Source organism: Capra hircus, chromosome 6 (assembly GCF_001704415.2).
Source record: "Capra hircus breed San Clemente chromosome 6, ASM170441v1, whole genome shotgun sequence".
Classification (NCBI taxonomy): Eukaryota; Metazoa; Chordata; class Mammalia; order Artiodactyla; family Bovidae; genus Capra; species Capra hircus.
Window position 1 is genome coordinate 20189715 of NC_030813.1, and position 288358 is coordinate 20478072.

Genomic DNA, 288358 nt, shown 5'->3' on the forward strand with positions numbered 1-288358 from the left:
TCCTGGTTTCCTTGTGGGTAAAAGGAGCTATTCCTCTCCCCATCCCCCTGTTTTTCCTTTCTTTCCCTCCTCCTCTTCCCTGACTACTTCCTCTCTCCCCAGTTCCCTCATTAATCCTGGCAGCTGTAATTGATATATTGAATCCCTGTACCTGATTTAAAAGAGAAAGTAGGTAAAGGAGTTTTCTGGCCTAGCCCTGTTCATTTTTCCCCTCTCTGATGATCAAATGTAGATACTATAACCCACTCAATTGTAAGGTTAAATTCTTCCATTTCTGGGCTTTGTCTCTAAAGCTGTGAGGGGGCTTGGACATCTGCCACTTTCGAGTTTCTGGCCTTCTCGGAGCACTGGTGTCATCAAAAATACTTGAGAAGAGCATCAGCATTGAGGAAACATCATTCTCATGTCTTGCTTCCTCCCGCCATCCTCACCCTCAGCCCTTCCCCACCCCCGGCTCAGTGACCCCGTTTCCAGGCTAGGTAGTGCTCTCTTGAGTCATTCTTTCTGTTTCCAGTTGGCTCACATTAATAGTGACTCAGAAATGCTGAACAACCCTCTTTTCTCTGAAAGGTCTCATGGTTATATTCAGTGAGCGGCTTCTGGGCGTCTTTCTGTCCTTCCGTTGCAGAGTGTCATTCTGTGCAGCCTTGGGGGTTTTCCCTCTTCTGAAACTCCGGTTGTGAATGGTTACCATGAGAGCGAGTGATTCACTGCTGTTGAATATACCCAGGGGTAGGCGAGTCTCTTGACATCAGCTACTGGCTTGTGCCTGGAACCACACACCCACCCACGCCCACAAAGTATGCTTTTGTCATTCAGAGCTGGAAGCACTGAATGGAGCAGGATCCCAGGTATTGTAAGACCACATCTCCGTGTAATGTTTTCCACGGACTCTTTTCAGAAGGTCTGAGAAATGCATGGCCCAACTGGGGGCTACACTGCGAGTGTGATGCATGTGCACTCAACATTCTTACCTGTGTCATTGAACCTGAGACCATTTTTCTCTTTCCCTTCCCCTCACCCTTTCTTATGGACCCAGATCCATTAGCAGGGAGCAAAAAATTAATGGGCAGTGTTTCTTAGCCAATTCATTAATGGAGCCCAGACACCATCCACAGGACTCTGCTGAAGGTCCTAGATGAGGCTAATCAGACATGTGGCCACCTGGGAGCTCTGTTAAAAATTGGACAGCAGGGCAAAGGGCTGATTTACTGGGTCTCTGACTGTTCTCACTGGTCAGCTAGAGAGACTTGCCCAGATAAAAGAGAATCCCTCACATCTGCCTTCCTTTCCATCAGGCTCTGGAGCCACCTTTTAGCTCTGTGATCTTTCAATTCCATGTCTCCATTTTCTCAACTGTAAAATGGAGAGAATAACAGGACTTTCTTAAGATAGTGATAGTGAAAAAAATAAAATTTGAAAAGGAAAAAAAAAGACCTTCTCTCTCTTACAAATGGTGATTGGTGAGAATTGAAAAAGTTAATCCATGTAATACATTTGTAGCAATCTTTGGTCTATGATAAAATTCTCTATAAATATTAGTGATGATTAATACTAAGCTTACAACTTCCCAAGACACAAACATATGAGTAATATCACAGGCTACATGGGGGAAGAAAACGTAGCCTTAGACAAGTTCTGTACCTTGATCTTAAAATACTGTGAGTTGTCGTAACATAAGCATCTGAACACTCCTTGAACGCATGCGTTCTACACGCAGTTGGACTTAAAAAGAAGCCTGTAAAGGCTAGAACTGAGTCATGTTTATCCTTCCATCCAGCTCTCTTACACTATGCCTGGCATATTATAGGTGCTCAGTTGAATTGGTATTGAAAGTAAATGTGTTAGTCATTCAATCATGTCTGACTCTTTGTGACCCCATGGACTGTAGCCCATCAGGCTCCTCTGTCTATGGGATTTCCCAGGCAAGAATAGTGGAGTGGATTGCCATTCCCTTTTCTAGTGGATCTTCCTGACCCAAGGATCAAACCCAGATCTCCTGCAATGCAGGCAGATTCTTTACCATCTGAGCCACCAGGGAAGCCCCACTGAGGATCATTATTTGGAATCTTTGCTATGAAAATGCTTGGCTGTGCAGTGCTGACCGCTGCTTCACACAGTAGAGGTTGATTGCAGGCACTAGTAGCTCCAGAATTCCTGACTTATATGATGTAAATGTCCAGCAGCACAGAGATTTTTTGTTCTTACTTTTAAGCTGTTGTATCTCTTGTGTCTAGAACAGAATCTGGCACATGATCAATGTTCAATAAATACTTGTTGAAGGTATAAATACATGAAAAACATTGGAAGGGCTTCAGGAGGTAGTGTGTTTAGAAGGGGGCACAATGGGACCAATTTTTAAGAAATAATTTTGTTTATTTTTGGCTGTGCTGGGTCTTTGCTGCTGCTAGGGCTTTCTCTAGATGTAGGGCATGGGCATCTCATTGCAGTGGCTTTTCTTATTGCAGAACATGGGCTCTAGGGCACTTGGGCATTAGTAGTTGGTGCATGTGGGCTCAGTAGTTGCAACTCCAGCCCAGGCTCTAGAGCACAGGCTCAGGAGTTGTGGCTTAGCTGGGTTTAGCACAGGCTTAGCTGCTCTGAGGTATGTAGGATCCTCCTGTATCAGGCATCTAACCTGTGTCTCTTGCACTGGTGGCTGGATTCTTTTACCACTGAGCCACCAGGGATAGACTTTAAGTCACATTTGTTAATGTGTCACATTACGTCACGTTTTCAATTTAGGTTTTATTTTGTAATTTTTATTGTGATGAAATATGCATAATAGAAGTTTTTTTTTGTTTTAGCAGTTTTTAGGTACGTAGTTAAGTGGCATTAAGTACATTCACATTGTTGTGCAGACATCTCCATTGAAGAATGGAGAAATGTTCAGAATAATTCAGAAATAATTCAGAAATGTTTTGACTTCCCAAACCAAAGTTTTCTACCCATTAAACACTGACTTCCCATTTCCCCCGAGACCTAACCCTGACAACAACTATTCAGTTTTGTGTCCTAAATCTGACTGCTCTAGGCACTTATACATCATATAAGTGAAATCATGTATTTGTCATTCTGTGCCTGGCTTATTTCACTCGGACAATGTCGTCAAGGTTTGTCCATGTTGTGAAAGTGAAAGTGAAGTCACTCAGTCATGTCCGACTCTCTGCGGCCCCATGGACTGTAGCCCTCCAGGCTCCTCCGTCCATGGGATTCTCCAGGCACGAGTACTGGAGTGGGTTGCCATTTCCTTCTCCAGGGGATCTTCCCGACCCAGGGATCGAACCCAGGTCTCCCACATTGCAGGCAGACGCTTTAACCTCTGAGCCACCAGGGAAGCCCCATGTTGTAGCATGTATCAAAATCTCATTTTTGTGACTTCATGATATTCCATCATATATACACATACTGCTTATACATATTTTCCCATTTGTCTTAGTCAGTTTGGGCTGCTGTAACAAATTACCATAGACTGGGTAGTTCAAACAGCAAACATGCTTCTTATACTTCTTGAGCCTGGTAGTCAAAGATCAAGGTGCCAGCAGATCTTGAGTCTGGTTGAGGTCCACTTCTGGTTTCACAGATGGCTGCCTTCTCGTTGTATCTCCACATATTGGGAAGCAGAGAGAGGGAGCAAGTTCTAGTGTCTCTCCCAGTAAGGACACTAATCTCATTCCTGAAGTCTCCATCCTCATCACCTAATTACCTCCTGAAGACCTCACCTACTAATACCATGGCATTAGGGGTTAGGATTTCAAAGTGTTAGTTGGGGAGAAGGGCACAAATATTTATCCATAATACCATTCACCTGTCAGTGGATATTTGGGCTGCTTCCACTTCCATTATTATGAATAATGTTAGGTATGAACATGGGTGTACATATATTTGAGTGTCTCTTTTCAGTTATTTTGGGTACGCATCCAGAAGTGAAATTGCTAGATGGTATGGCGATTCTGTTTGATTTTTTTTTTTTTTAAGAACCACCAGACTGCTTTCCACAGTGATTGAACCATGTTATATTCCTACTAGCAGTGCATAAGAATTCCAATTTCTTCACATCCTTGCCTACATTTGTTATGGAAATCCTGATGGTTGTTGTGGTTGATTTGCATTTCTGGGATGATTACTGATGTTGAACATCTTTTCATGTATGTCTTCTTGGGAGAAACATCTATTCAAGACCTTCACCCATTTTTTGATTGGGTTGTGTGTTTTGTTGTTGAAAAAGATAATTGTTTTATAGTTTTTGTCTGGTAAATCTGATGCCTGTGCTTTTAGAGGTGCATTCTGCCAGTTTATTTTCTTATTTGGAATGGACCGTATTTTCCTGTTTCTTTGTGTACCTTGTGATTTTTTAAATTGGGCGTATGGGAAAGCAGCAATCTCTCCCAGTCACTGTAGACTGGCTCTGTGCTGTGGTCATCCTTTGCTAAGTTCAGTGTGCTCTGGACCTTGGGATAAGCCTGAGTTGAAAACTTAAGATCTTTTCCAAGCGTGAGTTTTGTCTGGGCCCATGCATAACGTGATTTTTCACATACATACCTACCCTCACACACACACACACACACAAACACACACACACATGGCTGCCCTTGAATGTTTTGCTTCTCTGGGGAGTCTCACCAGCATCTCTGCAAGCCCTTTGATTGCCTTTTGTGTGTGTCTTCACCAGTACCTACTAGTCTCTGTCTCCTTGTGACTTTTGTGAGCCCCTCCTATTCCTTCTCCCAGCTGAGCTTTAGGGTAGATGAAACAGAGACGGGGGGTTCAGGTGGACCCCAGAGAGGCTAGAATGTTGCAGGTGAGGTTTGCTGTGACACGGGACACAGGAGGGAATTGGAAACTGGGATGCCGCCTTTTCCAGATGAAGAATCTGCCTCATCCAGGGACCCCGCCTTTCCCGGGAGGTGGTAGGGCAAGGGCAAGTGAAACAGCACAGAATGTCCTACCACTGTGAATGTGTCTTTTTTGTTTTGGGCTTTTTTTTTTTTTTTTAAGCATTTTGTGAGATTCCTCTATGTTGTTGAGTGCATTTGTAGTAGAACTTTGTTACCTTTTGAAACTAAAAGTTTTAGTTTAAAATTAATCAATGCCAGGGAAAAATCCAGATTTATGGAATACTAACCACTATTTGCTGAGGACATAGTGACAGACACTGCTGAGAACTGACATCCATGAACAGTCCTATTTAACCCTTCAACCCTGTTTCTGAAGTATAGGTATCATTTTCCCCACTTTCCCCCCTGATAAACTCAAACATAGAGATGTTAACTAGCTTGGCAGTTAATTACAGGCTCATAATTGATGGAACCCTCAATTTGAACTCAGGCCTAGCAGTCAACAATGCCTATGTTTAACTTGACCGCTACCCTCATTTGCCTCTTCCACATAGGATGTCTTTAAGAAAGTGTTGACTCATTGGAAGAACCCTAATGCTGGGAAAGATTGAGAGTAGGAGAAGAAGGGGCGACAGGGGATGAGATGGTTGGATGGCATCACTGACTCAATGGACATGAGTTTGAGCAAACTCCAGGATATGGTGAAGGACAGGGAAGCCTGGCGTGCTGCAATACATGGGGTTGCAAAGTTGCAAAGAGTCAGACATGACTTAGCAACAAAATGCAATGGGGTCAAACCAGGGGAAAAATGGGTCTGGTTCTGATTTGGAGATGGCTGTCTTTTAGCCATCTGTTCTATGTGATTGTACAGCTTCCCAGGACCTTTTTGCTGTCACGAATCCCATATACACAGACCCTTTGGGTCCTTTGCCCACCCTTCCACCAAGGCTGACTCAGGGACCCAGAGCCCCAGGAGAAGAGGAAGGGTAGATTGGCCCCCAGCCTGTGTGTTACAGATTTCAGCCTCGGGATAGAGTCAGAAAGAATTGTCTCCTAGCTATGTTCTGTTTCATTGGGTCCCAATAGTCACGGGTCAGAGACCCAGCTAGAGGTCGACTCCACACCAGCTGTTCTCAATATCTATGTAGGAGGTCGTGACCTTGGCTTGAATCAGCCCCAGTTGAGAACTGGATTCCTCTGGCAAGTGGTGAGCTGCATCTGTGCAACTTCTCTCCAGAGGCAAACTCTCCCAGCTCGGGATTTAGTGTGCTTACTTCCCAGCTGTTATTAACACACCATTCAGAATGATGCAAGGGTTATTTTTTTTTTTTTCCTTGTTAGCTTTTCTTTGGGCCAACATTTGGCCTTCTCCATTTTCATAGACCATAAATATTCCAGGCTCGCTTTGACTCCTGTCTTTGGTTTCATTTGTGAAAGATACCAGCAAGCAAGAACAGCGCTCACACCAGCATCAGCAAAGCCTATACTCACACCCCCTCTTCGTTGCTACTCACCATGACCTGTCCTCAAATATCTATTCTCCTTTTCCCTACAATTTTTTTTATTAAAAAAAAAAAGTTTTTTATTTGCTGATTTTTACAGATTTTTGTCAACATTTAACCCTTAGTTTAGATTTTTCACTTCCTCAGTTTGGGTCGGGGGGTGAAATGTATGCTTTCTGTCTTAGGTCTCTTTCCTAATTCTTTCATTCAAGCCTTCAAGCCTTTGGGGTGAGCTCTCTCAGTGTCATCAGCTTCCTCTATCAGTGCAACACTTTCCTTTATCTCTCTGTTGCTTTTAAAGATATATACTCTCTGGGGTTTTATGTTTGTGGCCTTTTCTTATTTCCTCTGCTTATCTAACTCTTTAAAAAGTGTCTTTCTCTGGCCTCTCCCCTTTTCTGTTCCACTTCCTCTTGTCTAAGATAATGATTTTAAACTGGTAAGCACAAATTCATGCTCCCCGCACTCTCTCTGAACTGTCTGGAAGAGCCAGGCTTCTTATGCCCTGGGCGCCTTGCTGGACACATTCCCACGCTTAGCTCATGCAGTCCTTGCAGCCACCGTTGAGAGAGGCCTGCTACTACTGCTGCTTAACAGAGATGAGGAAATCGTGCCAAAAAGCACAGAACCAGGAATCAAACTCAGGTTTATTCAGAGCCAATATTTTGTCTGCTTTACCCCCTTGCCTCCCAGTCCTTGGACGTTTGATAACTGTAAAAGAAAACTGTCCAGAGGAGACAGGTCCCGTCTTACAGTTTGTGGGAGGAGCTTGCTAAAGAGGGCCGGTCAGACAGCATTTCTGAATGCATCTGGGGTTTGCTGGTGGCTCAGACCGTAAAGAAAATGCCGGTGATCCAGGAGACACGGGTTTGATCCCTGCAAATATCCTCTGGAGCAGGGAATGGCAACCTACTGCAGTATTCTTGCCTGGGAAATCCCATGGGCAGAGGAGCCTAGTGGGCTACCATCCATGGGGGTGCAAAGAGTCTGACATGGCTGGGTGCTTAAGACACATTTACCTAACCAAACTCCTCCATCGTTCAAAGCCCAGCTCAGATCTCACCTCTTGTGCACAGCTTCCTCTGGGAACAGCCCCCTCCCACGGACCTCTTGTTCCTCTGAATAATCGAGAGGCTTGTTTGATCTCGTATTTGGCAACTACTTATTTCACACTTTTATTTCATAGTTCACACTAAGGCTCACTCCACCTCCCAGGGTGATGGTTCTTTCATATGCTTTCATTTATCTTCCAAGTTGCCCTGAACACAGTTTGTACCCAGGACATATATTTTGATAAACTGGATTATTATGTAGATTCAGGTTATTCTTTCATTTTGCATTTTGTTCTTTTCCCTTTCAAGTTCAAAGATTTACTGTTGAATCTCCCCTTTGCTTGCTACTCAGCAAAGCTCTTGTATGTTTCCAGGTAGCTTAAGTGTCACCCTCCTAGGCTGCTCAGTGTCTGTGTCTCCTTCCTTTGAGCTTTGTACCTCTTAAGAGCAACAGCATTCATGGGGCTTCAAGCCTCTGCAACTCTATATTGATGCACCTTCACAATAAATCCTTTTAGGAAATTGTTATTCGGTATCATTTGAATTCCTCTTATATGACAGACACTAGGTGGGGAATTGAGGGGTGGGAAGTAAAACCAGGACCTCTAGAGACCCCTGGCCCTGTTTTTGAGGACCTAAGCAAGCCATTATAGCCTGATGAGTGGTGTGAGATGGGAGGCAGGGCTGTAGGGGAGAGATACTAACCTGCACTGGGCATTGGGAAATGTTCCTTGAAGAATCGCTGCAGTGGGGAACTAAGGAGAGTCAATATGTCTAAAGGGTAAATTGGGACTGAAGATAGGGGCCAGAGGAGGGGCAGGAGATGTGACCAGAACTGGAAGCCTGGGCCCATCACCAAGGATGCTGTAAACCCTGGCCAGGAGATTGACCTTGATCCTGGGAGCAATGAGATGCCTCTGAAGGGACCTGGTCAGGCATAGGTGCTGCTCTCCAAGCTTGTCATCCTGACTCTGTGCTAAAGTGTTGGAAGGCAGATGCTTGTGTAGCTTTTCTGTAGCTCAACAGCACTTGACATGTACTTGCTTAGCTATTGGTAGTAAAGAGGAGCTGGGGCCAGAATGCTGGCCTTGCTCCTACCAGCCCCACTGCCTGCAATGGAACCCAAGAAGGAAGCAAGTGGACTACAGAGGCTACATGTGTAGCAGAATGTTCTGGGCATTCCACTGCACATTATTTTGTATAAATAATTTTATTTAATCTGCCCAGAAACCTTGCAGCAAATGTTATCTGTCATTTACCAGATGTGTAAACAAAGCTTAAATAGGTTAATTTAATCAATAATTATCTAATAATAATTATTAGATAAACTGAGTTACTGCAGTTGAAGTGGCCAAGAAATAACTAACTATCTGAATTAAGTTTATACTTAACTCCCAGTTCAATCTGACTTCATAGGTGGACCTTATTAAAAATGCACTCAATTATTTTCTCCTTCAAATGTCTATCTTCCTGAGGTTTATAATGTTTCAGTTCAGTTGCTCAGTTGTGTCCGACTCTTTGTGACCCCACAAACCGCAGCATGTCAGGCCTCCCTGTCCATCACCAACTGCCGGAGTCTACTAAACCCTTGCACATCAAGTCAGTGATGCTATCCAACCATCTCGTCCTCTGTTGTCCCCTTCTCCTCCTGCCCTCAATCTTTCCCAGCATCAGGGTCTTCTCAAATGAGTCAGGTCTTCACATCAGGTGGCCAAACTATTGGAGTTTCAGCTTGAACGTCGGTCCTTCCAGTGAACATCCAGGACTGATCTCCTTTAGGATGGACTGGTTGGATCTCCTTGCAGTCTAAGGGACTCTCAAGAGTCTTCTCCAACACCAGAGTTCAAAAGCATCAATTCTTCAGCAGTTAGCTTTCTTTGTACTCCAACTCACATCCATATACGACTACTGGAAAAACCATAGCCTTGACTAGACGGACCTTTGTTGGCAAAGTAATGTCTCTGCTTTTGAATATGCTATCTAGGTTGGTCTTAACTTTCCTTCCAAGGAGTAAGCATCTTTTAATTTCATAGCTGCAGTCATCATCTGCAGTGATTTTGGAGCCCCCCAAAATAAAGTCTGACACTGTTTTCACTGTTTCCCCATCTATTTCCCATGAAGTGATGGGACCAGATGCCATGATCTTAGTTTTCTGAATGTTGAGCTTTAAGCCAACTTTTTCACTCTCCTCTTTCACTTTCATCAAGAGGCTTTTTAGTGCCTCTTCACTTTCTGCCATAAGGGTGGTGTCATCTGCATATCTGAGGTTATTGATATTTCTCCCGGTAATCTTGATTCCAGCTTGTGTTTCTTCCAGTCCAGTGTTTCTCATGATGTACTCTGCATAGAAGTTAAATAAGCAGGGTGACAATATACAGCCTTGACGCACTCCTTTTCCTGTTTGGAACCAGTCTGTTGTTCCATGCCCAGTTCTAACAGTTGCTTCCTGAATTGCATACAGGTTTCTCAAGAGGCAGGTCAGGTGGTCTGGTATCCCCATCTCCTTCAGAATTTTCCACAGTTTATTGTGATCCACACAGTCAAAGGCTTTGTATTCTTAAAAAAAAAGAAGAAGAAGAAGAGGAAAGAAACAGGAATAAGCCTCGGCAAAGATTGTTCTTATCCAAGTTCTATGCTAACTTGGACTAGAGTGTTTGTGTCTTTATAATGTGTCTAGATGATAATGCTTCCTTGTTAAGAAACTGCCTGCACACATTTGGAGTAGGAGAGAAATTTTCCTACTTGTGATTTACAAATGAACATTTGAGGCATGAGCTGTTACTACATTAATTTTTTATCATTAGTTATGAGCTTTATATATGAAAGACTTACCAGCACTCTGCTTAAGAAAAGGCACCACTTTAGTTAGAAATGGGACACATATTTGTCATTAAATGGCATTTATTTAATACAGCAAAGGAGTCTATCAAGTCAGTGGGCTTTTACCTCCCTGTCTCTCTGGCTTTAGTCCCGGGGCCCGCACTTGTGTGATCAGATGGGAAGCCTCTTGCAAGACATAGCAGAGGCCTGGGTCTGTCCCTTGCTGCCTTGTGACTTCAGCCAACTTGTTTTACCACCCTAGGCCTCAGTTTCTTCAGCATTTTTTTTTAAATTTAAAGAAATCTCTTGCCACCTCAAGTATGTCAGTCCAGAGTTCTCCCCTCACTCTTTCTCCTACATCATCAGTTTCCCTTCTCTCTGGACCATTACTGTCTGCATACAGAGAGCTGCAGTATCCCAGCTTCACCTTGCTTCCACCTGCTCTCCAGACACCCCCTCATTTCTCTTCTCTCTTCATAGCAAAACTCCTTGAAAGAACCACTGTCTGAAACTCCCTCTTCTCTACTTCTTTTTTTTTAATTTATCTGATTTTTGAAAAATTGAAGTACAGTTGATTTACAATGTTGTGCCAATATCTGTTGTACAGCAAAGTAACTCAGTTGTACACATATATCCATTCTTTTCTTATATCCTTTTCTATTATGGTTTGTCACAGGATATTATATTTCTGTGTACTGTATGCAGTAGGACCTGTTGTATATCTATCCTAAATGTAAGAGTTCGCACCTGCCAACCCCAAACTCCCAGGGTCCCCACTTCTCCTTCCCCGCCTCTTCTCCACTTCTTGACTCTGTCTAGTTAGCTTTTGGCCTGTGCCATTCCCTCAAAACAACTCCTGTGAATGTTGAGCATAATCTTTGTTTACATGATTTGTCTCCATCTCACCCCCATGCCTCCTATTTCATTAACAGCTCTTTTTCAGTCTCTTTTTCAGATTTCTTTTCCACATCTCAGTTTCTGAATGTTAGAATGAGCCACGACTCCCTCCTTGAGTATCTTTTCTATCTATACTCCTCCTTAGGCGATTTTATCTAGTCTAGTGGTTTTAACATCATCTCATGCTGATGATTCCCACATTTGAATCTCCAGTCACACTTGTTCCTGGACTCCAGGTTTTATTTCCAGTTGACTTTTCCCCAAACCTCCACCTGAATATCTGTTCGGTATCTTAAACTCAACATCTTTGAAACTGGACTCCTAACTTTTCCCCAGACCCCCAACCTTTTCTTTCTGTAGTCCTCCCATCTGAATTTCATTTTTTTCCTCCTGAGTAAATGACAGTTTTAATCTTCGAATTGCCTAAGTCAAAAACTTTGAGGTCACTCTTTTTTCGTACCCACATCCTTGATTCAGCCTCTTGTCATAACGTCTATCACCCTGGTCTCTTACTTGGCTTATTACAGTGGCCTTCTTCTGCCTCATTTCCTCGTTTCCATCTTTACCTTTTCCCCCAGCTTTATTTAGCTCTCTTGACACAAAACATTGTGTAAGTTTAAGGTGTGCAACAGGTTGATTTAATTCATTTATGTATTGCAAAATCATTACCACCACAGGCTTATATAACACCTCCAAACTGTCATACAGTTATTTCTTTTGTTGTTGTTGAGAACACTTAAGATCTATTTTCTTAGCAACATTCAAGTATATAATAAAGCACTATTAGCTAAAATCACCATTCTGTACATTAGATGCCTACAGATGTCAATCATATAACTGGAAGTTTGTACCCTTTGACCAATGACCACCATTCTACTTTCTGTTACTTACTTTGACTTTTTTAGATTCTGCATATAAGTGAGATCATACAGTATTTGTCTTTATCTGTCTTGCTTAGCGCAATGCCTTCAAGGTTCATCCAAGTTGTTGCAAGTGGCAGGATTCCCTTCTTTCTCATGGCTGAATAATATCTACTAAGTATCTAAACCACATCTACTTTATCCATTCATCCACTGACAGACTCTTAGGTTGTTTCTATATCTTGGCTATTGTGAGTAATGTTGCGGTGAAAACAGGAATGCAGACATCTCTGCAAGACCCTGATTTCAGTTCCTTTGGAGACATACCCGGAAGTGGATGTCTGGGTCATATAGTAGTTCCTTTTTCAATTGTTGAGAAACTTCCTTGCTGTTTTCCATAGAGGCTGTACCAATTTACATCCCCACCAAAGTGCGCAAGGGTTCCTCTCTCCACCCCCTTACCAACACTTGTTCTCTTGTATTTTGATGATAGACATTCTAACAGGTGTGATGTGATCATCTTATTGTGGTTTTGATTTGCATTTCCCTGGTGACTAGTGATGTCAAGCACTCTTTTCTGTACCTGCTGGACCTCTGTGTCTTCTTTGGAAAACTGTTTACTCAGTGTGTCTGCCTGTTTTCCCATCAGGTTGTTCAGATTTTTGTTTTCATTTTTGTTATCTGTTTGTTTGGCCTGCTATTGAGTTGTGTGAGTCCTTCACATACAGAAGTCCCCCTTGTCTGTGGTTTCACTTTCTGTGGTTTCAGTTACCTGCCATCAACCATAGTCCAAAATATTGGCTGAAAACTCCAGAAGTAAATAATTCATAAATTTTAAATCGTGTACCGTTCTGAGTCGCATGATAAAATCTCACTGCTGCATCCTTCCCAGGATCCCCAACAACTGACATTGTCGAGGTTCAGTGATCCAGGGTTCCCTAAAGCAGATGGTCATCTCATGAATTGTCAGGCCAGCAGCAGCCTAACACTAGGTACAGTGCCCGGGTCCTTCACCTCACTTCATCTCATCACACACACACTTTCTATCATCTCACATCATTACAAGAAGAAGGGTGAGCACAGTACAATAAGAGCAAGGGCGAGAGAAAGACCATATTTACACAACTTCTATTCCAGTATATTGTTACGGTTCTATTGTATTATTTGTTGTTTTTAATCTCTTATTGTGCCTAATTTATAAATTAAGCTTTTATCATAGATTTATACGTGTAGGAAAAACACATAGTATATACAGTGTTTGGTACTATCCAGTTTAAGGCATTCACTGGAGGTCTTAGAACCCCATAGAGAAGGAGAGTCTACCATTTATGGACATTAACTGTTTATCAGATGTATGATTTTCGAATATTTTCTCATTCCATACATTGTCTTTTTATTTCGTTGGTTCTTTTGCTGTGCAGAAGCTTTTTAGTTTCTTGTAGTCACACTTGTTTTTGCTTTTGCTGTCTTATCCAGGAAATCACTGCCAAGAACAATGTCAGAGAGTTTTCTTCCTATGTTTTCTTTATAGGTATAATGTTTTCCGGTTTTAAGTTTAAATATTTAATTCATTTGAGCTATTTTTTTTTTCTGACTGGTCTAACATAGGGGGATATTTTCTTTTTCTTTTGCATGTGGTTATCTACTTTTCCCAGCATCATTTATTCAAGAGACTACTTTTCCATGTTAAGTATTCTTAGTTCCTTTGTCAAATATTAGTTCACTTTATATGTGGGGGGTTCATTTCTGGGCTCTTGATTCTGTTGCATTGGCCCTTGTGCAGGTTTATGCCAGTACCATACTATCTTGATTTCTATAGCTTTGTGGTATAATTTGATACCAGGAGTGTGCTGTTTCTGGCTTTGTTCTTTCTCAGGATTGTGTTGGCTATTTGGAGCCTTATGTGGTTCCATGCAAATTGTAAGATTGCTTTTTCTGTTTCTGTTAAAAATGCCATTGGAATTTTTATAGGGATTGCATTGATGGCTTTGGGTAACATGGATGTTTTAACAATATTAATTCTTCTGATCCATGAACATGAGATATCTTTCCAATTGTTTGTGTTCTTTAATTTCTTTTATTATCATCTTATAGTTTGCATTGTGCCTCTTTCATCACCTGGTTTAAGTTTGCGCCTAAGTATTTTATTGTTTTTGATACTATTGCAAATTAATGGTTTTCTTTTTCCCATATTTTATTGTTAAAGTATAGAAACACAACTGTCTACTATATGTTTGTTTATTTTTGTATCTTGAAACTTTATTGATTTTTAAAATCAATTATAGCAGTTTTTGGTGGAGTTTCTAGGATTTTTCTATATATAATATCATATCTATATATAATATATCTATGTATAATATCATATCATCCACACACAAAGATAATTTTACTATGTCCTTTCCTGTTCGAATGTCTTCTTAAAATTGAGATATAATTGACATTATAGTGTTATATTAATTTCATTGTAGTGTTATATTGGTTTCATTATGTTAATAACATAGTGATTTGATATATGTCTATATTGTAAAATGATTACCACAATAAATCTAGTTATCCATTACCACACAACTACAACTTTTTTCATTTTTATGATAAGGACTTTTAAGATATGTTCTGCTGCTGCTGCTAAGTCGCTTCAGTCGTGTCCGACTCTGTGCGACCCCATAGACGGCAGCCCAGCAGGCTCCCCCGTCCCTGGGATTCTCCAGGCAAGAACACTGGAGTGGGTTGCCATTTCCTTCTCCAATGCATGAAAGTGAAAAGTGAAAGTGAAGTCGCTCAGTCATGTCTGACTCTTAGCGACCCCATGGACTGCAGCCTTCCAGGCTCCTCCATCCATGGGGTTTTCCAGGCAAGAGTACTGGAGTGGGGTGCCATTGCCTTCTCCATATGTTCTTCTAGAAACTTTCCAATATACAATACTGTTTTATTAACTATAGTCACCATGCTGTACACCATATCTCCAAGACTTATTTATTTTGTACTGGAAGTTTGTACTTTTTGAGTCGCTTCCCCATTTCACCCCTGTCTAACCCCTGCCTCTGGCAACCACTATTCTGTTCTTTGTATCCGTGAGTTCGCTTTTGTTTTAGTTTTTAGATTCCACATGTAAGTGAGATTGTAGGACATTTGTCTTACTCTGCCTGGCACTACTCTTAGCAGAGTGCCCTCAAGGTCCATCCATGTTCTTGCCAATGATGGGATTTTCTTTGTATGGCTGATTAAGATTCCACTGTGGGTATACATGCCTGTGAAGTGTGTGTTATATGTATATATATTATAATACATGCACAAAATATATTTATATATACATATAATGCATACACACTTTACATATTCTTTACCTATTCATCCATCTATAGACACTTAGTTGCTTCCTTTTGAGCTATTGTAAACAATGCTGAGGTGAACATGGGGTACAGATATCATTTTGAGTTAGTGTTTTCTTTCCTTCAGATAAACACACAGAAGTAGGATTACTGGATCATATGGCAGTTATATTTTTACTTTTTTGAGGAACCTCCATAGTGCTTTCTGTAGTGGCTATACAGATTTACATTCATATCAACAGTATATGAGGTTTCCTTTTCTCCACATCTTTGCCAATACTTTTTAAAATTTATTATAGCTATTCTAACAGGTACAAAGTGATACCACATTGTGGTTTTGATTTTCATTTCCCTTGTAATCAGTGATATTAAATACTTTTCATGTATCTGTTGGCCCATCTGTATATCTTCTTTCAAAAAATTTCTATTTAGATCTGCCCACTTAAGTCAAATTGTTTTTTGCTCTCAAGTTGTATGAGTTGTTTTTAATACTTGGATGTTAATCCTTTGTCAGATATATGATTGAAAAATATTTTGACTAATTCCATAGGTTCCTTTTCATTTTGTTGTTGGGTTCTTTTGCTGTGCGGTGCTTTCTTGGTTTATCTACTGCCCCTTGTTAATTTATGGATTTGTTGGTGTCCAGTCAAAAAAGCATTGCTGAGATTGATGACAAGGAGCTTACCATCTATGTTTTCTTCTAGGAGTCTTGCTGTTTCAGGTCTGACAAGTCAAGTCTTTAATTCATTTTGAGTTAGTTTTGTATATGGTATAAGACAGGGGTTCTGTTTCTTTTGCATGTGGATATCTAGTTTTCTCAACCTTATTTATTGAAGAGGCTGTCTTTTCCTCATTGTATTAGTCTATTCTTATCGCCTTTGCCATAAATTTATTGACCATATATGCATGCTTTTATCTCTGGGTTCTCTATTCTGTTCCATTAATCTGTGTCTAGATTTTTTTTGCCAGTACCCTCTGGTTTAGATTACCATAGCTTTGTAATATAGTGTGAAATCAGAATTTTGATGCCTTCAACTTTGTTCATCTTTGTCAAGATTGCTTTGGCTATTCATACTCTTTTGTGATTCCGTACCAATTTTAGGGTTATATTTTTCTGCATCTGTGAAGAATGCCATTGGAATTTTGATAGGAATTGATTGAATTTATAGTCTGCTTTGAGTAACATGAACATTTCAACAATATTCTTTCAATACATGAGCACAGAATATTTTTCCATTTATTTGTATCTTCAATTTCTTTCACTGGTGTTTTATAGTTTTCAATGTATTGGTCTTTCACTTCCTTAGTTATATTTTTTCCTAGGTATTTTATTATTTTTGATGGTAGTGTAAATAGTAATGTAAATGAGATATTTCTTTTCTTTTCTCTTTCCAATAGCTCAGTAAATAGCAATGCAAATAATTTTTCTGTTGATTTTTTGTATCCTGCAACTTTACTGAATTCTTTTCTTCTAAGGTCTTTTGGTATCACTTTTAGGGTTTGCTAGAGAAAATACACTGTCATCCATCTGCAAATGGTGACTCTTTAGCCTCTTTCCCATTTGGATACTCTTTATTCTTTTTCTTTCCTAATTGCTCTGGCTTGGGCTTCCAATGCTTGGGCTTCCAATACTATGTTGAAAAAGGTGGTGAGTGGACATCCTTGTTTTGTTTCTGATCTTAGAAGAAAAGTTTTCAACTTTTTATCATTGAGTATGTGTTTTGTTATATATACTGCCTTTATTAAGTTGAGGTACATTCCCTCTATACCTACTTTGTTGAGAGGTTTGGTTTTGTTTTTTAATCAGTTTTTTATCAGAATGGATGTTGAATTTTGTCAAATGTCTTCCTGGCGTCTGTTGAGATGAACATGTGATTTTAACCCTTTATCTTATTAATGTGGAATAGCATATTAATTTAGTTTGAAGGTGTTAAACCATCTTTGCATCACTAGAATAAATCCAACCTAATCATTCTATATAATTATTTTAATTTATTGTTGACTTTGATCTGCTAATATTTTGTTGAGGGTTTTTGCATCTATGTACATCAGGATATTGCCCAGTAATTCTTGTAGTGTCATTATCTTGTTTGGTTTCAAGGTAATGCTAGCCTTGTAAAATAAATTTGGAAGTGTCCTATCTGCATCAATTTTTTGAAAGTGTTTGAGAAGGATTGTTGTTAATTCATTAAAATTCTTTTTTAATTTAAGTCTGTTTGACTTACAATATTAGTTTCAGGTGTACAACATATTAATTCAATATTTTAATATGTTACATTCAAGAGAAAGTTATTAAATATTTATTATATTCCTTGTGATGTACATTACATCCTCTAACATTTGTTTTATACCTAGTAGTTTGTATCTCTTAATCTCTTTCATCTGTTTTGACCCTTCCACCACCCTTCTCTTCTCTAGTAACCACTAATTTATCCTCTGTATCTGTGAGTCTGTTTCTGTTTCATTATAATTGTTTGTTTTATTTTTTAAGTGAAAACATACAGTATTTTTCTCTTATTTTTTCTAAGCATTACACCTTCTAGGTCCATTCACATTGAAAATGGCAAAATTTCATTAGATTATTTATTTATTTATTTATTTTATTTTGTACCATTTATTTTATTTTATTTTACTTTTAATTTTATATTGGAGTATAGCCATTTAATACGATTAACAATGTTTTGATAATTTGAAGTGGACAGCAAAAGTACTCAGCCTTATATATACATGTATCCATTCGGAAAATTGGTTTACAATGTTGTGTTGATTTCTATCATACAGCAACATGAATCAGTCATAATTATATATATATCCCCTCCCTGTTATACCTCCCTCCCCTCCCCGCATCCGACCAGTCTAAGTTATCACAGAGCATCAGACTGGGCTCTCTGTGTTATATAGCAACTTCCCACTAGCTATTTTACATATTTTACATATTTTACATATATATATATATATATAAATCCTACTTTCTCAATTCATCTCATCCTCTCCTTGCCCTTCTGTGTCTACATTTGTTCTCTGCATCCATGTCACCATTCCTTTTCTAGATTCCATATATATGTGTTGATATATGTTATTTTTTTTTCTCTTTTTGACATATTTTACTCTGTATAAGAAGCTCTAGGTTCACTTTTTTATGGCTGAGTATTTAAGTGGGTGGGTTGGTGGGTATATCTATCTATCAGTGGGCCTTTAAGTTGCTTTCATAGTTTGGCTATTGTAAAAAATGCTGCAAGAAATATGTGTCTGTATTTTTTTTAATTAGTATTTTTTCTTCAGATAAAAACCCAGGAAGGGAATTGCTGGATCATATTGTAGTTCTATTTTTAATTTTTAAAAGATTCTTCATACTCTTTTCCATAGTGACTGCAGCAAATTACATTCCTACCAACAGTGCACAAGGGCTCCGTTTTCTGCACATCCTTGCTAACACTTGTTCTCTTTCTGTAATAGTCATTTTGACAGATGTGAGGCGATATCTTAGTATGGTTTTGATTTGCATTTCTCTAATGATTAGTGATGGTGATCATCTCTTCGTGTGCCTGTATCTGTATTCTTTGGGGAAAATGCCTATTCAGGTCCTCAGCCCATTTTTAAATTCTATTGCTTTTATTTTTGATATTAAATTTTATGAGTTATTTAAATACTTTGGATATTAACCCCTTATCAAATTGTTTGCAGGTATCTTCTCCCAACATTTTGGAAAAAGTAGGTTAACTTTTCATTTTTGTCATGGTTTTCTTTGCTTTGCAAAAGCCATTTGCTTATTTTTGCTTTTGTTTCCCTTCCTTGAGCAAACCGATCCAAAAAATATTGCTAAGACCAATGTCAAAGAGCTTACTATTTGTTTTCTTTTAGGAGTTTGTGGTTTAGGTCATTAATACATTTTGAGTTTATTATTGTGTGTGGTGTGAGAAAATATTCTAGTTTCATTCTTTTACATGAAATTCTCTGGTTGTCTCCAAACCAGTTATTGAAGACACTCTCTTTTCCAGATTGTACATTTTTGCCTCTTCATCATAGATTAGTTGACCTTATAAATATAGACTTATTTCCGAGTTCTCTTCCGTTCCATTGATCTATATATTTGTTTTTGTGCCAGTATCTTATTGTTTCGATTATTGCAGCTTTGCAGTATAGTCTGAAGTTGGGGCGTATGATACCTCCAGCTTTGTTCTTTTTTCTCAAGATTGTTTTGGCTAGTCAAGGTCTTTTCTGGTTCCATACAAATCTTAGAATTATTTGTTCTAGTTCTGTGAATAATATCATGAGTATTTGATAGGAAATTGCATTAAATTTGTAAATTGCTTTGGGTAGTATGGACATTTTAACAATGTTAATTCTTCCAATCCATGAACATAGGGTATTTCTATTGTCTTCAATCTCCTTCATCAATGTCTTTTAGTATTCACATTCTTAGTTAAATTTATTCCTAGGCATTTTATTCTTTTTTACTTTATCACATGTGGGATTACTTTCTTGATTTCTGTTTGTGATAGTTCATTATTAACGGATAAAAGCTCAGCAGATTTCTGTAATTATTGTATCTTACAACTTCATTGAATTGAATTCACTTATTAATTCTAATGACTTTTTGGTGGAATCTTCAGTTTGTTTTTAATATATCCTATCATGTCACCTCCAGATAGTGACAGGTTTACTTCTTCCTTTCCAGTTTGGATGCTTTTTATTTTCCTTTCTTTGTCTATTCCTGTGACTCAGGCTATCAAGACTGATGAATAAAAGTGACAACAGTGGACATCTTTGTTTTTCTCACCAGTGAAAATGATGTTAGCTGTGGGTTTGTCATAAATATCCTTTATTATTTTGTGGCATGTGCCATCTATACCAACTTTGATAAGATCTTTAATCTTCAATGGATGTTGAGTTTAATCAAAGGCTTTTCTGCATCTATTAAGATTTATCATGTAATTCTCATACTTCTTTCATTAATGTGGTATATCACATTGACTGATTTCTGGTTATTAAACCATCCAGGTATTCCTGAATAAATCCCACCCAATCATGATATATGATCCTTTGTATGTATTGTTGAACTTGATTTGCTAACATTTTGTTGAGGATTTTTGCATACATGTTCATCAAGGATTTTGTTATGTAGTATTCTTTTTCTTCTTTTTTTTTATTGCTTTGTCTGGTTTTCATATCACAGTAATGCTGGCCTCGTAGAAGAGTTTGGAAGTAACCCCTCCTCTTCAATTTTTTTGGAATAGTTTAAGAAAGATCTCTTCTTTAAACATATGATAGAATTCCCTTGTGAAGAGGTCTGTCCTATTTATTGAGAGATTTTGATTACTGATTCAACTTTATTACTAGTAAATGATCATTCAGATTTTCTTCTTCCTGATTCAGTCTTGGAAGATTAAATGTTTCTAAGACTGTTTCCCTTTCTTCTAGGTTGTTCAGTTTATTGGCATATAACTGTTCATAGTATTCTCATATGATTATATTTCTGTGATAGAGGTTATAACTTCCCTTCATTCATTTCTAACTTTATTTTATTTGGACCCTCTCTTTTTTTTCTTGATGAGTCTGGCTGAAGTTAAAATTTTTTAAAAAACAACTCAATTTCATTGATCTATTGATTTAATTTTTAATCTTTATTTCCTCTCTGATCTTTATTTCTTTCCTTCTGCTGAATTTGGGCTTGATTTGCTTTTCTTTTTCTAATTTATTAATATGGAAAGATAGGTTGTTTGAGATTTACTTGTTTCTTGAGGTAGGCCTGTATCACTATAAGCTTCCCTCTTAGAACCATTTTTGCTGTGTCCCATGGATTTATTTGTTTATTATTTAATTATTTTTGGCTGTAGTAGGTCTTCATCACTGCACGGGGTTTTCTCTAGTTGTGGCTCAGGGGGGCTACTCTGTAGTTGGGGTTCCTGAGCTTCTCATTGCAGTTACTTCTCTTTGCAGAACACAGGCTCTCGGGCATGCAGGCTTCAGTAGTTGCAGCTCCTAGGATCTAGAGCACAGGCTTAGTATTTGTGGCAAGTGGGCTTAATTGCCCCATGCAATGTGATGTCTTCTTGGATCAGGGATTAAACCCATGTCTCCTGCACTGGCAGACATATTCTTTACCACTGAGCCACCAGGAAAGCCTTGTCCCATAGATTTATAAAGTTGTGTTCCTATTTTCAATTCTGCTTACATAACATTGTGATTGGAAAAGATGCTTGATATAATTCCAGCCTTCCTAAATTTTTTGAGACTTGTTTGTGGCCTAGTGTGTGATCTACCCTGGAGGAAGTTCCACATGCACTTAAGAAGGTGTATCCTGCTCTTTTTAGATGGAATGTTCTATAGGTATTGTTTGGGTGAAATATATTATTTAAAGCTACTTTTCCTTATAGATTTTTTTGCCTGTATGAACTGTCCATTGATGAAGTGGGTGTTGTTCTTCTTTAAATATTTGGTAGAATTCACCAGGGAAGTAGTCTGGTCCTGGACTTTTGTTTGTTGACCTACTTGAATGCTGATTCAATCTCCTAACTCACTATTGATCTTTATGATTCAGTCTTTCTAGAAGTTTTCTGTTTCTGGGAATTTATCCAGGTCTACATTATCCAGTTTTCGGCATGTAACTTTTTTCTAATGGTCTATCATGATATTTTGTATCTCTGGGCTATCAGTTTTAACTTCTCCTGTTTTTTGTGATTCTGAGTCCTTGTCCTCTTCCAGTTTTTCAAAGTTTGTCTGACTAAAAGTTCATAAATTTTCTTTATCTTAAAAAATAAAATAAAATCAGCTCTTAATTTTAATGATCTTTTTGATTGTTTTTTATGGTCTCTTTCATTAATTTCTGCTCTGATCTTTGTTATTGCCTTGCTTCTGCTAACTTTGGGCTTAATTTGTTCTTTTTTTCTAGTTCCTTGTATAGTAAACTTAGGCTGTTCACTCATGGTTTTAGAGTGAAGGCCACCATCTGACTTTATCCTTACCACTCTCTTCATAGCTCATTCTGGTCTGGCCACAGCTTTTCTGAGTTTTCCAACTTTAGAGTTTTCTCCTGCTTTTCTCTCTGCTTATATACTCTTTCTCAAATATCTACATGACTTTCATCTTCAAATATTGTCAGTAAAACCTCCTTGGCTGACTACTGATTATTTAGAAAATCCAGCATTCCTCACAATAGTCAGTGCTCCCTTTCCCCTTAACTTGCCTTACTTTTTCAGTTCAGTTCAGCTCAGTTCAGTCACTCAGTCGTGTCTGACTCTTTGCGACCCCATGAATCGCAGCATGCCAGGCCTCCCTGTCCATCACCAACTCCCGGAGTTCACTGAGACTCACGTCCATCAAGTCAGTGATGCCATCCAGCCATCTCATCCTCTGTCATCCCCTTCTCCTCCTGCCCCCAATCCCTCCCAGCATCAGAGTCTTTTCCAATAAGTCAATTCTTCACAAGAGATGGCCAAAATATTGGAGTTTCAGCTTTAGCATCATTCCTTCCAAAGAACACCCAGGACTGATCTCCTTTAGAATGGACACCCAGTTTGGATCTCCTTGCAGTCCAAGGGACTCTCAAGAGTCTTCTCCAACACTGCAGTTCAAAAGCATCAATTCTTCGGTGCTCAGCTTTCTTCACAGTCCAACTCTCACATCCATACATGACCACTGGAAAAACCATAGCCTTCACTAGACGGACCTTTGTTGGCAAAGTAATGTCTCTGCTTTTGAATATTCTATCTAGGTTGGTCATAACTTTCCTTCCAAGGAGTAAGCGTCTTTTAATTTCATGGCTGCAATTACCATCTGCAGTGATTTTGGAGGCCCCCCCCCAAAAAGTCTGCCACTGTTTCCATTGTTTCCCCATTATTTCCCATGAAGTGATGGGACCAGATGCAATGATCTTAGTTTTCTGAATGTTGAGCTTTAAGCCAACTTTTTCACTTTCACTTTTTTACTTTTTCCTCCTGCACTTATCTATTAATACTTTATTCTGTGTCTCTCTTTCCTAACTAGAATATAGGCTCCAAAAGATAGAGACATATTGGTTTTGCTCATTGCTGGATGCCTAACTCCTAGAAATGCACTTGAAACCAGCTTTAAGAATGAAGGTTTAAATTATTTCTTAATGGATGGGTGAATGAATGAATGATTATTTAAAAGCAGGGTGGTGGAAAAGGTGATCTCTAAGATCTAATTAAAATCTGATTATCCCTGATTTTGTAAGTTAAAATGTACTTCCTTTTTCTCATTAATGACTTGAAAATGCATAAAATAAAACCACTATGTTAGGAAATTATAGCTTTAGCTCAACTAATTAACATGTGATTTTTTTTTTTTAGTGCATTTGATGTACTTTAAACGAACTCATTTATTCCTCACAACAACCTTGTGGCATAGTTATCATTATTTTCATTTTTGGGATGTGTAAATTGAGAAAAATGGAGGACAGATTAGCGCATAGCCCAAGGTTGCACACTAGTAATGCAGAGCCAGGATTTGAACCCAAAGTTATAGTTCTTTATTGTAAGTCATCATCTAGGGAATATAAAAATGAAAATTTAATCAGTGGTACATAATATTTAAAACATAACTCTCTCATTTTAATATATTTTCCCTTAAAATATTTTATTCAAATACACATATTTGAAACATGGATATTATAGACATTAATTTCATGAAATATATACCTGTTAGTAGGTGATATTATAAGGAAAGGAAATACAAATAAATTTCCTCAGTCATTTATTTTATGCTCTGGTTGGTTTTTTTTTTCCTTCTGATTTGAACTCAAATTGTTTGAGCTTTTTATTGGACTTTGGTGTGTATTTAGTATCTTAGAAACTGTGATGTCATTCCATACTGGAATTTTTACCCAGTCACCAGGGGATTATTTACTATACCCTAATGGCTCAGATGGTAAAGAATCTGTCTACAATGCAGAAGACCTGGGTTTCATCCCTGGGGCAGGAATATCCCCTGGAGAAGGGAGTGGCAACAGCTGGCTGGAAAATCTCCATGGATAGAGGAGCCTGGTGGGCTACAGTCCATGGGATCGCAGAGTCAGACCCGACTGACGGACTATCACTTTTACTTTCTTTTCTGGGATGATTTACTTACCTGAAAATCAGTTTGAGGCTCAATAAGAGTATATGACAGAGAATTATTTCCTTGTTTTTGTCACTATCTTCTCTCTAGCTTTGAGGTCCTACTGGTGCTTCATGATCAAGAGCTCATATGCTGTTACACAAACCTGTTTGGTCAAGGGTGAGGGAATGCCAGGCCCTGCAGTGAGGAGTCAGCTGGATGAGCACTGGGGTGTGATCAGTGGGATGCAACTGCTAGCATGAAGCAAAGGGGAGGGAGAGAAAGGAAACACTTTGTAAAAATAACCGTTTATTCCAGTTTGTACTTAAAGTTTTAGATTCTTATTAATCCTTACCATATCCCTGTGAGGAATGCACTATTTTACTGACTTTTACAGATGAGGCTTAACCAGGAACAGTGCTAGTCTGCATCCAAAACCTGATGCTTTCTGCTATACTGCTGCTGGTGCTTCAGCATGTTCCTTAAAGCTCAGTCAAGAGCTGCTTGTTAGAGAGGTGTTAGGCTACCAGGGGCATCTCAAGTTTCAAGCACCACCACCCAGATTTCTATTAATGGGACTCTTCTGTGCAAGGAATATAAGGCAAGTGCTCAGTGAATACGCCTATCCGTGAATTTAAATCATCCAAATTCATTCTTGTGGGGGTAGGGAAGAAGTGGAGTATCTCTGTGTAACTGCTATTTTACTCAACACCTAAGGAGAAATCTCATTTCAGTTTGAATTAAGAATTGATTAGAGAGTAAAATGTCAATTTGAGTCGAGAAATTCTTTTGAAATTGCATAAAAGGAAGCCCCCAAAGAAAGCATATTTGTGCAGCATACATGCAAGGGAAAGAGTGGCTCCTTTCAAGAGGGAAATGTTTCGAGAGGGAGCAAAGACATTTGTGAGAAATTGCTTTGTAAGAGAGGGAAATGCAGGCAGGTGGCCTCAAGAATATGGGAACAAAAGTATCTTTGTTCTTCGAAACTGAAGAGTGCTGGCAAAACTAAAATAATCTATAATTACTGCTAATTCTCTGCTGGGCATCTTTTGTGAACATTTTCTCGCCACTCTAACTAGAGAGTGTGTTTCTCACGGGAGGGAGACAGGGAGGAAGTGCCCCACCCCTTACTGCGAAGCCTGAGACTGAAGTTAGTTAGCAAGTGTCTTCCTGTGGCCAGCACTCTCCCACTGCATTGATTTGAGAAAGATGCTGGACACTCGCCTCCAGGTGGCCTTTAAACCCACAAAACCAATTAAACATTCTCTGCAGCTTGAGCAGTAGCTGCTGGGATGAATAAGGTCTTTTCTCACCGAATCTGGTTCTTACACAGCTGATGGAAAGGAATAGAAGCTCGAATTACCCAAAGCAGGAGGGTTTTTACGCTAGAGCAACTAGAGACCAAGGAAAGGGGTAAAGGGTATGTGTGACACGGCAGCTGTGCGCATGCCTGCTTGCATGAAAAGGTTCATTCTTGGCAGTTATTTCCAGAGGAGGCAAGGGGCCAATAAAGCTTTTGATGCTGGCTCGTCTGTCATTATCAGCTGTCTCCCTGATTCCAGTCCACCTGCAGGCTCGGAAGCAGCAAAGTGGCCCACACCTTCATTTATGGGGCATTGGCATCAGCCTCTGCCTGGCCAGTGAGATCAGGAAGGCCCCTGGCAGGAAAAGCTTTTGCACTCACAGAATCTTAAATTCCCCTTGCCTGGAACAGTGCATACTAACAAACCTGAAGAGCTAGAAGTTCCGAAGGTTAAGCCAGAGGATGCATTGTGAAATGAGAACTGACATCTCCAGAGGGTTGAAATTAAAAACAAAAACAAAACCCACAAATGGTTGGATTACTGCTTTTTAACGGTGACATTGCTTCTTACCACCCTGGCTTTGAGTAGCATGCTAGAGGAATCACCCAGGCAATGAGTTCAAAGGTTATTAAAAGGCAGTCATTTTCTGGGTTCAAGAATGACTATTTGACAGAGAGAAAAATATGAGAAAGAATTCCCTTACTTCATGCATGATGTAAATGATTTCTCTACCAGTTTCAGAAGGGGTAGGGACGGTAGTTGGAAGACTCAAGGTAATTAGAACGTGTAACTCTGTTTTCTATCTTGCGTTTCTATAAAGTGTTCAGCAGGAGTGCACAGGGGCTGTGTGAGGAGCGGTTCACATGACAGGGAAGGGATCGAGAAGAGGGCAACCTAGCTTCCAGCTTCCTGGAGCCACGTGGGGTGGATGTGGACATGCGTTTGTCTGGTGCTTCTCAGACCACCTCTTCCCACTCCCCTTCCTAACACTGCCTGCCTTTCTCATAGGCAGGGAGAGGAATTTTCCATTAAGAGTGGACAGGAAGAGGAAAATGAGAATCTGAGAAAAGGGCTGGCCTTAGACTTAAGCAATGTGAACTCAACTCTGGGGTCCCTGCTGTCACTAATGGTGCTGAGACTGTACACGAGGAGGGATGGTCAGCTGAGGTCCTCAGAAGAGCTGTCACTCCATTCCTGACACTGGCTACACGTGAAAAGTGAGTAGGTTAAAAAGTAAGCTTGAAAAAAAGGTCAGCTGAATAGCTATTCAATCAGAGAAATAATTTTGGCCTTAATTATTTGGATGCTACCGTAGATATAGTTTACAATTAAGAATAACCATCTAAAAAGTATCTTTAAAAAGCAACTGTTTTTCAGCCCCACTGAGGTGGCAGTAATTCAGGAAGTGAACAGAAACTTCAACAAGACAATACTTAGAGTGCATTAAATAAATATAAATTTTATTAAAAACACTCACATAGCGTTATCAGGAATGATATAATAATAAACGCTTTCAAATAACCTGCATTCATAACATTACAATACTTACAGTATTTATAACCATCCTCAGATTTTTATAGACAAACCAAACATCTCATGAAAATAAGTTTTTAAAAAAAGCGTAGAAAAATGCACACAGAACTCATTATCTTAGTGTCAGACTGCAGAAGTTTCCTACACAAGTTAACCACTAGCTTTAGAAGTGAACTGTACACCACTGTGCGTCAATCAGGATGAAAAATTCATTCAAGTAAAGTTGACACCACTCAGAAGCATTTTCAAGTATGGCTATATAGTCAACCTGATATTCCTATATAAGCAAATTGGAGATCTGCTTTCCATTCATTCTGAGGCAGGTTTGATATTTACAATTATAGATCTGATATTTACAATATGCCACTTAATTTCTTCTCCTTCCTACCTAGCCTCTCCTCAACCCCCCAAACTAGACTTCCTGCTGTTGGCCAGCAGTTTGACAAATGACAGTGGATTGGTACAGAAACCAAATCTTCACTCATCTAGGGATGGTTGACTCAAAACCAACAAATGTGCAGGTAGTAACCAAATGTTTGGGGTTAGATGCCTGGCATATGCAAAACATTCAAATCATGCAGTTTGACATATATAAAGCAAATGTTCTTGAAATGCTTGTAAACTGGTCACGGCCAAAAACTAGAGAAAAATTTTTTTAAAGACAAAAGCCATGTTTTGACCCCCTCCAAAAAAAATCCAATAAGATTTGACCAATAAAACTCAAAGGCCTCCATTGATTAAGAGTTTATTTGAAATGTTAGTAAGCAAAAATGTACACAGACTAAGACATAATTGTACAGTTGATTGCACACCATCCCCCTAAGTGTTTGCTTGTGTAGAAAAGTCCTGTGGATCTGTACCTGTATTGATTATAGGGTCAAAACATCTTTTATTTAGAGAGTTAAAGACTCTAGCCAACAGCCACTTGCCAAACTCCTGACTTAACAATTTTCCCTTTATCAACTCAGTGCATTCTATTTTCATGTAATTTTTTTTCTGCTCGAAACAGTCAAAAGATTTTCCAAACTCTTAAAATGCTTTTCTTTACAATAAAAACAGCCAACAGATTTACAAGATTAGTTTTAGTTACATCAGGACATAGACAAGTAAAATAGGAGGGATTCAAAATAAAAGGGTTAAATCCCTGAAAAAGAATATATTTATTAACCTACAACAATTTTACATGAACACAGGTGACGTGTTGGCATAAGGAGAACATGAGCTGAAATATCCCTGAATTTTTAGAACAAAAAGGTTGAAGTTCAAGTTATACTTGCTAAGAAATCAAGTATTGGAAAAAGGTATGTTTTTCTTTAACTAAAAAAAAAAAGCCTTGGAAAAAAATGATGGTACACAATGCTATAAGCTTTCACTCTCAGTTCAATATCCTATTGCCAAACTAGTGTTGAGGTATATGACAAGTAGGAACATCACTCAAACCTTTAATGAATTCTTAGCTCACATTATGATATATTTGTAGCAGGTTGAGTAGCACCATCATGATGTGAATTCTGTTTCAAATCTATATATATATATATTTATATATATGTATATATTTTAATTTCTTTTTACAGTACTAAAATACTAAAGCATTGCGTTAAAAAAGTTTGTTTACAATTTAATTTACTTACTATACATCTCTTTCATTTCTTTATACAAATTAATGATTTAAAACCACCACAGCAAACCAGCTGCCTGTTTTTAAATTTTTTTTAATTAATAGATTCACATGGAACTAACCCTGTTTATTCATCTTACGCAGTCATCAGTCTGCTCAATCTTTCTGGTAAAGAGGACACTTAAGCTAAGAAATGACAACATTAAAATGTACAATTATCAACACAAAGGCAGACTGCCATTTGGTTCGCCAAAGGGAACCATACAGATCCATAAAATAGCATTGGCTTAAGTGAACTAGCTTTGTTGAGTCTGTAGCATGCTTTTATTTATTACCTGCAGTTAATAGAAAATTCTTAAAACTCTACATATTTGAGCAATGAACTTGTCATACAATTTTGTATAAAACTGTTTTACAGTATAGCATGTAAGATGAGCACCAGAAAACATGTGTTTTGTAGACTAATGTATTCCCTTGAATCCAGTAAGCCCCGTTTTGGATGTAACTGGCTGTAATAAAAATGGATACATTGCTCATCAGCAGATGCATGGCTAAAAGCAAAAATATTTTAAAAGCTTTCCTTAAAAAAATCAACTTTTCATTCTAAAATGAAAGTAAACGTTTTTTTCTTTTTTTTTAAACATCTCAGTACCTTAGCATTGTTCAAGTTGTCAAAGCTTAGGTAGACAAAGTGCTTCTAAAACACCATTTAAAATATTTATAGATATACATGTTTGTACACATATACATATGTGTATATATATATGTACATATATATGTTTATTGTCCTACAAGGACTTCACTGGATGAGCAAAATCCAGAGGCCTTTAAAATGTCCACATTTTAAAAACTAAGCTTGTGTAAGAATAGGTAATTATGATTAAAAACTTGAATGAAAAGGTACCCCCATTATTCAAGGGCATTGGAGTACACTGATAGCATCTTGATGATATAAAGGCATTAAATTTTCAGCTGTTAAAGACACCATTTTCTTAGCACCATTTCTTAGAACATCCAAACTAATTCAGTGTTTTGCTGTCTATTCATGCTTCCTGTAGCTATTTTGATAAATAAAAGTTAATATTAAGATTACAGTAAAAACTGCATGTTTAAAAGCCATAATTCCAGTATTTCAGTACATTGTATATTCAGCACCAGATGGTATTTTAAGATTCCTGCCCCTGTAATACTACAGTACTTGATTTGTGTTCCATGACTATGCAAACTTGGTATTATTAAAAGTGGTCACAGATGTGTAGAGTTGTAAGGGGTAGGGAATCACATTTACATATCGTCTCGTCCAGTAATAGAACCAGTGTTTAAAAATGTAAATCGTGGAACACTTCCTTCTCCATCTTCTTTTTGCATAGAATGCTTTGGTCTTTTGCCTAGATTCCATCTGTGACCACTCAGGAGTCAGTGGAAATTAAGTGCTATGGTAAGATGACCTCTTGTTTTGCTGGTGAGCCGAGGTTCCTCCCACCACATTTGTCAGAATTACTGTGTCCTTTCACCACTGCCCACGTCATGAGAACTACACTAACGGACAAGTTGGTTGTGGTCTTTTCAAATGAGGTAACCAACTCAAGGGGCGCCGTCACATGTATCTGTTGTAAGGCCCCGTGACCCTAGTGAAGGCATATGGGGATGTAGTTACTGGGGAGTCTGTGGTCACGGACATGGTCCTTTCAGCAAGGGACTTGATGAAGCGCAGGTAAGTGGGTTCGGAAGGTTCATGCGGCTCAGTGGGCTCCCGTTTCACCTTTTTGCCGTGGGTTTTCTGAGGCACATAGTCCGGGCCATGCTTTTCACCTTCTTCCTCTTTCTCGCGGGCTTTCTCGGCCATTTTGGCTTCCCAGAGCGCCAAGCCGTGTTTTGGCTCATTCATGCTCTTGTGCTGGTAAAAGACAAGCGAGATCCTGGTGGGGTGATTCCTGTTGGGATTCTTTAAAGGGGTTGTGGCGTGCAGCTCGCGCTTTGCACACTCGATGAGAATTGACCCATGAGTTGGAGCCACAGCCACTCCTCCGATGTCAGGATCCAGGAAGCTCTGCTCGCTGTCAGACCAGACCTCATCGTTGTCCTCGGCGGCCAAAGGCTGCTTTTCCTGACTGCCAGCCTCGTGTACTTTGTGCAAGCCTTCCTGCCCAGAAGTAGTTCTCTCAGGGTTAAGACCCGGAAGCACCTTAGATAAGCCATTCGCTGTGTGGGAGAGCATGTCGTTCTCCTTGTTTTGGAGATGCAGAGCATGAAGGGAACTGTTGAACATGCTCGGAGCTGCACTGTAGTTATGGATTAAATGAGAAGCTGGATGATGCTCACCGTTTTTATAGTCTATGTTTGAACTGCTCAAATTGGGTGGTAATCTAGAGGTGGCTCCCATGAAGTGGCCATCCATCTCATGTGTGGAATAAGAAGGGAATGTCCCTACATGGTGTACGTTTGGTCTGATAGTACAACTGCTGAAGGCATCTCCTTGCATATTTTGGTTTCCGTAACCTAAGTATTTAGAAGTAAAACTCTGGCTGTTTCCGAACCTTGGCTGGTAAAGTGTGTGGATGGGTGGCAGATTTAGCTTAGACAGAGGGTCTTGGTTTGGATACCTATAGAGATCCATGGGCTGAGGCTGGGGAGAATAGGAGCCCAGATATTGGGAGCAGTTGTCCATTGATATGTTTCCATTGCATTGATATGATGGATACTGGTTACTCTGATTCAAAAGCCCAGGGTAGGGGCTCATGGGATTAGAAGAATTCAAATAGGAACCTGCAGCTTGGGATGAGGTGGAATAGAGGTTCACAGGGTTGGCACCTCCATAAATATCTGAAGTGTGCGAAGAGCCTGGATAAGGGCTCATTGCATTGGGCCGTCTCATGTACAGATTGGTGGATCCAGATGAAGAGTAAGAGCTGACTGACTCTGACTGAGAGTTATTAGTTAAGGGGTGATGTGGCTGCTGTTGCAGGGGCTGCTGCTGAGGTCGCGGCAGCTGTGGCGGCTGCTTCTGTGGCTGTGGAAGTTGTTTCTGCAGTTGGGGTTGGGACTGGGGCTGCTGGGACGGCTGCATGACTGGTCCTGAAAGTCGTAGAAGTTCTGTGGACAGGATAAGAGAGAGCAGGGACAAATATGCTCGATTATCATTTTATGAAGGCCAGTGAGGATGTTTACATGCAAGTGAGAACCAGGACTAGAATTATGCAAGACCCGTCAAACAAGGACGAGAGTAACATCAGAGCTCTCTAATCACTGTCTCGCATAGTTTTCTGTGTCTAAAGCGTTAGAAATAAAATGGCAGAATCCATACAGTACAACTGGGTGAATGGTGGGAAATGTAATCAAACATCCAAAAGCCATTCCACTGAGGGCACCATGTGCTCTGGAGCTTCTGTGCTTTTGATCACGCCACACTGTCTACTGAAGTGCCCTGTCCGTCCTCCCCATCTCCCTGGCCTTCTTGACGCAGTCATCCCTTCCCTTCCTCAAGGAAGCCTTCTCTAAAGCCAGCTTCTAGTGCTTTTGTAGTTCTTGGTCAGAGTCACTGCAAACATAAGTCAGATAAAGCAACAGTCATAATATACTGGATACTGGAATTATATATAATGGATACTGGAATTATCCATTTTTAGTTCTTTCTTCACCTCACTGTAAAGCAGTTCCTTGAGGGAAAGGATCCTGTCTCATTTCACTTTATTTCTCCATTGCCTGGTAAACAATGTTAAATGGGTAAAGAAGCAAGAAAATTTGTTATGGAAGATTTAGCAATGCTATGAGGGAAAAAAAAAAAGCATTCATTTAAATATCCAAAACACTTTATACCATTGGCAAACTCTATTTCATTAGCATGCTTTCCAGGAAGGAAATTCACAGTTATAGACAGAACTTTAAAGAAACTTTTAGCTTTGTATGTGAAACTGGTAAAAGTCACACTTCTGTTTCATGACTTCACTTAAGCAAAAAAAAAAGTAATATGAGATCAGAACAGATAAATGGAGCTGCAATGGCAGTTCTGAAAACTGAAATGACTACTGCAGAGGCCAGTTAGAAGGAACTAGATGCAAAGTTCTTACTGATTATACTATACAGCTAACTTAAAGGAGCTATCAGGGAGTGGATAGGATTTACTTAGTGTAAATCAATGTATCAACAAATATTTATTAAACATCTTTGACATATGATTCTAAATTACTTAGTTTTATCTCTGAGATTCAGAGACAAATCAATCAGTAGAGAGATTTGACTTAGTGAAGCAGAGATGGGTGGTTCCAAGCAAAGCAGGATACTAACGCAAAAGATATACATTTTTCTTTTGTTTATGGCTAGGTCAATACCATCTCTTAAATTTGGATATGGACAACATGTTGTATGATTTTATTTTTTAGAGTATTAACTATAGTCATAAAACGAGAAGCTTTAGAAAGAACATTCACTTAGTATTGATAAATAATGCTCTATTGCTATAACTATAGATGTGATCTATTTTGATGGATAAAAGTTTTATAAGAACTATATGTGGAGCCCCCTTGCATACCTCAGACTCAACCTGGCTAAGGAAAAGTATCTTATTCTCCTGCCCTTCCCCTTCCATATCTCAATAAATAGTACTATTATCTGGGCTTATAACTTTAGAGTCATCCTTAACTATTTTTTCTCCTTCATTCTAATGGTTTGTCACTGATGTATTGATAATCATTTTGGAAGAATTTGCTTCCATCATCTTCACTACACCAAAGTTAAAGCTCTTATTATCTCCCTCTCGGTTGACTGCATCCGTCTCCAAACTATTAGTTACTCCACCTCCAATTTGGCTTGCCAGTCATTGCTAATAACTCTAATTTCACCACGTCACTTACCATAAAACTCTGCCATTTATTAGAAAATAAAATCCAAACTTCTTCCTCAAACTGGGGCTAATGGTGCAACATCTCATTACATCTCCAAGAACAAAGCCTGGACCTTGCTACCTTAGAGAAAATTCTGGTACGGAACGAAGACCATGGCTAAACTTAATCTTCCGAAATCAACAATGTTCACTTTTAAAATGTGTCATCTAACACATGAATCTACGGTGCTTCACATTAGATTTACCTGGCAGCTGTTTAGCCTGGCTTGCATTTTCAGTCTGTTTCGGACGAGATGAGGCTGACTTTTCTTTTTCACTCTTATTTGTGCTGTTCTCCAAAGAGGAAAGCTTCTCAGCTGCAGCTTTCTTGGCTTCTAGTTTCCTCTGTCGGCCCGTCTTGACTGGCTCTGCTAACATCCTGACCTTCCGCCGAAAAGAACTCAGTACCTGAATGGCGCCGTTTCGTTTTTTCTCCTCCTGAGCTTCTACACTGCCAAATTCATCAACATCAGAGACTTTGTAGAGAGGCAGAACGTGGAGCTGCTCATCCTCAGGTTTTCCTCCAATTTCTCGATTGTCTTCTCTAGTGAGGGTGCATACCTGGCAGGGAAGTAAGAGAGCACAGCTTCAGTTTCAGTCCAAATGAAAGCTGGTGTGTGAGTTTCTCCTCAGTATTTAGATTCATGGTGCTGGCCTAGGACCAGATTGGTTTGTTACCATAAAACCATGTTTGTCTGTTATTAGTGAAGACTGCATCAAAATGGTACATCAAGATAATAAGTTCATTTTTTTTTTTAATCTATCAGGAATTGTTACCTGTAGAGACCCTGTTCCTCACAGACATTTCTAAGGGAAGAAACTGTACCGTACCCAAAGTGTAGCAATCTTCCACTTTTCACACTTTGAAAATAGATGTGCTAGAGGTGAAGCCTCTTCAAAAAAGAAACTACAAGTTTCCTCCACCAAAACGACTTCCTCTGTTTTTGGTAATATCACATTCGCCTCATTTCATACTTTTGTGCACAAAGAAATTTCACATCTTTCTTCACACCTAACTCTCCTTAACTGTGTTTAGGAAATTTGCACCAGATACCAAGGTGAAATCTCAATAATGTAGACCTGAAGATTTGATTCATATGTAACTTAATGCTGTTTCCACCTTTCTTTTCTCTCCTCTATACTCTGTGAAATCTAACTTATTGTTTCTCTTCTTTCTCATTTCTTTTCTAAAAAGGAAAAAAGGTACTTCTGCTGCTCTGATAACTTGATGGTACTTTTTTTTCTTTGGTTGGCCACAATCACAGTGGCTTTGAAAGACTGTTTGTTGGTTTTTGAAATACTAGCTTTGAGTATTGAGTGCTTTTAATTAACAGAGAAAATGTGACCACAGTTATTTAAAATCCAAGGTAACATAAAAATCATTGAGAGATATGCTTGAAAGGAATGTGATGGTTAGATTTATGTTTGTAAATAAGTTTAACGTGTGATGGTATTAAAATGGTACACAGAAGTCATCCCAAATCCTTGTCTCTGAGCATCTGTCACCTTTTCCCACAATTTATCCCTACTCACTTCTACTTGTCTTGCGCAGCTTTCCATCTAACTGCATAGAAATTGCAGTCTATCAGAGGTATATTCCCCTCCACTTGAAAACTTTTTCTTCCTCTGCCTGCTTTCCATCTCCTTGCTGAAGAGGAATCTGATTATCGTCAGGACCAACTATAGCTCCATCTATCATTTATTTCCCCTAATCCCCAGAATCTAGCAGAGCCTCCAAATGAGCAGATGTTCAATACCTGATTAGCGATCATATAAGATATTGTAGATGATAAGCCTCGTGTTTGTTCTCCTTGATCAGAAGTTAGCAAACTTGGGTTAGTGGCCAATCTGCCTCGCAGCCTGTTTTTTGTATGGTCAGTGAATTAAGATTTTTTTTTTTCATTTTTAAAGAACTTTTTATTGGGAGGGACCCAAAGAACATTACAGAGATCCTATGTGGCCTGCAAAGCTTTTTAACAGAAAAAGTGTCCAACCCCTGCTCTAAATTATAGGTATTAATCAATATCTTCTCTGCTTTTCAACAAAAATTTCACACCAGCTTCCTCAAATTACTTCTACTGCCTACTACCTCTATGAATTCTTTTCTCCTCTGTAATAGAACTATAGTGCCTGGCTTATATTTTCCACGTTAGGTCTCATCTTCCTCAGTTAACACTTATATCTATGTTGATGACTCATTGTTGTTCAGTTGCCCAGTCAGTCATGTCAGATTCTTTGTGACCCCATGGACTGCAGCAGACCACGTGTCCCTGTCCCTCACCATCTCCCGAAGTTTGCCCAAGTTCATGTCCATTGCACTGGTGATGCCACCCAGCCATCTCATCCTCTGATGCCCTCTTCTCCTTCTGCCCTCAATCTTTCTCAGCATCAGGGACTTTTCCAATGAGTCGGCTGTTCCCGTCAGATGACCAAAATACTGGAGCTTCAGCTTCAGCATCAGTCCTGCCAACGAGTACTCAGTGTTGATTTAAGACTGCCTGGTTTGCTCTCCTTGCTGTCCAGGGGACTTTCAGGAGTCTTCTCCAGCACCACAGTTTGAAGGCATCAATTCTTTGGTATTCTGGAGGAGGGAACGGCAAACCACTCCAGTATACTTGCCATCAGAACCTCACGAACTGATGACTCATTAGGTTGATTAATTTATAGTTTCTGTACTTGAGCTTTTTCATTCTCTATCTCCATCCTGGGTCATCATCCCTCTAGGTGCAAGGGCACACCCTGAATTTTACTGGTATAGAACACACTGCTCCATCTTAAGATGGATCCATTTTCTCCCCTTAGCAAAGTTTCCAGTTGAGGGCAATTCATTTCACTGACTGTAATATGTAGCTACAATAGGTGGTTTTGGACTTTGAACCTTTTATAGTAGTTACTGTGACAATGGCGACACATTTTTCATACATCTTCTCTGTGTAAGTTAGACTGGTATCTTGGCTTGTGTATGACTTTTTTGCTGAACTGATTGTAACTTACCAGATATTTGATACTAAATTCTGAAAGCTATCCAATTATAGCTAGCAATGTTTAGTCACCCGTTTAGATTAGCACCAAGAATTTTCATGATTTTTACATACTTCTCAACAGTTTTCCACTGATATGCCAACCTGTTATACGAGTACTAGTCATGCCAAATAAGGTCACTTGCAACAGCAATCATTCATGAAGACACTGGCCGCTACAATGGCATCTCCTCACATGCTGCCAGCCTCCGTCCTCCCCTCTTCAGGAGCACATGCCGCTAGCCTGTCCTCAGCTCCACCTACCAGCGTGCTGCCGTTCTGCATGTTCTGCAAGTCTCTGTGGGCATGCGCACAGAAGTCCAAACATGCGGTGACCCCTGAGAATGGACGGCCTTCCTTCAGACCCAGACGGCACTCGGGTGCTCTGTGTTCATATTCAATCTGAAAAATAGGAGTGTGTCTATGAGTGGGCAGGACTTAGGCATCTGAAATTCTTAGGCACACATCTGACAAAAAAGTTTAAGACGGGTATACTGAGCAGGTCAGAAATTCCTTAGTATTATATTTTATATCCCAAAACACAATGGAATGAGGCGAAATGGGGCAAATGCTTTGACGTAGTAAAGGTTTTATTTTACAGTGTTGAGATATAATTGACTTATACTTTAAATATATGCTGTTTAGTGATATATATATCAAACAGTACACTATATATATGTGAAACCATTGCCACAAACAAAATAATGAGCATATCCATCATTCCCCAAAGCTTCCTCATGCCTCTTTCCTTTCACGCCTCCTACTTTGGTCTCCAGTAAGTAAGTAAGTGAAAGTTGCTCAGTCATGTCTGACTCTTTGCGACCCCATGGAGTATACAGTCCATGGAATTCTCCAGGCCAAAATGCTGGAGTGGGTAGCCTTTCCCTTCTCCAGGGGATCTTCCCAATCCAGGGGTTGGACTGGGGTCTCCCACATTGCAGGCAGATTCTTTACCAGCTGAGCCACATGACTTTCTTCTCAAGCACAAACTACTGATCGGCTTTGTCATTACAGATTAGTTTGCATTTTCTGGAATTTTATACAAATGGATCCATTTTGAGTTAATTTCTATATAGGGTGTGAGAATAAGAGTCAAAGAATTTTTTTTCCATATGGATATTCAACTGTTCAAACACCAGTGGATAAAAAAAGTTCATATACTTATCCCACTGAATTGTCTTGATTGAAAATCACTTGACCATACATGTTGAATCTATTTCCAGACTATCTGTTCTGATCTTTTGTTATGTAATAGTGTACTGGTGTGTGTGTAGGCCAATAACTGTTTTGATTACTAGTATATGTAGATTTGTAGTAAATCTTAAAATCCTGGAGTAAAATATTCAAATTTTGGTCTTTAAAAAACTGTTTGACTACTATGGATTCTTTACACTTCTCTCTATATATTTTAGAGTCACCTTGTCAATTCCTTCAGAACACCTGGTAAGATATTGGTAGGTCATGTACTGAATCCATTGATTAATTTGGGAAAAACTGACAAATAATATTTAGTCTTATGATCCATGAACACTGCATATCTTTCCAGTTATTTAGGTCTTCTATAATTTCTCTCCGCAGTGTTTTGTAGTTTTCAGTGCATAGGTCTTATACAGTTCTGTCAAATATGTATCTATGGATTTCATTTTTGATGCTACTGGTTTTCATTTCAATTTTTAATTGTTTATTGCTAGTATATAGAAAATATAATTAATTTTTATATTTTGCAAACTGTTGTAAACCATTTATTAGTTCTAGGAGGTTTTTTGGTAGATTCTTTGGAATTTTCCATGTAGATACACATGTTGTCTGCAAATAAGGACAATTTTATTTCTTCATATTCAGTCTGTATCCTTGCCTTCTGCACTGTCTAAAATTTCCAGTTAGATGTTAAATAGAATAAGCTATAAGGATATTTATACAGCACAAGGAACATAGCTGAAAATTTACAATAATTATAAATGAAGTATAATCTTTAATAGTTGTGAATATCTGTGTTGTACATGTGAAACTCCTGTGGTAAATCAACTATACCTCAATTTAAAAAATTAGGATGCCACAAAAAGCTTGCTGCCAAGATGAAAATTGAAAACCTGTCTTGAATTTTATTAAGCAAACATCCATTTGATAAAGAATTATGTATTTATTTTTATTACTGTATAACTGTATATTAAACTTATGTTTATAAATGTGGCACAGAGAACATTGTCAACAAACAGTAAAACCTAGTTGAGAAGTTAAAAGAAAGATGTTAACTAGAAGTGGTAAGAATGGCCATCCTTTTCTTATGCTGAGTAATTTTTTTGTTTATTTTTTTTAATTTTAGCTTTCCATTTATTGATTTTTCACAGATGTCAAAGGTCTACCTTAGATAACAGGCATGATCCCAATACAAAATGGATGGGTGGCTCAGATGGTAAAGAATCTGCCTCCAACGCAGATTCGATCAATGCAGATCAACCCAGGTTCAATCTCTGGGTCAGGAAGATGCCCTGGAGTAGGAAATGGCAACCCACTCCAGCATTCTTACCTGGAGAATTCCATAGATAGAGGAACCTGGTGGGCTATAGTCCATGGGGTCGCAAAGAGTCAGACAGAACTGAGCAAACACTCACTTTTTATCACAAAATAACATTAAGAAGTTTCATGTCACAAAATAGAGTAAAGCAAATTACAGTTCCACCTTGAACAAGTCAAGGAGTGAAATGCTTCTTTAACTTGCCGCCATGCCATAAAAACACTAAGCACTGGAAAGCTTTCAGTCTTTCACCATTACTCATGTTAGCTTTAGGTTTTTCATCTATGCCCTTTATTAGGCTGAGAAATTTTCCTTCTATGGATGTTAAATCTTGTCAAATGCCTTTTCTCTGCTGAGATATTGTTTCCCCCAATATGTTGGTTAATACACTGAATCACATTGATTGATCTTTGACTGTTAAATGAATGTTTGTTCCTGAAATAAACTCCATTTGATCATGATGTATTATTCCTTTTACACTAGTATTAGATGTATTTGCATGAAATTTTGTTAAGAACTTTCATATTAATATTCATGAAGATCATTGGATTTTATCTTTTCTTTAATGTCCTTGTCTGATTTTAGTATCAGGATATTTCCAGTCCCATAGAAGGAATTGGGAAGTATTTACCTCTTTGCTATTTTCTAGAAGAATTTCCATGATTATCTCTTTCTTAAATAATGGGTGAAATTTGTAAGGGAAATCATTTGGGTTTGGAGTTTTCTTTTTGAGAAAGTTTTCACTTATAATTTCTTTAATAGACACAGAAGTATTTGTGGTATTTATTTTCTTTCTTAAAATTTATTTTTAATTGGAGGATAATTGCTTTAGAATATTGTGTTGGCTTCTGCCATACAACAATGTGAATCAGTCATAAATATACATATATCCCCACCCTCCCCCAACCCCACACCCATCCTAGCCCTCTACATTGTCACAGAGTACTGCGTTGAGCTCCTTGTGTTATACAGCAACTTCCCATTAGCTATCTATTTTACATATGGTAATGTATATGACTTACTTCACTCTGTGTAATAGGCTCTAGGTTCATCCACCTCACTAGAACTGACTCAAATGTGTTCATTTTTATGGCTGAGTAATATTCCATTGTATATATGTACCACAACTTCCTTATCCATTCATCTGTCAATGGACATCTAGGTTTCTTCCATGCCCTATTTATTTTTTCTTTAGTAAGCTTTGGTAATTTGTGCCTTTTAAGGACTTTGTTCATTTCATCTAAGTCACTGATTTTATTTTCATAAAGTTTTTTTTTTAATTTTTATAAAGTTTTAATAATGTTTTCTATTATTAATTTGTAGGATCTACAGTAATTTCTCATCTCTAATTCTTGACATTGACAATTTGTACCTTCTATTTTTTTCTTGATTAAACTGACTTAAAGAAATAGTTTTTGGCTTCACTGATATATTTTGTTTTGTGCATTCTATCTTATTGATTTCTGTTCTTAACTTCTGCTTTTCTTTCCTTCTGTTTCTTAGAAGGCTAAAAGTGCTCCTTTTCTCCAAGTTTCATGGGGTAGAAGATCACTGATTTGAGGCTTTATACTCTTCTGATATAACTGTTATATGCTATAAATCTTTCTTTAAGCAAGCCTTCATAGTTGCATCCCACAAATTTAAATGCCACATCTTCATTTTCATTCAGTTTGAAATAGTTTCTTTGTTGAGATTTGTGATTTCTACTTCGTAGGGTCAGAGAACATACTTTGTGACGTTTAAATTTACTGATAGTTAATATTCTGGATCACCAAACAATTATCTTGGTAAATCATCCTTGTACACTTGAAATTAATGTTAACTCTGTCATTGTGTGGGGAGTTTTATACATGTCGGTAACATCAATTTGGTTAAAAGTGCTGTTCAAGTCTTCTGTTTCCTTATTAATTTTCTGTCCACTTGTTCTAACAGTCATTGAGAAAGATATACTGAAAATTGATTGTGGTTGGAGATTTCTTAGCTCTATCAGTTTTTGTTTAATATAATTTGAAGCTATTTATTATATGCATAGTTATGATTATGTTCTCTTGCTAACTTGACCTTTTTATCACTATGAAATGATCTTTATAATATTCTATGGCATGAAATCTACCTTGCTATTAATATCACTCCAGTTTTTGATTGACATTAGTACAATATTTCTTGGTTCCTGCTTTTTAAAATCATAATTGTTTTACATCAGTGTGATTATTCAATATCACAAGCTCTACCTTTTAAGTTGGGAGTGGTAAAAACATTTACTTTTGATGTGTTTTTTTTTAATATTGCTGGGATTAAATATACCATATGCTATTTGTTTTATATTTGTTTTATCTTTGGTTCCACATTTTTAAAAATGCCTTGGGATTCTATTCTCATTTCTTTACTGGGGGACTATACACTTTTTTTTAGTGGCTGCTTATTTTAAAGTTTATAGTGTAGTGTAATAGTTTATCCATATAGTATTATATTATTCCATATATAAGAATCTTACAACCATATACTTCCAATTCTCCAGTTTCTGCCCTTTTACATGTTATGATTCTTAAACTACATTTTAAATATATTTTAAAAGAGCAAATTATCTTTTAAAGAAAAAATTTTAAATAAGGGGAAAAAGTCTTTTTTCTTAAATATCTACTATTTATGATGTCTTCATTCCTTTTTGTCAATCCAGATTTCTATCTAGTTTTTTTCTATCAGAGGGCTTCCTTGAACATCTCTGAAGTGTTAGTCTGCTGGTGGCAAATTGTTTCAGCTTTGGTAGGTCTGGAAAAAAATTTTTATTTTGCCTTCAGTTTTTAGAGTCTTTACCGATTTCAAGGTTGATAGTTTTATTTTTTTCCCAGTACTTTAAAGATGTTTCTCCTATCTTTTTGCTTGCATTTTTCTATGTCTATTGTCATTTTTTCTCTATAAATAATCTTTTCTTTCCCCTCCTCCATCTGCTCTTCATGTTATTGATTTTAATGTGACTTTATGTAGCATTCTTTGTTAATTTCCCCCCCTCACACACACAACCTCTATTTGGGGCTTGCTGAGCTTCTTCTAGGATCAATGGGTTTATTGTGTGAGTAATTGGCCATTATATTTTAAAATATTCTCTGTCCTCTTTCTGCGATTCTAATTACATATATATTAGGGTAATAATACTGTGCCATAGGCATTTGATCAATTCATTTTATTTTTCAATTTCGCTTTTCCTCTTTCACATTGGGACATTTCTATCACCACATATTCAGGCTCACTAATCTGCTGTTAATTCCTTCTACTGTATTTTTTATTCAGATATTATATATGTTTTTCATCTCTAGAAGTTCAGTATGGGTCTGATGTCTTCTTCAGTTCAATTCAGTCACTCAGTTGTGCCCGACTCTTTGCGACCCCATGAATCGCAGCACGCCAGGCCTCCCTGTCCATCACCAACTCCCGGAGTTCACTGAGACTCATGTCCATCAAGTCAGTGATGCCATCCAGCCATCTCATCCTTTGTCTTCCCTTCTCCTCCTGCCTCCAATCCCTCCCAGCATCAGAGTCTTTTCCAATGAGTCAACTCTTTGCATGAGGTGGCCAAAGTATTGGAGTTTCAGCTTTAGCATTATTCCTTCCAAAGAAATCCCAGGGCTGATCTCCTGTAGAATGGACTGGTTGGATCTCCTTGCAGTCCAAGGGACTCTCAAGAGTCTTCTCCAACACCACAGTTCAAAAGCATCAATTCTTCAGTGCTCAGCTTTCTTCACAGTACAACTCTCACATCCATACATGACCACTGGAAAAACCACAGCCTTGACTAGGGACCTTTGTTGGCAAAGTAATGTCTCTGCTTTTGAATATTCTATCTAGGTTGGTCATAACTTTTCTTCCAAGGAATAAGCATCTTTTAATTTCATGGCTGCAGTCACCATCTGCAGTGATTTTGGAGCCCAGAAAAATAAAGTCCGCCACTGTTTCCCCATCTATTTCCCGTGAAGTGATGGGACCAGATGCCATGATCTTCCTTTTCTGAATGTTGAGCTTTAAGCCAACTTGTTCACTCTCCTCTTTCATCAAGAGGCTTTTTAGTTCCTCTTCACTTTCTGCCATAAGGGTGGTGTCATCTGCATATCTGAGGTTATTAATATTTCTCCTGGCAATCTTGATTCCAGCTTGTGCTTCTTCTTAGCCGTTTCTAAAGTCATGCTCATAGTTTCCTCTATTGTCTTAAGCAAATGAAATATTAGCAGTTTTAATGCCCTTGTCAATATATTCTTTATCATATATCATTTCTGGAACTATTTCTGTTGATTGCTCCCTATCCCTGCCCCCTGCCCCCAATTATGGATCATGTTTTCTAATTTCTTTGTATACCTGGTAATTTTTGACGAGTTACTATACACTATTAATTCTATCTAAAAAATTTTTTTTTGTTCTGAGATGCTGTTATGTGTGTGTACTCAGTTGTGTCTGACTCTTTTTGACCCCATGAACTATAGCCCGCCAGTCCATGGAATTTCCCAGGCAAGAATACTGGAGTGGGTTGCCATTTCCTCCTTCAGGGGATCTTTCTGACCCAGGAGTCAAACCCACATCTCTTGCATCTCCTGCACTGGCAGATGGTTTCTTTGCCACTGTGCCATCTGGGAAAACCACCCCCACCCCCACTAAGTTTGTTGGAATCAGTTTGATCCTTTCAAGTCTTGCTGTCAAACATTATTAGATGGAACCAGAACAGCCTAATCTACTTCAGTTACCAAGGCCAGCAAATTCTAAATACTTAATATCTTTCATGTTAGGGTGTCTTTTCCTTCTGGATGGTATTAACAATAACTATTCCAAGTCCTGTATAAAATCAAAGGATTGTTTTGCCCCTTTGGATGATTCTTTCCATGGCCCTGGTAATCTCTTCACATGCATGCAACATTTAGTGTACAGCTGAAGACTCTACAGATCTCTGGAGCTCTTCTCAATGAAGCATTCTCCTCTTTGGGACTCTGAATTGTGAATTCCAGCACTTTTACCAAATTCTGAACTTCGCATCCTAACACAGAGAAAACCATGGCATCTGTGTAGGTTCCTCCTTCCTGCCTGAAGCCTAATGTGCTCTTTAGGAAGTAAGTTGGGGTAATTGTAGTTTACCTTTTAAAATTCCCTTCTCTCTAGTGTTAGTATCTTGAGTTTCTTATTGTCTTATATCTAAAAACTACTGTTTTGTGTATTTTTTCTTTTTTTAAAATGTGAGAAAGTAAATCAGTTTCTGTTAATCCACCATGGCTAGAAGCTGAAGTCATAACATGATAAAGTTTGTGATGGTTTGAATATTATTTACTATTAGGCTTATACAGCATTTTTGAGAGACTGGCTAAAGGTAAATGACCACTCTATTTCACAAACCACAAATAGTGGTTTGTGACTATTTAGTCCATGCTGTGGTCTAGTTAGCTTATTCTGTTCCTTGAATAAAAATGATACAAAATCTAGTTGGTTTTTAGACTTATGCCATCTTATAAGAAACACCATGCAGGAGTCTGTAAATGAATTACTGGAAATTAATCTGTGTGGAAGACAATTCTAAGTGGATGACTTTCTGATGGTGTAAAGCTGTGCTGTTCAATTTGCTGGCTAGCAGCCACATGTGGCAATTTAAATTTAAATTAATTAAAATGGGAATTTCATTAAATCAATTGCACTATCCACATATCACATATTCAGTAACCACATGTAGCTAGTAACTACCATTCTAAACAGTCTAGACAGGAAATATTTCCACTGTCCTAGAAAGTTCTCTTGGTCTAAAATGTCATCTCCACACCTGATGAAAGCCCATGATTTTAAGATTTAAGCCTGCTAATTCAGGCCTAAACTTTAGTGGTAAGATAATCATAGAAAAGACAGCGAAATACAAATCTATTGGCAGATATGAAGGTATATTTAAATTAAGAAAATATAGTCTTATATCATGGAGCTGACAGAAGAAATGCTGTGAAGACCCAATGAAGCTTAACTTTGGCAATAAGACTTCATGACATCCAGGACTAACGCAAGGAAAAACATGCATATGTGAGAAATAAAGGTATTATATTCAATTGGGGAAAAGGAGGCAAAGACCAAATGACAGACCTTGGCAGCATCCGTAACTTTTATGTTTTACATATTCTGTAGGAAACAATCACATGGTTGTTTTTCAGATCTCTAAACCACGTGAAGACATATGGATAAATATTTCCAATAGTACCTACCATGAAATTTAAAAAAAACACCTTATTCATTCTTAGCCATTAGATGATTTAGTTTACATAGACATTACATCTATTTTTTAATGTATGAATGTATGTATGTATTTTATGGTGGTAAGAACACAACATGAGAGCTACAATTTTAGAAAATGTTTAAATTTAAATTTGTTGATTATAGGTACAATTATACAGTAGATCTCTAGACATTATTGGTCGTGCTTAACCAAAACTTTATGCCAACTGATTAGGCTCCTTTGTCCATGGCATTTCCCAAGCAAGAATGCTGGAGTGGGTTGCCAGTTCTCCAGGGGATCTTCCTGACCCAGGGATCAAACCTGGGTCTCCTGCATTGGCAAGCAGATTCTTTACCACTGAGCTACCAGGGAAGCCCATAGTACATCTACACATTTGCTCATATACAAATATTCAAACACATCTAAGGGACTATATATAATTATAATCATGTTGTTATACCTTAAAAATCTGAGGCTCCTTCGTATTTTAGATATTCCAGGTTTAGGAAATGCATAAAATACTCCAAACACAAACAGAGGAGAATATAGATGCTTAGATAATCGTGTTTGTATGATACAGTCTATAGTAAGAATCAAAGGAGTAAGGTGAACATCAATGCTTGTTGTTCTGTCCCATTCCTCAGTTAAATCCATTTGATTAATAACCCCTATAAAAAATTCATTTAATAGAAAATGGCCAAACTTGAAATCTAGCAATATAGACTCAATTCATTTTCTTTTTATAGCTTGATTTATTGTGTTGCTTACCCAGAGCTGTTTTACAACAGTATCAAGCCATTCCTTATACTTTCCTGTGACACTGATTAAAACAGGTAAGGTTGTAAAATAACAATATTAATCCCACTGTTATTAACCGCATTTAAAACAGTCACATATACGTCTCTAAAAATCTAGGTGTGACATGCTGCTGCTGCTGCTAAGTCGCTTCAGTCGTGTCCGAGGTGTGACATAAAACAACTTATAAAGAGACAATCATTAAAGTTGCCCTCTTTGCTACTTAAAAAAAAAAGTGAATTGGGGTTTGAGGAAAATGTTAACGTCCACATGTTAAAGAATAGCTAAATTGTTAATTAGAATTGGTCCCCTGTCTCTGCTGTGTAGACCAATCTAGTCCCCTTAGAGTCTTTAACATTGTTAAGTATTACAAATAACAATGTTTGCAAAAGTGTTGCCCTTCACACTTCCATATATCCCCACTGCATACTCTGAATACCTTCTCATCACTGCCAGCTTTCCCCCGTCCATCAGTCTTCCTCTTCCTCTTAAATCTTTAACCTCTCCTATTCCATTGTTCCTACCCCCCGCCCCCAGCCCTTTCTTCAGTGGTTTCTCTTCCTCCAATCACCCCTAAATGGTTAAATGTCAAAATCATTAGCCCTTTTTCATCTTTATAATCTCCACTCTGACAAATTGTATTTACTACTAACTACTTCCTACATTTTGGTAACTCCCACAGTGCTAACTTGGATTTTTTTCTGATTGTTTTTCTAATTATCCTAGAAATATGTCAGATCTAACATGTCCAAAACGACATTTATCTTCTCCTTATCTCCTCCAAACTTAATTTTCTTTACTGATTCCTAATACTAATTAATAACCACCTAAGCCAGATATTTGGTGGATCCTCAAATTCTCTTTTGCTTATCTTCAAATCCACTTGGTCACTATGAGTTCCACCTCAAATATTTCATATATTTATTTCATTTTATCACTGCTATTTTGTTAAATTAGGACCTTAACATGTCTTGCCCAATGGCTGCAATAGTTTACTTCTCTAATCTTCCACTAATCTAAGCTATATTTCATTTATTTGGCTTGAGTAGCCATATAGAGTTAAAACACTTTACTCTCACCACTTCCCTGGTGGCTCAGACAGTAAAAAATCTGCTGGCAATGTGGGAGACGGGCTTGATCCCTGGGTCAGGTAGATCCCCTGGAGGAGGTCATGGCAACCCACTCCAGTATTCTTGCCTGGGGAATCCCATGGACAGAGGAGCCTGGTGGGCTACAGTCTATGGGGGTGCAAAGAGTTGGACACAGCTGAGCAACTAACACTCACTTTCAACCTTATAGAGTTAAACTGCTTCACCCTCATTTTCCCCAATATACACTTAGAACACACCCCAGTGATAGACCTCTTGTCTACAAGATTATAAAGTTCAAAGATCTTTGTATGGTCTCCAAGGCCATTTATGACCTTACAGCTCTCCTCTACTCAGGGAAAAGCTTTTTTTCCTTCAGAAATGTGTGCATACCTCTATCCCAGCTGTATCCTTTTTTCCTATAGTTGGCATTTTACATTTCTCCTCTAAAGAAGGAGTTTATTGAAACTGTGTAGACTTCATGGTCTTTCACCTCCTTCATGAGCATCTCTAAACAAACCACCAAACCTTCCATATAGGCACAACCTGGCACACACTTAGAAAATAGGGGGAAACTAGCAAAATCTAATATATCTCATCACATGTATATACACTTACAAAGTGGTACAACCATAGCTTTATATGTACAGACTTGCTATGAAAACAGTTAACAGGTGGCTAACAGGTGGTTGGAACTATAGTTTGAATCATATAATTAACCACTATAGCCTGTCTATAGAGATAAAATTATCCATATGAGAACAAGATTAGTAAGTAAAACAGCTTGTGAGCCTTAAAAACTCATTATCTTTACAGATTAAAAGACCAGAAATATGCTCTTTTGGATGGTATAATTTTCATTTATCAAAAACAGAACATTACAGTGGCTTCAACAATTCAGAAGAGAAAAAAGTTAGATAAAAGAAAAACATTGCTTCAAAACTATTTCTGGAAAGACAGGTAGGTCATCAATAATGAGTAAGTAAAGCATCTCAATAACTGCCAATCATTGTTTAAACTCACCTGATTATTGTATGCATCAGGTGCAAGTTTCTTGTACGTTGGGGCCATAAGAGTGGACAGGTTTTGTAAATGCGACTCCAGTTTCTCTTCCTGTATAAAATGAACAATTCTGCATATTAAATTCCAAATCCATTCTATCCATATATGAAAGGTGACTAATTAGATTCCCCCCCTACATCTTAGATCCAAATCACTATATATAGCACCTCTTATTAAATAACTGCCATCTTAACACACTAAGTGAAAAGCGTAGACCATTTATAACCTGTTTTTGTTTGTGTTGTTAAATGTCCACCACTTTGTTATTTTAATAAGATTAATCAATCTTATACTTTGCATGCATCTATTAATACATGTCTACACTAGTAGTAGATTAGGAGAATGAGGCCATTCAAAAGGTCACATTCTCCACTCCTCTCCAGTTAGTGGCCAAGGAAGATGAGGTGTTGAAAGGATTTGTTTGGTTTAACCTATTTCCAATCTTTATGTTTTTAAATGTTTATAAAAATAGCATTTCAAAATTTGAAATTGTATCTCCATAGAACTAAAAATCACTAGGTGATTCAAATATGAATAAAACTCCAAGAACTATAATGTGGTATATGTGAAAAATTTTGTAAAGTTTAAAAGAGGAAAAATGTTCAGTTACATTCCCTCCCCCCTCAACAAAGAATATGCTTTTTTAAATGCTAGGTGATAATAGTCCATTGATCCATTCATACCTAGATGTTCTCATTTCACATTGATATTTCTCTAAAAACCTTGGGAGATTTAACCAGCTGGCAGAAAAATGTTTGTATTTCAGAAGGTGAGGAGATTTCTGACTGAAGCCTTCCTGTCTGACAGACAGAGGATGTTACTAGCCATCCCTTGGATTTGGTTTACATGAAACACAGGAATAAATATTTATGAAGTAGTGGTGAAAAAGCTCTCCAGTGTGAAAAATTTAAGTGGAAGGCGGCATGCAAATTTGCTATTCATTAGGTTTATTAAAGAGTTGGATGTTTTTCTTTATGAAAAAAGGACATCTAACACATTAATACAGCTTATTAAAATATTATGATTCTATGAAAAAATTTTATCGTGACTTGAAGAGCTTTGGCACTTTATTAAACTTCCGATTACCATTATAATTACAAATAATAGAGATAACACATTTTTCAATTAGAGGGACATGTAAAAATTATTACATCAATAGTATAGATATCTATTTCAATTGCATCTAAAATTTGAAAGAAAACTATACTGTGTACAGATTCACTAAAAATTTTATCATATTTAAACACTAAACATACTGAGGTTTTCCAATTATTCAGTTAACATACCCTAGAACACAAGCTACCCAAAAGTTGTTAAATTTCATACCAGTTTACAAGTTATATTTCGAGAAATTGATAGTCCAGAGAAAGGACAAACCCAGTGATGTCAATGAGAAATCAGAGTTCATTTATTTCAACTACACTTTTATATTAAAATCTAAGTATGTTTTAGTTACTTGAATACCCTTATTATAGTAACATTAAATCATCACATCTCATGGGCTGAAAAGGTGAATAGAAATGGTCTTTTATGAATGTGGCCGTCACAAACATGGCTTCTATAATTCAGGTTTAAAAGATGAAAGTTTTAACAGTCAAGTATTAATAATTTTAATATGGAAATGACAGCTGTGTAAAACTCAAATTAATATAAAAGACAAAGAATAAAAAGACATAAGCATAAAGAGTTTGTGTTGCTCAAACCCTATTACTTTGGTATCACATGGTTGTTATCATGCATAATTTTATAAAATATTATTATGTGTGTCTACAGTTTAGCCAAAATTTTATTGATCCATCTTTGAGATGAAATTCTCTCTGCTAATGAGAGTTTAGCAGAGTATATCATATTATTCATTTCATCTGTGTTCACCAATTCTCCATGAAAAATAAACAGATTATACATCAGGAAGTAAACAAACCTCTTTTGGGTCATCCCCAAGCAGCTTAAATTTTCTTGGGATCTTGCTTCTGGCAAACTTACATCCATTGTAGTACATGCTCCATGAACAACCAAAAGAAAAGGAGGCACCACAGGTGTCTGGGTCCAGCCCCTGACAGGCACAGGTTCTCCTGAGAAAGCAAAGAACCAAGTTCAGGACTATGGGTAGCACTGACTGGGCCATCAATCTCATATTCTGGGTATCTACATTCCAAAATGGGTGCAAATTAATTTTAAAACTCTAACTTTATATTAAGCTGTGCCACAATCAAACGAGAAAAGAACTATTTCAACTGACTCAAAAAGACCATTTAAACAAACATTTTATTGCAGTATAAACTGGAGAAAAGTACACATGATTTTATAGCTTGCAATCACTCACAAATGAAACATACCCATGTGGCACTGAAACTAAGAAACAAAACGTCCACTTGCACCTTCAAAACCCCATCCTTTCAGGCACTGTTCTCCTAACAGTAACTTCTATCACAAGAGAAGAGTTTTGCCTATCTTTACACTACATGTGTGCCTCTGCCTGGGCCCATACACTCAGGCATGTCTGACTCGTTGCGATTCCATGGACTGTAGCCCGCCAGGCTCCTCTGTCCATGAGATTCTCCAGGTAAGAATACTGGAGTAGGTTGCCATTTCCTTCTCCAGGGGATCTTCCTGATGCAGGGATCGAATCTGAGTCTCCTGCATTGGCAGGCAAATTCTTTACCACTGAAGCACGAGGGAAACCCTTTATACTATATATATGCTATTGTGTCCATTGTGCTTAGTCACTCAATTGTGTCTAAATCTTTATGATTCCATGGACTGCAGCCTGCCAGTATCCTCTTCCCATGGAATTCTCCAGGCAAAAATACTGAAGAGAGTTGCCACGCCCTTCCCCAGGGGATCTTCCCGACCCAGGGATTAAACCCAGATCTCCTGCACTGCCAGGGGATTCTCTACCAACTGAGCCACTAAGGAAGCTCTTTATATAGTAGATACTGCAAACCTACTGAATTTAGTGTGTATGCATGTGTATATGTATGTGAAAGTGATATAAAAGTGAAAAAGTATGTGTGTGTGTATATATATAGTTTTGCCCATTTTCCTTCTATGTATAGTATAGATCACACATACATTTATATATACACACACACAAACACATATACATAGTTTTGACTATTTTTATACTACATGTAAAGAAAAGGCAGAGGAACCAGAGATCAAATTGCCAACATCCGTTAGAGCATCGAAAAAGCAAGAGAGTTCCAGAAAAACATCTACTTCTGCTTTACTGACTATGGCAAAGCCTTTGACTGTGTGGATCACAACAAACTGTAAAAAATTCTGAAAGAAATGGGAATACCAGACCACCTTACCTACCTCCTGAGAAATCTGTATGCAGGTCAAGAAGCAACAGTTAGAACTGACCATGAAACAACAGACTGGTTCCAAATCGGGAAAGGAGAACATCAAGACCGTATACTGTCACCCTGCTTATTCAACTTCTATGCAGAGCACATCATGTGAAATGCCAGGCTGGATGAAGCACAAGCTGGAATCAAGACTGTTGGGAGAATTATCAATAACCTCAGATATGCAGGTGACACCACCCTTACGGCAGAAAGTGAAGAGCTAAAGAGCCTCTTGATAAACGTGAAAGAGGAAGAGTGAAAAAGTTGGCTTAAAACTCAACATTCAGATAACTAAGATCATAGCATTCGGTCCCATCATTTCATGGCAAATAGATGGGGAAACAATGGAAAGAGTGACAGACATTATTTTGGGGGGCTCCAAAATCACTGCAGATAGTGACTGCAGCCATGAAATTAAAAGATGCTTACTCTGTGGAAGAAAAGCTACGACCAACCTAGATAGCATATTAAGAAGCAGAGACATTACTTCATCAACAAAGGTCCATCTAGTCAAAGCTATGGTTTTTCTAGTAGTCATACATGGATGTGAGAGTTGGACTATAAAGAAACCTGAGCGTTGAAGAATTGATGCTTTTGAACTCTGGTGTTGGAGAAGACTCTTGAGAGTCCCTTGGACTGCAAGGAGAGTCAACCAGTCCATTCTAAAGGAAATCAGTCCTGAATATTCATTGGAAGGACTGATGCTGAAGCAGAAACTCCAACACTTTGGCCACCTGATTCGAAGAACTGACTCATCTGAAAAGACCCTGATGCTGGTAAAGATTGAAGGTGGGAGGAGAAGGGGACGACAGAGGATGAGATGGCTGGATGGCATCACTGACTCGATGGACAGGACTTTGAGTAAGCTCTGGGAGTTGGTGATGGACAGGAAAGCCTGGAGTGCTGCAGCCCATGGGGTCGCAAAGAGTCAGACACAACTGAGAGACTGAACTGAATTGACACTACATGTAGTATGCTATATTATCCTGTAGTATAAAAACAGAAATGTGTGTATGTATATTATACACATACATATATAACATACACAGGTATATGCAATTATTTAGTATAAGCTTATCTGTATCTTTTCTTCAACATTTTTTGGATGTTACAACTGTATTGTTACATGTAGTTTTACTATATTTACATGCATACAGTTTTCAGTTATATAAATATGCCACAAATTAACCATCCCAACACAGACGGGCCTTTGAGTGCCTTCTAGTTTTTGGCTAAAATATAGTACTGTGACTTTACAGACCAAGTCAGCTATATCCTAAGGGCAATAAACAGGCGACCAAGCAAAGAAATCAAAAATTTAAAACAAGATAAAACAAGCCAGAAGGAAAACTGTATTAATAGGTATTTTTTTTCCTAGCTGTACTGAGGTATAATTGAAAAATGAAATTGTAAATATTTAAAGTATACAATGTGATGATTTGATATAAGCATATATTATGAAAGGATTTTCCCATGAAGTTAGTTAACACATCTGTCACCTCACAAATTTATCTTTTTCTTTTCTTGCAAAGAACATTTAAGTATGACCCTTTTAGCAAACTTCAATATATCATAAGGTGTTATCAACCATAGTTACCATGTTATACATTAGAGCCTCAGATCTTATTTTATAATGAAAGATGATTATATACATATATACTTTACCAATCTCTCCCTATTTCCTTCAGGCCATAGCCTCTCACAACCACTATGCTACTCTGTTTTAATGAGTTTGATTTTTATTTGTTTGTTTTTGACTCCATGGATAATTGATACCATTAGTATTTGTCTTTTTCCATATGGCTTATTTCAGTCAGTATAATACCCTCCAAGTTCATCCACGTTTCAAAAATGACAGGATTTCCTTTTTTAAAAGCTGAATAATATTCCTGTGTGTGTGTGTGTGTGTGTGTGTGTGTGTGTGTGTGTACACAAACCACATCTTTATCCATTTATCCATTAATGGAGTCTTAGGTTGTCTCCACACCTTGGTTATAGTAAACAACGCTGCAATTGGAGAGCAGATACTTCTGAGATAATGGCTTCATTTACTCTGGATACATGCGGACAAGTGGATGGTTGCATCTTTCATTTATGTATTGTTCTCTTGACCTCACTGGACAACAACAGTCTTATTTGTAGTAACGATATTATTTTGAAGTTACTTATGTATGTTCTGACATGAAGAAATCATTGTTAAATTCAATTAAGAATTTCAGTGTAAGATGAAAGAAGTCTAAAGATAAGTAAAGATCCTGTAATCCTATGAATAGGAAATAGTATGAATTCATGGGTTAAGAAGTTCAAAATTTCTCTTTCTAAAAAAAATTTCTATATCTTCACACTGAATATACCTAAAGTAACAATATTGTCACATTAGAATTGTTACTCCAGAATTAGGCTGGATATCCTCCAAAGCCCTACTCTTGGAGAAATGTCACTATTTTACCTATTTGGTAGCTCTCTAGAGGACCTCACCAACAAGGCTTTCTTTATTTGATCTGACCTGGAGCTCACCTATTGTATACAGCCTTTTCCCCACTGGAGGTATTTGTTGACAATAGTCAGAGACAGTTGTTGAACACTGTAGCTGTCTGAGGTCTTGGTAGACAAAACTAGCTAGACTGACCAAGAAAAAGAGAGAAGACCCAAATTACTAAAATTAGAAATCAAAAAGAGGATATTACCAATGACCTTATTAAAAGCATTATAAGAGAATACTATAAAAATGATCTATTAACAAATTAGATAACATAGATGAAATGGACAAAAGTTCCAGGAAGCACAAACTACTGAAACTGATGAAATAGAAATCTGAATATATCTATAACAAAAAGACTGAATCAATAATCAAAAAACTGCCCACGAGGATAAACCCAGGAGTACATGCTTTTCCTGTTACATTTAAAGAACTGGCCCCAATCCTTTACAAATTCTTCCAAATAATATGAGAGAACCCTTCCCAATGCATCCTAGGAATCTAGTATTACCCTGAAACCATAAAACAAAGACATCAAAAGAAAACTGTAGACCAATATCTTATGAATATAGATGAAAAAATCCTCAATAAAACACCAGCAAACAGAATCCAACAACATACACAAAAAGTATACACTATAGCCAAGTAATAACTATCCCAGAAATGCAGTGTTGGTCCAGTGTACAAAAAAAAAAAAAAAAAAATCAATATTAAATACTACATTAACAAAATGAAATTCAGAAAAAGCATCTGAGAAAAGTCCAACATCCTTTTATGATAAAAATGTTCAACGTAAGAACAGAAAAAAAAATCTTCCTCAATCTGACAAAGAACATTTACAAAAACCCTACATTTAACATCATACTAAATAGTGAAAAACTAAAAGTTTTCCCCTTAAAATCAGGGATAAAACATAGATGTTTGCTTTTGCCAGTTCTGTTCACAATCTACTCTATGTTCTAGCCAGGGAAATAATGCAAAAGTGTTAAAAAAAAAAAAAAGTAAAGACACTCAGATTGGCAATGAAGAAATTATCTCTGTTCGTAGATGACAAGATTTTTGTATGTATAAATCCTAAGGAATCCACTAAAAAAAATTAATACTAATCAACTAGTTTAATAAGTTTGCAGGATACAAGGTTAATATATAAAAACCAATCGTGTAAGTGTATACTAGCAATGAACAATTCAAAAATGAAATCAAAATAATTCCACTTAAATAGTATCAAAAATAATAAATTATTTAGGAATTTGACAAAAGAAGTGTAGTACTTGTACACTGCAAACTATAAAACATCATTGAAAAAAATTAAAAACCTAAATAAATGTAAAGACATACTGTCTAATAAATAGGAAGATGTAATATTGTTAAGATATCAATAGAACCTCTGTCAAAATTCCAGATGGGGAGATTCATAAGCTGATCCTAAAATTCACAGAGACCTGAAAAGGACACAAAATAGCCAAAATAATCCTATAAAAGGAAAACAGAGATTTACACACCCAATTTCAAAACATCACGACAACTATGGCAGTCAGTGCCATGAAGTATTGGTATGAGGACAGGTATGTAAATTAATGAGATAGGAAAGTCCTGAAATGACCCATACATCTTTGTCAATTAATTTTCAACAGGAATGACAAGAAATTCAATATGGAAAACACAGTCTCTTCAACAAATGGTGCTGAGACAACTGGATAGTCACATGCAAAAGAATGAAGTTGACTTCTTATCTCACATGATAACTCAACAGTGATCAAAAGACTCAAATGTAAGAGCTAGAACTATAATACCCTGGGAAGAAAACGCTGGTGTAAATCTTCAAGACCTTGGATTATACAATGATTTCTTAGATATGACACTAAAAGTACAAGCAATTAATTTAAAAAGACAAATTGATTTCATCAAAATAAAAAACTTCTGTGCTTCAAGGATATCATCAAATGAAGAGAGAACCTACAGAATGAGAAAATATCTGCAAACCATATATCTGATGAGTTCTGGTATCCAGAACAATAAAAAACTGAGCAAAGATTTAAGTAAAGATTTCTTCAAAGAAGACAGAGAGGAATAGCCAATAGCAAATGAAATAATAACATCATTACTCATGTGAAGTGAAGTGAAGTCGCTCAGTCGTGTCCGACTCTTTGCGAACCCATGGGCTGTAGCCTATCAAGCTCCTCTGTCCATGGGATTTTCCAGGCAAGAGTGCTGGAGTGGATTGCCATTTCCTTCTCCAGGGGATCTTTCCAACCCAGAAATCGAACCCGGGTCTCCTGCATTGTAGGCAGACGCTTTACCGTCTGAGCCACAGAGCAGCCCCATCATTACTCATAGGGAAGTGCAAATCAAAACCATGAGATACACATTATACCCGCTGAAAAGGTTATAATGAAAAAGGCAGACAATAAATACTTTTGATTAAAATGCAGAAACATAAGAACCTCTATTTTGTTGCTAAGCATGAAGAGTGGTGCAGCTGTTTTGGAAAAGTCTGGCAGTTCCTCAGAAAGTTAAACAGCATTACCAAATGACTATCAATGCCATTCCTAGGTATATACCCAAGAGAAGTGAAAATATATGTCTATACAAAAACATGTACACAGATATTTTTAGCAGCCAAAAAGTAGAAATAACCAAAATGTTTATGAACTGATAAATAGAGAAAATGTGGTATATATACACAATGGAATATTATTCAGTCATAAAAAAGAAATAAAGTACTGATTACTGTGATGACAAAGTCAAACCTTTAAAACATTATAAGATATAGGAATAAAATCCTACCAAAAGAGCCAAAAGACCCGTACTCTGAAAACTATCAGACACTGACGAAAGAAAGAGAAGATGACAAAGATGGAAAGATATACCAAGACATATTCCAAGATATGTTCTTGGATTAGAAGAATCAATATTATCAAAATGACTATACTACCCAAGGCAATATACAGATTCAATGCAATCCCTATCAAATTGCCAGTGGCATTTTTCACAGAACTAGAATAAAAAAATATTTAATTTGTATGGATACACAAAAGACCCTGAAAGCAATCCTGAGAAAGAAAAATAAAGCTGGAGGAATCAGGCTCCCTGACTTCAGACTATTCTATAAAGTCACAGTTATCAAAACAGTTTGGTACTGGTGCAAAAACAGAAATATATTGACAGATCAATGGAACAGAAATAAAGCCACACATCTATGCTCAATTAATCTGTGGCTAAGGAGGCAAGAATATACAATGGAGAAAAGACAGTCTCTTCAATAAGTGGGGCTGGGAAAACTGGACAGCCACATGTAAAAGAATGAAATTAGAACACTCTCTGAAAACATACACAAAAATAAACTTTGAAATGGATTAAAGACTTAAATGTAAAGCTGAACACTAAAAACTCTTAAGAGGAAAATACAGGCAGAATACTCTTTAACAAAAATTTTGCAGCAATACCCTTTTTTGACCCACCTCCTAGTGAAAATAAAAACAAAAAAACAAATGTGACCTAATTAAACTTAAAGTCTTCTGTACAGCAAAGGAAACCATAAACAAAATGAAAAGATAACCCACAGAATGGGAGAAAATATTTGCAAAAAAAGTGACTGACAAGGGATTAATTTCTAATATACAAACAGTTCATGTAGTTCTATATTTTAAAAAAATAAATGGGCAGAAGATCTAAATAGACATTTCTCCAAAGACATACAGATGGCCAAAAAGCACATGAAAAGATGCTCAACATCGCTAATTATTAGAGAAATGCAAGTCAAAACGACAATGAGCAATAACCTTACACCAGTCACAATGGCCATTATCAAAAAATCTATAAACAGTAAATGCTGGAGAGGGTGTGGAGAAAAGGGAACGCTTCTACACTGTTTGTGGGAAATGTAAATTGGTACAGCCATTAGAGAGAATAGTATGGAAGTTCCTTAAAAAACTAAAAATGGAACTACCATAGGATCCAGCAATCCCATTCCTGGGCAGGTATCTGGAGAAAACTAGAATTTGAAAAGATACAAGAACCCCGATGATTACTGCAACACTGTTTACAATAGCCAAAACATGGAAGCAACCTAACTGTCCATCGACAGAAGAATGAATGTGATATATATATATATATATATGTATATATATATATACACACACACAATGGAGTATCACTTGGCTATAGAAAAGAATGAAATAATGCCATCTTCAGCCACATGGATGGACCTGGAGATTATCATACTAAGTGAAGTCAGTCAGAGAAAGCCAAATATCACATGATATCAGTCATGCGGAATCTAATTTTTAAAAAATGATTTACAAAACAAAGGAGCTTGGGATTAACATACACACACTACTATATACAGAAGACCAGCAAAGCACAGGAAACAGCTCAGTATCCTGCAACAATCTATATGGGAGAAGAATCTGAAAAAGAGTGAATATAAGTACAAGTGAATCACTATGCTGGATACCTGAAACTAAGACAACATTGTAAACCAACTATACTCTGCTAAAAATTAAAAAAAAAATTTAAAGTCCACACATTATGCTAAGTGGAAAAGGCCAGACAGACAGGTTAAATATTGTATGATTCTATTAATATGAAATGCCCAGAGGAGGCAAATTTATAGAGACAGAAAGTTGATCAGTAGTTGTCATTTAGGGGAGAGAAGAATGGAAAGTGACTAACCAATGGCTATGAGGTTTATATTTGGGCGTGACAAAAATGTTGCACAGCTTCATGAATACACTAATGTACTGTATTGTATACTAAAAGGGTGAATTTTATAGTCTGTGAATTATATCTAAATTTTAAAAGATCACTACATAACAAAGTGACTTCAAGGTGATTTCCTACATGAAGTGGATACTAAAAAGGCACATTTCTTTCAACAGAGGCCTTTCAAATACAGTTAGAATTTTCACGTTGTAGCCTCATTTCAACATAACTCAAAATTTGGCTAATTGTTAAATAACAAATCAGAGAAATTGTAGTAAAAATATTTGCCTATGCAACATATTTTTAAAATGCTTCAACCTCTTTGGACTTCTAACTGTAAAAAAGAAAAGAAATGTAAGCTAGAAACTAGATCAGCTATTCAAACTTATGCAAGAATAGAAAACTATCAGAATAATTTAAATGTATACAACAAATAAATTTGTACAACATTAAAAAATAAGAAACATTTCAATTTGCAAACTAATATAAACAGGTAATAATCATTGATGGATGTGCTAAGCTGTTAAGTGAAAGTTTTCTAGGAAACTTTATGATGGGTGGATCAAGCTAATAACTTCTGAAATGAACACATAATATCACTATAAATGGAACAAAGCAGATATTATGTCTCTCATGATGGGTCTAAAGAAGTAAGATTATTTCATGACCACTTATGAAGCATTCTGCTAATGGACATGTATATATACATATTTAAGTCTCTAACTACTACTGTCTAAATGATATTAGTGGCAGAGGAACAAGTTAAGCAAGTGTGCACAGTCAAATCCAGAGTGTGGGAAATTTTACAAAGCAAATCAAAATCATACAGTCTAACAAATTCCTTAAAAAGAGGGGAAACTATTCACAAGAAGCTTGTGAATCATATACTTTATCTTACAAACTGGGACACTTTTGAAAATAAAAGGAAGTTTTATCAATAATTACGTTAGACGATAGGCTTGAACTAGGGCCTACTGAAAAGTCTCAATCAAATGCAAGATACAGACTTTCTTTTTTTCAGTGTTCTTTCACTCTCTGTGTATATTGGAAATAGGATCCAGTTAGGGAATTTTAAATGTGGTCTGAACATTAAATGAATTAATGTTTGAAATTTTGAAATGAAAGATAATGGCACTGTGACTAGGTTTTGTTTAAAAAAAAAAAAAAAGAGTCCTTATCTGTTAGCGCTATACATCAGAGTGAATGTAGCTGAGATGATATGACATCTGTTTTGCTTTAAAACAGTGGCGGGGGTGGGGTTAGAAAGTGTGGCAAGGAGGATATATGTAATAGTATTGGCAAAATGTTGATAAATATTGAGGCTGTGTGATGAGTTCCTGGGGATTCATTATCCTGTACTCTCCATTTATGTATATTGGAAAATTTTTTATAATATACAGTTTCTTTAAAAGTTTAATATCACCTAGCATGGCAGAGACAGTTCTGGCTTGGACTTTCTTATAATGACAGATAGCAGTCCCACAACTCCTACTTGCCGAAAAAATACTGGTTAGGCTTAGTCCATAAAATGGACATCTCAAAGGGAGATCTTTAAAGGAGGAACAAATGGCTTGGCTCAAGGGAAATGTAAAAATTCATTCTGATTTTCCCACTGGAAGATGCTCTCAGAGTTGTTTCTGGACTCACAGTGGGTGGTTACGGTGCACGCTCGCACTGGGATTTATAACAATTCAGTGATGAGAGTCACATAGCTTTGAACATTAAAATGAGTCAGCAGCCCCAATTTGAGATTATCCTTCATTGTTGTTGTTTAGTTATTTCAGTCGTGTCTGACTCTTCGTGACCCCATGGACTGTAGCCCACCAGGCTCCTCTGTCCATAGGATTATCCAGGCAAGAATACTGGAGTGGGTTGCTATTTCCTCCTCCAGGGGATCTTCCCGACCCAGGGATAAAACCCATGTCTCCTGCATTGCAGGCAGATTCTTTTCCTGCTGAGCCACCAGGGAAGCCCTTTGACCCTGTTACCAGGAGTTTTTCAAGGCCTAAGGATAGAGAAACAATAAACAAGCTGCAATAAAAATAAAATCTCATACCATGAAAATAAATATTCTTCATACTTGGCAAATAGTAATAATAATTTTAACTTTTGCCAGATATGAAATAAAATTTTATAGGGTAGGGGAAACTTCATAAGCTGTCTGAGTGATATATGGTATGCCATTGGTTAAGTGTCTATTTGAATCATGTACTTCAAGCATATTTTTTGTTTTTTGGGGGAACTGCTGTAAGTATGAGTAGCCCAAAGCCAAAATACCATCTAAATAACTCCCCATCTTTACTTTGAAATTCCAGACCAAGTTAAGCAAAAGTATACAGACTGGCCTTTAAAATGTCTTAATATTTGCAGCACATCTTTTAATAGGTTTGTACTTGCCTCCTATTTAGACCAGTGAAACAAATTACAATTTTTTCTTAGACCCCGGCCCCATCAACATTCATCATTTTCAAATGCAAAATAATGTAATTTAGCAAAGTTTTAACATAAAATCTGACATATAGAAATAAATTCTGCTTCAGACACAATGGCATTTATAGGAATCAAAGAAAAGCCTTCATGGGAAAAATAACAGGTATTATAAAAATTAATTTCAAAGGATGTGAAATATAGTTTGCAAGAAACTTTAAGAAATGTAAACAGAACTGTCATTTTCACAAGATCTTTGGTGGTTTAGAAGTTCCAGCCACCAAGTCTAAGAGGAGGTCTGCTTTACAAACACAAGGCAGTGTCACTGAATTCCTGAGAAAAATGTTATTACCAACACCAGCTCAAGATGTCTTAATATTCATCTTCTTTCTGATTAAAGGCACCTAAAACAATTTTTTTTTAAAAGATGAAACATGAGATGTTAGGATAAATAGAATATTACTTTACACCTAAAGCAATGAAGGAGACCCCGGTTTGATTCCTGGGTTGGGAAGATCTGCTGGAGACGGGATATACTCTAGCATTCTTGGGCTTTCCTTGTGGTTCAACTCTCCCACAATGTGGGAGACCTAGGTTTGATCCCTATGTTGGGAAGATCCCCTGGAGAAGTGAGAGGCAAGCAGTTCCAGTATCCTGGCCTGGAGAATTTCATGGACATGCAGTTGCAAAGAGTTGGACATGACTGAGCAACTTTCACTTCACTTCACTTCAAAGCAGTCAACCATAAGTTTGAGTCATGTCTTATGAATCAACAACTTGGATCCTCCAATCTATCATTTGTGAAAGTGGGTTTATGGCCATAAGGTACACACCATGAAATTTCTGGATCATAACTATCATAGAAAACCAATCCACATTTTCATATTGAAACAGTAACTTTGATAGATTATTAATAGTTAATTTAGAATCCCCTCTACCTGCCCCCAATGTCCCAGAGGGAGAACCTATGTTAACATATACTTAAACCATACCAGTTAGAGTAATAGTCAGTGAAATTACAAATTTGGTTAGCAGTGGGTTACTGCAATGAACAGACAATATTTCCATAAGCTCAGTAGACTGTTTTGTAATTTGGTGGACACAGGAGAAAGGAGACTAAAAGAAGTGCAAAATTAAACTGTGACTAAAATAGTTACATAGGATTTCAGTGAAGCACTGTGAATTTCCCTGTATTTTTTTTTTAATGATATACAAGAATACCATAGCAGAAGGAAAATTAAAAAGTACCCTTTCTCAAAGTGAAGATTTAAATTTCCTGCAAGTAGATGAGATTAAAAAATAAAAAAACACAAACCATAAATTCTTGGTTGCATTAAATATATTTAAATGTATACCCTTGTTTTCCTAAATAATGTCCATCCATAGCTAATGTGTTGATTATTTAGCAGCAGTAAAAGTAGAGGCAATTTTGATTATTACAATGGAAGTAATAAACTAGATTGCAATGAAGTCAAAACCAGTTTGTTCCTACAGGACCTCTACAAGCCTTGTTGCTGATGTAGTAAAATCCTTGATCTGGAAACCCTAAAGTTTCTTACCAAGCTTACTGTCTTAAATCCTGCGACACAGAAGTGTTATCAATACTAACACGATGGCCAGGCACACAGAGCGAGCCTGCAGCGAGTGGACACACAAATATTTTCAAGTTTATAGTATGGTCCAGTTTGTGGATATACACAGACTTCCAGCAAGCTGCTTCTAACTCATAGCTACACTGTCCAAAGGTACAAAACATTACTGAGTGCACCTTCCTCAAAGTATCCATGTTAGCAAATACAAGATCCTATCGCAGGTTTGTGAAGCGGGCATTTTGAGCCCTATTATATAAACATGAAAACGCAAGTTCGACTCTTTACCCTCAAGACAATGGTCAGGCTTTTTTAGCAGCGGAGAAAGAGGAGAGGCCCCCCGGAGGCACTTACTCTTCGTTCAGGGCGCAGCGCCGGTTGGTGAGCATGCCGTACTTCCTTAGCGTCTCGGTGAGCTCCGAGTACAGCTTGTCGGCCAGAGAGACTGGGATGCCTTCCCACACCAGGATGAGAATCACGATCACCGCAGCCTCACACGTGTGGCCAGCTCGCTCCCGCACCAAGCACAGTAGCTTCTCCTCGCTGCAGCTTCTGCGAACCACCTGTTCGGGTCACCATTCCACCCCAACACCCCCACCCCAACCAAAACAAAACAAGGGTCACTTGCAGCAGAGGAGAGCATTGATTGATGTCTGTATATTTTCTCACATCTGGTCACAATTAGGTTGACATCTATCATCACATGCCACCTGCCTTTTGTTGCCCATCTATGACGCTGGGGCTTACCCTGGGGTCAGAACCAGGAGAGATGCAAATGCAGGCAGTGTGTAGCAGCCCCTCCCCAGGACACTGCAGGCCATGCTCCCTGCATTAAAGCCAGAGCTACAGGGGCAAGACTTTAAAGTTCCAGGGCTTCAAAAATGACAAGATAAAGATTAACTGCAGATTTTTAAAGGATTAGGACCTCACATGCAGGGAAGAACTATACTTCTAGTAGGCACCTGAACAGACCTCCTCCTCGCCATTAAGTTCTTTCAATTAAGTACAGTCTGTACATGGTTTTAAACTGCCTTTTTCTTAAGACATGACAAAATGATAAATATAAGCAATATTCCTTTCAACTGGCGTAAATGACTGTCTGATCTGGACAACCCAATTCTCAGGGTTAGGTGAATGAATCAAAACGCCCACGACTGAGGATCAAAGGCCTTGTCAAGTCACACTTACCCATTTGGCAATAGGACATCCCTGAGAACTTTTGCCTTCTTTACCAGTATAGATGACTCTTTCAATCCTAATAGCTTTACCCTTCTGTCCAAACCTTAAAGAAATCCACAGAAACACACACACACATAGAATTAGCAAATGAATCTGAGAGGCAACCAAAATACTGAACATTTGAGCATGATTTTATTCTATGATCACATCCTGAGAAATGAATAGTTTATCAAAAAAACCCAGAACTAAGCCAAGGAAACTGGATAACAGACTTTAAGCCTTGTATCTCTTTAGTATCAAAATATATTGATAATTGTAATGAACTGTTTTGAAATTATATGTTGGGTAAAAATAATGGGAAACTTATTTTTATACATAATTTCACAAAGCACAAAACTTTTCCAAGTTTGTTAAATTTAGTCTTCCAAGATATGTACTATTTGATTTGTCCTTTGCTGAATTTAACTATTTTAAAACTTGGGGAATCTTAATAGATTTTAGTTAGAATCTATTCCTCTAAGAATCTCTCTCACGTTGTTTAAAAGGCTGTCAAATAACTAGTATCCAGCAATTTTGAAACTATGGAATAATTCTAGAAACAGATTATACTTTCCCTTATGACCAAGACACTACTTACTACTTGCTAATAAAAGAGGGCACTTAGGAAAACTCACTATTTTTGCCAGGCTATGAGATGATTATTTAGTGAATTTCTATATGCTCATTTAGAAATAAATAATTTGGAATTGGGGCAACAATGATACAGAATATGTCCTTGCTGCCCAGAGTGCTTCCTAATGTATTTTCATGATAAAACTGCCTACCTCTTAAAGAAAAGGCACCCCAGCATAACAGCAGCTCAGCGCTGTTGACACGTGTATGAACGTCTCTCTCTGCACTGATTATCTCAGAATCTTCTACATGCAGGAGTGACCATGTAGATTCAGGTGAATACTTGCATACTTATGACCAACAGTTAAACATGAATGTAGCCATAAATAGAATCTGTTCTATTTCTATTCAGTATATCATTCTTGCTTTCTGCTCATACCAGTGGACAACTTCCTTAGAGCTAGCTACTCGTTTACAACTCGAGGTGAACTGAACTCAATGGTTCCTTTCTTATACCACCTTTCCCCTCTTTCTGACACTTTATCATCAAGTGGGAAAACCAGAGCGGGGCCTCTCTTTGCAGCCCGCGCCAGCACCCTTATGCCTGGCAGGCTGGCTGGCTGGCTGGTTCTTGTCCATGCCTGGGTTTTCTGGCATCCATCTCAAAGTGGGCAGCCTGTGCCAGCTTGCAGACTATTAGTCCTGTCAAATATTGTGACTCTCTGGTGAATAGCACAGTGTGTAGCGTTGGCAACCCTGGAATAGCTAAGCTTACTAATAATTACTCAGTTTACAATTGTTTACTGCTTTGTATGTGAAAGCTGGAAAAATTCTGACATATACAAAAGGATAACCGTTCATCTGCCCTGTGCCTTTGTGTTAATTACCTTTCTTCCATGATTTCTCTAATAGCTGCCACATTAGGACCTGCTCCTAGATGGGTATAAAAAGGACCTTCATCTTTTTCAATAATTTGCTCTGTTGAGATAATAGAAGATTATTATTTTAGACCTCAATTATACTAAATATAAAGGCTATATCCACAAAGCTTATCCCCCAACTGTACAGTAAGGGCCCTAAATGTGACTTTAAACATTTTTTTTTCCTTTAAAATGAATTGACGGACTAATCTATTAAAAAAAATGTGCGAAATAATTAAGTATATGTACATTCTGCCTGTCAGATAAAAATATATTAAATACATTTCAGATATGGGATAAGGAGCTATTTTAAACCAAGTAAGTGGAACTAAACAAAGAAAATAGTGAGGGAATTAGAATATATTATATGTAATATCAACTACAATCCAATTTTTTAAACTGAACAAAAAAATTACAGCTTACTAGAAGCCTGCCTGCTATTTGGATGTTAAAAGATTAAAAATAAAATCGCCTGTCCTATCTCACCCCCCAGGACTTTGTTCAGTTTATTATCAAGATACCTTTTTCTCCTCTTCTTTCCCCATAACATTCAATCACTCTGTTTTAAAAATAAGAACACTGAATCCAGATCCATGTCTGTATGTACTTTAGAACAACTTATGATGAGAGAAAACTTGAAGAGAGGATCAGATAAAAGGAAGAGGCTCTTGCATACCATCAGAGATGACAAGTGAGGGAAAAAAGAGTTAGTGTGATAGGAGCGAGGCGTGAAGATGAGGATAACTTACCCAGTGTTGTTTATGACATGTGTGGCACATTAGCCCCATGAGGCAATAATATTAACCACACGCCAAGGGGCAGTATGGATCCTCCCTCCATCCTCCTATAAAATGTGGGGTGTCCCATTGTGAGAAGAATAACGTGGTGTGGGTGGACTATTAGCCACAGTAGTTTAACACTGGTTTTTACAAATGTCTTCTACTGTATCCAACAACACACCTATCAAGCATCTTGAATTTTAACAAAAAGAAGCTCTTTTTTTAAAAAAAAAAAAGAAAGGGAAATACCATATTTTCTATCAAATAGATGAAATTTTAAAGAGAAAATATTATCAAAATAAATATAAATCACACAATGTTTCAAATGAATACACAGAGAAAGGGCAACTTTATGAGTATTTAGAACTTCAGCATTATAATTTCCCCCAACTCACTGAGGCAGAAGGATGATCATTTCCCCCTTAACTGGAAGTTAACCTTGTAAGACTACTAATACATTCAACCTTGAATTAAAAAAAGTATTAAAAGCTCCTATATCAATTTGCATATGGCAGTTACTTGGCCATTTTAATGAGATGATTTTATAGCTTGGGTATCTCTCCAGGAGTTGATACACAAAGAGTTAAATAGATTGATTAGTCTAAGACAGATACCTTTATATTTTAAAGGGTTTGAAGGTAGGGACAAATGAGCATGCACAATCATTTTAATTTTTTTTTTTGAAAAATTGAGTGTAAATGAAGTTCCCTCTTGCACAGCACAAGCATCTGTAATTTAAAGACAAGAAATGTAAGCTTCAGGTTTTTATGAGCCTTCACAAATTGCTGCCAGACTCAAGATTTTTAAAAAAAGAAAGAAAAATCCCATATCTGAAGACAAATTTGCTAATTCTGGATAAATACCATGTGTCTCAGTACATTTCTGGCACTTACCTACACATCTGCATGATGGGAAATCATACTGAGTCTTGACAGGTGTATCAAACAAATTTTTTATAGGAGTATCTAGTAATTTGGAAGGTGACTCTAAAAAATTATTGAGAACAGAACCAGCTGTTCTTTTGGTTGGTGTCTTTTCTGAGGAAGGCGTTGCTTGCTGCTCTAAAGCTGGGGTGTGGCTCTCAAGTTCTGCAGCAGTGGTTTGTCTAGTTAAAACAGTGACTGGCCCTGACATTTCAACTTTTACTTGCTTCTGTGATTTGAGATTAAGAGCCTTATGGTCAAATAATGATTTGACCTGAAATTGATTCAGATGCTGCTCCATGGTCTCAAGGATGCTCCGCGGCTGCGCACTGTCACAGCTGGGAGGTGGAATCTCTTGCTTGGGTATCTTTTTCCACATTTTATTTTCTGGCTGTGCTGACAGGGGGCGCATACAGGCATGGGGTTTGGATCCAGGCTCGACCTTAATCGGCCTTTGCATCTGACTATGGCAAGACTCGGCTTGGAGTTGTGTTTGCTGCTGTTCTTGCTTCTGTAAGAGGTGCCACCTCAGAGCAGCGTGCTTTTGAATGTCCTTCTGAGGTGGGGTCTGAACGTGAGTTCCTGTCTGATTGGGTACAGGGAACGCATTTGCTTGGTTTTGCATCAAGTACCTTTGCTGAGCGAGTTGTGCAGCTTGTTGACCAGACACGTCTTGGTTCCTACTTTTATATCCCTGCAGAACTGAAGCCTGTTGAGGCTTTTGTTCCTGTTGTTGAAAGCACCTGTGAAGAATATCTTGCTTAGGGGTCACATTATTTGGAAAATATTGCATGTGATGCACATTTGGGGTCTTGTTTCCTGCAAACAGTTCAGAATTTACAGTCTGTTCTTTATTGTCTGGAACCAGTTGTACATGGTTTGAACCAGAAATCTGTACTTTGCTTGCATTTGACTTCAAGATCTGGCCATAGGGGGAATTTATACTGTTTATATTCTGTACTTGCTCCAGTCCCATTTTGGGATTATGAGTCTGGAACTCACTTGATTTTGAATATTGATCTTCACCAGGAAAGCATTCTTCTACTTTAACCTGGCTAAAGAATGTTCCTTCTCTTGGCTCATCACTGTTGCCCTGGAGATAAGAAAAGGTCTGGGGCATTTGTTCTTTATTCTTCGGCTGTAATTTTTGCTGTTGTTGGTGGTTTTGAGAGAGATGTGAATTCTGGGGTAGTTGTGTTTGTGCTGCCTGCTTATGAGCCTTATGCTGTAAAAGGTGTGAATTTGAGAAGGGTTCAGTCTCTGAAATCTGTTGATTCAAGTGCTGTCTTATTGTTGGGGGCATGAGCTTCTCAGTTTGGGGATCTGGTCTCTGTTGGAAATGACATCTCGGGGCACACAGTGACTGCCTGTGAGTGTCCAGTGAAGGCTCCACTTTGGAGAAGTGCGCCTGGAGTGAGGGATTTTGGAGCTGGAGATGCTGGTCCACTGTACCTTGAGACTGCACTCGATTCATCTCAACTTGGTACCTTGGTGGCCCCTGCTCCGGCTGCATTATGTTCTGGATATGAGCCTGCCCTGGGAGCCCCCCAGGCATGTTGGAATTTCCAGTGTATTGTTTGGAGGTCATTTGATGGGAGGGGTTGGACTGATACTGAAGAATTGACCGCAGGGTTGTCTCATTACATTTCAGATGGGATTCTGCTGGATGATAGTGAGGGGCCTTCAATTCAATCCATCCTGGTTTCAGATAGCGCTGTGTTGGGAGCATGCGGTCACGTGTTTGTTCCTTGTCTTGACTCTTGAGAATCTCTTGCTGTTTGTGCCCCATCAAATGCTGGCAGTGATCCTGTGGATCTCCACCGCTACGAAGAGTCGGTGGGTTAGGCTTGAGATGTTCTGAAAGTTGTCTGGTTTTCTCAGAACCCAATGGAATAGTCATTGTCCCCGGAGTCCGACTGTCATTCTTGTTAACACAATTATTCTGAGGCCTTACTGGAAGCATCAGAGAGGGGTTGGATACATGGGCGGAGGGAGTGGGACTCTGGGGTGGTGGTGCCTCACGTTGACCCTCTATTTTAACTTCCCTTAAAAGAGTTGGGTCACTTTGGTTGGGGTAGTGATGGAGTTCTTTCAAAACCCCATCATTCAGAGTGCCGTTTCCTAGAGAAGGAAGCTGAGGAACCTGTGGAAGAGGAGGAGGGGGAGAAAGAAGCAGTTGTGATGGTGGTGGCGTGGTAGTGGCAGAAAAGGAATCCTTAGTGAACACTGAGCTTTGCTTGAAGCAAGCACCATTCATTTCGTTTTGCTTTAAATACCGTTCAGAGCTGCCGCCGGGAGACTGCAAATTGCCACTGGGACCCAAGCAGAATTCTTCACCAGAGCCTAGCTTTGCAGTTCCTTGGATGTTACTGCTTTCTGCCGGAGATGGGCATATCTCAAAAGCGGACTTCTGCTGTTCTGGTTTCTGAAAGGGGCAGGCCCCGAGCGTTGCAGCTGGTTTACTGGCACCATCTGCCTCACAGCTCTCAGTCGCCGCTGCGGCTGGCTCTGGAGGCAGCTCAGAGTTCGAGGTCTGTGGGAAACTGATCTGCCCTGAGGTATGCGCTGGGTGAGTGACCTCACAGGACAACTCATTAGTAGCCTGACTGTTAATGGCATGTATGTGAGATGTGGTTTTCTGCACCGCGATGGAAACACAATCTGGATAATATTGAGACAGTGTTTTTTCCAGGAGTTCACCGTGTGTGTTTTCCATGGAAGAGGCAGAAACTGTAGCACCATTAGGCATGAGCACGGCCTTGTTTTTGAGAAGTAATACAATGTTCTTGTCGTGGTAGTTAGCACTTTTCCCCTCCTGTTCGTTCAGAATCTGAAGCTCTGGGTTTTCAGACCCACCGCCATTGTGTGTTGGGAAACCGGTGAAATCTTTCACTTCATTTTCTTGGGCCGCAGAGCTCACAGATTCCCTCCTACCACTCACATGGGAGACGTTTGGTTGACTGCTGCCTTTGTCTGGATTTCCTTCTTGGCTTTCCCCGAAGCTCTTTCTTTCTCCATTAGCCTTTTGGTCTGGTTTCAGTTTCTTGTTCTGATGGAGCCCAGAAAGAGAAGGTTCGCTAACTGTGCGTTTTATCCCGCCATTCTGCAGACATCTGGAATACCCTCTACCTTCCTGTATGAAATCCGGACTCACGCGACTCTTCTGGCTTCCTTTCATGTGGGGTATTCCATAATAACTTTTGAAAGACTGCCACTTGCTGTCTCCATTCACTTCCAGATAAGATCTCTCGGTTAATGGGCTTCCATTCTGGAGCTTTCTCGCCAGAGGCTCTGTCTGGCAAATGGGAGACGGAGATGGTATCAGGAATGGACTTAGTCTGTTGCCCTCAACATGGTGGGTTCTGTCCTGTTCCATCAGGCTTGCTTCGGGGCCATCCAAAAGGCTGCCCTCTGAATGAATTCTAAAGAGCACAGAAACAAAAATTAAAGTACATTAATATATATCTACCACTAACAGTACACCTTACAGAAAAACTGTGGCCTTAATAATATTGCTATTCCTAGACATAGCAAACTGGGATACTCCTTTTCATGTCTCAGAGTGACAGTCAAGAGCTACTCAGGATATGCTTATTCTTGTCTTCCCAGCAACCCTCAAATATTTATGTTCACCAAAAACAAAGATCAAAATCACCAGCTAATGTGAGAAGTTCATACTGTATTAGTAAATATTATCAACTTCCTTCCCTAATAATTTTTCTTGTCCAAATGCTAAGAACAACAGAGGAAGACTACCTCCTTTCTTTCTCCTCTAGCACCTTACATATCCAGTCGCTTGCCAAGTTCTGTGGCAACTCCATTTCCTGCATATTCCTTGAATTATCTTCACTGGCATTTAGTGGCCAGATCCACATTATCTTATGGGGCTTCCCTGGTGGCTCAGAGGTTAAAGTTTCTACCTGGAATGCGGGAGACCCGGGTTTGATCCCTGGGTCAGGAAGATCCCCTGGAGAAGGAAATGGCACCCCACTCCAGTACTCTTGCCTGGAGAATCCCATGGAGGGAGGAGCCTGGTTGGCTATTACAGTCCATGGGGTCGCAAAGAGTCGGACACGACTTGATTGCTTCACTATCTACTGCAGTAGTTTTTTTAAAGATTTTTCTCCTGAACACAGCTGTCCTCTTCCCAGTCTTGCAAGGATCCTTCAAACTGCTATCAAAGGGAATGTTCTAAAATGCAAATCTGGTGTCATACCGTTCTTCACACACTTTGGTGGTGGTTTGGTTTCTAAGTTGTGTCCGAGTCCTGCAACCCCATGGACTATAGCCTGCCAGGCTCCTCTGTCCATGGGATTGCCCAGGCAAGAATGCTGGAGTGGGTTACCATTTCCTTCTTCAGGAGATCTTCCCAACCCAGGGAACGAACCTGGGTCTCCTGTATTACAGGCAGATTCTTTACCGACTGAGCTATCAGGGAAGCCTGCACACTTTACTAACTCTTATTGCCTGCATCAGCAGTTCTCAAACTCTTCACCCAAACCACCTGGAAGACAAGGCACGGTCCCTGCAGTGTTAACATTCCAGGGGATGGCATATAGGGGTGAAAGTAAATTTATATGCCCTTTCTAAGTGATTCTGTATTTTCCTCCAAAGGATCCGGCTGCTTCCTTCTTCTGCGAATTCCTGCCTAATAGACATTGTTTTTCATATGCAAGTTTCCATTCTTCTGTCCTCCTACTTGCTCCCACAGATTATACTCCAACCATAACAACAGCTTATAAATACCCAAACACTGTAAGCTGTTTCAGACCTCCACACTGTTGTTTTATCTCCTAGAATGCCTTCCTAGTCCCCTTATCATGCCCAGTGACTTCTGTATCCAGCTAAAACTGTCTCAGATCACCTTCTCTAGGGATTACCTCCTGATTTTCCAGAAGAATTAATCACTCCCATTTCTATTCTCCTTCTTTACCTTATAGTCTACTGCTGAACACATCACATGTAATTGTATCTTGCTTGGTCTCTATTACTGGACTGTGAATTCTTTAAAAATATCCTACTCTGTTTATTTTTGTGCTTACTATACAGTAAACATCTAATCAGTTTCACTTAGACTGATATAACTTTATTCATCTTGAGTTCATTTCTTTATTCAGTCATTCATTCAAACATTTTTGAGACCAATATTGATGGACATTTCAAAGTCCAAACAGTAGGGAATGCAGGATGAAATGGGCACTAAAAATAAAAAATAATCCATTATATAAAGTGAATGCTGCCCCATTTATTATGGAGTCATGCTTTATTTTCCCACAGTTTTTCTCATTAAATTTATTTTAAGGATGTAAGCAGAAAAAGAAATCAAGACTACTTTCCCTTTGGGCTATAAAAAAGGTCTATTAAAATAGCCACTGCCTACTAACCAGGACAAATGAAACAGAGGAAGAAATAAATATTGGAAAGCAACACTAAAGTTACCATTTGCAGAGAATAAGATTGTACACTGGCCAACCAAGAGAATTAACTGAAAAATGGTTACAAAGGATAAAAAAAAAAATAAAAATTAACCACATTGGTACCTAATAGCAACAACTAGTCAGAAGCTTTGGTGAAATAAAAAACTGTAAACTTTTTTTAAACACTAAGAATACACTTAAAAAGATATGTGAAAGACCTATCTGGATAAAACGTTAAAACAAGACTGAGGGATCTACAAACACAAACACAAAACAAGTAGAAAGGTAATATATCTTCTTACACAGTGGTCAAATCAACCAATGCATTTAATATATTTTCATAAAAATACTCGCAGAATGTTTTGAGGAATTAAGAAGCCAGACTCTAAAGTTTATGTGGAAAAATAAACAAATTGGATATCCAGGGATAATGTGAAAGAGAACTGTGATGCAACGTGAGCAGGGCAGTGGCCAAATTGAAAGATACTAAAAAGCAACAAAAGCTCTACTTAGAACAGCTTGTACTTGCACATCAATAGATACTAGGGTGTTTATAAGATCAATGGAATAGAATATAAAGAAATAGATTCAAACATGCATAGAAATATTGTATAAGGTAATATTAGATCAATAGGATAGTATTCTGAAAAAATTATGAAGTTGGATTGATTCCTTATCTCTTATATCAAAATGCATTCTAGATAGATTTAACATCTGAATATGGAAAACAAATCACTAAAAAATTTAACAACAGTCTTACAAAACTTAAAAGCATCATCTAATGACTGGAAAAGTTCTTTGTAACACAAAATCTGAAGCCATGAAAGATGAGGAAGTTCAGTAAAGTGTATGCATGCAAACATAAGCCCCTAAGCAAAGTCAAAAGTCACGTAATACTTTTCTTGACATGTAAGACTCACACAAATTGACAGAGGAAAACAAATCAACCATCGAACAGAAAAAATGTGTCAAACCTAGTACAAATAACATAGAGGGGATTTAGCAATAGCTACAGAATTCTGTAAAAACTTCCTTTGATGCTTCAGTTTTAAAACCTTTTCTAACAAATATACTCATATATATGTGTTAAATGATGTATGCACAACTTTTTGCACGAGCAAAAGTTTGGAAACAACCTACATTTTCAGATAAAGTATTTCCAAGTAATTGAATGAAATAAAGAAAGCTGCAGGACAGTATGTATAAGAATGCCACAACCTGTACATTTACAAGAATAAAAATAAAATGAGCTCTGGTTTAAATACTTTGCTTCCAGGAAAAGGAACAGAGAGGCTGGAAAACAGCACTGAGAGGGAGATTGCCTTTAAATGTGTCATTTTATAACATTTAGGCATGCATATAAATAAATAAAACTTAAAAGGTCGTAATTCACAATGGACAAAGTAAAACAACAGAACAAAGTGATATTTTGATTTCTGCTGGACCTACTTCCTTTCAAATATTAAGAGATGGCCTAGATGTGCATAGCCACTGTCACAAACGGCCATTGGGCCTTTGAAACCTGTTTAGTCCAAGTTGAGTAGTTCTGTAAGTATAAATACACATTGTATTTCAAAGAACTTAGTGTGGGCCAAAAAAAATATAAAATAAGTCAATTCTTATTTCATGCTGAAACAGTGCTATATTGGATATAATAAGTAAAAACAGATCATTGAATTTCATTTGTTTCTTTTTACTTGTTTTACTGTGAGTACTAGAAAATTTTAAATTTCAAATGTGGCTTAGGTTTCATTTCTATTGGGTAGCTCTGAGCTAAACTGATACTTGTAATCATTGATATAATCTTTAATAAAAAATAACCTTTAGCTTTCAGAATCATTAATATTGATTTGTAGTCTTTGGAGGTTTCTCCAAAATGAGGGCATTACCATTTTTCAAAAATTAAGAAGCATATGAGAGCAGCCAAGATGGCAAATTAGAAGGAGCTTAGTGAGCACACCAAAATCACAACAATCTACAGAGCAACCATCCTTGAAAAAGACAAACCTACCAGTAAACACTTCCTACAGTTAAAGACATACAGACGGAACCACAACCAGCCTAGTGGTGAGCTCCCAATATAATCAAATCCCATACCCCTCAAGTGAACGACCCACAAACTGGAGAATAATCATATCACAGAGGTTCTCCCACAGAAGTGAGAGTTCCATGCAGCACCAGGAAGAGGAGCCCTCCAGAGCATTTGATTTTGAAGGTCAGTAGGGCTTGACTGCAGGAGCTCCCCAGGATTGGGGGAAACAGAGGCTCTTAAAGAGCACACACAAAATCTCATGCGCACCAGGACCCAGGGCCAAAGCAGCAATTTGATAGAAGCCTGGGCCAGACCTACCTGCTGGTCTTGCAGGACCTCCTGGGGAATGGTGGTGAATATACTGGGGAACATTCATCTGTGTGAGCTTTCCAGGAGGCTGACATTTTGGCACCAAGACCTCGCCCCATTCAATAGCCTTGGGCTCCAGTGGCGGGGTGCCTCAGGCCAAATAACAAACTGGATGGGAACGCAGCCCCACCCATCAGCAGAAAGGCTGCCTAAAGACTTCCTCAGTCCACAGCCTGAGAATGATGGGGAAAAAATTTGCAGATAATGCTACCAATAAGGGCTTAATTTTAAAAATGTACACACAGCTCATATACCTTTATATTAAAAAAAAAAAACCCAAACAATCCAATCAAAAGATGGGCAGAAGACCTAAATAGATATTTCTCCAAAGAAGACATACAGATGGCCAACAGACACATGAAAAGACTCTCAATATTCTTAAGTATTAGAGAAATAAGAATTAAAACTACAATGAATTATCACCTCACACCAGTCAGAAGGGCCATCATCAGAAAGTCTACTAATAACAAATGCTAGAGAGGGTATGGAGAAAAGGGAACCCTCATACACTGTTGGTGGGACTATACACTGGCACAGCTGCTGTGGAGTTTCCTTAAAAAGCTAAAAACAGAGCTACCATATGATCTAGCAAGCCCACTCCTGGGCGTATATTGGAGGAAACTCTAATTTAAAACTGTATATGCATACCAGTTTTCACAGCAGCACTATTTACAATAGGCAAGATGTGGGAGCGACCTAAATGTCCATCAGCAGATACATGGATAAGGAAGATATGGGAGGAGCTTCCCTGGTGGCTCAGTGGTACGGAGTCTGTCTGCCAGTGCAGGAGACATGGGCTTGATCCCTGCTCCAGGAAGATCCCACAGGCCACAGAGCAACGAAGCCTGTGAGCCACAACCGTCCAGCTTGTGCTCTAGAGGCTGGGAGACACAAGTATTGAGCCCATCTTAGAGCTGGTGCTCCACAAGAGGAGAAGCTACCACAGTGAGAAATCTGTGCACTGCAACGAGGGGTGGCCCCTGCTCACTGCAACCTGAGAAAAGCCCACGTGTAGCAATGAAGACCCAGCAGAGCCAAAAGTAAATAAAATAAAGAAGAGGTGTATGTATTGAATATATAATGGGATAGTACTCAGCCATTGAAAAGAATGAAAGAATACCATCTGCAGCAACATGGATGGGCCTAGAGATTATCATGCTAAGTAAGTCAGACAGAGACAAATACCATATTAATATTACTTACATGTGGAATCTAAAAACTGATACAAATCAACTTGTTCACAAAAAAAGAAATAGGCTCACAGACATAGAAAATAAACTTATGGTTACCAAAGGCAATAGTAGGGGGTAGCAGTGGAAGGATACGGTGGGGGAGATAAATTAGGAGATTTGGATATGTGTACTACTATATATAAAATAGGTAAATGATAAGGACCTAAAGTATAGTGCAAGGAACTATACTCATTATCCTATAACCTATAATGGAAAAGTATCCAAAAAATAATATATGTGTGTGGGCCAGCATGTGTATGCGTATGACTGAATCACTTTGCTGTACACTTGATACTAACAAAACACTGTAAAATAACTATACTTCAGTTAAAAGAAATTAAGAAGCACAGATATAAGCTAGATAATTCTTTATAGAATTAGGTCAATTATTTTTCCAAATACTATAGGAAAAAATGTGTTTTCCTGGCAACTGTAAAATCGATTAACACATACACCAAACAAAATGTATTTACATATATATACACATGTACATTATATTGTTATATATTATATGAAATTTGCAGGCTCTGAATACATATTGTCCTACTTACTTTTTAGATAAAAAATATTTATATATTAAGTGGGGACTTCTCTGTAATGCAGAGGACATGGATTCAATCCCTGGTTGGGAAATAAAAATCCCACAAGTCTTATGCTGTGACCAAAAAAAAAAAGATATTTATATATAAAGTAATACATTATTACAATCCATACCACATAATTTGGACATTCTTTAAAGTGTCAAGAACAGAATTAAAATGGATGGAGTTTGCAAATCTTTTATGAGCATAATAATAGCTTCTAAGAAGAAATGAAGGTGACTTGAAATTTATTTCAATATGGAGTTTTAAACACAATAGTCAGTTTTAAACACTAATTTAATCCTAGTATTAGAATTCTATTCTGTCTATGACAGCAATTCCTTTACTGAGTACAACCATCAGATGTAGAAAGTTACATGGTTAACTCTTTCAGGGAGGACAGAAAAATTATATATTATCTTTTCATTTTTGGATGGGGATAACTTTTATTTGAGAATTATTTGTTACTGGTCTATGAATCTAATTCAGACAATTTAAACCAAAAAAGTACCATTTTAGAGGGAGAAAAGAAATATTTTCTTTGACATCAGTTTGTCCTTAGACCACATTTTTTGCATATATACCCCAGAATATTACACAATCCAGGAGCCTACTTGCAACAGCACTCTTAAAATCACCGAGTGCTTTTATACTGACATTGGAACATTATTTATCTTGTAATGAAAGAAGAAAGAAATGAGACCTGTTCATTTTGATCATTGTATAATACTTTCCTGCTTATAAAAGCTCTCCTGTATAAAAACTTTCCTGCTGTAATTTTTACAGTGTATATAAATATAAAAAATTTTTTCAAGCTTACGGAAGTCAATAATTTGTATGTAAGACAAAAAAACTTCCAAGATAATTTTTATCTGCTAAGCTGTGAAAATAGAGTTAATATTTTTACAATTCAAGGGGAAAAGGAAAATTTTTTTCACAATTAAACTAAGTGGATTTTTTTTTAATGAATGTAAATTTGTATTAGAGATATATTTTTGTGTGGCATTCCTTTTGCCTCACAGAGACTAAAAACAGAAATAGAGTTTTTATTCATTCATATCTGTTCTTCTACATGACTGATAGCAGAAACATTTTTGAATCCTCATAATTGAGATTGAAATGGAATATCCTTCATATATCCTGCGTTAGAGAGCATATAATTAATATGATGTATAGTACTAATCAGGATGCCATTCCATTGTGAAGAAATATTAAAATGTTTTTAAAGTAATACCAGCTCTTGGATGTTTGTATATGACAATTTATACCAAATACAATTGTCAAATAGTTAATGCCAAATAAAAGTATACCTATAAAAATCAGAAGAGAAAATTTTCATTTTAGAATAAGATTCAATTTCTACAATAACAACAACGACTCATCTACAGGGACATTGGCCAATCAAAACTAAAGCACTAATTTTTTCTTAAAACTGTTAGGAAGTTTGTCGGTAGGAACATAGGCAGAAGAGCCTTTGGCAGACCTAGAGAGGAAGACTGGCTAAGCTTACCCAGTTATTTTTTTTTTCATGGTGTCAACACTTAATGTTATAGCATTTAGTCACAATTTTAAAATGAATAGTGAGCTTTTAACATATTCCTCAAGAGATGTTCTGACAGATGACGGCTAATTTCAAGCTATCAACCGCCAACTCACAAAATTCCTGAAAATTTCACAATCTGCTCTTGCAAACTGTTGAGAGGTAGTTCTAGGCACACTACTGTTAAAGCTACTGAAATATTAACAAATCATATTTGTTTCTTTTCTTTTTTTTGGAAATAGAATGAAAGTTCCCTGAGAACAAATGCGTGCCATTTTATTTGCAGTTTAGTTCAGTCGCTCAGTCATGTCTGACTCTTTGCGACTCCATGAATCGCAGCACGCCAGGCCTCCCTGTCCATCACCAACTCCCAGAGTTCACTCAAACTCACGTCCATCGAGTCCGTGATGCCATCCAGCCATCTCAACCTGTGTTGTCCCCTTTTCTTCCTGCCCCAATCCCTCCCAGCATCAGAGTCTTTTCCAATGAGTCAACTCTTCGCATCAGGTGGCCAAAGTATTGGAGTTGCAGCTTTAGCATCAGTCCTTCCAAAGAAGTAGTCTTCCTCATTTGCAGTAGTCTTCCTTATTTCCAGAAGAGCAATAGACAAAGCACTCTTGCCTATAGACTTACTGAACAGTATGGTAAACTTTTGCAAGGCTTAGAAATTTTTAATTATTCAAAATGAGTGATAAATGTGATGATGACTGTCATGACAATGTATAAAACATTTCCGAGCATAAGAAAAAATCTAGTTCCACTCTGTCATTTTACAGATGTAAAAATTGAGCAGTTTGCTCAAGTTAGGCATCAAAATAATTGCTCCCACAGGGGCTAAACTGGCAGCACCATAGAGGCATAGGTTCTGTACTGCCCTGGACTGTGGTTTTGGTAACACAATATGAGTATTCAATTGCCACAGGAGTACAGGAGAGGGGAAAACACTTTCACCTGTCAAGGTCTACATGCCATCAATCCCAATTTCTCTCATGAATTTAACTCCATTCCCTCTTGCCATAAGAGAGAAATACATGTGCCACTAAGTCAAAGTTAGTTTTAAAAGGATGACAACGAATGTTTACCAAACAGATCTACCAAAATCACTGAGGCAGAAGAACTAGTGTTCTAAGTAGAATATACATCAGTAGTTATCAGATACAGAAGGGACTATGTAAGAAAAAACTCAGTGCCTTAAAAAGAGAAAAGCAATATTCAATAAATAACATGGAAACTTTTCTGGCTATTGAATATTTAACTTAGGAAAAGACATGGCATATATTCATCTACTTTAACTGCTCTAACAGTTATCTTTGCTAATCAAAATGTAATAATGAGTTTCCCAGGTGGCTCAGTGGTAAAGAATCCAGCTTACAATGCAGGAGATGCAAGAAACATGGGTTGATCCCTGGGTCGGGAAGATCCCCTGGAGCAGGACATGGCAACCCATTCCAGTATTCTTGCCTGGAGAATTCCATGGACAGAGGAGCCTGGTGGGCTATAGTCCATGGGGTCGCAAAGAGTCAGACATGACTGAGCATGCACAAATGTAATAAGTAACTCATTGCTTAAACTGTGTACACACACTACCAGCTTTGGCAATTTGTTCAAAGCCTAAAGAAGCAGTTTCAGAAATTACCTACATAATGAGTGTTAATTAAATCATAGCTTAAAATGTCATAATTTAGATTTTACTAGTCATATTATTTAGAGAAGGCAATGGCACCCCACTCCAGTACTCTTGCCTGGAAAATCCCATGGACAGAGGAGCCTGGTAGGCTGTGGTCCATGGGGTCGCTAAGAGTCAGACATGACTGAGCGACTTCACTTTGACTTTTCACTTTCATGCATTGGAGAAGGAAATGGCAACCCACTCCAATGTTCTTGCCTAGAGAATCCCAGAGATGGGGGAGCCTGGTGGGCTGCCGTCTATGGGGTCGCACAGAGTCGGACACAACTGAAGCGACTTAGCAATAGCAGTAGCAGTAGTAGCAGTAGCAGCAGTAGCAGTCATATTATTTATGTTTCTCCATTGTAACAGTCTAATGTTCACCATGAAGTATGGTCTTCTAAAGAACCAAAAAGAACAGTTTTGTCTGTTATAAATACAGCCAATTTTTTGGAAATTCTAAAGGTCAAGTTATAACCAGATAATAGAAATGTACAAGAATATGTTATGGCCACTTCATGATTTCAGCTAATGCTCCAGGATAATTTTTTGTAAGCTATAAGGGAGAGGAAGAGAAAGATACTGAGAACTTTAAGTAAAAATTCCAAGTATGTCAACCTTCATCGTCAGTGTTAGAGGTACACATTAATGAAGCCCGTATATCTCAGTTGAAAATCCTAGCCTTTTGACTAGTAGCTAACATTTTTGGTTTCCTAAGACCAAAAACAGCCACAGCAGCTTTCCTTTAGTATTTGATTTTGCTCCTTCTCCCACCTCTCTGACAATAATTTATTATGAATTCAAGTCACACTGGCAGCATCTGTGAAACAATGACTGCATCTAGGACTGACTCTGCAGTCTAATCCATCATAATTATGACAGGCCTCTTTGAAGATGCTATGATGCATGACTTAAAAATAGCACATTAGTGTGCAAATGGATCAGCATCTCATTTCACCAATATGCATTTAGGGTTGTAATTTAGCTCAACACCATTTGACTCTCTCTGAATCATTCAAGAATGGTAGCTGCATCTCTCACCACATAAAGCTGTAGATGACGCTCGAAATTTGTGAAGAGGGCTTTCTGCTTTTGCTTTTACTTTTTGGTTTATTGATTTTGTTGGTGTGGCTTTAACTGCTCTAAAAGAAAAGAAGGGGAAAAAATAAAGTCATTTAAATCTCATGTCAGCTTTTTCCAGGGAGACCGAAAAAGTCAATTTATAGATATGTATAGCTACAATGTTTGACTTCACGTTCTAGTATTGAAAGTATATAAAATACTCTGCCATCATCATATGAGTCCTGTTTACTGACACAGGCACACTAAAGGGAGTAAATTCTTAAGACTAGTTACTTTCAAGCACTGTAGCTATTCAAGTACCCGTGTCTCAGCATCAGCCTTAGGAGATTACTGTGTGTCTCTATTGCCTCCTTGACAGGCTCAGCCCCTATTGTAATTCAGGTGTTAGGAATTAATTAGTTCCTAACATGGAAAACATTGAGTAAAGATGATATATTTCACTACCCTTCCTTTGAAGATGCCACTATTCTCCAAAACTATTTTAGATTCTTCCCACCAAAATGGGAGATAACTTGAGTCGACATATTTATCTCAAGATGCATGCAGGACAGTGGGCCTTGGTTTGGTCTACTGAAGGTCCCCATGGGTAGTGCTCTAAAATCCTGACAGATTTCCATCCTTATCTTCTGCATCTATCAAATTCTCTCCACTCAGTTTGACTTACTTTCTTACTACATAATATTAGTATTGCTAAGTCCCATTCTGGAAGTAAGCAGCGTGATTTTATAGGGCATAACTTAAGAAATTAAAAGTTATTTTTCATTCATTTAATATTAAAGCTAAAATTTTTAAGAAAAACAGTCAATCTATGCAAAACCTACTTTCAACAGCAGACTGTGTCTCCAAATTACATGTTAAGCTTGGAACATAATGCCTTATATATGCATTAAATATGGAGACTATAAAGCGAATTAATATTTTTACTTCAAAACTGACTTTTCAATGTCTCATCTAATAAGAACTTTCAATTTTAATATTAAGAAATATCTTAAGATATACTTCCCATAATTTTGGGGGAAAAAACCCAGCAAACACACAAATGTGTCAGAATCTCAGAGAAAATGCCTACATTTCCAGAAGTGTATTAATGATACAAGTAGCTACGCACACGACAAGCACTTTGCTTTGCTCCTGTGGTGTGTTACCCATGCTTATAGAGGACTGGTCCTGGTTTTCATAATCCTCAGTAGAAACTATATAATTTCAATATTGTAAGTTTTAAAATGTATTTCTTATCTTAAAAATAACAGTATAGACAACAATTGAATAACAGACGATTTGAGGGCAGAGAGAGGAGAAATGTCAATGAAGATTGGAGAAGAGGCCTGGAGACAGAAGTCTGCATGTAAAATGTGCAGACACCTGACAGTTTGGAAACAGATCTGCTTACAGTTTACAACTTGAGTCAACTGGTTTCCCCAGCCGGTGAGATGGGCATGCTCTTTTGTCAGTTTTCAATTAGCCACATATGTGTTAATCCTGGGATTGTTTCTTGAATTTGGACTTATTCCTGGTCTCTCACTCTCACCAAATTAATACGTGTTGGGGGAAAAGATGATCAAACATAATTACAAATGCCATGTGTCACAAGCATCGTTTCTCATAAATTATAAAAGTTGGATTTTTCAGCTTCAGTCCATTTTCATCATTAGAACAGCTAATTGTGAGTGGCTTATTTTCACTAGGACACTGGGATACACTTATTGGAATACTCTCTATCCAATGTCTGACATTTTCAATTAAAAAAAAATGTATTACAGAAACCGTCGTTCTTTGGGCTTGACCTCACTGACACACTATCTGAAGATCTGTCCAGTGGACAAGCACCCTGGCACAGAGAGGGTGTAGCGTGGACTTGCTGTAGGCAAAGCTGAACTGGACGTAGTGACAGAAGGGACAGAGGACAGGCTTCCTGGTCGGGGAGCCGCGTAGGAAGAGCCCCTGTGGGCCCCTCTCAAGAGCCACGGGTGCCCAGAGAGCCAGTGCTTGAATGTCCGCCCACCCCACAGAGGACAGCCAGTAGTTAGTCAGTGTCCACCACCAAAAGAGCACCATTCAAAGTCCTGCAGCCTGTCCTGCAGGCGAATAAGGGACCCTAAGTTTTCTCCATCCTTCCTTAGCCTTGCCTAACTTCCTCCTGGCTGGTGTTTAAAATAGAGGAGGCGGGGGCAGAGATGTTCCAGAGTCAGACTCTCCACGTATTGGAGCCACAGATAAAGACTCTGCTGGGAGAGGAAGAGTACTGAATTAGGCTTGACTTGGGAGTTTTAAGATGAATAGGGCTGACTTTCAAAGACCAAGACAGGATGCTATCAAAAGTATAGAGTCTAGCCAAGAAGACAGCATAGGGACAGTGGGGTGCGGGATGGCGGGACAATATCATGGTATGTTTGCAGGTAAACTATAGGGGAAAATGCTTTTATTTTTATATCCTGGAGTATGTTTCCAATAAAACTGTCACATAAATCTAACAAAACAGTTTCTAGTAAAATAAAAGAACTCTATATAATTTCTGACAGGGTTAATCATTCAGAGGCATAAAAATTAAAAAATAGAATGATATATTCATATTCAAACTAATATTATTTTATAATATAAAACAAATTTTGTCCTTCCAGAAGAAAAGAAGTAAAAGAGATTTTCTAGTGGACAAAGCATTAAGAAAATGGGAAACATCAACTATTTGATTTTACTTGACAAGAGTATATAACCATGTGTTCATCAGAAACATGTTCCCATAAGTTATGAAGGTTACTCTCATCTTTTTTGATCTTCTGTGTTCTGTCATAAGATCTGATAAATACTTCATATTGCCCCAAATTATAGTGTATATTTTAACTAGTATCAAAATAGAAATAAAAAGGCTATACATTTTTTCCCTCAGAAAGGCTCTTACTCTGGATATACTCTAGATATACTCTGGATCTTAAGGGATCCAGAAGAAGCATTAAATATCTATCATTAAAAATTTTTAATTACAAAATTGGTGGGATAAGACATATATATACAAGACCAGCTCTTCAGATCTAGTCCTGGATATAGATTTTTGAGCAAGTCATAACATCTGCACGTCACAATTAAAAACAAAAACAAAAAAAACCTCAATTATAATCAGAGGGAAATGAACAGGATTATGTCTAAGATCTTTCTGAGTGCTAAAATGATATGATTCTTTAAAATTGGCTACGATTAACAACTACTGTGGAGAAAGCAATGGCACCCCACTCCAGTACTCTTACCTGGAAAATCCCATGGACAGAGGAGTCTGGTAGGCTGCAGTCCATGGCGTCACTCAGAGTGGGACACGACTGAGTGACTTCACTTTCACTTTTCACTTTCATGGACTGGAGAGGAAATGGCAACCCACTCCAGAGTTCTTGCCTGGAGAATCCCAGGGACAGAGGAGCCTGGTGGGTTACCGTCTAGGGGGTCGCACAGAGTCGGACACGACTGAAGCGACTTAGCAGCAACAACTACTGGGGTCTCAGTGAAATAAGTCATCACAAAGACTACTCTCGGCCTGGAAAGTATACTTTTCACTTCATTTAATGATAAGTAAATAGAAGCTAAAAGAGTAAAGAAGCTTGGCATCGCTGATACAGGGCAGATAGAGATATAAAACACAGACCTGTCAACCTCTGAGGCAAAATGTGGCTAGATGGAGGCGGTCAGTTCCTGGCAGAGAAGCAGGTTTGGTGCTCCTTATGGTTATATAAGCACTCCATATACTGTCCTGGGAAGAGAAACTCTGGATTGGCCAGTATGAGTACAGTCACTAGGTGAGCAAATTTTCCTACAGGTGAGGAAGAGTGCTTTCTTCACTGAGATCTAGATAAGAAAATATTCCTTAAGTTCTCCACATCCAAGAAACACCGGGCACCCTGAATGCAAGTACTCTGGACAAGGCACATACGTATATCATATTTAGAAGTGTGAATTTCTGATTATGAATTGAGAAATATATGTTTATTTAAACACCAACTTCATGTGCATTTGATCAAAACAAATCACTTTCAATCCAATCAACTCTGAGAGAAAGATAAAATTGGGTTTCTGGATTTTCAAATTAAGGAGCAGATTCTGGGCAATGGTGTCCATCCCCAAATGATACATTCTTGACATCTCTAGCAAGTCTCTCTTTAAGTGCATTGCTAAATACACTGGAGATTAGTCTGTATGTAAGTTGCAAGAACACAAATAGACAGCCACACTATAGGAACAAGGTCACATCATATGATCTATAAAGTACTAGTTCTATTGGTTATTAATACACGTTTTTTAAAAGGAAGGACGAGGCTGAGAGAAAATAAGGAAAACTGGGTTATGAATAAATTTAAATCTTCCTTTAATGAAAGTCCTCAAAGCCTTTAATATGATGGTGGGATCCCAAAAAAGTCAATGCATGCGTGGCATTTCCTAGACACAGCTTCAGTGCAGAATCATAGTTTACAGAATACCCTGCAAAACCAACATCCCACGAAATAGCACGCACTAAAAAACCCTAATTCAGATGCACATGATGACTTTATGCAGTTTTAAATATGTACATGGATCTTGAACTTGTGGTCTAGGAAAATATAAATTCATATCCGTAACTTAGATGTAAAGAGCTCTGAGTTCATCTTTGAGAGCCAAAGACATCACATGTGCCTTGCTTTAACTTCAAATTAAACATGTAAAAACTATTCTCCCTAATTTCCAGTTACATTACCGTTCTAATACTTTAACTCTTCCTTAGAAAAGGCTTTTGCCTTTAGCTCAAAATCTCTTCTGTCCTGATGAAAATATTTAGAAATGGCTACAAAATCTCAAACCAAAATGTTTTGAGACAGTGATTCAAAATTCTTCAATTAATGGTAACAAATCTTTCTTGGTAATTTTAAGAGTAGAGTCATTTAATTAATGTAGAAACTGATTTACATTACATATAGATATTTAAAGAGACAAATGAATACTTGGTTTTAAGATTAAATCTTATAGTCTTTGTGATGTCTGTGTTACCACCTGCCACATCAAGAAAGCCACTCCTAATTGTCCAAGACCAGATCACATAAAAATGTAATGGAAGCACAAGAACTCACACAAAGTAACTTTTTACGCACTAAGTATAAATAATAGAAATAAAATCAGATTATGGCTGAGGAACTACAGTAATATAAGGAATCCAATTAAGGATAATGTTGAATAGAATAGGAATAGAAAATCTAGCTTTTTATGAATATTTTCTAAACATCGAAAGTGCCGATATACTTATATATTTAGGGAAAAAAAATTCTATCAGAAATTTCTTCAACCTTGAAGTGAACAATTAAACTTTTGATAACAAACCACAAAACTCTTTTTCTCTCTAAATGCTTTTAAACCTACCATATATTAGAGTACAGTCTTTAGCAATAATATTGAATATAAAACAACCCTGAAGCATAATTTTAAAAATAAATGAAGACAAACAGGAAATTCAGATTCCCAGCAGCAATTTAACTCGTGAAACTATCTTACTTTGCTCTAGTACTCAGAAATCACTAATGTTCTGTGTCTGAGCTAAATAGACCATTTAAATTATGCCATTAAAATTAAGAGAAAGGCGGCTCTCAGGGTGTAATCTGGGTGACTGTTCTTTTAATGTAGCATTGCGCTAATGTAAATCTTCACAGAGCATATGTGGAAAGGATAAGAAAAAGGAAAAAAAAAAGGATTATAAACTCACTAAATCTAAACACTGAGAAAAACTAAAAATATACTTTGACTATGTCTGTGTTAAAAATATCATCTGAATATTAATATCATCTGAATATTCATAATAAGCCTTAATTACCTACAAAGTAATTTCCATACAACGACAGCATTATTTGGGGGATAGCTGGGAAAGACTGAGGGCAGGAGGAGAAGGGGACGACAGAGGATGAGATGGCTGGATGGCATCACCGACTCAATGGACATGGGTCTGGGTGGACTCCAGGAGTTGGTGATGGACAGGGAGGCCTGGTGTGCTGCGGTTCATGGAGTCGCAAAGAGCTGGACACTACTGAGTGACTGGACTGAACTGAGCTGAACTGAACTGACAGATTCACAGGTCACACCAAAGAATGTGTTAGAGGTTGATTTGGCTAGTGATTTGCACAACAAACATAGCTACATCTGTTATCATGACTATGACTAAATTCACTAAAAATGAATCAGCTTTTGTTTGAAAATCATTTCAAATTAATAAATCAGTGAATAACACAAGTTCATGGCATTTTCATAGAAAACAATTTTCTAGAGAAAAAAATATAATAGACAATGTCATACATTTTTCTGTCTTTTATCAAATTGTCATGTTTACACTTCAGTTATATTTGAATATGGTATATGCAACATACGGCTTCCTTTGGCGCTAGTGGTAAAGAATCCACATGGCAACCTTCTCCAGTATTCTTTCATGGAGAATCCTGTGGACTGAGGAGCTTGGCAGGCTACTATCCATAGGGTTGCAAAGAGATGGACTTAGCATGCACTTATATGCAACATAAATCTGAAATAATGTACATTTAAAATATCACCAGCTCTCTAAAAGTTGTAGCTTTCCCTTGCACCCCTTTCTTTCCATCTCTCAGTGGGTATACACACTCAGACTTTAACTGCCATCTTATAAAATGGTACCGTCACTGAATTAAGATGAAGAAAAAGAACATCCCAGATTAATTTATAAAGGTTACAGAAATGTAGGAAGCAGAAGTACCAACATTTCCATGAAAAAACTTTATTAAAATTCAAAACAGTATTTCCTTTCAACTTTCCTTTCCCTTACCTGTTGCAAAGAATTATAGAGAAATAAACATATTGGAAACAAATACTCATTTGCATTATTAGTCTTTGGCTTTAAAAATATTTATTTCTACTCTACTTGTCCTCTTTCATCTCCCCAAGAAATTCTAACCAAACTCCAAGCCCACTAACTCCTGTATTCATAGTGTGGAAATGTTTTACACAGTCTTCTAAACCCATGGTGAGCAATAAGATCGTAAAATTTTGTTTTTTGTTTTAGTTGCTGAGTTGTGTCCAGCTCTTTTGTGACCCTAATGGACAGATCATAAAATACTCTGAAGCAAAATTAATTTTATTTGAGGGGAAAACAACAGGTAGAAGGAAACTATGGTATGTCTCCTAATGGGAAAATTTCTTTAGTCACACATGGAGAAAACAGAACTCTAAATTGTCAGGCTTTTCTATTCAAAGGTACTGACTTACAGTTAAAATGTTCCTCAGGCTACCCATTTATGGTACTGCATAAAAATTCTACAACTGCTGAAAGAGGTTATGGGGTATAATCCCAGAACTGAGTTGGCATTCTGGTCCCCTTTCAGTTTCTTACAATTCTACGCAAATTCCCATGTTTAAATGTTCTTTTTGTGGCAAGAGGCAGCTTGAAGAGATGGTGACATCATTGCAGCCAAGAAAAAAAGAGAAAACTGACTGATCTCATCTTAACTATCGTTAATGCTTTGAGATGATGCTTAAAATGGCATTATTGAAGCAAAACTGGGGAAATGCTGTATTCCTTTCTGCTTTTTCATTCATAATACTTTCAAAACTCTAAATCTTTCCTCAGAACCCACTCCGACATTTCCAACTTTGGAAGACTGCCACAGAGTTACCAATCAAAGATTTTAAATACCTCCAAGCTAATTTAAGCTTTAAATAATTGAAATTATAATATGCAGAATAAGAATTCAGCTTCTGGGTAATAAATATAAGTCAAGACTCACAAGGTTTAAAAAGCTCTTTTCATTAATTTTCTTGAACATATATTTCATGATCTGCTAAGTGATCATAAGATGTTACTACAGAAAGAAACTGAAATAACCCATTCTTTTCAGTTTAAATGCTACTTACTTGAAGAATATTTGATTTTTATTAAAAAGTCTCATGTGGCATTTTCTGTAAAAGCAAGCATTATATCTATATTATTATACATGATAAACTTTCATGGTACATTTTCTGACATACACTTTCAAGTCTGTAGTTCAGCTTACCATTTATTTAGCATGTGAGCTGAGTACTATGCTAGATACCATGAGAATCACAATGATGACTGTCATAGTGCTCTCAGGAAACTTATACCTAACTTAGAGGTGCATCACAGAGTTTTAAGAAAATTAATGAAGGAATTCCCTGGTGGTACAGTGCTTGGGACTTGGCACTTTCACTCCCAGGGGCCAGGGTTTGATCGCTTGGTCAGGGAACTAAGATCCTGAAAGCCACATGGCACAGACAAAAATAAATAAATACAATTAAAAAAGAAGATAGATGCTAATTAAAAAAGACGATAAATGCTATTAGGCTCATACAAACACAGAACCACAGAACATACATTATACTGGAGATGATTTTTGTAGAAGCTCTTAAGAATTTTTAGGATATCTTCAGTTGCAATGAAATAAAAGCATCGAGTAAAGGGAAATGCTTCAGGTAATTTATAGAAAGGAGACTTGAAACAGAGATCTTAAAATAACAAGAAATCTATTTGGTCAAGCAAAGATAACATAAAACCTTAAAATGAGAAGGGCATAGATGTGATAGCAATTAGGGTGTCATTTTGAGTAAGGTTATTTGTGATGATTACTATAAGCTTTGATGCACAATCACTCAACTTGATTAAAATTGGCTTAAAAATTTTAGTATGCTTCTTCTGACTTTACTGCTTCTGAGTAGACTTGAAGAGCTGAAAGTGAAAGCCGCACAGTCGTGTTCGACTCTTTGTGACCCCATGGACTCCTCCATGGAATTCTCCAGGCCAGAGTACTGGAGTGGGTAGCCTTTTCCTTCTCCATGGGATCTTCCCAACCCAAGGATGGAGCCCAGGTCTCCCATATTGTAGGCGGATTCTTTAATAGCTGAGCCACATGGGAAGCCCACTACAGTCTCCCTAAAGTCTACCTTTATAATCATGATAATCAAGTAAGTGTACTGTCACATTTCAGCAGAAGTGTTGAGTTCTAGTCCTAAAAATAGCCACTGTAGGCTGCTTCATACTGCAGCTGTATAGTTCTATCTCAGAAGGGTTGATGAGTTGAGTCAAGAATTAAACTCAGACTTGATGTAGTTAAAAAGAAAACAAAAAAGCAGATACATTTGCAAAATAAACTTCCATGGAGTCTTTTGGTGGGAGAAGGGTGTGGTGGAGAATGAATGCATTTTTTTAAATAATGAAAAGTTTAATAAAATTGAGGTTAATAACATGAATTCAACTTTTTATGTATCTATAGAACAGCATGAGAAAATAAAGACAGACTTCACAATTTCAGTTTCCAAAATCTAGGGTATCTTAACTTTCATTTAGTGTGCACAAATGAATAATTTGACTCTAGCTTAAAATACAGGCTTGTAAACTAAACTCAAAGCAGAAGGAAGGAACTAATAAAGATTAGAGAAGAAATAAAATTGGAAAAACAACAGAAAAGATTTACAAACTAAGAGTTGGCTCTTTGAAAAGATGAACAAATTTGACAAACTTTTAGCTGGATAAGAAAAATAGATAGGACTCAGATTTTAAAAAGAGATATTACAGCTGATACCACAGATACACAAAGGATCATAAGAGACTACTTTGAAAAACTACAGGCCAACAAACTTGGACACCCTAAAATTAATGGATAAACTCCTAGAAACATACAAACTACCAAGATTAAATCATAAAGGAATAGAAAATCTAAACAATAATGAGTAGGGAGATTGAATCAATAATCAAAAAACCTCCCAAGAAAGAATGACTCAGGACAAGATGGCTTCACTGGTGTATTTTAATAAACATTTAAAGAAAAGTTAATGCCAATCCTCCTCCAACTCTTCTTGGGAATAGAAGGGAACACTCCCAGATGAGGCTGGCATTACCCTAATACTAAAGCCAGATAAGGACACCACAAGAAAACTGCAGGCCAATATCCCTAATGAATATAGATGCAAACACTCCAAACAAAATACTAGCAAACTGAACTCAACAAAATATTAAAGGAAGGATACTACAAGAAAACTGCAGCCCAATATCCCTAATACATACAGGTGCAAAACCTCTCAGCAAAATACTAGTAAATCGAATTCAGCAGCACATTAAAGGAATCACACACCATGATCACGTGGGATTCATCCCTGAAATGAAAGGATAGTTCAACATACCCCAATCAAGAAAAGTGGCACATCACATTAATAAGATGAAAGATAAAAATCACATCATCTCAACAGATGCAGAAATAGCAGGACAAAATTCAAGATCTGTGATTTAAAAAAAAAGACTTTCAACAAACTAAGTAGAGTGAGTGTATCTCAACATAATAAAGACTGTTTAAGATACTGAATAGTAAAACTTTGAAAAAGTTTCCTCTGTGATCAGGAACAAGAAAAGGGTACCTACTCTCACCACCTGTATTCAACATGGTAGTGGAAGTCCTAGCCAGAGGAATCCGGCAAGAAAAAGAAATAAAAGGCATCAGAACCAGAAAGGAAAAAGCAAAATTTCTCTGTTTTCAGAAAACATGATTTTATATGTAGAAAATCTTAAAGACTCTACTAAAACACCATCCCTAATCAACAACTTCTGCAAAGTTGTGGGATATGAAACACTACAAAAAGCAGTAGTGCTTTTATACATTTGCAATGAATTAGCTGAAAAAGAAATAAGAAACTTATTCCATTTACAATAATAGCATCAAAAGCAAGAATCCTGGAATGGGTTGCCATTTCCTTCTCCAGGGGATCTTTCCAATCCAGGGATTGAACTCACATCTGCTGTACTGGCAGATTTTTTTTACCACAGAGCCATTAGAGAAGCCTGGGGAAACAATATTCACAGGCAAAAGAATGATTCTTAACTTCTACCAGTCACAGAAATTAACTCAAAATTTATTAAAGACTTAAGAGCTGAAATAATAAAACTCCTAGAAGAAAACATAGGGAAAAATCTCCTTGACATAGATCTTGCTAAAGATTTTCTGGGTTTCCTTGATGGCTCAGATAGAAAGGAGTCTGCCTGCAGTGAAGGAGACCCTGGTTCAATCCCTGGATCAGGAAGATCTTCTGGAGAAGGGAACGGTAACCCACTCCAGTATTCTTGCCTGGAGAATTCCATGGACATAGGAGCGTGGCAGGCAACAGTCCATAGGGTCACAAAAATTTTCTGGATAGGCTACCTAAAGCACAAGCAACAAAATATAAGATGAACAAATGGGCCTACATCAAACTAAAATGTTTCTGCAAAGCAAAAGAAACAGTCAACACAATGTAGAGACAACTATGCACTGTGGAAAAAAACTGCACATCAAGTAACTGAAAACAAGTTAATATCCAATGTAGATAAAAAATTCATACAATAGCAAAAACCTCAAATAATTCGATTATTTGAGCAAAGGACCTGAACAGACATTTATACTAAGAAGATATAGGTATGGCCAACAGGTCTATCAAAGGTGCTCAATATTAGAGAAATGCAAATTAAAACCACAGTGAGATATGTGACTTCATGGCTTTTAGAACAGCTATCATCAACACAACAAGAGATAACAAATTCTGGTGAGAAAGTGGAGAAAATGGAACACTTGTACACTGTTTGTAGGATTGTAAACTGGTGCAGCAGCTACAGAAAACTATGGTGGATCCTCAAAAAATTAAAAATAGAACTACCATATGATCCAGAAATTCTGCTTCTGGGTTTACATCCAAAATAAATAAAAGCACTATGCTGAAGAAATACCTGCATGCCCATGTTCACAGCAACATTATTTACAATAGTCAAGGCATGGAAATAACCCAAGTATATGTTAATGGATAAAGAATAAAGAAATGTGAAATTATTATATATAAAGTTGAATATTATTTGGCCATACAAAGAAAGGAAATCCTGCTATTTGCAACAATATGGATGGACCCTGAGGGTATTATTCTAAGTGACATAAGTTAGGCAGAGAAAGACAAATACCACATGATCTCAAACAAACTCGTACTTAACAGAGGATAGATTGATACTTACCAGAGGTGATAATGGCAAAATGCATGAGGGTGAGCAAAAGGAACAAACTCAGAGGTATAGAGTTAGCAACACTGTACTGTGGATCTCAAAGTTTCTAAGAGGTAGACTTTGTGAGTTCTCATCACAAGACAAAAATATCTATGTGAGGTGATGGATATTAACTGGACTATTCATGGTGATCATTTTTCAATAACTACATATATCAAATCCAATTTAAGGTCCACTATTGTGGACCTTAAATTTATACAATGTTATGTGTCAATTATATCTCAAAACTGAAAAAATAAATACCAAAATACAAGGGTGTGTGTGTGTGTGTGTGCACCTACAGATACAGGCACATATAAACAATTCCCTACAAAATTCTATTCCAAGTTGCCAATCTTTATAATCAGTTGGTTTTGAATACACAAGAAAAATAATTCAACACTTGAAAATGTTATAGTGTAGTGAAGTTGCTCAGTCATGTCCGACTCTTTGTGATCTCATGGACTGTAGCCTACTGGGCTCCTCCGTCCATGGGATTTTCCAGGCAAGAATACTGGAGTGGGGTGCCATTTCCTTCTCCAGAGGATCTTCCTGACCCAGGGCTCAAACCCGGGTCTCCTGCAATGTAGGCAGACGCTTTACCGTCTGAGCCACAAGGGAAGCCCTGTTATAAGCTTAGTCATTTAATAGTGTTTGGTGATTAAATACTATCTTTGGAAAGTCTGCTGTCCCTCTCAATCTCAAATGGGCTTCAAATGATCAGTACAGATCATTTTGCAAAGTAGAACAATAAAGGGATAAAGAAGAGGTGCTCACCATTATGCGTAAACGGGACTTGTCAACCATCTGACAAGATAAAAACTGCATGGTTCAAATATTTAAAATTTTCTATTTGGGGGACAATGAAAATGCTACAATGAGAACAGTTATTTTTTTCCTCAGCCTCAAGTTTTCTTGATACTATAATGGGAATAATCAAAGTTAAGGGTATCTGTGTTGACTGCCACCTGCTCATTCACACCTCATTCCATCACTGGCATACTGTTATTTACAGGGTAGATATGAGATATTTATAGAGAATCTCAATGACAAGTCAGAACAAAGAAAAGTGGACTTGCAGTCAGGTAGCTCTGCATTCCAATCTTTATTCTTCCACTTACTGTTTAACTCTGATGGAGCCTTTGTTTCCTAGTCTAGTGTCAACACTAACACTAGAAGGGTTACTAACTGTTAGCTAAGGTATATGAAACATTAATGGGATGACTTTCTGTTCCCTACCAAGGCATGTATATTCTGCTTCTCTGCCTCCATCCCTTCCTTCCTACAAGATTTCCCTACCTATCTGCCAAGGTGCAATAAAAATTTACTTCCTCCATACAGCCTTTCCTGTTCCTGTCCAACCAGAAGGGTTGCCCTTTTCTGAACTCTCTTTTCCTTTAGACTTGTACTGGGATACTCTCACTTCAGTAACACCTTGACTCAGCTGTTGTCTATATCTCATTGCTCCTTCTCACTGTCCTACCAAGCTCCTCCTCCTCTGTTTATTCATTAAATGCCAGCGTTCTTGGGGTTCCAGTCTACAACTTCTTCAACGTTCATTCATCTATGTACTCATTCTGTTTAACAGGGACGTATAATCAAGGTATTGCTCTGAATTCTAGGGCTGTAAGGACAAACAAGATAATCTAGATTTCATTAGTGAAGTTTATTTAGACAAGCAAGTAAACAAAACAACTGCAGACTGTTAAGTGTTTTGAAGGAAATATATCTGAATGATGGGATAGAGAGGGATTAAAACAGAACTATTCAATAGAGAAGTTATGGAAAAGGCTCTTTAGTTGCTGACATCTATCTGAGCTGAACGAAAAAGCCAGTGGTAGGAAAAGTTGGGGGAAGAATGTTCCAGTCGGAAGGAACAGAAAGGACAAAAGCGGTGAAGCATAAATGGGCTTGGCTTATCTGAGGAACAGAGAAACTGGTTTGGGTGGTTCTCGGTAAGCACAAGAGAGAGAGGTTTCAAGATAAAGTTGGGCTTCCCCAGTAGCTCAGTTGGTAAAGAATCTGCCTGCAAGACAGGAGACCCTGATTTGATTCCTGGATTGGGAAGATCTGCTGGAGAAGGGATAGGCTACCCACTCTAGTATTCTTGGTCATCCCTGGTGGCTCAGCTGGTAAAGAATCCATCTGCAATGCAGGAGACCTAGGTTCAATCCCTAGGTTGGGAAGATCTGCTGGAGAAGGGAGAGGCTATCCACTCCAGTATTCTGGCCTGGAGAATTCCACGGACTGTACAGTCCATGGGGGTCACAAAGAGTTGGACACGACTGAACAACTTCACTTTCACTTTTCAGAGATCTATATAGGCCAGGCAGGGGTGAGGCACCTAGATGTTGTTGTTTCTCAGTTATTAAGCCATGTCCAGCTCTTTGCAAACCCATGGACTACAGCATGCCAGGCTTCCCGGGCCCTTACTATATCCCTGAGTTTGCTCAAACTCATATCCATTGAATTCGTGATGCTATCTAACCATCTCATCCTCTACCATACCCTTCTCGTTTTGCCTTCGATCTTTCCCAGCATCAGAGTCTTTTCCAATGAGTCGTCTCTTTGCATCAGGTGGCCAAAATACTGGAGCTTCAGCTTCAGCATCAGTCCTGCCAATGAATATTCAGTGTTGATTTCCTTCAGGATTGACTGGTTTGATCTCCATGCAGTCCAAGGGACTCTCAAGAGTCTTCTCTAGCACCACAATTTGAAAGCATCAATTCTTTGGCACTCAGCCTTCTTCCCTGGTGGCTCAGAGGTTAAAGCGTCTGCCTGCAATGCGGGAGACCTGGGTTCGATCCCTGGGTCGGGAAGATCCCCTGGAGAAGGAAATGGCAACCCACTCCAGTACTCTTGCCTGGAGAATCCCATGAATGGAGGAGCCTGGTAGGCTACAGTCCATGGGGTCGCAAAGAGTCGGACACGACTAAGTGGCTTCACTTTCACTTTCAGCTTTTTTCATGGTCCAACTCTCACATCTATACATGACCACTGGAAAAACCACAGCTTTGACTATATGGACCTTTGTCGGCAAAGTAAAGCTTCTTAATATGCTGTCTAGGTTAGTTATAACTTTTCTTCCAAGGAACAAGCATCTTTAATTTCATGGCTGCAGTCATCATCCTCAGTGATTTTGGAACCCCCCAAAATAGTCTATCACTGTGCACCTAGATTACTATTTAAATCCAATGGGAAGCCATCTGAGCATTTTATGTAGAACAGTTGCATACTCTAATTTGGACTTTGAAAAGATTGCCCTGGGTAGTTTGTGAAGGATGAACTGAATGCATTAAGAGCAGATACATCAAGATGGGAGACTGCAGTAATCCAAAAGAAAGCATATAATATCCTGGACTAGGATGACAGCAGGGAAAATACAGAGAAATGAATGAATTTGGATGCATTTTGGAGGCAGAAACAAAACTACTTGGTAATAGATTGGATGTGGTGCTGCATGAAAGGGAAGAAGAAACCGGGATATGTGTAGAGTTTTATCCTGAGTCACAAGATTGGTAATGCTGCCATTTAGAGAGAGAGGTGAATGCCAGTAACGAGAGTAATGGGAAATTATGAGTTAGGTCTTGTACAAGGTAAGTTTGAAATGCATATTATCATTCAGATGGGTATACTAGGCAGGGAGTTGGGTATAAAAGTTAAGAACTAAGTAAGCAGTCTAAGCTGGAGTTGACTTTGAGCTGTGTCAACCTATCAATGGTATTTAAAGCCACAGAACTCCATGAGATTACCTTCAGAGACAGCACTGTTAAAGAAGATGTTCTAAAATGGGGGCTGAGAAATCTTTAGAGACCTTAATGAGAAAGAAAAGAGAGCAAGGTAACCCAAGAGATGGCCAGAATGACGGAAACATAACCATTTCCTGGGTGACCTATTTAATACCCAAGCTCTCAAGTTGCAGACCAACCTCAGATCTCTACTTCTAGTCCTCAGCAGAGTTGACAATTTGAATTTACAGCTGTCTCCTCATTATCTACATACCCCAAACTGAATCCATTGTCTTTTGCTCCAAACTTATCCTCTCTTGTGTATTCCTATCACTGGTAATATCATCTATCTATCCAATTACTTAAATGGGCATTGTTTAGGGCAATCCCAAAGAATGTTCAAAGTACCACACAATTGCACTCATTTCACAGGCCAGCAAGGTAATGCTCAAAGTTCTCCAAGCTAGGCTTCAACAGTACATGAACCGAGAACTTTCATATGCTCAGATTGGATTTAGAAAAGGCAAAGGAACCAGACATCAAATTGCCAACATCCATTGGATCACAGAAAAAGCAAAAGAATTCCAGAAAAACATCTACTTCTGTTTCATTGACTATGCTAAAGCCTTTTACTGTGTAGATCACAAAAAGCTGTGGAAAATTCTTAAAGAGATGGGAATACCAGACCACCTTACCCGCCTCCTGAGAAATCTGTATGCAGGTGAAGAAGTAACAGTTAGAACCGGACTTGGAAAAATGGACTGGTTCAAAATTAGGAAAGGAGGACCTCAAGGCTGTATATTGTCACCCTGCTTTTTAAACTTACATGCAGAGTACATCATGCAAAATGCCGGGCTGGATGAAGCACAAGCTGGAATCAAGATTGCTGGGAGAAATATCAATAACCTCAGATATGCAGATGACACTACCCTTATGGCAGAAAGCAAAGAGGAACTAAAGAGCCTCTTAATGGAGGTGAAAGAGGAGTGAAAAAGTTGGTTTAAAACTCAACATTCAAAAACCAAAGATCATGGCATCCAGTCCTATCCCTTCATGGCAAATAGATGGGGAAACAATGGAAACTGTGACAGACTTTATTTTCTTGGCTCCAAAATCACTGTGGATGGTGACTGCAGCCATGAAATTAAAAGATGCTTGTCGCTTGGAAGAAAAGCTATAACAAACCTAGACAGCATATTAAAGAACAGAGACATTACTTTGCCAACCAAGGTCCATCTAGTCAAAGCTGTGATTTTTCCAGTAGTCATGTATGGATGTGAGAATTGGACCATAAAGAAGGCTGAGTGCCAAAGAATTGATGCTTTTGAATTGTGGTGTTGGAGAAGACTCTTGAGAGTCCCTTGGACTGCAAGGAGATCCAACCAGTCCACCATAAAGGAAATCAGTCCTGAATATTCATTGGAAGGACTGATGCTAAAGGTGAAGCTCCAATACTTTGGCCAGCTGATGCAAAGAGCCGACTCATTAGAAAAGACCCTGATGCTGGGAAAGATTGAAGGCAGGAGGAGAAGGGGATGACAGAGGATGAGATGGCTGGATGGCGTCCCCAACTCAATGGACATGTGTTTGAGCAAGGTCTGGGAGATGGTGAAGTACAGGGAAGGCTGGCATGCTGCAGTCCATGGGTTGCAAAGAGTTGGACACAACTGAGTGACTGAACAAAAGTTACTCAAGAAGAAATTTTGGATGTTTAATTCTTTCTTTTCTCTTACAAACATCCCATCAAAAGCAAGTATTATTGGTTCTACCTTCTCATTGTATCTGGAATCCATGAAACATCCACATCCTCGTTCTTGCTATCATGGTCTTACTGTCACCATCTCACTCCTGGATTACTACAATAGACCATTAAATGGTCTTCTGGCCTCTGGTCTTCCTCATCTTGTACCTGTTCTCCATACCTAAGCCCAGGGCTGAACACGTTTGCTTGTCCACTTACTCCCATCATCACAGTAGATTCTCTTAGCCTTGATAGTCCTTAATCCCCTTAATAGGACCCTAAAGCTATCAGGACCTACCAGTGACCTCTCCAAACCTTTCTCTGACCTTCAGTGCCCCAGTCTCCTACTGATGTGTTTATAATTTACAGTTTCTTTAACTCAGAAGATTCTCCTTGTTTCTTGTGTCTTTGCACATGTGGTCTTGTTCGCTTCACTGTACAAATCTTCCCCATCTCTTTCTTCTTCACCCTTCCCATTCTGGACAAATTAACTCTCATTTATTCTATTCAGATCTTGACATAGACAGTACTTCCTCTAGGAAACTGACTTTCCAAGGGTTACACGGTCACTAGAATGGTATAAGAACACCATTGTATTCTCAGATGCATTGCTGTATTTTTCTTCAACATAGCACTTGACACACTATACTGTATCTGCCAATTTCCCTGTCTGCATCCTCTACCAGGTTTAAGCTTCTTGCAGAGAAGTGTCTACTGGTTTCATAGTCATAATCACAATACTTAATCCAATACCTGGCAGAAAATACTCAATATTTGTTGAATGAATGATTGGGTATACATATTTTCTCTTCTACTGGTCTATGAAAATCTTAAGATTTAAAATTCAGCATTTTAACATAGATACTTATTTTAGTGAATAAGTGCATTAAAAACTAGAACACAACGTATTTGGTAAAGAGAAAAGGTACAGGCAGGTATAGATAAGATACTATCTGGAAAAAATAACACCTGGTTAGTGAATTAGCGATTGAGGAAAATAAGTTTAAAATCTCTTGCCATACATATTTAACCCAGGTCCCATACACACAAAATAAATCCTCAAAAAAACTACTTTGACTATAATATAAATGATTTGTTTAGTTTTTAGCCCACAGGATTAAAAGGCAAGGACCTCACACAGGCATTTCTAAATTCCCTTAGTGACTGCCCTGGTTATCACTAACAAGGTTTGTCCATCTTTGACTCAGCTTTGGACTCCTGAGGGGCAAATTCCAGGTCTTATCTACCTTCCCTCCCAACCTGAAAGCCTAGCAATATATGCAAAAGGCACTCAAAAAGTGACTATTCACTGAAAGAAAAATAGAAGAGATACAATTATTCTAGATGGTACGTATATGTGTATGCTCAGTTGCCTAGCTGTGTCTGACTCTTTGTGACCCTGTGGACTGTAGCCCACCAGGCTCCTCTGTCCATAGGATACTGCAGGCAAGAATACTGGAGTAGGTTGCCATTTCCTTCTCCACAGGATCATCCCAACCCAGGCATTGAACCTGCGTCTCTTAAGTCTCCTGAATTGGCAGGCAGATTCTTTACCACTAGCTCCACTATAAACAACAAACAAACCTGAAATGTCCGTAAAATAGCTATAACTAAATATCTTATGACAACCACATGGGGAAAATATTAGCATGTTAGTATTCCCAGATGATTAGAAATAAACTTTAGTTTTCTATATCTGTTTAAAATAGTAATTGCATAGCTACAAGTTTAAGATTTCTCAATTTTCTTAGACATCTTTTATCAATAAAATATCTTCACTGTAGAAAAGCAAAATCATGTATTTAATTCCATTAAGAAACACAAAAACATATCTGAGAAATCTGCTGTTAAATTTCTGTCCTATTTCCGTTGGGACACACCAACCTGGCATGTATCCTATTTTAGTTACAAGAAAGTTGGAAGTGCATTATGTCAGGTATGAACCTGTATCCAAGGATTTAGATCTCTAAACCTGAAAGTCAGTCCAGCAGAATACTTAATATAAAGATCTAAAGGCAATGAGTTCTGTATCTGGGATCATCTAGAGAATCTCTGTTAGAGTAAGGACAGATATTTCAACTTTCCTCACAAATAAGGCTGAAGACTTGTTTTGATCCAAAAATCTGTTATTATGCTTGACTTAGCCTAGAACAAATTCAGCCTTCAAACACTGCCATTCTCATAGCTGGAATGAATGCCAAAGGTGAATGTATAAACAATATTATCCAGACATTCATCCCAGTGCCTTCAGTTCTGCTGAAAGTGGCCTCCACCCAAACATAGACACCATGTATTAGGCAGCTATTTGGATTTCTGTTGTGCAAGTTGTAACGTATTAAATACCAAACTTAATTAAACTGGCATGCATTTTAATTGTTCCCCAGTAGATGTTGAAATTTAATAGCTTTGCCCTGTTATTCTGTTTCATCTGAAACACTTATCACTATTTGAATTTGAGATTACATTTGCTGACAGTTCACTTCTCTGGTGGAAGGAGGCTGGTTTTAATTGGCACCAAGGTTCCTGCTGTTTCCTCTTTGTTATGGCAGGTCACTATGTCAAAAAAACAGGAAGATACCAAAGAACAGAATTAATGCTAAATTAATTCCAAACATTGAGATTAATTGGAAACACCATCTACTCACCACTACTCAGCCTTTACACACTATTTTACTCATCTTAATCCTACAAGCTACTAAACAAAATGGAGTCTGCTCAGCATCTTTTCTATGATTGGAAAAGAAACAAGAAATATAGAAGGATAAATGGTTAAATAAAGATGCCTAATAAACTTTAACTTCCTGCACATTAGAGTAATCAAGTCTCCATGTCCCTTACACTTAATGGCAAAAAAAAAAAAAAAAAAAAAAATTAGATGTTAAAAATGAATGAGAACACTGGTTTCCCAATTTGGGAACTTGATTCCTCAGAGAACTCAAAATGTAATTCAGAGAAAGATGTTGGGGAGTCCGGCTCAATGCTGGCCAGTTTGGATTGTTCACAGATCCAACGATTTGTTCAAATTTTGCTGAAAATTGTTCTACCCATTCCCACCAAACCAAAAATAGACATGAAAATATTCTGATAAAGTGGGAGCTTTCTCATCCTGCTAACACCTAACAACAAAATGAAGGTATTTATAGTGCCTTCCACAGCAGAAAAAAAGAGCTGGGCTCCCCTCAGAAACCACAGACCTGCAGAATTGCCATCATGACCAATCATTTCAGTTCCCTCTTATGCTGCCTTAATATAGACACTGAGCCTGATGTCACGGCTAGAACAAACTGACTGTGCTCTCCGCTTGTCTTTTAAAACTCTCTGCTTCTTCCTCTCCAGCATACTCAAAAACCATGCAATCAGGACTGTGTTAAAATTTAGTATTAATTCTAGATACACTCTGAATGGTAGCAAATCTAGTTTTCTGCACTCCAGTTACATATCTTCACTCTCTTTTTATGTAGCAAAACTAGAAACTCATAAGATGGTACATTTTTGACTTAATTTTCTTAGATATTTACAGCACTAGTTCCTAAATTTTGAGATCCCGTTGAGGATCTTAAGAAAGCAACTTAGTCTTAACGTCCTAGCAAAATTTATGGAAAATTTCCAATGAGCTTATAGATTCATATCAGTGAATGCTTAGGATTCTTGTCAGTTAAAAATTTTAGCTCTTTGCTTTCATCTAAAGAATTCAACTTGAATTGGAAATGTTAAAAAAAAAAAAAAAGAAAAAATTACTCCAAAAAACTTGGATTATTTTTATCCTTGTGAGACCAGCTGATAATTTATTCTCTCTTCTTGAAAGATTGCTTTCTATTCTGAATTTCCTTGAAAGCAGCATCCAATATTAAATTCATTTAAGGAACTAATTTTCATCATGTTCAAAATTAGACTGGAGAACTTGGAGAGAGAAATGGTTACATAACACCAGACATCAAGCCCTTTTCCCATTAAATGACTGAAATAATTAAAAACAAAAAAGAAAAGTGGAAATATCCTACATGAGCACTAAAGTACTAGAGAATAGTGACAGCTGAGAAACAGAAGTTTTGAGGACTTTCTGGATAAAATGCAGATAAATCCACATTAAAGGACATATCTAAGAGTCTAATCTCAGTCCCTCTTTCAGGCAGCTGTGGAATGTAGAAATACAGAAGAGTGCTAGCCGACTGCCCCAAAATCCTTTCACTGAGGCATGGATTGGGGCAGTCAGGGCTAACAGGAGAAAAGGAGATTTTGCAATGCAAGTCCTCCATCACTAAACCATAGCTGAGAGGCAACGGAAAACAGACAGAAACTGAACAGTGCTGTGGAATTTCTTCCCAGCTACACATTCCTGTGGCAGGCTCACCCCGACACAGGGATGCTCAGCGTCACTAGTTCAGTTCAGTCGCTCGGTTGTGTCCGACTCTTTGCGACCTCATGGACTGCAGCACACCAGGCCTCCCTGTCCATCACCAACTTCCGGAGTTTATTCAAACTCATGTCCATTGAGTCGGTGATGCCATCCAACTATCTCATCCTCCGTCATCCCCTCCTCCTCCTGCCTTCAATCTTTCCCAGCATCAGGGTCTTTTCAAATGAGTCAGCTCTTTGCATCAGATGGCCAAAGTATTGGAGCTTCATCTTCAGCATCAGTCCTTCCAATGAATATTCAGGATTGATCTCCTTTAGGATGGACTGGTTGGATCTCCTTGCTCTCTAAGGGACTTTCAAGTGTCTTCTCCAACACCACAGTTCAAAAGCATCACTTCTTTGGTGCTCAGCTTTCTTTATAGTCCAACTCTTACATCCATACCTGACTACTGGGAAAACTATAGCCTTGACGAGATGGACCTTTGTTGGCAAAGTAATGTATCTGCTTTTTAATATGCTGTCTAGGTTGGTCATAACTTTCCTTCCAAGGAGCAAGCGTCTTTTAATCTGATGGCTGTAGTCACCATCTGCAGTGATTTTGGAGCCCAAAAAAATAGTCTCTCACTGTTTCTACTGTTTCCCCATCTATTTGCCATGAAGGGATGCGACCAGATGCCATGATCTCAGTTTTTCTGAATGTTGAGTTTTAAGCCAACTTTTTCACTCTCCTCTTTCACTTTCATCAAGAGGCTCTTTACTTCTTTGCTTTCTACTATAAGGAGGTTATTGATATTTCTCCTGGCAATCTTGGTTCCAGCTTGTGCTTCATCCAGTCCAGCATTTTTCATGATGTACTCTGCATAGAAGTTAAATAAGCAGGGTGACAATATACAGCCTTGATGTACTTCTTTCCCAATTTGGAACCAGTCTGTTGTTCCATGTCCAGTTCTAACTGTTGCTTCCTGACCTGCATACAGATTTCTCAGAAGGCAGGTCAGGTGGTCTGGTGTTCCCATCTCTTGAAGAATTTTCCACAGTTTGTTGTGATCCACACAGTCAAAGGCTTTGGCATAGTCAATAAAGCAGAAGTAGATGTTTTTCTGGAACTCTCTTGCTTTTTCGATGATCCAGCAGATGTTGGCAATTTGATCTGATTCCTCTGCCTTTTCTAAATCCAGCTTGAACATCTGGAACTTCACGGTTCACATTCTGTTGAAGCCTTCCTTGGAGAATTTTGAGCATTACTTTGCTAGCATGTGAGACGAGTGCAATTGTGTGGTAGTTTGAGCAGTCTTTGGCATTGCCTTTCTTTGGGTTTGGAATGAAAAGAGAAATGCAAATCAAAACTACACTGAGGTCAGAAAGGCCATCAGTAAAAAGACTGCAAATAATAAATGCTAGGAGAGGGTGTGGAGAAAAGGGAACCCTCCTACACTGTTGGTGGGAATGTACACTTCTGCAGTCACAATGGAGGACAGTATGGAGCTTCCTTAAAAAGCTAAAAATAGTTACCATATGATCTAGCAATCCCACTCCTGGGCATATACCTGGAGGAATCTCTAATTCAAAAAGATACATACACACCAATGTTCACTGCAGCACTGTTTACAACAGCCAAGATGTGGAAGCAACCTAAGTATCCATCAACAGATGAATGGATAGAGATGTGGTGTGCATGCACACACACACACACAATATGGAGTATTGCTCGGTCATAAAACATAATGAAATAATGCCTTTGCAGCAACACAGATGGATTATCATATTAAGCGAAATAAGTCAGACAGATATATGATATCTTGCAGAATCTTAAAAAATGATACAAATGAACTTACTGACCAAACAGAAATAGACTCACAGACATACAAAACTTATGGTTACCAGAGGGGAAGGAGGGATAAATAGGCAATTTGGGATGAACAGATATACACTATTATATATACAACAGATAAACAATAAGGAACTACTCAATAATACAGGGAACTGTATTCAGTATCTTATAATACTCTAAAATGGAAAAGAATATGAAAAATAATAGATATATGTATAATTGCACCACTTTGCTGTATACTTGAAACATTGTAAATTGACTATACTTTGATTAAAAGAAAAATTTTAAAGTACTCATTGCCGATAGAATGAAAAACAACAGAAGAATAAATATTGCAAATAATAATAGTCAAGTGAAGTATAAACTGAAGTGATTTTTATTTCTTTTTCTAAATAACTTTTTGTTCAAAGAAGAAGTTTAAACTTTTAAAAATTTCTGAAAAAAAAAAAAAGATAATGAATATAGCACATCTCAAAATGCATGCAGGTTAAAGTTGCTCAGTCATGTCCGACACTTTGTGACCTATGGCCTATACAGTCTGTGGAATTTTCCAGGCCAGAATACTGGAGTGGGTAGCCTTTCCCTTCTCCAGGGGATCTTCCCTCCCTAGGAACCCAACCCAGGTCTCCTGCATTGCAGGTGGATTCTTTACCAGCTGAGTCCCCAGGGAAGCCCAAAATACATGGGCTGTAACCAAATTGTTATAACTAGAGTTTTAAACTCCTTTTATTGACAACACAAAATAAAATAAATGACTTAGGCATTCCAACCAAATAATTTAGGAAAACAAAACAAACGTAAGTGAAAAAAAAAAGCGGGGGGAGATTGACAATAATAAGAGAATTAATAACAAAAACCTGTATATTATACTTAATAAATGAATTTAAGTGTAAATTCTTAGAAAAGATAATACAGTGGATAGAAAAATCACTCATACAATTAAAAAAAAAATAAACCTAAGTGTCATATCTATAGATATAGAGAATATTAAAAAAAAAATAGAATGTCATATACTTCAGACCAATAAATTAGAAGGCCTAGCTAGATTGGTGTTACAGGGAAATATACATTGCTAAAATCAATTCAAAGGAGTTATAATGTCTAAATAAATTTCAACTTTTGAAAAAAAAATTTATACTTGTGGAATATATACAACCTTTAAACTTTTCAAATTATTGTTCTGCAATTAGACCCAGAGCTCAAGTATTCCCACAAGCAATACCTTTCAGTTTTCCAAGAGACATCTTACTTTCTCTCTCTCTCTCTCTCTCTCTCTCTCTCTCTCTCTCTCTCTCACACACACACACACACACACACACACACACACACACACACACACACACGGGAATTCCCTGGCAGTCAAGTGGTTAGAACTCTGAAAGAAAGTGAAAGTTGCTCAGTTCTGTCCAACTCTGCAAATCCATGGACTGTCCATGGAATTCTCCAGGCCAGAATACTAGAGTCAGTAGCCTTTCCCTTCTCCAGCAGATCTTCCCAACCCAGGGATCGAAACCAGGTCTCCCACATTGCAGGTGGATTCTTTACCAGCTGAGCCACAAGGGAAGCCCAAGAATACTGGAGCGGGTAGCTTATCCCTTCTCCAGGGGATCTTCCTGACCCAGGAATCAAACCAGGGTCTCCCGCATTGCAGGTAGATTCTTTACCAACTGAGCTATTTGGGAAGATAGGACTCTGAGCTTGGCGGGGGGCAGGGGAGAAGAAAAAAGCATAACTAAAGTTCACCCCATTAGAAAGTTATTCTGAATAACTGACAGCACTTTTCTTCTATCTACTCCTTGCCTAATATTATACAATGTCTATAATTTTTGGCAGTACTAGACTATTCATTCAAATATATCTGTTAAGTGCCTGGGATGCACCAAGGACTCCAGATTCTTGTCCCTGAGGAAGAGAGTTACTTTAAGCACCAAAGAAAATAGAGTGGTTAGTTTCCTAAAAAATCATATACAACATGCTTTGGAGACACAGACAGGGGATAAATTTACCTCAAGGAGCTGGGATGCCTTCACAGAGATTATATATTCCTTATTCTATTCAAAATTTACTCAAATCTTGCTGAAAATATTTCCTCAGCCTTGTCAATCTGAGTCTTTTTGGTTTTCCCTACTGCTCAGCAGCATCAGCACTGCAGTTAAGAGCTCAGGCACCTGTGCACTCCTCTCTGTGTGATGGAATGTCCTGACAAACATACAAAGGCCTTTCATGGACAGAAGCACATTCAATTCCCAACTGTTCACAGTATTACTTAGGATAGCTTTTAAAACTAGAAATATTATTTTCCAGTACATTCAAAGTATAAAACCCTCACCTACCACTCCTTTCCAAATCTAAACAAATTTGGTTTTATGTATTCCGGTATAGTTATATAGGCCAAATATGAATTTATATGGTCTACAAAAGAACAGAAGTAGTTTTTCACTTAGTATAACATAGTCATACGGCACTACTTTTATCATATAAACTTATATAAAATGTTTCAAAATAACTAACTGGCTGTTGTTAGTACTTTTCTAGCTCTCCTCCTTGTTTAGTAATCACTATCAATCCACCAAACATGTATTACCTAACATGTGCCAAGCACAGTGTTAGGAACCCTAATCTAAGTAAGAGAGAAGTCCAAGTACTTCATGAGCTCAAACTCCACTACGTCATTTTCAGTTTACAAGGATAACTATGAAATCCAATGTTTCCGGTGACATTTCTGAGAGGGTTTCACTAAAAAATATTTGGCCAGGCATCCAACACTATTTGATACTTTTACGTACTCACATTCTGTTTTGTTTCAGAAAATGTTTGTATTTACTAGTTTCATTTTGCCTGCCACAGTAACAAAGAGCCCCTCTTCATAATAAAATCTTTACGGTGTTAACATAGTATCCACTACTCTTTGACAGTAACTTTATCACAAAACTCTGGAATCTAAAGACAAAGTACTCTTTGATAAATTATAAATGATAATAAAAACCCAAGCTTTGCTATAAAAAGAGAATGTGGTTCAAAATAAGGGCTTAGTGTGGCCATTAGCTAAAGTTATGATATTACTAAAACTACTAAGTGTTATTTAGAAGAAACTAAAAAACTATTGCTTTTGAGAAAACCAGAATTTCAGAGAAGAAAAACATTCATTAACTGAAAACAATAAGTGATTAAAAAAAAATCTTTACAGTATTTGTTTAATAATAATAGTTGAGGGAAAAGATTTCAAAAATAAAGTATGAATTACAGATTTTTCTTTAATAGAGGCAGTCTGTGGCTGTGGAAATAGAGCCACTGAGTATTCAGAGGATTGAACAGGCAGATCTGAGCCACAGTAATTCATCACTCCACCCTGAAGCAGACATCTCATCTCTCAGAAGACTCAGGCTTATCAATGATAAGGGCTAGGAAAACAATATCAATAATTTGATTTTTATATTATTTTCAGCATCAGCTATCCATTAAGTAAGATTAATATATGTGTGCTACTTAGCCACAGTTTTTGCAAGCTTTCTATAAAACTGAAGTTTGAAGAGATAGCTATATAAGTACATATTCATTATATTTATGAGTCAGAGAACCAGTTCATTGGACATATATCTATGTTTACAAGAAGTCAAAGAAGAGAGAAGATGGGAGTGGTTGCTATCTCCTAAAATATACAGTTAATTTCTACGGTCACACAAATCTGGAGGACAGGAGATAGTAACCCATAGATTCTGGATGAAGATGTCTTGGGAGAGATTCAACTCTAGTCCCAACTTGGAGGTGACCTTTTATTGCTTTATAGTTTGCTTTCATAATTCATAATAAGTAGCCTTGAAACCCTCTCAGTGAAATGAAGTTTTTCTTTAAAAAGCTCACAAAGAAGAAACACACCCGCCCCCCAGCTCCACTTAAAAAGTTCCTGCTTTAAATATATTCAACTGATGGTTTTAAAATTTACTAAAAACTACTGAGCACTGCAATGGGAACAAAAATAAGCACTGCACCAAATGCACTCAGAACTGATCACTTAAACACACTTTTTGCCTCAATATATATTGTGTTGATTACTATCGATGAATGGAAATACAGTCTTAGGCTTTCCATACAATTTTTAGGAAATACTTTAAACAATAGCACAAATAAGATATGTAAATATGAACGACTTCAACAGGAAACCAGTTCTTCTCAATTACATATTCGAAGGGAAAATGGTGCCTTTTTTGAGGAAGAGATAATTTTGCCTTTAAAGGCAATTCATCTAACTTTCAAAATAGATCCGTGGTACATACAATGGAATATTACTCAGCCATAAAAAGGAATGAAATAGTACCATTTGCAGAGATGTGGATGGACCTAGAGACTGTCATTTAGAGTGAAGGGAGTCAGAGAAAAAAATATTGCTTATACGTGGAATCTAGGAAAATGGTACAAATGAACTTATTTGCAAAGCAGAACCAAAGACACCGATGAAAAGAACAAACTTACGGATACCAAGGGGGGAGAAAAGGGGATGAATTGGGCGATCAAGACTGACATATACCCACTACTATAAAAAATAGATAACTAAGGAGAACCTCCTGCACAGCCCAGGGAAGTTTATTCAGTGCTCTGTGGTGACCTAAATGGGACGGAGATCTAAAAAAAGGAGGCGATATATGCATACATATAGCTGATCCACTTTGCTGCACAACAGAAGCTAATGTGACACTGTAAAGCAACTATATTCCAATAAAAGTTAATCAAAATAAATAAAAATATGTCAAATGGAATGTTTCTAAGTTAAACTCTTAATTTAAAAGTATTTAAATGATTTAGCTAAATACTTGAATTTAAAGAAGAATTTAATTCTCACTTTTCTGGGGTAGAAGGATTCAACTACAAAGATTTTTAATCATAGTATTCTTGAGTGTCTTAAGTCATAATAGCATCCCTGCTGGCTCAGATGGTAAAGAATCTGCCTGCAATGCAGGAGATGTGGGTTCAATCCCTGGGTCAGGAAGATCTGCTGGAGAAAGGAACAGCAACCCACTCCAGTATTCTTGCTTGGGGAAATCCATGGGCAGAGGAGCCTGGTGGGCTACAGTGCATGGGCTCACAAAGAGTTGCCCACAACTGAGAAACTATCACTTTCTTTTCACTTTCAAAGTCATAATTGTCTCATGAACATAAACCTTAGACCTTGAACATAAAACGTAAGTACCACAGTAAAGTCAAACTTCTTTCTTATTTTGATGAAAAGTATGACATAAGTGTGTCTCTCTGTGTATGTATATATATATATATATGCATGTGTATATATATATATGTGTGTGTGTGTGTGTATATATAATGACACATGGTGTGTGTATATATATATGACACATGGTCTCTGAACTACTGAACAGCAGGAAGCAGTGCTCTCAGAAAGGGAGGAAAATGAAAAACGGTTTAACAAGCAGGAGGGAGGAAATGAGAACTAAATGAGAAGGTAATTAGACAAAGGTTGAATAAACATATAACAAGGAGAGATGTAGCAGGATTTTTTAAATTAATGTATCTTTTACTACATTCACAAAACAAAACTCTAGAAGAAATTTTCAAAATAGAAATAATTATTGAACTGAGGCTTAGAGAAATAACAGTGGAAGTTTAAAGCTTACATTTTCCCCTGAATGTCCTCTAAAAACAAATTCACAGTTTTTCATATCAATGTCAGTTGTGCGTATCATATCATTGTGACCTTTGTATTCTAATAGGATATAAACCAAACAGTCTCAGGTTTATACTATCTATCATCAAGAGTATTATCTGCTATTGCTGATAAACTAGTTTAATGGAAAAACAGTCTACCAATGGGTCAAAGATGTTAAGTACATTATCTGCAGATCCAACAGGGAAGCATTTTTTCTCTTCCTGTGCTAAATCGCTTCAGTCCTGTCCAACTCTTCGCAACCCCAAGAACTGTGGCTCATCAGGCTCCTCTGTCCAAGGGATTCTCCAGGTAAGAATACTGGACTGGATTGCTATGCCCACTTCCAGAGGCCCTTTCTGACCCAAGGGGCAAACCCACGTCTCTTCTGTCTCCTACTTTGGCAGGTGGATTCTTTACCAGTAGTTCCACCTGGGAAATCTTCATTGTAGGTGGATTCTTTACCATCTGAGCCACCCTCTAAGGGGTTGGGAAACCCTAAGTAAAAGCAAGTTCAGTTCAGTTCAGTCGCTCAGTCATGTCCAACTCTGTGACCCCATGAACCACAGCACACCAGGCCTCTGTGTCCATCACCAACTCCTGGAGTTTACCCAAACTCATGTCCATTGAGTCGGTGATGCCATCTAACCATCTCATCCTCTGTCGTCCCCTCCTCCTCCTGCCTTCAATCTTTCCCAACATCAGGGTCTTTTCAAATGGCAAAAGTAACCACAATTCCAAAAGTGAGACAATTGCTTCTACATGTTCAAGCCTACCTTCTAATATACCCTTAAGTTCATGGTTCATCACTGGCCCAATTCAGTGAGGTATCACCTCACACCAGTCAGAATGGCCATCACTTAAAAGTCTACAAATATCCGTAATAAATGCTGGAGAGGGTATGGGGGAAAGGGGGCCTCTCCTACATTGCTGGTGGGAATGTAAATTGGTGCAGCCATATGGAGAACAGTATGCAGACTCCGGAAGAAGCTGAAAATAACGCCCATATGGTCCAGCAGGGCTTCCAGGTGGCGCTAGTGGTAAAGAATCCACCTGCCAATGCAGGAGATGCCAGAGACGTGGGCTCAACCCCTGAGTTGAAAAGATCCCCTGGAGTAGGAAACAGCACCCCACTCCAGTATTCTTGCCTAAAAAAACTCCATGGGAAGAGGAGCCTGGCAGGCTACAATCCATGGGGTTGCAAAGAGTCAGACACAGCTGAGCACGCACACACGTATGGCGCAGCAACCCCAGTCCTCAGGGTACATCCAGAGAAAACTCTAACTTGAAAAGATACATGGACCCCAGCTTTCACTGCAGCACTATCTACCACAGCCAAGATGCAGAGGCAACCTAAATGTCCACCAACAGCAGAGTGAATAAAGAAGATGTGTTACATATACACAATGGAATATTACTCGCCTATACTGAAGAATGAAATAATGCCATCTGCAGCAACACGGATGGACCCAGAGACTACCATACTACATGCAGCAAGTCAGAAAGAGAAACACCAGTATCATATAAGATCTAAACAAATGATACAAATGTATTTACAAAACAGACACAGAAAAGAAACTTATGCTTACCAAAGGGGAGGTGAGAGGGTAAATTAGAAATCTGGAAATAACTGATATACACTACTATATATAAGACAGACAAACAGCAAGGACCTACTGTACAGCACAGGAACTATACTCAGTATCGTGTAATAACCTATAATGGAAAAGAATCAGAAAACAATATATTCGTGTGTGTATAACTAAATCACTTTGCTGTACACCTGAACTAACCCATTTTAAATTAACTACATTTCCACTTTTAAAATGGTTTTTAAAAATGTATGAAATTAAGTAAGGGAAAAAAATCTTTTTGAGACCATCTGGTTTTATACTTTTAGTAAATATATATCAAAAGTCTATACATTTTTCTGTTGTTGTTCTAAATAAAACACACTTCAAGTATTCAATTCTGCATTTGATGTGGAAAGTTTATTTACCCTCCTCTGAAGCTATGAATTTTAATAAACATGTCACTGTTTGGTTAGGGAACCTAGAGCTCAGAGGTCTTTCCTGAAATGCTCTCTAGAGATCCAGAATGTTGATTTAGCCCTGCAAGCTTGCATACAATCCCAGCGATGTCCTCATATCATCACAAGGCACCTGGATATCTCTGCCAAACACATGGCTCCCACAAAAGCCTACATTCAAAAGTACACTGACCAACCTGCCTCCTTTCCCCTGACGGTGAAAAACAGAACAAAAGAAAAATCTGCTGGGTCAGAAAATCCATCATCAACTAAACTTTCTGGAATTTTCAAGACATTCCCTGTATTTATGTCTCACCAAGCAAGGTCTTGAGTGTGTTTATTCATTAAAACTATCACCCAATAGACATCATATATCATTCATAACAGCTTTTAAATTTCTCTTCCTATAGTGAAGCATTTGTGTTAATGAATCCTCTTGGAATCAGAATATCCTTAATGTCTCCCAAAATAGCCAACAAATCCCAAGTGTAATCAATTTACTTAGGGTAGGATACTTTAGGGATACTTCCCAGGTGGTGCAAGTGGTGACGAATCCACTTGTCAATACAGAAGACATAAGGGACACGGGTTTCATCTCTGGGGCAGGAAAATCCCCTGGAGAAGGGAATGGCAACCCCCTCCAGAATTTTTGCCTGGAGAATCCCTTGGACAGAGGAGCCTGGAGAGCTACAGTCCATAGGGTCACAAAGAATCCGACATGATTGAAGTAACTTAGCACACACTTTTAGAGAAGGCAATGGCAACCCACTCCAGTACTCTTGCCTGGAAAATCCATGGACGGAGGAGCCTGGTAGGCTGCAGTCCATGGGGTAGCTAAGAGTCGGACATGACTGAGCAACTTCATTTTTACTTTTCACTTTCATGCATTGGAGAAGGAAATTGTAACCCACTCCAGGGTTCTTGCCTGGAGAATCCCAGGGACAGGGGAGCCTGGTGGGCTGCCGTCTATGGGGTTGCACAGAGTCGGACACGACTGAAGCGACTTAGCAGCAGCAGCAGCAGCAGCAGCAGCAGCACACACTTTAGAGAAAAAATACATAACCATCAAATGTTACTTATGCAAGTGTAGTTACAACTGGGCTTCCCAGGTGACTCAGTGGTGAAGACCTGTAGTGCAGGAAATGCAGGTTGGATCCCTGGGTCAGGAAGATTCCCTGCAGAAGGAAAGAGCAACCCTCTCTAGTATCCTTGCTTGGGAAAGCACACGGACAGAGGAGCCTGGTGGGCTACCGTCCATGGAGTGGCAAGAGTTGGACCAGGACTGAGTTGCCCCAGGACTGAGCAACTCAACAACAACAGTTACAGCTGAGTAGCTCTGAGGTTCAAGTTCTGAAATAATGTAACTCTGTATACAAAATTACCAAGTCTAGACACTGTAAATTCTAATTTACCCTCCCAGTTCCTTCTCTGCCTCATTCCCACTTAAAGGGCAGGTGTATCTATTTGAAGGAGCCAGAGAGAACAACAAGTAATAGAAGATGTGATCACAAAGTGAATTCTTTCTTCTGAAGAGTGTGATTAAGTGCCTGCTCTATAACCAAACACTGTACAAAATGTTAGGCATGGAAGATAAGACAGCCTTTGTCCTAAGGATTTCAGGGAAGACAGGCAAACAGGACTACAGTGAGTGTGATGTTTGAGGGACAAGAAATGCCACAAATATGAGGATGTGCTGATAAGAAATCTGAGCTGAGGCTTTATGGGAAAAGAACAGTTAACCAGGAGAGGAAGAAGCATGAAAACTTGAATGTATGAAACATTATGTTATGTTTAAGACCTATAGTTAGGAATAATTATACCACATAATCTGAGAGACAGTCAATATGGTGACAGGAGGTTGAAGAGTGATCAAGAGCCAGATAAGGAATATCAAACACAGAGTTTGATCTACTTCTTATAGGCCAATGGTTTTCCAAGCTGAGCTCTTTAGATAGCAAGAGTTCACAGAGCTGTTCAGGGCCACACTGGCTGAAAAGAGGGTAGGTAGGTGGCCCTACAAGTCCCCACATCATACCCCTTTCTGCACTTAGCAAATGAACTTCATTTTAATTGTAATAACTTTGAAAGGCAGGTGTGTAGGGAGGGGCACGGGTGCTTTAACAAAGTTTGCCAACAGACACCTATCAAAGGGTAGTAAGAAGGGGTATACACGCCTGCATGCTTCCCTGGTGGCTCAGAGGTAACGAATCTGCCTGCCAATGCAGGAGATGTGGCTTTGATCCCTGGATCAGGAAGATATCCTGGAGAAGGAAATGACAGCCCGCTCCAGTACTCTTGCCTGGAAAATAATATGGACAGAGGAGCCTGGCGGGCTACAGTCCATGGGGACCGCAAAGTTTAAACAACAACAATACCTACTTATATCTGCATTTAAGAAAGAGCACACTAAAGTGCTTTAAATTGACCAGCAGGGTGTGGGGGAGGGCGAGTGGAAGCAAAGAATCAGAGGGAACAATTAGGAAATGATTAATTCATGGAAAAAGGAAATTAAGAGTGGTAAGAATGAGCAGAGGATGTGGACAAGCTGGATTTGTGGGTGTGAGTGGGAAAGAAAGTGGTAGACATTCCTGCTTAGCAAGTGCCCTGTTCTCAATGAAGTAAGAAGCAAGATGACGAGAAGAATTTAGGGAAAGATGTGTGTGTACATGTGCATGTGAGAGGGATTCAAGATCCAGAAAAGATGGTCAAGGTATTTTCTTGGTTGGTTGTTTGGTTTGTTGTTTTTGTTTTGCATTTTTAAGTCCCCTCAACTCCACCACTAACATTCAAAGGACTGTATGTGTTCTTGATTGAAAATTACATGAGTGCATGCTAAGTTGCTTCAGTTGTATCTGACTCTTTGTGACCCTAGGGACTGTAGCCCACCAGGTTCCTCTGTCCATGGATTCTCCATTGCCATTTCCTATTCCAGGGGATCTTCCCAACCCAGGGATCTAACCCACATCCTTTATGTCTCCAGTACTGGCCGATGGGCTTTTTACCATTAGTGCCACCTGGGAGACACATTATAGACATACACGACGTTAACTGTGTAATCACAGATTCTCAGAAACCTGTTACTTGTTCTCTCCATCTTTTCAACATTAAAAAAGCCAAGATAACAAATTAATTTCACACTTGGAGGAGGAGGTTTGGTAAGACTGACATCTGTAAAGACAGGTAAGGTTTCCATTGTCTTTAGTTGCACCGCAACTTTCTTTCAGAATACAAAGTGTTTTCACCAAGACTCACTCATTTATGCTTAAAATATCCTGAGATCAATAGAGGCAGCTGATACTTCACCTTTTGATAGGGAAACTGAACTACAAGAATGGTGAAAATAACTTTCATAGGGTGCAGTCTATTTTAGCATGGCTGACTCGTTCCAAACTCACAGTACGTGTCATTCATGGACAGGCACTGATGTCCAAAGTGTTACAGTGCTATTTGTGAATTCAGGGACTGCCAAAGTTCTCAGCAGAAACCCATGTCTTCCAGAATTCACTCTCTTGGGACATAGAGACTATATGAGACCAAACTGGGCATTATACGAATATACGACAAGACACCACAGATAATGAAGATTTCGCTTTCATAAGGTTCAGTCATGACTTGTATTATAATGTGCATGTATAATGGAGAAGGAAAAGGAATGTATAAAGAGAGACGTGTAGCACTAGCGTGGATAGAAAACTAAAATTTTCTCTTTTAAGTACATTCCTGCTTCTTTGTTAGAAAGTTACACTTCATTAAAAATGAGAACATATTTAATAACAAATAGATGGGTAGCAAAATAATAGTTTGAAGGTGCAGTTTGAAGAGCACTGCATTGGACGATCTTTAGGGTCTTTTTTTTTGTTTAAAGTCTTATGGTTCAAAGGATAAATCGATCAGGTCTATCAGAACAACGACAATGAATTTCAGTTTATAAGACTGATCTAGAAGGAAGGGACGTCTGAAGTGTTCATTTTAAAAATATGGGTGGTGACTTATATTTAGGATGAGAAAAGGCATTTTTCTTTAGAAAAATAAACAGAAAAAAGGTACAACGATAGAAATAACTGTTCCATCTCAAACTACTGGAAAGACAGAAAGACGATGTTTTAAATCAGGAAACAATAATCACCACAGTGGGAGAATCTAAGCATATACGATGAACCTCTTCTAGTTTTACCAACGCTTCTTTGACCCTTTCTAAGCAACTTAGATCTGTTTCATGTGAGAGTAAATAAAAAAATGTCCACATTAATTAGAAAAAGTGGCTATAAGACAGTGTGAATAGGCAAATCCAAACACTCTAACTGTTCTCCACAAGCAATCTGGCAAAATACAAATCACTAATATTTCCTACAGAAGGTACAGGCAGGAGCTGTCAATATGGAGACGTGCAGCTGGTCTGGGTTCTGCCAGTAACTAGGGACAGGGACTCAGGGAAGCCATATGTCACCTCTGGGTACCCTATTTCCTCTAATTTCCTGTAATGGCCACACTTCATTGGCCAATTTAAAACTTGAAAACATTTCTTCTTAATCTCTTGTGTGCAATTAAGCAGTTACATCGTTTTTCTTTAAAATATATCAAACCTATCTTCCCTTTTCTATCTCTTACCATAATCCATGTTTTCAACCTCACTCAATGACTGCAACCACTTCCTTCATCTCCCTCACTCTTCTAGACTATTTACAATAATATCACTAAAGACCTGAATTTACCATGTTACTTATCTGCTTCAGCTGTTCCTCAATATTTATATGAGAGCAGGTAATAATCTTTAAACTGCCCTTCAGAGTTTTTCAAAAATTGACCTCACTGATCTTGCCATCTTCCCGCCCACTACTTGCCAACTCTGTGAAAAGCTGTCTGCCTCTTCCTTTTTCCTGGTGCACTCCTGCCTGCAAAGCCAACAACCTAATTTTATTCCACCTCATGCTATTTCTCCTTTACTTCAGTGCACTGGGATGTGAGGCTGTATGACTGTGAACTATACAAAAGTAATTTTAACTAGAACTTTTACTTTCGAGTTTTTATCTAAGCTTCATTGAGGTATGAATGACAAATGAAACTAAAATATATGAAGTATACAATATGATGATTTGACATAGATACTGTGAAAGAATTTCCCCCATCAAGTTAATTACCACCGCCATCACCTGACGTTTAAGTTCTTGGGTTTTTTTTTTTTTTTTGGTGAGAACATTTAAGTTGTACTTTCTTAGCAAACTTTAATTATACAATACAGCATTGTCAACTATAGTCACATTATATATTAGATCCTCAGATTTTATTTATCTTATAACTGAAGGTTTGTACCCTTTTACCAACTATCCAGATTCTTCCTCGCCTCCGAGATCCAGACCACCACCTTCCTTCATGGAATCCTCTCTACCTGTTTTAGTCTAGATGTACCTTGCCATTCTCTGAACTTCCAAAGTTCTTATCTGTATCATCCACTTGGGTACCTGGGCAAATGTTTATTGGTGATGCATGAAGAAGCTGTACATGATGTTCTGATTCTCTTTGAATCACTCCAAAAAAAACTGCTCTCGGGGCTTTGCGGTATTTCCTCTCTACTGGAACACTCTGCCCCCATGTAACTTTACGGAATGAGCATATTCCTTTCTCATGTTTTTTATTCAGCAAGCAATTTTATCCTGATGTCTTTTCTGACTACTCTGTCTTCAATTACTAACTCACTGTGCCTCCAATTTCCTTTTTCTGACAAAATGCTTATGCTTAGTATTCCCTGATATTCTATGTAGTATGCATCTGTATTTATGTCTGGCTCCCACTCTATAAACAAGGAAAGACTATTGTCTGTTTTGCTCATTAATATGTCCCTTCTTAAAGAGTACCTGGTATTTGATAGGTGGTCAAGAAACACCTTTTGAATGAATTCATTACTAAAAAACTAAAAGCAACATTAGTGATAGTGATTAATAATAATTAAAAAAATGCTACTATACAATTGGGAACTTACTATGTGCCAAGCCCTGAACATATTATCCATATAACATTACACAATTCTATTATTATTTAACTCTGACCTATTTTCCTCCTTGCCAAATAAAACAAGGCTTAAAGAGGTTAAATAACTTTCCCATGGAACACACAGCTAATCAACATTACTAAAAATAAGCCCCAGCTTATTTACTATTGAAAATAAGTCCTAGGCTGAGCTTACCAAACTGTAAGAAAAACTGAATGCAAAATTAGATTCTTTTTGGATATGAAGGAAGGACTCCTTCAGGAATGACTTGAAATTTTAAAAATAATAATAATAACAGCTAATATTTTAATCTCCTATCCTCTTTTCTTTTTAAAAAACTATTTATTTATTTGGCTGCACTGGGTCTAGCTGCAGCACGTGAGAAATGGTTCCCTGACCAGGGATGGAACCCAGGTCCTCTGCACTGAGAGCATGGAGTCTTAGCCACTGGACCACCAGGGAAATCCCTGTCCACTTTTCTTGTTAGTAATTTATCTTATACTTTCCCCTAAACTTTTGATTTTCCTTATTTATCCACCCATCATCTCTAAGAAGAGAAAATCTTCTGACTAATGTTATGACTTGAGATAAAAATGTTCTTAATGTATGTCTCAGTTCTCACGTTAAAGACAAACACAGAAAGAATAGCCACAGTCCCCACAGTGAGGGGCAAAGCATTCACTCAGGGAGGAGGGGAAAAGCAAAGAAAGCTTTATTCATAATTACCTAAGATTTTCCAGTATGAGAGGGGAAAGAGGAAGTCTATTTTCAGTGACAATGATTACTCTAAAAACATTAGCATGCAAGGGGAAAATTTTCATTCTGAGAGTTACCACTGTGCTGAGTTCTCTTTCCCTTACATGGTGACTTAAAATTCCCGGGGCAGAGAGGTAATCTAGGCAGATGCACTTGCCCTATGTCTTGAAAATGGCAATATCCAGGAATCATGGGAGTTTAACTGAGGACACGTTGGAAAGGATTTCTCAGCACCAGGTCAGTTTCTAAGAAGTATCAAGTGGCAGAGTGGATACTTATATCCTCAGGCATCTGTAGTGAGGGCAGAGATTAAGCTGCACAGGCTTTTTAGAAGATTTACTATGCTGAACGCATAAACAAGACTCAGTGAAACTAAAGCAGAATTACCTGCTAAAGAACTATAGATGAAAAAAACAATCTCATTCCTCCTTTTCTCTAGCTAACCTGTACTTCCTCTTCTATAATGCATCTACAATTTAAACAAGCAAAGGTATATACAGTAGAATTTATTCTACTATTCACCTTAAGGGCTTCCCTGGTAGTTCAGCTGGTAAAGAAACCGCCTGCAATGCAGGAGACCCTGGTTTTTTTCCTAGGTTGGGAAGATCTCCTGGAGAATGAATAGGCTACCCCCTCCAGTATTCACGGGCTTTGCTGGGGGCTCAGATGGCAAAAAAATCTGCCCACAATGCAGGAGCCCTGGGTTTGATCCCTGGGATGGAAAGATCTCCTGGAGGAGGGCATGGCAACCCACTCTAGTATTCTTGACTGGAGAATCCCCATGGACAGAGGAGTCTGGCAGGCTACAGTCCATGGGGTGCCAAACAGTCGGACACGACCCAGCAACTAAGCACATTCATCTTGAATGTTTTGGGGGAAAAATAAATCAGCTCCCTCCCTCTGTATGTCTATATAAAAGATAGTGATCTGATTTAAAAAAAAAAATGAAAAAACCTTTAGGTTGGGATGCCCATTAACAAAATTATTGATCTTTATTAAGATCAACTATAAGAACATAATGAAAAGGGTGTCTTCCTCTTTGTCCATACCTCTATTTTCATTTTTCAGAAAAGAATCATGTGAAAATCAGATAGACTCTTCTGACATCTGTCATTCTAAACTTTAGTTCTCAGCTAGGTCTACAAAGCCAAACTGTCATGAAGCCTAGCTGCCTAAGCTCAAGAGATGCTCACTTTCAGACCAGTAAATAACCATAAAATAGCATTATTCTGGACCCCAACAAGATTGAGACAAAGTAGCCAGAGGTGAGGTAAGAATGGAGATAAGAAATACTGTAACAAGTGGTTAAAGACAAGAACTTTCTCTGTGCTTACTGTATTTGAAGTTCTTATTTCTCTTTTACTAAGATATCAGACATTAAAAATCTGATGAAAACCTTCCTTTTCTCCAGGAAAAAAAAAAAAACAAAAAACTAACAATGTATACATTTAAAAGTCAGCACACAACTTTAGGGGATTCACAGACCTTAAAATCTAAGCCATGCATCGTAAGCATAGATAATAGAGGCATTTGAGAGAGTACAGAGCTGGAGACTGGATGAGAGGTTGACCATTCGAGTGAGAATAAACATACTTGCAAACTAGCATCACTGTCGCCATGCCTTACCAGCAGCTCTATCCCTCACTGCACCTCCTGGATCATGGCCTGCCGGCTGCCGCTGAGCCCATCTCCCGCTTCCATGTGAGGTAACTCAACCAGGAGCAAAGGCAAGTGGACAATCTTGAGAGGGTCTGCTGCTGAATGGTGGCCAGCCTGGAAAACATGAAGAGTTTAAATATTTCTAAGAGCTAAAAGGAACTAGGCGTGCACATCTGGTATGAAAGCTATGATGCAGAGTTTAGAGGTTTTAGATGCCTCTAGTTAGGTATTTCCCCACTGCGCCGTTGGCTCTGAAACATTTCAGGGTTTAAGGATCTTTCTCAAGGCCATCAAAGTCTCGACGGCACCATAATATTTGCCTAGTATTTGCAGAGCAGTTTGCACTACCCAAAGCATCTCTGCCCATGTCAGTCTGTGATCATCACATCTTAACTCTGATTATCAATTAAGTTTGAGACCCACTGGCTTCTGTTATTTCACTGGTTGAAGCCAACAGTCCTCAGCCTTGGTTATAATTATTATCTGCGTATAAAGCTGAGGCCTAACACTCAGAGGTTCTGACTTGTTGGCCTAAAAATGAAACCTTATTCCCCAAGTGTTTCTAAGGTGCAGCCAAAATAGAATCATTAGTTTAAGTCCACGTGCTTGTTGAGATGCAGCACTAGCTTAACTCACCTATAGTAGATGTTTATCCCAAATACACCACATCAAGGCAATGTTCTAAATGCTGTAGAAAAGGTAAAGGGTTATAACATGTAACCCAATGCTCAGGGGCTTTAATTTAGCTCGACACATACTTTCAAAAGATCCCATGATAAGATAAATACTTAAAAAATATAACCAAAGTAAGGCTTCACTGATCAAAGATGTAGTGAAAATCTTGGGTGCTACAAAAATGAGAGATATCCATGTACTGAAATGCGAGGAAAAGTTTAATGCATGAGGACAGGCTTCTGCTGAGTCTTAAGGCAGGATGAAATTCAGAGAGAGGAACAGGGAGAGAGCATTGTTTTCAAGAAAAGACACAGTTGCAAGAATATGCAAAGCAACGTTAGGGGGACTAAAAAAAGCCCATTCTGAAGGAAGGGTTTCTATAAAATAGCCTTAGGAGAATCTGGAGAGGCAATTTTGAGCCAGAATACAGAGTATTGGTAAAATGGCAAAGGAATTGGACCACTTTCCAGAATATCTGGAAATAGTATCTGAAATAGTACTGGAAGCTGCTGAAGGCTCACGTCCCAAGAGGTCTTAGTAAATTTACTAGGTTCTTAGTGATGCCAGATACCGTGCCAGAAGTAACTGGATATGTTAATTCATTTAACACAAACATCTGGAAAGGTAGTTACTCTTATCCCTATTTTACAGAGTCAGAAGGGAGGTCACTTACTTTTCTCCATTACATAGCCAGAAATACTAAGCTGAGACTGGGGCATGCTGTTTCTTCAACAACACGACATCATAAAAGTCAATGTATTAAGACTGTCATGTCTCAATTAAAAATTAAGATGTAATTCACATACCATAGAAGTCATCACTTTTAAGCACATAATTCTACTCTTTGTCTCTATGAATTTGACTATTCTAGGTACTTCATATAAGCAGAATCATATTTGTCCTTTTGTGACTGGTTTATTTTACCTCGCATAATGTCTTGAAGATTTACCCATGGTGTAACATATCAGAATTTCCTTCCTTCTTAAGGCAGAAGAGTATTTCTTTATATACATATATCACATTCTCTTTTTCTATTTATCTGTTGATAGACACCGATTGCTTCCACCTTTAGGCCACTGTGAATAATGCAGCTCTAAACATGTCTGTTCACTGTTTCTAAGTTTTCCTATGGACATATGTTTTCAATTCTCTTGGGAGTAGAATTCCTAGGAGTGAAATCGCTAGGTTATATGATAATTTTACATTTAACCTTTTGAGGAGCTACCAAACTGTGTTTTACAAAGTCTCTGCCATTTTACATTCCCATCAGCAATTATACGAGGGCTCCAATTCTTCCACACCCTCCCAAACCCTTGCTATCGTCTGTCTTGTTTGCTTGTTTGTTTGAAGCCATCCTAGTGAATGTGATGCAGGAGAAGATGCAGAGGCGTGGCGCTTCCCCAAGTGGCTCAGTGGTGAAGAATCCATCTGTCAGTGCAGCAGACGCAGGTCGATCCCTGGTCCACGAAGATGCCACAGGCTTTGGAGCAGCCAAGCCCGTGCACCACAACTACTGAGCCTGTGCTGTAGAGCCTGGGAGTTGCAACTACTAAAGCCCACGCAGCCCAGAGCCTGTGCTCTCCAACAAGAGACGCCACTGCAATGAGAACCCCATGCATGCAACTAGACAGTAGCTCCTGCTTGCTGCAGTTAGAGAAAAGTCCATGCAGCTGGAGACCCAGCACAGCCAAAACTAGACAGAAAGTTGAATTGTTTTTTAAAAAAAGATATTGGCTTGTTGCCATAGTTCAGATGTAAAGTGATAAGTCTGAACAGAAGGGTGGCAGAGAAAATGAAATAAAATGATAAAGTAGGGAAATATTACTGATTGAGAAATGAGTGGTTATTAGTAACACTGTAGATGTAGGAAGAAGGACTCAATTATAGCAATAAAGCTTTGAGTTTGGTTGCCTGGAAGAATGATGGTATTAATCGGAAAAAAAAAATCTGTAAAGTAAATTGAAATGACAAAATAAACTTCTGACATGACATATTTGAGGAATCCATGTATTCCAAATAATTATTATTAGACAAGTACAGTTCAGGAGGTTAGGGTTGGAGACAATGAAATATTTTGTCATTTTAGAAAAGGTCAAAGAAACAATGGTAAGAAGAGGGTCTTTGTCTGCATATCCTTAGATTCCTAAGGCTAGGTTTAGCAACTTATGGACCAAATATTGAGGAAGGAAGGAAGCACTTGCCTTGCTGTTTTCTGTTGAAAATAGTAATGTAAAACCTAAATGGTTAATGCATTCTCAGAGTAAACTCAGAGTTTTATCAGAATGTAACTGGTGTAAGATTTTTATCTATACTGTAAGGCATTCAGGACAGCAATGTCCTTGGCTCAGAATGGTGTGAGTGGGCTGAGCGAGGCTGCTCTCTGAAGACCAGCCCAAGATGGGGGGCCTAGAGAAATGCACATCACCATGAGCAGTTATCTGACTCGCTGGGAACCAAGCTGGCAAATCAGCAAAGAGCCCATGAAGTTCCAATTTTCTTTGCCCCAAAAAGGTCCTTTATAGAAAGAGGCTGTCCCAATAAATAGAATGTACACCTGTAAGAGACCACAAGGCTCCTGGCAGAACACAGTTCTTCACCGACCAATGGTCTCGGCTGTGTTCAGTCTTGGAATGTTTCCTACATGATATCATTCAGGAATCATTGCAGTGATGACTCATACGCTTGGGTACAGGGTTTGAAAGAGAACCTTCATAACACTATTTAGGGTGCTATGGTAAATACTCTCAAAGCAAATGTAAAACAATATCAATCTGCTTATATATTGAGTTTTTCCTCTGACCTGATATACTGAGATTATAAAGAAACAAAACATAGAACTAAACAAAAAACATGAAGGGTAACTGCAACCAGACAGAAATCAAGGTAACACTGCCTCCTGCCCCCACCCACTGCAAACCAAGAGCACATTGAAATTTTCTCACTCCCATCCATATTTTCAACTTAATGAAATAAATCGCACAGTCAAAATCACTATCTTTCTAAGGATAATGTGGTTCCGAGACAGATTTATCTTTTGTTTCCCTAGATTGAAGCTTATTCTGCTATTTTATCTTCATCAACTATTCACTGTTTCAAAAGGATAATATCCTTTTGTAATCTTCTCCAGAGTGTAGATGAAAAAAATCACAGTGACAATAAAAACAGCTAAGATTTACTGATTGCATTCTTAGTCATTGAATCTTCAAAATACTGTCAGTCATGTCCGTGAGCACACTCTTTGTAGGTGGCAGGCCTCCAACAGATTCAGGGAAGAACAGAATTCTTTTTGGTGAAAGGTAAGTTACTCTGTACTTCAATACGAGTAGCAGACACTTTCCTTCAAAAGCGGAACCAACCTCTTCTTTACAAACTATCAGGATGTACCCATCAGTGTACACTATGCGCTGTATACAGAAATCTTTTTTTGCGGTCTCATATTCATTCTCCTTCCAACAGACAGATATTTCACTGATCAAAGCATCAGATAAATATCTCCACTGCAAGCAGGGCACTATGTTCCTGCTGCTGGATCTAGCCCTTCCTTCCCCGTTTGTGCTACTCAGCCACCTTTACTGCCTGTCTCTACAAAGTTTCCCAGACATAGGTGTTTCCTTCCTGTTGTCATGCCGCCTGGGCTGCCTCCCTGCTGGACGTGAGCCTTCTCCAGGTCTAAAAGGGGTCAGACTAGCCGTCCACGGAATAGCAGGTTACTGACCTCAGCAGGATATCCCCAGGACTCAGGTCTCCTCCCTCTTTCCTCTCCCTTCTCCCCCTCCCCCGCCCCAACAAGCCTGGGCTCAGGCTCCCTCCCTCTCTCTCTGCAAGGAAAGGATCCCCACTGCAAGGTGCCCAAAGGGAAGTGCTATTTCAGAATGTCAGCTCCTTGGCAGCAATGTTTGTTCTATTAAAGCTTTAAAAATAAATAAATAATTCACTACAGCAGGTAAAGCTCTGAGAAGAAAACCAAAGAAGTCCTCGTGTGTATTTACTCCTCACTCTTCCTAACACAGAGTAGTAACTCCAAGGAAAAATTCAGTAAGCATTTATAGAACAAATTCCACTAAGATAAAAGTATACATATATACACCAAACAAGACTGTTCCTAATGAACAGTCTTTATAGAACGAAAATTGCCAAACAAAGCTGAAACATTAGGCAGCAGTTATAAACTGTTTGACTTAGTATTTCTATTGCACAAAAAAATTAGGTACCATGTCCCAAATTGTTACAGGTATAAATTCATTCGGTGTTGGCGTTGTGTAAAGATTATTAACATATATACCTTCCAAAAACAAACAGGCAAACAAAAGTTATGAGGGAATAGATATTTTGAAACACCAAGATGAAAAACCCACATTACAAAAAAAAAGTACTGAGTAAAAATCAAGCAGAACAAGCATACATAATTTCTTGCATCCGAAATGCAAACATTTCTATGACACTCTGACACTTGCTAATACTTGACCTCTTTGGTCAGAGACTGGGCTATTATTTTCATAAACCAATGGAGATGTGGCCATTTTTTTTTAACTCTGAAAAGCCACTAAAATAGCAAACATTCATCCACTAGAATAGGAAACACAATTCTCTGTAACAGAGCTGCCATTTACAACGTCTAAGCATTTTGGGGATCCCTTCTAGGAACTCTGTGTAGTGGAGGAAAAGAAAGGGGCAGAGAAGATGAAAGAGGTGGAGAAAAATGTATACTCTGATTTTTTTATGGTTCTTGTGTTCCTTTTTCTCCACACAAGGAACTTTAGATCTTGGTGACTAAATTCCTATGGCTGACTGCAGAACAATATTTCTATTAGGAGCGAGGCTTTGAGCTGAATCTCAGAAGACATTTCTCACCCATCACTCTTGCAGACCCATAAGCAAACTAAGGAAGTAGGCAGGTAGAAAAGATAAGCAAAGTATAAATCCATCTCAGTTTTAGTTCTGCCACTAATTCGCTATAACTTCATGATCTGAGGCCAATCACTTAAGGAAACTGAGCTTTGAGAAGTATATAAAATGTTGAATTGTCTTATCTCTGTTCCAAACCAGGTTTAAGGTGTTATGATTCTATGACTTAAATACGGTCTAATTTGATACAGATATTACAAATACATGTTTAAAAAAAGAGGTATTACACAATAAATAAGGTGTAAAACTAGGACAAAATTATATTGATAGGAAATTAGAATAATTAGAATAATCAGTATAATTTTACTTCACAGGAGTTTGAGCAAACTCAGGGAGATGGTGAAGGATAGGGAAGCTTGGCATGCTGCAGTCCATGGGGTCACAAGAGTCAGACACAACTTAGTAAGTGAACAACAACCACCTCCATATACTAAATATTAAAACTTTGTAATGAATAATCCTCACATAACAGGTAACTGTAAACTGATAATCACAATGCTTACTGATTTCCCCTAAATTATTTTACAATGTATTGATATATTCTCCTTTAGATTTGGTAATTTCATATTATAAAGTAATAAAGCAGATCTTTCAGAGTAATGAGACCATGGTTTTATTTACTTGGATTATTAAAAGCAAATTATGCATTTTACAAAGTTAGAAATGCTATTAACATGACATAAAGTACTTCTATCATAAGGTACTCTTAAAAACACCAAAACATGTAAACGATGATTCTCTCACTATCCACATGAGTGATAATAAAAACATTTAACAGCTAGCATGTCAAAGCATGGGTCATAGTGTTGGAGGAAGGTCCAAGAAACCACCTGTTTTAGCTACAGGACTGTGGGGAAGATCAGGGAGTCATGGAGAAGGAGGCAAGTTGTCCTAGAGCAGAATTCCCTCACCATCTTGGAAATATTTCAACAACCTTCAGCACAGTCCCACTCATGTATACCTGCTACATATCAGCTCTAGCTATTTGAATGATTCTTAAACAAAGGATTTTTTAATACAGGCTTTAAGCAATTCCTAAAATCTTTGCAAATCACAACATTGTAAATTAACTATACTCCAATAAAATAATTTTTAAAGTCTTTGCAAGTGTACTACTTGTTACTGGGGAAAATGTAACTATTAACTTTGGCAGTAGCTAGAAAGAAACATCATGGGGGAAATCTGATAGAAGACATGAAAACTTAAAAGGTTTTTTTTAATTTTTAAAAATTTTATGTAAAAATTATATGCTTTGTGAGACTGAAATTATTTAAACTTTAGAATATGAGGTTAAACTTTCAAGTAATGGCCAGGATAACAGAATTTAAGTACATTTTCCCCCTAAATAAACAAAATGTTTAGTATGAACAGCTGTACCACACTTAAGTCATATAAGTAAATGAGAAATCCAAGTAGATATTTTAATAACAAAATTTTGATATGTCATAAAATTACTATTTTCAAATTAAACTGGATTTTCATACATTTCCTGGAGATGGCAAATGTTGCTTAGAAGTTAATTTCTTAAGAAAAAGCAGATCATAATGGCAGTTTAATTAAAAAATATTTGATGCCATGTTCCAAAGATGTAGAAGGCAGTCTATATAGAACTGCACATTTAAAAAATGTTTTAAGTCATTTTTTATTTGGTAGATCTTCTAGATGGAATATACAGTCTAAAGAGAGCAGAAATTTGTTGTTGTTGACTGTTCTCTTGTTGAAAGGGATTAGAAGTTACCTAGCAACCCCTGTGTTGTAGAAACCAAAATTAAAAAGAGCCCGTTGTCAACTACCCGTTCTTCTAAACGGAAGAGTGCAAGCAGGTAAGAAAGCATTATTTTGCTACAGAACTCTGTCACACATTTTTAATCACAAGACAAAGTAAATACCATCAACAAACTCCCAAGAAAAGGGAACTCATCCAAAAGCATATTAATTGTGGCTAAATTGAAAGTTTATCAACCATGCCAACACAGACAGAGACATATAACACACAATTCAATAAAGAAAATAACAAAAGACTTGGCCAAAGAGTACACAGATCATAGCTTAGGGAGGGTGACTGAACAACAGAAACTTCTTGAGGGCTTTAAAATATTCTATGTAGAAATACAAATGAGTATAATAATAATGATTTACAGTAGAGGCTTTATTTTTAACCACATTTTATAGAGGCAAACAAGGAATAAAAGTGGGACAGGAGGTAGCTGGGGAAAGCAATTTTTAAGCAGAGGAATAAACAGGAGGAATTGAGTTATAAAGAATGATAGAAGGGCAACATTAATAAAAATGTGAAATACTATTGGTGATGACGATACAGGGAAAGGTAAATGACGGAAAATATTTAAATGTCAGAACTTACTTACCTTTTTTTTTTGGAATGTCATGATAACATATAAGCTCTAAAACAAAAAAGTATAATGTAGCTCCCTTGTAAAACAAAGAAACTATATATTTTAAAACAAAAAACCTCAATAATTATAAAACATGTGACTGTATTTTACCCAATTAAAAGTATGAGAACAGGAATGTAAGAGTATGTTATTTCCCCCGATGTATTAATGACTGAGGTTCTGGAATATAGGAAGCATTTTTAGATACTGAAAGAACAAAATCACCATTTTAAAATCATCACTGAGAAAAACAGAGTTTGGGAAAAAAAGGAGTCACTGACCCTGCCTTTAGAGAAGGATGTCTGAGAAAAGCCCTTTGCCCCAAGTTGACTCGGGGTCACAGGCCATGGGAATCAATCCTGAATGTCCTGATTCTTCACTGAGTAGATGAGATGCTCAATGAAACTGGAGCATTAACTTCTTATACTTGGAGAGGTGAAAGTGTCATTTCTAAGAAAGGTCAACCATCAGCTGACCAGAAAAGCATAACCACTGTAACCTCCAAGAATGAGTCAGTTAACAAAGCAAAGGGAAAACAGACAAAAGAGCAACCAAGTATATGAATGTTATCTCAGCTCTGTAGCCATTACAACGGGCTTCCCTGGGAGCTCAGGTGGTAAAGACTCTGCCTGCAGTGCAGGAGGCCCTGGTTCAGTTCCTGGGTCAGGAAGATCCTCTGGTGAAGAGCATGGCAACCCACTCCAGTATTCTTGCCTGAAGAATCCCCATGGACAGAGGAGCCTGGTGGGCTACAGTCCATGGGGTCACAAAGAGTTGGACACGACTGAGCAACTAAGCACACAACAGCCATTAAAAGCCAGATACTCTGCATGCTGGAAAAACCTCTTTCCTTTTAAGAAAGATGAGTAACACTGAAGAACCTAATAGTGGGATAAACGTAACCAGGCCTCACTAGCAACGCAGCTGCTTTACAGAACCTCACAGTAGACAGTCTTACAGTGGGAGATCCAATCCTCTCTCCAACCGTCATTAAAATGACTTAACACTCCAGGTTTATGCCAGGTCATCTCCAGAGCCATGAATGAAGTCATGTTTTATCAGAAAGCAGGTCAGAGGTGGCATACATCATCTAAGGGGAACAGCTGACTAAAAATAAGTTTCTATTACAAGCACTCATTTCCTAAATGAGGAGGATAGATATCCTTCATTTTCTGAGGCGTGATGGGGCGAGGGGGTGTGGGGAATCCTCACATAAAACCAAACAGGACTCTCATCTTCAGTACTCCGAGAAAAGGCATGGAATCTGTAGGTACATGAGTTTGGCTTGTAGCCTTTCATCTATCAAGGGCACTGAATGAAGCCAAGTAAATCTCACCCACTGGCCATCTTCTGATGAACTCATATCCCCTCCCTCACCTTTTATATAAAGGACTGGTACTAACTGTTCATGGAAACAAGGCTGTGACTCGATTAAGAAGATTAGGTTATTTTCTCAACTTCAGACTGGAAACCTAGAGTTAAGACAGGACTTGAACTGAAACACTAAGGAAAAAGATACTTTTACTGCCTAGCCTGTTTTCTTTTAATAAATTTATGGTGCTTTTAGGTTGCATTACATTTTTAAAATTAAACATATTTTTAGAGCAGATTTTGGTTCACTCTACAATTTAATGGAAAGAATAATGAGTTGTAATATACTGTGGTCTACACACTTGTGGTAAAGAACTTGCCTGCCAATGTAGGAGATGTAAGAGATGTGGGTTCAATCCCTGGGTTGGGAAGATCCCCTGGAGAAGGGAATGGCAACCCTTTCCAGTATTCTTGCCTGGAGAATCCCATGGACAGAGGAGCCTGGTGGGCTACAGTCCATGGGGTCGCACAGAGTCGGACACAACTGAAGTGACTCAGCAGCAGCAGCAGCAGTGACTTACCACACATGCACACACATGTAATCAGATTGATTATATCCTCTGCAACTGAAAATGGAGAAATTCTATACAGTCCACAAAAAACAAGACCTAGAGCCAACTGTGGCATAGATCATGAGCTCCTTATTGCAAAATTCAGGCTCAATTGAAGAAAGGAGGGAAAACCACTAGACCATTCAGGTATGACCTAAATCAAATCCGTTATGATTATACAGTGAGGTGATGAACCGATTCAAGGGACTAGATCTGGTAGACAAGAGAGCCCGAAGAACAATGGACGCAGGTTCGTAACACTACCAAAACTATCCCCAAGAAAAAGAAATGCAAGAAGGCGAAGGGGCTGTCTGAAGAGGCCTTACAAATAGATGAGAAAAGAAGAGGAGCAAAAGGCAAGGAGAAAGGGAAAAATATACGCAACTGAATGTGGAGTTCCGGAGAACAGCAAGAGGAAACAAGAAAGCTTTCCTAAGTGAACAATGGAAAGAAGTAGAGGAAAACAATACAATGAGAGATTTCTTTAAAAAAACTAGAGATACAATGGGAGTATTGCATGCAAAGATGGGCACAATAATGGACAAAAATGGCGAAGACCTAACAGAAGCAGAGGATAGTAAGAAGAGGTGGCAAGAATACACAGAAGAAGTGTACAAAATACATCCTAATGATCCAGATAACCACAATGGTATGGTCACTCGCCTAGAGACAGATATCCTGGAATGTGAAGTCAAGTGGCCCTTAGGAAGCATTACTACAAACAAAGCTAGTGGAGGTGATGGAATTCCAGCTGAGCTATTTCAAACCCTGAAAGATGATGCTGTAAAAGTGCTGCACTCAACATGCCAGCAAATCTGGAAAACTCAGCAGTGGCCACAGGACTGGAAAAGGTCAGTTTTCATTCCAATCCCAAAGAAAGGCAATGCCAAAGAAGGTTTAAATTACCACACAATTGCACTCATTTCACATTCTAGCAAGATTATGCTTAAAATTCTTTAAGCTAGGCTTTAGCAGTACATGAACTGAGAACTTCTAGATGTAAAAGGTGGATTTAGAAAGGCAGAGGAACCAGAGGTCAAATAGCCAATATCCATTGGATCACAGAAAAAGCAAGAGAGTTCCAGAAAAACATCTACTTCTGCTTTATTGACTATGCCAAAGCCTTTGACTGCATGGATCACAACAAACTGTGGAAAAGTCTTCAAGAGATGGGAATACCAGATCGCCTTCCCTGCTTCCTGAGATATGTGGTGCAGGTCAAGAAGCAATAGTTAGAACTGGACATGGAACAACAGACTGGTTCAAAATTGGGAAAGGAGTACGTCAAGGCTGTATATTGTCACCCTGCTTATTTAACTTATATTCAGAGTACATCATGTGAAATGCTGGGCTGGATGAAGCTCAAGCTAGAATCAAGATTGCTGGGAGAAGTATCAATAACCTCAGAAGAGGTTACAGAAGACACCACCCTTGTGGCAGAAAGCAAAGAGGAACTAAAGAGCCTCTTGATGAAAGTGAAAGAGGAGAGTGAAATAGTTGGCTTAAAAGTCAACATTTTAAAAACTAACATTGTGGCATCTGGTCCCATCACTTCATGGCAAAAAGATGGGAGAAAGTGGAAACAGTAACTTTATTTTCCTGGGCTCCAAAATCACTGTGGACAGTGACTGCAGCCAGGAAAGTAAGACGCTTGCCCCCTGGAAGAAAAGCTATGACCAATCTAGGCAGTATATTAAAAAGCAGAGACATCACTTTGCCTACAAAGGTCTGTATAGTCAAAGCTATGGTTTTTTCCAATAGTCATGTATAGATGTGAGAGTTGAACCATAAAGAAGGCTGAGTGCCAAAGAATTTGATGCTTTTGAACTGTGATGTTGGAGAAGACTCTTGAGAGTCCCTTAGACAGCAAGGAGATCAAACCAGTCAACCCTAAAGGAAATCAACCCTGAATATTCATTGGAAGGACTGATGCTGAAGCTGAAGCTTCAATACACTAGTCACCTGATGCAAAGAGCCAACTAACTGGAAAAGATCCTGATGCTGGGAAAGACTGAGGCCTGGATGAAGAGGGGTCGACAGAAGATAAGATGCTTGGATGGCATCACTAACTCAACGGACACCAGTTTGTGCACACTCAGGGAAACAGTGAAGGACACAGAAGCCTGGTGTGTTGCAACACACATGTAAAACCTCTCCCACTATGAGGCTTCCTTTTGGGGTGGTGCATTTGTTACCATTGATGAAATTGCACTGACTCATCATTATCACCAAGTTGACCCTAGGTTTTACTCTTGCTGTTTTACATTCTATGAATTTTGACAGATGTTTAATGACATATATTTACCTTTGTAATATATTACAGAACAGTTTCACCCCCCTAAAAATCCTCTATTTTTGCCTATTCATCCTTCCCACCCCTAATTCCTGGAAAAACTAATCTTTATAGTATCTGCATAGTTTCACCTTTTCCAGAACGTCATACAATCAGAATAGAAGGGTATGGACTTTTACAGAATAGACTATTTTTCTTGGTAATATGCATTTAAGATTCCTCTATGTCTTTTCATTGCTTGATGCCTAATCTTTTCATTGCTTGATGCCTAATTTTTTCAGTGTTAAATAATATTCTATTGTCTGCATGCCACAGTATATTTATCCATTTACCTACTGAAGGGCATCTTGGTTGCTACCAAGTTTTGGCAATTAGGACGAAAGCGACTATAAACACTCTATGTGGATTTTTGTGTAGACTTAAGTTTCCAACTCCTTTGAGTAAATTCCCAGGAGTGCAATCACTGGATTATATGGTAAGAGTATATTTAGTGTTATTAGTAACTGCCAAACTTTCTTCCAAAAGTGGCTCTACCATTTTGCATTCTACCATCAATGAGTGAAGAATTTCTGTTGTTCCATAACCTCACTGGCACTTGGTGTTTTTAGCATTCTAGCTTTTGGCCATTCTATTAGGTGGGCTGAGTAACCTCATTAATTAATTTGTAATTCCCTAATTACATATGTTGATGACCACCTTCTCATAAACTTATTTACCATCTGTATATCTTCTTTGTCTGTTCAGGTCACTGAAAACAAAAAATGAACATCCTATTAATTTTTAAATAGGATGTTCATTTTTTAACTGTCTTCAGTTTCAAGAGTTCTCTATATTTTTCTCCCTATATAGTTTTCTCTGCATATAGTTCTCTGTATATGACTGTCCTTTATCAAATGTGTTCTTTGTAAATATTTTCTCCCAGTCTAGGGCTTGTATTCTTATTCTTTTGACATACACTTTAGTAGAAAATTTAAATTTTGTTTTTGGGTGGGGGGGTACTGCTGCTTGGCTTGTGGGATCTTAGTTCCCTTACCAGGGATCAAACCCTGGCCCTTGGCAGTGAAAGCTCAAAGTCCTAACCACTGACGGCCAGAGAATTTCCAGTTTTTCATTTTAATGAAAGTGAAGGCGAAGTTGCTCAGTCGTGTCTGACTCTTTGCAGCCCTATGGATGGTAGCCTACCAGGCTTCTCCATCCATGGGATTTTCCAGGCAAGAGTACAGGAGTGGGTTGCCATTTCCTTCTCCAGGGGATCTTCCCAACCCAGGGATCAAACCCAGGTCTCCTACATTGCAGGTAGATGCTTTATCCCCATTGTAATGAAGTCCAGCTTAAAAACTATTCCTTTCAAGAATCATGTATTTGGTGTTGTATCACCAAGAGGTTATCAACTCACACCAGTCAGAACGGCTATGATACAAAAGTCTAAAAAAAAAAAAAAAAAGAGTCTACAAATAATGCCGGTGTGGGGGAATAGTTTTACATTCTTAGTGGAAATGTAAATTGGCAACACCAATATGAAAAACAGTATGGACTTTCCTTAAAAACTAAAAATAGAGCTACCATATGATCCAGCAACACCACTCCTGGGCATATATCCTGAAAAGATGAAAATTCTAATTCAAAAGGATACATGCATGCCAATGTTCATAGCAGCACTATTTACAATAGCCACGCCTTAGAAACTACCCAAGTGCCCATCAAGAGATGATTGGTTTAAGAAGACACAGTATGAGTATGTGTATATGTGTGTGTGTGTGTGTATATAAATAAATGTGTGTGCGCGCACACGCACACACACACACACACACACACACACACACAGTGGACTATTACTCTGCCATAAAAAAGAATGAACCATTGCCATTTGAAGCAACATGTATACAAAACAGAAACAGACTCACAGATGCAGAAAACAAACTTATAGTTACCAAACAGGAGAGGCAGAGGGATAAATTAGTAGTATGGGAGTAACACACACAATGCTGACTTCAAAGAATGAGTTAGAAATTCTTTTCTCTGCATCTGTTCTCTGAAATTGATATAATTTCTTCCTTAAATGTTTGGTAGAATTCACCAATGAACCCATGAGAAAGACCAGGTGTTTTGTTTTGAAAAGTTTTAAATTACTGATTCAATTTATTTAAGAAATATAGGCCTATTTTGATTATTTAATCCTTCTTGTGTGAATTTTGGCAGATTGTGTCTTTCAAGGAATTAGCTCTCTTCATCTAGGCTACCACATTTGTGGGCATACAGTTTTCACATTATTCTCTTATTATCTTTTTAATGTCCATGGGATCTGTAGTACTGTCTCCTTTATTGATTTCCTGCTTCGAATTTCATTGATTTTGCCTCTGATTTTTATTTTCTTCTGCTTACTCTGGATTGAATTTACTCTCAATTTTCTAGTTTCCTAAGATGAAAGCTTAGCTTATTGATTTTATTTATTTATATTATTTATTTATTTTTGGTCATGCCAATGCAGCATGCGAGATTTTAGTTCCCTGAACAGGGATCAAACCCACGCCTTTGCAGTGGAAGCACAGAATCTTTACCACTGGGCTGCCAGAGACATTCCCTTATTGATTTTAGATTTTTCATTTCTGATATATGTATTCAGTACTATATATATATTACCTTTGAACACTATATTCATTGATTTCCCACAAATGTATATGTTGTATTTTCACTTTCATTTAGTTCAAAATATTTTTATACTTCTCTTGAGATCCCTTCCTTGACCTGTGTTTGATTTACAAGTATGTTAAATCTCCAGGTGTTTAGGGATTTTTCAATGTAATTGATTTCTAGTATAATTCCCTTAGGGTCTGAGAGCAGACTCTAAGGGAATTTTAATTCCTATTCCTTTAAAACTCAATAAGGTATTTTTTATGGCCCAGAATGTGGTCTGTCTTGGTGAATGTTCCATGAGAGCTTGAAAAGAATATGTAATATGCTATCATTGGATGATATCAACATATGCTGTGTGTTAGACTAACAAAATCACTGGATGAAATCTATAGATGTTATGGAATCCTGCTGATTGATGGTGCTACTATGTTCTGACTGATTTTCAGCCTGCTAGAGCTGGCTATTTTTAACACAAAGTTGTTAAATTCCCCAATTATAATAGTAGATTCATCTTCTTTTTTTTTTGACATTCTATCAGTTTTTGCCTCACTTATTTCAATACTATTGTTAGATGCATGCACATTAAAAATTGTATATCTTTTTGGAGTCTTAACCTCTTTATCCATCCCATGTAAAAAACAAAATGGCTGTCTGGGGAGGCCTTACAAATAGCTGTGAAAAGAAGAGAAGCGAAACACAAAGGAGAAGAGGAAAGATATAAGCATCTGAATGCAGAGTTCCAAAGAATAGCAAGAAGAGATAAGAAAGCCTGCCTCAGTGATCAATGCAAAGAAATAGAGGAAAACAACAGAATGAGAAAGACTAGAGATCTCTTCAAGAAAATTAGAGATGCCAAGGGAACATTTCATGCAAAGATGGGCTCAATAAAGGGCAGAAATGGTATGGACCTAACAGAAGCAGAAGATATTAAGAAGAGGTGGCAAGAATACACAGAAGAACTGTACAAAAAAGATCTTCACGACCCAGATAATCACGATGGTGTGATCACTCACCTAGAGCCAGACATCCTGGAATGTGAAGTCAAGTGGGCCTTAGAAAGCATCACTACGAACAAAACTAGTGGAGGTGATGGGATTCCAGTTGAGCGATTTCAAATCCTGAAAGATGATGCTGTGAAAGTGCTGCACTCAATATGCCAGAAAATTTGGAAAACTCAGCAATGGCCACAGGACTGGAAAAGGTCCGTTTTCATTCCAATCCCAAAGAAAGACAATGCCAAAGAATGCTCAAACTACTGCACAATTGCACTCTTCTCACACGCTAGTAAAGTAATGCTCTAAATTCTCCAAGTCAGTCTTCAGCAAGATGTGAACCGTGAACTTCCAGATGTTCAAGCTGGTTTTAGAAAAGGCAGAGGAACCAGAGATCAAATTGCCAACATCTGCTGGATCATTGAAAAAGAGAGTTCCAGAAAAATATCTATTTCTGCTTTATTGACTATGCCAAAGCCTTTGACTGTGTGGATCACAACAAACTGGAAAATTCTTCAAGAGATGGGAATACCAGATCACCTAACCTGCCTCTTGAGAAACCTATATCAAGGTCAGGAAGCAACAGTTAGAACTGGACATGGAACAACAGACAGGTTCCAAATAGGAGAAGGAGTACGTCAAGGCTGTATATTGTCACCCTGCTTATTTAACTTCTATGCAGAGTACATCATGAGAAACGCTGGGCTGGAAGAAGCACAAGCTGGAATCAAGATTGCTGGGAGAAATATCAATAACCTCAGATATGCAGATGATACCACCCTTATGGCAGAAAGTGAAGAGGAACTAAAAAGCCTCTTGATGAAAGTGAAAGAGGAGAGTGAAAAAGCTGGCTTAAAGCTCAACATTCAGAAAATGAAGATCATGGCATCTGGTCCCATCACTTCATGGGAAATAGATGGGGAAACAGTGTCAGACTTTATTTTTCTGGGCTCCAAAATCACTGCAGATGGAGATTGCAGCCATGATATTAAAAGATGCTTACTCCTTGGAAGGGAAGTTATGACCAACCTAGAGAGCATATTGAAAAGCAAAGACATTACTTTGCCGACTAAGGTCCGTCTAGTCAAGGCTATGGTTTTTGCAGTGGTCATGTATGGATGTGAGAGTTGGACTGTGAAGAAAGCTGAGCACCGAAGGATTGATGCTTTTGAACTGTGGTGTTGGAGAAGACTCTTGAGAGTCCCTTGGACTGCAAGGAGATCCAACCAGTCTATTCTAAAGGAGATCAGTCCTGGGTGTTCTTTGGAAGGAATGATGCTAACGCTGCAACTCTAGTACTTTGGCCACCTCATGGAAAGAGTTGACTCATTGGAAAAGACTCTGATATTGGGAGGGATTGGGGGCAGGAGGAGAAGGGGATGACAGAGGATGAGATGGCTGGATGGCATCACCAACTTGATGGACGTGAGACTGTGTGAACTCTGGGAGTTGGTGATGGACAGGGAGGACTAGCGTGCTGCAATTCATGGCGTCGCAAAGAGTCGGACATGACTGAGCGACTGAACTGAACCTCTTTATCAGTACAAAATGCACTTTTTAAGTCTGAAGTCAGCTCTGTTTGAAAGTAATATAGCTATCTTAGCTTTTCTTTTTATTACTGTCAGTGTCTGCATAACCTTTACTTATAATCACTATGTGTCTTTACATTTAAAGTGGGTATCCTGTAGAAAACATATAGTTGGATTTTGTTTTTTGATCCACTCTGATGATCTCTGTTTTTTAACTGGTGTTTTTAGATAATTGGTATTTAAAGTGTTTATTGGTATAGTTGAATGAATATCTGCTATTACTGCTTTCTAATTATAGCCTTGGTTTTTTAATTTTTGTCTTCCACACCTTTCCTTTCTTTTGTGGTTTTCACTGAGCATTTTGTATTTCCCTTTTCTCTCATTTCTTAGTATATGAGTTATACTTTTTAAAAACCAGTTTTTAGTGGTTGCCCTAGTTTGCAAGAGACATTTACAACTAATTCAAGTCTACTTTCCAATAACAATATATACTACTTCACTGGTAATGCAAATACCTTATAATAAAATATTCTTAATTCCACCTTCTTGTTTGTGTATCATTGTTGTCACTTATTTCACTACATGAGAATATACACTATATGTGTATATATGTAATTACAACATACAGAGATTATAGATCCATGTATTTTGTATATCCACATATATGATTTAGTATTGCTATTATTATTTTGAACCAACTACTATATGTTAGACCAACCAAGAATAATAAAAAGAAGTCTTCATTTTATTTTCAGTTGCATCACCAATGCTCTTCCTTTATGTAGATCCTTGTTTCTGATCTATGTCATTTTCCTTCTCTGTGAAGAATGCCTTTTAGCATTTCTTACAGGGAAAACTACTGGCAACAAATTCCTTCCATTTCTTGTCTTGGAAATACTTTGTTTCTCCTTCACTTTTACAGAACAATTTCACAGGGTACAGAATTCTAGGCTGATGGCTTTTTTTTTTTTTTTTTAAATCTCTGTATTTTAAATATCTCCCTCCACTTTATTTTTGCTTTCATGGTATCTTGGGATAAGTTGCATGTAATTTTTATCTTTGCTTCTCTATAGGAAAGGTATTCTTTTTCTTCTTTCAAATGTTTTTCTTTTCCTTTGATTTTCTGAAGTTTGAATATGATATCTATGTGTGGCTTTTTGTTTTGGTTTTGTTTTGGTATTTATCCTGTTTGGTGTTCCCCGAGCTTCCTGGATATGTGGTTTGGTGTCTGACATTAACTTGGGGGAAATTCTAGCCACTGCTGCTTCAGAGATTGCTTCTGTTCCTGGCTTCCTCTGAGGATTCCCATTTTGCCTACAGTACATCTTTTGTAACTATTCCACAGTTCTTGGATATTCTGTTTTGTTGTTGTTTCTCCTATATTTTCCATTTTTGAAGCTTCTGTTGTTATATCCTCAAGTTCTGAGATTCCTTCTTCAGTCATATACAGTCTACTTGTGTGATCAGTCACTCAGTCCTGTCTGATTCTTTAAAGTCTCATGGATTGTAGCCCACCATGCTCCTCGGTCCATGGGAATTTAAGCAAGAATACTGGAGTGGGTTGCCATATCCTTCTCCAGGGGGTCCTCCTGACCCAGGGATCAAATCCATGTCTCCTGTGTCTTCTGCACTGCAGGCAGATTCTTTATCCACTGAGCCATCGGGGAAGCCCACAGTCTACTTAGGAGTGCTCAAAGGCAAATTCTTCATTTCTGTTACAATGTTTTTCACCAGAAGCATTTTTTCCCTAAAAATGGTCATTTCTGTGCTAACATTACTCATCTGTTCTTGCGTGTTGTCTCCTTTTCCATTTAAAATCCTTAGGTTTATTTAAAAAAAAAAAAAAAATCCTGGTCTGATAATTCCAACATTCCTGCCATATCTCAGTCTGGTTCTGATGCTTGTTTGGTCTCTTCAAATTCTGAGGTTTTGCTTGTTTGTTTTAACCTTTTAGTATGCCTCGTAATTTTTTGTTGTGAGGTGGACATGATGTACTCAGGGAAAGAAACTGCAGTAAACAGGCCTTTAGTAATACAGGGGCTTCCCTGGTGGCTCAGTGGTGAAAAATCCACCTGCCAATGAAGGAGATGCGGGTTCTATCCTTGAGTCAGGAAGGTCCCCTGGAGGAGGAAATGGCACCCCCTCTCCAGTATTCCTACCTGGGACATCCCATGGAGAGAAGAGCCTTGTGGGCTACAGTCCATGGGGTCACAAGAGTGAGATACTACTTAACAATAATCAACAACAAATGTGGTAGGTAGTACAGTGTGGAGAAGTGGGAAGCATTCTAGAGTCAGATGATTAGGTCTTATCTCAGTCTTCTGGTGAGTCTTTGCCCCTGGACTGTGAATTTCACTAGTGGTTGTCGGTCCCCTCTCCCCTGACTTTTGAAAGAAGGATAAAATAGCTGGAGGAGTCTGGAGGTGCATGTTTCCCTTCCCCCACATGGGCGGTTAGAGGGATCTGCAGTATTCTGAGCTCTGGTAAAACGGTTTCCCCTGAGGGGAGGCTTTGTCAAGAAAAACACAATGCTCTGGCATACTTCAAAACTGTTCCCTGCTCCTTCCAGAAGCAGAAGACAATTTTCCTCTAATGTTTCTATTAAATATATTATAAATATTTAAATATATTTAGCATTTACTTTAAGGCCCTGGTAGAGTTCCTGGAGGTAAAATTCACAAAAATGTGCCTGCCTACCCCCCATAGCTAGGCTCCCCAAATGACTTATCCCTATGACTTTTATCCACAGCAAAGCTCCAGCAGTTTGCTAATTACAGGATTTTTTCTACCATGGCACTGGTTCCTGTGGCCATTTCTACTCACATATTTCTGCTCCAACAAGTTTACGATTCTCAGAATCTGCCTGTTTGTCTCCAATTTTGGAAGCAGTAGTTTGCCCTATGACCATGCTTCTCTGATGGAACAAAGAACAATTGTTGATTTTTCAGTTTGTTCAGCTTTTCACTTAGTAGGATGGCAAACTCCTCACATGCTGGACTAGAAATAGAAAATCTCAGTATTTTTCTCTCAGGATTTTAAAAAAACTTTAAAACCATATGTCATCCTAGAAATATATCAAGTCTTCTTTTGCAAATATGTATGGGGAAATAGTAGTGACTAAAATTCTGTGATCACAGTGAGCTGTTTCTCAAAAAGGGCTTTCACAATGTACAAATAAAGCTTTTAGAAGACACTGGTAAAATAACCTTTAGGACCTATGAAAGAAGGTATAGACTGGCCAAGGTTTTATATATATTTATAAAAAACACTTGGCTTTTTGTTACTCTGATACCTGTCAGATTTTACTCATATATGTAATATAGTTATAAAACAAGTTGAAGTTCTGGATGAGAATATAATTAGCATGCTAAATTCATATTTATAATACTTTTGTCAGCGTGTATGTTTACAGAACGACCTGTGGTCTTTTGAAGTCACTGCTTTCTACTATTTAAGAAATTATATACATTATTTTTATAGGCATGTGCATTTTATATTTCCATGTATAAAACTCACCTTCAGTCAGTATGTTATAAACTGAAATCCTGAAGAAGTCTCAAGATTGTTCCTAACTAGTACTAATCCCTGTTAAATTATATCCTGTTCATATATCAGTTTAAGAGGAGTTCTCTTAAGGATATTAGCCTGACTTCAAAGATGGTTTAATTTAGCATGTAATTAATATCTGAGTAAGTGGACTTTTGTATTCACTGAGTAAAGAAAATAAATCAGCAAATTTCTCTGAATTTCCTAGACTCATCAACTTTGCATTCTTATAGACAATCTTTCATTTTCAACTAGACTTTATTTCCTTTACTTACTAAAATGACTCATTATCTCAAGTTTTTCAATAAGCTTGACATTTTCTTTAAAGATTAATCCAGGAACTCATCACTTTAGTAAACTGTACACACCAAAAAGCAATTTTAGAACATTTTTCTTCAGGGATTAAAGAGAGGTAAACTTTTTATCCTTTGTATTGGTGTGTAGAAATGAACTTCCTCTTGAAAACAAAATATACATCCTTAAGAGGTCTGAAAAGCAGAATTCCTTGAAAGGAAATAACAAGGTAACTTCAATGAAACAAATACTTAGTTAATATCTGTGATACGCTGCAAGTAGTCATATGAAAGCGAAAGTTGCTCAGTTGTGTCCAACACTTTGCAACCCCAAATTCTCCAGGCTAGAATACTGGAGTGGTAGCCATTCCCTTCCCCAGGGGATCTTCCCAACCCAGGGATCAAATCCAGGTCTCCCGCATTGCAGACGGATTCTTAATACCAGAGTGGATATATCCTATTCCTTCTTCAGCAGATCTTCCTGACCCAGGAATCAAACCGGGGTCTCCTGCATTGCAGATGGATTCTTGACCAGCTAAACCACCAGGGAAGCCCATATGTATATTCAAATTCAAATTTTGAAGTTCAGTGAAATTTCAGAAAACATTATTTTGCCCAAGTTATTCTTTCTTTAGATGAGGAGCCAGTAATAAACTTCCTGCCCAGCATCACATGAAAAGCTAAAGAACTCATTTAAAGTCAATAATGTATTTTTTCAATACCAAATATGTATTAATCCTGTTTGACCTGTCTGAAAAACGCATGCTATAAACATAGGAAGATGATAAGCATTAGAAGAATATTAGAAAACAGACTTCCAAAACAGGTAAAATGAAAGCCGCTCAGTCATGTTTGACTCTTTGCAACCCCATGGACTACTGGACAGGGACAGTTTTCTATTTTTTTTCCAAAACAGGTAAGGTATATGAAAATGAATAATGACATCCAGAAGAAAGAAGCTAGTTTACTTCTGTAGGTGACTGTGACCAGGCAAATGAAACAATGACAGCAAGGACCAGCATCCTTTATCAAGAAACTGTTGTAGCTCGAGAACTGCACCTTGGGCACAGAATTGTGCAGCCATTAAAACAGTTTCACTACCCCCAAAAGAATCCCCATGCCCACTATCACTTACTCCCCATTTCCTCCCAATCTCCCTAGTCCTAGGCAAAAAAAAAAAAGAATTGTACCTTCGTAACACGAGTATAAATTTTAAGAATTTCAAAGGATGCTTCAGTAAGTTACACTGTGAAAGACTACTAGCTTCTCTTATCTGGCTATGCGGTCACATATAATTATGTCAATAGAAGATATTAAAAATCTTAAACCAAATCTCTGATTTTACAAAATTCTCTATATTTGGAAGAAAAGAAAGAATTACTCGATCAGTTTATACTCCGTTTTACTAGCATCAAGTAGAATATTGATCATTACGAGTTTTTATGCTACAAAAACTTTGGAATCAGAATTCTCCAAAAGTAAGGGTCCACATTCAACAAATAGCTATTATAGGCTTACAATGTTCCAGGTGCTATGCTAGGCAATGGTCATAACACTTAAAACAGAAATAGAACTCCCAACATGAAGCTTACAAACCACACTCAAATTCTACTGGACTTTGAGCCTTAAATGATAAAATCAATAATGAGAGAAAAATGCACTCAAAATACTATGAATTTATATCCCACCCTCCCCTCGGTTAATTAATAAAGAGGGTATTTCAAAACTTTTGGAAAACTTCATTGAAGAATCATCGATCTGTAATTATTTTTCACTATGAAATAAATGTCAAGGATAGTTGAGTTCATAACTAATTTTCTGAAGGATATTATCTCATCTTGATAGAAGAAGCTAAGAGATACTGAGAACAGTGCCATTTCCCCTCGCTGGAAGGAAGTTGGTAGCCACACAACTCAGAGAAAGGAAGCAGAAAGAAGAACATATGCATTGCTCATCTTTTAGGAGGTTTTAGCTCCAAAAATCTACTCATAAACTAGTTGTTTAAAACTTAAAGTAGCTTTTAAAATCCTGTCTGTATTTGAAAGTAGGCTTTTAAACACATAGGTACCTGAAATACTATCCAATTATAATAACATCAGAAAGGAGCACAGTTGCCAGTATGTATGGCATTTCAGCTACAAATGTTTCCTTGGCCCTAGGAACTCCTGGGATATTGTGTCAAACAGAACACTGGTAGCCCTAAAGGGAAAGCAGTAAAAATAAAATTATATTATTGCCCCTTTACTCACCATTTTATTCATATATATATATTCACCAAATATTTATTCAATGTGTACCACAGGCCAGCCACCATTCTAGGTGCTGAAGCTATAAGTGACCCAAACAATGCCCTTGTTCTCATGGAACTCACATCTTCTGGGAGGAACAGAAAATAAATGAAAAGAAACTTTTCTGGTCACACCTCCTGGCTTGCAGGATCTTAGTTCTCCAAACAGGGGTTGAACCCATGCAGTGGAAACTCAAGAGTCCTAACCCTTGGACCAACAGGAAATTCCCCCCTTTTTTTTTTTTTTAAAGCAGCAATGAGTACTCTAGCAAGCGATGATAAACCTAATGAAAGAAAATGAGACAAGGTTAAGTGTGGTAGTTCTGTTAAATGGTTATGGGTTTGTTTTCCCTTTTGGCCAAACCACATGGTATGCGGGAACTTAGTTTCCGGACCAGGGATTGAATCCATAACCCCTGAAGAGGAAGCACAGAGTCTTAAATACTGGATTTCCAGGAAAGTCCCTAAATTTTATTCCTGGAAAACTAACACGCTCAAGGAGAGATTGGAAGTAAAAGAAGAAGCTACATAAGTGGATACCCAAACAAAGGTTGTTCCAAGAAAACGGAAGAGCAAGCGCAAAAACCTAGAGGAAAGAGGATGCTCATTTTGTTGCTTGGACAGCAAGACAGCCGTGGCTATTAGAATAAGGGAAAGAAATGGAATCAGAAATATAAATATCAGCTGAGATCTTGGAGGCTACAAAAAAACCCCCTGGCTTCTACTTTGAGTTAAATAGGGATTCATCAGTAGCTTTGAGCAGAGGTATGAGCTGACAATTTTTAAATGATTAAACTTTTATTTCTGAATTTGGGTAAAACACCTTGGTAAGGTGAGGAAGGGAGGGCAGAGTCAGAAGCAGGGAGATCCATTAGGATGACAAGGTTATATTCAAAGTTAGACATGATAGTGGCTTGCAAGAGTGTGGAAATGGTGAAATGATAGGAAATGACAGAAAATGGGTTAGATTCTGGATAGAGTTCAAAGTTAGAGTCAACAGACTTTGTTGAGAGATTGAATATTTTTATCTGTCTTTTCATTCCCTCCTAAAAGCCCCACTTCCCTAACTTCGGGGAATAAGCTTTTTTGAAAAAAGTTATCTAAAAAAGATGAACCATATTTATTTCAGATATCTCATTAACCAACACTGGATGAAATGTTGTTTCAATGCACCAATGTCTCCCAAGTTCTCACGGAAAATTACTTTGAACATGGAATTCTATACACCATTATTTTATCAATTAGCTCTGAGGGAAAATGCAAGGCATTCTGGACATATAAGGACTCAGTTTTCCTCCTACCCACCATTTCTGGACAAAATTAATAAATTGTGGGTGTAAATCAGTGAAAAGAAAAGGAAAGGAAAGAAAGAATAGAATACCAAGAAAGACATGGACCTAAAGCAATGGTGGACCCAACCAGCAGAATAATGAACGAAAACTAAACAGAAGAGAATAATCGGAGAGCACAGAGAAGAAAGAGTTTAAATAGAAGGTATATTTCATTCACCAAGTGGTATAATTAAGAAACTTGAAAAACCATTGAGACAGATGAGAATTTTTAGCTGGCCCCATTGGACAGATGGGGAAGCTGATTCAGAGAGGCTAAAGCTGCTGTGTTGTGTAAGAATATACACAGCTTATAAGAAGGCAAGTCAGGATTCAAAAATACATCTTCCTAACTCCAAAAACCAGACTGTTTGTGAATTTTCTGGTGCTCCAGTGGCTAGAACATTATTCTTTCACTGCCAAGAGCCCAGGTTTGACCCTGGTCAGGGAACTAGGATACCACAAGCTGCATGGTGCAGCAAAAAAAAAATAAATAAATAAATAAAATAAAAAACAAATTGTTTGATGGACTACAACTGTTTAGGAATGAAAACTGACCTTTTCCAGTACTGTGGCCACTGCTGAGTTTTCCAAATTTGCTGGCATATTGAGTGCAGCACTTTCACAGCATCATCTTTCAGGATTTGAAATAGCTCAACTGGAATTCCATCACCTCCACCAGCTTTGCTCGTAGTGATGCTTTCTAAGGCCCACTTGACTTCACATTCCAGGATGTCTGGCTCTAGGTGAATGATCATACCATCGTGATTATCTTGGCTGTGAAGATCGTTTTTGTACAGTTCTTCTGTGTATTCTTGCCACCTCTTCTTAATATCTTCTGCTTCTGTTAGGTCCATACAATTTCTGTTCTTTATTGAGTCCATCTTTGCATGAAATGTTCCCTTGGTATCTCTAATTTTCTTGAAGAGATCTCTAGTTTTTCCATTCTGTTGTTTTCCTCTATTTCTTTGCACTGATCACTGAAGAAGGCTTTCTTATCTCTTCTTGCTATTCTTTGGAACTCTATATTCAGATGCTTATATCTTTCCTTTTCACTTCTCTTCTTTTCACAGCTATTTGTAAGGGCTCCTCAGACAGCCATTTGGCTTTTTTGCATTTCTTTTCCATGGGGATGGTCTTGATCCCTGTCTCCTGTACAATGTCACGAACCTCATTCCATAGTTCATCAGGCACTCTGTCTATCAGATCTAGTCCCTCAAATCTATTTCTCACTTCCACTGTATAATCATAAGGGATTTGATTTAGGTCATACCTGAATGGTCTAGTGGTTTTCCCTACTTTCTTCAATTTAAGTCTTGATGAAAGTGAAAGAGGAGAGTGAAAAAGCTGGCTTAAAGCTCAACGTTCAGAAAACTAAGAGCATGGCATCTGGTCCCATCACTTCATGGGAAATGATGAGGAAACAGTGTCAGACTTTATTTTGGGGGGCTCCAAAATCACTGCAGATGTTGATCGCAGCCATGAAGTTAAAAGACGCTTACTCCTTGGAAGGAAAGTTATGACCAACCTAGACAGCATATTAAAAAGTAGAGACATTACTTTGCCAACAAAGGTCCATCTAGTCAAGGCTATGGTTTTTCCAGTGGTCATGTATGGATGTGAGAGTTGGACTGTGAAGAAAGCTGAGCGCCGAAGAATTGATGCTTTTGAACTGTGGTGTTGGAGAAGACTCTTGAGAGTCCCTTGGACTGCAAGGAGATCCAATTGGTCCATTCTAAAGGAGATCAGTCCTGGGTGTTCATTGGAAGGACTGATGCTAAAGCTGAAACTCCAATACTTTGGCCACCTCATGGAAAGAGTTGACTCATTGGAAAAGACTCTGATGCTGGCAGGGATTGGGGGCAGGAGGAGAAGGGGACAACAGAGGATGAGATGGCTGGATGGTGTCACTGACTCGATGGACATGAGTCTGAGTGAACTCCGGGAGATGGTGATGGACAGGGAGGCCTAGTGTGCTGCAATTCATGGGGTCGCAAAGAGTTGAACACGACTGAGCGACTGAACTGAACTGTTTAGGAGTTGATTGATTTATCAGAAATAAGAAGGCAATGAACACAGACTCCAGGGAAAATATGATGAACAGCTGAAAAAGCCAAGAAGATGGAAGAGAAAGCTCATATATGTGAGAACACCAAGAAGGAAGAAATTTCAGTTACAAAGGAACAGAGTGAAGAAGAGAATAGGGTGAGGGCTTCCCTGGTGGCTCAGTAGTAACGAATCTACCTGCCAATCCAAGAGACATTGTTTGATCCCTGATCCAGAAGATTCTGTGTGTCATGAAACAACCGAGCCTGGGCGTCACAACTGCTGGGCCTGTGGAGCTGAAACTGCTAAACACACGCCACAGCTACTGAAGAAGCCCGCAGGCCTAGAGCCCATGCTCTGCAACAAAAGAGCCACTGAAGAGAGAGGCCTGCATACCACTAGGGAGGAGGCCCCACTCTCTGCAGCTAGAGGAAAGCCCTGCAGCAGTGAAGACCCAGCACAGCCAAAGATAAATACATATTTAAATTTTTTAAAAAAGGGTGAGGGAAGCAGAAATGGAAAGAGACAAGCCAAAGGGCCATAGTAAAATATTCTATAGGGTTTAAGGATAAATTTTTAAATACGGAGATGTCAAAGATAATTCAAAATGTATAGGGGAATTATTTAATCCGATGTCTTGGTTTCTTCTTTAGTAAAATGAGGATAATAATAGCACCAACAAAAATAGATGTGATGTAAGAATTGAATAAGATAACCTCTGAAAGTCCCTAGTATGGTTCTTGACACAAAGTGAAGACCTTAGTTATTATCAGCTATTACTAGAATGATAAATATCCTATTATTCAATTTGAGGCTATGGTCTTCTCTCTATGCCACCATTTTTTTCTAGTTAATGCAACAGATAATCTCTAAAGTTTTTGTTTCTTGTTAATAATAGCCTATGATTCTATCTTTGAAAATAAGCTATACTTTTTGCAAATCTGATGAATGATCTATTGACATACTGAAGTAAATGTGATGGGAATCCAGGGAGCAATATCTTATAAGTAGTGGGCAATGTCTCTAGTGTCTCTAGTTTGCATAGCTAGATCTAAAATAGAAAAACATACTCAAACACACACATACTCAAACATACACATACATGTGCACAAAATTAAACCCACAGTCCAGAACAATCTGTTAAAAGTTCAGAGAGAAGTAGATAATGTCTTGGATAATTTGTTACCGGGAAGAAAGAGTTTGAAACAAATGTTTTAAACGTCCACAGTTTGTAATAATTTCATTTATTCACTGAAAACTATGTTTTCCTTGTTTATAACATGTTCCCCCCTCATCCTTTTAGGTCTTTTCCATGTTTAAAAATAGTTGCTTGCCATCTAGCTGTATGAATACCGCCATGGTATTATCATATATTTTTCCAGAATTACCACTCACTCTTTTTTCCCCTTTATCATGATTCTACCAGATAAGAAGGTATTTTCCTCTGTATTGTTGTAGACACAGGCCACATAGGCTACATATTTACATAGGTGAACAAAGCAGTTCTATACAAATATATCCAGTGATTTTGAAAAGCATTTCTATATGTAGTAGAATTGGCCTATTTCACAAATAAAATTGGAATAATGGGTAAGAAACAATTTTAAGACCGGAGAAAATGGCAGCTCTAGCTCCAATTATCTGTTCCCAGGCACATATGCAGTAATATCATTAGAGCTGGTTAAATTGCCATCAAAGCTTCCAAAAGAGTCTGAGTCAGCTTGGTTACGAAAGAGAGTGACACTCTTGAGAGCTTTGTCACCTCCCGTCCCTGGATACCAAAGCGCTTACTCACTTGTCCGGTTAAAAGCTACTATTTTAAGTTCAAAGTAGAAAGCTCCTTTTGGGTGGTAATGATAGCTTAAAATAAACAGTCTAGAGGTTGGGGGGTGAGGGGGGGAAGCCTGCTTTAAGCATCTACTCTATTTCCCCTCCAGGCATATTTTACCACAATCAGTTCTTTCTCATTCTCTATCAATATTCATGACCCGGGTCATTAACCAGTTTGTGAGATACAGACCACCCCTTCCCCCACTGCTGCATCATGGGTGTCCAGAATCCTGGGACTGTGTGTGTAAACACGAAAGCCATGTGTGCTTGACCACACGGGAAGGCATCATTATGACCTAGGACTCCCACGCTAGAGGGAACACCCTGGCCAATTTTAACATCACGACACCAGCTGTTTGTTTTTATGTGTGAGCGCCTATGTGATTCCTCAACCGTCTTCCAAGGAATCATATAAAAGCAGTTTTTATAAGAGACCCCTGGGGATTTTGTTCACCTTCACGATATTTGGGAAAATGCATGACATCAATATTTTTTTTGATTTTATATTTGTAGATAGTTTTACTATGGTTTAATTAATCATTCCTACTGAATGACTTAGAAGTCCAAAAACTTTTTGAGTGAGAGAACACACACATGCGTGTGCAAACACATGCTCTCAATAGTTGCTGGAACGAGAAAACAACCTAAATTCCCACACTGCATCTTGCTAGGTATCCTTCACATTTGACCTACTATTTTAATCTTTTATAAAACAGAGACAATTGCTGTTCATCTCACCTTCACGAAGGAAGCCCGCCTATTGAATAAATGTTTACTGAATGCTTGCAGCTTCAAGTGAAACAAAAATATAGTTATATTTAATCCCTTTCTTAGCAGAAATGAATCAACTTATAACCTTTATCAAATTCTGAGTAGATCCAGCTTATAACCATATCTAATTCACTGTCCAATAAACGTATAAGAAGAGAGGAAAATGGTAATGTTCTAACATAGGCTAAGATCATCCTTATGAAAGCTCAAGAGTATTCAGACATGGTACTGCTTTTAGTAAGAAAGTATACTTGTAGGTAGTTTTACATAAACTTTCACTATTTGAATGTAGGGCAATTAAGATAAACACACCATCTTCAGGTCAAAACAATGATAAGCATGCAAATAAAAAATGAAAATAATTTTTAAAGCTTATAATCTAAATTCACTAAATCTTAATGTATTAGAAAAGTACAATAACTTATAACCACTAAATAAATTATATATCTTCAAATTTAGAAGGAAGTTTTACTCAGCAAGAAAAAATGGAAAATGTCTATTCTCAGATTTCCTTATGTTGGTTAAATTAATCACTCTCTTGATAATTTTTTCTAAAAGAGAGCACATCCAGCTGTTAAACAGCTCAAATTTAATTTCTAAGTCTCATAGGTAAATAATAACTTGAAGACATAACCTCTAAATTATTCCTATACCAAACATTCCTCAGTGTTTGGTTTATCTCTTGGGGAGAAAATTCTTTATTTTGAAAAGTTAAATTCCTCCCACTTACAGTACCACATTTCAAAGATTCTGATCATTCCTCTTTTTAGAAAGATAGTGTGATTAGGAAAAAAAAAATTCTATGAAAGAAGACTTCAAACAGCCCAACTTTTTAAGTAACTACAAGTTTTTGTGGTTTTTTTTTTGATGATGATTTAATTTCAATTCTTTGTTAGGCAAAGTTTCTATTTTTGGATAATCAGTGACTGGTTGGAATATTTAAAATATGAGTAAATTTTGAGTCCTTTTTTTGTATTGCATTTTAGGATCCTTTTTGATCAAAAAGGACTCAAATTTTACTCATATTTTAAATATTCCAACCAGTCAATTTACAATTTACAATGAAAAAAACAAAAAACAAAAAAACAAAAAAAAAGCACCAGGAACACAGGTACACAGGATGAGACACAAATTCTTGGGTGTTTTAATTATTTTTAACTTGAGACTTTAAAAAAATGATAAGTATAAATGAAAAACTTAAAAGCAATATGGGAAAAGAAGAACAATCCCCTAAGTATTGAAATATAATTTTAAAAAGAAATACCATGTCTTGATATGTAACAAGATGGAAGAGGGCTGAGGAAGGTGTGATAATGGCAAAAATTTAAGAGGGAGGTGAGAAACGACAGGGATGGGTACAACTGAACTGGATATGGAGGATGATCAAACAACCGTTTTCCTGAGTATTCTGTGGTCAGAGCGTCGAGTTACCGAGTCAGTTTACCGATTCTCTTGCACCCGAAGTTGCTTACAAATAAGAAAATAGTTTTCAAAAAAAAAAGCATTTGTGAGACTGGGTGGCAGGCACGTGCATTTCTGTCACAAGTGGCAGAAGTAAATTACAACCAGAACCAAGACACAATTTGCCCACATTTCGAAAAAACACAAAAAATTTTGGCATAACGGATTCCGTTTGCTGCAGGAGGGGGCGGGGGAAAAGAAAAGAGTGATCCTACACTAAGCCTTTGAGGCGCCGGTAAGTTGCATATTGGGTAGATCCTGACCTAGACTTCGGTGAACTTTGATGCAGGACCCCATCAGAGCCAGACAAGGGCTCCTCCATTATGAATAAAATTGTTTGATTCCTTCGCGCCCACGGACTCACAAAGCCCGTACTCTCAGCTGTTACGTAAGAGTCTCTGGAATCCCTGGATAGTGTTTGTAAATAGCGCTGCCATGCGCACGGAACCCACGTGTCAAATGTTGATGTGACCGCGTGTAATCGCAAGGCGAGAAAGTGTCAACAAGCTCCAAGGAGAAACCTCCTATTTCTTTGGGCCCTAAAAAAAGAACATGTGAGTGTCAAGGAATTATTTCTAAGGGAGGTTTTTTCTCTCTCCTTCCAACCCCTGCCCCGTGCAAAAAAAAAAAAAAAAAAAAAAAAGAGTAGTGGGAAGAAGAACTGGAGGAAATGACCAATCTCCATCACGTTTCTTTTCTTTCAGTAGCTCCTGACCAAGGACATGATCAAAATTAACTGCCTGCCTAATTAAATTTAGGGCAAGTTTTTCAGTGTCAACAGTGAATTCTGAATGCACTTTCTAGCTCCTCTCAAAACTTCTTGTTTTTCTTATTATGAAAGATAGCATTACACAGCAACTTCTAGGACACTGAGTAGGCAAACTGTTTGCAAAGTAACAATTCTACATCCAAATAAGATTACAGTACGATCCTTTCAGAGGAAAGCATCCAATAACTTCGTTTGAGTGAACGGAAATACAATTAAAATACAATTTAGTTTTCTACCTGTCTTCTTAAATTTTACCCTCACTATACTCATTGTATCTTTTCCATGGGTTTGTTAACAGAAAACAAACTCTATTCCTTAAGGAGGCCAAATTCTTATCTATATTAAAGGAAACTGACAATGTCAACAACTAAGCTTTTTATTCCTACAGATGAAAAGTTTCTGATAATCTTCAGGATTACTTGAAACATGACAAATTATAACAATGCAAAAATACTGATGCAAATTGTCAGTAGTAAATTAAACTATTTACAAAAAATACTGACTTCAGCAAAACCTCAGGCATATGTATTAGTCATTTTAAAATACCATATCCTATATCTTGTATATGCTTGATTAAAAATGTTGTTTCAATATACTGAAATTTTAGTTCCCCAAGTTAACCAAAGGTCCTTTCTCATTTTGATTTCTGGTAGAAATATAATTATGTCATAGTTATTTTACCTTTGTAAGCTATTAGCAAAATGTTTACTACCTTTCTTTTTGGTCAATATGTTCTCCAAGCTATAATGTGGTAGATAATTCAAAAATTAAAATACAACTTTGTTTTCATTTCAATTTTATGCATAGTATAACTTCAGAAGAGAAAAAAGACACCATTTAGGTGCGTAGATTACAATAAAGATAGAGAAAATCTAGAATGCAAACTTTAGAATGCGTGCTTTCTTGCTGAACTATACCTGCTTCTCTTTTTACAAAAATAATTTTTGTGGTGAGTATTTTTAGGTTGGAAGATTTGTTCTTCCTTCATGCTTTTTAAAATTTTTCCTGTTTTAATGAGAAATAATTGACATACATCATTGTCTGTTCTTCCCTCATGTTTGAAAGTATCCATTTATGGTATTTTTTCCCTTTTATTAGTCATGTTTGGCACATGAAAATATGAATATAAAGTAAATTAATAACAATTCACTTTTTAAGAGGCTCACTCTAATTTTATGAACTATCACTGTATTTGCAGAAATGATTTCTTGTTCTGTTAGGATGTATGCAGTAAGACAAACAAAAAGCTAATAGTGATCCAAACTAATTAGTGGGAGTCCAAAAGTAATCCTTTTAATACAAAAATCATGAAAGGTTATAAAAGAGCTGACAGAACTTTATAGCCAATGGCAAATATTAAAATTCTGTGACTTCAAAGTAAGAGACTTCAAACAAAAATGGAAAAAGTGCTGAAAGAACAAACATTAAAAAATAAATTAATAGGAACAAGACAGTAGGTTAGTGATGGAATCTGGGTGTGGTATCATTGCATTATTTTTAGATTCTTGTGCTTTACTTTAGAATCAGCACAGCTAATAATTAAGGTATTTTTAAAATAATAATTAAGTACTCTTGTTTCTCAATGCAGGCAGCAATGAAAAATAGGAGAAATAACTCAGAGATAGACCACATTATATCCTCTAGGCTTCACTATTACCATTTAAGCCTTTTTTCTTATCTATTGCTAGATTTAAAAGAAAATCAGTTTGAGGAGAAATAATAAAAACTCTTAAGAGTTGGGTGAAGAGTTTCCATTAAAGAATAATCTAATCATAGAAACAATATTTAATACTCTATCAAGGTAACGAGGCAAGTTTTAGCACTAACTAATGAATCATGACAATAGTAATTAAAATTATTATTACTTTGTGACATCCACAAATTTAATAAATCTCAAAACTGCAAAACTGGCAAGTGTAAGACATCAATACTATGTATGGTATACCTCTGTGGGAGATCTACTGTTTATGTCTGATCATGGGCAAGTCTGTTCTCTCTGAAGAGAGCAGTCATTCCATCAGCAAATATCCACAGCCCACTGTTTTTGTTTTGAATATAGTGTATCTTTCATGGGCTTCTCTGATAGCTCAGTTGGTAAAGAATCTGCCTGCATTGCAGGAGACCCTGATTTGACTCCTGTATCAGGAAGTTCCACTGGAAAAGGGATAGGCTACCCACTCCAGTATTCTTGGGCTTCCCAGGTGGCTCAGCTGCTAAAGAGTCCGCCTGCAATGTGGGAGACCTGGGTTTGATCCCTGGGTTGGGAAAATCTCCTAAAGAAGGGAAAGGCTGCCCACTCCAGTATTCTGGCCTGGAGAATTCCATGGACTGTATAGACTGTGGGGTCACAAAGAATTGGACATGACTGAGTGACTTTCACTTTCACTTTAGAAAAGCAAAGATGGAGTACTACACTCAAATTCAGTGAATAGCTTTTTGAATATAATAAAAATAGCATGAAAATCTACTATCAGCTGAGGTGGTTCAAAAAGTGTCACAAGAAATAAGAGATGGTAGAAGCAAATAAGCTACTCATCTCTCCCATAAGAAAGATCAGACCCGTATTCTACATTATTGCTTTCCAAACAGTCACTGGACATGGAAAAACAGACTGATTCCAAACTGGGAAAGGATTACATCAAGGCTGTATATTGTCACCCTGCTTATTTAACTCATATGCAGAGTACATCATGAGAAACACTGGGCTGGATGAAGCACAAGCTGGAATCAAGATTGCCGGGAGAAATATCAATAACCTCAGATATGCAGATGACACCACCCTTATGGCAGAGAGTGAAGAAGAACTAGAGTCTCTTGATGAAAGTGAAAGAGGAGAGTGAAAAAGTTGGCTTAAAACTCAACATTCAGAAAACAAAGATCATGGCATCCGGTCCCATCACTTCATGGGAAATAGATGGGGAAACAGTGGAAGCAGTGACAGACTTTATTTTTTTGGCCTCCAAAATCATTGCGGATGGTGACTGCAGCCATGAAATTAAAAGACCCTTGCTCCTTGAAAGAAAAGCTGTGACCAACCTAGACAGCATATTAAAAAGCAAAGATACTAATTTGCCCACAAAGGTCCGTCTAGTCAAAGCTATGGCTTTTTCAGTAGTCATGTACGGATGTGAGAGCTGAACTATAAAGAAAACTGAGCACCAAAAAATTGATGCTTTTCAACTGTGGTGTTAGAGAAGACTCTTGAGAGTCCCTTGGACAGAAAGGAGATTCAACCAGTCCATCCTAAAGGAAATCAGTCCTGAATATTCATTGGAAGGACTGAAGCTGAAGAAGAAACTCCGATACTTTGGCCACCTGATTCGAACAACTGACTCATTGGAAAAGACCCTGATGCTGGGAAAGTTTGAAGGCAGGAGCAGAAGGGGATGACAGACGATGAGATGGTTGGATGGCATCCCCAACTCAATGGACATGAGTCTGAGCAAGCTCAGGGAGTTGGTGATGGACAGGGAAGCCTGGCATGCTGCAGTCCATGGGATCACAAAGAGTCAGACAGGACTGAGCGACTCAACTGAACAGTCACTATGTCAACTTCTTGATGGGTTAAAAAGTTCTAACAAGAGTGTCTAACTTGAACCTGGCACAAATATACAGCAAACCTACAAGTAAATGCTATAATCATACTCTTAAAAGGTATCTCTGGGTCATTTCTATAGCTATTCCTTGAAAAAGTAATGATTACAGTAATTATATGAAGCCAAGACATGTCCTCACTGAGTATAACAGGCACACGTTATTAAAGCCAAAGGCTTCACGATCATTGGCTCTTCCCCCGGAGCTGTTAACAGTCATGGTATCAAGGTAAGGGACCCAACTGGCATCATTCTCAACAGGATAAATGGGAAAGAAGAATGTCTGGTATCTGGAAGTATATAAAGTTAGAAATTAAAATGAAGCCAACCCCAAGTAATTCCTGTGTGTCAAAAATAATGTCCTAATTGCATAGGGGCTATTCCTAAAAATCTGAACTCATTTTACCATTAACAATCTGTCAAATTTTGTTGGTGTTTGTAAAGACTGGCTACATGTCGCAAAACATGGAGAGCCAGCAGTGTTCAGATTCTTTTTCCCACTTGTCTTGGCATCACAAAGACTTCTGCAGACCAGTTTCTTTTCTCAAACTGATTTCACATGTATATTGTTAATAATGCTGCTATGAATATTCAGGCACAAGGTTTTGTGTAGATAGTTGCATGCATTTTAAGTCTCCTTACTCAGCCTATGTTACCGCTACCTGTTTATTATTAGCGGCGGTATAGTGTAGTGGTTAAAAGACTGACTCCAGAGACAGACTGCTTAAATTCAAATCCTAACTAAGACATGTACTGGCTGTATGAACTTGGGTAAGTTATTTAATCTCACTGTGCATTAGTTTCCTCTCCAGAGATAGGGATAACACCACCACCACCTCTAGAGTTGTGATAAGAATCAAATGATGTAACTTGAAATGTCATAAAATGTTATAACAACTTAAAATATTCGAATAAGCAAAAACCTATATTCTGATACACATTTTAAAAAGGCACGGTAGCACAATCACATGATTGATGAAGTAAAACTGTGTTAAACTTCTGTTTTCAGGGGGGATAATGTTTAAAATTATCTGATCAAATGATTAAATTAGCTTTAAAATGGTATATAGAATGAAATATACACATACGCAAACATCCAAGTCAAATCTGAGGAAGGCTGGTAGACTACATCAATGTCCGTCTCCTGATTGGGATATTACACTATGGTTTTGCAAAATGTTACCCCTAGGGAATACTGCACAGAATGTCCATGTCCAATTGTTAGTTCATATAACGGCATGTGAATCTACAACTAGCTCAATAAAATCTTCAATTTAAAAATATAAATTTACTAAACATCATTCAACTGCACGCTTATAATGGATGGCTTCTGTGGGACAACTGCCATAACCTGTAGAAGTTACATTTAAGGAAAAAGCAGCTGCATTGCTTTCATCATTGGTATCACCTAAGACCTTTTACTCTGTGCTTCTCTTATGCATTGAGAACAGATTACACATTTTCTAGTTAAATGACATTTTTTAGCTATTTCTACATCACTCATTGTATCTTTTCCCCCTCGGCTTTTATTTAGAGTAACTGACCTATAACACGGTATCTATTTAAAGTATACAATGTAACAATTTATAATAGGTATGTATTGGGAAATGACTACCACAATAAGGTTAGTTAACACATCCATGACCTCACATAGTTACGAGCAACTTTCAAATATACAATACAGTGTTGGCTATAGTCACCATACTATGCTTTCAACCCAGCACTTACTTATTTTATAACTAGAAGTTAGTACCCTCTGAGCACCTTCACTCCACCACCCCTGACCCCCAACAAATTAAACCTTGACTTAGTAGCATACCAATAGATTCTATTAGGGAATAAAAAGACATAGAACATAACTCTTTTTTAAAAAAATTAATTTATTTTAATTGGAGGCTAATTACTTTAAAATATTGTAGTGGTTTTTGCCGTATATTGACATGAATCAGCTATGGGTGTACATGTGTTCCCCATCCTGAACCCCGTCCTTCCTCCCTCCTCATCCCATCCCTCAGGGTCATCCCAGTGCACCAGCCCTGAGCACCCTGTCTCATGCATCGAACCAGGACCTGAGATCTGTTTCACATATGATAATATACATGTTTCAATGCTATTGTCAGAACATAAATCTTTCAACACACATAAATCTAACTTGAAAGAAACATTTATGGTATTTTAAGTGAAGCAATCACTTCATTTTATGTCCTAAATTGTCCTCCAAAACACTTCATCCCAAGTCACTCATCTTTTTACTTTATTCTCAGATTATCCAAAGCTTGAATTCAAGTCCCTTTGAGGAACAACCCTCAGTGAGTATAAACTATTGATCTCCAAATTCTTAATACTCCAGGTAGGTTGACATTATCACTGAATTTATTTTTACACAAAATATTGAAAATCCACCTACCATCTATTTATACTTCTTGAAACCTGGCACATTTAACTGCATTTCATGACAAGTGGAAAAGGTATAAATGAAAGCTGATAGAATTTACTATTTTGGAATGGGCAACCAACTTTCTTTTACTGAGAAAGTATTGTAAGTCTATCTATTAGGATTTTTCTGCATTGCACAATTTAAAGGATAATGCTGGAAATAAGCAAATACACACAATTCTTTTTGGCTGCTAGTCACAATGATTCAGGTTTATTGCTTTACCCTCTTCCTTTCTGAAACTCTTCTCTCCTACAAGATACCAAAACAACAGATGCACTATGTAACCTTCTTAAATAATGCCACAGTATTCACTGAGTTTGGGCAGTGAATCAAAATAGAAATTGGAGATCTAGACCAAGTAAATACTGTATATTTGGCAAAATCATCTGTGGTTGTGTTCTTCAACACAGTTTCTAAGATAACCACCAGCTCTACTTGGCAACCTTACTCTCCACAGTTAAGACTCCATTTGTAAAGCTGGCTTAAGAGATATTTTCTTGCTACTGACTCTGGTGCCATTACTACTCTTAAGAACTACTGTGCAGTGATGGCCTCATAGTTGAGAAAATATTACTTTCATGAACCAACACTGACAGCTAGCCGATCCAAACTTTTAACCTGTCTCCGTGACTCAGAAAGATTAGAGTGGAACAGCCTACTACCCAGTCATTTACAAAAGAAGTCTCTTCCTAGTGAAGATGGCTAGGTAAGACTATTACATTCTTCTAAGTAATGACATCAACAACAAAGACAACAGTTGAACTCTTGTAGTAGAAGGAATTAGGGCAAAGAAAAGCAGATTAAACACTTTCTAAATAGTAGACATTCTAAAAAACATCTATAGTCTGTCAAACATCTATAGTTTTTGAGGACATTTTATGGTAATTTCTTGAGAATTCATAAGAATATACTAACTTGGATTTGGGGCAGGATGAAAAATAAGATATTCTGCCAGGTGTTTCTGTGAATCATAAGAACTTCTTAATGAGTCAGCAAATAAGGAAATACATTTCAATAGTGACATCTGGCTTACAGCACTGTGTATGGGTGGAGCACTGGAGAAACTGATAGAGAAATTCTAACTCCAACAAGTGAAACCAAAACATTAACTCCAGTCTTTATCATCTAACATAAGTCTAGTGCCCAAACAGAACTCTGGAAGTCTGTCATAACAACTCCTGGGCAGCTGCATTTCACTTGCTGGGAGTGACGTGGACCTGCCAATGTCTAGGTCCACGTGCCACTGAATCAAAATCCTATCAATCCCATTGGCTCCTGGCATGGACCAGCATGAGGCCAGACCTAATTAGAGCCCTAAGAAGTCTGGTAAATGTGTGAATTTAAATAAGACAAGAGACTTCCCTTATTCCAAGTTAATTTCTCATTAACCATTAGCTCAATTCTTAAACATAAGCAAAACAATATTGTAGTGTAAGAAAAACTATCTTATTATTCTCCACTATGACTTCACTACAATTCAATTACCCAAAACAGGTCAAGCTGTGAAATTTTTGGAGAATCCAGGTAGCACTAACTTTCACAAATACAGTAAACAAAGAGCTGAGGTTATATCTTTCATCGTAAACTATTCCATAGTAATTCAAGTAATTGTTCTAATAAAAGAGAAAACACTTTTATTTGGATTGGTGAATAAAATGTACAGGTCCTTCTTATAATCACTGAAATCCCTCATACAATATTCATTAGCAGCTACTTTCAGAAAAGAGTCTAAATTGGATGCTGGGAAAGAACAGGCCTTCATGGTCACATTTAAAATGATTAACCAATGTAGATATTCTTATTTATCAAAGTGAGCAATAAATATTATATCTATTATTAATTGAATAGCCTGAAGACAGTATACACAACATTGGAAAAGTCCCCCCAAAGTAGTTAGATACTACTCTTGGCAAAAGGAATTATATATTTTAAATTCTGAATTGCTGGGATAATTAACCACAGTTTTCTCAACAGATAGTAAGCATTTCTGCTAAACTCTTTAAGTGTTTTCTTTATTATCTGAGGACAAATAAGAACAACCAAATGAGCTGTTTCTATTCCACAAAGATGAGTAACATGTCTCCCTTGTAATCATGCCTCTACAACGATTAAACTTAACTGCTTTCCATAGATCAAAATGTAGAGTTACAAAGTGAATTACTAAGAACAAGTAGTTTTGGAGATGTGATTTATGGAGCAATGTCCATTATTGTGTTTTTCCCCCAACCATCTTTTAATTGTATACATGACTTCTAAACTTGTTTGACTTTCCAATCCTTCACTAACATTTCTCTGTTTAATAGCATTAAAATATCAGTATTTATTATGTTGAAATGTATATTCTACTTCAAACCTATTATGTAACACACAAGCAAACAAGGAAAAGAATATAACTCCCCTCCAGTATTTCGACTTTCCATTAAAATGCAAATATAATGATTTCATTAGCCAGGCAACAATACCCACAGCCTTAAATCAAACCAAACCATAGCCAGTATCTTTCCTATACACATTTCCAACTGTCCCTAAGATAGAATCTTACTTTTATGTTGGATCATTTATTGATGAATATTTTTTGGATTTGGATTTGCCATTATCTATCCCTGACTGGAGAAAGAAAAGCATGATGTATGAGTCGAGATTTTTAAACTGTGGCTGTATTCTACTCCCTAGACAGGCAAATATAAAAATATTTAACTAAATTTTAAACGACTGGAAAATGACCCCTTTCCAATTCCTAAACAGTACAAGGAGGAGGAGAAAAACTCACTCAATACCATTAAAAGTATGTCATGAGGGCAACAGCCTGTAAATTTCACTTATATTTCGCACTCGACCTTCCCAGCAGTCTATCCAGCCCACACTTTATTTTGCCACAGATAGAAAACTCTCCATAGAAACTTAGCCTAGTATCACTAGAAAAGCGGCCTCCATGAAAAAGATTCATCAAGAGTCATGTATGAGTGAAGGAAGAAGGAGAAAAAGAAGAACGGGAGGAGAAAAGGGAAACACAGAGAAAGGCAGAAAAAAGACCAGAGAACTGCGAAAAAGAGAAATTTGGACGAGACTGCTAGAAATCTGCTCTCTGCTTCTCCGTTTCTTCACTGGGATTGGGTTTCATTTCTTTCTGCGCCCCTGACCTTGCCGTCTTCCAACTCTCCACTCTCCCCCCGTCCCCGCGCCCGCCCGTCTGCCCCCTCCCCCGGCCTGCGCCTGCCTTTGTGTCTGCCTGTCACTTACCGGCGAACCCGACGAAGCTGATTTGGGAGAAGCACAAAGCCAGGACACAGATTTGCCCACAAATGCTCTCACACACGTTCCCCCACGCTGGAAGGGACAGCCCATCGCAGAGCTGATGCACCTTGAGAAAAGTGGGGTTCGGGTCTTGTGTGGGGAAGCCGAGAAACTATTCTTTTCCTCTCGGCTCCGCAGCGCTAACAAAACACGAGTACTTCAGCGGGGAAAGAAAAAAAAAAACAAAAAACATAACAACCCCCGACCGAGTAGACTCCTGTTCCACTCGCTGTGACACTCGCTGAGCGCGGCCCCCCGAAAAGGGGACACGGGGCAGGCAGAAGGGGGCGGACGCAAACGCACACTCAGATCCAGACCCCCAGCGCAGAGAAGGGTCGAAATCCACTCGGTCCGTGTGCTCCCCAGGGGTGGGTGAGGATAAACCCGGGGCTCGTCTGCCTTCCACCGAGGGAGGGGGGTGGGGGAAGAGTCAAGGAAAAAGTCGTGCCCCCCGACAGCTGCACTAGTTTAGAAAGGAAAGCAGAGAAAAATCACTTTCCGGAGGCTAAAAGGCCGGGAAAGCGGCCGGCCGGACTCACAAAGCTAAGTTTTCTGGGTGAGGAGGGCACGAGCATTAATTAACAGGAGAGAGAGGGGAACACACAACTACAGGTTTAAAAGGGGGGTGGGGGGAATTAAAACTATATTTGTCAGCCATGTTGAAGAGGCTCCAGTAATTTGTGAAGCTTCCCTTCTTCCCTCTCGGTTCTTTGCGGGTGACACTGCAGGCTTTGCGCCCCAGCCCCTGCGAGCCCGAGAGAAAGCGAAGGGGAGAGGAAGGGGAGAGTTTCGCGGCATAAGAGAAGCGCTCTGACCTCGTTCTCGTCCCTCAGCCTTGCAGCGATCCAGCAGTTTGCAGTCGGGTCTCCTTTCTAACAAATCCTAAAGGGCAGCCATCTTGCTTCCTTCTGCTTCTCTACGAAAGCAGCCTAGCCTCCGCATCAATATTCATAAGGCAGTTTGACGTCTGTTCTCATCACCCGGCGGGGCTGGCGTCTCGGGGCGGCCGCGGCGAGGGGGCGGACGTGACTCGCATGCGAGCCGGGCCTGGGCGCGCGGCGCTCGCGAGGAGGAGGCGGCGGGGCCGCCCGAGCTCTGGCCGCTGCCGCCGCCGCCGCTCTCCGCCTCCGCCTCCTCCCGCTTCTCCGCCTCCTCCGCCCCGCTTCCTCCTCCTCCTCCTCCTCCTTCCCCTCCGCCCCGGACACCGCCTTCTGCGCCCGGGCCTCCACCGCCGCCCCGGGGCTCTCGGCCCGGACTCCCCGGGAATTGGCTCCCCGCCCCGGGGCTCCCAGCACGGAAGCCGGCGGCACCTGGGCCCGAGCGCAGGGGCGCGCGCTCGAGGCTGGGACTGGGGAGCCAGGCAGGGGAGCAGTGCGCCCGGAGGAGCGCGGGGGAAGGTCCGGACTCCGGGACCCTTGCACGGGTCGCCACGCAGCTGGAGGCGTGGGACTGGAGCCGCGGGGGGAGATGGTGTGCGTCCCTGGCAGGAGGATGCGAGACCCCAGCTGAACCTTTTAAACTTTTTTTGGTATCGTACCCACCGCGACCTTAGGGTAGATGCGCACCTCCACAATCCCCAGTGTCCGCGCATCCGCCCCGACTCCCACCTCCTGGCAGGTACCCCCGAGCACGCCCCGGAGCGCACCCACCTTCGCCCGCTCAGGCCCGCACCCCAACCTCTGGTAGGTCCACTCGCCCCGCTTCGCCCCCGCTTTGGCATCCCCTCCACACGGTCGTTTTCATCTCGCTGTGCAGAAGCACCCCCCAGTTTCTCAGAGGGCATGCCCTTAGTGCTTCAGGGGCCTGTAGTCTCAAAGACTCGACAAATTAGGAAATTGAGCGAGGGCCGCTTCTCACCGCCCCAGCCCACCTTCTGTTTACTTTGGCCACGTGGGCTGAGAGAAGGATTCACGCAGATCCGAGAGGACTTTCTCAACAGTGACTCTTCTCCCTAAATTCGGTCGTAAGAAATAAACCTGCAATTTCAAATGGTTAAGTTTACTCGCGTAAGCGCCTCTATTTTGCAAAAATGCCCAGCCTTATAATTAAGTGATGAAGAAATCGACCTGTAAAGAACTAAACTCCGAATGACGGACTCTCGATTTTCCCTGACGTTCGGGATTCTATAATCATTCGCATCCGTTGACAGTTTTTCTTTTCTGTTGCCGAGTAGATTTTTAATTTTTTTGAAAAGAATAATCATGTTGAAGATGAGATAAAGAACAAAGCCCATGTGAATCGTTATATCAGATTGATAGTTTTTGAGATTCGCCCTCTATTAGACGTTCTCACGTTACTGGCATTCAAATTTTAGATAGATTTTTGGGGGCACATCCGTTTTGGGATCGCTACATTGTGATCGGATCGCTACATTGTGACCAGGCTATTCTTAAGTCAACACAAGATATTTTGTATAGCTCACATTTTTTGTCTGTAATTTCTTTAGAAGTGAAGGCTTTACCTAATTTTATGAGATCGGAATATTTCCTCTTTGAAAAGGCGTTTAAAAGGGAACTCTTTGTATGTTACATTGTTGCGAAGAAGAGCGTTTAAAGTGTGTTCCAATGAAACATTGTTTATTCCACTTTGAGACAAAGTTGACTTCGACTTCTGGTTTCGAACTTGTCTAAGCAAGATCATTCGTTTCCCTAAGCATTCATGTAAAATGAATTTCCATCTTTTTTAACTGCACACGAATGTGTCTTTGAAGTCTTGGTAATTGCTAATGAGCTGTAAGCTGTTTAAAAGGTGCCTTGTAATTTGTTTTTCAAGTCCCAAAAGTAAAGTTTCCTGAAGACTGTGACCTACCTTTGTGTCCAGCACAAAACAGCAGAATTGTGGAAAACATGGGCTTTGGAGTCAGACAGACCTAGATGGATCCTGACTCCACCCCTTACTAAATGTGTGACCTTGAGCATAGTACTTAACTCTTTGTGTATCAGTTCCCTTGTCTGTCAAGTATGAAGTGGTAGTCTTTCAGTGGTGCGCTACTCTTGGTGATCCCATAGACTGTAGCCTGCCACGCTTTTCTGTCCATGGAATTCTCCAGGTAAGAGTCCTGGAGTGGGTTGCCTTTCCCTGCTCCAGGGGATCTTTCCTGGGTCTCCTGCATTGCAGGTAGATTCTTTACTGCCTGAGCCACTAGGGAAGCCCATGTTAAAACACTGTGTTGTGAGAATTGAATATGACACCAAGTGCCCAGGTAGTTATTATTAATACTATTACCAATCATAAACTCTCTACTTTAAGGAGTTTTTCTTGCTTGACTAGAAGCATATACGTAAATATATGTCTTCCTACATTGAATAACATGCGGCAAATATTGTACTGACATGACTTTGATATGACTACCTGAATGCTCCCTTACTTATGTATATGATAATTGGGGAAATGATCTGTAGGGTCACCTCCTCATTTATCTTTTAAACACCTCCCTCTCTGTGTGTTATAACAGGTGGTTCTTGTCTGTCTGGAATCACACTTGACTTGCAGTTGGTTTTGCGACAGGCCCTGAACCTTTTCTTGCCAACTTCTCTGCACTCCACCCCACCCTTAACCACCATGACATTTTGTTAATTTGAAAGAAAATTCCTTACTCCTCTTGGCTATTGTGACTTTTCAACAGCAAAAGGAAGTAAAATTCTAAGTCTACAGGTATAAAATATTTTAGTAAAATTTTGTATTGTTGATCAAAAAAAAAGCCACCTTCTTTCTTAACCTCTATTTCTGGGAAAGAAAAGCTATAGTGCACATAATCAGCTGTTTACTAAATATTAGTGCACATTTGTATGAGTAGTTCAGAGCCAGCTTTTATTAATTGTGTGCATTCTTGAGATTCCTCCTCTTATAGGTGTGGATAATGTGTTTTTAAAAGATAATTTGCTGTTTTAACAACAATTGTTATCAAACTCCTTACCATTTTCCCCCCTCCAATTAGAAAGACCAGCACTGCTTCCACACAGAAAAATCCTTGCTTCCTTACCAGAGAAAAAAGACTAATAGAACAAGTTCCATGACATGCTATTCTGTGTTAGAAAATTGACTTGATTGGCCTGGGCACCTGCTGTCTAACTCAGTTGCTGGTCTCTAAGCCTCTTAGGGTGGAGGCAGCTTCCTGTCTGTTCTGTCCTTTAAAGAGCTGACAACAGCAGCTTGCTTTACAATGCAAATTTCTTGTACTAACAAAAAATAATAGGTGGTTCTTAATTTCCTCCCCTCCTGCAGAATAGAAAATTTTCTTAAGGACTTGATTTTCTCTTTAACAGAGAGAAGAGAGTTGTGGTACATACTCCTTTGAAAGAATTACAGTGGTTTAACAAAAACATTAAATTATGGCCTGTTGTTTCCCATCTCCAAAAACATATTTCTGAAGCATGACATGATAAAGATTCTCTGCATGCTTAAGAGACAGTTGACCTTCAAACAGCACAGCAGTCATTGCTGTGAAGGGACTTTCTTGTTTCTTTTGTCTAGTGACATTACTGCGCACCATACAAGGTATCTATTTAACATAAGTCGACTGCCAGTTTAAAAAAAAAATCTCCAAGAGATGAAACATTTAGAACACTTTAAATTATTGATATACATTGTTACTAATATAAATAATCATTGTCTAAAGCCAAGGATCATAATATTATGATTCTCTTTTGTTAATGTGATTCTTACTGATTTTTTTTTCCCTGACCTTGTTAATGGTTAATTTCTCTTTCTATAATTTGGAAATTTTTGAAGAAATAGATACAAATGATATAATCCTAGCACTCAAACCAAACGTGTCTACTGACTTAATGGGGGTTTAAACAATATGTCAGATGAAACTCAGAAATCTAATCTGATTAAAACTGCCAAAGGTGTTATAAAAAAAATATTAGGATCACTAGAGATCTCATGGAAATGCCTCTAGAAGTATTGCCAATGTGTTCCTGACATCCATGTCTTTCCTTCTCATGAATTCTGAATCTGCAATCCAGTAACTACTCTTCTTCTCGTCCAAATTTGGTAACACATTTAATGTCCCACTTTCTGTGAGAGAGTAATTTTTCAGCTTCAGTGATAGGCTCAGACGGTAAAGCGTCTTCCTGCAATGCAGGAGACCCAGGTTCAATCCCCGAGTCAAGAAGATCCCCTGGAGAAGGAAATAGCAACCCACTCTAGTACTCTTGCCTGAAAAATTCCATGGACTGAGGAGCCTGGTAGGCTACAGTCCATGGGGTTGCAAAGAGTCAGACACGACTGAGCGACTTCACTTCTTCTTCAGTGATAAACTTCAGTAATGAAGTTTATTAGTAATTACTTCAGCACCAGTCTACATTGATATAAGATTTTTATAGTTTTAAAAGTATTTGGGGGGACTTATCTGGTGGTACAGTGGAGGAGAATCCACCCAACACAGGAAACGACTCCATCACTGGTACAAGATTCCACATGCCCGTGGGACATCTAAGCCCACTGGCCACAACTACTGAGCATGCGTGTAACTGCAGGCTCTAGAGTCTGCTCCGCAACAACGGAAGCCCCCGCAATGAGAGGGGCTTCTCTCCGTGCACCACAACGAAGAGTAGCCTCCTGTTCTCTGCAACTAGAAATCTGCCTGCCAATGGTCCAAAGATTCCATATGCCGCAGGGCAACAGTCCACTCACCACAACTACTGAGCTGGCGCTCCAGAGCCCACGAGATGCAACTGCTGAAGCCCACACGGCTAGAGCCTACGCCTGTACTCTGCAACGAGGGAAGCCGCCGCGATGAGAAGCCTGCACACTGCACGGGACAGTAGCTCCCTCTCAGGACGAGAGAAAGCCCACACAGCAACGAAGACCCAGCACAGCCAAAAGTAAAATAAACGAACAGTTAATTTAAAAACCGTTTTTCCTGTGAATTATCATATGTGAAACGAATCACCAGCCCAGGTTCAATGCATGATACAGGGTGGTTGGGGCTGGTGCACTGGGATGACCCAGAGGGATGGGATGGGGAGGAAGGAGGGAGAGGGGTTCAGGATGGGGAACACATGTACACCCATGGTGGATTCATGTCAATGAATGGCAAAACCAATACAATATTGTAAAGTAAATAAAAAAGTGTTTGTACACTAGTCTTTTTATGGTTAGCTACACACTAATAAAAGTTTAATATTCAAAATCATATGCCACATTCAAAATGGCCTTTAATTCCCATCTTATAAAAATGAAAAGTGAGGTTAAGTGACTTTGTCTGCAAATAAAGGATCACCTCTCAAACCCAAGTTTTGTAAATCCAAGATTAGACCTTTTTCATTATATCCAAACTGTCCTCCTATCTTTTCCTGCTCACTTTCCTCCAAAATTTTTGTACCATTACTAGTACTAACTAGTATAAAAATCTTTCCTTCAAATATTCCTTCCAATATTCTGTTCCTTAAAAAAAAACAAAAACAAAACATCTGCACTTACATATACCTAGCATTATATTTCTTTGTTAAATACTGGCTATGTACCAAGCATTATGATAATTTTTTTAGATCTCTTATCTTTTCACAACGGGTGGCCAAAGTAGTGGAGCTTGACGCTGGCAAAGATTGAAGGCAGGAGGAGAAGGGGACAACAGAGGATGAGATGGTTGGATGGCATCACTGATTCAATGGACATGAGTCTGATTAAGCTCTGGGAGTTGGTGATGGACAGGGAGGCCTGGTGTGCTGCAGTCCATGGGGTCCCAGAGTCAGACATAACTGAGCAACTGAACTGAACTGACCTTTTCATTTAATGCTTAGAATAACCTAATAAGGTAGGTAGTAGTTTCTTGAGAATTAAAACTCAAGTAACTTGGTTGGGATTAAAGAGCTTGAACCAAAGTCCAGATCTGAATCTAGATTTGTCTGTTTTTAAAGCTCATGTCCTTGCAAGCTACACTGTGCTCTCTCCTCAGCTTATAGATACAGACATCCATGTTTAATGCCATGATAAACTTTTCATACAATTAATGTGTGTGTGTGTGTGGGGGGAGGTGGTTTTGTTGTTGGGGAGTTTTTTTTTTTTTTTGCAATGACGTTAGTGTTCCCCATTCTTCCTTATAAAACAAAAGCAGAAACAAAAACTCTTTTCTTAACCACTACTTGGTTTTGTTTGTTAGCATCATTTTCTCTCTACCCAGTTTCTTAAGTTTCCCAATTGTATATTAGAAATTGGCATGTTTGAGCTCTTTAGATCAATGATTATATTTATGTAATAAATAAATGTAGCCACACACCCTTGCCTACTCCCTCCACACCTTTAATGTATGTTTTACTCCAAATTTGTCTTACTAACAAATTGTTTACAAACATAAGTTCTGCTATCTGTTTTCAATATTGGTGTGGTAAAAGGTAGTTGCACCCTTAATCTGCTCCTGATTTCCAGGGATAACTTAGGGTTCATCCCCACCAAAGAGGAAAGCTGACAGGTGGACAGAGTGCCACCTATTGAAATTATCATAGGACATATGGATATTTTATACTCAGAATGGGACAGCACCAAATCTTTCCACTGGGAAAATGAATGAGGATCCCCTCTGGAGCATTTGAAAAATACACATAACTAGATTCCACTTTTATACTCCCCAGCAGCATCTTGGAAGATTCTGATTAACATCTGGGATGGGGCTGGAGTAACAATATTCTTCAAAAGATTTACAGAAATCAGATGTACAGCTTTGCTTAAAAATCTCTGGTATAGCCTAGTGTGTAAAAATATGATGAAAATGATTAATGCTTACACACAATATTAATAGTTAATAGGTACACACTGTTATTCGTGGAGCATCCCATGACAAATAGCAAATAGTGTGTATCTTTCTGCATTCTGGTGAAGCCCTCATACCTTTGCAAAAATCCAGCAAATCTGCCTGTGACTCCCTTTCTGTATTTCAGGTTGGTTAAATCCTTCTAACAGGAGAGGGAAATGGCAACCCACTCCAGCATTCTTGCCTAGAGAATCCCATGGATGGAGGAGCCTGGTGGGCTGCGGTCCACGGGGTTTCACAGAGTTGGACACAACTGAAGCCCCTTAGCATGCATGCATGTGTTGGAGAAGGAAATGACAACCCACTCCAGTATTCTTGCCTGGAGAATTCCAGGGACAAAGGAGCCTGGTGGGCTGCCATCTATGGGGTTGCATAGAGTCAAACACAACTGAAGCGTCTTAGCAGCAGCAGCAAATCCTTCTAAGTTCTCTTATAACAGGTTAAAAATAAAGACTCTCCTTTGAGAAAAAGATAAGTAATTAGCTGCCAAAGAAAGATCCCAACTATCAGTCGTGAAAAGGAAGAAGCAGGGGAAAATGCAAACGATAGGACTGGTAGCTCGGTGCAGAGGAGAGGAAGCGCTGAAGGTTGCCCGAGTTCAACTGGTGGAGACTATTTGGGATTTTTGTTCTAATAAGAAAAATCTATTGGTTTAGATTTATTGCAGTTTTCTTTAAAAATGTAAACAAATCTTTAATACAGGCAATTAGACAAGTTGATTCTGATTTCTTTCTTTTTCCAAAATAATAGTCAGGCAGTAGTTTATGAATATATTACAAAGCACCATGCTAACTATTAGTGCAGCTCTTCCTGAAAGGAAGAGCTTTACAGATTAAACTAATTTTAGGCCCCCATGAGTTAGATTCTTTCCTTTCTTATGATACTCCATATGGAAAAGAAAGAAAAATTAAGAGTACTTGACATCCAGTTTTCTTCAAATATTTTAAGTGTGTTTTCATACTTTCAAGAGATGTGTGAGAAAGTGTAATGAGATCTGTCTCATGCCAGCTCAGAGCCTGTGGGAAGGCGAAGTAGTTTCCTGCAAAGATCTAAACCACCAACCTCTGTTTAACTTGTTTTCTTATTTTATATCTTAGAATGGACTACTATTACTATTTGGCAGAAAATCTCCTTGATCTGTCAGTAATTAGGCATGCCTCTAAGTTGAACATGGGTTGATTGCCAAGCAATTGTTCTGCATTTCACAATGACTTTAATCCCCAAGAGAATAAATTATATTTTAGCACTGACCACAAAATAGGTGTTCTTGAAAGAGCAGTTTGAGTAGAAGGTGAAAAGAAATACACACACACATTAAATCAGAACATCAAAAACAGATGCTATTTTGGACTCAGTGGGAGGAGAGGGTCAGATGACTTGGGAGAATAGCATTGAAACATAAATATTACCATATGTAAAACAGATAACCAGTTCAAGCTCAAAGCATGAGGCAGGGCACCCAAAACCAGTGCTCTGTGACATCCTAGAGGGATTGGTGGGGAGGGAGGTGGGAGGGGAATTCAGAATGGAGGGGACACATGTATACCTAAGGCCAACTCAAATTGATGTATGGCAAAAACCATCCCAATATTGTACTTATACTTCAATTAGAACAAATCAATCTTTAAAAAAAAGTAAAAAATAAGAAAGAATGCTAAAGAAGCATTTGCTTGGTAGTCCCTAACATTTATTTCTCTGAAATCTTATGATCACTGACCCTAGTTAGACTGGGTAGAGAGAGAGAGAAGGAAGAGAGAACTGTTGGAGAGTGGTATGCTTAGCATGGGGCTGGAAGATGTCAGGTGGGTGTAATCCTAGTGATAATACTGATGTAGTTTAATATAAGAGACATTCCTGATTCTCCTTAAATCTTAGAACATTAATAACTACTGTCAAGAATCAAGAGTCTCTCTAAATTTCAAATTTAAAGAAAAGGGGAAAAAAAGGGGGGGGTAAAATCATAATTTTTGTGGGTAAGGCCCACTGTTAAAGGTAAAGGCCTACTGTTAGCAACTCACAAAATAGATATTCAAAAATCTTAAAAAGAGAAACTAATAAAAACAGTTATTGGAAGTGTTAAACTCAATCTGATATGACTAAATAACACCATGTAGGTCTGTAGTTTAAAACTACCCCAAATATTTAATATGTATTATCTAATTTAGTATTTGTAATAATCTTTAAAATAGATGAGACATTTATGAATTCCATTTTATCTTATTTTTTAACACTAGGGAACATGTGTTCAATATATAAGGGGACATGTCAGAAAGATTAAGTAACTTGCCCAGGGTCACACAGCAGGTGACACCTTCTCAGACACAAGTGTTCTTCAATACTTTTCCACAACCAAAGGGAAACATATAAAACAACTCTAATTCCTTCTTGGGAGCAGAAAAAAATGTTCTGGCCAACTTGTGACATTGTATCCTAGGCTGATACATTTGTATTCTTTGCTGGTGGTCACACAGGCAGAGCAGAAAGCTACAGTAATGGAAACATTTACTGTGTTCAGTGTTTTCATTTGTTTATTTATTTGTTTATATTTTAATGTAGCCCAGCCAGTGTGGTAGGCATTCTGTTCACTAAAATGTGCTGCTGCTGCTGCTAAGTCGCTTCAGTCGTGTCCGACTTTGTGTGACCCCATAGATGGCAGCCCACCAGGCTCCCCCGTCCCTGGGATTCTCCAGGCAAGAACGCTGGAGTGGGTTGCCATTTCCTTCTCCAATGCAGGAAAGTGAAAAGGGAAAGTGAAGTCGCTCAGTCGTGTCTAACTCTTAGCGACCTCACGGACTGCAGCCTACCAGGCTCCTCCGTCCATGGGATTTTCCAGGCAAGAGTACTGGAGTGGGTTGCCATTGCCTTCTCCCCACTCAAATGTGAGGGGATAGTTAATCTATTACCTAAAAACATTTCTTAAGTGAAAGAATAACAATTTACTCAAAGGTATGAAAGAGAGAAACACTGGAGTTCTTCCTTGCAGTCTTTCCTCTCAGAGCATAGAGAAAGATTTTGGTTATAGGTGTGTGGGTGGGTGTGGGTTTAATAGAGCAAAGTCATTAGATGAGAAAACATAGACTTACATTTACATAAAAAGCAATTTAAAAAAAATCTGTAATTTATCGAAATAATTCCCCTTTTATTGAATAGGGCTGTAGATGGTGGGGTTTAGTAGATTTAGTTTAAGTTAGTTACGAACTCACAGATTTTCTAATGAAACTAAAACTCAAAATGAAACTTCATACACACAATTTGGAATGAGTAAAACATTTTGCTTTAAACTATTTCATGAAAAGACAAGTTTCATGCAACTCTAGCAGAGTGCTCTCCAAGACGGCTGCTGACCAAACAAGAGCACTTCATTACGTGCCATATATTTTTAGGGGGAAAGAAAAGCGCTGATGTTTAATAAATTTACTATAGAATTGTTAGTTCTTGGTGACAATAATTATTTTATTTGCTAGCATATATTTCTACTTTTGGTCTTTTTAGATTTCCTGCCTGACATGGAGGGTACAGATCTGCGGATAATACATACAATTCAAAAGCATAGCTTTACTGACCTTAGCACTAAATTGTAGGCCCCACCTTTGAACTGCTTTGCTCATGAAAGGGTTGTGCTGTAAATGCAAAGGTTTGGGAGTAGCTTACCAAACGATTTGAAGTGATTGAAAACTAACCTAGGAAAGATGCTTTCTCAGAAAAAAAAATTTTTTTTAAGCTTTAGAAGTGAGGTCTTACTAGTCTCATTTTCCATTGCTGAATGGTTAAGCTGAAGTTTCTAAACTGTCATGGGTTATGGTGGTGCTTGAGATACTGATGTGTCATTTGTTTCAATTTCATATTCCTGAGAGGCAGCTTAATCAGCACATGACCATCACCAGAGTCAAATGGCACCATTATGAAGGTCTGCCCAGGAGATCCTCAGATCACAGCAGGAGCAGAAAGGAATAGAAATACCATTGCAACAACATCCATTAAAGATGTAATAATAATGACATAGCTGGTCATCCTGTTTCACACCAGTGGTGGCATTTCCCAGGCTCTGCTCTCTCAGCCTAATTCTGTAATTAAAACTGAACTTACGTGGTGATGGTTCACTGCATTATTCTCACTTCAATATATTTATTCTCTCATTCAGTGATATAACAGCGAGCAAGATGTGTTGCCTGCCTGCCAAGAGCTTGTTGTCAAGTGGGAAAACAGGCATGTAAATTGCTGTTCAGTTGATCAGTTATGTCTGACTGTGTGTGATCCTGCGGGCTGTTGCACACCAGGTCTCCCTGTCCTTCACCATCTCCCAGAGTTTGCTCAAACTCATGTCTGTTGAGTTGGTGATGCCATCCAACCAGCTGGCCCTCTGTTGTCCCCTTCTTCTCCTGCCTTCAATCTTTCCCAGCATCCCAGTATTTTCCAGTGAGTCAGCTCTTTGCATCAAGTGGCCAGAGTATTGAAATTTCAGCTTCAGTATCAGTCCTTCATATGAATATTCAGGGTTGATTTCTTTTAGGATTGACTGGTTTGATCTCCTTGCTGTGCAAGTGACTCTTAAGAATCTTCTCCAACACCACAGTTCAAAGGCATCAATTCTTCAGCGCTCAGTTTTTTTTTTTTTTTTTTTTTTTTTTTTTTTTTTTATTGTCCAGCTCTCACATCTGTACATGACTACCAGAAAAACAATAGCTTTGTCTATATGGACCTTTGTTGCAAAGTCAAGTCTCTGATTTTAATACACTGTCTAGGTTTGTCATAGCTATTCTTCCAAGGAGTAAGTGTCTTTTAATTTCAGGGCCACAGTCACCATCTGCAGTGATTTTGGAGCCCAAGAAAATAAAGTCTGTCACTGTTTCCATTGTTTCCCTATCTATTTGCTATGAAGTGATGGGACCAGATACCATACCATGGTCTTTGCTTTTGACATGTATGTAGGCAATGATAAGACACTCTATGTTGTGTGCTAGAGTACAGTCAGAAGGGTGCTTACCTCATACTTGCAAGCTCAGAGCAAACTTTCCATGAAAGTAACATGATACTGAGAATAAGAGCTCAAAGATGAATAGGAATTATTCAAGCCAAGTAGAAAGTCAGAGACTGCTTGGTGGAGATCAAAGAATATATGAAGAACAGGGACAGGAGAGAGCATGATGCGTTTGAGAGAAAAAGCACATTCCAGATGACTTTTATAGGAAGTGAAGAGGAAGAGGGTGACTGCTTAGGCTGTGGCAGCATGTGGGGACCAGTTCTTGAGTTAGTGATAGACATGATAAGGGGTTTGGGTTGTGGCCTTAAGTGCAGTAGGAAATCAATGGGTTGGTTTTAAGAAGGAGGAAAATGATCAGCTGTGGATGTTGGAAGTACATCCCTAGTAGCACCGGGGAGAGTGAATTGAGAGAACACAATAGCAGGGGCTAGGGCACCCATGGGGAGACTGGGGTAGTGACTTAGGAAAAATTAGAATGGTCTCGAATTAGAGATTAGGCAATAAGAAGGAGAGAAATGGACAGCTCCATGGGTATCACAGAGGCAGAAGAAATAGAGCCAAGTAGACTGCTTGGAAGCAAGATGAAGCAGAGGCAGGGCTCCAGAATGTCACCTGGGTTTCTGATCTGGCCAAGGGTAGTTGGTGGTAAAATTCACTGGAGACAGAGATAAGAAAAGAGGACCTGGGGTGGGAGTTGGGGGCTGGTGGTGGTTGAGAGCTGTGGGAGAAAAACCAAACCTGTGATCAAAAAATCAAGTTTGAGTCACCCAAGGGATATCCATGTGGAGAGGTGCAGTAAGCAGTTGGGTAACTGAGCCTCAAACCTGGATTCACACTGGAGTTAGAAATTTGCAAGCCATCTGCATAAAGGTGGCAGTTGAGGGAGATACCCTTACACTCTGAGTAAGAAGAAAAGTGGCTCTCTACCACAGAACCAGAGGGACACACCCTGTTATGAGAGAAAGAAGAGGGACCCCCAAAGAAGGAAGCCAGAGGTGTGTGCTGTCGTGGGAGCCAAGTTAAGGGCAAGCCTCATGAAGGAGGTCTGACCTGGTTAGCAGCTGTCACCTGAGACAAGTGATAAGAAGTCCCTTGGATATAACAGTGGGGCATTCATTGGAATCCTTGGCAAAGTGAGTTTCAGGAGAAGAGTCCTGTGACAGAAGCCAGATTGCCTGAGGTTGAAGGATAAACAGGAAGCGAGGATGTGGAGATAGGGAGAGCCAATGTTTAAAGAAGGTTGGCTGCAGAGACGAGGAAGCTGCGGGGTGGTGGGGTGGGGGGCGTGGGGTTGACGAAAGAATATTTTAAGATGGAAGAGACTCAAGCATGTTTACTGATGGGAGAGAGCAGATTGAGGGGGGTGGTTAAAGATACAGAAAGTGAAAAAGACTTACTGAGCAAGGTCCCTGAAAGGTAGGGTCTGTTAAGAGAGTATTCTGCTGATAAATGGAGGAAGAGGATAGGCCTTGTAAAGGGGTTGAGGGAGGTAGGAATTGGTTTAAAGATGTCTTTCCATTTTTTGTGGTTCAGGTTATATAGTCCATAGTTGCCGATGGGCTAAGAGAGTTCATTTCACGTTGCTTTTCCTCTACCATCTCCTTAGAGGGCTCTGTAGATTTTCTTCATAAAGTTTCATCATTGCTTTGGCGAGAAAGAGGAATGGGGTCTGTGAAATGTATTATGGATTAAAGGCTGGTGCTTGCACAAGGCTGAGGTGGTGTCTGTAATATAATAAGAATTTCTAGAAATCAGAGCTTCCTTCGAAACACAAGGGTTTATTACAAAACACTCCATGGACAGAGGAGCCTTGTGGGCTACAGCCCGTGTGGTCACAAAGAGCTGGACATGACCGAGGACTCATATACACACACAGGTAATGAATAAATAGTAAAGGGGTCATATGGCAGGGAAAGAATCTCCATCAGGGTGATGTGTAGTGGTGGCCATGGTTTCTAACCCATGCTTCCTACTATATTGACAGCTCTGTGATTCCTGAAATATCCTAAGAATATATACCAAATACTGATTGCTTACTAAGTACTAAGCACAAAGTACATGCTATTTTTATATTCCTATGAGAATCCTGCATGATAGATTGCTATTTTCAGTTTACAGATGAGTAAAGGCTCAGAGAGAATAAACGTTTACAATCACAGAGCTGGTTAATGGCTCAACTAGTTATCTGTTTCAGCATGTGAGCACTTTGCATTAAGTACCATGATGTATCTTGCATAAATACCTAATTGAAAAATTTTCTTTTTGCCCTCAGTTTCCCTCACAGTCACATGTTATGCAACTAAGCTATCTTCTTTTTTAGATATTAGTGAACAATCAGCCTAGGGAAAAACTAGTATTGGTGTACAAGGAAGAGAGAGTTGGAGAAAAACAAGATCCAGACATATAGAGATTAATGAGAGAAAAAAGAACTATCTTTGCCACCACATAATCCTTCAGCGGGCTTATTTGTTCATACACTTTATTTATTCATTCCATGAATACTATTCTAAAATTTACAGAAGTATTGTGTCCTCCTAGAGCTACAGTAATTACACAACTAAATACGTAATTGTAATTATGACAGGTGCTACAAAGGAGAAGTTTAGTGGCTGTGGGGGAAGATAAAAGGACACTGCTCAGTGTAGAAGCCCACTTAAGCTTTTGTTGAGGAAGCGATAATTGTGCTGACTTGAAAAATAACTAGAAATGAACCAATCAGATCGGTCATGAGGAGAGGAGTCTTGCTTCAGGCAGAAGGAATTGCACAGGGGGAAGGCCAAAAGCAGGGCTTCCCTCATGGCTCAGATGATAAAGAATCTGCCTTCAGTGCAAGAGACCCAGGTTCAATTCCTGGTTGGGAAGATCCCCTGGAGAAGGGAATGGCAACCCACTCTAGTATTCTTGCCTGGAGAATTCCATGGTCAAAGGAGCCTGGCGGGCTACAGTCCATGGAGTTGCAAAGAGTCAGACGTGACTGAGCAACTAACACTTCTACTTCTAAGGCCAAAAGCAGAGATGGGTGTGGCATAAGGCAAGTGCCGCTGCAGCTCTGAAAGTTAATAGAGCACGATCAGATGAGACTGGAAAGATAGGCAGGGATCCAGACATACAGGTCCTTGTAGGTCATATTGAGTCTGTTACTGTCATTTCCTATTGATATAACCTGCTCAGGATCCATCCTCCCTTTTCTCATATACTGATACTGTTATATACTGGTACTGTGATAGTATCCTTGGGAAATTGTAAGTAGATAGGGGAGAAAAAGAACCAGGCACGACTTTCTTAACAGAAGAGAGGCCATCTTTGACCTGTGCCATTTTGTGATCTAAGCCTGGGCACAATGCTGGCCCTTGAACGTGGAGGGCTAGGTCACTTCAGTCATGTCTGACCCTTTGCAACACTATGGACTGTAGCCTGCCAGGCTCCTCTGTCCACGGGATTCTCTAGGCAAGAATACTGAAGGGTTGCCAGGCCCTTCTCCAGGGGATCTTCCCGACCCAGGAAACGAACCTGGGTCTCTTACATTGGCAGGCAGGTTCTTTACCACTAGTGCCACCTGGGAAGCCTTGAACAGGTCTCAGTAATAATTCCCAACTTCTCAGGCAAGAGAAATAACCATAGCAAAATAATATATCAGTTGTAAAGACTCTCAGTTCTATTTCAGTGGTAAAGATCAGCCTGAAACATTCAACTGCCAGATTATCCTGAACCTAAAGAAGGATGATGTTGACATTTTCTGACCCTTATGACTTCAAGCAACTAAAGCTTGGACTCTGCCAATGGTCCATGTCAACTGCCCAAGTGCCTGCATAAACGGCCATGTACTCTTAGCTTAAAATTCCCCCAGTTTTGCTGTTCAGGGAGACACTGCCTTAGGAAAGATCTCCAGTGTTCTCTTTACTCACTGCAAGAGATAATAAAGCCTTCTTTTTGAAACAGGAAGGAAGGGGGCAGGGTACAACATTTAAAAGAATGACATAGCCCAAGGCCACAACATAAACCGATTAGAACAAAACAGGCCCAAGATGGTAGACTAGTCACTAGATGTCCACTAGACCTTGAGGATCAGTAGACACGCACTGTAACACACAACAAACTACATGATGCCCCACAGGGGCCAAGAAAAGAAAATCTGTCATTGCTTCTGCTTTTTCCCCTTCTGTTTGCTTCTATGAACAATGGGATCAAATGCCACGATCTTAGTGTTTTGAATGCTGAATTTCAAGCCAGCTTTTTAACTCCCTTCTTTCACCTTCATTAAGAGGCTCTTTAGTTCCTCTTCACTTTCTGCCATTAAAGCTGTATCATCTCTATATCTGAGGTTGTTGATATTTGTGGTCTCATCTCTGTATCATTGTTGACATTTCTCCTGGCAATCTGGATTCCAGCATGTGATTCATCTAGCCTGGCATTTCACACGATGTACTCTGCATAGAAATTAAATAAGCAGGGTGACAGTATACAGCCTTGAACTCCTTTCCCAATTTGGAACCAGTCAGTTGTTTCTGGTCTGGTTCTAACTGTTGCCCCTTGACCTGCATACAGGTTTCTCAGGAAGCAGGTAAGGTGGTCTGGTATTCCCATCTCTTTAAGAATTTTTCAGTTTGTTGTGATTCATACAGTCAAAGGATTTAGCATAGTCAATAAGGCAGAAGAAAATGTTTTTCTGGAATTTCCTTGCTTTCTCCTTGATCCAACGGATGTTGGCAATTTGATCTCTGGTTCCTTTGTCTTTTCTAAACCCAGCCTGTACATCTGAAAGTTCTTGGTTCACATACTGCTGAAGCCTAACTTTGAAACAGCAGGGCACAACTTCTGAAAGAATGACATAGCCTGAGGACACAGCATAAACAAATTAGAATCAAATGTGTCCAAGAAGACAGACAGGTCAGCTTCAGACTAGACCATGATCCTCAGTTAGCAAGCTAAATAACACAGCCAGAGGCGCCATGACAGTTCCAAGCCACTGTCAAATTAAAAAAAAAAAAGTGGGCAATGGCCCAGTTCCTGGAAATCGCTACCCTTTCCCCAAAATAGTTGGAATAGTCCCCCCACTCATTAGCCTACGAAATTACCCAGCCCGTAAAGGCTAACCACGCCACATCAGGCCCTCACTCTCACTCTCTGTGATGGCCTGCATTCTGTCTGTGGTACATCTTTCTCTCTAAATTAATCCACTTCTTACCAATCACTTTGTCTCTCATTGAGTTCTTTCTGAGATGAGACATCAATCTGAGCTTCATTAGGTCCTGAAACCAGATACGGTAGGTTTTGGCTGTGTTTGAGTCCTGGCCATGTGGGTTCATGTTCCAGTCTAAGGTAAATGGTTTCAGCTTGAAGGCTTTTGAGTCTAAACTTGCTAGCATGTGAAATGAGCACAACTGTATGGTAGCTTGAACATTGTTTGGCACTGCCCTTCTTTTGGACTGGAATGAAAACCGACCTTTTTCCAGTCCTGTGGCCACTGCTGAGTTTTCCAAATTTGCTGGCATGTTGCTGCTACTAAGTCGCTTCAGTCGTGTCTGACTCTGTGCGACCCCATAATGGCAGCCCATCAGGCTCCCCTGTCCGTGGGATTCTCCAGGCAAGAACACTGGAGTGGGTTGCCATTTCCTTCTCCAATGCATGCAAGTGAAAAGTGAAAGTGAAGCCGATCAGTCGTGTCCTACTCTTCACAATCCCATGGGCTGCAGCCTACCAGGCTCCTCCATCCACGGGATTTTCCAGGCAAGAGAACTGGAGTGGGGTGCCATTGTGTTTTAACAGCATCATCTCTTAGGATTTTAAATAGCTCAGCTGGAATTATATTCAGTAACTTTGTTCCATCATAAGACCTCAAAGATATTATGCATACTCCTTGACTCCTTGAGGAGGAACCAGGACCCTACCCCAAGGTGGCATTATTGTTTCCTTAACTACCCCTCTCTTGTTTCTGCATTCCCTCCCTTCTGTGATTAGTAACAGTTTGAAGATTGGGAAAGGAGTGCGTCAAGGCTGTATATTGTCACCCTGCTTATTTAACTTCTATGCAGAGCACATCATGAGAAACACTGGGCTGGATGAAGCACAAGCTGGAATCAAGATTGCTGGGAGAAATATCAGTAATCTCAGATATGCAGATGACACCACCCTTATGGCAGAAAGCAAAAAGGAATTAAAGAGCCTCTTGACGATGATGAAAGAGGAGAGTGAAAAAGTTGGCTTAAAGGTCAACATTCAAAAAACAAAGGTCATGGTATCTGACCCTACTGCTGCTGCTGCTGCTAAGTCGCTTCAGTCGTGTCCGACTCTGTGCGACCCCAGAGATGGCAGCCCACCAGGCTCCCCCGTCCCTGGGATTCTCCAGACAAGAGCACTGGAGTGGGTTGCCATTTCCTTCTCCAATGCATGAAAGTGAAAAATGAAAGTGAAGTCGCTCAGTTGTTTCCGACTCTTCATGACCCTGTGGACTGTAGCCTACCAGGCTCCTCCGTCCATGGGATTTACCAAGCAAGAGTACTGGAGTGGGGTGCCACTGCCTTCTCCTCTGACCCTATTATTTCATGGCAAATAGAAGGGGAAACAATGGAAACAGTGACAGACTTTATTATTTTGGGCTCCAAAATCACTGTGGATTTTGACTGCAGCCATGAAATTAAAAGATGCTTGCTCCTTGGAAGAAAAGCTATGATAAACCTAGACAATATGTTAAAAAGCAGAGACATTACTTTGCTGGCAAAGGTCCATGTAGTCAAAGCTATGGTTTTTCCAGTAGTCATGTATAGATTTGAGAGTCAGACCATAAAGAAGGCTGAGTGCTGAAAAATTAATATTTTCAAACTGTGGTGTTGGAGAAGATTCTTGAGCGTCCCTTGGACTGCAAGGAGATCAAACCAGTCAATCCTGGAGGAAATCAATCCTAAATATTCATTGGAATGACTGATGCTCAAGCTAATGCTGGGGAAAATTGACGGCAGGAGGAGAAGGGGATAATAGAGGATGAGATGGTTGGATGGCATCACTGACTCGATGGACATGAGTTTGAGCAAACTCCAGGAGATGGTGAAGGACAGGGAAGCCTGGTGTGCTGCAGTCTATGGGGTCACAAAGAGTCAGACACAAATGAGTGCCTGAACAACAACAACAGTTTGAACTTGCCCTTTGGGATTCAGGAAAAGTCAAGGAGGCTGAATGAACTCTATTGCCTACAAGCAAGAAAGAGGGATATGAAAAAGACTTTTCCCTGGTAGGGCTGCACAGAGTCCTGCTGCATTTCAGCCTCTTGGAGGATATTGAACTAAAAGACACAACCAAGCCAAAGATCAGGAGAAGGAAGGATTTATTACTTGCAGCCAGACTCCTCAAACTGACATATGAGTAAAGAGGGCAGGGCACAACAGTTGAAAGGATAACATAACCCCAGGACTATGAACACTACAAAAACTGATTTGAACCAAATAGATTCAAAATGGTCGGCAGACTCAACAACTTCCATTAGACCTTAAGCCTCAGTATATGCTCTATACAACACGTCAACAAGCTAAGCGACACTCAATTTCACAGACTAATGAGTGGGAGGATTATTCGAGCTATTTGGGGAAAGGGGCAGAGACTTCCAGGAATTGGGCACTACCTACTTTTTTGTTCTTTGGTGGTCATTCTTAGAACTAACCTACAAGGCCAGGAGAGTTCTAAGAATGACCACTAAAGAACAAAAAAATAGGTGGGGCCCAATTCCTAGAAATCTCTGCCCCTTTCTCCAAATAGTTTGAATAATCCTCCCACTCATTACCCTGTGAAATTACCCAGCCCATAAAAACTAACCATGCCATATTTTGAGGCCACCTTGCCTTTTGAGATGGTTTACATTGTGTCTGTGGAGTGCGTTTCACTGTAAAATCTGTCACTGAGCTTCATTAAGTCCTGAAACTAGGTGTGTGATTTTAGTTAAAAGTTTGTGGATTTTGGCTGGGTTTGAGTCTGGGCCATGTGGATTCAAGTCCCAGTCAGAGTTACAAGGTTTCAGAACAGCAAAATTGGGGAAGTTTTAAGCTAAGAATACATGTCAATTCATGCAGAGAGGAGAGTTCAGCATAGAATTGGGATAAAGATTAACAGAGCCCAAGCTTTAGTTAATTGAAGTCATGAGGGTCAGAAAAGATCAGCATCACCACTCCTTAGATTCCAATTGATCTGATAGTTGAGCACCAGAGTGGGGGGATTTAAATTCTGCAAAACAGCTCAAAACAGTGCTTTAGGCTTGTCTTTACCACTGAAATAGAGCTGGGATTCTTTACAACTGGTTTGATATCTTTGTTATTGTTACTTTTCTTGCCTGCTAAGTTTGTCCTTCTGTTCTCTTAAGATCAGTATTACTGAGGCCTGTCCAAGGGCAAGCATTGTGGGCAGGTTTAGATTTAAAAAAAAAAAAAAAAAAATGGCTTAGGCCAAATGGCCTCTCTTCTGTCAAGAAAAACATACCTGGTTCTCATTTACCATGGAACCCCTACCCTATCTGCTTACTACATTGCTTTAGCTGAGAAATGAAACACAACAATTGATTATCTATCTGTAGTACCTTGGGACTCAGAGCATGGGTCTACTGAGACTGGAGATTTGAGGATGTGTTTTTTAAAAAAATCGGTAAAGTGCTGGTTCCTTCTTGTGAGGTTTAGTGAGGTCCTTTAAGAAAGGGACAAGCTGCAGTTAACATTGGCTTGTCCGAAAGCAGTGAAAACACTAACAGCAGACCCTTTAGCCCTTATCCTGAAATCCCAACCAACCAGGAGTCAGAAACTTTATAACTGGAGTTTAGAAAGTAAAGTCGTCTGTTCCAGTCTAAATGTAGTGCTGGCGAAAGTGGGGAGGGTAGAATGAAATCAGAAGATAAGACTGAAACCAGGAGCTGCACCCACATCTGTTGACAGAGCACCCAGGTTAACTGTTAGAAAACAGAAACTATCCCTTTAGGATCTGCAGTCAAGGACTGGACTGAAGTTCCAACACTGGCTTTTGTCGCTAACTCCCTGAATTTATAGGAAACGGGGTTGAGTTTACTAAACTCAACATTGGGTTGAGTTTGCTAAACTTTTAAGGAACTTGGGTTTCCAGAGAAACTGCAACACCCATAAACTCAAGGCTGTGATTGCTCAACTCCCAAGGCAGTACTCAGCCAGGATCCTAAACCCACACTAACAGAAACAGCACCAGGAGAAGGCCGTGAAGACCAGGAAGTAAACACTCCCCAGCGACATTCTCAGCAATGGCCATAGAGGACAGATGACTGAGAAGACAGATCCTGGAGTAGACAAAAGAGTTCTCAAGAAATTCACTCTAAAGCCAGAACAAGGGATCCCTCTACTCCTGCCCTGCAAATAGTATATTGTAAGGCACGCCTCCTCCCATTTCCTCTTTTTCAAGTAGAAATTCTTATGGTAACTATTTTGTTTCCTCCTCACAAATATATGTTTGTTGGAGATGATTAAATATCATTGCGCAACAAGTTTCTGAGCCAGGAGAAATGCACATTAATAAAAGTCTAGACTCAGCTTCGGAGCAGTAAGTGGGTAACAAGTGCCTGGTGCTGTAACATATGTTTTTGATTCCACATGATATTATTGCTTAATGTAAGCTTGGGGAATTTTTGAATTTTTAGGTATAAGAAAAAGATGTGTGGATGGTGTGCAGCTAGGAGGTGGACTATTATAAATGTCTATGTTTTGACCTATCTGGAATCCATTTCTTCTAGGTCTGCTCCCTGATTTTCCCAAAGGAACTACTCTTAACTTTCATTACATGTGAATAGGTGAATCTGATTTCACTTTGAGCTTCAGACATGGCCAATCAAAACATTGTAAACCTCTGACTTCAGTGATCGATTCTGGACATCTGAACCGTATGTTGATATCTAGGCCAGTTAAATCAAAAGAAACAGAACAGTTCTGGAGCTGGGTAAGAGTTGATTTCTTTCTGTTGGGATTCTTGTGAATGTAGAATATAAGCCTGGGATTTTGAGCACCTATCATAAATAATGAACCCACCTGACAATAAAACTAAGACAGATGAGAGCATTTGACTCATTTGAGTCCCTTCCATCTATCTGAACCTAAAAATAATCTATCCTTGAATTTTTTTCATTAAGTGAGTCAATCCCCTGCCTCCACTTCCCACTTTCTTGGGGAATAATCTAGATTATCTAGATTATGTTGGGTTTATTTTCTTTCCAACTGAAAGACTCTTTAACCCAAGTGCAACTGGAAGTCATGAACTGGATTTAATCAGGGATGTGATCATGTTTGGGCTTCCCAGGCAGCGCAAGTGGTAAATAACTCGACTGCAATGCAGGAAACAAGAGACACAGGTTCTATCCTTGGGTTGGGAAGATCCCTTGGGGAAGGAAATGGCTATCCACTCCAGTATTCTTGCCTGGAGATTCCCATGGACAGAAGAGCCTGGCCGACTACAGTCCCTGGGGTCACAAAAGAGTCAGACACAACTCAGCAACTAAACAACAACAAAAGTGAAGTATATGACTTGTGAAAAGTGTTAGTTGCTCAGTCATGTCCCACTTTAGCCACCCCATGGACTGTAGCCTGCCAGGCTCCTTTGTCCATTGGAGTTCCCAGGCAAGAATACTGGAGTGAGTAACCATTCCCTTCTCCAGGGGATCTGCTCCCTACCCAGGGATCAAACCTGGGTCTCCTGCATTGCAAACAGTTTCTTTACCATCTGAGTCACCAGGTCGCCAGGGAAACCATGCAACTTGTAGGCCTCATTTTATTGCTCTCCGCTTCATCTCCTTTCCCCACTGTGGCTGAACTGTGGACATAATGATAAAGGCCAGTGTTGACCATGAGCCATGAAGATGGGGCCAGCACTCTAGAGGAGACAGAGCAGCAAGGCAGAAGCAACCTGGACCCCTAAATGACCACCTGGATTGGGTTCACCTACCCACCTGGGACAACCCGTGAGAGATAAACTGCTTTATGTAAAGCATGGTATTTTGGTGTCTCTTTAATACATCAGTTTAGTGTGTACATCCATCAGATAGAATGGATTATTATTTCCAAATAACGTGTGTGTGTGTGTAGCAGATTAGGTGACCAAAAGCTAAACAAAAATCTAACTTTTTCTTTATTCTCAGGATATAGAGGGAATACCCTCCATGCCAATGTTTGCCAAAATTTCCTGGGGAGCTTGTTTAGAAAGATGATTTTGGATTCTATTCCCAGAGATTTTCATTTACTGGTGCTGGAGTATGGTCCACGAGTCTGCATTTTTAAAAAGCATCCCAGATAACTCTGATATAAGTGGTCTAAGAAACTTTATTTGCAGAAGATCTGTCAACACTGTGCATGAAAGATTATGAGTGCTTTATGAAAAGTAGGAATATGTAACAGAATAATAAGGTTATTTCTAAATTCATAATTTTGAGAGCACAGAAATTTAATTTGATTAATCATTTTACAAAAGGTCATGTTATAGACTTACTCTTTTAAAATTAGTTTGAATTATATCTAAGATATAGACACAACTTGAAACATTTCTAAAAATGGGCTTGACAGGGGGAAGAAACAGGGTGTTTGGGATGGACATGGTAACCAACATGGGCTACTGTACAGCCCATGGAACTCTGCTCACTGTTATGTGGCAACCTGGATGGGAGGGGAGTTTAGAGGAGAATGGATACATATATATGTATGGCTGAGTCTCTTCGACATTCACCTGCAACAACATTGTTAATTGGCTACACCCTAATACAAAATTTTAAAAAAATGGGCTTGAGATATGTTAAAATTATAAGTAATGATTCAATTACAGGAAGTGACTTAGAATCTGAAATTTATATCAGAAAGATACAAAACAAGAGACAGACTTTTCACTGCAATATTTAGTTCTGCATGGAAGAAACAGAAGTTCTAAACTTTAACTTAAACCTAAACTTAAGGATAGAATGATAAGCTTCATATTTGATTCTTAGGTGTTTTTGTAACTTTCTGAAGCAGCTAGAGGTAAGAAAATAGGTGAGAAAAATGAAAGAAAATACTAAATTAGGCCCCTCTTACTTCTAATCCTCAAGTCTAAATAAAGGTTCAAGAAAAAAAAAAATCCATCTAATTATACCTTGGTGGAAAATAAGAGCCAAATTGGGAGGGGAAAAAACCCCCCAGACTCTACATTGATAAATTCTTTCCTTCATTTTTGTTGAATTCTATATCTTTTACCTCTGACATATTTATTGTGAAGAAAAGAGGGCCTGCTTTTAAGCTGGGGACTTATTCCACTTCCTCAGCATGCAAGAAAAGTTCAAAAAGAGGAAAATTATGACCAAGTGCAAAATTTCCTTCAAGGCAACTATGTTCATTTAAGCCACACAAGGAGGCCTGAGTTGCAGGAGGGAAGCACATTTCTCTCCCAGCCAAGTGGCTTTAAATGCTTCTTATAGAAGGAGGAAACAAGTTGGACTTCACATTTATGCAACTTGGACATAAAGAGGTGAAATTTCTCACACATTACTTTTTTCAATAGGTTTTCCAAATGATTAAGTAGTTTGCCTTTAACAAACATTTTAATATGCGCCCATTAAGTGTTCTCATTCCAGAGGAAAGAAATTGCTCGACACTCTGAGTATATACCCTTCTCCCCAAGAGACTGAAAAATTACTTTGTATAGGACTTCACTGGTGGTTCAGTGGCCAAGAATCTGCCTGCCAATGCAGGGCACATGGGTTTGATCCCTGGTCCAGGAAGATTCCATGTGCCATGGAGCAATTAAGCCCATGAGTTGCGACTACGGAGCCCGTGTGTTCCAGAGCCCGTGCTCTGCAACAAGAAAAGTCACAGCAATGAGAACCTGCCCACCGAAACTAGAGAGTGGCCCCCACTTGCTGCAACGAGAGAAAGTGTGTGTGCAGCAAGGAAGACCCAGGACAGCCAAAAATGAAACCAACTAACTAAATAAAATTACAAAACAATTTCTTGTATAAAGAAAATTCTTTCTTTGATTTCTAGAACCTGAAGTCTTATTTGGGTATAAATATACATTTAAAAAGTAACTAACAATTAATATCAAATGTCTTGACACCTTGTTGTGTATCTGAATTTGGACAAAATACTATTATCTACTTTCAGTTCCAGACTAAAAATTGTAAATTAGATATTTACACAGAGATACTCAGGGTGTGAAACACTATGAGGAATAAATATGTAGCATAATGATAGTAACATGTTCCTTATTGAAAAGTTTTAGGAAAGACAATTTTGAGAAAAGTGAGTCAGCTTTTTAAAATGCCTTTTTGTATGATTTTAAATTCTACTGAAAAATTTTAAAAGATGATAACAGTAAGAAGCATTTTCCTCCATGTAATGTTACTACCATATTACCACCTTCTAGTTGGGTAATCTCGTGATTCCTTATCATTGCAAAAGTTTAGAAAGTTCTGTTGGTAGAATGCCTGACTTGATTTCGCATTCTCATATTCCAGTGTCAAGATACCAGCCTATACATACGTTTCGGTTTACACACAATGCCTCAGAGCCACAAGATTTCCTTCTTTATAGCAAGATTTCCTTCTTTCCCCTCAACATATTTTACAGAGGAAGAGTGACCTAAAAATCTAGATTACTCACTTTTGTAGGTGAAATTTTGCTTAATGGATTGGCTAAGAGATATTTGCATTAATAAGTTGGAGAGTATTTAGGGTAATTCACTGGCCCCTTCCCAGAAAAAAATAGAGACTCTTATTCAACAACTTAACCTACTAATATTCTAAACTAATGTTTTCTTTTGAACAGAAGCAAAGGATGGTAAGCATGAAGTTTAATGTACTGTTTGACAGAGTTTGTTATTCAAAACCAAGCTTCTGTGGCCAATTCTAAGTGATCGAGGTTTGGGGTAAACCCTCTTGTGGTTTGACAAGTTATTGTCCTTAAAACCTGAGTTTCTTCAGATGAATCCACATATTCATCAGTGAAGCCCACAGTTTCAGAGTAATCTCCTCACTCCCCATTCTATTTTAACCAATATTCAAGAGTAGATTTAGCCACAAGAAAATTGGCTGCACCCATAATGTTATGGTGTTAGGGACATCTGCCAACTATTTCGAAACATGGAGGGCATTGGCTGGCATCAGTGAAATAAGTGGAGTTTAGCTTTGAAAACTGATTTTGTAAGTACTTCTCTTTCTAGTATGCCTGCTGGAATCTCATTCAAATATATTTTGCAACAATGTGGTTACTACCTCATTGATCTCTGAAAAAAAGCACTTCACTTTGTAAAGGAGAAAATATTCTCATCCCATTAGGTTATCAATTTATGAACCCCAAGTACGTTTCATTTCAGCATAGATTTTTTCCATTTTCCCATTTGTCCCACAAACAATGTCTTTGGCCAAGAAAAGTATCTATAAAAACAATTATTTTATGTCTGGATTTCACTAGAGACTAACATATAACTGAATTTTCTGTGTTTCAAAAATATTTGAAATTACGACCATAGTTTGTGATAAAGGAGATATGTGTTTCCATAGGTCCAAAAGTGCCTAGAAAATGTTCTCAAATAGCTTACATAAGAGATCACAGTACTCAATTGAATAGACTTCTTTTATCTATAAAGGGGCAGAGTGAGTTTTCTTATTAGCAGGTGCCAAAGATTTTTTCCTATAATCTATGTATTATTTATCAGTTAGATTATTTATATATAATTTCCTTCTTGGAACTGATAACAATCCTTAACATCTTAGAAATCAATAACAAAGCTAACCAAATCAATATCTGTGCTACATAAATGGATTTTTTTCTCACATTTTTTTGGAAAGAGGATATCTTAATCCATAAAATCTAAGACTTGTAGGACTTCCAAAAGTTTTATTCTTGCTGGAATACTGTGTTCAGAAGTCCTGGAACATGGGAAAATACTGACATTTAAAGTTTCTAGATTGTTTCAACCTCTAAAAATCCAGAAAATTTTCCATGTTGCTAATTTTTTATTGAGCAATAGGTATTGAATACAGAAGGTATACTGCTATTAGGCACCTTTATAATTACATTAAGCAAATTTTAGTTTATCAAATTCCAGTGAATTCTACTTATTAGTGAACTTTTTAGGTATATTGCCCTATTATTTGACAGGTTCATACTTAGAACTGACTGTTCCTAATATAATACTTTCAGGGACATAACCCTGAAACCTTTTAGAAAAATGCCAATAAAAGAGATGAGTCAGAAAGGGTCCCAGCTGGAAATGGAAGGCATACTCAAACAAGGATACTTAGAAAGGGTTTAATAAAGAGAGATTGCAGATATTTGGAGAAGGTTTATGCAAAATACAAAGGAGAGCACTGCTAGCACCCCTAAGCTTGCAGAGGCAAGTTGAAGTAGTGGTTACCAGAACCCAGAAGAGAATATTGTGTAGAAGAGGCCAGCCTGAGGGGGGCTATGAAGGACAAAGCCAGTCTGTGGTGATCCAACAGGGAAGGAACATCCCCAAATCACTCTTTCCCTCTCTGTGACTCATTGCCATGTTTTCTATGGGCTAAACTGCACTGCTTAATATGGTAGCCTAGTCACAGATGGCTACTGAGCGCTTGAAACTAAAGTGTAAAACACATACCAAATATTGAAAACATAGTATGAAAGAGAATTTAAAATATCATATTACTAATTTTACGTTAATAAAAAATAGGGAGGATAATATTTTAGACATCCCTCTCCTGGGCCTATGTCTGGAGAAAACCATAATTTGAAAAGATACATGTATCCCAATGTTCATAGCAGCACTATTTACAATAGCCAAGACAAGGAAGCAACTTAAATGCCCATTAACAGAAGAATGAATAAAGAATATATATACAATGGAATGTTGTATACAATATTCAATGGAATATTATTCAGTCATTAACAAAATGAAATAATGCCATTTGCAGCAACATGGATTAAACTAGAAATTATCATACTAAGTGAACAAGAAAGAAAAACAAATACCATACAATATCATTTATATGTGGAATCTGAAAAGTGATACAAATCAACTTATTTGAAAAACAGAAGTAGACTCATAAGCTTAGAAAACAAATTTATGGTTAACAAAGCAGAAATGTAGGGGGAGGGATAAATTAGAAGGTTGGGATTAACATATACCCACTGCTATATATATAAAATAGTCCACAAGGACCTACTGTACTTTATAATAACGTACATAGGAAAATAATCTGAAAAAGAACAAGTGCCTGTGTATTTTTAACATATATGTTTAAATCACTTTGCTGTATACCTGAAAATAACACAGCATTGTAAGTCAACCATACTCCAATCTAAAGTATACATTTTTAAAAACGCACACTTGGCCAAATTCTAGGATACATACTCTTTCCTCATGTCCCACACTTTGTCTTGGAGATTTTTCTTACAAATATAAGATTCTTGTGTTCTCATCTTAATGAGAACAAGATTTATGTTTGATTTCTGTTTTGTTGGGTTTGTTTTTACAGTTTTGAATGCAATGATATAGTACTGATTATGGTTTTATAAAGCAGATATAAATAAACAAATATCATAGAGAAGTCTTTAGTTTCCTGATTGTATAGTCTTTGATTAAAATGAAGAAATTTAGTCCAATTAATACTAAAAAGATTGTTTTTGAAAATCTTACATAAGCTTGATGGAAAAATTAAGAATTTTTCTTGCAAGAAAAATACAGGCTTCATCTAGATTTTGAAATGCATTGATGTAAGAGAGCACTTTTTTTTTTTTTTTTACTTTTGCCACTTGGGCAATTTTTCTCTTTCTTTTCTTCATCCAGGGTGCTGGATCACCTGCATAGAATACTAATGGCTCAGATGTTTGAGATGATATACATTTCAAATTGGAGACACCTCAAAAAATTATAAAGGGAATGCCATTTAAAAAACTCTGAAAGCCTCCGGAAGCATACAGAACAAATTCTAGAAGTCAGTAAACACTGTATACATATGTCTATTGTGTAAATGCTGATTTTAAGTATTATTTAATAGCATTTACCGGAGAAGGGTAGACAGTGCCTAACCTCATACTTCCCAAAACTTCTATTCTCTTCCTCTTTTTCTAGGCTCCAACCTCTTGCTTATATTCCTCAAGCATCTTGTTCCATCTTCCTCTTCCTTTGCTGTCACATAGAGTTAGTCACCATATTATGCCTTCACATGACTTCGCAAGTGACCCCGCATATCTAGAAAAATCCTATCTTCTGTCAACACTCCACCTTTAAGCCAAAGGCCTGCTCTAGGCTGAACCAGAAAAAGTTATCCTTCACCATCTTCTTGTCTTTAAATCCTTGTTTATTTCTTTTTAGCACCTCTACCAACTGTTCACGGATATCAGGCCTTCTTTTCCTTTTCCAACATTAAAGTTCAGATTCAGCCAGATCATATTGGAAAACTCTCATACAGTTATTGAAGTTTAACCAATGAGTAGTTTCTTGTGTGCAAGGAGTATATGAATTTTAGCATGGGATAATTGGTTAATTCAGAGGGCTGAAGATTTAATCATAAAATATTCAGAACAATCAGATCAGGTGCCAGTCATGCCCAATGTCCCCATGAATTGCTCTGCTGAGGAAAGCAATACCAGGCTCTACATGCAAAGTCAGAACTAATTTGACCAGAATAGATACCTTATAACCTGTAAGACTGACTGGTTCAAAATGTTCTGTCCAATAAGGGGGAGATAATTCACTAAACCAATCATCCTCTCTCCTTCAGAGTTTTGTATGAAGATTTCAGGAAAAATTTCCCAGGAAGGGTATACAAGAACAGAATGGGCAGGCCAGTCAGGAAAAACAGATTAAAATAGGAGAAGGGACTTCCTTGATGGTCCAGTGGCTGAGACTCCATGCTCCCAATGCAGGGGGCCCAGGCTCCATCCCTGGACAGGGAGCTAGACCCCACGTGCCAGCAACTAACAAGATCCAGCATGCTGCAACGAAAGATCTGCATGCTGCATCGAAGACTGAATAGCCCTTGAGCCACAGCTAAGACCCAGCACAATCAAATAAATAAATAGAAAGGAAAACCGACAAAGTAATAAAAGAGAAAATAATTGGTCCCCAAGTGTTTTGGCTATCTATTGCTGTGTAACAGATTATTCCCATACTCAGTGCTATCAACAAGAGTTTTGCTTGCTCATGATTGGGTCAGGAATTGAGGCAGAGTTTGGGCAAGTTTTTCTGCTCCACATGGCCTGAGCTGTCTCGTTCACTCATCTGGTGGTGGAGCTAGACGGGAAGTTCCAAGCAAGCTCTCCTCATGTAAACGGCACTTCTGTGCTCTGCCACACGGGTTCTCACTCTCTAAGGGGCTAGCTTGGGCTCCCTCACTGCTCAGTGGTCCCCGGTTAGTTGTACTTCTTAAGTGGTGGCTGGTTTCTAAGGAGCATTCCAGGAAGGGTTAAGTAGAATCTACAGATCTTTGAAGACCAGTCTTGAAAGGTATATAGCCACTGCTGCCACATCTCGTTTGTCAAAGTGTGTGTAAGGGCTAGTTTAGAATCAAGGGGAGGGGAAATAAACCTCAGCTCTCAGACTGAACACTCTGCATGCTTGATGAGAGGTGTGGCAAGAATTTGATGAAATCCTTCAGTCACCATATTAGGGTTACTTTAGACATATGGTTTTCCAGTTCTGAGTCTTTGTAGCAAATGGAAGGTCCCAACAGATAACTCATTTGGGGTGTTGGTGGTGAGAACGGGGTGTGTTCAGGGCCACTTGTCATAACTTGCTGAGAATCACTGTGTTTATTAGCAATGTTTTCCTTAAATCATGCCACATACATAGCACTTCTCTAGTCTAAGGATATAAATAAAAACTTTTAACTTTCCTGAAAGCTGTACAGGCAATTATTTTCTATGGAATCACCTTTAAAAATACTAAAAAAAAATTAAAAAAAACCTTCTAAAGTTAATAGAACAAATATAAAACTAAAAAAAAGTACAAAACAGATCTTTGTGGAAGATTTCTTTTTTTTTTTTTGGCTCTGCCACACAGTTTCTGGGATCTTACTGGGCCCACACCAGGGATCAAATCTGGATCCTTGGCAGTAAACACAGAGTCCTAACCACTGACTGCCAGGGGATTCCCTGGACATTTATTTTATTGTGCCCTATTAATCAAGTACACGTGAATGCAATACATATGGGTAAGCTCTTACCTGAGCTGTCTGAAACGACAAGGCTTTTCAGAATAAATGCTGTTTTTACATTTTCATGGACTAGAAGTCTACTCAGAATGTGTACAGCACCTGGCAGAGTTGAGGAGGGGGCAGGAGATGGGCAGGAAGCACATGGTGTAGCCAAACTAGGGTGACCTAGGGTGAAAGAGATGCCCCAGTTAATTTCTGGGAAACAAAACCCGCGGCACTTGAGGGCAAGAGAAAACTCTCATTAGGGCTAGAAGATATCTACTTTGACCTTTTCTTTTTTAAAACAAATAATTCTAAGAGCAGTTAAGAAACTTACCTGAAGTGTCATAATTCCTTAGATACAGGCATTTGACTTCATGTATCTACCACACATCACGTATGAGTAAAATTTTTGACCTTCCAAACCTCACATTTGGTCCTGTTGCCATTTATGAGATTTTCTCCCCTTGTGTCTCCTTTTAAGGCAGGCTTGGGTGTTGATTTTAAAACTGTGTCACCTGTTTTAAATCAGATTTTTTCAACCTTTATCAAACCCAGGTGGCACTGGTGGTAAAGAATCCACCTGACAATGCAGGAGACACAGGAGATGCAGGTTCGATCCGTGGGTCAAGAAGGTCTCCTGGAGTAGGAAAGAGCACCCCACTCCAATATTCTTGCCTGGAGCCTGACAGGCTACAGTCTAGGGGGGGTCGCAAATAGTTGGACATGACTGAGCATGCATGCACTTAACGTGAAGATGCTGGTTCATTAGGCCTGAAATATTGTAGTTTTCACAGGCTCCCAGGTGACATTGATGACACTTGTCTGTGGGCCAAATTTTGAATCTCAAAGAATTAGAGTGTCAAAACATGTCCCAAAAATACCAGTGGAAATTACCAGGAGATTAATCATAGGCATAAACGCCAAATGGAGTCTACTTTCCTAGGCTAGTCAAAGAGTTATTCATTTATTCAAGAAATACTTATCAAGAGCTTAAAACAGGTTAGATATTGTTCTAGGAAGAAAAAAGATAAACTTTTTAACTGTCGTTTTTATTATCATAGTAAAACAAAGTGCCAAGTTTGTGCTTACTTAGAAGTCACTTTTGATATGACCAAGCAGAGTTGCTTTCTAATGCATTTGGGCTGTAGATTATACACATATTTTGAAAGACTTTTTCCAGGAATAGACTCTCTTACTCTACCAGCATATTTTTCAAACTCCTAGAATTTAGGAATACATTTGGAGACTACTTTTAGTGAAATTTTGCTCCAGAATAAATATCTTTATCAATCAAATAAGTGGAAGAACAATTTTGCTTTTTGTCCACAGAAGAAAGCCAGCTCATCTTGTGTGGTACTTGAACTTGATAAATGTGCGCAGAATGCTTTGTGTGACACACGCTAGCATCACTTGGCTTGCTTCCACAGCTGCCCCATGTGGTCTTTTTTGACTTAACCCGGGTCACTTCGACCTGCCAAATAACTAACACTGCCAAGTGCCAACCAGATAGAGCAAACTGAATTATTTGGTACTATTTTCCCTCATTTCTAGGGCAACAGCCTCAGTATCTATTAATCCAATGAGATGCCTCCTTTATAATTGACCTGAGGGATGCATCTAATGTCTAATCGTACCTCTGACAGCAAAAGACAGAACTTTGGTGAGCCTGAAACTCTCTCAACACATTCTTAGTAGAAGCAGCTTTGCAGCTATCCGTTGGTGGCTGAGAGAGTTAAAAAAAAAAAAAAAAAGCAGTCATGCTATTGCAACACTGATTGCCCCAGCCTCTCCTTTCAGTTAATGAAGTGTTGAAAGTTCAAGACCTAAGTTATTTGTGGAACTAAAAAGAACCTAAGGATTACTACCTGCCGGAATGAAGACTTTAGGATTTAAAGCTCATTCACAATCATGCTGCCAGGACTGTATTTTGAATGCATTTGATAATTCACCATAATTTGTTTATTCACACATATATTTTGATCACAGAAAGTGCAAGTTTCCTGCAAGCAAAAATAGTGCCACCTGTTTCTCCACTGTGCTAATATACAGCCTTATTTAAGTGTCCAGAACTGCTTGGTGAGTAATAACAGGATGCAATCTGCAGATTGATTTTCTATTATTTACATATTTTTAGTTAGTGTCAAATTTTCTGCTGATTTTACAGAGAAATTCTTGGTCAGCTTCTCTATTTCTTGATTATGGCTGGATTAGACAATTAGACCAGTCCCTCAAAGAAGTTTGGATGAATCCCCATGATTCTGTAATTGACTTTTCTAGAGAAACAAAGGGATGCAGATGATCTAAAATGTCTCAGTATCTTGTGGGGTATTCAAATCCTGAATTTGGGTATTATGAATACAGCAAGAGGCAATAGGAAAATGAACTCTTTCAGAGCTAGTTCCAGGAAGAGCCTAAACTTACTCTTCAGTTTCCTCTCAACTGCACGTATCCTATGGGACTTGAGAATAACATATCTGGACATAACTTTGTAAAGTTTTTCTTTCAAAATCTCCCACAGCCCTATATAATTTTATATATTATGTAATATAGCCCAATAATATATTATTTAATGTATCTTATATGGTGATAGAATTATGCCACTGAAGATGTTTTCAAGGAACATTACCCACTGAATACTCTGACTTACTGTAAATGAGTCCAAATAGAGAGCCGGGCCCTATAGTGTTTGGGACCATGGCTTGTTAAAGAAATTAAAGAGACCAACAGCAATCCCTGATGTTCACCTAGCATCGTCGTATGTCAGACATTGTGCTCACCACTTTATATATAGCAACTCATTTCGTCTTCATGATCGCCCTACAACAGGTGTAGTTTTTACTCCCTTTACAGATAGGGAAGCAAAGGTGCAGAAAGTTGATAACAAATCTTCTCAAGGATTTTCAATGTACAAAACGGATTCAGATTTACCTAACTCTAGAGCCCATATTCTAACTTCCGGTGTACTATTTGACCTTCTAAACCAATTTCCTGAAAACGACAGATAGATGTGTTGCCAGTAAGTATCAGAGTCACATTGTAAAGGTGGAAACCTAAAATAAGTAGTCTCATCAAATTGACATATATTGTTTTTCTAATCTTGTAAATATTATTTTCGTGTCTTTAGATTTCTTTATATAAGAACAGGCTGAGGAATCATAAGGGTTTAATATAATTTTATATGGACAGTCTGTGGTAGAGGTGAATTTATATTTACTGATACCCCTAAATTTATATTCAATTTAGTATACTTTGCTGCAGGCATGGGCTTCCCTGGTGCCTCAGTGGCCTGCCAATGCAGAAGACATGGGTTTGACCCCTGGGTTAAGAAGATGCCCTGGAGAAAGAAATGGCCTGGGAAATCCCATGACAGAGAAACATAGTGGGCTACAGTCCACGGGGTCACAAAAGAGTTGGACACAACTTAGCAACTAAACAACAGCAATAACAAAGCTGCATGCATGCCCTAAACTATTCAGAGAATAATTAAACTCAAGTCTCTTCTCATAACAATAGCAATGGGGATTTTAAAAGGATAAACCCAATTCCCATCCTGGTTATAATCCAACAGATCAATATCTTTGTGCTTCATGACTTTACATAGTTGAATCAAAAATGTAGATGCAATTGTTAATTCTATGTGCCTGGCACTGCAAGCATTTTTCCTTCTTCCTGTATAGTCTTACAGGCTTCCGAGCTGGTGCTAGTGGTAAAGGACCTGCCCACCAGAGCAGGAGATGTAAAAGCCATCGGTTTGATCGCTGGGTATGGAAGATCCCCTTGAGAAGGCGATGGCAACCCACTCCAGTATCCTTGCCTGAAAAATCCCATGGACAGTCTGGCTGGCTACAGTCCATAGGACTGCAAATAGTTGAATATGACTGAAGAGACCTAGTATGTATGTTCAGTCTTACCATTTGCAAAATATTTTATGTACTTAGTGTTGATGTTGGACATCACAGTGAATGAATGACAATAGCAAATGTTGATGTTCGTTATGCAAACAGGTCATCATTATTGAGCATTTTCTTTCTTTTTCCTCCTCTCTTTTTAGCCTCTCTTTGTTTTTGTAGATATCTGCAATGACCATCTTATTATATACAGCTCACCTTTCCTTCCTCTCTTTTTCACTTCTTTCTTTCCCTTCTTTCATTTCTTCTTCCCTCACCTCCTTCTCCCTTACTTTTCTCTCCTTCGTTAAGATACATTGTGAAAAATAATTAAAGAAAAGACTATTTTTGTAACTCTTGACACTTCTTGTGAAATTATTTACCAAAAATGCTGTACTAATTTATGCTGAAATCAGCAGTGTATGGGAACACCATTTCTTTTTCTCTTTGCCAGAATTGTTCATTATAATTTTAAATTTAAAATGGTGATAGAATGCTTCCTCATTAAGAAAAATTCCACCTTTCGAGGGTTCCTTTAAATTTTTTTCACCTTTTGTTGTTTTAGATAAGTTGATTTTTTATAATTAAAAAAGGCTCAATAGACTACCAAAATCAGTTTATTTTCCACCACCCATACCTGCCCAAGAGATGTGAGCCATATGGCTGTATGTATTGAGTTATCCCTTCTTGTTTATCCACTCAAGACTTAACACCACCTCAGTTTAGGGGAAGAAACTCCCCTTGCTAGCTTTATTTTCACCACTGGCTGACTTTACATTTCGAGGTTCCCATTTTTTTTTCTCTCGATGTTACCCAATAGATACCACAAAATAACTGGCTCTAATTACAAGGAGAGCACTAACCTCCAAAGCCCCTGGTGTTCTGATATGTGAACCAATCAGCAACTACTGATTCATTTTCAAACGCTCCTTCTTTGATAAAGTGCTAGGGGAGGAGTAGAATGGACAAGGGCCAAATATATCTGAAAGCTCATTATTTTTGGTAAATGATAACATTTATTCAAAGGTTATATGTGAATTTTTAAAATTTTGAGAACTCCTTTTAAAAAAAAGTCAAACCTACAAATTACAAGAAAAATACAATGAACACTTGCGGATTGTTCACCTGTGTTCATGATTGCCAATTTTTGCCACGTTTACTGTTTCTTTTTCTTTAACATTTCCCTCCTGAACCAGTTGAGAATAAGTTGCATCTTTTCACTTTACTTACCCTTAAATACTTGAGCATGTATCTTCTAATAAGACATTCTCCTACTTAACCACAATCTTGTTATCACTGAAGAAATTATCATTGACACCACACTGTTGCCTAATGTGTTATCCATATCCAAATTTTCCCTATTGTCCCGATTGCTTTATAACTTAAAAAAAAAAATCTTCCTCCTGATCCACATATCTCTTCATTATCCCTCTATTTATCTGGAAAATCCCTTTGTTCTCTTTTATCAGGTTTTTTTCTTAACCAACTTTTCTCTTGAGGCACTCATCTGTTTCCTTGAGATAATACTGTCTTTGAAGATTGTAATTGATTTGTCTTCTTTCTGACTCTTTAGCACCTCCCTTCAAGACTATGTGCTCCCTGCAAAGATGACTCTGTTTTAAAAATGCTTTCTAAAAGTGTAATTTAAATTCTCCTTTAAGACTTACACTTGCTTTCTCTTATCTCCCTGTCTTTCCTTTATATAGCTCTTAATTGAAGTCCTTATTTTCAAAGTTGCCCTAAACTAGAAGTTTATGTTTTAAAAAATTATGTTCATTTAGAGTATAATATGCTATTATTGACTCTTTGGTATAAAAATGCATTTTGTTGTATTTCTGGTTCAAAATTCATGAAACCCTATTTTAGTTAACACAAACCTTCAATTTAAAGTTTAAAAGGAGGAAAACATCTAAAAGCAAACATGCAAACATACCTGTTGAAAAATGGTTGTTAAAAAAATTGCATCCCAATTGTTTCAAGCGAGTCAAGTACAGTCTCTTTTGTAAGATCTGGAGGGAACTTAGAGATATAAATTTTACTCCCTTCAGTCTTCAGGTAAGGAAATAGCCCAAATCATTTATGATCACCATCAGTTGGTGGCAAAGATAGTCACTATAACCCTACTCTCAGTTCAGAATGATTTCTTTTGCTCTCATTGCATTCAGTTTACTGAAAATATGTGAATGAAATGTTAAGAGGGCTAGTAACAACCTGGGAGAAGGCAATGGCACCCCATTCCAGTACTCTTGCCTGGAAAATCCCATGGATGGAGGAGCCTGGTAGGCTGCAATCCATGGGGTCGCTAAGAGTCAGACACGACATCACTTTCACTTTGCACTTTCATGCATTGGAGAAGGAAATGGCAACCCACTCCAATGTTCTTGCCTGGAGAATCCCAGGGATGGGGGACCCTGGTGGGCTGCCGTCTGTGGGGTCGCAAAGAGTCGGACATGACTGAAGCAACTTAGCAGCAGCAGCAGCAGCAGCAGAAGTCACAACCTCATTACCTGCAGCCACTGAGAGCTTTAAAAATAAAAATATAGTCTTGCTTTCACAGCTATAGCCATGGACTTAACATTTGTTGAATTATTATTATTTTTTTTTGGACCAGGTTCAGTTCAGTTCAGTTCAGTTCGGTCTAGATGTTTATAATATCCCTAAAATTTGGCTTAGCATTATCATCCCCATTTTAAAAATGCAAAAACTGAGACACAAAGACCTTGAGTAACTCGTTTAATGTTATTTATTGTGTTGGGCTTCCTAGGTGGCGCTGATGGTAAAGAACCCACCTCCCAGTACAAGAGATGTAAGAGATGTAAGTTGTTTCCTGGGTCAATGGTCACAAAGACATGAACATGACTGAAGAAACTTAGCACGCTCGCACATACATTGATTGTGTAGAATGGGGTGCAAACTCATTCAAGTATGTTCCTGGGGTTATATACCTAACCATTATGATACACTGCCTCTCTTAGTGGTAAGAGCTTCAAACCCAGATGCCACTCGCTTTCTTCCACTGAAATGCAAACAGGCGTGCATGTGTAGAATGTTTTATTATTGTTACTCAATAGATGCCAATAGCTACCCCAAACTACCTTTGCCTCAAATTGAGATTTCCCCAATATCACAAGTGTGCTGAACTTTCCATCCTAAAAGGATTAATGGTGAAACCCTTGGTAAGAAATAGGAATTTTATCTAGAGTTAGATTAATTTGTTTGGTTGTTTTTTCTTGCCAATATGGATTGGTGGGATTGTTGTCTGTAAGTTGTATTCTATCACCTCTGGTGATGAAACTTTTTGTCCTTAGCAGAACCAAGTCACTTGAATCTGCTAGAAACCAGATATTTATGACTAATTAACACTCCCTTTTAAAAATAGAAAATAACACTTTAGTGAACTAAAACTTTGCATTTATGATTAATTTTAACATTTTCATTAAAGTGATAACAATGTCAGAGTAGTTATTACTATAAAATAATTTTTTTAAAAGTTATTAAGACTAGAAATAAAGTCAGTAACCAAGTAGATAATAGAAAATTGAATTTTTGGGCAACAGTATGAAGTATGAACTAAATTATTATTTGGAGTCAATCTAACATAAACTTTGAGCCAATGACTTAAGTCTTGAATGTTTCAGACACCTCTGGAAAGGTGAACTGTAGTATACTGTTCTTGGTGAATAATGTATGATACCACAGCAACTCTTGCTTAATTCAAGGCAAACAGGAAATGATACTTAAAAAGTTGGAAGAACTGGGCTGAATTTCATGAGGCTGTGCACCTGTCTGCCTGCTTCTTGGCTATGTGTTGGCCAACAGACAAAGAATATCTCAAGAGAGAAGAGACATAGGGCCTCCTGAGACTGGCTGGGAACTTGAAGGCTTACACTGAGCTAGGTTTGATGCTAACATGTAATTTTTCATGGCAATCTTGGGAATGAGAATGGTCACTAACGACTTAGAATGACTATTTACACAAAACCCACTGGCGTTTCTAATAAAATTCCCTCTGCTGTACGGGGGGACAGTCTACACAGCAGGTAATTACAGCTGCTGGGCCAGAATGTAAGTCAGTCAAGACCTTATCTCAGTAGCATGTCTTGCTTGAAAAATGAAGTGTAAGAATCAAGCTCTGGAAGAGTGCATGGCTGAGCAACTTCCTGGAAAAAAAGACTTGAATAGAGAGAGGAAAAGAAGGCAATAGGAGGGGAGAATGACAAATAGAATCTTCTTTTTTGGTTTAGACACTTAAAATCCCAGAATTAATTCTTAATTCAGAATTCCAGAATTTATTATGTCCATCATAAATTCAATAGGGAATTATAAGTAATGGCTGCATGGTTTCCCTGGTGGCTCAGTGGTAAAGAATCCACCTGCTAATGCAGGAAATGCAAGTTTGATCCCTGGGTCAGGAAGATCCCCTGGAGGAGGAAATGGCCACCCACTCTGATATTCTTGCCTGGGAAATCCCATGGACAGAGGAGCCTGGTGAATATGTCATTCTGGAAGATGTAAGATAGGGGCATTTTTGGTTGAGAAGATGTATTGTTGAAGAACATTGAAATGTGAGTTTAGTATCCCTAGCAAAGGCTGGGAACACAAACATTAAACAGTTCTCTAAATACAAATGAGCAGTGGTTTCACAAAAGAGCAGGGTGGTGCGCAGCCCCTAGCACCATTACCAGGCAACTGTTTCCACGCGACCACTAACCGGAAGGTTAGAGCGGCGGTTAGAGGTTCTGCTCAGTCATTGGTCGACCCTGCAGGGGGCCCCTCCCCCAGGGAACCGAGGTCAATGAGCAACCGGTAGAGGCCTGTTCCGTCTTGGTGGGTGGAGTGGCAGTCTTTAGGCAGAGAGGGAGGTAAGAGGTGGATACCGGCTTTCTCCCGAGAGCTCTCCAGCTCACCTGGTCTCAGGCCAGCCTTCGGTGCTCTATAACCCTTGCCAAGGCCACCAACTGGCCAAGCTGAGGCATTGAGGTGGCCATGAGCCTCTTTCCCATCACCTGTGTGACCTAATGGAAGTGACAGTCTGTGATGGGACACCGTCTGTAAGGCTCGAGCCCTGCTGTTTGGGAGGACAGAGGAACCTGAGGCCTACTTGGCTCCTGGGCTCCTGGCTCCCTCAGTGGGGACTGTTGGGCAGGGTATGGGGCCCTGGCCTTGAGGGAACTGCCAACTGAGATCTGCCTTGTTAGTCCTGGTGGGCCGACCTAGACTGGGGGCTGAAGGAATACTCCTGGGCAGGGTAACTGGGCCTTGCAGGGACCCCCTCTCCTTAGCCAGGGCCTAGACCTCAGAGGGTGAGTGTTGTGCCTGGGGACCTTGCCCTTTCTTTCCAGAACAGAAAATAGTATTTGTTTGGTAGAGATTTATAGGAACATTGTTGCCTGACCATGATGTCAAGAACAAAGACTCTGACACCAAGAAATCTACAGCAGCCAACCACAGCCCTCCTGCTGCTGCTGCTAAGTCGCTTCAGTCATGTCCAACTCTGTGTGACTCCATAGACGGCAGCCCACGAAGCTCCACCGTCCCTGGGATTCTCCAGGCAAGAACACTGGAGTGGGTTGCCATTTCCTTCTCCACAGCCCTCCCTCACCTTTCCTATGAAAGGGATTTGCTGAAAGCCTTTGGGGAATTTGGGGGTTTTCAGGCGTGAGCCACCCCTTGCAGGTCCCTTTCTCTGTTCCAGAGTCATACATTTTGGTACTGTTAGGTCTCACTGTGAGTCGAGCAAAATGACTAGTGTTTTTGGTAAGTTTCAATTTGGAAGGAACTGTTTTCTCAAGGGATAAGTGAGAAAGAAGACAGCAATAAAAGCCTCTGTGAGGAACAGGTAGACAAAGGCTAATGGTTTCTTATGCTTAAAGAGTGACAAGTTATATTACAGGTCTTATCATGGGTCCTTGGAACATGGAGGAAAATTACTGGCAGAATAAAAGCTCTATATTTTGGTTTTAGAAAGAAAAACATGGATTGAGATAGAAAAAGTGATTGAAACCTCTTATGGTGTAGCAGTTTTATTTTAAATGGAATGAAAACAGTTTTTAATTGATAAATGGAAAGAAACTTAGGTCAAGTTGGGATTTGGATACAGGGAATATTCTGCTATATATCTTGAAGATTCTTGATGTATGAATGGCAAATGTATACATATGTTTGTTGCCATAGGAACTATCTTCCTGGACTACTGTGGACACTGCTTTTCCTCTGATGTCTGTCTTTGGTGCTTGCTTAGCTTAGAACTCAAAGAACTTGGGTCATTGTACTCAACATTTGAATGGTCCGGATTTTCAACTGCATGATTTTAAGTAATTTTTTGGATTCCTCTAAGAGCCTGAACTATGGATTTAGTATATATATATATATATATATATATATATATATATATATATATATATGTTCCAATGCCAATCAACTGATTTACAGATGCATCTTGGAATACATTTTATTATGAAACTTTCTTCTGTGTGTTTATGAAAGACAGGTACTATACTGTTCTCTATCAAGTGTAGATGTTTTGGGGACTGCAGATTCTGTGTCTGAGCCTATGGAGGGTGTTTATTTAAAAGCACAAGGCTTCCTCTATTTACTCTTGGTTCATGCCTAAGAAATTATATATTTCACCCCTGGCATTTGACTTAAAATCTCCCTTTGGATCAAGTGAGATAATCTTCATATTTATGGATTTGCTTAAAGTAGATTTTCCAACTACTTACAACTTAATGAAGAGATTTATGACTTCAATTTTTAAAAAATTCCCGGAGAAAGTTCCAATAACTCTTTGTAGCCCCTTAGGCCTCTCTAGACACTTCTTAACCTGTCACTCCCACCCAGCCCTGCTGGGGCCAGCACTGATTTCCCCACTGCTCTTCCAAGAACAGGAATCAAGGCTCTGCTGGCATCCTGATGGTGAGACAGCATCAGATTTATCCCCTGACATTGGTGAAATTAATTTCCTGGTGTTCCTCCATTTTTTGTTTTTGATTTAGCAATTTAATGTTCTTCTTCCTTCCTTCTTTTATTCATTAGCTAGTTAGCACCAGATGCTATATCATTTTTCCAGCAGCCAGCCCTTGAAGAGGAGTTGGAGTCAGCCTCTGGCTAGATTTCGGACACATCAAGAAGTCCGTACTCAGTATCAACATTATTACCTTGATGGCATCTCAAGTGGGAATAAAGATTAAGAAACACAGAGTACATGGATCACCCTGTAGAACAGGCCTATGACAGAAAATATCTCCTTGTTCCTTATATTTTACAAGATGTTTTTGTAAAATTTCTAAAGCAGAGAACTAGTACCGTTTCCCTGATTACATAAGTTCACCTGCCAGGACAAATGAAGAACAGATATGTCATTTTCAGTATTCAGAAAATAAATTCCAGCTTATTTTTAAAACATGCTCTCTGCACTCCTCTGCATGGTACATAGGTGGCTGCTGTCAAGAGAACCACCTTCCTGGGTCACTATACAAGCTGTTATCCCTCTGGTTTCCCATCTTCAGAGTTCTCAGTAACTTAAGCTTCAAATACACCTTCTAGGTCGCTTCAGTCATGTCCGACTCTTTGCAACCCCATGGACAGTAGCCCGCCAGGCTTCTCTGTCCATGGAATTCTCCAGGCAAGAATACTGGAGTGGGTTGCCATGGGCTTCTCCAGGGGATCTTCCTGACCCAGGAATCGAACCTGGGTCTCCCACATTGCAGGCAGATTCTTTACCATCTGAGCCAAAGATTCAAATGTATCTGAGACTTAAAACTCAACTCTTAGATAGTAGGTTTTTAGCTACATCATGGTTTGATTAGAAATTTTGTGGTGCACAGAACCTAACCATAGGTACTGTGAAGATACATATACCAAGCTCCCAATAGTTGTATCCACAGATATTGGGCTTGGTTTGGTGGTTCCAGGACAAGTGATGGTTCATGTAGTTTACTGTTTCTGATTCAAGAATGTTGAAAACAGAGAATTTGTTTTGGTACTTAGGTCTTGGTTTATGAGGCAAAACTGAAACAAAAAATAGCAGGTCCAAAGTAGAAACTAGTGTGGGAAGAGACTGTGGCAAAAACCCAGGCAGGGCAATTTATAAAGATACACAGCAAAAAAGATGTGATGACATCTTGAACACCCAAGTCAAAAGAGAAGTTAGATCAAACTTAAAAAGGATAGAAAGGGAATCAGAGGAATTGTACCGAAAAGGACAAACCATAGAAATGTGTCCTCAGGAAATGACTAATTGAACAAAAGCTCTCCAACTGGGGCCATCTGGTCTTAAAAGAAGCTCATTGGATAGAAGGGTCTTGTGGAGACTTTAGCAATGTTCATGTAGCCTCAAACATTGAAAATTTTCACTTTATATGTCTTATAATAGTACATGAAAAAATATCATGCTGATCTATGCTAAACAGTCATTTATACATTCTTCATGGAGTTTTGTAGCATAGACTTGGATGTAGGGTAATAAACTCCTTTGCCTTATTTTTAAAGACTTAAGAATTTGGCTACAAGCCAAGTTATCACCTCACAGTCATTAAGTATTGTTGGACTGTGTTTTATATAAAGTAATTAAACCAGACATAAGCCTTAAAGCTCAGGAATTTAAGGGACTTCCCTGGTGGCTCAGGGGTAAAGAGTCCATATGCGAATGCAGGAGACATGGGTTTGATCCCTGATCTGGGAAGATCCCACATGACGCGGAACAGCTAAGCCCATACATAGAAACTACTGCGCTTGTGCTCTAGAGCCTGGGAGCTGCAGCCACTGAGCCCATGTCCCGCAGTGACTGAAGCCTGTGTGTCCCAGAGCCCATGCTCTGCCACGAGAGAAACCACTGCAATGAGAAGCCTGTGCATCTCTCAGCTAGGGAGTAGCCCTTGCTCACAGCAACCAGAGAAAAGCCCAGGCAGCAATACTCAGCATAGCCAAAAATAAATAAATAAAATTTTTAAAAGTCTCAGGAATTTAAAATTGGAGTCAGAATATTAGAGCATTTTAAATCTGTTGACTAGACAGAATAAGCAAATACACAATACATCCCTGCAACACAGGCTTGAAAGAGGGGTGTTTTTCCCCCATGAAGAGACTATTGGGGAAAAATTATATAAACTGACCTAAATCTTGATCTTACTCGCTGAAAATTCTAGAAACTCTTACTGAAAGAAAAGATGAGTATTCCAATAAGAGAAATTGTGCCACCATCAAGCTTTAAACACAAATGTGGTGGAACGAGATGAGTGACAGAATAAAGGGGGACAATAGTATATTCATTCATTTTCTCATTCATTCATTCAGGGATTGTTAAGTGTTATAGTGGACTGTTTTACTTTGTTTTCTGAGATGGCTGCAACAGTATTTGCCACATTAAATGCTCTTTTGCAATATAATCTTCCTACTTATACATCAAGAGGTGGAATCTATTTCTCTTCCCCTTGAATTTTGATTGGCCTATGTCTGCTTTGTTTAACAATATTGATAGAAGTGATGCTGTGTAACTTGCAAGACTGGGCTTTAAAATAACTTCTTCTGCTGCCTAGTCACTTCAGTTGTGTCCGACTCTGTGCGACCCCATAGATGGCAGCCCACCAGGCTCCCCCGCCCCTGGGATTCTCCAGGCAAGAACACTGGAGTGGATTGCCATTTCCTTCTCCAATGCATGAAAGTGAAAAGTGAAAGGGAAGTCGCTCAGTCATGTCTGACCCTTAGCATGGACTGCAGCCTATCAGGTTCCTCCATCCACGGAATTTTCCAGGCAAGAGTACTGGAGTGGGGTGCCATTGCCTTCTCCGTAAAATAACTTCAGTTGCTATTATTCACAGTAGCCAAGGCATGGAAACAGCCCAAATATCCATCAAAAGATAAATGGATGAAGAAGATGTGGAGGGAGGGTGTGTGTGTGTGTGTGTGTGTGTGTGTATTGTGAATCTGCATATATATGAATGAAATATTGCCATTTGGAGCAACATGAATAGACCTAAAGATTATCATACTAAGTAAAGTAAATCAGGCAGAGAAAGGCAAATATGATATCACTTCTATGTGGAATCTAAAAACAGAATACAAGTCAACTTATTTACAAAACAGAAACAGACTCACAGACATAGAAAACAAACTTATAGTTACCACAGGGGAAAGGATAGGGGGAGGGATAAATTAAAAGTCTCGAATTAATGGATACACAGCACTATATATAAAATAGATAAACAACAAGGATTTACTGTATAGCACAGGAATCTTATATATAATCAGTATCTTATAATAATCTATAATGGAAAAGACTTTGAAGCTGTCTACCTTAAATTAATAGAATATTATAAGTCAAGTATAGTTAATAAAATTTTAAAAATATCTCCAGTTGCTGCTTTTGTTGCTTGGAACACAGACACCATGCTGTGAGGAAGCCCGAGCAGTCCCATGGAGAGGAGAGGTCCGTGTGAATGAGAACCAAGAGCTCTGGCTGACAGTCTCAGCTGAGTTCCTGGTTGTAAAGTGACAGTCATGTGAATGAAGCCATTTGGTATTTTTCACTTGTCCTTGTGCCCCAGATGACACTACATGATGCAGAAGAACTAGCCCAGGAAGGTTCTTCAGGGTTCAAAATTCTGGGTTCAAAACCCAGAATAAAGAGAAATTATTAATCTTGATTGCTTTAAGCCAGTGATTTTGGGGAAGTTTTGCTATGCAACAGTATATAAATGTGGGCTTCCCTGGTTTGCTCAGTCAGTAAGGAATCTGCCTGGAATGCAAGAGACCCGGGTTCAATCCCTGGGTTGGGAAGATCCCCTGGAGAAGGAAATGGCAACCCAATTACATATTCTTGCCTGGAGAATTCCATAAATGAAGCTGGCAGGCTATAGGCAGTCCATGGGGTCACAAAGAGTTAGACACAACTCAGTGACTAAATCACCACAATATACAAATGTAAGTATTTGCTATGTGCCTATCATTGGGCTAGTTGAAAGCAAAATTCTCTTTCAAGAAACAAATAGAATTAATAATAGTCTAGTGGAAGAGACCTACACATTAACTCTGCATATAGTATATGTGGACAAATTCAAATACAAAAATACAAATTTCTCTATGTACAGAGAAAACACAGTGATCCACGTGACAAACACATTCTGAATAATTAGAGAGAACTTCCAAGAAAGATAACATTTAGCCAAAGTAAATAAGGCATTTAGGCATTTATACCTGTACAAGTATACAGACACATGACTCAGTATATCCGTTCAGTTCAGTTCAGTCACTCAGTCATGTCCGACTCTTCGTGACTCCATGGACTGCAGCACGCCAGGCCTCGCTGTCCATCACCAACTCCCGGAATTTATTCAAACTCATCTCCATAGAGTTGGTAATACCATCCAACCATCTCATCCTCTGTCATCCCCTTCTCCTCCCACCTTCAATCTTTCCCAGCATCAGAGTCTTCTCAAATAAGTCAGCTCTGTGCATCAGGTGGCCAGAGTATTGGAGTTTCAGCTTCAACATCAGTCTTTCCTATGAACACTCAGGAGTGACCTCTTTACGATGGGCTGGTTGGATCTCCTTGCAGTCCAAGGGACTCTCAAGAGTCTTCTCCAACACCACAGTTCAAAAGCATCGATTCTTCAGTGCTTAGCTTTCTTTAGAGTCCAACTCTCACATCCATACCTGACTACTGGAAAAACCATAGCCTTGACTACATGGACCTTTGTTGGCAAAGTAATGTCTCTGCTTTTTAATACGCTGTCTAGGTTGGTTATAGCTTTCCTTCCAAGGAGTAAATGTCTTTTAATTTCATGGCTGCAGTCACCATCTGCAGTGATTTTGGACCCCCCCAAAATGAAGTCAGCCACTGTTTCCACTGTTTCATCTATTTACTGTTTTATTGACTATGCCAAAGCCTTTGTGTGGATCACAATAAACTGTGGAAAAATCTGAAAGAGATGGGAATACCAGACCACCTGACCTCCCTCTTGAGAGACCTGTATGCAGGTCAGGAAGTAACAGAACTGGACATGGAACAACAGACTGGTTCCAAATAGGAAAAGGAGTACGTCAAGGCTGTATATTGTCACCCTGCTTATTTAACTTCTATGCAGAGTACATCATGAGAAACCCTGGGCTGGAAGAAGCACAATATGGAATCAAGATTGCCGGAAGAAATATCAGTAACCTCAGATACACACATGATACCATCCTTATGGCAGAAAGTGAAGAAGAACCAAAGAGCTTCTTGATGAAAGTGAAAGAGAAGAGTGAAAAGCTCAACATTCAGAAAACGAAGATCATGGCATCTGGTCCCATCACTTCATGGGAAATAGATGGGGAAACAGTGTTAGACCTTATTTCTTGGGGCTTCAAAATCACTGCAGATGGTGACTGCAGCCATGAAATTAAAAGATACTTACTCCTTGGAAGGAAAGCTATAACCAACCTAGACAGCGTATTAAAAAGCAGAGACATTACTTTGCCAACAAAGGTCCATCTAGTCAAGGCTATGGTTTTTCCAGTGGTCATGTATGGATGTGAGTTGTACTGTGAAGAAGGCTGAGCACCGAAGAATTGATGCTTTTGAACTGTGGTGTTGGAGAAGACTCTTGAGAGTCCCTTGGACTGCAAGGCGATCCAACTAGTCCATTCTAAAGGAGATCAGTCCTGGGATTTCTTTGGAAGGAATGATGCTAAAGCTCAAACTCCAGTACTTTGGCCACCTCATGTGAAGAGTTGACTCATTGGAAAAGACTCTGATGCTGGGAGGGATTGGGGGCAGGAGGAGAAGGGGATGAAAGAGGATGAGATGACTGGATGGCATCACTGACTTGATGGACGTGAGTTTGAGTGAACTCCGGGAGTTGGTGATGGACAGGGAGGCCTGGCATGCTGCGATTCATGGGGTCGCAAAGAGTCGGACATGGCTGAGCGACTGAACTGATGGGACTGGATGCCATGATCTTAGTTTTCAGAATGTTGAGTTTTAAGCCAAATTTTTCACTCTTCTCTTTCACTTTCATCAAGAGGCTCTTTAGTTCTTCACTTCCTGCCATAAGGGTGGTGTCACCTGCATATCTGAGGTTATTGATATTTCTTCCAGCAATCTTGATTCCAGCTTGTGCTTGTTCCAGCCCAGGGTTTCTCATGATGTACTCTGCATAGAAGTTAAATAAGCAGGGTGACAATATACAGCCTTGACATACTCCTTTTCCTATTTGGAACCAGTCTGTTGTTCCATGTCCAGTTCTAACTGTTGCTTCCTGAGCTGCATACAGGTTTCTCAAGAGACAGGTCAGGTGGTCTGGTATTCCCATCTCTTTCAGAATTTTCCGCAGTTTATTGTGGTCCACAGTCAAAGGCTTCGGCATAGTCAATAAAGCAGAAATAGATGTTTTTCTGGAACTCTCTTGCTTTTGTGATGATCTAGCAGATGTTGGCAATTTGATCTCTGGTTCCTCTGCCTTTTCTAAAATCAGCTTGAACATCTGGATGTTCACGGTTCATGTATTGCTGAAGCCTGGCTTGGAGAATTTTATATCAATTAGGACATTTAATGGACAAAAGCAAAAAGATCTGAATTGAACTAAGTTAAGCTAAAAATGGAAGGCCCTGGTTCATACACATGAGCAACGCAGAGTAGATCTAACTTGTATTCTGTCAGTGTGTAAGGTCTCAGATGAGGTAGCCGGTATCCAGCTCTTTTTGCTCCATTATTTACTGTGCATCCACTGTGTTGGCTTTATTCCTGTGGCTCTCCCCCATTGTCTACAAGTGGCCTCCATAGATGCAGAGCTCATGTAATTCATGGGTTTACATTTAATAGGAAAGTTTTCTTTCAATAGGAAAGTTTTCTGCTGTAGGATTCCTGAAAAAAATAAATCTCATTATGATTCGCTGGCTCTGATCAAGTAGTGACCATTCCTGGGACAATAACTGTGGTCCAGTTGTAAGCACTTATTCTGGAAAACAGAGAAATGCTGGTCACCTAGAGATAATTTAGAATATGTTTTCCAGAAGGGAAAATGGATAGTAAATGCCTATTACAAGGTATCTGGAAGCTTCAGCTACTTGATATTTCTGGAGAGTGAAAAGGCTGAGGATTAAAAAAATGATAGGAAATCAGACTAGAGAAGTAAGCAGAGAAATACCATCCAGGGCCTTATATACCCGGCTAAGGAACTTGGTCCTTAACTTGTAGGTGATATGAAGCCATTGAAAGATTTAAAGGGCAGAAACATAACTTGCTTTTTAAAAGCCTGTCTTGATATTAGAGAAGGTTTGAAATTAGTAAGGCTCTTCAGGGTAACCGGAGGAGACACAGTTCAAATGATAGATTCAACAGACTCTTGGGAAGTCGAGACAACTGGATGTAGGAATTACTTGAATGAACAGAGGTGAAGAAAGCCTCAAGAAGTATGAGCTGCACTGAAGTTCTGTCAGCCATGGGACTTCCTGTTGTGCTAGAGAAGGCCCTGGGACAGAAGGCAGGAAGATGCTCAGGTGAATCAGTAGTATAAGCTACAGTCTGTGTTGTTTCAGTGGTCCTCAGACTGTCATTGATTTTTATCTTCTGCCTCTTCTACTCCTGACACTAGGTTTTTAACCCTTGTGAGAGTTGGACCATAAGGAAAGTTGAGTGCTGAAGAACTGATGCTTTCAAACTGTGGTGCTAGAGAAGACTTTTGAAAGTCCCATGGACAGCAAGATCAAACCAGTCAATCCTAAAGGAAATCAACCCTGAATATTCATTGGAAAGACTGATGCTGAAATTGAAGCTCCAATACTTTGGCCACTGGATGCAAAGAGCTGACTCACTGGAAAAGACCTGGTACTGGGAAAGATTGAGGGCAGGAGAAGAGGGTGACAGAGGGTAACAGAGTATGAGATGGTTGGATGGCATCATTGACTCAATGGACATCAGTTTGCACAAACTCTGGGAGATGGTGAAGGACAGGGAAGCCTGGCCTGCTGCAGCCCATGGAGTCACAAAGAGTTGGACACAACTGAGTGAGTGAACAACAACAGTCCAACAGTGGCTGGTTGAGGTTGCCTGACTGGTTGGATGAAAGGGCCTGAGCCCCTTGTGTGGCGTGATTGCTCCAGTTGCCAATAAGCAGTCATCACCAAGCATGGAAGTACCACAGGAGGCTATGGTGAACACTGCAAGCTGCAGATGTGGCCCTTTTTATCTCTATTTTGTATCAGCTATAACCCCTCAAGAGAGTCAGGTTTGAGTGTTCTTCTCAGCAGAGTACTTTCTTCTTTGCCAGTTGGTCCATTGACATGAGGAACTACAGTTTCAAATTCAATGGAATACTTACAATGTTGCCTGGTAGAAGAATTCCCAAATATTACCACCCCTTTCAGAACTAAGACCTCAAATACAAAAAAGTCTAAGACCACAGGATATCAAAGCACAGGTTTTTGCAAGCATATTATTGGCAGTGATAGTGAGGAGTCAATACTACTATTGCTTCTTGGTAATAGTACCAAGAACTCTATTACCTCTGGGTAATAGTAATTCACTGTCTTTATATACCCTTACTCAGGCCATTTGTCCTTCTGCAAATAGTGGGCAACTAAAAATACTGATCAGATTTCTGTCCAACAGCATTTCCCTTTCTCTATTCTTTAGGGGCTACATTGTCCATTAATGGAGCTCTGGTGTAGTGCACAGCTTTTTGTCTCATGTCAACATATTGAACCGACTCTGAACAGGCCCAATATTTCCCTTTGTTTATGACAAGGAGGACTCACCATAGACAAATACTTAGTTATGTGTTGAAGAAGAGGCCACCAGTCCTGAAAACTGGCCCTCAGTTATCAGGGGTAACTGATACAGTGATCATGGCCTCACATTCATGTAATTTACTTATACCCTCTAGGCCTGTTGAGACCTGACCCCACCAAGGTGCTGTATCCAATATGATTGATTGGAGCTGTGCAGTCAACATCCACCTTACAAAATTTGGTGGCTCTCTCAATATCCAGCTCAAACTGGGAAGATCTGGTTGTAGACACATGATTAGCCATAGTGAGATATTCAGTCTCTATTGTGGAAGATGTGGCTGCAAACCAGAGGATTCTGTGCTGAGTCCCCATAAAGAATCCTCTACTGTGGTATGTAGCTTTATCACCACCAGGGCTTCTGGGTCTTGTGACCTGAATGGTGGGGAGGCTTGCTTCGTAGACTGGACCTATTGCTAAGTCCTCTCTTGCTCTGAGCCCTCTCAGAATTTTCAGTCCTCTTCAGTACTGTGATATGGGTCAGAGTAATAGTCTCAAATGTGGTATATGATGATTCTAAAATTCAAAGCCTACTATTAATTTTTCATTGCATATTTATGCAATGAAAAAAGGGATTTGTGTGCAATGCCAGTTGTTTGTTTGGGTAATGAGCAGAGGAAGTCATGGAAAGAGAATGGGAAAATGAAATGAGAAATGAAGGAAGCCAATAAAAGATTTATTTTCTTTTTTAAAAAATAGCTTTATTGAGTTGTAATTTATGTACCACAAAATTTACCCATTTAAGTGTATAATTCAAAAGAAGGTTTTTTTTTGTGTGTGTAGTTAAAGAGTTGTGTTACATCACTATAAGCTAATTTTAGAACATTTTCTTTATTGCAAGAGACACTCGATCCCCGTCAACATTCATTAACCATTCCTTACATTCCTCTTTCCACTGCCTTACACAGTCTTATGCAACGAGTCATTGACATTCTGCCTGTATAGATTTGACCATTATGGGCATTTTATATAAGTGGAATCATGCAATATTTGATCTGATGTTACTGGCTTGCTTTCATTTAGCACAATGTGTTCAAGGGTCATCAAAATTGTATTAACAGCATATATCAGAATTTCATTTCTCTTTTTTTTTTTGCCAAATAATAGTATATTGTATGCTACATATTGTTTATCCAGTTACTAGTTGATGGACATTTGAATTGTTTGCATTCCTGGCTAGTATGAATAATACTCCAGAAATATTTATGTGGGCATGTATTTTCATTTTATATGGATCCATAGGTAGGAGTGAATTATGTAGTAACTCTATTTTGACGTTAAACAGTTAAATCCCAAATTATTTTCCAAGTAGTTATATCATTTTACATTCCTACAACAATGTATGAGGGTTATGATTTCTCCACATTCTTGCCAATATTTGATATTGTCTTACATCTTGATTTTAGATCCTAATAAATGTGAAATGATATTTTATTGTGGTTTTGGTTTGCATTTTCCTAATGACTAAAGATAATGTGCATCATTTCATGAATGACCATTCATGTATATTTTATGAAGAAATGTCTATGTAAAAACTTTTATTCATTTTAAAATTTGGTTATTTTTTTCTTTACTACTGAACTGTGTTTTCAAATACATTCTAGATAAAAGTAGTCTCTTATAAGATACATAATATGCAAATTTTTTCTATTCTGTAGGTTATTGTATTAGTCATGGTTCCCCAGAGAAAGAATACATATATTGAGAAAAAAATACATAGATAGATGCAGAGAAGATATATTTTAAGGAATTGGTTCACATATTGTGGGGGCAAGTCTGAAATCTGTAGGCAGGTTGGCAGGCTGAAGATTCTGGTAGGAGTTGATGTTGTTGTCTTTCATATGTTGCTGTATGAAGGCAAGTCTGGAGAAAAAATACTCCCTTTTCCAGGGAACTCAGTCTTTTCTCTTAAGGTCGTCAACTGACTGGATAAGACCCATATACATTATGGAGAGTAATGTGTTCAAAGTCTACTGATTTAAATATCAATTACATCTAAAAAATGCTCTCACAGAAACATGTAGATTGGTGTTTGACCAAATAACAGAGCACCATACCCTAGCAAAATTGGAACATAATATTAACAGTCAAAATTGTCTTATCATTTTCTTGATGGTGACATTTGAAAAACAAAAGTTTTAAAAATAAAGTTGAATTTATTATTTTTTCCCTCTTACCACTTGCATGTCATCTCTAAGAAGTTGCCTTACCCAAGGTCATGAAGATCTACTCGTGTTTTTTTAATAAGTGTTTTATAGTTGAGCTCTTTAGATTTATAACCAATTTTGAGTTAATTTTTATGTATGGTGTGAGAAAAGGGTCCAAATCCATTCTTTTATGCTGGATCATCAGTTGTCCCAGCACTATTGCTGAAAAGATTGCTCTTTCTGTATTGAATTTTCTTGGGACCCTTGGTGAAAATCAACTGAGTATATTGTGATTTTCCAGTGTGGAGGCTGACATCAGTCATCTGCTCACCAGCCCTTGATTTTTTTCTCTAGGCAGACGGCCATCTGTGTCATTCCCAGGAACACCATGTCAAGGTACTCTGATTGCCATTCTGGATTTGATGCCTATTATGGTAATCCATCCTAAAGGAAATCAGTCCTGAATATTCATTAGAAGGACTGATGCTGAAGCTGAAACTCCAATACTTTGGCCACCTCATGTGAAGAGTTGACTCATTGGAAAAGACTCTGATGCTGGGAGGGATTGGGGGCAGGAGGAGAAAGGGATGACAGAGGATGAGATGGCTGGATGACATCTCCAACTCAAAGGACATGAGTTTGAATAAACTCCAGGAATTGGTGATGGACAGGGAGGCCTGGTGTGCTGCAGTCCATAGGGCCACAAATATACATGACTGAGCGACTGAACTGAACAGAACTGATGGTAATCACTTCCACCTTGCTTCTGACTATTACCTGCAACAGCTTGCTCTCTGGCTTTTTGGAATTCCTTCCTCCCCATCAGCAAAATGGAAACGCACTACTGTGGCATTAATTTTTGCTATCTACACAGGCATACAGAGAAGAATTAGCACTGAGATTCTCAAAGATATGAGAGAATCTTACAAAAATTTGATTCTTTGCTATCTTAGTAAAGAGTATATCCCCTGGGCTGTCCTGCAGAACATGGTTAGGGTGTTTTCTTTCCCTCTTTCCTGAGCCTTCTAGATCCTTTTACAGTGCTCTGCCAAGGCAGTTCCATGATCTCAACCCTTATAGGCCATAATTGTGACTAAGCTTCAAGAAGGCATCCCAGTTCTGTGTTGGAACTGGGTTCCTGTGTTCCTGCCAAGATATTAAATCCTGAGTCATGGAAGAGTACTTCAATGTCAACAAATCTCCCTTATTCAGACTCATATACTGCCTCCCCATCTTAACCCTCACAATCCTTTCCCACACATATTCTTCCAAGTCCTCTCAAAACAGATAAGCTAGTACTGTTGTCATTGTTGTTTAGTCACTAAGTTGTGTCTGACTCTTTGCAACTCTGTGGACTATCAGTTCAGTTTAGTTCAGCTGCTCAGTCGTGTCTGACTCTTTGCGACTCCATGAATTGCAGCACGCCAGGCCTCCCTGTCTATCACCAACTCCTGGAATTCACTCAAACTCATGTCCGTCGAGTCGGTGATGCCATCCAGCCATCTCATCCTCGGTCGTCCCCTTCTCCTCCTGCCCCCAATCCCTCCCAGCATCAGAGTCCTTTCCAATGAGTCAGCTCTTTGCATGAGGTGGCCAAAGTACTGGAATTTCAGCTTTAGCATCATTCCTTCCAAAGAACGCCCAGGGCTGATCTCCTTTAGAATGGACTGGTTGGATCTCCTTGCAGTCCAAGGGACTCTCAAGAGTCTTCTCCAACACCACAGTTCAAAAGCATCAATTCTTCGGCACTCAGCTTTCTTCACAGTCCAACTCTCACATCCATACATGACCACTGGAAAAACCATAGCCTTGACTAGATGGACCTTAGTTGGAAAAGTAATGTCTCTGCTTTTCAATATGCTATTTAGGTTGGTCATAACTTTCTTTCCAAGGAGTAAGCATCTTAATTTCATGGCTGCAATCACCATCTGCAGTGATTTTGAAGCACCAAAAAATAAAGTCTGACACTGTTTCCACTGTTTCCTCATCTATTTCCCATGAAGTGATGGGACCAGATGCCATGATCTTCCTTTTCTGAATGCTGAGCTTTAAGCCAACTTTTTTGCTCTCCTCTTTCATCAAGAGGCTTTTTAGTTTCTCTTCACTTTCTGCCATAAGGGTGGTGTTATTTGCATATCTGAGGTTATTGATATTTCTCCCGGCAATCTTGATTCCAGCTTGTGCTTCTTCCAGCCCAGTGTTTCTCATGATGTACTCTGCATAGAAGTTAAATAAGCAGGGTGACAATGTACAGCCTTGACGTACTCCTTTTCCTATTTGGAACCAGTCTGTTGTTCCATGTCCAGTTCTAACTGTTGCTTTCTGATCTGCATACAGGTTTCTCAAGAGGCAGGTCAGGTGGTCTGGTATTCCCATCTCTTGAAGAATTTTCCACAGTTTACTGTGATCCACACAGTCAAAGGCGTTGGCATAGTCAATAAAGCAGAAATAGATGTTTTTCTGGAACTCTCTTGCTTTATCGATGATCCAGCAGATGTTGGCAATTTGATCTCTGGTTCCTCTGCCTTTTCTAAAACCAGCTTGAACATCTGGAAGTTCATGGTTCACATATTGCTGAAGCCTGGCTTGGAGAATTTTGAGCATTACTTTACTAGTGTGTGAGATGAGTATGCTGCTGCTGCTAAGTCGCTTCAGTCGTGTCCAACTCTGTGGGACCCCATAGACGGCAGCCCAACAGGCTCCCCTGTCCCTGAGATCCTCCAGGCAAGAACACTGGAGTGGGTTGCCGTTTCCTTCTCCAATGAGATGAGTATAGCCATGGCTAAATTTAGACAAATTGAAGAAAGTAGGGAAAGCCACTAGACCATTCAGGTATGACCTATTTTGTATCCTTTATGTTTACATAGTGGAAGTAACAAACAGATTCAAGGGATTAGATCTGATAGAGTGCCTGAAGAACTATGGATGGAGGTTCATCACATTGTACAGGAGGGCAGTGATCAAGATCATCTCCAAGAAAAAGAAATGCAAAAAGGCAAAATGGTTGTCTGAGAAGGCCGTAGAAATAGCTGAGAAAAGAAAAGATGCAAAGGAGAAAAGGAAAGATATACCCATCTGAATGCAGAGTTCCAAAGAATAGCAAGGAGAGATAAGAAAACCTTCCTCAGTGATCAATGCAAAGAAATAGAGGAAAACAATAGAATGGGAAAAATTAGAAATCTCTTCAAGAAAATTAGAGGTACCAAGAGAACATTTCAAGCAAAGGTGGGTACAATAAAGGACAGAAACAGTATGGACCCAACAGATGCAGAAGATATTAAGAAGAGGTGGAAACAATACACAGAAGAACTGTATAAGAAAGATCTTCATGACCCAGATAACCACAATGGTGTGATCACTCACCTAGAGCCAGACATCCTGGAATGTGAAGTCAAGTGGGCCTAAGGAAGCATCACTATGAGCAAAGCTAGTGCAGGTGATGGCATTCCAACTGAGCTATTTCAAGTCCTAAAAGATGCTGCTATTAAAGTGCTACACTCAATATGCCAGGAAATTTGGAAAACTCAGCAGTGGCCACAGGACTAGAAAAGGTCCATTTTCATTCCAATCCCAAAGAAAGGCAATGCCAAAGAATGTTCAAACTACCGTACAATTGCACTTATCTCACACACTAACAAAGTAATGCTCAAAATTCTCCAAGTGAGGCTTCAACAGTACATGAACTGAGAAATTCCAGATGTACAAGCTGGATTTAGAAATGGCAGAGGAACCAGAGATCAAGTTGCCAGATCACAGAAAAAGCAAGAGAATTCCAGAAAAACATCTACTTCTGCTTTATTGATGATGCCAAAGCCTTTGACTATGTGGGTCACAACAAACTGTGGAAAATTCTTAAAGAGATGGAAATACCAGATCACCTTATCTGCCTTCTGAGAAATCTGTATGCAGGTCAAGAAGAAATGGAACCAGACATGGAACAATGGACTGGTTCCAAATTGGGAAAGGAGTATGTCAAGGCTGTATATTTTCACCCTGCTTATCTAACTTCTATGCAGAGTACATCATGCAAAATGCCACGTTGGATGAAGCACAAGTTGGAATTGCCAGGAGAAATATCAGTGACCTCAGATATGCAGATGACACCCCCTTATGGCACAAAGCAAAGAGGAACTGAAGGGCCTCTTGATAAAAATGAAAGAGGAAAGTGAAAAAGCTGGCTTAAAACTCAACATTCAAAAAGCAAAGACAATGGCATCCGGTCCCATCACTTCATGGCAGATAGATGGGGAAACAACAGAAACAGTGACAGACTTTATTTTCCTGGGCTCCAAAATCACTGCAGATGGTGACTGCAGCCATGACATTAAAAGATGCTGCTCCTTGAAAGAAAATATATGACCAACCTAGTGAAAGTTAAGTTGCTCAGTCTTGTCCGACTCTTTGTGACCCCATGGACTGTAGCCTACCAGGCTCCTCCCTCCACGACCAACCTAGACAGCGTATTAAAAAGCAGACATTTTAGTTTGTCAACAAAGGTCCATCTAGTCAAAGCTATGGTTTTTCCAGTAGTCATGTATGGATGTGAGAGCTGAACTATAAAGAAAGCTGAGAGCCAAAGAATTGATGCTTTTGAACTGTGGTGTTGGAGAAGACTCTTGAGAGTCCCTTGAACTGCAAGGAGATACAACCAGTCCATCCTAAAGGAGATCAGTCCTGTATATTCATTGGAAATACTGATGCTGAAGCTGAAACTCCATTACTTTGGCCACCTGATGCAAAGAACGACTCATTTGAAAAGACCCTGATGCTGGGAAAGTTTGAAGGCAGGAGGAGAAGGGGATGACAGAGGATAAGATGGTTGGATGACATCACCGACTCGATGGACATGAGTTTGAGCATGCTCCAGGAGTTGGCGATGGACAGGGAGACCTGGCGTGCTGCAGTCCATGGGGTTGCAAAGAGTCGGACACGACTGAGTGACTGAGCTGAACTGGACTATACCCTGTCAGGCTCCTCTGTCCATGGGATTTCCCAGGCAAGAATACTGGAGTGGGTTGCCATTTCTTTCTCTTGGGGATCTTCCTGAACCAGGAATTGAATCTTCATCTCTTGGATTGGCTGGGAGATTCTTAACACTGAGCCACCAAGGAAGCCTTAATAAGCTAGTACTGCAATTTGTTAAAAAAAAAGCTATTTTCTTCTGGAGCAGGGACTATATTTCCCTACTCAGTGAATCCTGGGTCATGACCTTAGTTATTCGTTTGTGTATTGTAAGGGGAGACTATGGTAGGTCTTACGGAGGCAATATCATCTTTCTAGGAATCTGCCTTATGTGATATTTTTATAATATATTCAGGTAAGGGACACTCTTTTTCTCTAGCAGAAGGGAGCAAGCTGCTTCAGGCAGTCTTAAGGCTCCAGTAGAACTTGGTGCTTCAATCTTCTTAAATGAAGCCGCCCAAATGTCTTCATATCAGGTCTCAGGATTCCACTATTTTTCTATTAAGGCTGTGTCTTCAGCTTGGGAGATATCTCAACATTGTACATTCAGTCTTTTCACAGGTTTAGCTCTTTGGCCTGACTTTCAACACAGACTACCATCTGATTGTAAGAATGAAGTTCTTTTTGGACCTTCATATTAAAAAGCAGAGACATTACTTTGTCAACAAAGGTCCGTCTAGTCAAGGCTATGGTTTTTCCGGTGGTCATGTATGGATGTGAGTTGGACTGTGAAGAAAGCTGAGCGCCGAAGAATTGATGCTTTTGAACTGTGGTGTTGGAGAAGACTCTTGAGAGTCCCTTGGACTGCAAGGAGATCCAACCAGTCCATCCTCCTGGGTGTTCATTGGAAGGACTGATGCTGAAGCTGAAACTCCAATACTTTGGCCACCTCATCCAAGGGTTGACTCATTGGAAAAGACCCTGATGCTGGGAGAGATTGGCAGCAGGAGGAGAAGGGGATGACAGAGGATGAGATGGCTGGATGGCATCACCAACTCGATGGACATGAGTTTGGGTAAACTCTGGGCGTTGGTGATGCACAGGGAGGCCTGGCATGCTGTGATTCATGGGGTCGCAAAGAGCTGGACACAACTGAGCGACTGAACTGAGCTGAACCGATGGAAGCTTTCTGATCTTCCAGTGGGCACTGAGTTGATAGCTGATGTGATTCTGCTATTTTATTTCTACTCCTTATTCTATTCTATTTGTTCAAACCTTTAATGACATCTAACAAAAAACTTTCAATTGCACAATACTGGTAATTACCACCAGCCCATATCATTCATGCAGTGCTTTTCCTTTCCCCTATATTTCATCACATTCACTCTGGGTGAGAGTCTCAGTAATTGAATGCTACGTCATGCTGGGTTTTATCACTCTCCTGCTCCCACCAGTGATTATATTACCGGTATCATCTAAATGGAGACAGTATGGCCATAGAGTCTCATGTTGAGAATCTGCTTTCCAGGACCATTTTTGGTACCAAATACCTTTGGGTTTCGCTAAAAGCAATGCCTGAGATAAGAACCTGGGTGTGGGTAGTTTATTTGGGTAGTGATCCCACAAAGCATGAGCATCCAGGTAAGAAGAATGGGATGGTGAAGGAGGAAGAGACAATCTCAGGGTACTTTATTCAGATCAGTACTCTGGGCAAAAGGGATTTCTGAGAACAAAGAATGCTTCCAAGAATTAGTCATCTGAAGGATGGAAGTCTGGAGCTTTTGTCTCCTGACACCCCCACTGTGGGCTGCCCAACTCCTGCGGTATTAGAGAAGAATACAGAAGAATACAGAAAGACGCGCAGCAGCAGGCACTTGTGGTGGGAGTCTGGCAGCAGGAGCTGAGTTAGAACTGTTCATAATAATCATGGCTACAGTCAAGATGGAGAGGTGAAGATGTAAGGACTTAGGAAGGAAGTTTAGGCTAGAGATACAGATGTGAGAATTATGTAGAGGTGATGTTGAAAACACAAGAATAAACAAGATAAAGAAGAGGTGGAGAACACAAAAGAGCACCTATTTTTAAGAAGATGGGGGAAGGGGATTCAGGAAAGAACTCTAAGAATTGATCTAATTTAAAAGTTAGAAAGTGTTTACTTAACTCTTTATTCTCTACTTGAAGAATATTAAAAATTTTATAACTGCTGCCTTAAAAAAAAAAAGAATTGTTCTGAGATGTCAGAGAATCAGGAGAGCATGTTATCATGGCAAAGAAAAGAAGAGAAATTTCTCAAAGGAGAGGTTGGTCAGCATCTAGAAATACTGCAGAGAAATCTAAGATAAGGACTTTAAAATATTCACTGTTTGTCAATTAGCAGGTCATTTTGATCATTTTCTTTGTAAGTTTCAGTAAGGTAGTAAGGGCAGATGCCAGATTACAGTGGGTTGATAATTCAGATGAGAGGGACTAGATACCGTAAAATGGCAACATTTTCAAGGTGATTCACTGAGAAATAAAGGAGAGAGGCACTATTCATGAAGGACAGGAAAGCGAGAGATTGTTTCTCAGGTAGGTGTTCAGTTTTCAAAGCCACAAATTCGCCAGCTCAAAGATTTCTTTTCTTTCTTAAACTAGTTCAGTTGACTAATTTTTGTTGAGGAGTTAGTTCTTTAGCCAGTTAATAGGAGATGCAGCTGCTTTAAGGAAACACCATCCCTTTATTTATCTCACCACTTCCTCTTACAAAAGGAAAGACTTGAGTTACAACTGGGCTGTGTTCTGCTGTAACCACCACAATTCAAGTGAGGGCCGGGGGTTGTCCAGAGCCTGGAAACAGGAGGAAAAAGTGATTAAAATAAACACAAAGCTTGTTTACGTATTCACAGGAAACTTCCCACGACCTATTAAAATGGAAACAAAGAGATCAAATTCGAGAAAGGGACACAAAATTTCTCTTAGTCCATGGAGGCCAATGTTCTTTACAGTAAAAAAAAAGCCCTGCAAAAGAAAATTTGCCAAATACACTACTGTTTTCTCTGGCTGCCAGCTTTCCAGCATCCGGTCACATTATTGCCCTGATTTTCCCCCTTATTACAGGCAGGCGGGAGCTTGCAATTCCCTGTTGAAGCAGAGGGCATCCGTGCAGATGCCTGTCCTAGGCGATTGCAGTGTGACTCACACAGTGAGCCTGGGAATCTTGGGAGTTGAACTGAGGACAAAATGGGAGGGATTTCCCTTTGAAGGGCTGGTCTCTGGGTCTCTTTACACACCCTGTGCTTCATGGAAGCTTGCTGCTTGGCTGCCGAGTGCCTCCCGGAGAAAGATTATGAGACTTATGGGGAAAGTTAGTGCTTGTCGCTTTTTTTTTTCTACCTTAACCAACTTCCTTGACTTTGTGCTTAACTCTGCTCTTACTGTTGTTTTTTTCTAAAGTTTCCCAACTTAATATATGAGTTTATGAGAAATTTTATAGCTAAGATTGATGATGATGATACTACTACTTAGAATTTGTAGAGCAATTGCTATCATGAATTTCAAAGAACTATGTGGTTCTTAATCTCTGGAACACTTGTTAGGAGATATTAGGAGATATTATTAGAATCGAGACTGATATCCAATTGCAGGAAGACCTGGGAGGCAACTTTACTCCCTTCCTCCTTTCTCTCTTCCTTCCCTTTCTCTCTTTCTGCCCTTCCTTTCGTTTCCATGCTTCCTCTTGTTAATACTACCATGTCTACCCTAATAGCCTGCTTTTCTCACAGGGCAATCATGAGATGAAACATCACATGGAAAACTATTTTAAATTTCATAATGTCCTATGGTATTGTTTTGTGATTATGATGAGCACTTCTTGCCATTTTTGGAATGAAGATCCAAGATGATGGCACTAATGGGAATATAGTAATTGACACAGGAGTATTTCTTTCTTTTACCCTGTACAAGACACTGAAGCAGCCGTAGTAGTAGTGGCTTGTCACATTATTTTTTAACTAATTGTTGATAATAGTTATATGTTTGTCTCAATTCTACCTGCATTAGGCCTTGTGTGTATGTGTATCTATCTATATCTGTGTCTATCTATACCTATTACAGATTTTTAGGATTATTAATCATAAATCACATTGGTTTTCTCAAATTATTTGCTGATTTGTTGATGCTACAACTGTTTGTAGAGTGACTGACCTTCCTTCTTGATCTCATCTTTCCCTAACAATTCTCAGCGTACTTACAAAAAGATCATTTCCTGTCTTGTGTCTAACAGAATGAATGGGCTGGGTCTGTTTCTCTCTGGTCAGAACTATGAGAACAGCCCTGAAGATTTCCTCAGTTTCTGAGATCATAGTAGCTGCTTTTCACCCATCTCTGAGCATTCAATGAGGAAGGTAATAGTGCTTCAGTACATGATACAATATACTTTCAGGATATCAGGTCCCATCAGCTAATAGATACAAAGCGGATCCAGCTAATTTCCAATAGGGCTTCTGGAATTTTCTGGGATTTCTGTGTGGACATCAGGATATCCATGATAGCTCACATAACAGGATCGTATGGAAGGTTGGCTCCCCTTATCAGGTGGCCGTCGACTGTTGGCCTGTTGTTCTTAGTTCCAGGTCTGCCCTAAGCTGAGACACTTGCTTCTTGCTTCCCAGGTATTAGTGAGTTGGCTAAATCTTTAAATGGGAGAGAAAAATAGAAAGGAAGCAGAACCTTTTTCTCCTGAGGTCTCTTTGCCTCCTCTGGGTAGTTCAGTTTTCCCTAGGTTGGCAGGATGGGGTTTTCTTCCAGATCTCCTTTTATGCTCTCCCACCCCACAAGAACGTAATAACACACCAGAAGCATCACATTCCAGATGCCCGATCTTAGCACAAGTGTCTGCAGGATGTCCAGCCTTCTTTGGGGACCAAGCGCTACAAGAGCCTGTGGGCCCTCCACTGGGGACAGTGCCTGTAGACTGAAGCAGAAAAGATGATCTGCATGACCTCCAGGGCTTTGCAGATTTGTGATTGTCTAATAACAAGACTACTTCTCCTGACTATACCCTCCCACAGCATGACAGACTCTACCTGGAAGTCCTGGTAGATGTCATGGGTGTAACAAGTTAATTTGGTAACTGTGGATGCCACTTTGCTCCCCACTAAGTGTGCTCTGGCTCTGCAATCTCACTGCCTATTGAATTTTCTCAGTGGAATATGTTTTCTTTGGGATGGAAATTTAACTCCAATTTCTTTGGAACAGAAGAGTTGCTCCTTGTTGATGTTAGAGAGGAAAAGAGAAAAGAGACTCTTCCCAATTGGAGGAAGTACGTGACACTTCCCATGGGCCTCTATCACCCCCTCTTCCTCTACAGATCAGCTCAAGGTTTTACTGTCGATCACTTTATGCTCAGTGTTGTATAGGTCATAATATCACCTTTAAAAAAGCCTTAAAGCATTTATAGTTGCAAATGCTAGATAATTTTATTAAACTGGAACCTCACCAGGGTCCTCTTGGCTAGCCAACAGAATTTTATTCAAAGGGGTTTTAGTTCCATTGCTGAAGTAATGTTATGTGAAGATTATCAACCTTTAAATAAGATTCCATTCATGATTTAAATTTAGTTCAAGACCAGTGAGTGTTCAAAATGAGACACAGAGCTATAGTCTTTAATTCTAGGAGAGTTGCTGCAGATGCTAATTTAACTTTATGGAGAAAGACAATGGCCCATGGCAGACTAAGCAGAGCATTTGGGAGGGCATTAGTATTCTGGCGAACACTTCCTAATTAAGCTGTACACCTCTCTCTCCTCTTCTGAAGCCAAGTGTTGTTATTCATGACAGAAAACTTACCATTTGTTATTATGTTCATTTTCCTCCAAGTTTCTGGATTTTTGTTTCTGCTAGCAAATTTTGAAATTTATCTAATTTACTGGATAGCTCTTCCCCTAAAGGGGGGCATAAACTTGAATTAAAAATGAACTTTTGCTTCTTGGAAATATAGAAATCTTTTCCTTTTATGGACATATGACAGAAGAAGTTTGCTTTAACTTTCTTTTTGTGCAGGTTCCCAGATATTCTCAGGGATACACCAAGAATTGTGAGGGAGGGAAAGTGGAATGCAAGCACAGGCACCATGTTGTTGCCATTTCAAAGCATCAAGAGAACCCTACTAACATAGTAGAATCTGAACCCTTAGAGAACTCACCCCATCCTAGGTGCCATTCTTAATTTCTTTCTTTACTCTGGCTCTCTTTCCCTTGCCCCACACTTTTCCCTACTTCATTAGTGCTGGCATATTGCTTTGAACCTGCTCAAGGTCATATTTTATAAATGATTATCTAGATTTAGGAAATCCCTGCTTATTGATGACTAAGGGGTGTGATCAGAAATGGTTAGTGATTCTCCAGGAGTTAAGTGAAGCATTTGAACTGTTCATAATTCTTTTCATGGAGAGGGCAAGGATGATGGAGATAGCACAGTGAATGGAAGAATATGCAGCCATCTTTCCCCAGAAGTTCCCATGGCAGAAGGAAGGTAAGCGATCAGTTCCTAGACTTCCTATTTTCCACAGACCAGTTACACTGCAGTCGAGTCTCCTTTACTTTTTGCAATCTCATGTTTCTCCTTCCTGTTTCTTTACTCAAGTATAGGTTTCCTATTGATGAAAGGACACAGATTAATTCATCAGGAGACCAATAGTGAGTATTCTGTCTTGTAAAAGTCTGGCTTAAGACCAATGAGGTGCTGGAGAGGGAGAGATAAAGATGGCAGAGTAAGAGGACATGAAGCTCACCTCCCTCCATGAACACATCAAAAATACACCTGCATGTGAAACACTTCTCAGAGAAAACGAACTGGAAACTGGCAGAAGGACTCCTGTACAACCAAGACTGTCAGAAAGAGAAACACGTAATAAAGTAGGACAGGAAAAAAAGCATCAGGTTGAGACCTGCAGCTCTGGGAGGGAACAAGAGGAAAAGGGAGATTGCACGGATGGACACTTGCCCTGGGGAGTGAGTGGATCCAGTCACAGACTGGGTGTCAGAGTCTTTGAGTCCTGTGAGTAGGAGACAAACCCCTTTGGCTGCCTGGAGAACTGCTGGGACAGATAGAAAGGCAGGAGAAGACTAGACCCCGACTTGTGAGGACTGTACAGGTGTGGGGTGTCCCCAGGAAGGTGGAGAGAGGTCTGTCCTAGCTGCTACCTCCTTGCTGCATTCCCCAGTTGGAACTGAGTGAACCCTGGCACTGCTCACTCTGTACCACAGCTTGGCACTAGATCTAGGCATCCAGGACCTGGAAAAAGACCTGATCTAGGAATACAATGGCAACCTGAGGCCCTGGGGTGTAGCTCAGGCGGAGTGGTGGTGGCCACTGTTGGTGCTTACTCAGATTGCGCCCCAGAAGCAACCCAGGGTTCTGACAGCAGTACAGCTGCTGGAATTCCCACAACAGCCTTGCCGTGTGTCCTAACCCAAGATGAGGGAACACTGAGCCCCCGTGCTCTCCACGCTGCAGCCTAGCACTAGATCTGGGGTGGTCACGGCAACGGCAAGGTGTGACCACGAACTGTGTCTGGTTGCAGCCACAGTTGCCTACACAGACAGAGCACTGGACTTCCTTAAGCACATGAGTCCCACTTGCTTCAGCACTCCCCTCTGTGAGGGCAAAGGTCCCAGAGCAGGGAGAAGGAAACACACACTCTTAAAGGGAACAGAGCCACCTTGAGCCCAACCCTCAGAACTTCTGATTCAGTGATCTGAGAGCAGATCCTGCTCCTGACAGGGCAGTGATGACTGAGCAGAGAGGAAATCCCATCTCACACTCCAGGTAAGCTCTAGCTCCACCATAATCAGCCATACCCTCTGCTAGCACATCCTGAGGAAAGATGTGACTGGCAAACTCATCAGGTCCAGCTCTCCCACCAAAGGCACTGGGCATATGCAGCCTGCATAAGGATGCTCTCACAGAAGAACACCTCTTTGTCACCACAGTAGGAAATCGTTTCACCTAAATTCATAGAGGCAGAGCAAGTTAAGTAAAATAAGATGGCAGAGGAACTATTTTCCACTGAAAGAGCAAGAGAGGGGAGAACAAGATGGCAGAGGAGTAGGTGGATGTGGAGTGCATTTCTTTCCACGAATACATCAGGAATACACCAGACACAGAAGTGCATGCAGAAACCAGCTGAGAGTGGACAGGAGTACCTGACCAGCGTAAAACAATATATAGAACCATGTAAAACTCAGTAGGATGAAGGAGCTAGGGAGAAAAACGAGTGTTAGTAGGACTGCACCTGCCCTCGGCGGGTGGGGGAACTGAAGCAGGGGTCCAATCCCCACATCGGAGCAATGGTCTGAGTCAGAGGAGAAACATTTCAGGCTGAAAGTGAAACAGCTGACCTGTGGCAGCCTAAATGGAATGAGCATCAGACAGTCCTTGCTGAAGCCATATGTACCCCGGACAGGAACACTGGTCCCCTGGAAGGCACAGTAGCTGGAAGCTGGAGTTTGGGGATGGTGGAGCAGTCCGGGAGTGAGGGCTGCTGTTGACTGTGGAGAGACAAATTGAGAGGATGTGAGGGAGGAGATCGTGGTGGGAAATGCCAGTGGAAGAAAGCCCGGCAGCTTTGGAAGCAAGGCGATACTGCTGAGTCATACGTAGTGGGTGGAGCCATTGCCATAGCCTCCCTCTCCCCACGTGCCAGCATGGGCAGCTGAACAATAGAGAAATTCACCCATCAAATGCCTGAGGCACTGAACTACAGAGTGGGACCCCGCCCAGGGTGCTCCTTTAAGTGACTGATGAGCCAAACAACAGAGAAGGACCCCAGGCAAGAGAGCCTTCTAAGTGCCTGAACAAGTGGGGCTACAGAGAAAGACTGGCCAAAGAGGCCTTCTGATCGTCAGCTACAAGAGGCTGGAGAAAAGACTCTGCTGGGGCCCTAACTCCTGCGGTAGAGGCAGTCCGTGTTCCTGCACACTTGGTGCCACCAGGGTCCCCGCAAGCCAAGCAGCTGCGCCACCTTCATGCTCAACTCTCACTGGGGCAGAGCTGCCACAGGCAAAAAAGTCTTGCGTCTCTGCTCACTGTGTCCCTTTGGTCGCGTCTGACTCTGCGACCCTGTGGACTCTGGCTTCCAGGCTTATGTCAGGGAGGGGGTTCTCCAGGCAAGAATACTGGGGCGTACTGGTAATACTGGTTGCCATACCCTTCTAGAGCACTGTGTTTCCTGCTACCCTAGCCGACAACCCCCTGAGTACCTGGTGCTGCCAGAACCCCTGCGACCCAAGCAGCTGCACCACCTCCACACCTGGCCCTCACAGGGGCAAACCCAAGTCCTCCAGGGCAGCTTCAGGAGCAACCCCCAGTGGACGACCCACATGCAGAGGTGGAAATAAAACCACAATAGAAATCCAGGGGCAGTGTGGCTAAGGAAGAAGACCCAAAACCTTCCCACCAGCTGTACAAGCTGCAGATTAAATCCATATAATAAACAAGGCAGACTCTGTGTCTATGGAATATATAAAAGGCCATTGAGAGCTCCCACAAAAGAAAATGCACTAGTTCTGTTAGCTGTGGACATTGGAGGCAAGAACACATGGGAGTAGGACCAGATGAGAATCTGAGCTGCCGCCCAGCAGGTCTAGAGATCAGCACAGTGTTGGGGGGCATCCTAGGGAGGTGAGGTGAACTGTGATTCCCAGTGAGGGAAAGGACTCTACAGCAGTGACTTGAGAAAAACATGTATTGTTCTTATTTTATGACTTGTTTTGTAGATTCTTTTGGATTTTTTCCTTTTTTCTCTTTTTCCTTTTTTTCCACCTCTGTTGTAGTTGTCAATTTTATTGGCGCTAAGAAATCCAGTTAAGCTTTTGAGCTTTTTTTTTTTTTTTTCCCTTCAGTCACATTTTTTTAATTGTTATAAACCTCTGCTTCTACATTGGGCTTTTGAAGTTCTGTGGAGTTTCCCTCCCTTTTTTTCTTTACTCGTTTTTATTTTTAATTAAAAATTTTTTAAACCTATTATCATTTTTTCTACATTTATTCCTTTGTTTGCTGTTCCTACTGTTCTTTTCCTCTTGCAGTTAATCTTTAATGTATAGAAATCTTTATCTGCCTCTATTTAACTTTGCATATATATTCTTTCTTTTCTTTCTCTCCTTTCCTCTCAACATATTTGTTAGTTTTATTTTCATTGCTTTACTCCCCAATTGGCACCTTACTTTAGTTTTGTTTTCCAGTTTGTGCTTTAGTTAGTTTTGCTCTGGTAGATATAACTTTTAATTTCCTTTGTTTGCTGGGTCAATCTATTCTATTTTATTCCTGTTGGACTGTTTTGATTTTGCTTATGGGTGTATATGTATATGTGTATATTCAGTCACAGTTTTTATTGTTGTTATAAACCTTTGCTTCTACTTTGGGCTTTTGCAGTTCTGTGGCGTTTTCCTTTTTTCATTCTTCCATTTTTTTTCTCCTTTTTTATAATTTTAATTTTTTAAAACCTATCATATTTTTATACATTTATTCCTTTGTTTGCATTTCCTACTGTTCTTTTCCCCCTGCAGTTAGTCTTTAATGTATATAAATCTTCATCTACCTCTATTTAATTTGAATATCTATTCTTTCTTTCTTTCCTTTCCTCTCAACATACATGTTAGTTTTGTTTTCATTGCATTATTCCCCACTTGGCATCTTGCTCTAGTTTTATTTTCCAGTTTGTACTTTAGTTAGTTTTGTTCTTAACTGGTAAATATAATTTTTGATTTCCTTTGTTCGCCAGGTCAATCTACTGTACTTTATTTTTGTAGGACTGTACTGACTGCTCATGGGTGTATATGTGTATATTCTAATATTTTAATTATTATTTGCCTGATTTTGTAACTGTCATTTTTCTGGGCTTCATGTTTAATTTCTCATTTTTGGATATTTGTTTTAATCTCACTTAATGCCATAACAAACCATGTGTGGAATCTTCATTCCTGACCAGAGATCAAGCCCCGAGCCTTTGGAGTGGGAGCACTGACTCCAAGACCTTAGACCACCGGAGAAATAACCCGAGGGAGTATCAAATAGTGAAAACTCCCACAAGGAAACCACTTGAATATAAGACCTGGCATCACCCAACCACCAGTAGCATCCTGCGTGGGATACCTCATCTAAACAACAAACAAAACAGAAATACAAACCCAATCATCAGCAGACAGGGTTACCACCTCGCTCAGCCTTGCCCATCAGAGGAAAAACAAACAAACAAAAACTCAGCACAAATCTCACCTTATAGAAATCTTACACAAACCACTGGACCAACCTTAGGAGGGAAGAAACCAAAAGGAAGAAAGAATTCAATCTTCTTCAAAGAAAGAATTCAACTTTCCTTGAAGCCTGGGAAAAGGAGGCCTCAAACATAATAAGTTTTAAAAAATAATGAAAAGGCATAGAAATACTACACATATGAAGGAACAAACTAGAAACACAGAAGTCCAAATAAATGAAGAGGAAATAGGCAAACTACCTGAAAAAGAATTCAGAGTAATGATAGTAAAGATGATCAAAAAACCTTGAAAACAAACTGAAGAAAATGCAAGAATCAATTAACAAAGACCTAGAAGAATTAAAGAATAAACATTCAGAGACAAACAAAACAATTATTGAAATTAAAAGTACTCTGCTGCCGCTGCTGCTGCTAAGTCGCTTCAGTCATGTCTGACTTTGTGCGACCCCATAGACTGCAGCCCACCAGGCTCCCCAATCCCTGGGATTCTCCAGGCAAGAATACTGGAGTGGGTTGCCATTTCCTTCTGTAATGCATGAAAGTACTCTAGAAGGAATCAATAGCAGAATATCTGAAGCAGAAGAACAAATCAGTGAGCTGGAAGATAAAATGGTGAAAATAACTTCTGAAGAGCTAAATAAAGTAAAAAGAATGAAAAGATCTGAGAATAGTCTCAGAGACCTCTGGGACAATATCAAATGCACCAACATTTGAATTTTAGTGGTCCCAGAAGATGAAGAGCAAAAGAAAGGGTATGAGAAAATTTTTGAAGAGATTATAGTTGAAAGTTTGCCCAACGTGGAAAAGGAAATAGTCAATCAAGTTCAAGAGGCACAAAGAGTCCCATACAGGATAAACCCAAGGAGAAACATGCCAAGACACATAGTAATCAAACTAACAAAGACTAAACACAAAGAAAGAATATTAAAAGCAGCAAGGGAGAAGGAACAAGTAACATATAAGGGAAACCCCATATGCTTAACAGCTAATCTTTCAGCAGAAACTCCAGAGGCCAGAAGGGAATGGCAGGATATATTTAAAGTACTGAAAGGGAAAAATCTACAACCTAGATTACTGCAACTGGCAAGGATCTCATTCAAAATTGATGGAGAAATAAAAAGTTTTTCAGACAAGAAAAATTTAAGAGAATTCAGTACCACCAAACCAGCTTTACAACAAATGTTAAAGGGACTTATACAGTCAAGAAATACAAGAGAAGAGAAAAGATCTATAAAATCAACCCTAAATGATTACGAAAATGGCAATAGGAACATATATATCAATAATTACTTTAATTGTAAATGGATTAAATGCTCCAACCAAAAGACACAGACTGGCTAAATGAATACAAAAACAAGACGCATACATATCCTGTCTGCAAGAAACCCACTTCAGACCTAAAGACACGTATAGACTAAAGTGAGAGGATGGAAAAATATATTCCATGCCAATGGGAAGCAAAAGAAATCTGGAGTAGCAATCCTCATATCAGACAAAATAAACCTTAAAATAAAGAATATTACAAGAGATAAGGAAGGATACTACATAATGATCAAGGGATCAATCCAAGAGGAAGACACAACAATTACAAATATCTACACACCCAACATAGGAGCACCTCAATACATGACAAACTCTGACAGACATAAAGGAGAAATTGACAGTAACACAATAATAGTAGGAGACTTTGACACCCCACTCACACCAATGGACAGATCATCAAAACAGAAAATTAATAAGGGAACACAAGTCTTAAATCATACATTAGATGGGGTGGATCTCATTTATATCTTCAGGACATTCCATCCAAATGCAGAATACACCTTCTTCTCCAGTGCACATGGAATATTCTCCAGGATAGACCACATCTTGGGTCATAAACCAAACCTCAATAAATTTAAGGAAACTGAAACTGTATCAGGCATCTTCACCGACCACAATGCTATGAGACTAGATAGCAATTACAAGAAAAAAACTGTAAAAAACACAAGCACACAGAGATTAAACAACACATTTTTAAATAAACAGGTTACTGAAGAAATCAAAAGGGAAATAAAAAAATTTCTAGAAACAAATGACAAGGAAAACATGACAACTCAAAACCTGTGGGATGCAGCAAAAGCAGTTCTAAGAGGGAAGTTTATAGCAATACAATCGTACCTCAAGAAACAAGACAAACATTGAATAGACGAACTAACTTTATGTCTAAAACAAGAAGAAAAAGAAGAACAAAAACATCCCAAAATTGTAGAAGGAAAGAAATCATAAAGATCTGAGCAGAAATAAATGAAAAAGAAAGGAAAGAAGCAACAGTAAAGGTTAATAAAACTAAAAGCCGATTCTTTGAGAAGATAAACAAAATTGACAAACCTTTGGCCAGACTCATCAAGAAAAAAAGAGAAGAATCAAATCAACAAAATTAGAAATGGAAAAGGAGAGGTTACAACAGACAATGCAGAAATACAAAGGATTGTAAGAGACTATTATGAACAACTATATGACAATAAAATAGATAACATGGAAGATATGGATAGATTCTTAGAAAAGTTCAGTCTTCCAAGACTGAGCCAGGAAGAAATAGAAATTATGAACCTACCCAATTATAAGCACTGAAATTGAAGCTGTGATTAAGAAATCTGCAAAACAAAAACAAAAGCCCAGGACCAGATGGCTTCACAGGAGAATTCTATCAAACATTTAGAGAAGCGCTAATACCTATCCTTCTAAAACCTTTTCAAAAAATTGTAGAGGAACACTTCCAAACTCATTCTACAAGGCCACTATTATCCTGATACCAAAACCAGGCAAAGCACACAAAAAAGAAAACTAGAGGGCAATATCACTGATGAACATTGATGCAAAAATACTCAACAAACTTTTAGAAAACAGAATTCAGCAACACATCAAAAAGCTCATACACCATGATCAAGTTGAGTTTATTCTGGGAAGCAAGGATTCTTCAACATACGCAAATCAATCAGTGTGATACACCATATTGACAAATTGAAAGATAAAAATCATACGATTCAAGCTGGTTATAGAAAACACAGAGGAACCAGAGATCAAATTGCCAATATCCACTGGATCATCAAAAAAGCAAGAGAGTTCCAGAAAAACATCTATTTCTGCTTTATTGACTGTGCCAAAGCCTTTGACTGTATGGATCACAATAAACTGTGGAAAATTCTGAAAGAGATGGGAATATCAGACCACCTGACCTGCCTCTTGAAAAATCTGTATGCAGGCCAGGAAGCAACAGTTAGAACTGGACATGAAACGGCAGACTGGTTCCAAATAGGAAAAGGAGACTGTCAAGGCTGTATATTGTCACCCTGCTTATTTAACTTCTATGCAGAGTACATCATGAGAAACGCTGGACTGGAAGAAACACAAGCTGGAATCAAGATTGCCTGGAGAAATATCAATAACCTCAGATATGCAGATGACACCACCCTTATGGCAGAAAGTGAAGAGGAACCAAAAAGCCTCTTGATGAAAGTGAAAGAGGAGAGTGAAAAAGTTGGCTTAAAGCTCAACATTCAGAAAACAGTGGAAACAGTGTCAGACTTTATTTTTTTGGGCTCCAGAAACACTGCAGATGGTAACTGCAGCCATGAAATTAAAAGACACTTACTCCTTGGAAGAAAAGTTATGACCAACCTAGATAGCATATTCAAAAGCAGAGACGTTACTTTGCCAACAAATATCCGTCTAGTCAAGGCTGTGGTTTTTCCAGTGGTCATGTATGGATGTGAGAGTTGGACTGTAGAGAAAGCTGAGCACCGAAGAATTGATGCGTTTGAACTGTGGTATTGGAGAAGACTCTTGAGAGTCCCTTGGACTGCAAGGAGATCCAACCAGTCCATTCTGAAGGAGATCAGTCCTGGGATTTCTTTGGAAGGAATGATGCTAAAGCTGAAACTCCAGTACTTTGGCCACCTCCTGCGAAGAGTTGACTCATTGGAAAAGACTCTGATGCTGGGAGGGATTGGGGGCAGGAGAAGGGGATGACAGAGGATGAGGTGGCTGGATGGCATCACCGACTTGATGGACGTGAGTCTGAGTGAACTCCAGGAGTTGGTGATGGACAGGGAGGCCTGGCCTGCTGCGATTCATGGGGTCGCAAAGAGTTGGACATGACTGAGCAACTGAACTGACTAATTGAACTGAATCTCAGTAGATGCAGAAAATATTCTGCAAATATTTTGACAAAATTCAGTACCCATTTACAATTAAAACTCTTTAATGGGCATAGAAGTAATCTACCTCAACATTAGTTCAGTTCAGTTCAGTCACTCAGTCATGTCCGACTCTTTGCGACCCCATGAATCGCAGCATGCCAGATCTCTCTAACTCACATCCATCGAGTCAGTGATGCCGTCCAGCCATCTCATCCTCTGTCATCCCCTTCTCCTCCTGCCCCCCATCCCTCTCAGCATCAGAGTCTTTTCCAATGAGTCAACTCTTCACATGAGGTGGCCAAAGTACTGGAGTTTCAGCTTCAGCATCATTCCCTCCAAAGAAATCCCAGGACTGATCTCCTTCAGAATGGACTGGTTGGATCTCCTTGCAGTCCAAGGGACTCTCAAGAGTCTTCTCCAACACCACAGTTCAAAAGCATCAATTCTTCGGCACTCAGCCTTCTTCACAGTCCAACTTTCACATCCATACATGACCACTGGAAAAATCATAGCCTTGAATAGATAGACCGTAGTTGGCAAAGTAATGTCTCTGCTTTTGAATATGCTATCTAGGTTGCTCATAATTTTTCTTCCAAGGAGTAAACATCTCTTAATTTCATGGCTGTAATCACCATCTGCAGTGATTTTGGAGCCCAAAAAAATCAAGTCTGACACTGTTTCCACTGTTTCCCCATCTATTTCCCATGAAGTGATGGGGATGGATGCCATGAGCTTCATTTTATGAATGTTGAGCTTAAAGCCAACTTTTTCACTCTTCTCTTTCACTTTCATCAAGAGGCTTTTTAGTTCCTCTTCACTTTCTGCCATAAGGGTGGTGTCATCTGCATATCTGAGGTTATTGATACTTCTCCCGGCAATCTTGATTCCAGTTTGTGTTTCTTCCAGTGCAGCGTTTCAAGGCCATATAAGATAAGACTACAGCAAACATTATTCTCAATGGTGAAAAACTGAATGCATCCCCCTTAAGATCAGGAACAAGACAAGGGTGTCCACTTTTGCCACTATTATTCAACATAGTTCTGGAAGACTTAGCTACAGCAATCAGATAAGAAAAAGAAATAAAAGGAATCTAGATTGGAAAAGAAGTAAATCTCTCCCTCTTTACAGAAGACATGATACTGTACATAGAAAACCCTAAAGATAGTATCAGAAAATTATTAGAGCTAACCAGTGAATTTAGCAAAGTTTCAGGATACAAAATCAATACACAGAAATCACTTTCATTTCTACATACCAACAATGAAAAATCAGAAAGAGAAATGAAGGAATCTATCCCATTCACTATTGCAATAAAAATAATTAGATATCTAGGAATAAACTTACCTAAGAAAACAAAGGAATTATACACAGAAAATTATAAGACACTAATGAAAGAATCAAAGATGACATAAACAGATGGAGAGATATTCCATATTCTTGGGTAGGAAGAATCAATATTTTGACAATGGCTATACTACCAAATGCAATCGATAGATTTGATGCAATCCCTGTCAAGTTACCAATGGCATTTTTCACAGAACTAGAATAAAAAATTTCACAATTCATATGGAAACACAAAAGACCCTGAATAGCCAAAACAGTCTTGAGAAAAAAGAATGGAGATGGAGGAATCAACCTTCCTGACTTCACATTATAAAACAAAGATACAGTCATCAAGACAGTATGGTACTGGCACAAAAACAAAAATATAGACCAATGGAATAAGGTGGAAAACCCAGAAATAAGCCCATGCACCTATGGATCCCTCATTTTTGACAAAGGAGGCAAAAATATACAATGGGACAAAGACAGCCTCTTCAATAAATGGTGCTGGAAAAACTGGACAGGTACATGTAAAAGAATGAAATCAGAACACAAACTCAGCAGTGGCCAAGGGCTGGAAAAGGTCAGTCTTCATTCCAATCCCAAAGAAAAGCAATGCCAAAGAATGCTCAAACTACTGCACAATTGCACTCATCTCACACACTAGTAAAGTGATGCTTAAAATTCTCCAAGCCAGGCTTCAGCAATACGTGAACTGTGAACTTCCAGATGTTCAAGCTGGTTTTAGAAAAGGCAGATGAACCAGAGATCAAATTGCCAACATCTGCTGGATCATGGAAAAATCAAGAGAGTTCCAGAAAAACATCTATTTCTGCTTTATTGACTATGCCAAAGCCTTTGACTGTGTGGATCACAATAAACTGTGGAAAATTCTGAAAGAGATGGGAATACCAGACCACCTGACCTGCCTCTTGAGAAACCTGTATGCAGGTCAGGAAGCAACAGTTAGAACTGGACATGGAACAACAGACTAGTTCCAAATAGGAAAAGGAGTACGTCAAGGCTGTATATTGTCACCCTGCTTATTTAACTTCTATGCAGAGCACATCATGAGAAATGCTGGGCTGGAAGAAGCACAAGGTGGAATCAAGATTGCCAGGAGAAATATCAATAACCTCAGATATGCAGATGACACCACCCTTATGGCAGAAAGTGAAGAGGAGCTAAAATGCCTCTTGATGAAAGTGAAAGAGGAGAGTGAAACAGTTGGCTTAAAGCTCAACATGCAGAAAATGAAGATCATGGCATCCGGTCCCATCACTTCATGGGAAATAGATGGGGAAATAATGGAAACAGTGTCAGACATTATTTTTTTGGGCTCCCTGATCACTGCAGATGGTGACAGCTGCCATGAAATTAAGACATTTGCTCCTTGGAAGGAAAGTTATGACCAACCTAGATAGCGTATTGAAAAGCAGAGACATTACTTTGCCAACAAAGATCCGTCTAGTCAAGGCTATGGTTTTTCCAGTGGTCATGTATGGATGTGAGAGTTGGACTATGTAGAAAGCTGAGTGCTGAAGAATTGATGCTTTTGAACTGTGGTGTTGGAGAAGACTCTTGAGAGTCCCTTGGAGTTCAAGGAGATCCAATCAGTCCATTCTGAAGGAGATCTGCCCTGGGTGTTCATTGGAAGGACTGATGTTGAAGCTGATACTCCAATACTTTGGCCTCCTGATAAGAAGAACTGACTCATCTGTGAAGACCGTGATGCTGGGAAAGATTGAGGGCAGGAGGAGAGATTACAGAGGATGAAATGATTGGATGGCATCCCTGACTCAATGGATATGGGTTTGGGTGGACTCCGGGAGTTGGTGATGGATAGGGAGCCTGGTGTGCTGTGGTTTATGGGGTTGCAAAGAGTTGGCCATGACTGAGAAACCGAACTGAACTGAACACCATACACAAAGATAAACTTGGAATGAATTAAAGACTTTAATGTAAGACCGAAAACCATAAAACTCTTAGAGGAAAACATAGGCAGAACACTCAAAGACATAAATCAAAGCAAGATCCTCTATGACCCACCTTCTTCAGTTCAGTTCAGTTCAGTTCAGTCGCTCAGTCATGTCCGACTCTGCGACCCCATGAATTGCAGCACACCAGGCCTCCCTGTCCATCACCAACTCCTGGAGTTCACTCAGACTCAGTCCATCGAGTCAGTGATGCCATCCAGCCATCTCATCCTCTGTCATCCCCTTCCCCTCCTGCCCCCAATCCCTCCCGGTATCAGAGTCTTTTCCAATGAGTCAACTCTTCACATGAGGTGGCCAAAGTACTGGAGTTTCAGCTTTAGCATCAGTCCTTCCAAAGAAATCCCAGGACTGATCTCCTTCAGAATGGACTGGTTGGATCTCCTTGCAGTCCAAGGGACTCTCAAGAGTCTTCTCCAACACCACAGTTCAAAAGCATCAATTCTTCAGTGCTTAGCCTTCTTCACAGTCCAACTCTCACATCCATACATGACCACAGGAAAAACCATAGCCTTGACTAGACAGACCTTATTTTGCAAAGTATTGTCTCTGCTTTTGAAAATGCTATCTAGGTTGCTCATAACTTTCCTTCCAAGGAGTAAGTGTCTTTTAATTACATGGCTGCAGTCACCATCTGCAGTGATTTTGGAGCCCAAAAAAATCAAGTCTGAGATTGTTTCCACTGTTTCCCCATCTATTTCCCATAAAGTGATGGGGATGGATGCCATGATCTTCATTTTCTGAATGTTGAGCTATAAGCCAACTTTTTCACTCTCCTCTTTCACTTTCATCAAGAGGCTTTTTAGCTCCTCTTCACTTTCTGCCATAAGGGTGATGTCATCTGCATATCTGAGGTTATTGATATTTCTCCAGGCAATCTTGATTCCAGCTTGTGCTTCTTCCAGCCCAGTGTTTCTCATGATGTACTCTGCATATAAGTTAAATAAGCAGGGTGACAATATACAGCCTTGACAGATTCCTTTTCCTATTTGGAACTAGTCTGTTGTTCCATGTCCAGTTCTAACTGTTGCTTCCTGACCTGCATACAGATTTCTCAAGAGGCAGGTCAGGTGGTCTGGTATTCCCATCTCTCTCAGAATTTTCCACGGTTTATTGTGATCCACACAGTCAAAGGCGTTGGATAGTCAATAAAGCAGAAATAGATGTTTTTTTTGGAGCTCTGTTGCTTTTTCCATGACCCACCTCCTTAGAGGAACGGAAATAAAAACAATAGTAAACAAGTGGGACCTGTCTAAACTGAAAAGCTTTTGTACAGCAAAGGAAACTAAAAGCAAGGTGAAAAGACAACCCTCAGAATGGGAGAAAACAATATCAAATGAAACAACTGACAAAGGATTAATTTCCAAAATATACAAGCAGTTCATACAACTCAATACCAGAAAAACAAACAACCCAATCAAAACATGGAATAAAGACCTAAACAGACATTTCTCCAAAGAATACATACAGATGGCTAACAAACACATTAAAAGATGCTTAATATTGATCATTATTAGATAAATGCATATCAAAACTATGAGATATCACCTCACATCAGTCAGAATGGCCATCATCAAAAAGTCTACAAACAATAAATGCTGGAGAGGCTGTGGAGAAAAGGGAATGCTCTTGCACTGCTGGTGGGAATGTAAATTGATACAGCCACTATGGAAGATGATATGGAGATTCCTTAAAAACCTAGGAATAAAACCACCATATGACCCAGCAATCTCACTCTTAGGCATATACCCTGAGGAAACCAAAATTGAAAAAGACACATGTATTCCATTGTTTATTGCAATACTATTTACAATAGCTAGAACATGGAAGCAACCTAGATGTCCATCGACAGATGAATAAATAAAGAAGTTGTGGTACATATACACAATGGAATATTACTCAGCCATAAAAAGGAATGCATTTGAGTCAGTCCTAATGAGGTATGGATGAACCTAGGACCTATTATACAGAGTGAAGTAAGTCAGAAAGAGAAAGAGAAATATCATATTCTAACACATATATACAGCATCTAGAAAAATGGTACTGAAGAATTCATTTACAGGGCAATGCTGGAGAAACAGACATAGAGAATAGACTTATGCACATGGGGACAGGGGAGGAGAGGGTGAGATGTATAGAAAGAGCAACATGGAAACTTATACTACCCTATGTAAATAGCCAATGGGAATTTGCTGTATGCCTCAGGAAACTCAAACAGGGCTCTGTATCAGCCTAGAGAGGTGGGTTGGGGAGGAGATAAGAGAGAGGTTCCAAAGGGAGGGGATATGTGTATACCCATGGCTGATTCATGTTGAGGTTTGAGAGAAAGCTGCAAAATTCTATAAAGCAATTATCCTTCAATAAAAAATAAATAAAAAAATTTAAAAATAGCAAGAGAAAATTCCCAGAAAAAAAATTATGAAATAAAAGCAAGATATTGGTAATAGAAATGCCACCTGAATTAGGGAAGAGAATTGATCTCAACACAAATCATTTTAACAAGTAACTAGAAAATATAAAGATGATCCAATAAAAACCAGATAATTCAATATCAGAGAGAAAAATATGCTAGAAGCAATGAATAACCAAATTACACAGAAAAAAGCACATAAGTGATCAGGAAGATAGAATGATGGAAATCATCCAATAACAATAGACAGAAAGGCAATTAAAAGAAAAGCGCAACATATGAGGTCTCTGGGATAACATTACACATGTTAAATAAGCTGATAAGGGATCAGATAAGCTGTTATAATGTCTCAAGCCAGTACAAAGATAAAAAGAAAAAAAATTAAAACACTAATAAGTACAATAAACAGCAAAGGAATAAGATGGAAAATGCAAAATATGACATCAAAGACACAAAATGTGGTAGAGGGGAGAAAAAAACTGTAGATTATTTAGCATGTATTTGAACTTAAATGACTAAGATCATGGCATCTGGTCCCATCACTTCATGGCAAATAGATGGGGAAACAGTGGAAATAGTATCAGTCTTTATTTTTTTGGGCTCCAAAATCACTGCGGATGGTGATTGCAGCCATGAAATTAAAAGATGCTTACTCCTTGGAAGAAAAGTTATGACCAACCTAGATAGCATATTCAAAAGCAGAGACATTACTTTGCCAACAAAGGTCCATCTAGTCAAGGCTATGGTTTTTCCAGTGGTCATGTATGGATGTGAAAGTTGGACTGTGAAGAAAGCTGAGCACCAAAGAGTTGATGCTTTTGAACTGTGGTGTTGGAGAAGATTCTTGAGAGTCCCTTGGATTGCAAGGAGATCCATCCAGTCCACTCTAAAGGAGATCAGACCTGGGTGTTCTTTGGGAGGACTGATGCTAAAGCTGAAACTCCAATATTTTGGCCACCTCCTGCGAAGAGTTGACTCATTGGAAAAGACTCTGATGCTGGGAGAAATTGGCCGCAGGAGGAGAAGGGGATGAGAGAGGATGAGATGGCTGGATGGCATCACCGACTCGATGGACATGAGTTTGGGTGAGATCCAGGAATTGGTGATGGATAGGGAGGCCTGGCGAGCTGCCGTTCATGGGGTTGCAAAGAGTTGGACACGACTGAGCGGCTGAACTGAACTGAACTGACTATCAGTTTAAGTCAAGTAGATATAATTATAAGTCAACATATGTAAAGCCAACAGTAGCCACATATCAAAAATGTAGAGCAGATACACAAAAACCAAAAAGAAAGGAATCTAAGAATACTACTAAAGAAAATCATCAAAGTGCAATGTGAGAAACAAAAAGAAAAAGAAATGGACAGTAAATAACTACAAAAACAATGAGAAGTAATAAAATGGCAATATCTACATATCTATCAATAATTACTGTAAATATCAATGAACTAAATGATCAAAATGCATTATCTGACTGGATAAAAAACCAGGACCTTTATAAGCTAGCTAGAAGAAAATCACTTCAGGGCTAAAGACACACACAGATAGAGCAGACAGAAAAAGATATTTCAAACAGAAATGATAAAATAATGGGGTTAGCTATACTCATATCAACAAAATATATTTTAAAACAAAGATTATAACAAAAGATGAAGGGCATTATATAATGATTAGGTGATGAGTGCGAGAAGAAAATATTACACTCATTAACCTATGTGCCTCCAATATAGGAGCAACAATGACGGGCTCGATAAAGGACAGAAATGGTATGGACCTAACAGAAGCAGAAGATATTAAGAAGAGGTGGCAAGAATACACAGAAGAACTGTACAAAAAAGATCTTCACAACCCAGATAATCATGATGGTGTGATCACTCACCTAGAGCCAGACATCCTGGAATGTGAAGTCAAGTGGGCCTTAGGAAGCATCACTATGAACAAAGCTAGTGGAGGTGATGGAATTCCAGTTGAGCTATTTTAAATCCTAAAAGATGATGCTGTGAAAGTGCTGCACTGAAAATGTCAGCAAATTTGAAAACTCAGCAGTGGCCACAGGACTGGAAAATGTCAGTTTTCATTCCAATCCCAAAGAAAGGCAATGCCAAAGAATGCTCAAACTACTGCACAATTGCACTCATCTCACACACTAGTAAAGTAATGCTCAAAATTCACCAAGCCAGGCTTCAGCAATATGTGAACTGTGAACTTCCAGATGTTCATGCTAGTTTTAGAAAAGCAGAGGAACAAGAGATCAAATTGCCAACATCTGCTGGATCATGGAAAAATCAAGAGAGTTCCAGAAAAACATCTATTTCTGCTTTATTGACTATGCCGAAGTCTTTGACTGTGTGGACCACAATAAACTGTGGAAAATTCTTCAAGAGATGGGAATACCAGACCACCTGACCTGCCTCTTGAGAAATCTGTATGCAGGTCAGGAAGCAACAGTTAGAACTGGATGTGGAACAACAGACTGGTTCCAAATAGGAAAAGGAGTACGTCAAGGCTGTATATTGTCACCCTGCTTATTTAACATATGCAGAGTACATCATGAGAAACGCTGGGCTGGAAGAAGCACAAGCTGGAATCAAGATTGCCGGGAGAAATATCAATAACCTCGGATATACAGATGACACCACCCTTATGGCAGAAAGTGAAGAGGAACTAAAAAGCCTCTTGATGAAAGTGAAAGAGAAGAGTGAAAAAGTTGGCTTATAGCTCAACATTCAGAAAATGAAGATCATGGCATCTGGTCCCATCACTTCATGGAAAATAGATGGGGAAACAGTGGAAACAGTGTCAGACTTGATTTTTTTGGGCTCCAAAATCACTGCAGATGGTGATTGCAGCCATGTAATTAAAAGACACTTACTCCTTGGAAGGAAAGTTATGACCAACCTATATAGCATATTAAAAAGCAGAGATATTACTTTGTCAACAAAGGTCTGTCTAGTCAAGGCTATGGTTTTTCCTGTGGTGATGTATGGATGTGAGAGTTGGACTGTGAAGAAAGCTGAGTGCCAAAGCATTGATGCTCTTGAATATGGTGATGGAGAAGACTCTTGAGAGTCCCTTGGACTGTAAGGAGGTCCAACCAGTCCATTCTAAAGATCAGTGCTGGGTGTTCATTGGAAGGAGTGATGCTAAAGCTGAAACTCCAGTACTTTGGCCACCTCATGTGAAGAGTTGACTCATTGGAAAAGGCCCTGATGCTGGGAGGGATTAGGGGCAGAAGGAGAAGGGGATGACAGAGGATGAGATGGCTGGATGGCATCACTGACTCGATGGACATGAGTTTGGGTAAACTCCGGGAGTTGGTGATGGACAGGGCGGCCTGGCTTCCTGCGATTCATGGGGTCGCAAAGAGTCAGACACGACTGAGCGACTGAACTGAAATGAAATATAAGGCAAATACCAACAGACATAAAGAGAGAAAGTGACAGTAATATTATAAAATAATAGTAGGGAACTTTAACACCCCACTGACATATTAAATTCTAAACTAATGTGTTTTTTAATCAATTATTAATTACTACTGCTATTATTATCCTCTCTCTTCCTCTTCTTTTACAATCCAGTGATATGCTTGAAAACTATTTTTGAAAAGCTTTAAAAAAATGAAAAATTCCTGATCTTCTTCATAGCTAATTTCCATGTAAGTTCTTACACAGTGGGTGATTTCAAAGTACCAAAGACTTAATGCTTAGATTGTGAAATTCCTGACTATTTAATAATCTGTCCTCTCAAGCTGGTAAAAAAGTGTTGCAACACTTAAATGTCTTGAGTTTATTTCCAGGGATGTCTGTATTGATCTCAAGATTTTTTTTACAAACATTGAAAGGACAAGTTGTAATTGTTAAGATTCTGTGTAAGTGATCTTTTTCTCTTTTGAGTAAAAACCTATGGGTAAGTGTTTTCTATTTCTTTTCCCCAACTCTTCTATTTGAATAATTTTACCTCTCAGTTTACAAAAAAAATAAAAAGAACAGAATTTTATATTACCTGACTCATCTGACATTTCTTAGAAAGTCTCATTAACACAGAGTTTTGGACTTAGAACTTATGTTTTTAGAAACTGGACTATTGGTCTGTTTTTTAATATTTAGCTTTGTAATTTTGGTCAAATCACTAATCAACAATAATGAGATATATCTCAAAGGACAGCTGTGAGGTATGTGAAAGGAGGTTATAAATTTGAATGTTTAAACATATGTTCTTACTGTCCCAAGAATCAATATAGTAGCTAATTTCATATCCTCTTGTGCATGGGGCTAAGTGGGTGGATGGATGATATGGATTTTTAGGGTCATAGTATTTGAGTGAAGGAAGAGATCATTAAGTTTAAGACAGTTTGGAAAGAAGCTGAGACTATGAAAATAGTTTGGGTAGACAGAAAATGGAGAGGGCACCCTAGGTAGAAGAAATACATAAATAAAGTATCAGAAGAAGGAAAAAGTAGTATTCAGGGGGAACAGTCATTTAGTGACTCACTCCCAGGTCACTATGTGCCTGACACTGTACTTCGTGCCAGAGCTTTCAGCAATGAAACAAAATTCCTGTATTCATAGGCTCTGACATCAACAGAAGGAACACTAGATTGGAAAGGATGGTTTGGGAAAAGAGCAAATTAACTTTTGTTGGGTGAATTAAGGTAACTTCATGGAAGCCTGTGAGTTTGTAATTATTAGATACATAAAATAAGTCACTGTAGACCTGTGAGTAACAATTAAAACGGTATTTTGCAGCAATCAATTTAGTGGAGACATGTAAAACAGATCAGGAGGTTGGAGACAGGGAGAGATAAGAGAATACTGAGATAACTTAGAAATAGAGTCTGAACTGATATTGATAACACTTGCTCACTGATTGTACACGAGAAAGAAGGAACCAGAGGTCTAGAAAGTGAGTTGGCAAATTTTTCCAAAAAAGCCAGATAGTGAATATTTTAAACTTTGCAGGTCACATGGTCTCTGTTGCAGCTACTCAGTTCTGCCCTCGTGGTGTAAAAGCAGCCATAAATGGTACAAAAATAAACAAGCATGACCGTGTTCCAGTGTAACCCCAGTGGCGCATTTGTTCACTGGCTATCGTTAATCACCCCCTGGTTTAGAGTATAGAGAAAATGGCAATGGTCATTGCCTGGGAGAGAGGACTGTAACTGAGATTTTGGATATGCCAGGTTTAGATGATGAAGAGGAAATCTAGGTGGCAATATGGGTATTTAGGATTGGATTTTGGATGAGAGACCAAGCTGGACTCAGATTTGAATTATTTCACTGTTAAAGTAAGAAAGGTAACACACATTTAGCTTCAAATCAGTAACACAGAAACCAGAAGCAATCTGATGCAAATAATAGGTTTTACAGGTGATGAAGGAGCTAAGGAGACAAGCCAGAGATTAGGAACAGCATGCAGCTAGGACTCTAAGCCATGGTTAGGATGGACGTAGTGGGGTGAAGCATATTGTTACAATAATGGCCCCCATGAAATAACATTCCCTTGTGTCCAGGCCTTTTGTAATATATTATTTCTGCTCTTTTCATCAAGAAGTAAAGTCTATTTTTTCTAGCCATCAAATAAGGGCTGGCCATGTAACTTGTGTTGACTGATAGAACACGGTGGATGAGACACTGTGTGAATTCTGCAACCCATATGCTGTAAGAGGTCTTGCACTTCCAGTCTTGCTCTCTCCAAACCTTCAGACCCCGCTCTGTGAAAAAGCCCAGTCTTGTCTGCTGAGAGGTGAGTTATCACATGAAGGAGAACCTGGCTAGCAGCCAAAATGAATTGCCAGACATGTGAGTGAAGCCTGCACCACCCAGCTCCAGTGAAGACATCCGAGATGACACCCACGACACAGAGGGGGAGGGAAATACCCTGGCTTCCCCCACGCTTTACCCTCCTGTCTTCCTCAGTGCCTCTGTTGCTGTTTCCATTCTCCTCCATTGCCCCCATTTGGTCTAACCAAATGAAGCCAGCTGACGGGATACCCAGGAAACACAGTCTGAAAAATGAAATAGAACTGGGGGACCAAGACCAAGATCAGTATGTAGATGAATGAAAGGAAAGCGAGTGCGAAGGGTGAGAGAAAAGCAGGGGGTGTAGCCTTGTTGCAGCCATGGAGAAGGAAGAGGAACTGGCAAAGAAGGAGATGAACCATCTAGGTAGGTTGGAGAGACAGTAATACAAGGTTGGTCTTAATTAAAAAGTGACAGGATTATAAGGGAGAAGGAGAGGTCTGATAAATGGTGTAAAATAATGCAGAGACTTCAAAGTGTGACTGGCTAAAGAGAATATTTCTTGATGACATGCCGTAATTAGCGAGCCATAAGTGGCCTACAAACAGTTAAATTTTATTTCCTGAATTGTGGTTTGAAAATTCTCAGAAGATTGCAAAATAGTCACAAGGGATTCATCATTAAAAATGGTATTGACATCTATTTTGGCTTCTGGTATGTTTAAAAACTGACCTGTTTGATAAGTTTATAAAAGATTTTTCTTTTTGGTCACACTGTACAGCATAGGAAGGATCTTAGTTCTCCGACCAGGGATCAGACTTGTACCCCCTGAATTGGGAGCACAGAGTCTTAACCACTGGACCACCAAAGTCCCTATAAAAGATTTTTGAATGTAACAGTAGTGGTGGCTTAGTTGCTAAGTCTTGTCCGACTCCTGCAACCCCACGGACTGTAGCCCGCCAGGCTCCTCTGTCCATGCAATTTCCCGGACAAAAATACTGGAGTGAGTTGCCATTTCCTTCTCCAGGGGATTATCCGCACCCAGGGATCGAACCCACATCTCCTGTTTTGTAGGCGGATTCTTTACCATTGAGCCACCAAGGAAGATTTAATGTATTATGTCTCCCTTAGAAAAACAATACAGAGATACATAAAAATTAAGTTAGTGACCTCTAATTTCTGTTTTAAACATACTTAAGTGATGATGTGATTGTTTTTTCTTTCAGAACTGAACCTTTGAGAGTTTGATAGAGTGTGTGTAGTGGCCAGGCATACCAGTCATTGCATATAAGATAATTACACTTGTGATTTGGTCACCCAGTTTAGCCATTATGTTGATTTTGATTGTTATAAGGCTAAAACTTAAAAAAATAATTCTTTGTACCTTTTAAATTTAATTTATATCCATGATCAAACTTTCTATAGACAAAAAACAAAATGAATATGAAGTTAAATATAATTTAACTAAGAGTATAGAAATAATAGTAATTCTCTAATTTGCCTCAAGACATACTGTACAAAATTCTGATTTCACTAATTTCAACATTTTTTACATAGTACATCAAAATCTCTTTAGTGCTTCTGAAGCCTGTGTAAAAAGAAAAAAGCAGAGTGACAAACACATCTAACTTAGATTTTATTTATTACAAAAATGATAATTCATACCTGTAATGTGACATTTGGAAAGAAGTGTTGCCTTAGATAGTTTTATCTTGTTATTTAAAAACAAAATGTAAATACTGCAGGGCTTCCCCGATGGTTCTGCGGTAAAGTATCCACCTGTAATGCCGGAGCCGCAGGAGCTGCAGGTCAGCCCTGCACTTGAATGTCTCTAAATTATTCCTCCTTAAATTTCATGCCTTGAGTGCATCACCCTTTTTGAAGACATGATAGAAGATACATTTTTATTCCATCTTTTAATATGCATTTGGTATCAAAACCTAATGTTATAAAATATGTTGCCATAAAATTTTATTTGTCAAATAAACAACAAGACAACAGTGTGACTTGTGAGTTCTTTACCCTTGCTGCCTCCTGGGACGCCCTTGACACCCTCTAGTATTGCTTCAGAAAATTTAAAGGGACATTGCTTACATTTTAAACATTGATAATGAATATCACCAAGATAGCAAGAATTCAGTTTTGCTCATTGATACATCAATAATCCCAGGCACCAAGGACAGTCTGACACAAAGTATGAGATTGATAAATACGTTTGTAAATTAATTATTTGCAATCTTTGCAAGTCAGATTCTGGGCTTTTTTTTTTTTTTTTTTTTTTTGCTGTTTTTGTTGATTCTTGCTAGTGACAATTTGTTTCCTTGGGTGTTTGCAATTTTTTTCCCCTTAACTGAGCTCATGTTTCTTGGAAATATTTTGGGGAAAACTTTGTGCCCTGGATCTAAGGTGCTTTCCTTTGGAAAGTTTCTCTATTTGATCTTCCCGAAAGCTTCCAAGGCACTAACGATCATGGGTCAATTTAGTCTCCGCTTAGGCTTTTCATGTAGGTAGAGCTCCAGTTTTCTTGTCTGGAGAATCCCAGGGACGGGGGAGCCTAGTGGGCTGCCGTCTGTGGGGTCGCACAGAGTCGGACACGACTGAAGCGACTTAGCAGCAGCAGCAGCAGAGTGCAGGAGCCCCACACCTACTTGAAGACTAGCTATGATGAAGAATTCTCATGGAAGAACTTCTACTTTCTTCACATAAGACCAAGGCAAGACTTTTTACTATTTTGCCTGAAGGTAGAAATGGAGGCTTAAGAAAATTAAGGTAATACAGCTGAACAAAGGAAAGAGTTATGATGAATATGTAGATTTAAAGGGCTTTGAAGCCCAAGGTTTTTTTTCTAATACCAAACATCTTTATATGACTTTAACTGTGTTGATATATGAACCTGACTTGACCCAACTCTCCAGTGGGTAAACGGGGTAGAGCTTGCAGGAAGCCAGTTAAGTCCAGCCACTAGAGTGGAGTCAGAAACAGCACCGAGTGGGAAGTCCGCTTCAAGCTTCTCGTCCTTCGTGGCTAAGGCCTCTGTGAATTCACCACAAAGGGTCTGGTGGTAGCCTGGGGCTGTTATTGGTTAGCAGAGCAGGCAGTCAGGTAGGAAGATGAACATAAATCAAGGAGATCAGGACAACACAAACCTCTCTGTTCCTCTCTGACTTAAGCAACCACTATCTTCTGAGTATAATGTCTGCTGATTTACTTGATCTCCCAAATCTCAGGCAAACATCTCCGTGGTGGCACTAACACAGGACTACACAGGGAAGAAGACTCTAGGAAATGTGGTGGTCTAAACAGACACAGTGTACAACCACCAAAGGCAGGGAAAAACTTGGCAACCTGTATACTGATCACATCTTTCTCCATCTCTGAGCAGAGAATTGTAGTGCTTAGATTCTTCATGTGTGACCATTGGTTGCCTTACCTTCTTAGCACAAAATTTTTCACCCTGAAAGTGAGTGTGGGAAGTTGTATATATAATGCATCTAGTGTTAAACATGTATTTATTTTCTTGGGGTGTTGGTTTCAGAAGCAAAAATACACAGTAGTTTTTGATCCATAATTCCCACAACGTTTTTAGGAGGCTGTTTAAAAATCTTTAGTTCCTGACGCAATGGATCACTATGAATTTTGGAGCAGAGATACAATAATGAATGCTTGCCACTGACAGGCACCTTTGGGTAAGGCTGTATAAACATGTGGCCAACTGATTTATTGAGAGAGAAATATGACCTTAAAAGTTAATGTGATCCCATACTCCCGTTAGGTGGGCCAAGGTCATTTGAAACCCTGCAAACTCTCTGAAGAATAGGATCCTTAACTAGCCCACCCTTTGCTTTTGAAAAAGGCTCTCAGAAAGATGTGATTTTAATTCAAGGTCTGCAGAATTTCTTTCAAAGAATACATGTTAATGTGACTAGAGTCCACATCAGTCAGAACAGACTCATTTTTTCATATGAGATTAAGAGGCCTCTGTGTCTCCTTTTCCTCCAGAGCATAACAACATAGTCTGAGGTGTACCATCTACTAATTTCAGTACTTCTGGGCAAGAGTTACTATTTTCAATAGTAATAATAATTGTCATTATATTATTTAATAATAAAATTGTTTTTACAATTGTTTTATTGTTACTATTATCATTCCTCTAGCTCCTTTTCTTCCTGATGCTCTTAAGTGTTTTACTGTTTGCAAAGCCCTTCCCATTTTCCCATTTCCTATTCACAATTAGGGGAACCTTTGACTATTTCTGCTTTATAGACAAAGAAGTGGAAGCTCAGAGGCATTAAGAGATCTGCCTGGGTTTCACCATCAAAGTCAGAGCTGTGTTCAACTCAAGGTGTTGTTCTGTTCCTTCATTTTTTATCATTTTTTTTCCCAATTTTTAATAAGGCTGATTATTCTTATTCCTGATGTTTGGTCACTTACAATGTGAGCTTCTTTCCAGTAGGAATTATGGAAATGCTACCCATTTACTTAACATTACCTGTTTAAACAGGGAACATGTGACAGGGACTTCCTGGACAAATTGATGAATTTGTGCCATTTGTTCATCCTCCCCTAGTAGCCTAGTTTCAGGATCAATCTTTGAGATAAACTGCATATTCTCAAGAAACTGATTAAACATGGGAACATTTTGACTTCTTAAAATGTCCAGCCCACAGAGACGGGTAGGGGATTTCTCCCTTTGCCTACATGGAGCAGAAGAAAAAATGATTCGTCATGCACTGATAATTGCAGTACAAAAGAAATGTGACTATTTTTAAAGCGCTATTTTCTCACTAAGACCCAAAGCTTCCCAACCTCTTATAAAAATCCATTCACCTGATATTAAAAGCTCCATTCCCTGCATCCAGCCTCAGTCTCTGACCTGAAACATAATGGCAAGTTCCCAGCAAATGATGCAGCCGCTGCCACAGTCGAAGCCTTTGTTGTTTGCATTTATCCTCGCACGCAGACATCTCTGAAAAGAGAGGCAGGTGCTGTTTGATAAAAAACTGGTCCCCACAGTCAATGCGAACAGCAGTCAGAGCACATTTACATTTTCTTATTTTCAGAAGGAAATGTTAGATGAGTTTGGAATCTTGCAATATCCTTCTGTAGTTTAATGCCCACCTCCCTCCATCATTGACCAATTTCAGTATTTTTAAGCTGTGTTACTTATAAATTCACATAAGTAGTTCAGAGGCAGGCATCCCAGTAGATGACAAAACAATGACAAAGAGAGAAAGAATCATTGTCGATTTTGACGAACGCCTTGGTTTTAGAATTAAAGACTCTGCTTACATATTCCCATTTCCTATTATTGAGAAAGATTCTTTGGAGTTGCTCTTTGCAGACACAGCAAATTCACTGACAGGATTAAAAAAATTTTGGAGCTGGATTTTAGATGAAAGTGTCGCTGTCTGCATATCAATGCCAGCTACAAATCAGCACAAACAATTGTTCCGTCATTAGCAAAAGCCTGTGAACAGGAGCAGTCCTAATATTAAGCCTTCTGGCACTCTCATTGGATTTGTTTGACTTGATTGCATCCCGTTACATTTACAATCTGTTTTGTGTTATCGGCACATAGACTGACAGACTTTTAAATTCACATTTAGAAAATTTGAGAGCAGTTTTCCAAAAACAAACACTCCCCGAAAGAGTAATATATCAGCAGCATTGACTTACGCTGCCAATAAATAATATTTAGCCACTGGAAACAGATAGTCTGATCCAATTAAAGAGGAATCCTGCAAGATGAGAGACCTAGATTCTGCTAAGGGTTTGCTTGGTTTTTCTTTGTGTCTGTGGAGTTAGTTTTCTATACTACAGTTCTTTTGAATAAATAGGCCATTGTATGTGCTCCTGCCTTTACTAGTATAAATAAAATAGACAAGAATTTATGTTTTCCAAGGTTTTGATTCTTTGAGATGGAGGATGCTGTGGAAACTCAAAGACCTACTAAAATCATGAGTTCCAAGTGTTGTTATCATTTGGCCCAGACAGATGAGGAGATAGTTGCATGCAAAGGAAAAATAAGAATGAGTAGCAATGATTATTTCATGAGTATTTCTCCTGCTCCGGCCATGTGCTAAATGCTTTACATGTGCTCTTTCTTTTCATTCTCACAATAACACTGTTAGTATAGTATTAGTGTGAAACACTCAAGGAAACTGTGGTTAGAAGTTTTCAGCCAATGGTTCAAGGTCACACAGCTTAATGCCACACGCAGGATTCAAACTAAGGCTCGTCTGTCTCTAAGCCTGTGCTCCACGATGCAAACTCAGACAGCCACTGTCAAAGCCTTATTTTCTGAAATGACTCCTTCACGATCTGTTCCCCAGCCCCCAGGTGCTCTTCCCTTTCATGCTCCCCATCCTCTCTCCGTGCAGTGGGGAAACCCTCGGGGTGAGTTTCTGGGATGAGGACTTGCTGTTGATTCCCATAGCCCACATCTATCTTTTAGCCAAGGAGAAAACCTAGTTAAACAACTTTGGATTCTTAACAAATAGAAGAGTTTTAATGCTCTTGAGAGAGTCCTTCCATGTTGATGTAGGTCCCACAGAATAAAGAGGAGAATGTGTTTTCCTCTCTAATATTCTAATTTGTTATATCAAAATAACTGGAGAATTAGAAGAAAAATTAACTGTGTTGTTTGAGATTTCCTATTTGGCTCAGCATACACAAATTAAGTAGCTGTAATATTTAGGCCTTGTTCTGGGTGGCAGGGATGAGATGAATCAGACATGACAACTGTCCTCAAGGAGGTTAAATTTAAGTGAGAGAAATAGATCTATGAACAACTATTAGGTTGGTACAAAACTAATTGCAGTTTTGCACTGTTGAAATTTGCTGTTTGTTATTGGAATACATTCTTAAATGTGACTATGGTATAATCATTTTAATGCATATTTCTCACTTTATGATTTTTGCTAATGACTTATGACTTGCTGTGTATTCTATACTTACTGTAGATTATGAAAACGATGTTAGACAAAAAGCAAATTCAAATAATTTTCTTATTTAAGTTCAAAATAGGTTGTATAGCAGTGGAGAAAACTTGAACATCAACAATGTATTTGGCCCAGGAACTGCTAATGAATGTACAGTGTAGTGGTGGTTCAAGAAATTTTGCAAGGGAGTCTTGAAGATGAGGAGTGTAGTGACCAGCAATCAGAAGGTGACAACAACCGACTGAGAGCAATCATCAAAGCTGATCCTCTTATAACCATATGAGAAGTTGCCAAAGAACTCAACGTCGACCATTCTATGGTTGTTTGGCATTTGAAACACACTGGAAAGTGGAAAAAAGCTTAATAAGTGGGTGCCTCATGAGCTGATGCAAATCAAAATAATTGTCATTTTGAAGTGTTGTCTTCTCTTATTCTCCACAACAATGAATCATTTCTCAACTGGATTGTGACACGTGATGAACAGTGGATTTTATACAACAACTGTTGATGACTATCTCAGCGGTTGGAGCAAGAAGAAGCTCCAAAGCACTTCCCAAAGCCAAACTTGCACCAGATAAAAGTCGTGGTCACTGTTTGGTTATCTGCTGCCTGTCTGATCCACTACACACAGTGAAACCATTATATCTGAGAAGTACACTCAGCAAGTCAATGAGATGCACCGAAAACTACAATGCCTGAAACTGGTATTGGTCAACAGAATGGGTCCAATTCTTCTCCATGACAATACCTATCTGTACATCACACAACCAACACTTCAAAAGTTGAATAATTCGGGCTACAAAAATTTTGCCTCATCTGCCATATTCATCTGACTTCTCACCAACTAACTATCACTTCTTCAAGCAACTGGACAGCTTTTTGCAGGCAAAATACTTCCACAACCAGCAGGAGATAGAAGTTTCCAAGAGTTCATGGAATCCTAAAGCACAGATTTTTCTTTTTTTTTTTTGCTACAGGAATAAACAAACTTATTTCTCATTTGCAAAAATGTGCTGATTGTTATGGTTCCTATTCTGATTAATAAATATGTATTTGAGTCTAGTTATAATGATTTAAAATTCATGGTCCAAAACTGCAATTATGTTTGCATGAACCTACTAACTACTTTAATGTGGTATTAATTGAGGTACGGATAAAAATGATTACAGAGTTCATTATATTAAAATATAGCAAAAATTCTTTTTATATTGAAAAGAAAATCATTTAAGCTAAAATATTTTTATAACTCTTACATAAGTCTCCCTTTATAGATAAAATTTTAAAAAAATGAAATATACAAGGATCTAGAGTCAATGATTAATCATTTTGATAATTAACTGAGTTACTATGAACCAGTGACTTAACCTCTGTAAACCTCAATTTTCATATAAGATATGGACAATAATTCCTATCCCAGAGTGCTATTGTAAGGATGAAGTCAGAAGACCCTCATCAGGGTGTAAAGTAATGCCTGTCATCAACCAGCACACAGTAATTGTTTGCCTTGTTCTACCTCTTGCCACAAGCCCTATTTTTCCTCTTTCTGCTTAAACAATAGGGGAGATGCATTTTAGTTAATAATAATGGCTGTAAAACAGAATACATTTTGAGGTCGTGTCTGTAAGAGATAAGTGCATCCTGTTTTTTTCCTTGTGCTAAATATAAAGTGCTTAACATTGACTTTGGTGAGAAATAAGGGTTGTTGTAAATGCAGAGAGAGGCAGCCTCCATGGCTACCTATTTACACATGGAATTAAGGGCACTGTATTTCTCTGAAGGACACGCAGGGGCTCTGTTTATTATTCCTGTTTTTTCTGCATTGAACATATAACTTAACATTGTTAAAGAACCGTTGTTGTTAAAGTACCTTCTCAGCATGGACTCTGAACTAGGCCTTTCCATCTACACCTACTTTTAGTTCTTCTGACAACTTTGTGAGCAGAAGATGCAGAAGTGGGGGAGCTATAGAGTTAGAGATCCTCTGATCCAGGATGACAAACTTTCTCTTTTTACGGAGATAAACCTCATGGTGCTCTGAAAGCTCTCCCCACTCCTGCCCCCTCCCCCTTTATCATTCACAGGAGTTTTTCCTAATATCTTACAAGTTTAAATTCTATCTTGAAGTCTGCTTCTGGGTTGACCTGCATTGATATAGTTGATACTAAAAATGTTCTGATAAATCAGGTGGTAAGATGGGTTTGGGGATTGGCTCACTTAATGCCCAGCAAGCAAGGAGGGCCCCATCCTGAAAGGAATGTAGGACACAGACATTCCCTGGCACAGAAGGCAGCCCCCTAGCTGGACATTTCACCAGTGGGGATATACAGATGCATCACAATGGAGAACAGCCCTCTGGATGTGATGAAACAGGGATTTGAGGATGTGGGGATGGGGCATGCAAGGACAGCAGAGGTAACTGGTTATAACTGTCCTATACTGATGCCCTGCAGTGGGATATGAGAAACTGAGGGCTGTTCACAAACAAATACTAAGAGTGAGTGTTGGAGAGGCTCTTTGGTACCTTATGAAGATGAAGAGCCTCTTATCTCCTCCAGTAGGACAGTGAACAGCCAAGAGCAGACTCAGAACTTGATAGAGTCTGAAAGCTGAAGAGATATTTTGATGCTCAGCCAGAGCAGGTCTCTATGGGCCCTGATTTGGAAAACCTGGGATCTTAAAACATGGGATGGAAACAGCTGGAAAGATGACCCCAGAGGATTTTGGCTCTGTAGACTGGCCTGAGTGTTCAGAGTTTACAGAGATAGTCTACTCTTCTATAATAAGAGTTGGTGATCCTTGAGTGTGCGGGATGAAATTTCAGGGACCTGCCACTTCAGTGAAGTTTATAGATACCCAGTGATCAGTGATATGGTAGAATATGCTCTCCTATATTAAAGTCAAATTGCTGCATTTTGCATCCCCATCACAAGCAGGGAGACACTGCTCCCAGTGGGATTCTTCTCAGCTCTGGGGGCAGTGCTTTCTAAACTGGAAATGCTGTAGTCCATACACTTGGTAACACAGAAGGCTGTCAGCTGGACTTCCCTGGTGGCTCAGAGACCCGGGTTCAATCCCTGGGTGGGGAAGATCTCCTGGAGAAGGAAATGGTAACCCACTCCAGTATTCTTGCCTGGAGAATCCCATGGACTGAGAAACCTGGTAGGCTACAGGCTATGGGGTCGCAAAGAGTCGGACACGACTGAGTGACTTCACTTTCTTTTCACTTTTTTCAGAGAAGGAAAGGACTCTGCAACAGGACTAGCCTGCAGTGGGGGTTCAAGACCTTGGGCTGTGTGATCCATCAGAGTCGATAGAGGTGTCAGTGGTGGGGAAAGATGTTTGGAGCTTCTAGTGATATCCAGTGGCAGATACTCAAGGCAGGTCTTTGGGAGTTTGGAGAAAGGCCATGCCATTTGCAGTGGAGAATTACATACTTCTTGAAAAGCATCTCCTGAAGTGGTATTGGGTTCAGGTAAAGATGGAACTTTTGCCCATAGGACCCTAGTTGAGCTGCCCATTATGAGCTAATTTCTGTTGGACTGGCCAAGTCATGAATGTGGATGGGCCCAGCAACAGTCTATTTTTAGATAGAAAGGTGTGTCCAGAAATGGCCCAGGCAATGACAGAGAACACAAGTAGCTGCATGGGTAGGTGGCCCAGAACCTCATGTCACTCAGCACAGTCAAACCAGTGATATTCCCTTAGTTTGTACCTGTGCCCGTGGGTGGGTAGGGGGAATACTATCCATTCATCTAAAGGAGAGTGAAAATACCTGTGCTTGATTTATAGACAAATTGGCCAAGTATGTGAAGATGGAAAGTGACTGTCTTATATTTAGTATAGCTACAATGTATGGATAAAAATTTGACTTTAAAAGTAGATTTTTTAAAAACTGAAATATTTGTCAAAATTATAAATATATACATTTTTTTCTCTTTAGCAGTTTTTTTGTTTCCTGAAAAGATTTTTAAAAAATCAGGAAATTTATAAATTATTTGGGATACAGTGATGTTCTCATGCTTTCTCTGACCACTTCATTTAGGATAATAAGGTTTTTAGACTTTCACTTACACATTTCCATCTGCCCAGCAACTGGAGTCCATCTGGAATAATGTATTTTCATCAAATTGTATGGGTAACTCAGACCAGAATTATTCATCTGAAGAGAAAATTGTTGTTATTTCATAGGTTTCACACATGAGCAAATTGATCTATAGCTGTGAAATGAATAATAGCATTATTTGACTACACAGTTAAATGAAAGTCTTGGAAATTATATAGTTGAATATTTTGCATTATTATTGCTATTTTCTCTGGATTTCTCTTTGGGAGTGCCTTTACACTTAGAAATTTTCTTCACTTTTCATCTTTCTATTAAACAACAGAAAGAACTGTTTTGTTAGTCCAACGTGGGTGAGCAGCTCTGGAATGCATTGTGGATGGGGCTAGAACTATGACAAGGGTATCACCTCTTAAGGCAGATTCATGAGTTTAAAATCAATGCAGGACCTTCACAATTAGGATTGATTACATCCTTAAATGGAATCATTTCACAATATGGGATTGAGGGTAACTGGATAATCCTAGGTTGCAGATTTATTTCCTCATGCACAGAAGCACGAGACAAGCTCAGTATCTAAGTGACTTGGGTTGGCCTTGGCGTCTTTCAAGCACTGTATCAATGCTGTGATCTGTGGAGTCACTTTGTTTGTGCCTCAGTTTCCTTGTCTGTGAGATAAGAGGGTTAATTTATTCTCTTTTCTTTAACTCTTAAAAATTTTTTAATTGTTGATTTACAATGTTGTGTTAGTTTCAAGTGTACAGCATAGTGATTCGAGTGATTCAGATATACACATACCTATGTTCACTCTTTTTCAGATTATTTTCCCATTTAGGTTATTATAGGATTTGAGTAGAGTTCCCTGTGCTTTACAGTAGGTCCTTGCTGGCTATCCATTTTATACAGAGTACAGTAGTGTGTACATGTCAATCCCAAACTCTTAGTTTATTCAGTAGGTGCTTGCTGGCTATCCATTTTATACAGAGTACAGTAGTGTGTACATGTCAATCCCAAACTCTTAGTTTATTCAGTAGGTCCTTGTTGGCTATCCATTTTATATAGAGTACAGTAGTGTGTACATGTCAATCCCAAACTCTTAGTTTATTCAGTAGGTCCTTGCTGGCTATCCATTTTATATAGAGTACAGTAGTGTGTATATGTCAATCCCAAACTCTTAGTTTATTCTACGTTTCTCCCACATTTTCCCTTTAGATTTATTTTCTTCCAGCTTTAATTTTAAATTTCTAGAAACCAGACTTTTGAATACAATTAAGGCTGGCTAAAATGAACATCCAACTGCCCCAAAAGTGCTTTAGTCTAAAACAGTCTTTTAAATAGTATTTGAAGGTTAAATGGATTAATACATGTATTGGGTTTTAATCTTCTAATGAATAAGCACTTTTGTACTAAGTCCTCATTAAGAATTCTCTGTCCTTCCCTTACTCTGTTGCCAACAGTGGTCCTGCCTGAAAATTTATCCATATCCTTCTAAAGTCCATTTACAGTTTTGAAAGTTATAAAGTAATAAACTCCATAAGCATTGTACATATCAGTGAAGTAGTAATTCTGATATTTGTCTAAAGATTGCCTCATTCATTCATTCCAATATTTGCCTGTGTTCCTCATATCTACTGATTTGAAGATACCTTTTATTCTTTATCCTGGTGGTAAAATCCTTCATTTTGAGACTTCACCAGAAGAGAATAATATCAAAGGAGGACCGATGCATTGCAACTTTGAAGAATTACAAGAGAAATCTTGTTGCAAGGGCTCGTAAGCAAGAAAGGAGTATGCTATGACCTCCACAATCCTGTTTCAGAGTGAGAACTAATAGATATTTGCAAATAAATGAAGGGATTAAATTAGAACAGCAACTTTTTTTTTTCCTTTCAGTTCAATGCAGATAGTGATTGTCAGACAAAAAATATTATCTCAAATATTTCCTAGTCAGCACATGTTATCACACCCCTCACCTAATGTTGGAGATTTTATCACACCTAGCAGCAATATTGTGCATTAAGATCTGCAACTGTTTCATGGTTATAGGGTCCTGAAAACAAGATAATTAGAGCATTCTGAATGCTCACTCTTCCTGTTGGAATTATATTATCATCTCATTTTTTGTTTGTCTGTTCCTCATAACAGCATTCCCATCTTAGCACTTAAGCAGAAAGCTTTACTTGTTATGGTTGTTTCACAGTTGATTCCATCCTTTGACTTCCTGTTTTCACAATTTGCCAACCAATCAAAGAGATGTGTGGTTTGAAAGCATGTGTCAACTGAACAGATAGCAAGAATAAAATGCACATATACATCCCAAAAGACTTGTGTCAAAATCGGTAAGATTGCACAAGGCAGGAACCTCGGGGATAGCGTGCTAACAGAAGAAAATTGTCAGAAATTAGTTCATTCAGTCTAGTATGTGGGCTGTAATAAGCCACGTCTTATCTCCTTTGGCCAGTGGACAGCTTCTAATTGGTAAGGGTCCAAGGTAAGGCGAACAAATGCAGGGAAACCTGTCTGCCTGGCTTTATACATCAGCAAGATAGCCTATCGCACATCAACGGACAGGCTTCAAGTTGACAACAGGAAAAATGTGACTCAGCTTATACAAAAGGGGAAGTCCCGGTTTTGGGCTCAAACAATGGGCCTGTCATTTTACGGCCCTGATGGTCTGTCTTACTGTTTTGGAAGATATGCAGGGCAGAGGACTCAGTATCCTTCCCTGGGTCCTAGACAGGGCGCTGAATGTAGACTGAAGGAGAGGTATTATTCTAGCGTGAGAGCAGAGCAGAGGGAGCAATGCAGAACTTGTGGTTAGGCTGGTAAAATGACACCTCAGATTCCAGGAATACTTCATTTGGGTATGGGAACAGGATAGGCCCGGCAGCAAAACAGAAGCAGTGCAAAATCCTCCTGAGAATGGTGGGATCTCAGAACGAATGAAACAAAGACAGCAGTCTGTGAGGGCGACACTTATTTTCTGCTCCCATCCCCGTAAGTCTGCAATGCCCCCTGCAGAAGCGCAGTCTTACTTCAAGTCAGCAACTATCTGCTCATCGAAGCAAAAACATTTCTGTGATGTGACGCCAAACACCACGTCCATGTGGTTTACGTGTTTTGTTATTTGAATTTGGGGGGAAATTCTTAAGACCTATACGGCTGAAGAGACCTTTATTTCTCAGACAACTGAGCTCCATATTATATAAATGACATCGCTGGGCAGACCTCACTGTAGAGTCATGGTTTATGAACACGGGACCACCATCACTCTCTATGCTCATAGGTTGTCCATAATCCCTGCCTTAAAGTGTTGCCTAACTTCACTGTGTCCAGTTCTTCTATACTGAATTTTGTGAAGCTTGCATCCTTGTCCTTTCTTGTGGTGTAGTGATAAAATGGTAAATGTGGGCAATACAGGCCTTTTGTTGAAACACGGACTTACTAACAGGAACTGGGAGGAGTGGCTAAATATTGCTGGGGCCTCAGACTTTTATGGGAAAGACAATGGCAGTCATAAAATAGTCATTGGGAAGAACATGAGTTTCCTTAAGTTTCAACTCTTTAGATGTCATTGGGAAAAATGTTATTTTTGACTGAATTATTTTTAGAGTATGACAGATATATTTTATTGTTTTCTTGTGATTTATGGTCAGATGTCCTGGTCTATGGTACATAACACCCAAAAGGCTATTAAAGATGGCTTCTCACTACTGATAGGATCACATCTTCCTCATCTTTGTGTCCTTGGAATGTAGTCAGGATTTGTCAATCATTTTATAAACATATTTAGTTGAATGCATACATTTTCAACTATGTTTTGATTAGCCTGAAAAGTCCCAAGGAAAAGAGAGATATAATGTGATAAGACTGACAGAGAGCAAGGATTAAAACCATAAAACTGGAATTCCCTCTCCTGGGCCAGAAATTATAGTTCTGATTGCTTTCCTTTGGATGCCACAGAAATACAGAATGAAGGAAAAAACCCAGTTAAAGAAGTCTTTAGCAGCAGCAAAAAGATCCTGTGAGTTTTCAATGGTAAATTTAGATAATTTAAACTTCCTACAGGGGAGAACATTTAGGAAATAGGAAAAGTTTTGACTTCCTACCACCCACAAGGTTTCCAGAACCTTCCTTGATCTCAGACAAGCATTGAGCTCCCTCTCCTCCTTGCCCCATTCTTGAGTCCTGTGCTTCTCCTTTCTCTGTTCCTGTTCTCAGTCTCCCACGTCACACAGCAGTAACAAAATGACTAAAACCTTACTCACTGAATTTACTGCATGAGCCAAAAGCAAGTGCTCTGGCAGCTCAGCCAACTAACCACATCTTCTGAATCTCAGACAGCATTGACTGAAAGTTCTCCATGGAGCTGGGGGAGGAAAGCGTCATACATCATTTCTCAAATATTCACTTGGCCAACCCCAACATCTCCTTAAGTCTAGTCAAACCTCACCTTCTAAATGAGACACACTCTGACTTTTCTACTTGGTGTTGCAAAAGGCCCCACCTCCAACTCCGATCCCGGCACTCCTGATCTTTCTTACTCTACATTCTTTCTTTTCTGTGGCATTTATATTCTTCTATATTAGCGTGTCTACTTATTATTATTACTCCTTTTTTGGCTGTGCTTGGTTTTGGTTGCCGCATGTGGGCTTTACCTAGCTGTGGAGGGCAGGTGCCACTCTCCCGCTCTGATTCGTGGGCTTCCCATTGCAGCTGCTTCTGCTGTGGCAGAGAACAGGCCCTAGGGTAAGCGGGCTTCAGTAGTTGTGGTATATGGGCTTATTGCCTTGTGGCATGAAGGACTTCCTGGGCCAGGGATCTAACCCATGTCCCTTGCATTGGCAGGTGGATTCTTAACCACTGTACCACCAGGGAAGCCCCAGCATGTCTACTTATCATATTAATTTTCTGTTCCCGCTTCCTACTCAAATGTAAGTTCCACAAGGGCAGGGTTCTTAATTCGTTTACCAGTGTATCCCAAGCCCTAAGAACTATGTGTAGCACATAGCAGATGCTCAATAAAGATTTGCAAGATGAATGATTGAATATAAGTCTACAGCCCCTATTTTAGCTAAGTTTTTGAGTAGGGCTGCTATAATCTCAGTGGAATTTCATTGGGGTTCTGGAGAAGAGTTATAACCAAAGTCCTATTGTGTACACTAATAGGAAGGTAAGCCACAAATGAAACATCAAGAGGACTTTCAGTTAAATTCAATACATTAAGCTTTTTTCTTTTTTTTTGAAACTGAAGTATAGTTGAGTTTCAATCATTTATACATTTCTGCTGTACAGCAAAGTGATTCAGGTATACAAATACATACATTCTTTTTTTATATTCTTTTCCATTGTGTTTTATTACAGGGTGTTGTATATAGTTCTCTGTGCTATAAAGTAGGACATTGTTGTACCAAGATTTAAAAAATGCCTATCTGGTACAGGAACTTTGCTGGGTACTAGAGAGACAGAGACGAATCAGCTCTTGCTTCTGCTCTCAGTTTATCATCTATTAGAGACACAAGTGTATGAACAAAGCCTCACAGTACAGTGTGATTGGTGCTAAAATGGTGATATAAAGCAAGAGCAATGACATGAGAAGCTCCATTGAGCATCACACAATTCCACCGAATATTTGTCTCTCCTAGTGAGGTAGTCGAAATGGATCATGGGAGAGGGCTGAAGGGAATCAGGGCACCAAGAAGAGACCTTATGTGAGCTGTCAGCTTCTCTCCTTTCATTGGAATGGAGTCTTGTCATTAGGACATTTTCTTGCCTCTGTTATCGCAAGTTGAGCCAGCAAGTAGAGTTGGAAGAATGAATTGGTTAAACTGAAACTCATCTGTTGAGTCTGTTGGCTTCCACATCTCCGGTTAGAGTATAGGCCTCTTTCCTTTTCCCATGGCAGTTCCTGCAGGTTTTAGGTCTCATCATATCTGTATCTGCCCAGCCTGTTTAATGAGGTTCTGAATAAATCAGTTTCCTTGTGATAGCTTCTCATACAATTCATCTTTCCTTCTATCATTCTAGAAAAACAGTCTGTTTTGCATTTTCTTGGTATTGCTTTATTCTTGGTTATTTGTATCTTGACTTATCTTTTCTGAATGAGAAGCAGATGGCAGATGACTCATCAGTACAATCATTATGACTTTCTTTGCTGCTCATAACTTCAGATTCCTGGCCTAAATGTTTCTTACCACTTCTGCTTCAGATGAGTCATATGACTTCAGGTGGTGGCTTAGAATCACTGCTTTCTCTGCTCTAACTAGTTCCAAGAATCTGTTTATCAGTGGTCTGATGAAGATTTAGAAGTTATGCTGCTAAACAGACCCCCTAGTGAGAAGAATGGGAAGAAGTTCTCCTTTTGTGGTATCTTATTTCTATTGATTAGCAAAAGATTGTCATATTGATCATTTGTGTGTGTGTGTGTGTTGCACATTTCTGTGTGTCTGTGTGTGGCTCAGTCTTGTCTGACTGTTTGAGACCTCATGGACTATGGCCCACTGTCCATGAAATTTCCCAGGCAAGAATACTGAGTTGGTTGCTCTTTCCTCCTCCAGGGGATCTTCCCAACCTGGGGGTGGAACCCGCATCTCCTGTGTCTCCTGTATTGGCAGGCCAATTCTTTATCACTGCATCAAATATTAATCATTATCATTATTCTAAATATTTAAAAACCATCCAAAGATTTCATGAGTGAAGACTTAAAATCTACCTTAGGCATCTATTTCTATTTATTATGCTCTCTGTGGCTTTGGAAAGTGAGAAAGCAACGAGTTACACCTCATTTTTGTGAAGCTTTTACTGATTTCTTAAGATAGAGGCTGGGAAACACAAGGGAAAGTACCTAACCATCTGCCTACAATGTGCTAGTATAGGCTTCTTTGGGTCAATTCATTTTGCATACCCAGTTTCTAACATAGAGTTGCACATACAGTAGATACTTAGTAGATGTTCTAAATTAGAGAATAAAAGAAGGCATGAGTTGGCCTGCTTAGTGATGTGAGGAACGACATTGAACCTGGAATCCAATTTATATGTGTGTGGGAAGGTAGAATTATACCAGTCAGTTTTCTACTAATGAGAGATATTATAGGGCAAATTGAACAGCTGAGACTTTTAATAAAATGTGTTAGCATTACACCTTTTTTCTTAGTTTATAAGGAGGGAAAATTGCCTTAGGCATATACTGAGGAAGTACCACCTACAAAGTACAATTTAAGGAGCTGTAACTAAGAAACTTTTGGATGCCTCCCATGAAACAGCTTTCCTTTTATACCTGGTCAGTAATTCCCATCAATAGGGCTGGTCTGCAAAGTCAAGGAATGTGATCTTCACAGACAGCACACATCCATTCAAGTGAAAAGAGAGTGTGAAGAATTTTCTCAAGCCTTCTCCTTTTGTGGGTCTTTTTCATCTTGATTAGCACATAGGTATAAATCATAGGTAGAATTTCTCAAAGTATATTCCTTGCATTCCTGTACCACCTATACTCCAAGCTCAGCTGTCATTGTTTATCTCCAAACTCTGTCTAACTTTTCTTCATGGTGCTTATTACTACCTGAAATCATGTATCATTTTAGTTTTTACTATCTGCTTCCATCACGAATAGTATAAACTCTTAGAGGACAGGGACTTGTTCATGACTTTTTAGACATGAAAACAGTGTTTGGTGTATACTAGATACTCTATAAATATTTGAATAAATGAAGGAGTATCATGATGTGAAAAAAAGACGTCTGTGAACAAATTCATTTTGAAATTGTTGGACAAACAAAGATAAACAGGTTTATCTACAGCAGGGCTCATTGGATATTTTAGCAAACTAATTATATTATGAATCCCAAGAAGGGCAAAAATATGTTGTGTTTCCTTAACTTCTTTTATCACAGAACTTTTTTTTTTTTTTAACGATAATGTTCTAATGTAATGAGTTAAGTGCATTTCAGTCGAGAGACGAAACAGAGGAGATCTCAGAGGATCACTCCTGTAGGAGATGATACAAATTAAATTTTGTTTATCATTGATTTATTGAAACTTCAGTACCAAGAAGTGTAAAAATTGCTTTATATATCCATTCAGTCATTAAACAACTATTTATCAAGCACCTACTAAGTGTCTAACACTTTTTAAGCATGTAGGGTACATCAGTGAGATTAAAGATAAATAATAACTATTATCTACCCTCATTTACATTTGATGAAACCAAGATAGAGCTCTTTTAACTTGCCCACGGTCTAGTTTTTTTTAATATTCATTTGTTCGACTACTTCAGGTCTTAGTTGTGGCACATGGGGATCTTTGATCTTCATTGCAGCACGTGGGATCTTGAGTTGTGTCATGCAAATGCTTCATTATGGCATATGGGATCTAGATTCCTGACCACGGATCTAACCTGGGCTGCCTGTACTGGGAGTGTGGAGTGTTGGCCCCTGGACCACCAAGGAAGTCCCCAGCGTCAAGTACTTAATGAGTGATAAAGCCAGAGTTTACACTCATATAGTTCTCTCTGAAGCCCTATAATAGTCTATGCAAAGAATATTTACATTTATTTGACCTTTCCCAAGAGTGAAATGGGTTCTAGTGGCTCAGACGGTAAAGCGTCTGTCTACAATGCAGGAGACCTGGGTTCGATCCCTGGATCAGGAAGATTCCCTGGAGTAGGAAATGGCAACCCACTCCAGTACTCTTGCCTGGAAAATCCCATGGACGGAGGATCTTGGTGCAGGCTACTGTCCATGGGGTCACAAAGAGTCGGGCACGACTGAGCAACTTCACTTTCTTTCAAGATTGAAAACTTGACTATTTATATATTTTGAAAGATCTTGGAAGAATTGTCTATGAAGACTTGAGTTGTTATTCATAAAATAGAAACTCTCTTTTATGAGGAGTTTTTATAGAGAAGTATTCTGTGACGATCACATTAAATACACCTATTTTGCTTTTAAAAACCAAAAAGTGAGATGGGCACAAGTTTCTATGGAGAAGCTGGTTTTGGTTTGCAGCGCTCATCCATTGCCTTTTAGGTACCTGAGCCAACTGCTTTTTTCTGGCTCTTGCTTCCCATGATTCTCAAGAGAAAACATGGTCCCTTGTAACCACTGATGGGTGGCATGGTTGCACTTACCTGCTTGACTCTTGATATATTCCCATGGCATAATTTTGGTTTATGCCTTTCAGTAGCATATACCATGACTGAAGGTAGGAAGCCCAGGTCTCAGAGCCTTCCTACTTGATGACTGAATAGCATTAGGCTAATAGTTAAATATTTCAGTTGCTCATTTAGTCAATAATTCAAATTCTTTGCACTTGAGTTCCCTTTGGCTCTCTAGATACACAGAGTAAATTGTTTTATAATCTGGCATTTATTTTCACTTGACTCATTTTTAAAGTCTTCTTCATTTTGTTCCTGTTCATTTGTAACTCTATTAGCTTAGAGACACCATTCATTTTGTAAGCAGTGCTTTAAACACATTTCATCTATCAGGATTAATTTTGCTGAATGCACCACCAAATAAATACATTAAAAACAACTGTAACACTTCATTAATCAAAATGTCAACTTCTGCAGATGTGAAACGTCCCCCACCTTTAAAATTCTCTTCCTTTGCTTGTGAGTGCTTGTCTGTTTGACTAAAACATACAAAGTGAAAAGTGATTAAAAAAAAACACTGTTATTCTATTAGAATATGCACGCAGGATTTGAAGGTGCAATCCATTATAATTAAGGCTAATTAATTATTATATGGTCAAATGAGCAACAAATGCACATGCAAAATCTAAAAAGTTAATTATTTGAAAATTGGTTAATCAATTGTGCATTCAAATGCACATTTGTTTTAGCATGCAGACACTTTGCACTTTTATAAAGGATTAGTCTAGATAAAAAACCATTAAAGTAAAATAGTTTTGAAATATCTCTGCTCTATGGGAAAAGAAAATACATTAAGATCAAATGGATTGGAGTCTTAAAAACTATAACTATTTTTCTAATAAACAATCTTCAAAAGAAAGAAAAAAAATGTTAGCATGAACACTCATTTAGAATGACAAAAAGAAATCAGTCCAGATTACCTACTTTGTGGGAGGCATTCAACATGAACATAATTAAAAGGAAATCTCCACCATGTTAAGTGGCCTGCCACCTGCATAAAGTCCCCCCAAAGCCAATCTCCAGATGGAATTGCTTATTCAAAAACAAACTAGAACCATGTAAGGATGTACAAATCCCCAGTCAACTAAGCGGCTTCAAGCAAGTTTTAATCATCTTTGAATTTCACAAACCATGAAACTTAAAAAAGGGTGGGGAGGGGAGCACAAGAGACAGTCACAGTGGCAGCAACAACAAAATGCTCACAAACTGCAGGCAAGATTGGGGAAGAATGGTTGCTAACAAGTAATCCATAATGCAAGTTACCTGTTTTTTCTTTTTTTTCAGATTCATCAGGGAGTCCAATGTATTGGAAGCAGAACAAATGTTTTATTGGCTATTGAATATCAGAAATAAGAGTCTCTTGTTCATTCAAGGTGATTTCCAGAAGTCCTCTATGGGAGAAACAGGAGCAAAATTGGTAAACTGAGAGAGGGAGGGCAGTGCATGGCACAGTAAAAGCTCAGAGGGGAAAATGAAGTTGTCCCACTATAACACATGCTCATTTTGCGGAAACAGACAATTAGCTCAGATACATCAGTGGTATCAGATTAGAGCTGGCTCTGAGAGGTGGTCTCATGAATCTGGACTTTATGTGATGGGTACGGGAGAGTCATTGAAGTTTTCTGGCTCAGAATCATAACTTCATTTAAGCTAAATTTACAAGAGATTAATCTGTTTTAAAGAGATTGGCGAAAGAAGCATTTGAAACAGGGTGAATTGTTAGAGGTTATTTAGTTAACTGAGGTAAATATATCTGAACTTTGAAAGAGGAGGAAAATGGAAGCAATAGATATTAGAGAAATTTCAAGGATCAAATCAGCATGACAGGGACAGTCAGAGATGTCTTAAATATTTAATGCTCTAACACTGTAAAAGGATGGCACCACTGGAAGAAAGAGGAAAATTGGAATAAATAGTATATTTGGACTTAAGACAAAGAGTTTAGTTTTAGAAACTTTGAGCTTGAAATGGCAACAAGGCAATAAGTACAGGTACAAGCATTAGCAGAGCAGTTCTCATTACTTTAAGGAGTCATGTAAATCAGGACGATCTGCTCAGAAGAAAAAGGTTTGAGGAGGGGAACAAAAGGTCTAAATATGAACTCTCAGGAGACAGACAAAAAAGTGTAGGAATAGTAAGAAAAAAGAGGAATCAGCAAAAGAAGCAGGAAATGTATTGCTTACCTCCAGACTCCTTTTTTTTTTTTTTTTTTTAAAGGCAATTATTTTAGCAACTAGCATGCTTGGGGCTGGTGCATGGTGATGACCCAGAGAGATGTTATGGGGAGGGAGGTGGGAGGGGGGGTTCATGTTTGGGAACGCAGGTACACCCGTGGTGGATTCATGTCAATGTATGGCAAAAACAATACAGTATTGTAAAGTAAAATAAAGTAAAAATAAAAATTAAAAAAAAATCTGTTTTGTTGTTACTTGTAGCCAAATAATTGATAACAAACTGAGATTTTGAGCACTTATGACATTGCCATATTGATGAACTGAGTGGAAAAGGTTTCTGGAGAAAAGACAGATTAGTTCTCTAGACTGACTATCTTGAGCCTAAAACACTGGGTAAAATATAGAAAAACAGCCTTTAATTGAATTCATTAGAAAATGAAGAAGGATTATGAAGGCAAGAGATTGGGGTATACCTGGGTACCTCGATATGTAAATGAACCATACTGAGTAGTTAAGTATTGGTTTTTGTGAGTCTGTAAAATTCAAGGAAAGGAAAAACATTCTGGAAGCCACTTAAAGTGAAAGTCTAATTAAAATTACCTTATACATAAAGCTGGAGTCCCAAAAGACTCTATGCCCAAAGTATGCACTGACTATAAATAAGAGGAACTATAAGAAAAATTGCCAGTCTCAAAACTTCACATTTAGTAGAAAAATTAAAAAAATTATCCTTTGATATTTGTAACCACAATTCAGCTTTGTAACCTAATTCATGCTACCTACTAAGCCAAAAATCTGAATTGTGAATTCAGTTTAAAGTGTTCCAGACACTTGAATGGAACAGACAAATTCTTCTGGAATAACCTACTTTGATACCAGGCATTAACACGTTTCCACAGATAAAATTTCAGGGCATATGAGCAGTATATAATAAAAAATATTGCTAAATACAAGGAAATAAGCTATTCTGTGTGAGAAAGGAAGAAGAAACAGATGCTTAAGCTTCATATTTTGGAGTTATAAGACATACAGTATAAAAATATGAAAATATATTTCAATATGGAGAAGGCAATGGCAACCCACTCCAGTACTCTTGCCTGGAAAATCCCATGGGCGGAGGAGCCTATTAGGCTGCAGTCCATGGGGTTGTGAAGAGTCGGACATGACTGAACCACTTTACCTTCAATTTTCACTTTCATGCATTGGAGAAGGAAATGGCAACTCACTCCAGTGTTCTTGCCTGGAGAATCCCGGGGATGGGGGAGCCTGGTGGGCTGCCGTCTGTGGGGTTGCACAGAGTCGGACATGAGTGTAGCGACTTAGCAGCAGCATATTTCAATAAATAAAAATAAAAAAGCATAAAACAGAACTTATATCAACAAAAAGTATAATTACTAAAACCTCAGTGAATTGGTTGAATAACAGATTATACACATCTAAGAAAAGAACTATTAAGTCAGAAAAAAATTACTGAAGAAAATCTTAGTAGCTCAGAGAGACAGAGAAATGAGAAATATCAAATACAGGTCAAAATATAGCAAGAATAGACAGAAACAGTCAGATACATATATGTGTGTGTGTATGTGTGTATATATATATTATATATAAATGCAATATATATATATAGTTAGAATTTTAGTTTAAAGGAGAGAATGAAACAGGAAACATCTGGCAACATTATGGCTTGAGAACTTTCCAGAAACAATGAAAGATACTAATATCATTCAGCAAATCTGATAAATTCCAAGCAAGGCAACTAAAAAGAATCACTTAGGCACATTGTAGTAAAGCTGAAGAACATCGAAATCATCCAGAGAATCATATGCCTTTTGAAAAGAACTCCTGGCATGCTGCTGGCAATGCTATAAGCAGAATGCATAACTGCATGTCTGGACCTGCCAGCATGAGCTAGGATCTGTCTGACTCATTGAGATGGACAGTTGGGTGGGCCCAACAAAATCCATTGTAAAATGGAAATAGTACATCTGGAACTGAGGATGAGCAGAGAGCAAAAGCAAGCTGGTGACTCCCATTTCATCTGCCACTGCTACATCAGCAATCACTTACCTCACAATTTTAGTTATCACTTAGTTACAATACAATTACTTACTCCAACTGAAGAAAGTAGGGAAAACCACTAGACCATTCAGGTATGACCTCAATCAAATCCCTTATGATTATACAGTGGAAGTGAGAAATAGATTTAAGGGACTAGATCTGATAGATAGAGTGCCTGATGAACTATGGAATGAGGTTCGTGACATTGTACAGGAGACAGGGATCAAGACCATCCCCATGGAAAAGAAACGCAAAAAAGCAAAATGGCTGTCTGAGGAGCCCTTACAAATAGCTGTGAAAAGAAGAGAAGTGAAAAGCAAAGGAGAAAAGGAAAGATATAAGCACCTGAATGCAGAGTTCCAAAGAATAGCAAGGAGAGATAAGAAAGCCTTCCTCAGAGATCAATGCAAAGAAATAGAGGAGAACAACAGAATGGGAAAGACTAGAGATCTCTTCAAGAAAATTAGAGACGCCAAGGGAACATTTCATGCAAAGATGGGCTTGATAAAAGACAGAAATGGTATGGACCTAACAGAAGCAGAAGATATTAAGAAGAGGTGGCAAGAATACACAGAAGAACTGTACAAAAAAGATATTCACAACCCAGATAATCACAATGGTGTGATCACTCACCTATAGCCAGACATCCTGGAATGTGAAGTCAAGTGGGCTTTGGAAAGCATCGCTACAAACAAAGCTAGTGGAGGTGATGGAATTCCAGTTGAGCTGTTTCAAATCCTGAAAGATGATGCTGTGAAAGTGCTGCACTGAAAATGTTAGCAAATTTGGAAAACTCAGCAGTGGCCACAGGACTGGAAAAGGTCAGTTTTCATTCCAATCCCAAAGAAAGGCAATGCCACAGAATGCTCAAACTACTGCACAATTGCACTCATCTCACATGCTAGTAAAGTAATGCTCAAAATTCTCCAAGCCAGGCTTCAGCAATACATGAACCGTGAACTTCCAGATGTTCAAGCTGGTTTTAGAAAAGGCAGAGGAAAGAGAGATCAAATTGCCAACATTCACTGGATTACTGAAAAATCAAGAGAGTTCCAGAAAAACATCAATTTCTGCTTTATTGACTATGCCAACACCTTTGACTGTGTGAATCACAGTAAACTGTGGAAAATTCTTCAAGAGATGGGAATACCAGACCACCTGACCTGCCTCTTGAGAAACCTATATGCAGGTCAGGAAGCAACAGTTAGAACTGGACATGGAACACAGACTGGTTCCAAATAGGAAAAGGAGTATGTCAAGGCTGTATATTGTCACCCTGCTTATTTAACTTATATGCAGAGCACATCATGAGAAATGCTGGGCTGGCAGAAGCACAAGCTGGAATCAAAATTGGCGGGAGAAACATCAATAACCTCAGATATGCAGATGACACCACCCTTATGGCAGAAAGTGAAGAGGAACTAAAAAGCCTCTTGATGAAAGTGAAAGAGAAGAGTGAAAAAGTTGGCTTAAAGCTCAACATTCAGAAATCGAAGATCATGGCATCCGGTCCCATCACTTCATGGGAAATAGATGGGAAACAGTGGAAATAGTGTCAGACTTTATTTTTGGGGGCTCCAAAATCCCAGCAGATGGTGATTGCAGCCATGAAATTAAAAGATGCTTACTCCTTGGAAGAAAAATTATGAGCAACCTAGATAGCATATTCAAAAGCAGAGACATTACTTTGCCAACAAAGGTCCGTCTGGTCAAGGTTATGGTTTTTCCAGTGGTCATGTATGGATGTGAGAGTTGGATTGTGAAGAAAGCTGAGCGCCCAAGAATTGATGCTTTTGAACTGTGGTGTTGGAGAAGACTCTTGAGAGTCTGTTGGATTGCAAGGAGATCCAACCAGTCCATTTTGAAGGAGATCAGCCCTGGGATTTCTTTGGAAGGAATGATGCTAAAGCTGAAACTCCAGTACTTTGGCCACGTTATATGAAGAATTGATTCATTGGAAAAGACTCTGATGCTGGGAGGGATTGGGGGCAGGAGAAGAAGGGGACAACAGAGGATGAGATGGCTGGATGGCATCACTGACTCGATGGACGTGAGTCTGAGTGAACTCCAGGAACTGGTGATGGACAGGGAGGCCTGGCGTGCTGCGATTCATGGAGTCACAAAGAGTCGGACATGACTGAGTGACTGAAATGAACTGAACTGAACTTGTTACGATAAGATAATTGAGGAAAACAAAGTCCAAGCTTGGTTTATGAATGGGCCCGTTTGGTATGTTGGTGCCTGTCAAAAATGGACAACAAGTCCACTACGGCCGCATTCAGTGGCTATGAATGACAGTGGTGAGAGAAAATCTCCATTTAGACAGAACTCTGTGTGCTACATCTGGTCATCTGTGTCGGATAAAAGAGTATACGGACCTATGGGCAGTCAGCCTGTAAGAAGAATGGATGGTCAGAGACCAAAAGATATGGGGTGCAAGCATATGGATGGATATATACAAATGGACACAAAGGTTAAAGATCTTCATATTACTTATTAACTCCTGCCAGAGAGCTGCTAGCACGGAAAAGACGCTAAAAACCAAAGCAGATCAAATCACTTGGCTGATTGATGTCAATAGTGTCACCAGCTACCCTTACCCTTTATTAACTTATTATTTAATTTATTTACTTAAATTTTTTTATTGGAGGAAAATTGCTCTACAATGTTGTGTTGGTTTCTGATGTACAACAGCTTGAAGCAGCCATAATGATATGTATATGCTTTCCCTCCTGAGCGTCCTTCCCTGCTCCATCCCACACCATGGACCATCGCAGAGCACCAGGTCGGGCTCCTTGCGCTGTGTCGCGAGCTCTCTTCTCACAGCTATTTTACATATGACAGTGTATATATGTCAATGCTACTTTCCCCATTCGTCCCACTCTCTCCTTTTCCTACAGAGTGAAGTATGTCAGAAAGAGAAAAACAAATGTCATATATGAATGTATATATATGGAATCTAGAAAAATGGTACTGATAAACCTATTTACAGGGATGGACTGGAGATGCAGACATAGAGAATGGACTTGTTAATGTAATTGTTTTTTTTCAAATACCTGCTACATCTGTGTTGATTTTCTGAATTCTTCCTATCCTCTCTTTTTCATTTCTACTTAAAAAAATTATGTTCTTTCTACTTTGTTTGGATTTGATATTTTTCTTGTTTCTTGAGGTGAAAACCCTCTTTTAAACCCTCTTCTGATTTAAATTTTAGAAATTTCTTGTTTAGGTACTAGTGTAGTTGCATTCCATAAGTTTGATTACATTTTATTTTTATCCAATTCAATTATTTCCTGACTTTCCTATGATTTCTTCTTCAAATTATAAGTTCTTTAAAATGTGATGCTTAATTTCCAAATAGTTACAAATTTTTTAGTTCCCTTTTTGTTATTATTTATTAGTAAAGTTTCTCAGTGATAAGAGAGCATATTCTGGATAATTTCAGGGCATTGAAAATTTTCACTTGCTTTATTTACCAGAATAGAATCTATTTCAGTAAATGTCTCTTGTGTAGTTAAATACTATATATATTTTCTCAGGTATTGAATGTAGTATTTTATAAATGCAAATATTCATTAATTGTGTTGTATAATTCTTCTATATCCTTACTATTTATTAATTTTGCTTAAGCTATCAATTGCTGAAAGAGTTATATTACAATCTCCAGCTATCATTGTAGGATTGTCTATTTTTAAAATTCTAATTAATTGTTGCTTCATAAGTCTGTGATTTCTTTGATATAGTCAATAGTAGAGTTGGGCTAATAATCTATCACATTGGTTAGATTTCTACTTGCCGTCTCACTTCTTAGGAAGTCTTTTGACAGTTCAGGCTTTTTTAAAACGCTCAAAAGATATGAAATTTTATTTTCCTCTTACATGGGGCTGTAATAAGCAAAAGGAATAAACCTCATCCCATTATCCTTGAAGTTGGATTCAAAATCATTAAATACACCTAAAATGTATTCTGCTCATTGCTGTAGTTCATAGTTACAGCATGATAACATGTAACTCTTGGGAGCATTTCTAATTTTTTTTGGCTACTCTGTATAATTTTTCTTCTTGCTTGAGGGAATTGCCCATTGGGTAGATTGGGAGAATATATAGTTTACTTCTCTTCACCCTGCCTATAAAGCCTCGCATGCTGTAGTCCATCGGGTCGCAGAGTCGGATATGACTGAGTGACTGAACTGAACTGATTACTACTAGCGACAAGCTGAGATGCATGTTGCTGAACCAGGCTCAGCCATCCAGATGCTTGTACTCAGAATTTGAATGCAGAGGCAGTGAAAATAAGTAAATACATTGATTTTAAACAAGTCATTTAAAAGTGTTGAGGGTCCAGTGGTGGCAGCACCACAGGTTCACAACAGTGATGCCCAGTGAGGATAGAGGCACCTACCAGCGGCAACAAGGTAATTATCCTCGTGGCGTGACGTTAGTCTTGGTTCTGCTGCCCTGAATCCTTTGGTTCCTGTCCGTTTTCTGAGCCTATTTCTCTATCTAGCCCTCTCCTCGATTCTCTAATTCATCCAATATTTTTATTACTATATTTATTTTCTAACTTAGCCGTAGTTGGTTTTAATGACCTACAAGCAAGGGATGTCACTGATATAGACACCTTCTAAATGCCAGGTGTGTACTCTAGATGCTGAGGTCATGGAGAAAAAGGATATGGTTTTTCAATGGCAGAAAAGTACAATATAATGAGGAGCTGGACATACTAAATCAAAATTTCAAAATAGTATGTGTAAATATATAACGATATACACAGAAACTCTCATGGAGGTATGTGTGAAGACCAAAGGAAAAGAGAAAGGAGTGCCTGTGTTTGCCCAGGGGTCAGGCACTTTCACGGAGTGGAGACTCTGGAGCGGAGGAGAGAATGCTGGCAGAGGAAAGCAGTCATGCTGGAGAGTGGGGAAGGGATTCTGGACCAAGCGGGTGGCTGGGCTCTAATAGAGAATTCTATCAGGGAGTACTGAGAAGTCACTACGGTAATGGCATAGATACCGGGTGGGAAAACGGCAGGAGGGAGGGAAGAGTACATGTGTAGACTGATGCCACGCTAGAGGATTTAGACTTCAGAGAAAAGACTGTGTGTGCTTAGTCGTTCAGTCGTGTCTGACTCTTCGTGGCCCCATGGACTGTAGCCCAGCTGGCTCCTCTGTCCATGGGATTTCTCAGGCAAGAATGCTGGAGTGGGGTGCCATTTCTTGCTCCAGGGCATCTTCCCCACCCAAGGATGGAACCTGAGTCTCTTGCATCCCTTGTACTGGCAGGCAGATTCTTTAGCAGCAGTGCCACCTGGGAAGCCCTAGAGAAGAGATTACAATAATATTAGACAGATTTTTCTAAAATGAAGAGGGTGAATGAGAATGATTCAAGAGGTGAAAATAATCAGTTAAGACAGTGGCGTTTCTTTTGTGTGCATGCTAAGTCACTTCAGTCATATCCCGACTCTGTGGACTGTAGCTCACTAGGCTCCTCTGTCCCTAGGATTCTCCAGGCAAGAATGCTGGAGTGGGTTGCCATGCACTTCTCCAGGGGATCTTCCCGACCCAGAGATCGAACCCACGTCCATCTCTTACACTTCCTGACTTGGCAGGAGGGTTCTTTGCCACTAGCACTACCCGGGAAACCCAGTGGTTCTCTTAGTAAATTTCATATATTAAAGAAAGTGAAAGTGAAGTCACTTAGTCGTGTCCGACTCTTTGTGACCCCATAGACTGTAACCTATCAGGCTCCTCCGACCATGGGATTTTCCAGGCAAGAATGCTGGAGTGGGTTGCCATTTCCTTCTCCAGGGGAATCTTCCCAACCCAGGGATCGAACCCAGGTCTCCTGCATTGCAGGCAGATGCTTTACCATCTGAGCCACCAGGGAAGCTGAAATAACATCTCTCTTCACAACATCTCCTACGTTCCTTTTACAAAGCTGCAAGTATAGTGTCTCAATAGTAGACTTGCCTTTTTGGACTTTTGATTATTAAGAACCAGCATGTAAATCTCTTTAATGTTTCACAGTCCTAGATAAGTCTGTCACAATCTTCCCATCCTGTCTCACCTCTTCATGTGTTATGGTAAAGCAATTTAAAAAACCATTACCTCATTAGGAGGAATGTTAGAACTTTGCAGTGTCTTTCAACAAATTGAAGGGTCAACATCTTGATTGTATGTTTTGCTATTGCATTCCCAAAGGCATGGGTGAAAGCAGAAGTGAGTTGAGGGTAACAATTAGATGCCAATAACTAGAGAGGTAACATGTGCATAGGGACAAGGAGTTATAAATAATGAGACAGTGATGGTATAACTGAAAGCAACAGGATGTCTCAAAAAGTTTAATAGAAGATAATGATCAAAGTGAAGAGGTTCCTGTATGCAGAAGGCAAGACACACAAGCTTAAGTTCTGCAAATGAAAGATTATTTTCCCCCTCTAGTTACTATGTTCCCCTTGTTCTGGGCTAGGCTGTCGCCGGATGATGAGGAACAGTCGTGCTCATGATCTTCTCTTGCTAAAGCCTATAGGAGAAACCATGGTTTACATCGTGTTTTACTTCCAGGAGCAATCTTTAAGTTTTGTTTTAACACATATTGTAGGTGAAACATTAAGGAAAGAGAAGGTAGAGTGGGTGTGATAGGAGGGGCAGGAGTGGTGGAAAGGAAAAAAAAAGGAGAGGAAGGGAGTGACAGGGGAGGAGGGAGCAGTGAACGGAAAGGAGGAGGAAGGTGGAAGAAGGGTCCCCCAAGGCAGGGAATGAAGACAGATCAACTCAGAAAAAAATAATCAGTTGAACTAATTCCAGCGACTTTCTGGCTTAAATGGAAATTGTGGGTCAGCCAGGCATCTAAACACTTTAGAGCGATTGTTCTACCATTGCTTAAATGTTTATTGAATTTAAACAACTTAAATAACCGTTTGGATTCTTTTTTCTGGTTTATTTATTTAAAAATTTTATTTTTTTACTTTATAATACTGTATTGGTTTTGCCATACATTGATATGAATCCACCACAGGTGTACATGAGTTCCCAACCCTGAACCCCCCTCTCACCACCCTCCCCATATCATCTCTCTGGGTCATCCCAGTGCACCAGCCCCAAGCATCCTGTATCCTGTATCGAACCTAGACTAGCGATTCATTTCTTATATGGTAGTATACATGTTTCAGTGCCATTCTCCCAAATCATCCCACCCTCTCCCTCTCCCTCAGAGTCCAAAAGTCTGTTCTTTACATCTGTGTCTCTTTTGCTGTCTCGCATACAGGGTTATCATTACCATCTTTCTAAATTCCATATATATATGTGTTAGTATGGTGTATTGGTGTTTTTCTTTCTGGCTTACTTCACTCTGTATAGTAGGCTCCAGTTTCATCCACCTCATTAGAACTGATTCAAATGTATTCTTTTTAATGGCTGAATAATACTCCATTGTGTATATGTACCACAGCTTTCTTATCCATTCATCTGCTGATGGACATCTAGGTTGCTTCCATGCCCTGGCTATCATAAACAGTGCTGCGATGAACATTGGGGTACACGTGTCTCTTTCAATTCTGGTTTCCTCGGTGTATATGCCCAGCAGTGGGATTGCTGGGTCATAAGTCAGTTCTATTTGTAGTTTTTTAAGGAATCTCCGCACTGTTCTCCATAGTGGCTGTACTAGTTTGCATTCCCACCAACAGTGTAAGAGGGTTCCCTTTTCTCCATACCCTCTCCAGCATTTATTGCTTGTGGACTTTTAGATCGCAGCCATTCTGACTGGTGTGAAATGGCACCTCATTGTGGTTTTGATTTGCATTTCTCTGATAATGAGTGATGCTGAGCATCTTTTCATGTGTTTGTTAGCCATCCGTATGTCTTCTTTGGAGAAACCCACACACCTATGGACACCTTATCTTTGACAAAGGAGGCAAGAATATACAATGGATTAAAGACAATCTCTTTAACAAGTGGTGCTGGGAAAACTGGTCAACCACTTGTAAAAGAATGAAACTAGAACACTTTCTAACACCATTCACAAAAATAAACTCAAAATGGATTAAAAATCTAAATGTAAGACCAGAAACTATAAAACTCCTAGAGGAGAACATAGGCAAAACACTCTCCGACATAAATCACAGCAGGATCCTCTATGATCCACATCCCAGAATACTGGAAATAAAAGCAAAAATAAACAAATGGGATCTAATTAAAATTAAAAGCTTCTGCACAACAAAGGAAACTATAAGCAAGGTGAAAAGACAGCCTTCTGAATGGGAGAAAATAATAGCAAATGAAGCAACTGACAAACAACTAATCTCAAAAATATACAAGAACTTATGCAGCTCAATTCCAGAAAAATAAATGACCCAATCAAAAAATGGGCCAAAGAACCATTTGGACTTTAAAGAGAAAGGGGAAGGCTGTGGAGAAAGAAAAGAGCTGTGGAAGAAAAGGTGATGGAAATTACGAAACATTGGTCTAAAAAAGGAAAAAAATCATTTATAATACGTGAGGTGAGAATCAGGAAGTTTGGGAGAAAATGGTTAAGGCTCAGAGAAGCTTCATTGCCTCTGTTGTCTGTGACATTTACTATGTTGCAAGGGAAGTGTAGAAATTAAACGCCTCTGTAGAAGGCAGAGCTGCACAATGGCTCTGGGGATTTCAGTTTTTTGGGAAACTGTAGACTTGGGAAGTAACATTTTGGTGCTGTTTACTTTGTATATTATTATGAGATTTAAAACCTAATATTTAACTGCATCTTGGTTTAATAAAAGAAGAGCTGGTCATGGCTTTAAAATATACACAGACACATTCCTCAAAGGATGCATGCTGATTGTTAATAGTGCCAACTTTGGGGAACGGGAGTGGGGTTGGGGCTGAGTGACGCTTTCACCTTTTACTTGACATATTTTTGTGACTTATGATTTAAAAAGTTAATTTTTAAAGTGAACATTTTAAGCAATTTTTTTTTTTTTTACCACCCAACCATACTTTAAAATTTTTTCTTGAGATTACAAAATGGATACATGCTTGTTGTAAAAATTTGTGATGATTTATCTAATCAGTGCCTGTGGACAAATTTTTAGGTTGTTTCTTTTCTTTTTTTTGCTGTGACAACCACTGTTTAAGTGATCATGCTTGTATGCTTCTTATGTTCCTGTATTTCTGTAGGATAAATTCATAGAATTCCTGAGTCAAAGCGATTGTGCACGTTAATTTTGAGGAATATGCTAAATAGCTTGTTAAAATGTTGTAGCAATTTATATTTGCACGAAAGTGTATGATTATGCTAATTTCACCCAGACTGGATATTAGTTTTCTTTTAAATTTTGGCCTATCTTATAAGTAAAATTTATTTCTTGTTTAAATTGAATTGAGGTTGGGAATAGTTTCATATACTTAATGGTGGGTAGTTATTTTGAAAGAAATTGATTTGTCAGAATTTTCTATATAAAGTGGTATTCATCCTTTACCATATATATTGAAAATATTTTCTAGTTTCTACTGTCTTTTACGTTTGTAGTGTCTCTTTATATTAAAGTGTTTTGTGTCAATTTTTTTTCTTTAGGGCTTCTGGGTTTCAGATCATCATTGGAAAGAATGACAGAAGTATTCTCATCTACATCACTGCCATCTTACTGGTGAATAGTGGGAACTCAAAGTGAAAGAAATTGTCAGACTCTTTGTGACCCCATGGACTATAGCCCACCAGGCTCCTCTGTCCATGGGATTTCCCAGTAAGAATACTGGAGCGGGTTGCCATTCCTTTCTCCAGGGGATCTTCTTGCCCAGGGATTGAACCTGAGTCTTGCCAATTGCAGGCAGATTCTTTACTGTCTGAGCCACCAGGTGAGACCAAGCTATAGGTAATCAAATTGCTAGACACTATTAACCACCTTAAAATTTTAAAAAATACCTCTCCTACCTTTTGTGGCCATTATTTCTTCCTTATTTTCCTAACAGTCTTTAGCAACTATTACATGTCACTCAGAAGACAAAGTTTAAAAATTAAAAGATAATTCTATGATTGCAAAAAGGAAAGAAAAGACTAAATTCTCATTTTTCAATCCCTACCATGAATGAAATGCAAGGTGTAGTCTCTTTTTAGATCAGAGGTCCTGCTGTGCAACCCATTTATTTAGGGGCCCGTCAGTGTGCTCCCATCCGAGTCAAGGTGGAGATGTGTATTTTGTGTCACTCATGTGGTGAGAAACAGTTCCTAGGAGTCCGTTCCTGCCTGTGCCATCGCCGCGAGGGGATTGCTGGGTATCAAGCTCACCATTGAATGAACCACACCTTGCTTCCCCAGATGAGAGAGAGGAGAAACACAAATTTCTCTCAGTTACTAAATTTAGTCATCTCATAGAGTTATGCCTGCCCGATTTTGTGTCCCAGCATATGTAAACAATATTTGCCCTTAAAGGCCCAACACAGATATGGATAAAGGCCCATCACAGAATTTTCTCTGCGATGCCTACCTTAATTTCTCTACCCTGGATCCATTACTTCTGTTTTCTAAATTCTCTTAGCCCTTTATACTACTCCTCTCTGAGTATTTCTATCTTGTTTTCTAGTTAAGTAGCCATGATTTATTCCTCTTAGGATGTAAAACTCTTTCAGTAGGGGAAAGCTGTTTGTTTAAATCAACTTGGTTATTTCCTCACAGTGCTTATTATGATGACCTTACTCATTTGAATGGGTAAAAACAGAATTAAACTAAGTTGGAGAGAAATACAGAAATTCAAAATTAGAACTCAAGGAAATAGATGGTTTTATCATAAGAAAGGAAGACCAATAAAATGATTGAAAAGCTGATAGCTAACAAAGGCAATGGCACCCCACTCCAGGACTCTTGCCTGGCAAATCCCATGGACGGAGGAGCCTGGTAGGTGCAGTCCATGGGGTCGCTAAGTCGGACAAGACTGAGCGACTTCACTTTCAATTTCACTTTTACTTTCATGCATTGGAGAAGGAAATGGCAACCCATTCCAGTGTTCTTGCCTGGAGAATCCCAAGGACGGGGGAGCCTGGTGGGCTGCCATCTATGGGGTTGCACAGAAGCAACCCAGGTAATTCAGTTATAATGGCTAACAAACAAGAAAAAAGAAAAAAATGCCAATCTTTGGCTACTTTACTTTTGCTGTATAATTATTTAAAAAATCATCTCAAATAATTATGACTCACAGTGGCCTATTCTGCCCTTTGAGGGACTATTCAATAACTTACTCCTCTTACCCCAAGAAAGCCAGTTTATTTTATAAATAAAATTTTATTTTAATTCACAAAAAATAAGAATATAGAAATAGTTCACTGAACTAGGAAGAAGAGAAAATTAACATGCCTAACAGCTGATTTGTATTAAATTTATGACTATTCTTTCTACTTGAATGATATTTATCATTCTTCATATACGTATGGTTCAGGCAAGTTTATGCTTCATATATATACAATTAATTTTATTGAATTTTTGACATGAGGGCCTAGTCTAATATAGTAATTGTGGAGTCAAAAAAAGGTGTTTTGCATTAAAACAGAATTTAATCTTCTCAGATAAGGGCTACAGTTCTGTCTTATATTGCCATTTTATTTGAACTACAGGAACTGGCTTTGGGATCCTCTGAAATCTACAGACTTGTAGATCTGTAGCCACTGACTTCCTGGATAGCTTGTCTGGGTGTGCTTAAATCAAAGCAATGTGATTTTCTTCAAGGAAAAATAGCTAATTAAGGTGCCGTCATTCCTCAGTCATCAACAGAGGACAGCCAATAACTGACTAGGGAAAGGAGAGAGAACCTGACATAAGCTGGTGCTGATTTTTTATTTTATTGAATCTGTCTCCTGATGATTAACACAGAAATTCCTCTAGCAATTATGGACTCTCTTATAAATGACTGTCTCGTAATTTACAGCTTGCCAGGAGCAGATTCAACTCAAACATGTGTGTAATTCACTCTTCTAGCTCATTTCCATCACATTTCCCCCCAGTCCAGATTCTCCCTCACGTGTGAAATGTCTCACACTGAGATTATATGATTCTCCTTTGCCAGAAAAATTGACCTACCATATAGAGAATACTATAGCTGGTTTCCCAGGGTGTATTCTAATGGAAAACAAGACTATTCTTCATAAAGGAATTCCATAGTCAGTTCTCACACTTCATTTTTAATTGCTGATTTTAGTCTCCTACCCCTTCTGCCAGTTTTTACCTACCCATCTCTCTCTCTCTCTTTCTTAATATCAGAGTTATGGGTGTACAACCCAGTCAATACATTTTAATTTTAGTTCCTTTTCTATTTATATTTTTCTTCCTCTATCAGGCATGCTAATGATCTGTGAAATGTCCAAAATATGGGTAGTAAGAGGTAAAAGAAAAAAATGATTGAGATCATATAAACCCTAAATCCCTCCCTGAACAATAAGTACCTGAATGGAGAAGCATATTAAAATTTCCCAGTCCTATGAAAGATATGTAAACTGGCTCTAATGTAGCTCTTATCTTTATTGATAGTAACATTTATATTATTATTGAATGATCTTCATTTTTTCCTATTGTATACGGTGATGAAGTGCCAAGGAAAAGTTGAGAGCCATGTCAATAGCAGTGGCCAGTAAGGTGGCAGGTTACATTTCCAGGAAGATAATTTGTTTGCTACCAATGCATTCCATATCCACCTTTTTGTTCGGTGTACGGTCCCTTGCCAGGATTCCTGTCACAGACTCGGTGAGAGGCTTTTGAATGAGGGTGGGCAGGAGTAAAATGAGTAGGCGAAGATATCGCAGAAGAGGCTTCCCTGGTAGCTCAGCTGGTTAAGAACTGCCTGCAATGCAGGAGACCTGGGTTCAATCCCAGGTTTGGGAAGATCCCCTGGAGAAGGGAAAGGCAACCCTCTTCAGTCTACTTGTCCGGAGAATCCCCATGGACAGAGGAGCCTGGTGGGCTACAGTCTGTGGGGTCGCAAAGAGTTGAACACGACTGAGCGACTAAGCACATGAGACAAGGGGCTAGCCAGGAAGTCATAAAATTGGAGCCAAAGGGACTGATCTAGGACCAAGTCTCAGTTACTACTTATTCAGTTAACATTTTCCAGTCACCTATTATGGGCTAGGCTGAGGAGCAAGGTTCTCGAGATAGAGCAGTAAATATAAGGATGCCGCTGTATTTCCCACCCAGAGTTTATGGTCTAGCATACAGCTAGGAAGAATTAGCAGCAGAAGAGACAGTCATAGGGACAGAATGAAGCACGGTGAGAATTGGGAAAATATACTCCAGGCCCAAAATCCTAAGTGCAAATATTCCTTTTATACTACCCTAATGTGGCTTTATCAAGCTGAGAACACAGTCTAATGCTTGAAAAATATGGAGATAATTAGGCATTGTTCTTGAATGTAAGGATTTAAACCTAGAGAATGCTACATGTAATGTGCAAGGATTATTATATTTTAAGGCAGTGTGTGATCCATGCCATTAGGGAGAAGTGATTAGAAATTTACACTGGCTACAGTACATTGTCTTTAATGCCTAGTGTTCCTGTGAACACTCCCTGTCCATCAGCTGTCAACTCAGAGAAGCAATAATGGGCTATTTTTGTGTATATGTGACCAATGTATACCTGAACCTAATCAGCCAATCCATAGCCTGGTAGATTGTTTATGATGAAACTTGGCTTGAAACTATGAGTTGGCCAACTGAATTATTTTTCGTTGAAATTGAGTTTAGAGCCACTCAGAGGACAAAGCAGTTAGCATGAGGAGGTGAGTCAGAGAGCTTAGAGGGACTATGATGTTGGTGAAAGAAATCGGAATAGTGGAATCGGGTTCACAGAGAAGCTGGGACCTCAGCACAGCCCTGGAGTTCAGGGAGAGCACTGGGTTCCCCTACTGCCTCTGACTTAGGAGATGGTGACTTGCCATCGCAGGGTGGTGCGTGGATGACAAGAGCAGATTGGGAAGAGTAATACTGGTAGAAACCTGAACTGAGAAGGAGGCAAATTCAAAGCAGCAAATACATACAACTATTCTGAGAGTTTTTTCTATGAAGGGGAGGCGAGAAATGGGGCAGTGATAGAGGAAAAGCTGGGATCAGGAGAGGAAGGTTTCTAAGATGCTGAAGCTAATAGCCTATTCTTCTGTTGAAAGGAAACCTGCAATAGAGAGGAGAAAATGATGGTGCAGGAGAAAATGGAAGGAGTTGGTAGAGTGATGTCCGTGAGCAGGTGAGCGGGTTGGGACTGGTTGACAAATGGAGTTCATCCTTCGTAACAGCAGGAAGGCAGAGGACTTGGGGCCAGGTGTCTGTACATAGATAGCTGTGACTGTGAGTGCTTGAGGAAGTACTGACTGTTTTCATTTTCTCCAGTGTCACACTGGAAACAGCCTGAGTATCTTGAAAGTAACAAAGGAGTAGGAGGTACAGGAAACGTGAGGAGAGAGGACAAGGTATGAAATCACTGAGTGAAGGATAGTTCAGTTCAGTTCAGTCGCTCGGTTGTGTCTGACTCTTTGCGACCCCATGGACTGCAGCATGCCAGGCCTCCCTGTCCATCACCAACTCCTGGAGCTTAGTCAAACTCATGTCCATAGAGTCAGTGATGCCACCCAACCATCTGTCATCCCCTTCTCCTTCTGCCTTCAATCTTTCCCAGCATCAAGGTCTTTTCCATTGAGTCAGTTCTTTGCATCAGGTGGCCAAAATATTGAAGTTTCAGCTTCAGCATCAGTCCTTCCAATGAATCTTTAGGATTGACTGGTGGGATCTCCTTGCAGTCCAAGGGGACTCTCAAAAGTCTTCTCCAACATCACAGTTCAAAAGCGCTAATTAATTCTTTGGCGTTCAGCTTTCTTTATAGTTCAACTGTCACATCCATACATGACTGCTGGAAAAATCATAGCTTTGACTAGATGGACCACTTTGGCAACTTTCAGGCTCACTTGATGGTTAGTGGTCATGAACTTGAAGTGAAACCATCAAACCCATCTGTGTTGTGGGTCTGGGGTAGGTGTGCAGACTTGGATTTAATAGTGTTGTGGTTGGCCAAGTGAGGCCTGCACAGGGAGATAGATATATGGGAGTAGGGTGGGTAGGAGAGGGAATGATTATAGAAATTGTCTGAGGAATTTAAACTCATCATGAGAAATATGAGGTTGTGAGGGGGTAAGTGAAAAGGTGGCAGGTGGGTGCCCCAGTTGTGGGAGTGAAAGGCTAAACTAGGGCAGAAGACAAGACTCCTGCAAGGGAAGGAGCCAACAGACAGCTTTCACATTCCATTTCAATTATCTGTTTAGGTGTCTGTTTCTCCCACTAGGTCAGGGATTCTCAGCCTTGGCATGTTGACATTTTGGCCTGCATAAGTCTTTATTGGGGTGGGGAGAGCTGTTCCATTTATTCTATAGGCTGTTTAGCAACTTCACTGGCTTCTACCCACTTGATGCCAATAGCACTGTCCCAGTGGTGACAATCAAAAATGCCTCCAGTCTTGCTAAATGTCCCCTGGGAGACAAAATCAACCTTGGGTGAGAACCGCACCCCTGGACCAAGGCCTCTTAATAGGGGATACACCTTACTCATTCTTATGTTCCCAATGTTTTAAAGCTACTTGGGTGGTTGTTTTTAGTTGCTGAATAGTGCAAAAGTTGCTCTTTTGTGACCCCATGGGCTATAACCCACTAGGCAGCTCTGTCTAGGTGATTTATGAAGCAAGAATACTGGAGTGGGTTGCCATTTCTTTCTCCAGGAGATCTTCCCAATCCAGGGATCGGAGCCACATCTCCTGCATTAATTGGCAGGTGGATTCTTTACTACTGAGCCACTGGGAAGTCCATTTGGGTACACAGTGAAAATTCGATAGACCTGTGATTAACTGAAGAGTTTGAGTCATGGTGCATAAGATGCTATGTTGAACATCTCCAAGATCACCCTCAGGTTTGGTGATTTGCTAGGAGAACTCACAAGATTCAGTATATACTCATACTCACAGCTATGATATATTACAATAAAAGGATACAAAACCCAATCAGCAAAGGGAAAAGGCATATAGAATGGAGTTTGAGCAAAGCCAGGCATAAATTTTGAAAGGTCTTCTCCCAGTGGATTGGTGCAAGATGCACTTAATTCCCCTGACAATGAGTTGTGACAACTCATTGCTAATTGTTGCTAACCAAGGAAGCTTGTTAAGCTTGTTAAGTGCCCAGGGTTTTTATTGGAGGCTCGCCACATAGGTACTCTGCCTGGCACCCAAATCCCAAACTCCCAGAAGGAAAGCAGGTTTTCAGTAAAAACTGTATTGTCTGCACACTTTTAGGCACAATGGGCCTCTCTCCTTAATTCTGGGAATGGTTCTCCCTGCTTCCCTGAAATCCAGCATTTCAGATACCAATCAAGGGTCAACCTTGCAAAATCTTGCAAGCAGAACTCTCAAAGCCCAGAAACAGGGTCTCCTGTATTAACTCTTTTCTGCACAGGGGATTTATATTACACATCACATGGAGAAAC

The 288358-nt window shown here is 39.0% G+C and overlaps 1 protein-coding gene across 3 annotated transcripts; it reads right to left on the reverse strand.

Moving 5' to 3' along the window:
- Nucleotides 27099-163149, reverse strand: TET2 (tet methylcytosine dioxygenase 2). 3 transcript variants are annotated; one of them, XM_005681343.3, is made up of 11 exons: nucleotides 162858-163149; nucleotides 121012-121158; nucleotides 67328-70779; nucleotides 65623-65713; nucleotides 64133-64226; nucleotides 63299-63507; nucleotides 50317-50467; nucleotides 48357-48446; nucleotides 36974-37111; nucleotides 33896-34250; nucleotides 27099-31903 (listed from the first exon to the last, which is right to left on the reverse strand). In XM_005681343.3, the coding sequence occupies exons 3-11, from the start codon at nucleotides 70731-70733 to the stop codon at nucleotides 30408-30410; spliced, it is 6030 nt and encodes a 2009-aa protein (XP_005681400.2). In that variant the 5' UTR covers nucleotides 70734-70779; nucleotides 121012-121158; nucleotides 162858-163149; the 3' UTR covers nucleotides 27099-30407. The 3 variants fall into 3 exon arrangements, 2 of the variants coding, with proteins under 2 accessions (XP_005681400.2, XP_013819937.2); XR_001295766.2 differs by lacking the exons at nucleotides 27099-31903; nucleotides 65623-65713 and having other exon boundaries at nucleotides 33955-34250; XM_013964483.2 differs by lacking the exons at nucleotides 27099-31903; nucleotides 33896-34250; nucleotides 36974-37111 and having other exon boundaries at nucleotides 48380-48446; nucleotides 50379-50467.

Bases quoted from the DNA above. Each gene is read 5' to 3' on its own strand.
- TET2 (XM_005681343.3), bottom strand. From the start codon at position 70,733: ATGGAACAGGACAGAACCCACCATGTTGAGGGCAACAGACTAAGTCCA. The intron at 63,508-64,132 runs GTAAGTGTGACT...TGACCCGAACAG, and splicing joins GATGTCCTATTGCCAAATGG to GTGGTTCGCAGAAGCTGCAG. The intron at 50,468-63,298 runs GTAAGTGCCTCC...TTGCTTTCTCAG, and splicing joins CGCTGCGCCCTGAACGAAGA to GAGAACCTGTGCCTGTCAGG.